The following is a 258,326-nucleotide window of genomic DNA, read 5'->3' on the forward strand; positions in this document are numbered from 1 at the left end:
ACATGAAGTGTATTGTTTGACCTTTCCAAACTGGAAACTTAGCTGGATGGAAATTCTGAGATACGTAGTTCAATCCAGCTAAGTCACTGTATTACAAAGCCACCACATCCCTGCATATTTATACTACTTGTTCTGTGCCTACTTTCCCTACTTGGTTTCAGATTGCTTTACCACTAGCACCTGCAGCTCTTCTTTTGAAGAGATGAGCTTGGGCTACTGGAGTTGCTTTCCTTGGGGGTAACTGGGAGTTTGCTTCTTTCTAGGGCAAGCCTTGACCCCTAACTGAGATACAGTAACTGGAATCTCTGCTTGGATCCAAGTTTCTCAATAATAAAATTCTTCTCTGGCATCTTATATGGCCCAATGGCTGAAAATTTTTTCCAGACGTTACTTTTCTTACGGGAAGACCTCTGAAAATATACTCTACTGTGCTTCTCTGAGGTCGACTGCCCATCTTCATTGATGGCCTGACTGATACCTGATTTGATAGATATCCTAGGTCCTAGATCCCCCATCTTTTTTTTGTGACCTGATTTGTGACCTGGATTCATCATAAGACTTCTCACATGTCCTTCCCAAGAATATCAACTCCGGCTTGTGCTTATTGTGTTTAGATCTTGGCCCTTTGACCTACCAGCAGACCTTCTGGATCTGCTTGTCAGAGCTTTCTCCAGACTGATCCATCTTGCCTCTGGCAGCGCCCTGTTTCTGACAAAAAAGGAGTTGGCAAAATAAAAATGTTTGGTAAGTGAAGAAATGTAGAAGCCAAAGGTTGAAGAATAAGAATAAAGACAGAAAAAATACTTATTTAACAGTGTTCCAGATATAGTTCTAGGTGTTGGACACATTGCAGTGAACTAACTGCAGTCCCTGTCCTCATGGAGCTGACCTTTTCATGGGGATGAGAAAGACAATAACGAAAACCAAATAAATATAACACATATGAGGTAGAAATAGTGCTAAAGAAAATAAAGCACAGTAAGGAGATAGAAAAAAGACAGTGAGGATGTGCTATCTAGAGAGGGTGGATTGGAAGTCCTCTCTGGTGGGGTCACATTTAGGCAGAGAGCTGAAGGAAAGGAAGGAGTGAGTCAAAGGTAGCTCTGGGGGAAGAACCTTCCATGTAGATGAAACACAAATGTGAAGGCTCATTAGCTTTCATGAAAAAGCAGGGAATTACTGCAGCCTATGTTAATTGATTAGGAGGCATCTCTTAAGCACTTTACATATATTATCTCTTTGAGTTCTAAAGTGGCAATGTTGTGATTAGTGGTGCTATGAATGTTTTTACACATATAAATTTTTCTACATTTATTTTAATCATTTTCATAGGATACATTCCTAGGAGTAGAATTTTAAGTCAAAGAATATGGACATTTTTATAGCTTTCGTTATTTTATCACCAACTTACCTTCCCAAAACACTGGACCGACAATTTACATTGCCTCCAGAAATGTACAATGAAATAAAGAAGTATTAGAAAGGCATGTTTTGTTGCAAATGTCCATAGTCAAAGGACAGTTTACTATTTCCCCAAAGTATCGGGTAGAAAGGTATTGTTATCTAAAAGTTTGTGCTTAGTAATGCCTTCTTTAAGGCAAATTTGCTTCCAAGGCACATTCAATCAAAATCCACAGTATTAAACCTACTCACCAGCTTTTCATAGTACTGAATTGGGATCAGAAGAGGTTCAGGTTCTGGCTTGGCCTCTTATCTAGGTAGATTTGGGTAAATCTCTTAATTATGCCAAGACTCAGTTTGCTTACCCTTAAAATGGTGATTTGTACTTGGTAAGGATATAATGAGAATAGACTAATATATTGCATACGAAAGAACTGTCTAACTCTGGAGCAGTCTACATAAATTAGTTAGCTAATATTTACTAAGCATTCGTCTTACAAATATGAAGCTTAGTGTTTATTATTAAAATATTTTAGTGGTGTTTCTCTGTGTGGCCTCTTCTTCTGGTAAGAGAGCTCCTTTCCTTGGAGGACCCACATCCCATCTCACCCCACCCACCCCACCTCACCCCACCTCACTCTTCCCCTCAGTCCACCTGGTATGTGGGAAGCTGAGGACACTAGGCTCTTGAGGTGAGCACATGACTCAGACCTAAATCAATCATCATATAACTCCACCCCCTGACACCAGTGATTGGTTGAGGAATGGACATGTGACATAATGAGAGATAATCCTGGAATACTTGCTGTAGCACCCAGAAAAGCATCCCTTTTTTTCCCGCCCTGAGGATAGGTTGAGTATTTTGCCACCACAAAGAAGAGCTTGCATTATGATGCAGCCAAAGCAGAAGAAAGGGGAGCCAAGAGAAAATCCTGACAGCATTGTGTGAGCCCCCAAGTTTAGACCTGCTTGCCTTGGACTTACCAATTACATGAACCAATGCATTCTCTTTACTCAATCCAGTTTCAGAAGGATGTTGTGTAGTTTGAAGACCCAAGATTTGAGAGAATTATACAAAACCTGTTCATTTGTGTAGCATTTTTTGTTTCCCTAAGTGTTTTACATATTATATGTTTACTATTGGTTTCTCCTAGCAGCCTTGTTACATAAGCATGGAAAGTGCTTTTGCGCAATTTTAAAAGTGAAATGCGTGGATCAGTGAGTGCGGTGGTCATGAGCCAGTTCAGCACTCAGGTTTAGACCTTCTACTTCCTCATTGTGGGACTTGGAGCAAGTTACCACCTCTCTGATTTTTTTTGTCTGAAAAATGGGAAATAATACTGGCCATAGAGATTTTTCAGTGCATTGAGATAGCAAGTATGAAGTGCTTATTGTAGTACCTGGCCATAGAAGGTGGTCAGCTAGAAAAAAGTAACTGGAACCACAATTTCTGCAAATCCAATAGCTGGTGAATGTTAGTGCTGTGACCCACACCAGATCATAGCCCACTGTTTCTTATACTTCACAGTGCTCTCTCATCCTTTCAAGGGCTGCACACCCACGAATTGCCATAGACTTTTGTGTGCGCTTGGGAGCTTCAGAGTAGTAGAGAAGCGCTTTGATGGCTATTTGCAAAATCGAAACAAAATTCACCCAGGATCCATGGGCCTGTTCTTCTGGAGTCCTCCAATCCTTTCTCAAAGTAGTTTTAAACCTTGAATTCTGATTTGTAGAAATATTGAAAGATATTCCTAGAAAACCTATTAAGAAAACTTATAACAAATATTAACCAAATCAATAAGACAACATGAAGGAAATGTATCCAATAACTGAATATTTATTTCCGTATTAAATAAGTTAGCAAAAAACAGCAGGGCTCTTACTCAGTTTGCTGACTTCATTTCTCTTTCCTTTAATATAATGCAAATGTTGATGCACAAATTGAGTAGTGGAACAACTGCCAGATATTTTAAGTGCTTGTTGCCTCATTTGAAATGAATAATTGCATCATATTCCTATATATTAGAAGAGACAGGAGATGTTTTCACGGGTCTGTTTCCTGTGTCTGTTTTCTTTTGGTTTTGCCCGAGAAACCCATTAAGGTTTGTGTTTAATGATCTGATTGAAGCACCCACATATCCAACTAGTTAATGTAGTTAACTTTTCATTTCCAAGGCAATAAAATACCCCAATCCCATGTGTCTTAAGCCCAGAAGGAAAACCACTATATGTCATAAACCTAAGGCATGCAATGAATAATGTTTAACTTGCTGCATTCAAGCATTTTGATGTGGTGACACAGCATATACACAGAAAATGCAGAAGAAGCAACATTATTAGGAATCTGGTATGCTTAGTTTTGTTATTGAGATAATTGAATTTTTACTCTGCCATCACCAATCTTGTTTTACTAGTTTTGGTTCAAATGTCAGGAAAACACAAGATGATATAAATGCTAAATGTTATTCAGTGTTTATAAAGTTTCTCTTTAGAAAAACCTGTCTCCAAAGATGCTTCTGGAAATGTCATATGCATGAAGATTATTCATGATTTTGCTGCCACTAGTTCCTTTGCTACCTGGAGAAGGTATATTCCAAGCCATTTTAATCTGTTAGCACTTCAGTAGTCGTCTCTTAACATCTATAGAGTCGATATTGCTTTTAATATTGGCATCATTACCTGGTGACTCTAAATGAGACTCATTAGAAAAACCCAAATATTCAGAAACTGATTGCCTATGCTCTGTTTACAGAAAATGTCTTTGGTGGGGGCTAAATTTAGAAGCAGGGCAGCAATGCACTGGGTGACTGCTCTCTTGAGATAATTTGTAATTGAAGAGAAGTAGCCAAATTATTTTCCGTTTCAGAGATGTTTATTTATTTATTTTTGTAAGCCAAGGGGATGCACAGAGTAACTAGCTATCTAAATACCATCTCCTCACACAGAATGGGCAAGGTGTGTTTCAGTGATCCCCAGGAGACCTGGTGGGAAGCAGAGATGGAACTGCTGGAGCGTGCATCATTGTTCTGTGATTGCACATCAGGGCTGAGGGGTGACCCACGGTCTTATTGATGGACCCAGAAGTTATAGTTCAGTCTCTTTGTTCCCTCCTTGCAAGTGAAAATTTTATTATAAAGAATGGTTTGTGTACTTGCCCTAAATCCTTTTTGGTCCTTCTTGTTTTATGACCACAGTGCTTCGCAGTAGATTTTCCCCTGTTCTAATGCTTTCTCTTTGTCATTTATCATGCTGACAGTTTAATAGAATTGCAGGCCTGGCAGATGGTGCTGGGATGTCCTTTCCCATACAATGCTAAGGAGCTTTAACCCTATCAGGGAGTCTCTTGACACACTATTGCAAGAAATTATGCTAATGATCCTGATGTGACAAAGCCGCAACCAGGAGAGTAAAAGCATACATGCATCAACCTCATATGATTTTGTCTTCAATGCTTCTGGTGAAGTTTATAAAGAAGGTTTCCTTAGGATCCTTTGGGGGCCAATATGTAGGCAGCTGTGATGATGCATTTAGTTACGTTAATAAAAACTCACGGGAGGGGATGAAATGATTTTTTTGGAAATACTTTAGTAGGCTCAGGTTATTTTCCAGATAATAGCAAGAAGATCAGGGTCTAGCAAGGCAGAATGCATGTGAAAAAGATTACTGCCTAATCAATTAAAGAAAAAAGTTGTCATTCATTGAGGATATACTATATCCCAGGCAAAGATCTAATTTCTTTACATACATTAATTTAATCTGCTCACCAGCCCTTTCAGGCAATTATTGTTATAATGAACATTTGCTGAGCTTTACTATATGCCAAGCACTGTACTAAACACTTTACAGGCATTTGCTCATTTTTTCTTTTTATTGACTTTAAACTCTCAATTATCTCTCTAGCGTCTATTCACTCCTGTGAGTATCTCCTGCTATCACCCTAGGCCAGGTCACCAACAATATTTCAAAACTTTTTTACATAAAGAGTTTATGAGAAAGATCAAAACACAATAAGGAGCCTGCATTTTACAAGCTGATACATGTACATCCTGATGCGGTTGCCTCGATCAAAATTGGAAACATTTCTAGTAGTCTCGCTCATGCCCCCTCTCAGTTATTATCCTCTCAAAGGAAACCATTATTCTGACCACTATCACTATAAACTTTCCTGTTCTTGAACTTTATATAAATGGAATCATACTATATATATTTAGGGCCTGGCTTCTTTCATGTAACATTAAGTCTATGAGATTCATTCATGTTATCACATAGGTCAATAGTTTGTTCTTTTTCACTATTCTGTAGTTTGCCATCATATGAATATACAACAATTACTTATCCATCCACAATTGTTTCTTGCCTAAATTACCCCTTAATTGTTCTATTGGCATCTCCACTTGCCCTCTGTTTTTTTCTGCACTCCATAGCCAGAATGGTTTACTCTGTACTTTCTAAGGGATATACATACATTGAACCTGGCAAGTGCTAGTATTCTGACTGGTCTGGGTTGTATTTTGGTATAAGAGAGTCCAATTCAACAATTTCAATTCAACATACATTTATTGTGCAGCTAAGGCATGGCTTCTACTCTTTAGGAGTACATAAGAAGTTCATAAGAAGACAGTTGTATAAATTAAAGTGCAATTGGTGGTACAATTGTGTAGAATACCAGGTACAGGGGGATCACAAAGAGGATGAAATCCCTCTCAAATTCCCATCCTTGACTTTGAGTCCACCTTCACTGAAAAACCTTCTAATTAATGATTGGCCTCCAACATACCTGGATATCTGAAAGCAGGTCCTAAAGAAGAGAGAGACTAACTCTCTTGTTGGTATGGCTGTTAGTGTGCTTGGGTCCTGGGAAGAGCTTGTATGGATATGTTGGCTATGAATAGCACAGCCTCATCCTTTTTGAAGGAAAAAGCTCCCAAGACCTGAGGCCTCTAATAAATGATGGAAAAGTGGGCATGGAGTATGACTTAGGTTAGACATATGCACATAAAAAGTTTGAATTGAGTTGCCCACGAGTTATCTTGACTAGTTTAATAGAGGAGATCAAGCTTCTGAAATAAGATTAATCACTCATTGGGAGAAAGCATGGTGTAATGATACAGAGCATGGACTTTGGAGAGAGATAGAGCTGGATTTGAATCCTGCTTTCTTCACTTGCTATTATGTGACCTTGGAGATGATTTTTAGCTTATCTGAAACTTAGTTTCACAATCTGAAAAATGGAAATCAAATCTACCTCAAAGAATAACTGGCAAGTTAAAATGAGATAATGCATATAACACCTGACACATATCATGTGCTCAGTGCATACTGAGTATTGCTATTTTCTCATGAATAAGTCTATAGACCCATAACTTCATGAAGACTGTGAGGGCTACCCTAAAGAGGGACCTAGAAGGGAACTTGTTGCTTCAGTGTCTTGCTAAGGTAGCTTTAGGAGAAGAAAATCTATAATAAGAACTATTCACAGATTTTTCTTTTTTTACGAGTCAAATTTTAGAAAGCCATGATGTCTCCACAGGTTTTCAGGCTGCTAAAACCTTAGAGGCGTGTACAGGGAGAACTTTCTGCTGTTTGAGAAAAAAAGATGGCTCTACACACTGTATTTATTGGACAAATATGGCTGGTTCTATGATTTTTGTAAAATATTACCAATCATGGATACTACCTTTGATACCAAGGTGCTAATACACAAGTCATTTTGTGTCTCAGATGCAAAACAAAAATTATAATTTATGCTTAATTTCTCATTAGAGGTGGAATATTGGATATTGATAACTATAATTAGTGTGAAACTGCAAATGAATTGTTCCTGTATCATCTGCCAGGCAGGTTTCTCTCCTGCCAAGCAATTCTGGGAACTACAGATAGAAGAGTGAAATTATTTTTGGCACACCTTTTAACTGCCTGTAATGTGTTAATGGACTTGGTCGATAGGCAGTCGTACCCTCCACATGCCAGCTTTGGCTGTGCAGCCAGAGTACCACTCCTGCAGTCCTCTGGGAGACAGTGTGGAAAGGACATTAAGAAGCTCTTCTTCTCATGAGACCAAAAGTGACATCTGACTAATGTGTCTAGACACAGTTCTTCACAAAATGGGAAGCCTAGTATACGTGCTTAATCCTAGTCCTCCCTACAATATGCTGTGGGATTGTCGCAGGCTGTTCAGGCCACATTATCCTAATGTCTTTCTTTATTGATTAGAATTGGAAAGATGAAGGAAAATGCACTAGACAAAGATATGAGAAACACCTCCAAAACTAACTTTATCTTAAAATTTTAGAATGTCGTGAATAATAAATGAACACATGGATTCTTGAAAAGATAATCTTCATATTCATATTCTTTTTTTTAAACTCTTGGAATTCTTTTAAAAACTCTGGAAATTCTCTGTCTTTATTATAATATGTACTAGAAACCATAAATTCATAGAATTTTTCTATAATAATCTAAGAACTATAGATTAAGGAGGAGTCTTAGAGCATTCAGTCCAATTTACTGTACTTGTGTTATTATTTCTACTCTCAGTTAGGTACACTTGTGATAGAATGTGAACTCCACAAGGACACAGAAGATTTGCATAGTTTACTGCAATATTTAAACTGCGTAAAAGCAATGACAGGCACACAGTAGATGCTTAATGAAATTTTCTTAAATGTGTGAATGAATATTTTTTAAATAAAAGATACTATCTTAGTGGGGACATCTCGAAGGGAACTTCAGTTTTCCCATTAGATCCGTTGAGTTTTGTTTTGTTTTGTTTGAAAGCTTTTTTGATGCTTACAGGAGTCAAGAGGGAATGTGGTCTATGGGGTTTCTCACCACATCAAAGAGATCCACAATCTGGAAATACTGGAGAAACAGTGATTTGATACATTCCTCTGACTCTAAGCAGGCCCCAACATCCCTTGCTTATCTTCATGTTAAACAAGTTTACAAGAGGAGATGTCAAGCCTTCCCCAGAAAAGTGTTTCAGTGGATGTTCTTTTCTCTTGTGTCTAACCTAAAATGATCCTACTAAAAATAGTTTGCTTATTTTTGTTTGCTCCTTAGTGCAAGAGAGAAAAAAAAAAAGAGTTTGTCAGTATATTTTACACTTATAATTTTGGGAAAACCGTTATTTTAGCTCTTCAGTTTTTCTCTTCTGACATCAATCAACAATATTTACAGTCTATATTACAAGCCTAGCACTCTGCTTTTCCATGGTTTTATGCCTTCGATAACATTTCTCATTCTTTTCTAAATCAACTCCAATTTGTTCCCAGCTTGCTTAAAATATGATTCCACAAAACTAGGCGTACAATGATGAGTGCATTAGGAAAAACAGCTTGTGCACAGGCTTTTTGGGGGGACCTAGACTCCCTTTTATTTATATCCAAGACAAGGGATATTGATAAATGAAGCCCCTATGCAGATGTGGCCTCAGGGGGTGGGGGGTTACAACCACAGAGAAAGACTAAGAAACTTGATATTTTCCAAAATGTCTCCACTGACATATAATTTTTCTTTCATAGAAAATAAGTAGCGCCTTATAATTGAACTTTCAAAATGCTGGACATTTTCTTGCTTTGGCTCTGCATTGCATTAGAGAGTTAGTCCCACAATTATGTGTATAGCAAACCACCCCCAAACCCAGAAGCTTACAAAAACAAGCATTTACTTTCATGCTCATGGGTCTGCAGGTCAATTACAGTCAATTGCTTCAGCGGATCTAGGCTGGCATTGGGCAGTTTTGTTTTGTACGCTATTGGTCACCCAGGCTTCACTCCAGGGCGAGTGGGTTGCTGTATGCTCCGCATGTCCTCTCATCCTCCTTGGACCAGTGGCTATGCAAAGCATGTTCTTAGGAAGGACAGGAGTGTAAGAGGCACCATGTTGAAGGCCTCTGTTCACGTCATCTCCTAATGTTCTTTTGGTAAAAGCAAATCCTATATCCAAGTCCAACTTCGATGGGAGCAGAGAAGGATACTGCATACACAATAGGAGAAAGGGAGAGCGAATATTTGCTGTACAGTAATCTAACAGATCATCCAACCAACTTGACTGTAAACTTTACAAAGACATGAGTTTTGTCTATTTTGTATCCGTAGGGCCCTGCACATGCAGTTGCTTGATGAACATTTTTCAAATGAATGAATGAATGAGGAAGCCATAGAATAGAGATCTGGAAATAGCAGACTAACAATAGTATTAATAGTAATAGAATAGAATATTCTTCTTATAACAAAGGCATGCATTTTAATAAAAGATATTTTTAAATGTATGACACAATTTGTACTACAGTAACTGTAATGTGCACACAAATATATTTCTGTGTCTTTTGTATTTGTCCTATAGTCAGCACAATTTAAGAGGCACTCCTCTGGCCAGGAGGCCTTTCCATACTGGATAAGCTTGAGGGCATCCTGCCACTTTCAGTGACTGCTGAGTCTGCCTCCTGATGAGCTGCTCTGCCTTGAGCTGCCTTGCCTGACCAGCTCGCCTGCCAAACATGAATCACCCCAGGGAGATTGCTGCAGGCCAACAGCCCCAGTTACTGTAACCCTGACCAGCTGGGTCACATGGATTGAAGCTGTGATGCAGGGAGTACTTCAAGTGTCTCTGCTGTCAACCCCAGTTAGAGTCAGCCAAGAGGTTCACACTTCTCTATCTTCCTGCAGCCTTTGATCCTGACACCCGGTGGAGGAAGCTGAGCTGGCCTGCTGCTATATCACCTGGCAATGTTAGTGATCCTACTTGGTTATCCATGGTGGCTGTAGTTTCTGGGAATCACTGACAAATTGCTTTGGGAAGCCAAACAGTTTATCTACGGCAGATCCAAGTCTGGCTGCTAAATAAACGGTCTTAAATTTGGTCTAGATTGAAACTTCATGCAGAAAAAAAGCGAGATGATTGGTGATTTCAAACATCTCAACAGAATGTAAACTTGGGGCAGGCAACTTGTCTGTTTTGTTAAACATTATCATCTCAGTGACCAGCACCAGGGCTAGCTCATAGTATATATTTAGTTAGTATTCTTTGAATGTATGAACAACAAGCAGATGCATTCTCCCAATTATTTATATTTGGCTTCACAGTAAATTTTTCAATATGCTATAATATGCTGTTATCAAATTAGTGCTACTTTAAAATAAAATTCTATGTTTAGAGCAGTAACTGGCACATAGTAAGCACTATATAGTATTTGATAAAGCAGAATAAGTTCAAAACAAGAATGAAGTGACTTTCTTGTTTTTGCTTTTCCAGTTTAGGACAAAGTAAAAATAGTCTAACTTCTCTGTCATGACTCCCTGTTCCCCCAGTGTCTTCCCTCAGATAAATCATACCACTGATGTGGTGATAGTGATGATGGCAACAATAAAACAATAATGACATCTAGTATTTATTGTGCCTTTACGATGCACCAGGCACTGTGCTAAGTATGTTGCATGCATTATTTCATTGAATTCTTAAAACAAATGTATTAGGTGGAGCATATTCTTATTACCTTTTTACAAAGGAAACCATGGCTCTCTCAGACAGAAAATAATGAAGTCAGTCTTTCAGAGTCTGTGTCTTTGACTGCTATGTTTCCAACATGGAAGGGGACTGCAGGTGGAAGTCCTCTTCATGTCCTTGTCAAAGACGTTGATGTCAAATGGTAGCTGAAAGAGGAGCACGGGTTTTATAAAGTGCTTCTGAAAACTCATCTTTCATGTCTTGAGGGAAAGTAATTGAGATCTGCAGCTTTTAACAGGTTTCTTAGTTTGGCCTAAACTCCAGAGAGAACCCAAATCTCCTTTCTTTTGAGATCCTCCTTGGCTCTGGCTCTGTCTTAAGTAAGTATGAAAAGAGATGATAATAATATTCACAGTGAAGTTAATTAAGCAGAGTGGGCCTTGTACAACGGAGAACTCCATGGAGGACTTTTTAGAGAGTTTAACTGAGATGCCAGAGGCTACTGTGTCTCTTGGGTCAAGAAATCTGTACTTTTGGCATCTCTGTGGCGCAGTAGAGGGTTTACTGCAGGGAAATTATCTTGAGCAGGTGTGTGTGTGTGTGTGTGTGTGTGTGTGTGTGTGTCGTGTGTGTGTGTGTGTAGTGCTGTCAGCTAACACCAAGAAGTAGTCAGCTACAAACTTTTCATAGTTAGCTGTGACTTTGTATTGCTCTGGGGAAGGTGATGTGTGGAGGTTCCCTCTTGAGAATAATGCCCAGAAGAGGCTGTGCACAGGCTGACAGTAGCTCTGCTAATCCTTGCCTTGCCTCTGACACTTTTCTGGATGGATTCTGTTGCTTGGGTTCTGTAAATAGAGGTTCCCACGACAGCAGGAGAGAAAAAGGGGCCTGAGCTTACAGCTCTTTGATTACCTTGGAATTCTTTGCTGAGATGATGGGATGCTTGTCCTTCAACGTGAAAGCCACATTCGTCAGTATCAGATAAGGCTGCCCATTCCTAGGGCAATGAGAGCCTCTGTTTTTCTGTTTTCAGCCTTAGCAGACAGCACAATTCCCAAGGTGATATAAGAGGTCCCCGTTTATCAGGTTCAGTGGGATAGCTGTGGAGAACAGTGTATTATCTGAAGAAAAGTTGATCTGGCATGACTACCACGTAAAGTGTGGGGAAAGCATCCTGGGCCCAGAGAACCTGAATATAGCTTGAGTCTGCCTCCCTCCCTTCAAGGGTCACCTCCATCCATTGTACTTCATGAAACAGGTTGTCACTTCCACTGGTTTTCTACCTGGCCCTTAACCATCATATTCAGCACTACTCTGGTTTCTGCTCAAAACGACAGGACTGTGGGTCTCCCTCCAGCTCTGCAGTGCTGGTCCCATAGAGAAACGATCATTTCCTTTACTGCTTTGTCTCTAAATTACCCAGAGTCTCTAACTGAAGGGCACTGTGTGTACAGACTTTTTAGCAATGGTTTTTGGGCAACAGAGGTTTTGTGTTCCACAGCACATCATGGAACAGGGTAACATTGAAAATGGAAAAACAGGGTACTATGTGAGAACAGTGCTATTCTTAGGTGTCTTGACAATTTATGACGGAATTTGTTCTGGCTTCCCTACCTCGATAGGGCTCTCTTCTCTTTTCCTCACTTTCAGATGAATCTGCAATGCCCAATTCATTCTTCTTTTATTATGCCTAGTAATTTAGCTTTCACATCTCCCTTCTCCACCCCAAAATAATTCCTGACCTGCTTTAATGTGGTCAAAAGCTTAATAAGAAGCTTTGCTAAAGACAAGGCCTTACACACAGGCCTCTACCTTTAGCTATGCAAAGAACTATCAGGAACTTTGAAATTCTATCTTTTCCCCTTAATTAGGTAAGGTCAAATTCTTTGGGCCAGCTCCCTTACCAGTTTTGGTAAATCTTAATTTACCAAATTTTTTAAAAATTCCTTTTTAAGCTAAGGACAGAGATAAACCTTACTTAGGATGTTACCCAATCTAACCAATTCTGGAAATCAATTCTGCCAACAACAGTTCTAGCAAACACTTGTACAGCACTTATTCTGTGCCAGACACTGTTCTAAGCATCTTCCAAACTTATTTATATCACACAACAACCCTATAAGTGAGAACTTACATTAAGTGCATTACCTGTAACACATTACCTGCATTTCAAAAGTACAGTGTGGTTCAAATAACTTGCCCATGGTGACACAATTGGTGCTTAGCTGAGCCGGGCAGAGTGGGTTCAGAATCTGTGCTTTACCTGCTGCGTGATTTCGACTTTCATACAAACAGAAGGATTGTAAGGTGTGTGTGGTAGGGCAGGAGACATTTTAGTTCTCTATTTAGGTCACATTGTCTATATATATTGCAGAAGTAAAATACCTTTTGATGGAAAAGAAATGTCGCAAAGTAACACCTTTGGTAGTCCTACTGTTTATGGTCTCCTCACCAAAGCAGAAGAGGAGAGTTCTCCAATATGGAAGTTCATAGCTTCTATGTGTTGCCGTAACTGGATTAATCATTTAATAATTGTTTCCATGAACCTGGAGAGTCAATGGCATAGGGCACAGTTAAATTTTTGTATTATACTAGCCACAAGAACAAAACTGTTTTTGTGTAAAATCTCAAAACTTTAAGAACTGCATTTCTGATTTGCCAGGGTCAACAATGGGTGCTTAGACCTGTTTTAGAAAGTTCTCTCTGCGTACTTTGGCATGATGTATGTAAGACATTAAGATCCGTGGAAAGAAGTGGTTCCTTCTTTTGTTACGTATATGTATGCAGTTCCGTAACACGAAAATATCCCCTTTGGAGGGATGGTTCAGTGTCAGTACTCCTGGGTGAAAAGGAGACTATATAAAAAAGTTCCTAGTCTATCTGAGCGTTTTCACCAAATTGCGAACCCAGTGGATGGTTGGAGACTACACCACCAGGGGGAGTGGGATTGCATTTTTTAACTTTTAATCCAATCATTGAACTTACTCTACTGGTTGATTTAGTGCTACAGTTAAAGGTGATTTTATACATGATTAAAAGCCAAAACCTGTTGAGGAAGAACAGATGCTCTGACTGCCTTCGGTTTTATTTAATTGGATTCCTGAAAATAGGAATCACCTAAAAGAGTTATTGTCAGTGCTTTGATATAAAAGGATTTAGGATTTGTCAATATTATCAAAATGTCAAGGAAGTGGTAGTTAAACTTAGAATATTAAGAAAGGCAGCATAATAGTAAAGGAACCTGGGGCTATAAGTTGGAAGTTATTTTTATCTACTACTACTATTAATGCTATCACCCGATTTGTTAGATGGAGAAGTTTCTTTCTCCTTGTATTTGTGATTTTAAAGTTCAAAATTAGTTAGAGCATGTAAATAACTCAGACAATCAAATGCTTACTAAAAGTTTAGAAATATAGGTTTAGAAAGTAGGTGATCCTAAATAGGCTAAAAGAAAAATAGTGAAATAAAAATATATTAATACATTCAGTGAGGTTCAGGAAAGAAAATGGCCAAGTTAATACAAACCTGATCTTCATTTTTGCCTTCTCAACCCTGCAGTTCATTAGAATCACCAGAGAAAAAAATTTAAAATATCAAAAATGAGCCCTCACCTGGGACAATTAAATAAAAATTCCAGAGGGTAGGGATTCCATCAAAACAAAGGAATATTAAACATTAAACATTATATCGAATTATTGTCTCCTTAAATTATGTAGTTGTTTATTCCTTCTGCGTGAATTAGTTAGTTTAGTTTTTTTCTCTTTTTCATTTCCAGATTTCAATTCATCCTTCTTCACCTAAATTAGAAGGTCCTTCCCAATGCCAGAGGTTAAAAGCTTAAAATGATGATAGTACTTTATTGGGTAGAGGTTAAATGCTAAAATGACAATGGTATTTTAAGATTACGTTCATTTTGGTGCTGTAACTTTGCAGAGATCAGCCTACTGAAGAGTGACCATACATGTAGTTAGTGACAAAGTCAGAATAGAATCTAGGTCTCCTGACTCTTTCTACAGTTGCAAGACAAGATAAGATTCTCAAACCCATACTTTCTTGAAAAGTGCAATGTCGAATATCTTGCAAAATTCCTTGGGATATATGAATTGGCAGCACTCACTATAAAGTTCTTGCCACACTAAAGTTATGATAATGTTTGAGCAGTATAAAAGGGATCTCGAATTGCCCATATGTCCTTGTTTAGGAGAGGGTCGTGACTTGTTTGGTGAGGACATTTTTGACTCTGCTTGGATGAAGGTAGTAAAAAGTATGTTCTTCAGTGTAGGCATAAGTGCTGTCAATATTCATTAGACAATGTCAGAAATAGCTTTAGTTTTATTGCTTGTTTTAAAAGGTGAATGAATTTTCCTTTAAGGAGTAACAGAATACTTGGCTCTAAGGACTTGTCTATAATAAGCAATCTTAATCAATCAATCAATCAATTAGGCAAATATTTATTGAACACCTATTCTGTGCCTGGCACTACACTAGGCATTGGGAATACAGTGATGAGCATAAATAGAGCCAGGAGCTGCCCCTGAAGAGCTTACAGTCAAGTGAGGGAGATAGACAAATAAAGAGAGCTTTTCTGAAGAAGTAGCTTTCAGCTCTAGATGTGAAAGTCCCAAAGGCAGCGGGCAAAGGATTGAGAAAAAGTCTTCCAGATAGAAGGAACAGCAAGCACATTTAAAGATGCAGAGGCAAGAGAGAGCAAGGCTTTTTCAGAAATCTCAAAGACATTCACTTGAGATAGCCGGAATGAGGGGAACAGAGAGTTGAGGCTGAAGATGTAGACAGAGGTCAAAGTCTGTATTCAGTGATTAGGGATGTGGAATTCATGCTAAGAGGCCTGTGGAGGAGCCATGCAGGAATATTAAGAGAGCTTTGTTTTAGAGAAAGCAGACTGGCTATGGTTTGGAGATTGGATTAGAGTAGGGCAAACCAGTTAGAAGGCTGTGTGGTAATCCAGGCTAAGAGGAGGGTTGACTGACCTTGGGTAGTGACTTTAAAAAATGAGAGAGATAGACCGATCGGGAACTATTATCTACTGGTGATATTTACCAGTTTCTCATTTGACAGAATCCGTATTTATAGAGACTTCCTGAAGGATGATAGATAGCCTGTAAGCTTTCAAATTTAGGTTTTGGATTATAATTACTTAAAAATAATAAGAGGGCACTGTATTTACAGTGCATTTATCAGTGTGATTCTACTCAATGGTGCTTTAACATTGTGCCATCAGGATGTATGTTTTTGTATCTTTCTGTGGGTGTTCTTCAGGCTGTTGTATAGAACAGTATATGGGATCCTCTTTAGAAACATCCTGAAGAAATTTATTCTCAGAGTGTGCTCCAAATGGATGTGTGCTTCTCCTGACTTTGTTTTGAGCTCTGTCTGTGATAAGTGGTGTTAGTGATCACAAGCCCTTTTTGGCTGGTATCTGGGAAACCCCAAGTCAAATTATTGCTGCTTCTACAAAGTGTATTAGCCCTTATGGCATTTATTGACCTCAATCTGGCTTCATTTTCTGGTTTCTATTTTTAGTTTTACTTTCTTCCTAGGTCCTTATTTGGTTATTATTATTATTATTTTAAATCTTGCAATGTACTATCTTTATAAACCACTTCAATTCCTTTTTGAATGAGATTGAGTATAAATAATTATAATAATATAAAAAGAACTTTTTGGATCTTTGTGCCAGAACAGTTAGGAAGTTCATATTGGAAATATCCCCTTAAATGTTTAATTGTGAATTTAAAATTTAATTTCAAGTTTTTGAAAATCTAAGAGTTTCCTCTTCACTTGTAAAGCAAAACCATGCATTTCTTGGTCTTCTTTCCTCTGGATTATAACTTGAGCATCACCAACTTCTTTCTTCTGATTTAAGCTGAATAGTAGTGTTGTCTGTATTTGTAAGGAGTAACTTATCTTCACCAGTGCTTCTATAATTTTTCATATGGGAGAATCTTTGAATATTTGCAAAGATTCACCTAAAATATAAATGTGGTTATATTGGGTTAGTCTTTCTGCATCACAGAAGTAACTCTCTCTTTCTTTTGACAGCCAGGCTCTGTGTTATATACTAGAAATACGAATTTAAAGGAGTTATTCATGTCCCAAACAAATGAGAAACCCAGTGGGATGGGTAGTCATTTGTATCTTCACTACATAAGTGCCCCCACAGAGAGGAGGCACAATAATGCCTTACCTTACCAGGTACCCACTTTTTGTCTTGGTTGTGAAAACAGCCCTGCTGAGTCAAATTCACTATATTTCCTTGTTCTATGTCTGATTGTACCGGTGTTATGCAGACCCAGCCTGTGTGGGTGTCTGACTACTTGCTCCCCATTTTGAAGTCAGAAGGTTTGGAATCACATGTCATGCAAAAGGCTGCAGCTTCTATGCAGACAAAAATCTCACCATTGCAGGCAACCGTTTAATGCCAGATTTTGCTTAATGAAGTCTCTTCCACATTGCCTCCGTTAACCTATGATTGGAAGATTACTTTGCCGATCCGGATTCAGGGAATTCTATTAAAGGATACATTCTGCAGAAAAGATATTCTCATCTAGTCTCTGATAAATCTGTTTTGCAACACCGGCATTGATTTACATTGGTGGATGTGGTAGAATCCAAAAATGGCCATAGTTTTTTTTTGCAGCATTCCCATCAAGAGGCAGAATCTATTTTTCTACCCCTTAAATCTGGGCTAGACTTGTAATTTGCTTTGGCCAAGAAAATATGGCAGGAACAATATAATACTATTTCTGAGTTTGGGCCTTAAAAGTCCTTGCAAGCTTGATTCTCACTCTTGAGACTTTATTGCTGTCTCAAACAAGCCTGCGCCATCCTGCTGGATGATGAAAGATGAGGCCCAGTCATCCCTGTCCCCCATCCACTAGACATATGAGAGAAAACATCCTAAACTCTTTAGTAACCAGCTGACCAATCTGCTGACCACGGAAGCATAAGTGAGCCCAGCCAAGATCAGCCAAATCCGATCAGGTCAATAAACCACCTAGCTGATCCCATAGGTCATGAAAAGTGATAAATGGTTGTTATTTTAAGTGACTACAATTTGGAGTTGTTTGGTATGCAGTAAAAGCTAGATAGTAGGAGTGCAATTTTGTCATTGTCGCAGTGGTATGCAGGTGCTAGTGGACTTTAGAGCAGAGAAGAAGGAAGGAAGGAAGGAAGGGAGTAAAAGAAAAAGAAAAAAGAATAACATGTACTCAGCACCTTCTGTATGCCCAAATCTTTTTAAAGACCCAAATCAATAAAGAAACAAGTCTCCCGAACATTATAGTAGAAGATCACACACAAAAGAGTAGATTAAAACATCCTAATTAATTATGGATTTCCCAAAGATTTGTCAAAATGAGCCTATGTTATTTATGGCAGTGGATTTAAAAAATATCAACCCCATAATAAGAAAATAAGTAATTCTATTCATTTACTAATATCTAAAGAGAATACACTCCATTTATTTATTTATGCCTGCCAGCATCTGAAAAATTTCTATGAAGACCTTAACCAGGTTCCGTCATGTTTGTATACCATCCAGATGGTCTCAACAACACATTGCTTTCTCAAAGCTGTGTCCTTGAAAATGGTTCCGGTTGTGAGAACAGTGGTCAGAGTGTACATTCCAAGGAAAGGGGAGGGGGTGAGGAGACTCTGATTGCCCAGATTCAGCTTTCAGGTCAACCAGCAGACACACCCTCTTGATGCTCGGATAACGGTACCTAGAATACTTTAGTAGCTTAAGAATCTGAAGATTTTAGGACTACTTCGAGATGTTATAAAACTTTTTATGTATTCGTTGTCATGGAGCCCTGTTTTATTATTTATGAGAACATGGAGAGCCAGAAGAATTAGAAACCTTTAGTCAGACCTTATCACATTCACTGGAAAGGAGATAATTGTAATTATGGAAGAGATTAATGTGCAGGCAGGCGGCACTCTCAGGCACATTGCACATAAAAATTTAGCCGCCGTGGAGAATAAAGAGCTAGAATGGGTTTTAGGGTTTGTCGCGTTTGTGTTTGTATGTGGGGGGTATTCATTTTAAGATTAATAAAACCATATTTCAGGAAGTTTGGAAAACGAAAGATTATTTATAATCTTATTACTATAACAATCGCTTTTTGAATTTTGAATATTCTAACAATCTTTTTCATAACAATACAAAAGCATGTTACTGAGCTGACCATCCTTTGTCATCAAGACTGATCGATATGACTGCTCTGTCTTGTGGGGGAGAGGTTGCATAACTGACAACTTTTCAGAGTAGTCTATTCAGAAGAAAATGGAGAAGAATTTATACCCCAACTTGGTTCTCCCAGTATCACACGTTTGCCTGCATTCCCTCTGTACCTTGCACTTTCGAGTTGCATGTACTTGATCAAAGCAGATGCACTTTTATGTCTCAGCATCAACAGGGAAGCCCTGGGGCAGGATGCTGGAGGCACATGGCATGGGCAGGAGGTGAGATACTGCCAGGCTGTGTCTGTGTGAAGTCATTGGGAACCCACACAGAGTCGGTCACTGCAAAGGTGAAATAGAGGAAGTGAATTGGAGCATAAAAGGTATTTGACACAGTCTTTTACCTTCTCTCTTGAGAGAGGTACTCTTTCTGGTAAGTTAGGAGCCTCCTCTAAATCAGCTGGGTAGCCAGAAAAACAAAAACAAAAACAGATGTCCGCTTCAGTACCGATGATTTGCATTATCTCAGGGTGTTCGAAGAGCAAGTTTTATAAATGGGATCACCAACACTGAAAATAATCATGAAATAAAACCTTGTGAACACATTTCTTGCAAATTAATAGTTCTTGAAGCTAAAGGCAGAGTCATTCTTGAGATGATTTTGGCAATAGTTATTCAAGGAGTGAATGTATTGGGCATATATTCTGGGCTCTTTTTGTCTTATTGACGAGTTTTAAAATTTCTGTCTTCTTTGATTTTTCATACTACCCATAATGTTTCTTTCCAACAATTTATTTTGTCTTCAGTGTCAATTGCTTCAAGAACTGCTTATACTTAAACATGCATAGTATGTCTTTGGAAAACAAAGGATAAAGAAACAATTTGAAAATTAAATGTAATGTTTATGAAAGAAATTCAAATGCTTTTTGATTTTAATTTTTTAGTAAATTCACTTTTACTTGTCAAAGTCATCTTGAATGTTGATGGTCATTTTACTAGAGGGAAAGAGAAAATTCCAAGTGGCTTATATTAGCTCTGGCCAGGATACAATTGTTCCTTTTGTTCAGAACTAGAATCAGTCACATAGCCCTCAAAAAACCACAAGGGGGCAGGAAGTGCAATCCTGTGGTGTGCCTAAAATGAGGGAGAAACATAAATATTTGGCAAACAGTATCAATTACTATCACAGCAGGTTTGGCATTTTTAACAGGTAATATTACAGAAAGCCTTGTATGATAAATAATCTGCAGTAGGTATGGGATTGTGTAGTGCATGGCATTTTAGATGTTTAAATTACAGAAAGTCGTCTTATTTGTAAAAGAATATTTAGCATATTTGAATGAATAACCAGCAACACAGCTGTTCAAAAAGGTTATAAATATTTGTATTAGCTTTAAATTACTGTAAATATTACTCTGAGTCCTTATTCTCCATAGGAATAGTGGAAAATGCAATCTCAATATTGTTGGGGCTCCCCAGGGTTATGCAATCAAGAGAGATCTTGGGCTAAGCTCAAGCATCGGTAAGACACTCTGTCTTCAGTCCACTGGTCACTGACAAGAGGTTTGGGTCAAGCCCAAATTCCAACCCTCTGGGGCTGGTTGCTCTGCTGCCTTTGGGCCAGGAATGGAGTCACCAGAATTCCTGCTGAGGCTGGGAATTCCAAGGCTAAGGGCCCAACCTCTCTCAGGGCAACGACTGTGATTACCCCAGAGGCCACGCCACTTCCTGGGACACTATCATCAAGCAGGACCCAAGTCCATTCTCAGTTTGAAGCGAACTCTCTGTGTCCTCAGGTCTTCTCAAAGAACAGAAAGAACTGCTGACCCTGAGCAGCTTCTCTTTCTGTAAAGCATTTAAATTCAGCACCCTACCTGTTTTATTGGTCTGCCAACATGATTCCAAAGTCTGTCTCATATGATTATTGCCTTAGTTGAAAGAATTAAAGGAGACTTGTCAAAGGAACTGCCACAGAGCAATTCCTAGTAATGTGAATGAAGTGTTAAAGTGTGAATTAACTTTAGTAATAGATAATGGTCAGGGCAGGGTGGAGATGGAAGAAGAATATTAATATTTATTGAGTACCTAATATGTGCCAGGCCTTGGTAAGGTGTTTTCATATGTTATTTCACGTAACCATCACAATGACAGTATTAAGTAGAAAACATGATCCCTTTTTATAGAGGAGAAAACTGAAGCTCAGTGGGCTCTGTGTATGCATAAAACAAAATAATAATGATAGCTAGCATTTATAATGCTTATTATATGCCAACCATGGTTATAAGTGCTTCATGAATATAAACTCATTTAATCTTCACAATAGTTCCATGAAGTAGGTACAATAGCTACAATATTCTTATTTTACAGATGAGAAAACTGAATCACAGAGAGTTCAAGAGACTTATCCAAGATCACACAACTAGCTCAAAAGTCTATGCTCTAAACTACTGTATTACACGGCTGAGGAAGAGGGAGGAGGAGAGGAAAAGAGAGGATGGGAGTGACAGAGGGAGGCAGGCAAGAATGGAGGCAGAGAGAGAATGAGAGAGCTCATAGACAAATTCTAGAATCTGAGTGTATTTGTTGAAATTACTTAAGACTTCTCCAAAGAAGTTTGATGCATTTCCAAAGAGCTGGACTTCAAAATAGTCCTTTGATGGAGCCTGGCACCTGAGGTCAATGAAGAGAGGACTCTGCTCTGATTTCTTAGACAGATTTTCAATGCTGAGCTCCCAACCCCTTTCAGTCTTATCATGAGCTGAAAGGTAAATTAATAATGCCTACCATTCCCTAAGACTGTAATAAAAAAGCAGAGTTAGCATTCCAAATAGGGCAGCTGATGACTTGGTGGTTAAATACTCAGAATGGCTTTCCTGAAACTGGAATATGAAGACTAAATTTTTTTTCTTCACAGATGCCAGTGCTTATCACCTGATTGGCTAGATGCCAGATGCTTCTAAACACAAACTGTGCAAACTACATGAGGTCAACTCTTTGTAAATAGTGCTGATGATTGTACAAGACAACACTGGCCCTTGTATATTAAAACATTCTCGGCTCTCCAAGCAGCCAAGTTACTCTTAGCTCAGGAAGGTAGGTACACTATATTAGTTTCCCGGAGGAAAAAAAAAATATTAGTTTTCCTTTCTCTCATCATCTTTAACTGGTAATTCCAAATAGGTGGTTGAAAAGACTAAGTGATTGTTACTGTCATGGAAAGAGTACTTAAACCCCAGACTTTTTGACTCCTAGCTGCTAATCAAAGTACCGAAGACTGGATTCCATGGATTTTGTTTCATTAACCCTTCCAAGGTATAAAGGATGATGTGGTATTTTAAAATGATTTTATGATAGACTGTACATCTTTAAATAGAATTTATACCAAGTGATCATATTTAGTTTTTAATGTTATTATTACTTGATATAATTATTTTAGCATCAGACATAAAGACTGTGACTATTACATGAACTATTTTACAAACGATTTGGCGTTTTGAAAAAACAACCAAATTCTATATACTCAATTAGTATAAGTATCTAATCTGACTTGAACAGATGATCGAAGTAAATATGGTGCAGATATCAAAACTCACTTGAAATCACTGACAGATGCCCTGTGCTTAGTGCATTAGAAATATTCCTGAAAAGTTTCATGCAAACCAAACTTTTGTAAGTTATGATTTACTTGGAAATTATGATTTACTAGGGAAATTAGCTATGTGACACTGGCTCTGAGGAACCATTTTGTAAATCAAATAACCACCTTCAATCCTCATTTGTTTAATTATATCCTTTCTCATTTTTTTCAGAATGGATTTTAGGTATACTGATAATTCACCTTTTATAAATTTGAATTTTTGTATTTTGGTTTGTGAAATCTGGTTGACTGAGCAGGCAAGCATACAAAAAGGTTTTTAAAAATTCTGCTTCCCTCAAACTAATTTCTACAAATTTTTAATAATGCTTAAAATGACATTTGCAAGGTTAAAAAACTTTTAAATGCACCAGAGTGCTTATCACTAGCAGAAATTTACTTTTCATTGTTCATCAATTTATAATTACAGAATTTCTGTTTCATTAAAAAAATGTGTCCTACATTACAGCATCTGCTTGAACTTACTCTTTTAGTCACCCTATTGCAGATGATTACAGAGACATTTGTAAATGCTCTGCTTTTAAAAAATTAATTTCCAAGTCAGTCTGAGAATTTCTCTACTTCCTTTTAGAAACAGACTCTTGTGGGTAAAATAGTTATATTGTTTATATTTATGCTGAATTTGCTATTTGACTGAATGATGAGATCCAGTTAAAACACATTTCTACCCATTTCTCTGGAAATTTCTGAAAACAAAGCAAAACTAAGAAGAAGACAGTGACTTATACAATAAGTGTGATTTAGAATTTAAATAAATGAATTATGGTAAAATAAGTTATAAACATTAATAAGACAAAACCACTTGTCTTTAAATTTTATACATATTCATATTCCTGTTACATTAGGATTTTGCTTCAGGTGTTCCTTAATTTCTCTTACTGAATTTATATGTTAATATGCTATGGATTATGATGTTATTAAACACACATTGTATGTACTATAGACAAATTTGTTTTATAGAAATTAAATAAAAGGGACATCTTAAATTAATGGGACCAACACATTTTATCTTGTGCAATGCATATATTTTATACAAGGTTTGCCACAGAAGTAGAAATAATAAAGGTAATAAATGTTTGCTGAAAATTGCTTCAGGGTGGGGGGCAGTGGAATGTAGAGGCGTTATCCTTTCACTATTGCTTTAAATGTTCAGCTCCCCACTATTGTACCAGAGTTGCTTTTTCCTTTAAGTTCATTTTGACCTTTTACTTCCTTCTACCCTTCCATCTTTCCTAGCCCAGAAGGCAGGTGTAGGAGGAAATTGGTTTCTTTATGAACTCTCCTCCCAGACAAAATCATCTCAGATTCACTGCACTCCCAAGATCCTGTGCTAGGTTTTGTGTCTGGATAAAAACCCTTAATACATTGTGAAATTTAATACTGCATTTTAATGCACTTAAAACTATTCATCTTTTTAAAAAGTTTGCATATTTCTTCCCTCTTAAGGACCTGCACACTGTGCTTCAAGGCAGAATGGTGTGATAGATTAATTGGAAGTTTCTGAGGGGGCACTGAAATTGACATCTTTTTGTCTCCCCGCTCCTCCCCCAAACTTTAGAAATGTGAAATCTGGCAGGGATGTCTTAAACTGGCTCTGGATGGAATGTGCATATAATGACCTCTAAGGTGATGAGCTGACACCCCATCCCCACCCTCACACATCCAGTAGTTTCTGAGATGAATCTTTGAAGATTGTTTTTCAGGAGGCTGTGACTGCAAACTATGAATAGAAGAATCATCCCCACTGCTCACTGAGTAACCCCGCGGGTCTCTCGCCAATGCAGAGTCACACTCAAGACGAGGGTGTTCACTCTGAACACACAGCTTCAAGGACGTTCTAGACTCAGACATACAGTCTCTAGACTGCAGCTAAAACTTTCACGGGTCCAGATATTCACAGTTTGAAAGGCTCTCCCCTGATGTTTTTGGCAATAAAGGAGAAAATCATTTCTCCTCAGGGCATTTGGAATTGGCAAAATAAACATGCTGCGCGCAGCTGAGTCTCACAAGCTTTTGATATTTTCATCGAGAGGATGCAGGGCCGGGACCCGGACTGTCAGACTTGGTGGCTTAATCTCTTAAAGTCTTTGTGTCCACAATACCCGGATAATCACTCCACGTATCACCTGCTGGGGGCTCATATTTCTTTTCATTTCTTAAAAAAAAAAAAAAGACTCTCAGTCGTCTAGGCAAGTTGCGAGAACTAATTAACGCCTAGGAACGCTTGCATATCAGCAGACCCCAGGTGGCGTAGACGCCAAACATGGACAAGTCCCAGGGGCGCCCCGAGGTGTCATCTCCCCGAGCGACAGTGTCCACTCTCGCATTAATAACATTTGGTTCGATTTGGGTCTCTCTCACCTCCACCTCTCCTCCCCGAGCCCCTGCCATCTTCTCACCTTCTATTCTCCCACGCCCCTAGACCAAGCATCCGCTCTGTCGGGGGCGGGTGGGTTCGGGGATGTCTACTCTTCGAGGAAGGAGCGCAAAAGGGTTAATGATGAGAGCTGGGGGCCAGGTGGGGCGCCCACACCCGCCCGGGCCGCGGAGGGCGTCGGAGGTGAGGGGGCGCTGTTGGGGCAGCAGTGCGCGGGGTGGCGGGCGGGAGAGCTGCCAGGCTGACTGAGAGGCCGGCCCGAGTGGGGGCCGCTCCGCCGCCGCTGCCGCCGCCGCCGCTGTGATGCGGAGCCGGTGCTGCGCCGGGCGGTGGAGTCAGAGCCCGGGCGCGGGAGCACGAGGTGCAACATCAGCACTGGCGGCGGCGGCACCTGCACTAGCTCCCGGGCCCCGCGCTGCGCTCTCCTCTCCTCCGTCTCCGGGGCCGCCGCCCCGCGCTCTCTATGGATGTCAAGGCGGCCCCCAACGGGGTGGCCACCATCGAGGACCGGATCTTGCGGATCACCGGCTACTATGGCTATTACCCGGGTTACTCCAGCCAGAAAAGTAAGACGCCGCGGGGCTGCCCTGCTCGAGGCGCCGGAGAGGGGTGGGATGCGGGAGGAAGCGCCGTCCGGACACCTGCAGCCTTGCCTGCGCCGCAAACGCCACTCTCTTGGCGGTGGGGCCACTGGGAGAAAAGTATGTACGCTGTCCTCGGTGCTGAACCATGGGAGAGAAATGGAGCCCCGGTCCCTTGCGCTTAGGAGTTTGGAAACAGTCGCAGCCTTGGCGGCGGAGGCGCAGAGAGGACCCGGTGAGCACTCCAGAAGGCCGTCGGCCCGCTCACCCCTGGTTTATTTACGACCGGAGGAGGCTAATATGGCTGTTTACTTAGCGGAAAGTCAGCCTTTGGGGCTGCACTCCCAAAAGCCCCTACTGGGTGCCAGGCTGCGGGCGGGGCGCTTGGGGACGCAGGCTGGACGGATTGGGGCTGGGGCCAGGGAGAGCAGCGGACCCAGACTTGGGTCCCGGCGCCCGCTGGGTCGGCTTCCTGGCTCTGGGCTGCTGAGACGTTGCAAGTGCGGGAATTACTCTTGTTAAAATGTCTTTGGAAGGTTCTCCATCCTGGGTAGAGAAAGAACCTGCTTAGGGCTCCGAGTTCCAGAGCTTGGAGCCAGAGACCTGCGCACACGACTGGAGGTGGAGTGGGTGGGAGGGGGAGACAAGGCAAGGCCACCTGCCCGTGCTGCCTGCGGCACGTCGCGACTTCGTCTGAGCCCCAGAGGGCCGTTCTGTTTCGTGCCAGCTCTCTTCTGGCTAAGCTAGGTCCTGCGGCGCAGAGGCTTTCACGTTTCCGGAGCAGTTTTTCTGGGTGGGCGAGGAGGTGCACCCTACTCCCCCAACACACAAAACCCACGACTTGTATTTGCTGGGATTAGTTCTGCCAGCAACCAAAGTGAAGCTCGTGTTTTTTTCTCTCTCTCTTTCTCAAATGCGGGAGTAGCTGCGGCTTAGTTCCCATGCAGGTGGGGTTTCGCTTTTTCTATATCAATACTCTTATGTCGTATAGATGAAGGTTAATTAATATTTTCGCTTTTTTTTTTTTTTACCAGAAGCCTTGGAAGCTCCTAGAAGCATTTCTGATTGATATTTTTCTGTGACATTTTGAGGTGCAGTCAACATTACAGTTCCTCTGAAGCAGATAAATCCTGACACATAGACCAGGATACACTTTTTTTTTCATGTAACTTTCTCCCAAACTGTGCTCCATCTCTATTGAATAATAATTCAAGAGCTTTCTTCCATGGGCTGTCCTCACACAGATATTTTCTAGTTTAATATTTCGTTTGGCTTCAAGAAAGGCCTATCTGATTAGGATGATTTCTGTCTAGCTGTTTTTAGCATTAGAGGCTTACATTATTCATTTTCCATACAAAAGTAATTATACAGTGTTAGAATTTTCTGGAAAGAAAATAACATGCTGTGGAATGTGGTTTGAAGTCTTTGTACTATAGACTCGAAAACTTCTTTTTTTCCTATTGGCAAAGGGTTTCTTTTTTAACCCTAGAAACTTAAGTGAAGGTGCTAGCATACCCTGTGGAGATTCTTTAGATTTCAACTTTGAATATTTTAATTAGGAACCATGGATTGGTTGCTTGAAGAATATAGAAGCTGTCTGTGAAACTACAAGACTCAGGGTAGTATATGGTTATAATTTTTATAATGACGGAACTTTTGTTAATAAAGAACAAACCAAAAAGATTATTTAAAAAGTGACATTTTAAATAAAGATACATTCATCTTATTTTTTTTTTGTACTTTTTGAAATAGCTGCACGTTTCATTTGCTATACAATAACAGGACAAAAAGGGGGACTAGCATTGACCAAGACAGCAACTGAAGCTAAGAGGAATAAAGATGAATTTGGCATAGTTATTTGTGTTGAGCACTTACCTAACTTCAGGCCACAGAATTCAAACAGTGAAGGCAGAGAAACTCACAAGGACAGAGAATTACATGATAGTCAAATAACTTTCAGATGCTTGTGCTTTCAGAGGTAGAAAGAAATTGCCATTTTGCTCACTGAGAGACTAGGAGAGAAGAGAGCTGGAAGAGGGCCAGGCAGCTGAGCACCATGAAATAATCCTGCCCTTAATGCAGGCTTCAACTAGTAAGCAAACACATTGCAGCAAACCAGTACAATATGGTCAATTGCTTTAGCTGTTACCAGGAATGAGCAACAGCTTGGGGGAATTCTAGAGGGATATATTTATGAAAAGGCCCTGGTGAGGAATATATAACATGTGAAGGCAAGGTGATTTCTTGTTTTCTGACTGGTCATGTATGAGGCTTAAAGATGAGATGTTCTCTTTATCTATACTGTTTACTTTTTTAGAGGTGGTAGGGACTCAACTCTGATATGCATCAATGAGCACCCTATTAATGCATCCTGCTGTCACCCCTGCCAATCAAGAAAATGAGTGCCTTGTCCAGAACAAATTCTAGTAGTCAGGCTGATATGAAATCTGTGTATTTTATTCTGATATGTGTGTGTGTGCGCACACACACACACAGACACACACACACACACACACATACACACGCATAGTGTAGAGATGATTAAAGCATTTTTCTAACTTCAAGTAACTTATGGTCTGGTAGGGGAAATAGATCTATTTATTCAACAGGTGTTAACTGAGTACCTCCTGCGTGCCAGGAATATATCAGTGAACAAAACAGACAAAAGTATTTTCCTTTTTAGAGCTTAAGTTCTAGTGAGAAGAAACAGACTATAAATAAACAAACAAATTATGTAACATATTTCAAGGTGATAGCTACTTTAAAAAATTACAGCAGAGTAAAAAGGATAAAAAAAATTCTGAGAGGCCTAGCTATTGTAACAATTTTAAATAAGGTGGTCAGTTAAGGCCTCAACTGAACAAAGATCTGAAGAATGTGAGGGAGTTAGCTATGTGGACATCTAGAAGAAGATGTTCCAGGCAGAGAGAAGAGCCAGTGCAAAGCTCTGAGGTGAAGTGTGCCTGGCATGCTAGAGAAAGAGTGAAGAGGCCTGCATGGCTGAATTGAGATGAACGATTCCAATTGGTTGGAGATGAGGTCACTGTGGATACAGGGCCTCAGATGAAGTCATTTGGCTTGTACTCTAAATGAAAAGGGAAGTCTTTGCACGGTTTTGCAGGAGTAATATAACTTGATTTGTCTTTCAAAAAGATCAGTTTGATTGCTCTATTGGGGTAGGGGTAGAAGCAGAGAGACTAGTTGGTATGCTATTGTAATAACCTGGGTGAGAAATGATGGTGATTTGAAAATGATGGTGGTGACTGTAGAGGTAATGGGAGGTGGTCAGATTCTGGATATATTTGAAAATACAGACAATAAGGTTTCCTGATGGATTGGTTATGGTATCTGGAAGAAAGAAAAGGGTAAAAATGATCCCATCTTTTTTGTCTTGACCAAGTTTGAGTTGCCAGTGGCTGAAATGTGGAAGGTTTCAAGGTAAAGAAGTTTAGGAAGCTAGGGGAGGAATAAGGATAACATTTTGGAAAGATTAAATGTAATTGGAGATGTTGAATAAGCACAGAGATGTCTGACTGGAGATATAAATTAGAGATTTTCCAGTATTTAAATGCTATCCAAGCATAACCCTGATGAGATCTCTAAGGAGTGAATGTATATACAGGAGAGGACCAAGAACTGAACTCTAGGGCACTCAGACATTAAGAAGTTGGAGGGAAAAGGAGAAACCATTAAAAGAGACCAAAAGGAGCTTCTGGGGAAGTAGGAGAAAAACCAGGAGCACGTGATGCCCTGGAAGCCAGTGAAGAATTTCAGAGGGAAGAGATTAGCTGAGTTCTGTGCTGCTAAAAGGTCAAGGGAAGACTGATAACTGACCACAAATTTGGCAACTGGGCATCATTGGTGACTTTGACAAGTGTAGGTAAAGTAACATAAAATAGATTAGAATGTGTTTAGAGAGAATTAGAGGAAGGAATTAAAAACCTGAGTGTAGACAACTCTTCAAGATTTTTTGTGTAAAAGGGAGGAGAGGAATTGGGGGTTATAGGGTTAAGGAAGTTTTTATTTTTGAATGGGAAAAATAACAGTATGTTTGTATGCACATGAGAATGATTGAATAAAGAAAATTAGTAATGTTGGAGAGCTAGGGTATCAAATATAGTACATAAGGAAGGGACATTACTTTTAGATAGAAACATGGATATAGGGCAGAGTGTGTGGGTGCAGGTTCTGGAAGGTGGTTAACTGAGATGGTGGGAGTCTGTTGAGATTTTCTTCTGGTTGCTTTAGTTTTCTCCAAATAGGAAGCAAGGTCATCCACTGAGAGTGAAGATTTGGGAGGAGGTGGTAGAGGTTGGGGGAGAGAGAAGGTGTGAATACATAAATAGAGAGAGTGAAAAATCTGGGGAAGTACAGTAAGGTTGTCTGGCTGCCTTAAAGGGCCCATTTAAAGTTTCTGGTCACAAATTTAAAGTGAAACCAGTCGGTAGGTTTTTGTATTCATTGACACAGTGGAGGCATAGAGCAAGTGAAGAAAAAGTTTAACTGCAGTTGCAGATTATCCAATGGGTATAATAAAATAATAAGGGCAAGAGAATTATGACTTTCTTCAAGGAAAGTGTAGTTATAATGATTGACCATATAATTTAAAGCTGGTAAGTAGAGAAGAGAAGAAATCAAGGTGATTGGGGAGAGTGAAAAGTGGTAGGACCAATGAATTGGAAATCTCAGTGGGATCAAAGGCTAATGGTAGTTAGCTGAAAGATAAGAGGTGGTGGTCAGAGAAATAAGAGGGGTGTCTACTATAAGAAGTCATTCATTTCCATAACTCAAGTCAAAGGATAAATCCACTTGTGCTTTATTGTATTTCTGTTATTGATATTTCGGGGGTGAGCCTTTTTGTGTTTGTATAAGAAGGTAGTATGTTGATGTATAGTGAATTAAACTATGGTGGTTTGGAAATTGATTCTAGTATTAAACCTGCTAGCAACTGGCTCTGAGACCTGGGACTCTTCTCTGTGTAGACATTGGTTTCTTTGTTTGTAAAAAAGAGGGTAGAAGTCACTGAATCAGGACAGCCATGCAGTAGGTCAGCTTTGACAGCTTTTGAAAAGTCCCACCCTCTAAGGAAGAATCTCCCTCAGTAAACTCTAGTAAAATGTTTACTCTGCCTCTCTTCACCCCACCTTCTGTCTCAGACAGTGGCCAGTTGCCTCTCTGTTTTCTGTTGGCCTTTTGTGTTTTTTTCCATATCCTGTAAGTGACCAGGTTCTGCAGTTATTTCGCATTGGCAGTTCCATATTAAGAATAAAACTTTTTCCCCTTGCTGTGATCCTATCTCTGAACATCCTGTCTGCAAAAAGAACTCTACCAACTTATGACTGCTTTGGCTCTCTGACTTTTCCAACCGCTGCTATAACCTGTTTTCCAGAAACCTGGAGTCATCCTCAAACTGCCCTTTCCCCGTACCCCATAATCAGTTAACAAGTCCTATCTATCCTGCCCCAAATATGAGCTTTCCATCCCTGCTGTCGTTGCCTTAGTTTTATCCATCACATCTTTCTCTCGGCCTCACCTTAACAGTATTTAATTCCCTAAAATGCAAATATGCTCACCTCATTTCCTTGATCAATTACTTGAAATAAATCTTCATTTTCTGTGGAATAGAGTTCAAACTCCTTAGCTTGCCACGATCTGAGCCCAGCTTATATTGTTCTATTTTAGTACACATTTCCTCCCTAATTGCCAAAGTAATGCATGCTTAATGCAGAAAATCTGGAAGGCAGAGAAGCAAAGAGAGATTAAAAACAAAATTACTCATAATTCCACCACCCAGAGGTGATTAGTATTAACATTTTGGTTAACAGTATCCTTTTGGCCTTTTTTTATATCCATAGACACAAGCAAATGCTTTTTATTTCATACTGAACATTTCTCTCATTGGTCTATATATTTGTAATAACTTAAATTTAAGGTATGCATAGTCTTCCATATATTTAAGCACCTTAATCGACTTAAGTTGTTGGCTTTTTAGTCCACTTTTTCTCTTTAATTTCACATCCCACATGGCCTCCACAAATACTGGTCACAGTCTCATCAAGCAGCTCATTGTTTTGGTAACATTATTGTCTTCATGCTCTTCTGCTCCTCCGAGCCTTTTCACACTACGGCCTGAATGGCTTCCTCTTCCTATGTTTCCCTCATCACATGTTGGAAAGTTCCTATTCATATTTAAAGGCTGAATTTAAATGTGTGCTGTCCTCTGTAAAGCTTCCTGATTGCCCCAGGCTAGGTTAACCCTCCCTCTGTGCTTCTATAATATTGTGTACTCACCTCTGCTCCAGCATTTAACACACTATTTGGGGCTGTTAATACTTTACACCAGGCTATCTCACCCACAGAGCTTGGGGAGGGCAGGGACTTATCTTTATTTATTTTCCTCTTAGGCAAAGTATCTAGTATATTCTGGATGCTCAATAAAGTTTAGCATGCTAGTGAATGAATGATTACAGATTCCTTTGAAGAATTTGAAGAGTTAATTATTTTTACACAGAAAAAAAAGAGTACATAATGGTAGTGATTGGAAGGAAATAAAAAAAATTTGTCAGCCATGAATGAATCAAACAGATGTGCCTATTCAAAGAATGAGAATATACCAAATGGTATTGTATGATCACTTTACCTTTGCGGTTGTAACTTCTGCATTTGTGTCTTCCTATTTCCTTCATGTTTTCTGTACTTAAATTGCGGGGGGAAGGGAGGGCAATTTTAAAAATATGGACTGGTATGAAGTTACTAGAATTATAAGAAATAAAATGTGTCCACTCCTCTTTTGAAATGGTTACTATTGGTCTTCATGTACAATATTAATTTAAACACTTAAGCACTCTTACTGAAGTAAGTTATAAAATTGTCTCTTACTGGTGAAATGAAAACACCAGACATTTCTTCCAGTTCATATTCTGTTTATACCCTGATAATAAGCTTTATGATTCTTTGTATATGAGAGGTAGTGCTTTGTAAAGTTATAATTACCATAATAGTAATATTGAGAAGCCTTTGTAACAAAGTTTTAACTAGGACATAAAAGGGCTATGTTGATCCTGAATATCACTGCATATATTACTGATGTGGATAATAAGATAGTTTCTACAATGTTAATTCTAATATGTATTTTCATTTAAAATATAAATTTACATATAAACTGGATATTTGTATTACAAAATACTACTTTTACTACTAGCTAACACGTGAGTTTAACATTAAGTTCAATATACTTTCTTTAGAAAGGCTATCTAAGACCTGTTTGAGGCCATGAGGTCTAATGCAAAGACCACAAGACCCTGCTCTGCTACTTGTTAGCCTTTCAAATTTGCTTAACTTGACCTCTCATATAAACAAATTTGTTTCTGAGAAATGGAAATAATAATAGTTACTTCACAGATCATTGAGAGGACTATGTCAGATAATGTATATATAATGCCTGGTACAATAGCAAGTTTAATGTAAGGAACTGTTATGATTATGGAGGAAACTAATAGAATCAATTTTATGATTTCAAAGAGGCTTGTTTACTTTTCCTTGTAAATAAATGGTTTACCACTCCCCCCCCATATCTAATGTTGTACTTTGAATTGTTACTGAAAATTATGTTACAACAATGTTCAAGATAATTTAAAAATTATCCAAGCCCAAAAGGGAGGAGACTAATCTAGGGCCTATGGGTGATAGGATGGGTCTGCATGTCTAGAGATCAAAGTAGAGGAGATTGCAGGGGTGAGGGAGGTGGGGGAATGCAGCAGTGTAAGTGGGGAGGGGAAGAGTGAAATTCCAGCTGAAGATGGATAGCATGGGATAGGGTGGGTAGGGTTAGATAGGATTGGGAAGGCGAACAAGTGGAGAGGAAGTGAAGGCTGAGGATCAGTTTGGGATGGTCTATTGGAAATTGTATTCTTCCTGTTATATGCAGGGTCTTGAAACGACAGTTCCTTTTGTGCCTATTTATATAGTCACAAATATAACAGTATATTTTACAGTCTACTTTAAAAAATACATCATTATTATAAACATATTTACATATTTCTTCACAGTCTTAAATAGTTATAATAGTTATAATTTTTTAAGTTATAAAGTATTTAACTAACAGACACAGAGGAATATAGAGAAAAAGAAAAATAACCTTGTGACCCTAACATAACTACTGTTATCTTGGTTAATTTCCGTCTAACCTTTCTAATCCATACAGGGGTTCACTTCTTGATTTATTGACAAGTAGAAACTACAGTGTAGTCATATTCTGATACATATACATTTTGTGCCCTGCTTCTTTTCCACTTAACATTTTAAGATAAGCGTTTTTCATGTTGTTGCAATTATCTTCTTTGAGAAGCTGGAATTAGATTCTCCTTTAAGAGATCTTGGCTTAAAATATTTGGGCAAGCTGGTTCTCAGTTATTTGAGACCAAATAAAATGGTGAGACCTGGAGTGTTAGTGAGGGCTTGTTTAATTTCTAGTCACAGGATTGTACTTGAACTAGCTTAAGCAAAAATGAAAGTGATTGAAAAGATAGAGGGTCTCTCATTGATGTTAAGGTTAGGGTTAAAGTGGGATAAGCTAGCATAAGGTACTGGAGGGCTGTGGGGAAAATGGGAAGCCCTCCTTCTCTGACTTTCATCTCTTTTTTTCTGGCACATGTTCTCCATTCTTGTCTCTTGCTGCAGGCTGGCTTTCTCTATATTCTTGTCCAAATTGTTGAAAATAGCCTCTGCCAGCAGTTCCAGTGTTTATATGTCCTTTATTCAAGAAACCAGACAGATTGAGCAAGAATCTCTTGCTTCTAAGTTCAGATTCCTGGGCAAAGGGAGTCTTTGGCTCAATTTGTGTCAAGTGCACACTCTAGATCATATTAGCTGTGGTGGTTTGGGGCAGGGTCAAGTTATGAAACCATGGTGGCTAGATGCTTCCTAGGTAACCCTTGACTATGGGGGAAGAGATAGTTTACAGAGAAAAGGAGAAATTGGCTGGATAGTCAACTTAATACCTATTTGGTTCACAGAGCTTTACATAAAAAGTTTTTCATATCAACTCGCAGACTTCATTCAAGAGCTGATTTTTCTTTCTTCCGGTCTTAAGAACTCTTAGAGTGTAATAGTTAGTGAAATTATATAGACACTACATTCCTATAAACTGAGGAAATCCAAGAATCTGTTTAGAGTATAAGTCCCTAGGGAGTTCTGTTTTAAAATTATGCAGCTAGTACCACAGACTGCTTATTATATTACTACTGGTTATAACAAGTTTGGAAGGCATTTCTTTTCCTAGGTCAGATAGGGCAACACACCAGTTTCTTCAGACTCAAGATATAGTAACTGAAGATGACATTTAACATTGTATATTTCAAACAAGGGTTGCTATTCCACTATTCTTCAGCCTAGGATTTTCTATATTTTGTCCTGAGCCAACACCAAGATGCACCAATGAGGTGTCAATAATGATTTCATGTTCCTGAAAACCAGATATACTAAGAATTCTTTTCCCTTGTGGAAGCTAAGATTCCTCAGGGTATTAGAGCCTGCAGGTTTTTGCTATTGATATCTTGCTAAGCCCTAGGTTATGTGACTTTGGAACTATCATGTCTTTTTGTTCATTCCCATGTTTAATCATGGGCATTCTAGAAGAAATATTCAGGTCGAATGAGTTGGGAGCCATTTGGAGTACCATCCTCGCTGCCAGGTTATGGTGGCAGATTCTAAAGCTATTTCCCAGGGACCTTTTAGAGCAAATACATTAGAAGTTGAGAACTTTTCATTTCTCCCTATATATTTTTTTTTAAGTGTGAGCACCTGAAGCAGGAACTTCTTGTCTTGCATCTTTCTAGTGCACATCCATGTAGCAGCCTTTGTGATCTTTTAAAAGCATTCATTGGATCATGCCATTCTTCTGGCTAAAGTTCTTACTGACTTCCTGTATCTCTTTGGGAAACTCTAAAACCCTAAATCCAGCCTACAAGGTTCCACATGGTCGAGCTCTTCAGATGGCACCACTCTTCCATGCTCTCACTATGCTTCGGTCACACTGGCACATGGTTCAGGCCCCTTTTCCAGCTTTATACATCTCTCATCTCATGCACTTTTCCTTTACAGCACTCACTACAAACTGCAATTACAATTTACACTGCTTTTTGTGGCTGTTTCATGTCTTTCCTGCTCATTGGTCTCTTAGCTCCCTAAAGGAAGGGATGGGTCTGTTTTGCTCAGCACTGTGTACCCAGTACACAGAACAGTGCCTGTGCACTCCATAAACATTTGTTATGTGATTAAATCTTGTTAAAAATTGAGTAGACTTTTTTAAATCAATATTTTATTTGGAATATTTTTAGACTTTCAGAGAAGCTGCAAAGATAATAGAGAGTTCGTATGTACCTCTCACCCTGCTTTCCCCATTATTATCACCTTTTGTGACTAATGTACGTTTGTCAGAACTAAGGAACCAATACTGGTACATTACTATTAATTAAAAATCTAGGCTTTATTTGGATTTCACCAGTTTTTCCATTAAGGTTCTCTTTCTGTTCCAGGATCCACTCCAGGATACTGCATTGCACTAAGTTGTCATGTCAAATAAGCTTTTTAATGCATTGAACTTGAAAAGATTATTTACATTTTATAGGAACTGCTTGGCCAATTTTTTAGGGCTCAGATCAGGTCATATTTGAAAATTTAACTGCTAGTTTTAGTCAACATTGGATTAAATTAATGTTAGAAGTGACCTATGACTTAACATAGTAATTATATAGTATCTTAAAGGACTGTTCTAGAACAGTTTTTAGCATTTCTGTTTTTTAACATTTTACTACCACTTGTGTACCACTTATATAGCATATAGTATAATGTTTTTACACTTTACAAGGCAATAGCATATATGATTTCATGAAAACTCACAGCCTCTCCGTAAAGTGGGTATTATTATCACTATGTTAAAGATGAGGAAATTATAAAATTCAGATCCTCCTGTGGTGCAGCCCCTCCACCTCCTCCTGAATTATGGGAGAAAATAAACTTCCACTTCATTTTTAGCAGCGCCCTTAATTCGCAATGTACAGCTCTGGTAGAGGCTTAGCCACAGGGAGTCAGTGGGGCTTCTCTCCCTCCCCCAAGTCTGAGTTTTACCTCAAAAGGATGCTGTGGCCAAGGCTCTCTTTGGAAACAAAAGAAAAGATTGAATAAGATGGCCTTGAGAATCAGGCTGTGTTTGTGTGTGTCTCTGTGTGTGTCTGTGTGTGTGTCTCTGGTGTGTGTGTCTGAGAGACAGACAGAGAGAGAGAGAAAGAGAGATAGAGATTGAGAGAGGGTTAGACACCTCTACTAAGATCCAGTTGGGACCTGGAATTTCACCCTTTTATAAGGAAGGAAGGGTGGGCGGGCAGCGGAGAGGCAGGAAGAGACTGCCCCCACTTAAGTCCCACCTGGCTTCCTCAAGATTATACCTGGATGTATGAGGGTCTATCTTTCTGGTCACGTTGAGGAAGACTTGCTTCCAGAAGGCAGCTTTTTCTCTTGAGAAGGATTCTCTATTTCCTGCATCTATAAGTTAAAAAGAAGTAAACCTAATAAGGGGACAGAAGGAGTAGAATTTGTCTTCTTGTGGTGAAGAATAGATGTCTGTAGTTTTGAGTCATTTGTGCCTGCACAGTACCTGCTAATACTATTTGTGGAATTCTCATCATACATTAGTCTTAGCTGTCAATGCTTGCTAATAATTAATATTATTAGATTAATTAGATATTAATCTAATAATATTTCTCTAGTTATAACTGAAATCACTGGCACGTTGATACTGGTGTTGCCGTTGTCCTTTTCAGAAAAAGGAGTCCAATATTGTTTTAATATTGACACTGTGGGTCTTATAGTCTTACCCTCTGTTATTCACATTACTGAATCTTCTGCAAGACTGGATGCAGAACTCTACCAAAGGCCTTGGAAATGCAAGTGTAGTTGTAGTGATGCATCATTCCAGCTGAGATCTGAGCATCATTAGCTTCACACCATTGTAGGTAAACCATGCTTGTTTCCAACATTTCTAGATGAATGTGTTTAGACGGACCTTTCCAAATTTCTCAGCGTTAGCATTAATATCAGTGGATTTAAAATTTTTTTAAATGTTAAATCAATCGTATTTATATTTAATGGGTAATCATTTACTTTTAAGATGAATTATTACTACCTATTCTTATCTTCAATAAGAGTTGAATATAAAATCTCTGACTACTTAATGGAAACCAAAACCAAAATCTGAATTTAAGAGGTCTTCAGGAGGTTATAACATCCTGCAGAGTTATTAAAATAGTTTTGGAGTTTTGAGTCTGTTACAGGAATATCATATTAGAATTCTTTTGAGAATCTGACAGGAGGGCAAATTCAGGTTTTAATTTTTTTATTATGTAATTGGGAGAAATATTCCAAGTATATTTAAAAAAAGTCCAAAGGGAGGAGAATGGAGCTTCAAACCTATTCTACTTCTGGCTTTTAGATCTTTCTCTTGGTTGCTCTATTTTGGGGAGTTGCTGACAGCTTAGGTAAGACAATTTTTTGTTCCTCACAATACCCAGAAACTGAAATCTCTCATCTTGTTGATCTGATTTAGGGGAAGGTGAGATTTGGCTCTGTCCTCAGGATGGTTGGCCAAGTAGAAATAAGAGACCCCCTTCCCTTGCAAGCACTGAAACTTTTGACACTAGCTCAAACAGCATTGTCAGTGGAGGTCACACCCCTCCCATACACTGGAGGGGTGACTGTGGAGTGACGATATTCAGTACAGGTACTGTCAGGAAATAGGTACATACTCATACTGGACAATTAGAAGAAGGATGGGCAGGGTGCAGGGAAACTGAAAGAATTAGGAGCCTTGGGGCTGGTAGAGTGGGCTGTGAGAGTACAAAGAGGAGGAGCAGTTCCTGAAACACGGAGAAAGAGGGAGGGCTGTGTGGAGAGGGCTGCCTGAGAACCCGTTTTGAGTGGAGTGACCCTGTAACCTGTGATGACCTCTCTCAGAGAGGGAGCCAAGATACGAATATCTTGATATCATTCTCCTCTCTCCCTCCCATCTCCTGCAAGTGGGTGTTCTCCATGGGCTGAACAACTTATGGAAGCCAAGGAACAAGGGGTTGAAATGCACAGAGCTCAGCCTCCTGGCCACAGAGCAGGCTGGAGAGGCGCTTAATTAAAAAAAAAAATTTAACAGGTAAAGAACAAATGAAATAGTTGCTTAGCTAAGAGAGTCTTAATCTAAAGATAATGTGCATGGGCATATGTGTGATTTTCTGAAAGTCTTCATAAGGTTCTTTAGATTCTCAGTGACACTCATGACCCTCAAAAGATTGAAATAATCACAGGCTTAAAATGTACAGGAAAGAAAGGAATACATGACTTAGTTTTTCAAAAACATTCATTCTTTCATGTCATTTGGATAGTCTGTAGCAGCCAATTGAAAAATACTGATACCAAGTGATGCTAGGTGGTCTTAAATAATGTATTTAGAGTTTCTCTTCGGGGATTACTAATAAGGTGATTCTGTGGTTCAGCTTCAGCTCCTGGAAATGAAAGAAGATGAGTGGGACTCAGATACTGAGAGCCTAGACTCATGGGAATCAGAGTCAAAGTCCATTTCCTGAAAGCCTCATTTATGTGTTTTCATAACTATAGCTTATACTTTTTTTCATCCCTTCAGAAAAAAATTATTTTCTGATAGCAAAATCTTTACCTCATTAAGTTGCTGGGTAACAAAGCTTGTTGTTCATTCTATTTTCAGCTCATTTGGTATAGTCTTTGAGACAAATTTTATCCATTGGAGCTTGAGTAAATATACTCAAATGTTACTTTGGAGTGCTTGAGTATTGATTTATGCTGTATGTTATGTGATTGAGGACATAGTACTTGGCATATAAATGACACTCGATCAGATATTCAGTGAACAAATGAATATCATTAGTTTTAGGAGGAAGTGTAGTGAAGTGACTAAAAAGAGAATTTATTTTGGATCAATACACTCTTAGATGTGAGTTCCAGTTCTTCCGTCTAGCTTTATGAGTTTGGAAATAGGAATATTAAAAGTTCTTTCCTTTTTGGATTTTGCGAGAATTAAATCAGATAATATATGTAAAAAAATTTAGCACAGTGCCTGGGAACAGAATAGGCACTCAATAAAGGTAGCAATTAATACTGTTATTATCATTAACGTCATTATTAGATCACTCATCTGTATTGCTTATAAGAGACTAAATTATACATATGTGTGTATTTCATTTAGATCTTAGGTAATAAAATTTTGGGACATGTTTTAGATTATTGTGTATCTGTCGACATCCTAACTCTGGATGTGCATCAGGATCTCCTGTGGAATATTTAAAAAAATATTCCTGGCTCCAATTCAGATCTTTGGGACTGGATCCAGGGCATGTGCATTTTAAAAAGTTTGATAGGTGAGTGTGATGTGCAAACTGGGTCAAAAATCATTGCCAAAGATACTATATCTACAGTGAGTAAAAGGTGTGAGGTGGAGAGAGGGTGAGGTTTTTCTAATATCTGACCTAATTGGATGCTACATAGGAACAGAGAAATACCAGAGAGTCATGAGCCTGGTCTATCTACTTAAGTGCTCTGAAGATGCTACCCTGCCAGCCCTGGAAGTTAGGAGCCACATTCGTCTTTTGCATCAGGATATTCCTAAACTGATATTGAACAAACTATTTAACCTTTATAAGCCCTTGGGTTCTTATCTGATAATTAATTTAGATAACTTATGGGTACCTGTAGAGTTTATGGGCACCTATATAATTTATGGGTAATAGTGTCGCAAAAGTGCTTTCTGTGTGTGTGTGTGTGTGTGTGTGTGTGTGTGTGTGTGTGTGTGTTCTGTATTCTCAAAAGTGACATCTTGTTGGAGGAATTCATGGAGAGGAAGTGACTGCTGGTTGACCCAGGAGCTAAATTCTGGGATATTGGAGGCTCCTTACCCCTCTCTTGTCCTCGAAATGTACATTTTGACCACTGTTCTCACAGCCAGAGCCATTTTCAAGGATGCAGTTTTGAGAGAGTTAAGTGTTGTTGAGACCATCCTGACTGAATATGCTACTAAACCCAGTTAAGACCTCTGTGTAAACTTTTATGATTCTGATGGGCAGATGTGGAGATCTACTCGTCTTGAGGCTACATGAAACAGGCCTTCTTAGTAAATTTTTGTTTATTAAACCTGCTACCTGCCAATCTGGAGTCTTATGCCTCTTCAGTCTCTTTTGCTTCCATGTTCTTGGGGGAAACAGGGAAGGGAGGCAGGGGGCAGAGGGAGCCAGTCTCAGATTTCACCCAGGAAGCTTCTGATTTGTGAACCAACACCTGTGCTCATTTCTCCCAGTTCTTTTATTCATGCTGTTCTCCTACTCAAATTCTCTATTCTAGCCAAATCAAATTTATTTACTAATCCCTGAACTTGTATATTTTTCTGCCTTTCGCTTAGCACTTCTCTTTATACACCGATATCTACATAATTTTCCCCTGATCCACACAATGTGAAGTGATCACTCTTTAAAAAAAATTCTCATGTTTGCATTAATTTTGGCACCTGATCATGTGCTACTGGGATCTTTTCTTTCTATTATTAGACTGAACTGTCAAGACGTGTATTGTTTTTTAACTCTTCTTGCTTTTATAGGTATAGCTCTTTAGCTAGACTGCATTTTAAATAAGCATTGGACTTTGAAGGCAGGAACAGTATTTAATTATATTTTCACATAACGAGAGTTCAATGAAGATGCATTGGTTTGGAAAAAAATTGACTCATTTTTTCTGATTCCTTTATTTTCTTTTATACGTTTTGATCAAGTATTTTTGTTTTGTTTTGTTTTGTTTGTTTGTTTTTTAAATTCTTAGACATAATGTGTTGCTGGCTCCTGACTAGAAGATAATTTAAGCACACAGAATGTTTAGGGAACGAGCTAAGTTTTGGGGATCCTTGAGGTATAAGGAATAGCAGACATTCTCCTCCTTCTTTGTTTGCCTGCCTGGTGGATTCCCACTTACTCGTGAAGCCTCAGTTTTAGCCTCTCCATCTTCCCAGAACCTATCCAGGGAGAGCGAGCTCTTCCTACACCTGAACTCAGAACCTCTATTATGGAGCATTGCCTTGTTTATTCGTTTATTTCTCCCACTGGCCTGAGGGGTGCTGAGAACATAGATTTTGGCTTAGTCACCTTGGTACCACTGGCACTAAGCACAATACTTTACCCATAGAAAGAACTCATTAACTACAGAATCAGTATAAAAACACAGGGACTCATATTCAGGTTGTAGAAATTGGATGTGGCAAAAGACAATAGTTATAAAATAAAAGCATGTATTAAGTTTCCAATGAGTGGAAAAAAAAAAAAACAATGAACTGCATGGATTTGGAAAGAGTGCTTGAGAAAACTTGAAGAGGAAACCTTGAATAAGGTTGAACTTGATGGAGGGATCAGATTTGGCTTTGTGTAGACTGGTAAGGTTATTCCCAGCAGAGGAAATGAGCTAAGTTAAGGAATGGGGGCAGGGCATCAGTCAGAGTTTGGGGTTGCACACAACAGAATCAAATCTAGCTAGTTTAAGTCAAAAAGGAATTTATTAAAGGATTTAGAGAGTTCACGCAATCTCTGCAAAGGAATTTATTAAAGGATTTAGAGAGTTCACACAATCTCTGCAATAGAGAGTCATACTTAGATGCTAGGTTGCATTCTCATACCTTAACATTAAAAAGTCTGGAGATGTGACTTTTTTGGCTTTTACCTTGGGAAGTTAGGACAAATAATGAGTGAAATAATCAGGATGTAGAATAGTATTAAACTATGTTAGGCAGATATAAATGATCGTGTGTCTGGGCATGTTTGGGTGACAATGACTAGATCAGGTTACCCAAAGCAGAAGACTCTGGGAAAATATTAGGAAATAAAGTTGAGAAGTTCAGTAAGAGCCCCATCTGGGAGCTCCTTGAATAGTACAGCAAAGGTGTGAACTTTCCTCTGTGTGAAGGGGGCGCCAGGGAAGATATTTGAGTGTATGTGTGTAGGGTGGGGAGTGAGAAATATTCTGGAAAATATCATATTTTGGCATTTCTTGAAGGCTTGGTGATTTAGTCATAGGAGAGAGAGCACTCATGAAGAAGGAGGATCTGGAACTTGACACTAAAGCCCCTCCTGGAGAAGACTGGCTTTGGAGAGGTGAAGGTTAGCTTGGGTGACAGTGAAGGTTCAAATAATGATGGGGTGGGATGTAAGTGTCATCTAGCTGTGATATCGGTAATCCCACTGATTGCCAGATTTGATTCAGCTTATCTGGTTGGCTAGATGGTGTCCCCTTCCTCCCTCCACATTCATCTGCACCCCCACCCCCCACCTCGAAGCTGTGCGATCAGTCGAAGAAAACCTTCCCTAACAGAGGAGGTCTATTCTTCACTCAAGAGCATGTAAATATATGCATTCCTTTTCTGTGGCACTAGGAGAATTGCTCTACTAGAACCAAACAGGCTCTCAGGAGGTAATGGGGTGACTGAATAAGCAATGGGACCCAGCCAGAGGCTGTCCTTTCCGCCTTTGTAGCTTCCTTCTCTTCTTGCTGCTGCCAGAACAGTTTCCCCAGATCATGAATTCCGTCAAGCCAAGAATTCTTAAATGGCTCCCTATTCCCCATGGCAGTGTCTTCCAAAGTGTGGGATAGGTATTCCTGGTGAAATGCAGGATGATTTAGGTGGTACGTAGGCATGGCATTAAATAATCTTAAATTACATAGTAAGAAATCTTTTCCTTTAAAAATTCTTTTTCCGTCCTTCTGCTTTTGATAATGAGGAAGGGTAACATCAGTATACCTAACACTTTCTAATCTCCATTTTTAATAAGGAGAACAGGCCTCAAGCTAACTGCTCCTCAAACAAACATATCATGCCATAATTTTAATAACATTATTTTCTTTTAAAAACTTATGGCAAATAATTTCAGTTTTTCATATATGACAGTGTTGTAAAATTTGAATGTCCTAGACATTAGATGCTATTTAGGAGTTATTATTAACTTTCTTGGGTATGACAATGGTATTGGAGTTTTGTTTAAAAAAAAGTCCTTATGTACATATATAAAATGATATAGTATCTGTGATCTGCTTATCACAGATGAGGAAATTCAGCTGTGTGTGTGCTGGGAGGAGGTGATGTGCCAAGGGGAGTATAGAGGAAACAAGATTAGACATGGGTTGATATTTGTTGTTCTGGGTACATGGAGGTTTATTTTACTATTTGTCTATACTTTTGTGTATATTCAAAAATTTTCACAATAAAATATTTAAAAACTAAAGAAAATGGCAACGTTAAATGAATTAGTTAATATAGGAAAAAAAGTCCTTTCACAGAAAAACTAAAGCAAATAATAGTAATATAGGTGGTATGTGGGTAAGCCATTAGCCAAATTACTGAAGTCTACAAATACTGGTCTACTGGAAAAAGTTCAAATTTCTTATTGGACAATCCAAGGTCATTCTTGTTAGAGCCCTTTCTCACCTCCTTTCTTGCTACTCCAGTGAAACAATATCAGGTCACCAGGAGTGTCCTAGTGTGCTGTGCTCTCACACATCTTACGTCTTGATGCAGACTGTTCTGCTTCATGGAATGTCTTCAAAACATGCTTGCTTGGATAATTCCTCCTCATTCTTTAACTCTTGGCCCAAATAATGGAAATAGAAAGAAAGAAATATTCCGAGAGGCTCTGAAGGAAGAGTTAAAATCCCTTGGGACTAGCTGTAGCTTGATACCAGCATAAGAAGGAGCCAAGAGTAAACCCAAGGTTTTAATGGTGGAATGATGGCAATTTTGACTGATAAGGGAGGCAGCAAAGGGGAGGTGTTCCTGGATGATCACTGGCATATGAGGTTTCAGGCATGCTGAGTCCTCCAGGACTCCAGGATTTTGATAGCTGCAGAACCCGAGCAGGGTACATTTCTTTCCAACCAACTTTTGAGTATTCAGTAGGTAATTACATGGCAGAAATATTAAAGAATCTTTGTTCTCCCCGCTCTCTTTTCTGTCAATCATATCTTGAGTATTATTCTGCTGATAGACAATGAGGCAGAGAGAAAGAAGGGAGAGGATGTGAAATGCAAATTGATCATTTGTTGGTTTTTAGGGGGCGTTGAGAGGCTTGGGGGATGGGAGAGTTAGAAACTATTGGTTTATGTAAATTTTTCTATTATTACTAAATTATAATTATATTCCTCATCTATTATGTGGTCTAACTTCAGAATGTTGAGAGGTAGCTGTAGTTAATGTGGCTTCACCATTGCTTGTGAACTATGGGAGCTAATGGAGACAACCTATCTGGACTTTATGGCCTTTTAAATAACTTGGTGTTTAATGAGGAACGACAATATGATTACGGCATGGGGTGGAGAATGGAATGTGCTTTTATTCCAAGCACTGGTCGCCCCATGGGGATAGTGAATAATAAATGGGTCCTGAGAAATAAAATGGTTCTGTTTTCAAGTTTCTGAAGCAAAGAACAACTATTGTATTGGTCTGTTAACACTTTCACCATTCTATTTTGGTTCTTTGAGAGGCAGCTCGCTGTACTGACATGCTGGACAAGAAGGATGTGATCTAATTTTAGTTGGCGTAAATACAATGTTGTTCTTCCATTCTATTTGGACTTTCCATTAATAGAATGATGGTTTAGTTATATCACTGTCCTTTCTAACACTCGTCTTGTCATCTCCCCTCGCTTCATTGGCAGCAGAGATCAGGGACCACCTCTACTGAGATGTTTTTGCAGTTGTCATTTTACTTTGTAGGCCAGAATCATGTGTTTCTGTGTATTTAGAATTGAGGAATACATGATTACCATGTCAGCCCTTCTTATGAGCACCGGATTCGACACTATTTACACTCTATAATTTATGGCATTTTTATAGCTCTCTGCTAGGGCTTGCACAAAGCAGACAGAATGTAGAGGAAAAAGAAAAAAGTGAGTATATCAATGTGCTGCAGTTATTCGGTGAAGTACCAAATCTTCTAGTAGTTTGTTTCGTTGGAAGCAGATTTTATTTCTCAGGATCCATTTGTTCTCAATTTTTACCAATTCGGCCCTTTGGTGTTAACATTTTGTACTCTGAAATTGTAAGGTGACATGGTTGATGACTTGTTCTCTGGTAAATTGTTTCTTTAGATGCCAGGTTGCTCTTGTCTTAGATGGATTTTGGAGTCTGCCTCTGATGTTATTTTAACTTATAAACTTTTAATGATGTGTGTTATTTCTTTTATGTTTTACTTAAATCAGCATAAGATTTTATAAATAGATTTAGATTTATTTTAACATATGAAAAGAGAGAACAAAAAGATTCTTATGGTAAAATTAAACACTTTTTCAAATTGAGGCTTTTGCTTGGTCTGTGCTTCTGTTTAATGCGCATTTTTATTATTTGGTGTGAAGCTAGTACTCATAAAGGTGATTTGTGAATATACAAAAAATTAATAAGAGATGCATCAGAGTTGTACGTTCTGTCTCCATGGCATATTTAAATACACTCAACAGCTGCCCTAAGGAGCAAATTTAGCATTTATCCAAATTGGAAAGCCAACGAGAGGTTAGCTGTGGGAATGGCTGGAGTCTGTCTGCAATTGAATTTTCATTTAGCATAGTGTATCCCCCTGGTGGTGTGGGTAGATTTATGCCTGTCAACTGAAGAGAACACTTCTTATTTTTTGGTATGCATCGGAATCAACTTAGGGGAGCCTTTTCACAATATAGATCTCCCAGGTCTTGAACCCCAGATATTTCAAATCAGTTGTTCTGGGACCGAGCCCAGGCATCTCTGTTTTGATTCATCAGAACCACCTGGGAGCTTCCACAACACACTGGTGCCTGGGATCCATCCCAGAAAATTGACTCAGATCCTCTGGAGGTACAAGGCCTGAGAAATATGTTTTGATCTTCACTAACAAATGAATAAAATATGACTGATTTAGCAGGGATGGTTTTGACAAACATCATTTAGAGATAGAGTTGAGGTACTCTGGAGACCATGAAAGATGAGAATTCTGTTTGTTGCCAGTGAGATTACCTGAGATTGGTCGATGATGATGATGATGATGATGATGATGATGATGATAACAAAGCATCTGTAAGTTTTATATCAGTCTTGCTTCTATTTGCTCTAAGTAGAAGCTAGTACTTCTTTATGCTCTTGTAATATTGTCTGCTTAAGTAACATTATTCAATAGATACTTGCCCTCATTAAATATTTATCTCAACTAAATGAACAAACTCTCCAACAATTATGAGGACTTGGGAAGAATAAAAATACACTGGGTCTGTGTTGGCTATGCTGACAGAAACCAACATCTGATATATTTCATATTTTCTGAAGGGTAAATTTGCTATGAAATGTAAAATTTTTCTATTGGCAAGTGCAATTTTGTAGATTAATTTCAGTTTCAGTGTGCTGTTTTCAATGGCTATAATAGCATGTTTATCGCTGTCAGAGATGTATGGAGAATTTGAGTTCCCTTTTCACTTGTCCCATTTGTTTATAGAACCAGATTATGCAAAAAATGGAGTTGGTAAAAGCAGTGGGCTAGGAAGATTAAGACGAGTTCTAGTTTTTTTTTCTTTCTATCTATTAGTTCTGTGGCCTTGGACAAGCCACTTGAAGTCTCTGGGTCTCACTTTCCTCATGTACAAAATAATAATTTGTCTGCAAGTAGGAGATTAGACCAGTTGAACTCCTGAAGACCGTTCTAGCTGCAAGCTCCTGTACTGAGTCTGCAGAGAAAGACGAATGGCCACATCAAGGCCAAGTCAGGTAGGGTGGACTAGGAGGCAGTGGGCTTCAGAATTCAGGAAGACTGTATGTCTCTCCTGGTGCTGTCCTTCAAACACTGGTTGCCTCTCCAATCTTGTCACTGGTTGACATGCTTTTCCATGTCTCCTGGTTTGTAGATTCCTGGATTTACTAAATAATGTGAGATAAAGCCTCAGCGGGACTCTTGAGTCATTTGTAAGGGATTAAAGACAATTTTACAAAATTATTTGCTGGCTTAGAGAGTTGCAGTGCTAAAATCATGCACTTGTTAAGACATGGATATACATTTATGATTAGGAGTGTTTTAATGAAACATTCATGACTATTTTCTGCATTTCTCTGAAAAAATAAATTCAGTCACAGTAGGGTTTTTCACTCAATTGCTTATTAGAATGCATTCCTCTGCCTAGGTAATTTAAAGATATAGTTAATGGTTCTTCTATTTTGCAAAGATGTTATTGGACTCACAAATATCTTCTGTTCCCTTGAGAAGGAAAAAGCATCAAGATCTTCACTCTTTAAATTACTAAAGTAAAGGGAAATGATTACATAGTAATATTCCCACTTGCTGCTTGAGAATTCCACAGAAAACAATAACATTAGATGGATTATTTACCGTGGTGGTTTGTGAAGCATGGACTGCTGCCATACTGCAAACCTGCTTGTCTCTCACTAGCTGTCTGTGTGATGGTTTCGGCTTGCTCCTCTGCCCTTCTCTACTCTCCTCTGTGACCTGAGAGGCTGAGCTCTAAGATCGTATCTATCAGTGTCTCAGTCTGCTTGGGATACTATAACAAAACACCATAGACATTTATTTCTCATTTCTGGAGGCTGGGAAGTCCAAGATCAAGTTGCCAGCCATTTCTGTTTCTGGTGAGGGATTTTCTTGCCTTGCAGGCACTGCCTTCTTGCTGTGAAAGAGAGCTCTGGTCGCTTCCTCTTCTTATAAGGGCACTAATCTCATCATGGGGTCTCAAGCCTCATGACCTTATCTAAACCTAAGTACTTCCCAAAGATCTCATATCCTAAGACCATCATACTGGAGATTAGAGTTTCAACATATGGATTTGGGAGGACATAGCATTCATTGCATAGTAGAAAGGCTCCCTTGCCCTGCCTTCTGGAATAGAGCTGTGCTTATTTAATGAAAGACACTGGTAAGAAAAGCTGGAGGTGAGTAAAGTCAGGGTTTCTTTTGGTTCCCACCTGTTGGGCCGCATCTACTGTTAGGTATCCTTTGCAGTCTCCAGAGGTTGGTCCTGCTCCCTTCTCCTCCCCTTAGGCCTAGGGTATAGCTCCTTTGTACTATCCTGCCATCCTCCTGCACTCACTTATTAAACACTCCTCAGCTCTCTGTTCTAGAACACAGTCTAGTTCCTGCTGGGATCCTGACTGGTTCATGGTCTGAAGAGTTGATTTCAAAAGATCACATAAAAACCTCCTTACAACATCAGTATTCTGTTCATTACACTTGATGTTATCGCAATATTTACTTTCTGATTTACTCAGGGGAAATGGCTACTGAAGTGATTTGGCTGTGAAGCCACAAACTTCCTTGATTCAAAGATATATCTTCTATTTTCTTATTTTAAAAATAATAGTTATTGCATGGTAGGGGTGTGACAAGATGAACATTTTGTATTTTCTGGTAGGATGATAAATTGCTATAGACTTGATGGAGAGAAATACAGCAGTTTATAGTAAGGGCCTTTGAAATATTTAACTTGTTGACCCAGTAATTTTACGTCTAGCAATCCATTTGAAGGAAGTAATTGGAATTACAATGATACATGCACAAATCACACTTTGTTATTTATAATAATTCATAATTCTATAAATAACTAAATGTCCAGAAATGTAAAAATGATTTCATCAATGAAAGTACTCTATATGATATACCATGTAGTCCTTAAAAGTAAGTTTATAAAGAATGTTATATAACATGATAGAAAATCACAGTATAAAATTTTAACACAAAATGAACTTACATAGAAAAAGAGAGAATATGTGTGTATATATACAAGTATGTCTGTCTATCTATCTATCTATCTATCTATCTATCTATCTATCTATCTATCTATCTTCTATCTATCTATCTATCTACCTATTCATCTAACCATCTATCTATCCATTTATCTATAGAAAAGAGGTCAGAAAGAAAAACTACACATCAAAAATTCTTTAGCAATTATCCCTTGGGAAAGACTATGGATGACTTTGATTTTTCTTTTAGTTATTTTCTGTATTCTACAAATACACATTCTTTTAAATTAAATATTCCTTTTCCTGTATTTAAGCACATACATTACCAAAAATGAGAAAATATTTCTTTTAACCTGATATCTTCAGAAAAACAAAAGATATTTTTAGAGACTATAGCATAATTACCATGCTGTTGGGGATGCTATTCTTTGGTAGCAAAATTAAGGAGCTGAGAGATCAGGTCCAAGCCTTCAGGACCGGGGCGGGGCTCCGACCCTGCCGATGTTGCAGTTCACACCGTGGAGGGGTACATTTTGGCTGGCTGCCTTTTCTAACCTTTCTTTCCTCGCAGATGCACCTGGTTGTATATTGCATTTTCCTACTTAATTTCTTTCCTACTTCTTTTTAAAGAGGCAAATTTGGTCTGCTCTCACATCTACTTAATATGTTGGTTTTATTTCTGCTTCTCTTTTGGGAATACTTTTTTCTCATGCTATGATCTTTTTTCCTTGCCAGGTATGGGTTTTTAAAATATTCTTTCAGATCAGGTTATGGAAAATTGATTTTACTGCTAATTTTTCCTCAAAATTATGCAAACCCTGATCCAACCTTCTAGTTTTCTGTGCCCTGTAGATTTTCAGATGTGGAGTTAAAAAGTTGGATTTACAGAAGACAGGGCCATCCTTATGTGGTTTAGCACACAGCTTGTGTGCCTATGGGTCTCCTGTTAAGAAGATATCTTGAGTGGAAGGGAAAGTCACACACTATCCAATTTAAGCAGTGAATGCTTTAGTAGATTAGCCTGTCAAGTAATTAGTTAGTACTTTGGAAAACAGAGTGCACTGTCCAGAAGGAATAAGACACAGTTGATATTCAGAAGGAAAAGGAGGGAGAAGGACAGGATGCTTGCGGTGCTCCCTCAAGCCTTACACAAACATGGGCTTCCAGTCCAGGAGATAAAACCCGGGGAAGATGCAATTGGAAAGACGGAGTGGTAAGATGTCGAAGACAAGTCCTGCCTATTTGTGAACTGCCTAAGCACTACGTGGCACCAGAAATCATGACCTATGAGCCGCTAAAATCGGGTAATGTCTGGTTCGGTGAAAATGATACAAAATGGTAACAATCATCACAATCACTTCTATTTATTGAGCATTTGCTATGTGCCAGGCATTGTGCTGAGCATTTGCATACATTACATCTTTTAATCCTCTCGACAGCACTGTGAAGTAGATTTTATCATTCCTATTCTAAGAGTGAGGAAACTGAGGCTCAGAGAAATAAAGAAACTTATCCAAGCCACACGATTAGTAAGAGGTTGAACTGAGTTTTGAACTCGGCATGTTTCTTCTGCTGGCTATGAAAGCAATGTCCCTAGTAGGTAGGACTCTGGGTTTGAACTCTAGCTCTGATAGCCATAGGGTGACCTTTTGTAAGCATGAACATCTTTAATTATCAGCTTCCTGTATTAGAATTTATAACTTTTATGTAATTTACATTATCTTAGGTGCATAAGAGTTGGAAAAGTGCTTTCTAACAAATCCTCTTATTTTGTCCTCACACCAATTCTTAGTAATATCAAACATACCTGTTCCATAAACTTATTTTATTATTAGACCTATAAAATTATATTAATTTGTTGGCTTTTTAACTGAGTTTCCAGTCACTTAACTCCTTAAGTATATTTTTAATTTTTTTTTATGATAGGCTGCAAGTTTTCCTAGAACAATCTAGATATCTTTTAGGATTTCCATGATATAACATGAAATTGGGTTGTAACCTTCATATCTGCGGCTTAGTGGAAATCATCTTTGGCCTGTAAGAAGTATTTTTTTTTTTTGCCCAAAGCTAGGAAGTCTAAACAAACATACACACACACCACACACACACACACACACACACACACACACACACACAGATAGATAATGAAACTGAGTGTTACAGATATTGAACAATTTGACCAAAACCACATAGCTGAAATGTTATAAAGTTGGAATAAAGGGACAATGTGTAAAAGGGAAATACTACTATGTGAACACTTTCTTTTGGGGCAATCTTTTCTAGGTTCTACTTCCATTGCTTCTTTTCTAGGTAGAAGACAATGTATTTGAAATTTTGTTGAAAAGTAGAAAATTACATACCCTGTTCCTATTTTTTTAAATTAATGCTTTAGGAGAATTGAAATAAATTTGTCTTCGCTTGTATACTCTCTCTTCCTTCCATTCCAATTTTCATTTCATGGCAAGATTATTCCTCCTGCCATGTTCTTTTCATAAAGTCACGCTCCTGTTAAAAACCAGTGATTCCCCATTGCACAGGCTATGATCCAACTGGCTTAGTGTGAAGATTCTCAGCTTTTTCCTTTCCTATATTCGCCACATTCTTCGAAATACTAGAATTATTTACTGCATGCTTGAAGGGATTAAAAGACTCAGAATCACACAAAACTAGCCAGCAGTCACTACATCACAAGCTTCATTGCAGTAGCAAGTGGTCTCATGGCACTCATAAAGGCAGTCACTGGTAGCGTGGCATCTTCATTCTCTTGGCCATTCTTTGGTGCTGTGCTGAGGCTGAGCACAGTGCCGGGGCCACACTTCCCTATGTACTTTAGAGGAAATTTCTCTCGGGTTCCAGAGTCACAGCATCTTCCTTGCTTGCTGACTTGGCCTGCCCTCTTCATTGCAGCACACTTTAGACCGGCTTTATACCACTCTGTACAATTCTCTCAGCTTGCATTCTACTATGAAGAGATGTTGCTTTAACTGTAGTTTTCCTCAGTGGTTGCGCGACTATATTTTTCACATTAATAAAAGTTAGCGGCACTGCAAGCTGGTGACTGCGGCATACCTGTTGAGAGTCACTTCCACAGTGCATGCCTCACCCCCTCACCACTTACAGGCACTCTGCTCCTTCCAGAGAGCTTTTGCTCAGTGCACTCTCTACCTAGTTATCTTCTCCTCCTGAACTACTAACTACACTTCAGGACCTGGTCTAATTTTCACTTCTGCCCAGAAGCTTCCCTAATGACTCCTGCCCCCAGTGGCCTCCTGTTCTAAACTCTTCTACCATCTTCTCTCTGTACATCTCATTTGATGCCTGCATGCCACAGCCTATGTGTGTATTTTCCTGCTTCAAACAAAATTGCCATTGCCTTGAGGGCCAGATCCATGTATTATATTTTCTATCCATCATAGAACCTGACATTACTGCTTTTGTGCATAATAGGTGCCCAGAATTCTAAGTCTGAGGTCATTTTAAACCTATTTAAGATTGTATAGAGATGTTTCCCCATAAGAGGCATTACCAAAACAGCTGTTTAAAAACATCCAATGTGTAATACAGCTAAAAAGTGTCCTGTGAGTGAGCTTGGGCTATGGAGAAATTGTTGAATTGTTGCATAATACTGTTCCCTTTTCAAGGTACTCTAGTCAGCTCTGCTCACCTGTGTTTGCTGAATTTCACCCCATGGCACACCTCTTGGTGCCTCAGAGAACTTTTCCTGTTTTCCGAAAGAACAATCCTCCAACTCCTTCCCAGTTCTCTGGATTACCGGCAACCAGCAATGTGTTCTGGGAAACGTCATGATATAATGGATTCCTTGTGAATATTTAAGAATTTGGCAGGGAGCACAGACTGCTTATATGGGATTTAAAAGAAAATTGCTTTGAAAGGCTTGGGGGATGGGGGTTGGGGGAGATGTGTGGGAAGGCTAGGTCTGCTATTGCCATAGAAAGGCAATCTTTTTAAAATTTAAATATGCTCATTGCCTGCATTTTCTAATTTCCCCTTGATTTTCCTATCACATAAGATTTTGGCCCAGTGTGTCTGTTGCATTACCAAGTATTATTATTATTTAGAATATACTCTTTCTGTCAATGTTAAAATTCCTTGCAAAACAAGCTATGCTCATAGCTTTTTTACTGTGGTGGTGTCCATCCTCGCTATACATTATAATATGTGAGGAGTTTAAAAAATTCTCCACCTTTTCCCAGAACAATAAAATCAAAATCTCTGGTGTTGGGTCTGGGGCATGGGTATTTTTTAAAAACACCTCCCACAAAACAAAACAAAAGAACAAACAAAATGAAAATAGACTCACAGATACAGAGAACAAACTGGTGATTACCAGATGGGAGGTGGGGTTGAAGGTCTGGGTGAAAAAGGCGAGGAGATTAAGAAGTACAAATTGGTAGTTACAAAATAGTCATGGGGATGTGAAGCACAGCATAAAGAATATAGTCGATAATATTATAATAACTATATATAGTGGCAGATGAGTACTAATCAGGAGGATCACTTCATAAATTATATGTGTCTAACCACTATGCTGTACACCTGACAGTAATATAAAAATAATATTGACTATCAACTCTAATTGAAAAATGAAAATTAAAAAAATTTAATTTAATTTAAAATAAATAAAAAGCTCTCACAAGATTCAAATGTATGTCTGTACATGAGTACAAGCTGAGAACCACTGATGCAGTGGGCTCCCTGTAATCCCAGCTGGAGCTTGTTGGAAAGTGTCTGCTTGGTGATAAGCAGCTATATTAATTTTTGCCTGACTTGGTAATTACCTCTGTATTTTCTTTTTTGTAGAAATTATATAAGAAGAAACTCAGGAGAAGAGATAATTAGAGGGGTTTGGGATTCATCATAGAGCTCTTTTCTGGCCAAAACAAATGGAGATGCAGGTTATTAGTTGAAAGCCTAATAATGTCTCATGCTGAGGTTCATGCTTTGCAAAAGTTGTCCATGCCTTTAAAAAGACAGTATGTCCAAGTGCCTGTTAAACAAGTTGTTTATTTGCTATTTTCTCAAAAATGTAAGGAGTAGAGGGAGGGATTGCCTTATAATTATATATTAGGCAAGGCAGCTAACAAAACGTAAGAGTTTCTAGTGAGCCCCAATTTGGGGATCTCACATAGGACTCTCAACAGTTATCAGTGGATAACTGGACGCTACTTGCTGCAGAATTCTGTAATGTCTTGCCTTTCATTTTTATAGACATCTGGAGAAATATTTGATGAAGATAAAAAATAACTTCCTCAAGAGAAAAATTAGTACTCTTTTGTTACTGAATATGCTCTAAAGCTTATAGAATTGTATTTTGTTTGGTGAATTGATCCTATCTTAGAAGCTATTCTATAAGGGTATGTAGGGACTGTCAAATTTTTCTGATAGCTGCTTAAAGACTCTTTCAAAAGGAACAGATCCAGTAATGAAATAGACCCAGCTTATCCTATTTATTAATTATATTAGCACTTGAAACTCCCACTTATCTTCATTTATTATTCACTGCTTCCTCTGCTTCCTGCTTTCCCTCTTTTAATGTGGCTAAACAATTATTTCTTATACATTTGTAAAAATGTTGGTAGAATTGGTATACAAGGTTACATATATTTCAGGTGTACAACATTGTAGTTTGATATTTGTATACATTACATAGTGATCACCACTATAAATGTAGTTATCATTCATCACCATACAGTTGATCCCTTTCACCCATTTTTGCCCTCCCTCAGCCCATTTCCCCTCAGGTAACTACCATCTGTTCTCTGTATCTATGAGTTTGTTTTAGTTTTGTTTTGTTTGTTTGTTTGTTTTGAGAGTCCATGTGTAAGTAAAATCATATATTTGTCTCTCTTGGTCTGACTTATTTCACTCAGCATAATATCCCAAGATCAGTCATGTTATTGCAAATTGCAAGAGTTTTTTTCTTTTTTAAATTAAATTTATTGGGGGTGACATTGGTTAATAAAATTATATAGGTTTCAAGCGTACAATTCAATAATACATAATCTGTATATTGCATTGTGTGTTTACTACCCAAAGTCAAATCTTCCGTCACTATATATTTGACCCTCTTTACCCTTATCTACCTCTCCCCCACTCCTCTTACCCTCTGGTAACCATTAACTGTTGTCTGAGTCTATGAGTTTTTATTTATTTGTCTTGTTCGTTTGTTGCTTTCAGTTTATATTCCACATATGGATGAAATCATGGTTCTTAACTTTTACTGACTTATTTTGCTTAGCATGATAATCTCAAGATGCATCCATGTTGTTGCAAATGGCACTATTTCATGTTTTCTTATGGCTGAGTAATATTCCATTGTATATATGTACCACAGCTTCTTCATCCAATCATCTATTGTAGGACACTTTGGTATTTCCATGTCTTGGCCACTGTGAATAATACTGCAATGAACATCAGGGTGCATATATCTTTATGGAAAATGTTTTCAAATTTTTGGGGTAGATACTCAGAAGAGGGATTGTTGGGTCATATAATAATTCTATTCTTAAATTTTTGAGGAAACTCCATACTGTTTTCCTTAGTGGTTGTACCAATTTACATTTCCACCAGCAGTGTATGATGGTTTCTTTTTCCTCACAATCTCTCCAACACTTGTTATTACTTGTCTTATTGATAATAGCCATTCTTACAGGTATGGGATGGTTTTTCATTATAGTTTTGATTTGCATTTCCCTAGCAGCTAGTGAAGATGAACATCTTTTCATGTCTGTTGGCTGTTCGTATCTCTTCTTGGAAGAAGCATCTGTTCAGGTCTTCTGCCAATTTTTTAATTGAATTGTTCTTTTTGTTGTTGTTAATTTGTATGAGTTTGTTATATATTTTGGATATTAGCTCCTTATGAAAGGCGTTGTTTGCAAATATCTTCTCTCATTCAGTTGGTCGCCTTTTTGTTTTGTTGATGGTTTCTTTTGTGCAGAAGCTTTTTAGTTTGATATATTCCCATTCCTTTATTTTTGCTTTTACGTCCCTTGCTTTCTTTTTTATTTTTTTCTGGCCGAGTAGCATTCCATTGTATATATACCACATCTTTACTTATTTATCCTTTGATGGTCACTTAAGTTGTTTCCATAAATTGGCTATTGTATGTAAATAATGCTTCAATGAACATAAAGATGCATATATCTTTTCAAATTAGTTTCTATATTCTTCAGATAAATACCCAGAAGTGGAATAGCTGGGTCATATGGTAGTTCTATTCTTTGTTGTTGTTTATTTTTTTCTTTATTACTTTTTTCACTTTAAAATTTTTCTTTGCTTTTTAAAAATTTTTTCCTATTTTTTTATCTTTAAAAACTTTGTTTTTTGGTTTGTTTGTTCATTTTTGGTAGTTCTATTCTTAATTCTTTGAGAAATCTCCATACTGTTTTTCGTAGTGGCTGCACCACTTTACATTCCCACCAGTGTGCAAAAGTTCTCTTTCCCCTCCAACACTTGTTATTTCTTGCCTTTTTCATAATAGACATTGCAACAGGTGTGAGGTGATATCTCACTGTGGTTTTGATTTGCATTCCCTGGTAATTAGTGATGCTGGAAATCTTTTCATGTCCTTGTTGGCCATCTGTATGTCTTCTTTGGAAAAATGTCTATTTAGATCTTCCGCCCATTTAAAAAACCAGGTTGTTTGCTTTTATGTTGTTGAGTTGTGTGAGTTCTTTATATATTTTGGATATTAACCCTTTATTGGATGTATGATTGGCAAATATCTTCTCCCATTCCATAGGTAGGATTTTCATCTTGTTGATGGCTTCTTTTGCTGTGCAGAAGCTTTCAGTTTTATGCAGTCCACTTGTTTATTTTTGCTTTTGTTTCCCTTGACTTTGGAGCCATATAAAAAAATTACTAAAACCAATGTCAAAGAGCTTACCTCCTACGTTTTCTTCTAGGAATTATTTGGTTTCAGATCTGTAATTCGTTTTGAATTAATTTTTGTGTATGGATAAGATACTGATCTAGTTTTATTCTTTTGTATGTGACTGTCCTGTCTTCCCAGTGCCATTTATTTGAGAGACTGTCTTTTCCCTATTGTAAGTTCTTGGATCCTTCCTCATAAGTTTTATTCTTTTGTATGTGACTGTCCTGTCTTCCCAGTGCCATTTATTTGAGAGACTGTCTTTTCCCTATTGTAAGTTCTTGGATCCTTCCTCATAAGTTAATTGTCCACATGTGCTGTTTATTTCTGGGTTTCTCTGTTCCATTGATCTGTGTGTCTGTTTTTATGCCAATATCAGACTGTTTTGATTACTATAGATTTGTAGTTTAGCTTGAAATTGAGGAGCATGATACCTCCAGCTTTATTCTTCTTTTTCAAGGTTGCTTTGGTATTCAGGACCTTTTGTGTTTCCATATACATTTTAGAATTATTTGTTCTAGTTCTGTGAGAAGTGCCATTAAAACTTTGACAGGGATTGCAATGAATTGTAGATTACTTTGGGTAGTGTTGACATCTTAACAGTATTAATTCTTCCAATCTATGAACATGGAATATCTCTCCATTTATTTGTGTCTTCTTCAGTTTCTTTCATCAGTGTCTTATAGTTTTCAGTGTACAGGTCTTTCATCTCCTTGGGTAAATCTATTCATAGATATTTTATTCTTTTTGATACAATTGTAAATAGGATTGTTTTCTTAATTTTCTTTTTGATAGTTCATTATTAGTGCATAGAAAATGCCATATTTTTTGTATATTGATTTTACATTCTGCAACTTTACTGAATTCATTCATTCTAACAGTTTTCTGTTGGAGTCTTTAGGGTTATCTATATATAGTACCATGCCATCTACAAATAGTGACAGTTTTACTTCTTTCTTTCCAATTTCAATACCCTTTATTTCTTTTTCTTGCCTAATTGTTGTGGCTAGGACTCCCAACACTATGTTGAATAAAAGTGGGGAGAGAGGACATTTTTGTCTTGTTCCTGATCTTAGAGGAAAAGCTTTTGGCTTTTCCCATTGAGTATGATGATAGATGTTGGTTTGTCGCATATGGCCTTTATTATGTTGAGGTAAGTTCCCTATACCCATTTTGTTAAGGGCCTTTGCATTGCTTAAATTTATCTCACTTCCTTGGAGCATGATCCAAATGTGTTATGCAATAATACTAACCTTGAATTAATGGAATTTATTTTCTAGAAAAAAAAATACAGACAGTGGTAATGAAATAATAAGTTAGCTAATTACAGATTTTGGTAAGAACTCTGAGCTTGGGGTAGGGTGTCACAAGAGTGAAGAGGTGTCATTTAAGCTGGAATCCAATAAAATGGTGCCAGAAAGGTATCATGGAGGCTTAAGGCTGTGGCAAAGAGTGATGACAACACTCTAAATACAGTGGAGGCTATGGGTGGTTTATAAAAGGGGGAGGGAGGGTGTCATGATCTGATTCTGTTTTAAGGTCTCTCTGGCCACAGAAGGGAGATAACATAAAGGGATAAGAGTGGAAATAGAATAACCTAGTGGGCAGTTTTTGTTGCAGACAGGTAAGAGATGGCAGCATAGATCAAGAGAATAGCTGGGTCTAGGACACGTTTTGGAGTTAATGATAAGAGAACTTACTGATAGATTTGATGTGGTGGGTAAGGAAAATCTGGGAGTGAAGAGGGTGATGGGGCATAGGGGTGAAGGAAAAGTGTTAACTAAGAATGACTCCTCGATCTTTGATTGAGTAACTGGGCATATAGGAAAAACTGGAGAAAATAGGCTTTAGGGGGATAAAAAGAATCTCGTTTTGATCATATTAAGTGTGAAATGCTTATTTTCATCCAAGTGGAAATGTCGACTAGGCAACCAGAAACATGAGCCTGGTATTCACAAAAGAAGTCCAGACTGGAGACACAGGCCGACCCTCTCTGCTTGGAGTATATCAGTACATGATTTTTTTTTTTTTTTACATCAGTATATGAATGCATGAGAACACTTAGGGAATGAACTTGTAGATACAGAAGAGACTAGACTCTGAACAAAGTCCTGAGGTACCCGACTTTAGAGATTTGTCAGAGGAGATAGCGGCAAAAGTGATAGAGAAAAGTGAACCTTGAAGTAGGAGGAAAATCGGGAGTGTATGTTATCATAGGAACCAAGATATAGTAATGTTTAAAAAATGAGGGACACCCGAGCTGTGTCCAGTCCTACTCAGAAGTCAAGTAAGATAACGACAGAATTGTGGCCATCAGACTTGGTGCCTTGAGTAGGGGTCTCAGTGAGGTGGTGAGCAGCCCCGATGTTGTTCTCAGCTTTGTCTCACACATCCCAGGGGTGAGCTGAGATTCAGGTATTTTACTGACTCCACTCAGGTAGCCCAGGGGTATAACTTCTGATTCCCAAGGACTTGTTCTGGCCTTCCCTCTCTGCTTTGAGGAAGTCAAAGGGTAATCATAGACACACTCAACCTGAAAAGAGAACGTAAAATGCACTCCCCGGGCATTTTGTAAAACTAAAGCAACATCTCTGGCACGGCTCTTGTGTGTTCCAACCTCATAGATGAAGATGCTTAGGAAGAACAGAATCAAGATGGCCAAAAACCCTCTGATGCTCTTCCCATCAAAAGGCAGGGGTCTGTTACCCTTCCCTTGCAACTGTGTGGCTCTGTGGCTGTGCTGAAAAAAGACAGCAGAAATGTAGAAGTGATGTTGGACCAGTCCTGCCTTCAGAGATTGGCATCTTCTAGTTCCTGGCTCTTAGAACACTTGCGTTTGGAGCCCTTGATCTCCCTGTGAGAAGCCTGATTATCCTGCTGGAGAGACCATCTGGGGAGACCCTGAAACTGTATGGAAAACAGGAGGAGCCCAACGGCTCAGCCTTCCAGGCGTGTGAATGAAACTGTCTTGTACCCTTCAGACAAGCCTAGACGTTAGCAATATCATTGAATGACCCCATTTGATATTAGTGGGGCAGAATTCCTAACACACAAAATCAAAAGAAGCTTCTTGTTTTGAGCCACAGAATTTTAACGTTGGTGTTTATGAAGCAATAGATAATTAGAACCCTAGAGGCCTCTTGGGCATTCAGGTTGGTTTTCCTTAGGCAGTAGACCCACTGCCCTTTGCACAAGAACAATACTGTTTCTTTGTTAGTATTTGAGTTACCTATTTTTATTTGGAGCCAATAACATATTGATTTTTTTTTAGCATATAAGAGGCAAAAAAAAAAAAAAGAATCTTTAAGAAACTGTCAAATGCCTAAAAAATAGAATTTGTAAATGAATGTGGAGAATAACCTAGTTTGCCTAGTCTTCTTCCTATAGGTTTCCTATTGTCTGCTAACTCTTTACACCTACACCTACAGTATAATCACTGTTATGTTCATAATGCTGACCTTGATTTTCTTACTTTGATTCTGAATCTCATTTTAGTGTTAAGTGTTGCATAGGCGGTACTGCCGGACAATGATATAATTGATGGAAAAGTGCCAAGAGACATAGTTAAAATATAGAAAGCTTATTTAATTGCAAAGGACACAAAAATTTACCTCTAGGCAGGTAACTACACAGATCAGACAATGCTGCTACACAGATATTCAGGCCTTCCAGATCCCCAAGTTTTTCATGGGGACTTGTGTTAGAGAAACATCAGCATAGCCTGAAAATGTCAGTGGGTTCACATTGAGAGTTTTCTTTTTCCTCTTTGTGTCCTCTTGGACAGGGTTAAGACTAAGGTGAGGGGAGTGAGGCACCCAGGGCACAAAATTTAAGGAGACACTCACTCTCGGGGGTGGGTAAATGCAGGGTTGGTGCCTGAGCATGAGCACCTCCTTAAATTTTGCACCTGGTCATTTCACTCACCTCACCAAATCCCGACCCTTTTTCTAGCCTCTCCCAACTGCTCTGGTTTTCCCATATGCCAGCCTCCTCACCAGGTCCACTATCTGATGCAGAACAACTCTGGCATATTTTTGAGTGATAACTTCAGGTGAAATGGAAGTCTATTTCTCAAGTACCCCAGGATACTGAGAGCAGAACCAGACTTTAGGCTTTCTGAAAGTCCATTTCTGCAAATTTATTTTCTAATATTGTAGTAGAACAGAATATTTGATCTAACCAACCTTCCCCAGCCCTGGCGGAAGACAAAGAATTTACACTGAAGATGCTCGTGGCTGTCCACAGATAAACTTTACTTGAATAGACAAGTTATTAAATGAACTTCCCTGCTGAGTTTGTTGCTCCAGGCCCTTTAAGGTCTTGCTTTAGTTTTACAAAATGTCCTTGTTAACTGGTGTTGCAGTTAATATGGTTCATGAGCACACCCTTTACCTTACCACTAGAATCCTATTGGTTACTTAAAATTTGCTTTTGCCCAGTAGAAGACAGCTGTAAAATGAATTTCTACACTGTTATAACCATTATTTGCTAAAAGAACCACCATTAGAGTCTGGATTTTAGTATAATTTGATATCCTAGCACAAAAATCTGAAAGCCTGGGAAGAAGTTGGATGTGTGACTGAAAGTGTGGCTGAAATAGCAATGCTTTAGCCTTTGATTTGTTTTTATAAAGAGGCACAAGTTATATGACATATCAAGCAACAATGGCAATTATGAGTGAATAAAATCCTAAAAATACAAATTAAGTCCTAAAAATATGGAATAAGAAATGTATGAAAAACGAAATAAGACTAATAACTGATATTGTAAATCAAGCTGAAAAAAATTAGGTAACATTCAAGAATAAGTTGTTTTATAAGCTTTATAGGATAGCAAACTTTCTCTTTTTGTTAACGCACATTTCCAAGATGTTAACTATATAAGAAATTCTAGTCCTTTCTCTATTTTAGATTTATATCTTTGCCAAGAATTTAATTAATTTAATCTACTTAAATTTGTGAGACTGGTAATCCTTATGGAAGTCAGTACCTTGTCATGAGATCTGACACTAAAAATACCATCCTCAGGGGCTTACTCATTTTTTATTCTAAAACTCAAGAAGTTTTATATGTTACCAAAAAGGAAGTTTCCTCTCCTTTTTATTCACTCACTTGGTAAATACTTTTAAAAGGGGGGAAAAATATGAAGTAATTTAGGCTGCTATGTTATAGGTACTCTGAAGAGAACCATTAATTTAAGTTCAGAATAAAACATTAATTACTGTTGAGTCATCTCAGATCATTGGTGAGAAACATACCTTGCATTCTCTCCCTCATGGCTTGCTTTCTGTGCTATGAAGAATCCCAACTCTTACATGAAGTATATCATTTTTCTTTTACTTACCCACTATCACATTTTGCCTTCAGGTGCTGCCCTAAAACCTCTTCAGCCTACTCTTGATTATCTTAATTTATTTAGAACGAAGTAGCACTAATGGTGTGAAGATGCATGTAATCATTAATTATAATAAGCATATATTGACAGAAGTCTACAATATAGGCTGAACACCATGTTAATCTTTTTTTATGATTTCTTTGTGTGTGGTAGGGGGAGGGGTTACAGAAATCTTTTGCTAGAGAAAGGTCAAAAATTCCAAATTTTCTTCTAAATGTTTCAAGATTTGTTTTTCATGTGTAGGTCTTTAATATACCTGGAATTAATTTTGTTTATGATGTGATCTAGGCCTCCATGTTTATTATTTTGCCTACATGGACAATAAGTTATCCCAGTATGTTTTTGAATTGTTTATCTATATATTCTGTAAGTTATTTGCATTTCCACCTTTCCTGGTATCAGGTTTTCATATAGGCAGGGGTCTATTTCTGAGGCTTCTGTTCTGTTGGACAATTTGCTAATCCCCTTACCAACACCACACAGTCTTAATTATTATAGGTTTATAAGAAGCCTTGATATTTGGTAGGGTTAGTTCTCCTATCTTGTTGTTCAAAATCGTCTATGCTATTCTTGGCTTTTTGCTCTTCCATATAAACTGTAGAATCAACTTAGCAAATTTCATGAACAACTTTGTTGACATTTTCATTGGAACTGTATTCGATTTATGGATTAATTAGAAGATTCTCCCCATCCTTGAGCATTATCTTTATCTATTCATGTATTTTATTAAAATTTTGTTTTTGTATTCATGTATTTTAAATTTCCCCATAATGTTTTTATAATTTTCTCCATATAACATATCTTTACATAATTCATTGTGAATAAATTTTTTTTAAATTTTATTTTCTAATCCAATATTATGGGTATAAAGGAATATTATTGATTTTAGAATGTGGATCTTGTATTTCACGACTTGGCCAATCTTTTTTTCGGTTCTAGTAATTTATTCACAAATTTTCTTGGATTTCCTATATTGACAATCATATCACGTACAATAAAGGGCAATTTTATTTCTTCTTTTCTAATTCTTACTTCTTTCAATATTTTTCTTGACAATGTATTGGCTAGGATGTCCTTAGAATATTAATTAGCTGTCTTAATAGCAAGGATCATTCTTTTGAAACTGAATTTAAAGGGAATGTTTCTAAAGTTTTGCCATTAAACATGATGCTTGCTATAGGTTTTTGGTAAAAATCTTATGAGGTTATCAGCAAAATTGCTGCAAACCTATGAAAGGTATAAAAAAAAAGTCAGGGTTATTTCAACAAACTCCAGTCCTCACTTTGCATTTGGTTCTGAGGCTGTGATAGATATTTATCATGGTACCACTTGCTAACCCATTCGAGAGTTCATTCATGCTTAAACAGTGTTTAAGCAGGTTTAAGTTGCTTGCCTGGTCAATGACCCAGATCTTTATCTCTTAGAGATCCCGGCCTTTGTCTATTTTTGCTTTTATTTTTATCATCTGTGGACCATAGTTGCTGAGATTTTCCATTTAATGTAATCATAGGACACAGAAATACCCCAGAGAATTCCCTGGTTTCCAGACACTCCTCTCTCACCCCTATTGTATAGCAGCAATCCTAGATTTTTATCGATCATAATCAGGGTCAATAACTCCCACCTTCACAGTGATCCTTTCTTTGGCTACTAGTGTACTGGAATGAGGAGCCCATGTCAGAGCTTCTGGTCCACGCTGGTTGTCATAGCTTCTGGTCCACACTGCATCTTCTGGTAGAAGCTTCCCCTTTTCTGTGAACCAGGAGGTTCTCAAGCAGATGATAAAGTTGTGGAGGGAAGAAACACACATTCAGCAAGTAGGTTACTGACAGGAATGGTAACAGAGCCCAATTCTACTTCCACCTGTTGGTTCCACACCCATGTATTCTAGTTATTGGAGACAGCCCCTTGATTGCCACTCCAGCCCCGATGCCATGAGAGTAATTATTTTCACTTCATCTCTGATGACTAAGTGCCACCATTTGGCCTCTGCCATCCCCAAATCACGTCACCACCATAGATATAGCGATGTTAAAGTCAAGAGCCCAGTTCCATGTGGTATCTATTACTGTCAGTTTTTACCTACAGAGACATTGTTTCTTAGTAAGTCTTTGGGCATTTCTGGAGAATACATTCAAGTGGTGAGTTCTCCAACCTCACTTAAATTCATTCTAATATTCTCATCTCTCCGGGCCTTCTGAATCCTACCTCAATACTCTGCTTGGACAATATGTCTACCTCATTTACTGTAGGCCATTGTCATGTTCAATTTTCAAGAAGATATTTCAGGCATATTTTGGGGCCAGTCTCAGGTGATTTTGCCAAAATATTAAGCTCCTAAATCATAGGAAAAATTTCTTATATCAGTAAATTCTTCTCCATCCCAGCTATATTTTCTGTCTCCTAGTCCAAAATCTCAAAGATCCATTCTCATATATTCTCCTTTCTCCAAATTCCTGCTTAGACACATTGGCAGGTCCTATGAGCATATGTCATTCCTATTAGGTCAGGGACTCTATTTCTTTCCTGGGTCTGTAATGCAACCTAGTATGGAGGCTGTAAGGGGAAGTGAGAAAGCTCTTGAGATGGATGAGCCTTATTATGTGCCTCAGGTGAGGTCTTTGCAGATCTGCAGATGTGAAGAGACTTGTTGTCTAGAGAGAGGGAGGGTGCTGATTCTTCCTTTAGTCTGACTTATATTTTGGAAGACGCCTAGTGCCTCCATATAAGTGGACCCCAAAAAGGTGGAGTCAGGGAGAAGTGTACAGTTTGGGCTCCAGCAAGACCCCAATTCTACCTGTACTGCAGATTTGTACTTGTTTTGGATCTTGACATGTAAAAGGGTCCTGCAAACATTATATCACAGAGGCTGTATTTAGGAAGTTTTAATAGGGTAGCATCAATGCTTCTCAAGGCCAAGTGCCACTGTTATTCCACTTGCAGGCGACTGGAATAGCAAAACTTATTTCTTCTTAAAAATTAATTTCTGGGTCAAATTCACGATAAACTCAAATGCTTGCCTTATTATTATTTTAACTAGAGAACATTTATAGCAGACTAACTTGCTGTCAATTGCCCTCCACCTATCTTGTGAAAGCCTCTGACAGGTCACATACCACATTTTTATGTTTGATGAAACTGTAAGCTTTGTTTTGCAATGTCCTGTGCTTCTTTCATAGTTCCCTTTTTTTGGTATTTCATTTCTTTACATCTTCCTCTCCCCCACCCCTTTTTCTCTAGAAAAGCAAAGTAAGAAAATAGCTGTGAAAGCGCTTTAAAAATTAAAAAAAGAATTACTGCCTAAGGTGCCTACAGGATACCATGTGTCTTCCGTACCTGTGGTGGTCCTTGAAGAGGTAGGGAGAGATATTTGCTTAGTACCTCTTAAATGCCATTACATTATGTCTCTTGGTATATATTTTATTCAATTCTCATAGTGACCTTGCAACATTACTATTCTTACCCTTATTCTAAAGATGAAGCATTTCGGGCTCAGAAAGATTATGTAACTTGCCCCAAGTCACACAACTAGTAGGTAGAGAATCTGAAAGTGAACCACACACTGAAATCTTTGCTCTTTCCACTCCACCTTCCCCTACCTTTCTAAGCTACAGTGTTCAGTTATGGTGGGAAATAAGGAAAAATTACCCAACTGAAGTGATAAATAATACAAACTTGAATTTGGAGAAGCTGCTGCTTCAGTTGTAATTTCAGATCCCAAATCAAACTTCATCGAGTTCCCTTTTCAGCTTAGCTCTGCCAGAGGCCTCTGCTACCCAGAGTGCCCTCTGCTTTGAAGTCAAGAGTTTTCTGGGATATATCTGTTTTGTTTATTGTCTCCAAAACTGGGATTTGAGACAGAAGTTTCTCTTAATAAGTCAGTTTATCACCTTATAGTATTAGAATTGCCTAATACTATACAAACTTATGCAAAGGATCCATCTGCCTTAGAGTAGTTAAAAAGTAAGATGAGGCCAAACCTTCCAACATAGTTTGAATGATCACTTTCACTTCTATATGGAGTGGAATGAGCCTTTTTCTTTGAGCCCTGCAGAGATTTGTGCAATTCAAAGTCCTTAACTCCAAGCTGAGGTCTAGCCCTTTTATATGGTGTTCTCTGAAATACTATCTAGACCATAAATAGTCACCAACAAAGGTCAAAGACAGCTGTTGTTTTTCAATTGGAAAAACTGCTTACTACAAACAATCTTAGAACTGTTGAGCACTCAGAGACTGCTTCAGGAAGGATGGGCTCACATGAACCCCAATGAGAGAAATCAGGTGATGATGTTTGGAAAAGTGAGAGCACAGACTAAAATTAGGGACATTCAGTGATGGTGGCAAGGCACAATTTTGAGAAGCTCCCTGCCCTATAATCTCCATCACCATCCCTAAACTATTGTAAACAAATAAACAAGCAAACAGTAAAATTCATTCAATAAATATTTTTCAAAGTGTGATCGTCTACAGACCATCAGCATCACGAAGGTACTTGTTAGAAAAGCAGCCTCTCTGGCCTTACCTCAGACAGGCCTACTGAGTTAGAATCATGCCTAGGTAATTTTTATGCACCCTGAAGTTTGGGAAACACTGGTTTAGATTACCTTTCCTGTCACAGTCATAAACACTGGCAATAGTTAATAGTTATCAACCTAGCGCGTAAGCTTTCTGCTGTCATGGAAAAGAGATGCTAATGGAGTGAGGGTGGGGTGTGGAGAGTAACATACAATAAGCAAGTAAACAAATATATAACTTAAATATGGACAAGTGAAACTTTCTCATCTTGTGTCAAATGTGAAGAAAAGCACTTTAGAGCACTTTGGGGTTTTTTAATTGATCTACATCCTATAATCTGAGTAAAAATTGAGCAATCAAAACTTTAGGAATTGTCTCCTAGCCTTTATTTCCAACCAGATTGCTACTCTATGAATATGAAAGAATGAAAATAAAGACTGACAAAGCCCCCAGTAGGGGTGGTTGAAAGAAAATTAAATGGTATGCCTAAAGGAAATAGAAGTGGAATAGCTGTTGACCCACTAAATAGAGTAATCACTACACATGAGAAATAATATTCAAGCCACATTACAGTACAGACATGTTGGATTAGGTGTCAGGAGCCTAAAACATTCGTTAACTAGAATACTGGCTCACAAGAAAGACCTTGATTTAACTGGGGAAACAGAATTGTGACATTTCAGCTGAAGTACCAAGATAAATAGAAGGTCCACTCTGAAAGGAATGTTAAACCTATGCAAAATTAAGAAAGAGAAGTCTAAAAACCATTTACATGACTCATTGAGCCCCTTACCTATGTCAAGGATAGATGAATTGAGACTCAAAATTAAAACAATTTAGTGAGGAAGATTTCAAAAAAAAAAAAAAAAAAAAAGAGAGGAAGCTACATTGTGATTCCACATAAGCTAAGCAAAGGGCAGAAGTATGGAGGTGCTCACTCCCTCATCTCTAACCTGAGGAGGGGACTTCCACCACACTAACCAGAAAGCTTAAATGTGACCCCCTGGGTGTAGAGAGGCTTGGTAGACTGATATCTATCACCCAATCCCCTATCTGCTCTGGGATATCAAAGGAGCCAGAGGAATGGGATGATAAACTGCTGCCACCTCTGAATAATCACTACCCTGTGATGGAATGTGGATCCTATGGACCAGATGTGGAACCAATGGCCTGGAATAATTCTAATAGGATTCAGCCAGTATGAGGAGAACATGGCAGTAAAAGCCTGTGATGTGTACATTGGTGGGGGGGTAGGAAGTGCAGTGGGAGGTAGGCATAGGGGACGTGACTGATGGAGTTTGGGAGTGGACAGCCACATGAAATATATTAATGAGCTGCAGTCAGAGGGACCCAGAAGGGAGTCTCCAGAGGACTCATAAAGGTACTCACAATAGAAAATGTCTGCTATAAAGGTACATCAAAATCAGAAAGAACAGTGCTATCTTACTATAGTACTTGTCAAGTAGAAAATTTCCTGTCCTTTTACTTTTTCTCCCTTGCAGCTACAATGCTGGATCAGAAGCTGCTGTGGGTAAATGGGGGAGGAAGAATTTAATACAAACGATATTAACCAGACCCTTGAGTGGCAGGCTGCTGTCCCAGAATTAGGGAGGGGCTTGTATTAGGGAGAAGTCTGGACTTTGAATGACGATTGATATGTTAATTACTATACCAATTTAACACTTTTAAATAGTGAGTTGGGATTGCAATTATGATTTAAAATGACAGCAGATTTTAAAAAATCTAAGCATAACTATAAAAGTCAGGATTAAGAGAAGAACCTGACTGAGTTAAAGAGACAATGGTGAAAAAGCAAGTTTTTGTGATTAAATCCCTAGAGTACTACTTATTAGATGTGCCAGTTACAATGAAGGAGTAGCAGAAAGAGAAAAACCAGTAAGTCCCAGAGCAGAGTTAACTAGAAGATGACTTGGTGTGATGCAGCCTTTGATTATTTTTGTCAGCATCTGGAAGCATATTTTCTGTGGATTGACTAAGCTATGTAGGTAGGGGCAGTGTCACCTACATCAGTATTTTCCCAGGAGTGATAATTTTAAGGAATACACAGAGCAACAATTTTCAAATACCAGTAAGAGTTAAGCATTTGTTTTAATGTATTTTATTAATGGGGATAAACTAACTGCTGTTATAAACTATCTCAAAATCAAAGTGAATTAAGACAATAAAAGGTTATTTCTCACTTCACATCACAGTCCAATGTGGGCTTTGGTGGGGTGGGTCTTCTTCTCACAGTCATTCAAAGACTCAGATACCTTCTATTGTGGGGCTTTAGTTTCTTCTAGGTCTATAGGTTGACTTCCTCTAGCCACAGACAGACAAAGAGAAGGTAGTCAGGATCACTGAAGGTGCCCCGAATCACTTCTACTCACATTCTATTGGTCAGAGTCAGTCATGTGACTCCACCTAACTGCAAGGGAGCCTGGGAAATGTATAGTAACTGTATGACCAGGGAACAAAGGAAATGGGGTGAGGGAGGCTTAACACTGTCTATCTTCATGCATAATTTATGAAAGGAATAGCCCATTGAATCCTTGACCTTATAGATAACAATGTTAGTGCTAAGGTGAAGCTAAAGTAGAAAAGCCAAGAACTTTGATTCACTTCCAGCTGACCACATTAATCACTAAAAGTAGGTTCCTGTGGAGAAAGAGAGGATGAGGAGTAAAAATCACTACCGATTAGGGCATTGAAGAACGTAGTGGGAGAACGTAGTGATTTAGGTCTTTTCAATCTCTGTAGATTTTTGCCTAGGACATAGCTAGCAAAATCGAATTAATACACTCTTTCCCTTCAGAGTCTTTCATTGTAATTAATCTTAAAATGAAGCTTTTATTATTGACTTATCATCAACAGTTATTTCTTGTATGAAGAAAATAGGATTTTCCAGAGCCGATTTTCATAAATCAATTGGTCATTATTTTTTGTATTTCATTTTCATTTCTAAATTTTGAAATGTTATTATTGACTGATTTTTAACAGCTATTTTTTGGGCAACAAGATAGAATTTTTAGGTGTGGATTTTTGTTAATCCGTTGGTCATTGTGCTTTGCATTTCATTTTCATATTCATACTGTGAGAGCAGTAATTTCTTTTCACTGCTGTTGTTGTTATGGTCACTTTCTACATTTGGGGTGGGTCAGAGGAGCCAGGAGACCTGAGACAAATCCCAATTTGCCCCTCACTGATTGTCTGACTTGGAGCAAATTTCCTCATCTTTCCTTGCCTCAGTTTTCTTATCAAAAAATGACAGTGATAATAATATCTACCTCACAGGACTGTTGTGAGAATTCAATGAGTTGATATTTATAAAACACTTATAGTGATGCCTGGCATATACTAAGTGCTGTGTATGTTTTTGGTGTTAATCTTTGACAAATGGTATTCATTTTCCTTCCACAGTGGCTATGTAGTTTCCTTTTGGCATAATACTTTAAATTAAAAACAATGACTCTTTTTGCAAATCAATCAGCAATGGATAAAAGTCTATTTCTGGGAGCAGTATAGATAGAACTTTGCTTCGGCACCATCGAAACAAAACTAGCTTAAAATTGGTACTCAAAGAAGCTTGGTTTCTGAACAAGTTGAGATATAAAAGCATAGAGATAGGGACCAGATATCACCTGTTTACTGCCAGAAGCCAGAAGGAAGGTGATGGCTTTGGCTCTGCTGGCCATGTACGTTGCTAACAGCTGAACCCCTGAGTTAGGCAGAACTGCCCTACCGCCCAGGTAGCACCTGGCTGGAGCAGAATTCCCCCAGGCGAGGCTCTAGGCTGGAGAAGCGGGGGAGAAATTGTGAACAAGCACTCTCTCCAGAGGAAGAAGAGTGAGCTGAGCGGATCATGCTCTTTCCATTCACCCCAAATTTACCATTCCCATTTGTCACTCCTCTTCTTCAGGATCAGAGAATGTGCATAAGAAAAATTCCTTTTTGTAGAGGCAGGAAAGCTGTTTCTAATAAAGCCCCAAACCATTGGGTGCTCTATTGTTTGGTCTCCATTGTCATCTTGTGACTTACAATGTCTGCACTTCTCTTTCTAGTATTAGTTAACTACATGTGACCCCACTCACTGGAATCTCCTCCACACGTTTGTCATTCTTCCATGAATTCTGGTGAGGTTTCTGCTTCTCCACCCACAGAGAACCAGGGGAAGGGTAAGGTATTTCCTCTATATGAAGAAGAAAAAAACATGTAGTGGAGCCCTTACTTTAAAAAAAATCAATTCATGGGTGATCTTAGTTGCTATGTATGATGTGTCTGTGTGTGCGCAAGCGCGCGTGTGTGAGAGATAGAGAGAGAGAGAGAATAGATAAGGATGTAACTTTTGCTGGTTTTCTGCCCTTACAAATCCTAAGAATTTATACATAAGCACAGTCCCAGAATTGTTCCTGAGCCTCCCTAGAAATGTAGGTAAATCTTTGAAGTGGGACATAGTAGTCTTCTATGGTTAATTTTATAAAGTGCCAATAATCTATCTTCTATGTCTTTTAAAGATATGCTTATATTATTTACGAGACTATTAATTTTTTATGAGTGTTTGTAGATTTTAAGTGCATAAAATTATCAATTAGTAAAAGCATATGTAATTTTCTGAAGCTGAAAAACAATAGCATAGGGTTATTTATTCTTTGTTCTGCTAAGCTTATTATCAGGCAATGAAATAATGTCATATTTTTCCAAATTGTTGAACAATAGTTATTAGTAGAAATTCTCCGCGAAGCCAAGTGTAGTTTTATTTTTTCAATGTTTGCTTTGGAAATGAAAACACTGAATATTGCTGTATACAAAATTATTTTTTGCAACATGGGAATTTTGATTTTTAAGAAAGAAACATTTTCCCTATATAGTCCAGTAGTACCATATATTTTCAAGATTCTAATGACACACTCAGGAAACATTCATAAATCATTAAATCTCTAGCATAATAATATATTACTCTGTGTGGCTTTAAGAAAATCATTTCACATTTCTATTTTCTACCTATCTTTGAAGAAATGGAGATCATGATACTCTATTAAATAAAGTCTTTGAAGCTCTCTGGAATGAAGAGTGTGCTACTTTTTTCTTCTTTTGAGATTGTAATAGTTATAATTTATTAAATATAACTTTTACATTAGGCTAGTCTATTGTGTTGAAATAATTACAAATTAGGAGATGTAATTGGTGCATCTTTGGGACACAATATTTTCATGTCCTTTGTAATGTCAAAATTTCTCTGATTTTGCAATAATAAGATGGCATCTTTATTTTTAATGACCAAGCTATAAGGCACTGTCAACTTTTTTGTAGAGATTATGTCATTCCATTGTTCTAGTTAATATTAGGCTTAAAAAAATGCAGCTGTCAATTGAAAAGATAACCTACAGAATGGGAGAAAATATTCACAAACCATATATCTAATAAAGGGTTAATATACTATATATGTATATATGTATTTTGTATAAATATACAAAATATGTGAAAACATGTTTTATATATAATATACCATATATGTATAAAGAACTTATACAACTCAATAGCAAAAAACAAAAACAAACCCCCAAAACAAAAACAAGTAACCTAATTAAAAAATGAGCAGAGGACATGAACAGACATTTTCCAAAGAAGACATACAAATGGCCAACAGGTACATGAAAAGATGCTGAATTTCACTAATCATCAGAGAAATGCAAATCAAAACCTCAACAAAATATTACCTCACATCTGTTAGGATGGCTATTATCAAAAAGACAAATACTGGCAAGGATGTAGAGAAAGGGGAACTTATATACTGTTGATGGGAATATAAAATGGTATAGCTATTGTGGAGATCAGAATGGCAGTTTCTCAACAAATTAAAACTAGAATTACCAAATGATCCAGCAACCCCACTCCTGGTTACATATCTGAAGGAATTGAAATCAGTATCTCAAAGAAATATCTGCACTCCTATGTTATTGCAACATTAATCACAATAGCCAAGATATGGGAACAATCTAAGTGTCTGTCAACAGATGAATGAATAAAGAAGCTAATATACTTATGCAATGGAATATTATTCAGCCATGAGAAAGAAGGAAATCCTGTCCTTTGTGACAAAATGGATAGACCCTGAGGTCACCAAGCTAAGTAAGATGTCACAGAAAAAGACAAATACTGTACAAATGTGGAATCTAAAATCACTGGACTCATAACAGAGAATAGAATGGTGATTACCATGGTCTGGGAGATGAGAGAATTGGGGAGATGTTGTTTGCAACAAGTAGGTAAATAAGTTCTGGAGATCTAATGTACAGCAGAGTGAATACAGTCAATGATACTGTATTATAAACTTCAAAGTTGCTAAGAGACTAGATCTTAATTGTTCTCACAGGAAAAGAAAGAATAATTATGTGGTGTGATAGAGGTGTTAGCTAAACTTTGGTGGCAATCACATTGTATCAAAATGTATCAAAGCAATACGTTGCTTACCTTAAACTTACACAATGTTATATGTTGATTACATCTCAATTTTTAAAAATTAAAAAATAAAAGTCTATCTGCAAAAAATAAAAAACAACCCCCAAAAACAAATGTATGGGTGACAGCCCATGGCTTATAGTGGTAAACATTTGCAGCATCCCCAGGCTGAGTACAATATGAAAAGACTGTATGTAGTTTGTGAAAACCAATGTTCTAAATGAAGTTTCAGGAACTTTAAAATTTTCCAGAATTTTACCTCTTTCTCAATAATGGTAATGAAGGTCTAATTTTGTTACCAAACTAACCATTTGTGGTCATTAATTGCATTCATTTTAAATTCTGTGTAGAAGTGTCTGTTGTAATTTGTGTGCAGTTTTCATATCAACATCACTGTCATTTTGACACACACTTGTGACCATGTCGAGTATATTTCATTCCAGGTTCTTTGATACTTATATAAATGTTTATCTTCTCAGATTCTCTAGGCATTTTCTTTATTCTCCATGTTACTTCCTTGCAGAGTTTATAAGTAACTCTTCTTGTAATGATGCTCTATAACAACCTCAGAATCTCAGAAGCTACAAGAAAAATACTTTTTTTCTTACTCATGGGTTTGTGGTGTCCACCGGGGCTCGGCTGGCCTTCAGACTGTAGATGTGATTTGTGACAGCTCCCTGGGTCTCTTCTGGGGTTCAGGCTGAATGGGCAGTGACCACCTATGGTATATTTTCTCTATAGCAATGGCAGAAGCTCAGGAGGACAACCCAAATCCAGAAACACATCTAAGTCTCTGCTTCAATGACTTTCACTAATATCCCACTGACCATTGTGAGTCACGTGGCCAAGTCACAAGGTTAATGTGTGGGGCAGTACATTACATACCTTATCAGGATATGGCAAGGACGTATGATACTACTTTGGGGGAATGGCAAAATGAGACCAGTACTTCTGTTTAACATGTTAAGTTCGGGCCTTGGGTATTTTTTTTCACGCTTGGCTTTTATTTTAATAAAGCACCTTGTCTTTTCTGTGCATTTTTACTGTGTTTTTCATTGTACGCTCTTCTTAAAAATAGTTTTACACAAGTTTTACAGGCATGGAATACTTCATAGCTACTCCTCATAGAATGTTTGAGTTGGAAGGTACCTTAGAGTTTCAGTTTTATCATGTTGCAGATAAGAAAACAAGTCTAAAAGAGTTAGGTGACTAGCGAAAGAACCTGCAGCTAGTCAGTAATAATATATTTTAATGTGCAAGGTGGGGAACAAGACATTCTAAAATTCCTTTTGCCTTTTGACCCATATGTCCTATCTTGTTCTATGCCACTTCCCAGGAGTCTTGCTGGCTTGCCTACATTAAATACTAAAAACAGAATTATAGATTACCTGGGGCAGAGGGAGCATGAATGAGTTCCACCTACAAGTTGCTCGGCAGGCAACGACTGTCTGCCCTCCTCTAGCACACGTGACAGAGCACTGGACTGCTGGGCTCTGGCTAAGGGTCACAGATCCTGTAAATGTCAGGCTGACAATCTCTTACTGAGGGTGCCTTTTAAAAGCAGTTTCATGAATCTTCGCAGTCTCTGGGAGGTTATACCAAGGTATTTTGTGTGCAAATTTGGGCATGGTTCTGAAGACTTTCTATGCAGAAAAGAGTCAGGAAATTAGGAGGTTTGAGGTGATCCGTGCGTGTGCAAGTGCAAATGAATGTGCTTCTGTATTTTAACTGAGAAAGTAGCAAGAGCACATTCACTTGGTCAGTGTTTATAAAGCTGTAAATAATATAATTGTGTCACCTATCATCTGAGATTCCTGTGAAACTGAGTACTTCATCAATATCAGAAAATATTTATTGAGTCGTGTGTGTGTGTATGAGAGAGAGAGAGAGAGAGAGAGAGAGAGAGAGAGAGAGAGAGAGAGAGAGGATAGAGAGAGAGCCCCCTCAGTCTGATGCTTAACTGCTTCATTGGTTTCCTTCCATCTGCTATGGCCAGGAGCCAGCTGTGTCTGGTTGTTTTATTCTGCACACATAAAGCTTTAGAATAACATTACATAAAAATTTGAAAAACAAAAATTTGGAGCAAGAATCAAAATTCAGTTTTGTTGTGTTTTGTTGCTACCTGAGAAGTTCCTTCCATTACTTACTCTGTTCCTAATGCTTTTGTTCATATGAGTTTTCACGTGTACTATTGTTGTCAATTTGAAACAAGTTGCATAGATAGAAATGCATTATCTCCAACCTACCTGATGTCTAATCCTTTCTAACTTTAACTGTAAAAAAGTTGTATAAAAATTAAAATTTATAGAGCAGAATTAGTAGCAGTTTATTCCATAGCTGAGGTGATCAAGCAAAAGTTCATGAACCTGATGAAAATAACAAATAGTGACTACTTACCAGAAATGACAACCTACAATCCAAGGGTAGAGAGTTCTTACTCTGTAGAAATGAAAGTTAAATATTTTGATTTTTAAATTAAAAATGCTTAATTTTATATTATTAGGTTTATTGTAGAAATATTTTATACTATAATTTATATACCATTTTTATTTATTCAATTCAGTTTAAAAATCAACCTCATATTTCCTGGTTTTTTGTTTTTGTTTTTGTTTTTTTAATCAAAGAAGTAAGATTTGGTCTTTTCCATCTAGAGGCTTCTAGTCCATTGTATTTCTGGGTGACTTTCCTGTAGCTGATGTTTCTGACTGAATTTATAATGCTGTGTCATGGCTGATTTGGGATTTTTTTTTTTTATATATTGGGTCACCATATGGCCAGATTGGTTAAACAATTTGAATGTGTAGTGTTGGCCAGCAATTCCGATGATTTCACTGTAGTCATTTGGGTCATTGAGAATAAGCACAGTGGGAATAAGCTCTTGAATCATTTTTTTTTCTTTACACACACAAGGGCCTCAGTGAATGCTTTCTAAATGAATGAAGTCTTTTAAGCTTTTTTTAGATTTAGACCTAAGAGAAACTTGAGGACTGAGCACACACATGATAGCCACAGATAAAACATGAAAGTCTGCTAAAATTTATCTATTTTTCCATTGATCCACATGTGGTAAATATTTTAAGTTGTTTCTATACAAAAGCACTGACTAGGGATGGCTATGATTGTATTTAATGAAAATATTTGCAACTAACATTGAGCAATTACATAGTGCCAAGATCAGTGATAAACATACATCGACTCATTTAAATCCTCAGAACAACCCTTTGAGTCAAGGAGTCCATGTCATCTCTAATTAACAGATGAAGAAAGTTTGATTTCCAAAAATAATGTAAATTGTTTAATAATATATAGCTAGTAAGTGGTGGAACAGAAATTCAAAACCCAATCCTCTGAACTCCACTAACATCTTCAAGATTTCTGGTCTTTTCGTTAATCTTCGATGCCAATATGTATGACAGTTGAATCCTTAAAAGGTCATTTTTTTCAGAAGTATGTTTTATCTGGGCACTTGAAGTATATATGCTTGAGTAGTTTTATTTATGTATTATTTAAAGGATACTACAGTCATAACACTTTTAAAAAATACCCAAAGAGGCCTTTTTGTTTCAAGTCCAGAATGATGATGAAATGAGAAATCTAAAGGAAATTTGAGCACAAAGGTGAATTAAAATGAACCAAATGGACCCACAGATCTGATGATATGGTCATGGCTACAGTAAAGAAGAAAAGGAAAAAACGAAGTTTAAAAAATGGGCATCGAATAGAAAGAACACATATACTAAAGTATACTCCTTTCGCTATTAATTGTTTGTGTTCTGTTAGGATTTGGGAAGTTATACAGTAAGATGAGGTAGGGCCTCTGGAGGATCCCCTTTCCTGCTTTCCAAATGCTAGTACCTATTTTTTTTTTGTAAGTCATATAACTTGATTTTGTTGAGTGCTTTAAAAAAAAGCAATTTCTCATCTATTGCCTCATTTCGTGGTCAGGGAAAGCAAGCAAGAGAGCTGCACAGCCAATTGGCCAGATCATCTTGCCTCAAGGAGTGGAGAGTGTTGCCTTGGCCAGGAGTCAGTGTGATACTGTAGCTGCCATCTAGGTTAAATTGTGATGTCTAGCATCATCACAGAGATATTTCATGTAGAATAATACTCCAAGTAACTGAGGCCTAATTTTTCCACCATGAAAACATTTAAACTACTTGTGATCATTTGGGTAAATGTAATTGATTTACATAAATTGATCATTTTGATTACATTTAAAATGTTTTACTGGTTACTCTGCTGATGATGTGTATGGTTAAATTTTCCTTGATAACTGAGGGTAATGATGAACAGCATTTGTTGCTTGTATTACTCTTCAATACATGGATGGCCTCTCAGAGATTCTCAAGATGTATTGGATTACTTTGACTTCTGAACTCTGTTGTACTTTTTATTATTTTCCTTCTTTAACCCTTATGGAAGATGAGTCGTGGAAGATATTTTTACTGGTGGCATGAATTTAACACACAGTTTCTGTGACTAATGCATACCAATTTTCAGGGTCTACAGTTGGTACTGGCTTCTGAGAAACTCTGTTAGAGATCCTGGGTAAAGCCTGGTAGTGACTATTCAGTCGGCTTTCAAACTATCTTAAACTAACTAGCAATTGCCACAAACCATTAAGGGACTATTAATTAGTTTCACATTTCAGGTCATGTTAGGTTGTTAGATTTTAGATTGATTTTAGGTTGCTTCTCTAGACTCTATTTTGTCATAATTTCTATTTTTTAAAAAAGGCTATTCTTTACACGGGCTGTTGTTTAAAGTTGAGTAACCAGCATCTATGGTGAAAAAGTTATAGCCAAATATGCTGGCTGGCTTTCCTAATAAAAGATGTCCCTTAACTGTGGTAGAAAGGAAAAGCACAAGCCTTAATGACAGACAGATCTGGACATGAATTCCGGCTTCATCTCATACTTTACTGGCTTCGTCCTGTACTAACTGTAAGAACTTAACAGGATGATGCTTGTTGCCTCATCCATAAGATGGCTCCAGTGATAACTTGTAGAGTTGGTGAGTTATATACAATGTTTAACACGCATAATTGTCATCAAGGAAGACAATTTTCTTTAGGGACGCAGCAAAGAGTCTGGTTTCACTATATTTTTTATTCCCTGAATTTGACCTTGAACAATGTTGTACTTGTTATGATTTTTCTCCTTCAGTTCTCAGGGAAGATGAGTTCTGGAAGGTATACATTTACTTCCATTATTTGAAAAAGAAAATTTGAGGAAAATGTCTCCCTTCTTGCTAAGTCGCTGTTCATGGCATTTCACTTCCTGACAGTAAAAAAAAAGTGGCTAAAAGCACATGCAGTACAGCATATTGTATAAGCTTTGAGTGTATTTCTTTGGTGTTGCTTCACAGATAGGTTTTCCTATTTCTCTATGTAATTATATATGGAGGCACACAGGGATAGCCAGGGATTCAAAAAAGGATTATAAAGCCAAAGATAACACATGCTATGCAAAGTGAAGTTAATTATGAGAAGATACTGTGAAGCACAGATACATCTAGGAAAACATAATTACACGATTAAATATATTGCACAACTTTATAAAGTGACAACCTATAACTTGAGGAAAACAGTGGGTAGCAGATTTTATGTATGTGGAGCTAAACTTTAGCTTTATTTTCCATGTCGATAGGAAATATCACCCTAGTTTCTTCATGCAGATTACTGCAGTATTTGTGCAATTCCATTACAGCTTCATAGTACCTTTGGTCTGAAGTGGTTTGTCAGCTAGGAGGAATATTTTCAGCCCTACTCATGGAAGGCAGAGGAATTTTGGACTGCACATTATAAATTAGTTTCCAGAGTTATTAAATGAAACGATGGGGTATAAACATAAATGGAGGTGAAGCTGGTGCGATGAGATTTCCAGTCAGGTAAATTTACAATTCATAAGTGCAGAACCAGGAAAAAAATCTGACTTAATAGACTTGGAGATATTAAAGCTAGGAGAAAAGTCATTAGAACAATATGAGGTAAACCTGTATTCTCTCAAAGACTCTATGCTATAAAAACAATCAGTGGCCATGAAATAACACTGGAATTAATTTTGAGACATGGAATAACCTGTGAAGACATGGAATAATCTATAGGGGAAAGCCTGATTTGAAATTTAAAAATTGGCCAGTAAAGTTTTGAGCATGTGAAATATTAGTGCCTCTGTATTTCACAATAAGAAATTTGAAGTGAAGAAATCCTATCCTCCGATTGTGCAGGATGAAATAAAGAGTTTTGAGTATCAGGACTTTCCATGGTTTTAAATGCACCAAGAAAGACAAAACGACCATATTTTATTAATCCATTCTGTGACTTACGGAATAATAGGTTGCCTTGAAAGTTCTAAGCATTTACTGAATTACAAAATGTATCAGGACCCATGTTTATTTGCTGGTCATGGAGAAAGGCCCCTATGAGATTTCACTTGACAGCACTTGCAAGTCATGTATCTGCAAACCCCCTTCCCACTGGCCCTACCCTGCACAAGAGATACCTTCACTGCACAGCTTGGGGTGCTTGGAGAGTTCCCAAGGATGAGATAGCCATAAAATTGAAAAAAAAAAATAACCCAAGAGGTTAAGTCCTGCCCTTGCCTTTTTTCTCACCCCTCAGAATGCTTGATTTTATTTTATTTTTTCTGGGCATCTTGGTCATGAATTATAAGAAAAGCCCTTATCTCAATGATAACTAATAGGATATACGATATTTCTGGCTTCTTAATTGTTAAAGCAAAACAAGCCATGCCCAACATCCCCTACCCTCACCCCACCACCCCAGAACAATCCCTAAATGCTGCAAGTTGCCAACAAGCACACTGCACAATAGTCTAACAGACAGATGTCCTGTCATTTAGTCCTTGTACTGACACCACTTGTCAGACAGGAAGAGCCACCTGACCCCTGTGCCCTTCCTTTTGAATTGTCCGTTGAAGTGCACTTCTGTGCCACTGATGACAGGAATTTTCATAGGCTGTTCACTCAATAGTGCGGAATTCCATTTCATTGTTCTAAATAGATCACCTGGGATCCTGCTCTACTATATACAACACATCTTGTTGGGCTAGTGTGTTTGTTTTTACAGTTTAATTTTTGTTTCTCCGTGTGTGTTTTTCTGGTACTTTCTCTTCTAAATTCAGAACTGGGACCCTTGACAAAGGAGGCAGATGGTGTTTTTAAGTGATTAATGCAAAGCATCAGTAAAATATTGAAATATGACTGCTCTTTTTCAAAAATGGCTCACTCTCAGACCATGAGAAATTGTGGTCAAATCCATTTAAAACTTGTCTTATAAAGAAAGGAACAGAAAATTCGTTTTCATGTCTTTCATGTCCTTTGTCTACTTTTCCATCATTTTCATAGAGGCCCAGGCCTTTCTGGTGCTGACTTGGTTTCTCTGGTTGAATGCCCGCCTCTGTGGTTCTGTGATGCTTTTGTTCAGAGATGATATTTCTCATTAGAATTCACAAAATCACCTTTTAAAATGAGAAAGGCAGGTTGGCATTCACTAAATGTTAAAAGAAATAGGTAACATGATGGATGTGAGACACTGAAATTGTGAAATTATTTTATAAAGTTTGGGCTGATTGTATCTGCCCAGATTCAGAACTCCGTCTTGTATTTCTGAAAAAGAATGTCTGACATTCTGGCATGTGCTGTTCTGTTCCTTGGCTGGACCTACATCTACTTGGAAGGATCATCTTTTTCTGAACCACACAAAAGCATTGTATGGGTTTAGAGTTGCTCTGGCGGCCCTTTGCTAATACTCTTCCCTACTTAACAACTGGCTTGCTTCAGTATGACTAAGGAAGCACTTACTCATCATTGTCCAGAGAGCTTTGGGCAACCAAACCCCTGTTCAGCATTTAATAACTTTGTTGCCTCTAAATTCTCAAACTTTTAGAAACTATACTCGACTTCCTATCAAACACATTGGCACATACCCATATCCTGCATTAATTTAATATTAACTGTATGAAAGGATTTTTATAAGTTTCCTTTGGAAATTATTTGGCAACTCAGTTCATTATTGAGAATGATTTCTTGGCAATCATACGTATTCGAGAATTCTTACAAGATAAGATAATCTGACCAACTAATTATTTCTGAACGTAAAGACATTTTAATGAATACCAATTTTAACAATTGGTGCTGTTGATACAATGTTACATTTTGTAGGGATTTAATTAAATATCTATTAATATTTATTTAGTAATTTTATTATTTTGGAGCCAATAAATTTCTCCCCCAATTTTAAACATTTTTATAGGGTCTTAAAATGCTTGTGTCTGTGGTTCCCTGTGCGACACGGGCTCTGTGGGCAACAACAGTCTCCCAAGCTGGATCTGATAGCCCTGCCTAGGGCTATCTCTACTGCCCCCGCTCCCCTGCCCCTACTCATGTAAGGCCTGCTTTCTGGATCCTCATTTCCTGCCCCTAGTTTAACTCTTTTCCAGGACACTCGATAACATGAACATCATCTCCTTTTCAGGGCATCTCCACCCTCCTGCACACATGTGTCTTGCCTTTTAGCTTTCCAAAGACATCAGATGACGTTAGGACATTCCCTCATAGTTCCACCACATTACAAACTCCCTGAAGTCAGGGATATGGCCTGCCACTGGTGCCTAGAAGAGTGCTTGGCACACAGTAGGCACTCAATACATATTTGTTTTATATTTTTGCATATTTAAATAATTTTATAATAAAAATAATTTAAAAGAGTTCTGAGGATTTTTAATAATTTTTTCTTTTAAAAATGGTTTCAAGTTTGAGAACTACTGCTTTAAAGATATACAAAGCTCTAACTCTGCTCATCCATGAGACATGCCTTTACATGGCTGTATAGAACACTCAACTTCATGAATTAGCAGCCTCAAACTTCCTAGTTGTTTTTTTAACTTTTAATTAAGTTTATTGGGGTAACATTGATTAATACAATTATATAATTTTCAGATGTACATTATCATTTGACATCTGTATATTCTATTGTGTGTTTACCACCCAAAGTCCAGTTTCCTTCAGCTACCATATATTTGATCCCCTTTATTCACGTCACTCTCCCCCTAAACCCTATATTTGACCCCTTTTACCCCATCTACCTCCCCTCTTCTTCTCCACCCCACCAGTAACCACTAGTCTCTAGTCCTCTGATAACTACTAGCCTATAGTCCATGTCCGTGAGTCTCTGTTTATCCTGTTCATTCGTTGCTTTTAGGTTTATATCCCACATACAAGTGATATCATATGATTTTCAACTTTTTCTGTCTGGCTTATTTAACTTAGCATGATTATCTTGAGGTCCATCCATGTTGTCACAAATGGCAGTATTTCATCTCTTCTTATGGCTGAGTAGTATTCCATTGTATATATGTGCCACAGCTTCTTTAGCCAATCATCTATAGTAGGACACTTTGGTTGCTTCCATGTCCTGACCACTGTGAATAATGCTGCTATGAACATCAGTGTGCAAATATCTTTTCGGATATGGGTTTTCAAGTCTTTGGGGTAAATACCCAGTAGAGGGATTGCTGGATCATATGGTAGATCAATTTTTAGTTTTTTGAGGAACCTCCATACAGTTTTCCACAGTGGCTGTACCAATTTGCTGTCCCACCAGCAGTGTACGAGGGTTCCTTTTTCTCTGTATCCTCTCCAACATTTGTTATTACTTGTCCTGTTGATTATAGCTATTCTAACAGGTGCAAGATGGTATCTCATTGTGGTTTTGATTTGCATTTTCCTAATAGCTAGCGATGTTGAGCATCTTTTCGTATATTTGTTGGCCATTTGTATGTCCTCTAGGAAGAAGTGTCTGTTCAGGTCCTCTGCCCTCCCAGTTTTTAGAAAGGGGTCTTTGAAATACTTTTGCATAGTCAAAGGTCCATTGGCTTTTCTTGCTCTAAACCCAAGGTTCATCTGCCACAAAGGAAAATGAAGTGTTTACACTTTCCTGAAATGGCATAAAAGTACCTGCCACTTTTAAATGGTACATTTCCCAGTTTTTACCCATGTGGAATTAAAAAAATCCTGGAACTTGGTAGCAGCCACGGTCGCTGTGATAAAAAGGCAATTTAGAATTCTTGAAGGGAGAGGAGAACTTAAGTTAGGAAGGGCCTAAAATATTTTTCATGAACTTCAAATGTTTATGCTGAAAATGACTGTTCTGTAAATGAACTGTGACATCTAGCCTCCCCAGATCATGTCCAAGAGGATCGATAGTTTATAACAGCTAGAATTTTAGTTGGCTTTTGCTTGCAGCATAATGCTTAAGGTAGATCAACTTACAGCGAGATAAACCAGGATTGCCCTTATTATTAGAACCATATGGCAAGGAGCCAAAAGCGTGTGCGTTTTGGTTGTCCATTGATGTATAACAAAACACCCCAATGCCTACTGCCTCAAAATAGCAATTTATTATTATCTCTTATGGTTCTGTAGGTTGAATGGGTTCAGCTAAGAGATTCATACTTGGGATCTTTTATGCAGTTTCAGTCAAATAGGAATTGGGTAGGGCTAGAGTCATTCGAAGACTATGCTGGGGTAAACATTCATGATGACTCCTTACATGGCTGGTGGTTGGTGTTGGCTATTGGCTGGGAACTCAACTAGAGTAATTGACTAGAGTGTCTACATGTAGCCTCTCTGCACTGCTTGAGCTTTGCAAACTGGCTACATTCCAAAGAAGTATTTCAACAGCAAGTGTTTTAAAGCTTCTTATGACCTGACCCCAGAAATCAGATTGTTAATTCTGCCATATGCTATTGGTCAAGCAAATCACTAAGGCCAGTCTAAGTTCAATGGTAGGGTAAATAGATGCTACCTCTTGATAAGGGTGTGCTAAATTTACACTCTAAACTACGAAATGAGATAGGAAGTAGCATTGTGTCTATTAAGTCGTTCCCTTCAGAAAGTACAAGCTACCATAGTATGGAATGTCAGGTAAGATGTGTGTTTGGAAAATGGTATTATTGACTACTAAAGGATTATAAATCTGTATTTTGTAAAACCAAAGCACAAACATTAATAATATTAACTATTCTTGCTAATTATACTTGCTTAATTTAATATAAAATATAGTTAATGTTAACTATACTTGTATAGCACTTTCTGTGTTTCAGATTTTAAGCTAAGTCTTTTGCAGGTACCAAGTCATTTAATTCTTATAACAACCCAGTAGATATTGTTAACACAAATTTATAGAAGATGAAACTAATACAAAGAAATGTTGAATTACTTGCTCAGGGTGACAAAGCCAGTAAGTAGCAGCTATTCTGGCTCTAGAGTTTGTATTCTTAGTCATGACACCACCCTGCCTCTGAATATTTTGTATTCTTTTTATCTTAGATTTTATAAAAGTTAAAAAAATAGTATGCCCTTAATTGTATTAGGAGAATAGATTTCTTTCTCTACATATTTTTTGTTTGCAAATGAGCTATAGAAAGTGGGAGGGGCAGGGTATCTCTTGAAGCTGAGTGTTTTGAAATTCGCAGAAAGCATTATTGAAGTATAAATTCCAAAAAGTTAAAAACATGATTTATAAAAGGAACACCTTTCAAAACACATTTAACTCGTTAATGATGGAACTAAGAAGATGGAAAAGCCAGTTCAAAGAGTACTGGAGAAACTGAAGTGTTTGTATTAACTGAAAGAATGAATGTTTGAATAAGATTGTTAATTTAAATTTAAAAAGTGATTAATGTTCTACAAGACAGTAAAACTGCAACTTTGAGGTTCTCTTTTAGATAGAAATTCTTTGTATCACTGGACTTATTTATTTACATGTTACTTCACTGTTTTCTGCAATTACTATTTACCTTTACAGAATTTAAAATATCCTTATCAATTGCAAGGTGAATAAAGAAGTGGATCCTTAAAAAAAGCAGATAACCCTGGGGCAGGCCTGCTAAATAATGCCTAGCACTACACAGAGAGGGTTCTTAGTAATCCTTTTGCCCATGCCCAAATCTTGGATAATTTTTCCTAAACAAGTAAAAATAAAAGTTCCCAAAAGATAGATATAGTGTACCTTTGCTGTTTTATTTCCTGTGTAGCATATGAACCTATTGTTTAAGAAAGCTACCACTGGGTGAGTTTAGACAGGATCAGGGTTTCATGTTCTCTCTGAATCCCAACATCAAGGATACAGGCACATGATTAAATTCACTCGACTGGGTACTGACACTTTGAAACAAACAGGTCAAGTCCCACGATCACCACCTGCCCCTGCCACTTATTGTCTAGAGAGAATTTCTTGTCTGCAGTTTAAGAAGAGGGAACACACACAGAGTTTGACAGATTCCCTGAGTTGAGGAGATAGAATTAAGAATCCAGAGAATTGGGAGAAACTAAATTGGCTAGGTTTCAAAGGGCAGAGTACCAGAGAGGAGAGATCTAGAGTGAGAGAGAACTCAAGAGGTGGTAAAGGTTTCTCTTTGAGTTTTCAACAAAGTACTAATCAGTCCATACACGTGAGGAAACTACCCAGGCCCAGAGAAAGAGGCTTCCCAAAGGATGACAAGTCACACAGAGGATGTTTTCTGTTCCCAATGGAATTAATTTGGAAAACAGTAAGAGAAAAGTAGCTGGAAAATCCTCGAATGTAATTAATTTGGAAATCAGTAACAGAAAAGTAGCTGGAAAATCCTCGAATATTTGGAAACTAAATAACATACTTCTAAAAAAATGGGTCCAAGGTTTCCTCTTAGAAATTTTGAGTGAATGAAATGAAGATACTCTATATTGGAATGAGTGGGATGCTGCAAGAGCAGTACTTGGAGGGAAATTTAAAGCACTAAAATGCTTATTTTTTTTTTTTTAAAAGGTCTAAATCAAAGACCTCGGCTTCCATCTTAAGTGACTAACAAAGAGAAAATAAAATCAAAGTAAGCAGACAGAAGGAAAATAATATAAAAGTCAGCAGAAATCAAAGACATAGAAAACAAAGCAGCTGTCCATCATGGTTAAGGGAAGTGGATTGGTAAGGGAGAAAGAGGTAGGCGTCTACTACATTTACCACTTTTTAGCAGGCTGGCATGAATGGCATGGTAGAAAGAGCACTGGACTTAAGTCCAGCCTGGCTTCTGGCTCTAGTCCTGCCTCTAATGACCCTATGACTTTGAACAAGTCACTTAGCATTTCTGAGTCCTCTATGAAATATGGACAATGGTATCTTTCCTACCTGCCTTGCAGGATATTGGGAGGTCAAATAAGACAGTGCATATGAAAATACTTTACATAAAACCTCTGGAAAATGTGAAATATAGGTTTGATAAGGAAAAATTATGAATTACTAGATAAACTGAAGCTTGAGGATTATACGTGTGGATTTTATTTACACATGTCATCTTTGTGTTCTTTTATAATGGATAATTAAATTCATAATGTAGCATATGATACAACATAACATATAATGGGGTTATGAGCTTACATGTGCAGAGGAAATGTAATTCCATTATTTTTTTTTATAATCAATCTGGTCTTCCATAGAAACTCCCACCTGCAAGGGAATGGGAAAGAAATAGTCGTCAATCCCACGTTAAACAGACTTTTAACTAACATTTAAAGTAGGCCCTCTAGATTGTGCTTGCCTCTCCTATTTCTGTCCCCTCTCTCTGACATGGTCTCTAGGTTGTGGTGGGGGAGGTAACTTATAGGTCCTCAGATACACCCTGTACTATTGTTTAGATTTTGGTAGCTGGGCCCCTTGTTCAGGGCCTGGCTAGCTCAGCTTCATTGATGGGGGCTATTGTGCGGATCTCTGCCACATCAGCCACTGCCTGGAACCCTGCCAACACAGCGAGCCCTGTGGCAGGTTCAGGGTGGACTGGAGAGTTGCTGAATTGGGGTTCACTGGAGGCTTTCCAGTTTGCCCCTGGGGGCCGAAGGGCCATCTGGTTTTAATCCTCAAGGCGCAGGAGACAGACTGGCCAGGAGAGCTAAGTGTTCGAGGCCCCCCTGCCTACCTACACCACGGCACCAAGTTTACTTTCCAGCACAGCCTTATTTGGTAAGGGACAGGCTGAGTCTCTTGCCAGATTTCTGATTAGCACTGGGAGTTGAAGTCCCTATTCCATCTGGCTCCCCTACACTGCTTATCTCTCCTTCTCTTCTCTGGGCTTCCATCCAGAGAATGAGAGTCGAGGGGAAATCAGAACACAGTGCTGACCACTTTGCTTCTCTATGTCCCTGCTTCCTGCTTTTTCCTCCCCATGATTCTTCTGACCAGAAAATGTTGACTTTTCCTTCCTTTTTCTTCCACTGCTTCTTATCTTCATTTTATTCAGAGGCCCCTGAGGCTTGTGGGTTTTGATAATGCCACCAGGATGGCTACTTAATTTGCATGGCCCGGGACCAGATGAAAACGCAGGGCCCCTTGTCCAAAACTTATTAAGAATTTCAGGACTATAATAACAGGAGAACACCAACGAGCACAGGGCTCTGTGAGACTACACAGCCACTACGCCCAGGAAGCTGGCGCTGAAGGGGAGATGGAAGCATTTAGTTTCTCAGCAGATGCTTGGAGTCTCGTTAATGAAGTCCTCACTGTGAGCTCTCTTCTCCCCTGGGGTGATAAATCACACAGGAAGAAGGATTCCTGAATCTAAGTTAGGGGCAATTAAAGTGTAGTGGTTAATAATCACCAAGGATCTTGTCTCTGTGTAAAAGATGTTTAGAGGGACTTTTCTTACTGTACTGGTCATTTCACCAAACTTGAGAGAGAAGGAAAATCTTTATGCACGTGTTCTAAGTCCACAGAGTTGTCCATTTGGGGACAGACAGCTTCCTGCCCAGACCACTCAGAGATACCAAGTACAGTGAAACTGGCACAGACACTTCCCACCCCAGACAACATAAGAGAAGAGCTGAATAGAGGGAATCCGACCTGGGGGCAGCTCCGTGTTCCTGGAAAATGGGAGCCATCCTGTACCCTCCACCTAAGAACAAGGGACAGTACGAGAATCACCAGCGCTCAGGGCACCTGGAAGAAGGGCAGCTGGCTGGGTGTTCACTGAGCTGAATGTCGCAGTCCTTCATGGTGTTGCCCTCTGCCCTCAGGGCGGTGTGTGTGAGAGCATGTTTTGGGGGAAGTTCAACATGGTTTCTCTAAAGTTTGAGGGCATGTGGGGAAGAGCAATGGGTCTAGAGACGTCTTCAGGCCCAGTGGAGCAGCCATGCCAATGGGGTTTGAAAAGACCATGGTATGAGGTGACTTGGGAAAAGAAGGGAGCAGCCCCTATACCATATCCATCTCTTCGGCTCTCAGAGGATGTAGAACATTACCCTTGAGGCACCTATGCTTCCTTGTAAAGGCTTATGGTAGACAGTTCGGAACCCTTGAGCTACCCAGGTGCTGCTGGGCCAAGTTTTGAGGAGGAAGCTGTGGTTGCTCCTATAGGGGAGTCCTCAGTGATAGCTGGGTGGGGGTGGGGGTCTTGGGTGTAGCTGAATACTGTCCCAAGAAGGTTGTACATACCACCTTGCAGACACCATCTCTTCATCAGAGAATGCCAGTATTCATGAGAAATAGTCCAAATCATAACAAGTCCACAGGCACATGGCCCCACCATGAACATGTGGCTCTATCGTGTAAACAAAATCTCTTTTCTCTCCCTGCTATCTTCAGTGATAAAACAAAGCCTCTCAGGGGCCCAGTCTGAAGGGAGGAGCAAAGACAGCACAGCGAGGTATTCAGTGCTCAGATGGAAAGAGCCCTGGGTGATATGACCACGGGGCTTCTACCTGCTTCTCAAGGTCATGCACCCCTGTTCTCCTGCTTCTCCTGTAGCCACAGCAGGATCACATGTGCTCTCCTGAGGTATCAGTGTTTCTTAAAATAGGAAATGGCTGTTTCAGATTCTGACAGCTAAAGGCCATTGGCTCCCTATAAGACACAGGGCTCTCCATGAGAGTGTCCGCCTGGCATGAGATGATGGCTGGACTCCAGATGCCTACACCTTCCTCCAACCAGCTGGAGCTGGAGCTCAGTTTTGTGGGGGGCAGTGGGAGGTTAATAAGGTTGGGGATTTCTCTTTCCGGAGAGCAAGGATGACTTACACTTTTAGGTGAACTCTTAAGCCAGCAAATTGTCACGATAAATGATTAGATAGGAATTAGGCCAATAAAACCCAAACCATTAAAATGTAAGAAATTCTCTCAGGAACTCTCCCCGCCCCGTCGCACTCACAACAAACTTCATCTCTTTTTCTAGAGTCGCTTTCTAAGAATCACATTGTGTGTCTTGGCTCCATCGGAACAGTGAAAGTGACGGCAGGAGAGCAATGAACTGTCCTGGGAGCCTGGAGTAGGAAGGGCTCATTAGCAATCTTGCTTTCTTATCCAACTATCCGGAAAAAGTAATGGATTGCCTGGTTGTTCTTCCAAGGCTTCCCCAGGCCATGAAGACCATAACAGGAAAAACAAAAATGTGCAGGCACACAAATACACGCAGAACAATGTTTTTTTAAGGGCTTATTTTTAGAATCAGAGTTTGGATTCAGTGTTGCGCATCGACTTATTAAAAATTTAATGAAGGCCAAATTCTATGCCTCAAAAAACTGCCAATACCCACATAAATGCTATATATTTTCATCTTGAGCATAGGATTTTTAATATATCCATTGTTATTTTTGAAAACCAACATTCTTCTATTTTTATCCTATTCTTTGTAAAGTAGTTCAGTTTTCTCTCTTTGTATATAGCCTCATTCTGCATTCACCTGCAAGGAGCCTAAATTAAATATTAACCAAAATAAAAAAACAGTCCACAAGTTCTAGGCATTCATAACTTTAAGTGAAAAAATTTGTCCCACTGTTGCCTTTCTAAGATATCAATCTCAAGGAAATTTCCATTTAAACAGTATAAGTAATTACTTTCAAACAACAGAGTGGGACATTTATAAATAGTAGACAAAAAAGAAAAACATAGCGAGCACTAGTTTCAAGGTCATCGCTCTGAGTCAGAGAACTTACTTCCCTGTCACTGGGTATATGACTCTCTGAACCTCAGTTTTCTCATCTGTAAAATGGAGATATTTACTACTAACTACATGAAGATTTTAATAATATTGAATGTTTATTTATCTAAAGTGGTTAAGAACTTAGAGTTTGAAATAAAATCTCTGCCCCTCCCCTTAGCCATGATACCCAGAGGAAAATAACCTTCTTAAGCTTTAGTTCATTCTGACGAAAAATGAGGATAATTATATGTGCTTTCCTTAGTTTTGACGAGTTAAATAAAATAATTTACGTAAAGCTCCTCGCACCATGTTTGACACATAAGTTTTTAGTATATTATAACTGCTGAAATGGTGATGCTGGTTTTCTAAATTGTGTTTATTGGGTAAAAGGAGAGGGAGAAGAGCTGGACAGGTGAGACAGGGGATGTCAGATTCCAAATCAAAAGGCTTCTAGACACTAATGAAAGTCGGCCAAAGCAGGGACTGGCAAAAACAACAGAAATTGCCCATAGATTAATGTCAGAGCTCCAATGCAGATGTCACTGCAAGTCACATGTGAGGGACCTGGGAGTGAATTTTGTGTTCTGATTCTTCCCCTTCCAGGTTTTCCGAGTAAACATTAAGCATTGACATTTTGTGACAGAATGTTTTGTGGACTGTACTTGGTGTTATGGTCTTCATGGCCTGGGGAAGCCTTGGTGTGTCACCAAAAGAGACAGCTGGGCAGCTTCTAAGAGGCTGGTCAGCTTATATCTGCCCTGCACTATGGGAAAATGGGAAGCAAAGTGCATCTAGTATACCCATAAAGTTTTCAATTGCAAAACCCAGTACTTTTCAAACTATCTGTAGGGAAGGACCAGTTTTTTTGTTCCCAATCCATCACGAACTAGTATGTAGTCCTGTTGAATATGACCAGCAAATGACTTGAGCCACATGGGACTCATTATGTGAATTTGGCATTTTGAACTAGCCTGTATTGTCTTCAAGGGTGCAAATCTGTTGATCATTTCCTTGGATGTCACAGCAATGTCAAATTGCTATGAAGGTTTCTAAATGCTTACTCTCAATTTCTATACCGTACTTACTTTGTCGCGGTCTAGTAACAAATATTTTGAGCGGTATTGCTCTATTCTATCGTAATCCTACTTCAAACAAAAAATGATAACAGCAGTATCAAAACTTAATAAAGGTAAAATTTCAATCACAAAATAGGAAATTTAGAGCATGTTTATATCAATCTAACTCAATTGCTCTCTGTTTTATCGGAATCTTGGCATTGTGGAAAGTGTGTGAATACTGATGTCAGACTCACCTGTATTTTAATCCTAGTTCAACTGAATACTAGTTGTGTATCTGGTAGACAAGTTATTTCTCTGAATCTTTGTTTCTGCATCTGTAAAATGTGGAACTTCAGATCCACAACATAGAGTAGAGTGAGGATTCAATACCTTATATTGGTAAAGTCTTTAACACAGTGCCCAGGTAAAAGCTAGCAAAGAGGTATATTTCGTACTGCATATTTGGGAAATTTACAGTCTAAATTTGTAATTTTAGTTGACTCTAGATGCAGCCATGTAAACTGTACATATTGCATTTCTCCCCCAAATCCAAAATAGCCTTTTTGTGTGAGCCCGGAGTCCCTGATCCAATAGGAATGATAGATGCTCATAGGACCTGCCAATGTGTCTAAGCAGGAACTTGGAGAAAGGAGAATATATGAGAATGGATCTTTGAGATTTTGGACTAAGAGACAGAAAATATAGCTGGGATGGAGAAGAATTTACTGATATAAGAAATTTTTCCTATGATTTAGGAGCTTAATATTTTGGCAAAATCACCTGAGACTGAAATGTCCCCTTGAAAATTGAACATGGCAATGGCCTACAGTAAATGAGGTAGACATATTGTCCTAGTATATATAGTATTGAGGACTAGATTCATTATATTTAGATGAAACGATTCTGATTGCACCTGATTTTAAAAGTTCTAGATCTCTTCAGGCCTAGTTTTAAGTAAAATATGTACTATAACCAGAACACTGAACTATTGGAAAGGTTCTCAAAACAATATAAATAAAAATTCCTTGGGCAGCTTGTTAAATGCAGATTCCCAGACCCAGCCCACAAGACCTCTGACTCAGCTTTTCTTGAGTAAAGCGCTGGGATTTATAAGCAACATCAGGCTCCCGCCCCCAGATGATTTTGATGCAGGTAGTTCATGAATCATACCTTAACACACACACACACACACACACACACACACAAGATCTAGATTGTTAAATGTACTGTAGAAGTAACTTTAGCATTTAGATGTATTTAGGACTTGGGGCTTCAATAGTTTATATTTCTCATTTTTCTCTTCTACCAGTGAAAAATCTCAGTTCTTCTTTAATAAACCAACAAGTTAGCCAACTGCTGGCTTAGTCAAGCTGGCTTTGTTAGAATTCTCTGATGTTTTCTTGGTCAGATATAGGGTTCTACAACTTGAGCCTAAAAATATCATCTTTTCAATTTCCCATGTGCAGACACTCCATCACTTTGAGTTAAGTGGATGGATTAAATGTACTGTTTAAGTTCCCTGGGGAAAGAAAATGTTCCTAAAAGTGGATCATTTTCTTCACTGAAATAGACTTTTTTTTTCTTGAAGCTTATGCTAGACACTGGTTGCTATCAATAATTTAATTCTAATGAAGATTATTCAGAGATTTTGGGTCTCTATGGCACCTGTCATTTTCATGTGAATGCTTCGACTTGTGAGTAATTAACTTGTGTATAATTATGCAAGAGGTAGTCAGAGTTGGATATTTACTGACATCAAGGAGTCACTATAAATGTTTTTCTATGGCCTAACAGTATTGTGGTTAGGTATAAAAATACAATTCTAATTTTTTAAAAGCTCTTGCTGAAATATTTATGGATGAAGTGATATAATGAAGTGGAGATTGCTTCAGAATAACCCAGGGACAGGGGAAGTAAATCTGTGTCTAAATGGAGCAAGATTGGCCATAGGTTGCTAAGGGTTGAAGCGAGGTGATGGGTACCTGAGGTTCATTATGCCATTTTCTTTACTTTTGTATCAATTTGAAATATTTCATATGAAAGTGTTAAAGAAAAAGGTAGTCAAAATTAGAAGCAGCTTTAGTGATGAACGTAAGACAAAGACCAACCTTTTGGTATGCTAATTGGAAATATAGGCTTAATCTGTAGGAACTTCACATTTTCATCCATGGGCATAAAACACTCCCGAATTTCTCAGTGAGGAAGAATGCACTAACTTTGGCAGGTCCCTGATGGCGTGATGCCCGTTACTTCCCAGTGCAGTAAGCATTTGCCCTCTGAAGTTCTTGGCTTAAGTCTTAAATTTTTTTATTTAAGTATATCATAACAGCAGGCCTTTGTTCTGAGATAACCTTCTAGAGAGGAAGACCAATATTTTAGGGGGCATTATTTGCCACGTATTTATTTTCTTTTTGTTTTATTTTATTCCCCAAGACTCTGAATATCTTAGCAGAATGGGTAATATCTTTTTTTTTAAAGTCTCCTTTATTTAGTAAAGTAGATTATCCCAAAAGCATCTGCACTGAGGATTTCTTCCAGTTTCCTTTCCTGTATGGGGCAGAAGATGGCAAGTGGGCAGCCAGACTGCCCTGTCCTGGGCTGCTGCAAAGCCCTTAGAAACAGCTTTGAATTCAAACATGGCTCACACACTCCAGACTCTCCCTTTCACCCCTTCATAATGACCTTCCTGTATTTTTAAAACACATTTTCTCTGTCCTCGCATTTCTGGATAATGAATGGTGCTTGCATAATATCTATCCCTTGAGTCATTTTGGAATTACACAAAGCTTTGGAAGACAAAAACAAGCAGCCTCACCCCCACAACCCCCAGAAAACAAACAAACAAACAACCAAAACACTAGAATCACCAAATCTTATCATTTTTCCAGCAAACATTCCTTGTGGGCCCCCTGTGGATAGAGTTTAGGTAGCTTAAGTGGTTCAGCATATTTGGAGAAGAAATATGCATGCTATTGGAAAAAAAATAGAAAAATAACTATTAACTTATCCACAGTCTTGAAATAAATGGCCCAAATTATGTCAGTAATACTTGGAAAATGCAATATATGAATAGTCATCATAGTATTTTTTTCTAAATCTCTTAAAAATAGAGTTTTGTGGCTTTTTATAAATTATCCCCCAAAGGTACAAAAGTCTCTCAGGAGTCAGGTTATCATTGTCTCATGTTTAAATGAAAAATAGCAAAGCTACCTTTTGTTGAGCGCCTGCTCTATGCTAGGTATCCCATGTTGACGATTTTTTTTCTGTCACATTGCCAGGTAGGAATTATTAGTTCTGATTTGTAGATGAGGTTGTGGAAGGTAATACGTGGTGTAGTCACACTTCAAGCCCAGGCCTGGGCTGAGGTTCCACACTGCGCCTGCCGAGTCTCACTCCTCAAGCATCCTTGCTGCCCAGTCTGTAACACGACCCTCAGGGGGAGGTGTGATCCAGGAAGGCAGGATCTTTGGATTCTAGCCTTTTGCTTGTTACGGCATTTGATACTACCCCTTCTGGGGTGCAGAGCCCAAAGTTGCTTGTGAAACCATGCCCTTCCCAATTAGACCTAGGGATTATGTGGTTAAGAACAAATAATCCTTTAAACCAGGGCTGCATTGTTTCACTCCTTCCACACAAAGAAACCGTCCAACAGTCAAAGGAAGAGAGAGAGAAAAGTAATTAGCAAAGTGCTAATAACCTTGATATGCTGGGAGTGCTTCTGTTGCTTGAGTCCCTAAGAGCCCTGGAGTGGAGCTTCTCAAATGCAGGACCCTTTCTCTAGTGGATGGTGGTGGAGTGTCTTATGGAGATTTTGTGACATTTGGAATCTAAATGATTGCACTGAGGCCTGGAGGCACCCTCAGAACTCCCTGTCAGCAAGAGTTCTCCAGTCCTGTTCTCAGAAGCCAAAAGCCCCACCTCCCAGCAGGGTGCATAAGCCACCTGTTTCCACAACAGTCTTTATATAAGAAGAGACACAATGTTCCACACACAAAGCCTGGTCACCGGGCAGTGAACTGGTCACAAAGAAACTTTGATTGTATTATTCTGATAAGTTGCAAAGTGAAAGTTGTTTCTTTGTGTCCTGTGTGGAGGAAAGCTGTCTAGAATACAGCTGAGAATTCTTCTGAATTACGCACTGACAGGAGCTTTAAAAAAAAAAAAATCCAAAAGTCAAACATTTCTGAAACAAAGCCTTTCTTGGTATACTAATGAATTTGGCATGATAAATCTGGTAGAATTAGGCAGACTTACAAATGATTTTGAGAAATAAACAGTTAATTTGGCTGAAAAGCAAGTTAATTAACTCTGCATGTTCATTTTTTTCCTTAAACATCTTGCATGCAATAATCTATACCGGAACACGCACAGCCATGAGGACGCCAGAACAGTATGTGGCAGGATACAGCTAGGAAGGCTGAGTCAAGTCCTGGGGCTGACAGGAATCCTCATCCAAGAGGGAAGTGGAATCCAACGGAGGAAGAATCGGATGGAGGCCTAGGTCCTGGTTGTCAGAGTCACGGAAGTCCATGAGAGTAGAGCGGGGTAAGCGCCAGGTAGACTTGCTTGTAGGGAAGGCTGTCTTGGAAGTTGTAGTGTTGGAGATTTCTTTTCCTAGGACAGAGATCATTTCGCTTTCTGTCTGGGTTTACATTACCTGTGATATTGAGATTGATGTGGCCCACATAAATAAGAGGTCGACAGAAATGTGTGGCCTTAATAAGTGAGTGCAGCAGGTAAGGTGGTACCTACCCCTCAGGAGTCAAATGAGATCCAAATGTCCTCAAATATGGGTGCGTCAGCACTTCTGGAGTGGGAAATGAACTTCATAGATTACTGAACTCTCATTGGAAGACATAATTAGAACGCCTCTCAGAATTTTTTAGATGGAAATTAGTTATATATTTTTTTCACTAAAGTTTCAGTGTGTTCAAATCTTTACCTAAGAGAATTTCTTTTTTCCAGCCACCCCTAGTACTGCTGATCCTTTCCTACTTATGAATATTGTAATCTAATAATCCTTATTTCTATTTACTTTGGAGTTGAAGATTCAATTAGTTGCATATGGAAAAAATTAATTTAACCACTCTACCCCTGGAGGCAGTGAACACCAAGCTTCTGTTCATCCGTGGTTTTGTTCCCATTGTTCTGCTACATTCTGTGGGAGCTGTTAGCATTTCATCACTCTTTGAGAAAGCCCAGTGTAGCATGGCTTACAGTAATAAATGTGCATGATGATACTAGAGGAGAGTTTAGAGAAAAGATAATATGGCAGAAGCTGGGGTCTGAACTTGAGTATTCTAAAACCAGAAGCCTTTGGCACATACTGCTGTCTACACCACGTGCATTTAACCTCTGACAGCTAATTGGGTCATTTTACCATTGTTGCAACCTTGCTATCGACTCCTTTCCAGTTAACTGTTCACAGTTCTGGACATTGTACATTCCTTAGGTGCCATACATAATTCACAGTCTAGTCAAGAGATGATAACAGAGTTTATATCTTTGCAAAGTAATAAAATACCTATCATCAGTTAAGCCCAGAAAGGGAGGAAGAAAATAAACTGAGGAATCTGAGCAGGTGCAGAAGAGGAAAATAGATCTACAGTTGTGATTTATCATCGCAGATATTTCTAATCACTGAATGTAACCAATTTGGAAGATCAACAGCCAGGCTGTCAATAGGAGCACATATTGTTTTGGACATTAGGTGGAATTGTTCCATTAGGGGTGCCTTACATTGCATAGATGAATGAGATCTCCCTACTCTCTCTGTGCGTGTCTCTGTCTCTTTCTGTCTCTCTCTCTGTCTCTCTCTGTCTCTCTGTCTCTGTCTCTCTCACACACATACACACACACACAGATGTCATCTTCTTGTATCTTTTACTAGAGCAAAATGTGAATCTATCTAATTCACAAACTAGCAAAAACATCATCTGACACCTCAAAATATCTGCCATAAAATCTTTTAAGATGGAAGATAAGAATCATTGACTTATAGAAAATAATCTGTATAGTGTTTCTTGCTCTAGTTAGGTATGATGTCTATGGAACCAAATTTTGGCTCTCAAAGCTCTGAAGTAAGTTCATGATTTTATTTTTTCCGAATTAAATATTTTAAAATGTAGGGAAGTTCCCATTTGCACCCCAATCTCTTAAAATGCCCCACTGATAAGCAGTAGCCAAAATTTTGGAGGAAATCATACTGTGGTAATTTATTGTTTTATCTTATCAGAGACATCCAGAATGCTTTCTGCATGTCCTGTGGGCAATTGCAACAGTGCCATTCAGAAAGAGACACCAGACCCTGAACAAGCCCGATCCCAACTGATCTCGGAAGCTAAGCAGAGTCAAGCCTGGTTAGTACTTGGATGGGAGACCACCTAGGAAGACCCGTTGCTGTAGGCATAAAAAAAAAATAAGGGATTGTAAGCTGACATGGTTCTTGCAATCTGTGGGGTCAACCAAGTGGTGCCTCGCCTAAAAACCAAAACAAACAAACAAAAAAGAAAGCAAAAACAAAAACAGAGAGAGACATCAGAGTCAGGCTCATAGTCAGATAATAACTCGTAGCAATCAGAGAGGCCACAGCTCCCATTTCTGAGTACCAGCCCAGGTGTGACCCATCCACTTGTTGCTGTTCACTTGCTTCTTGGCTTTCGTTGAATGGGGGGTGCTGAATGTGGGAGAGGCTGCTCTGTGCTCACGGCAACATTGTGGGGGTGCACTGATCACTCTGCTATCCCAATTATGTTCTCTACCTTCGGATCTGAAAGATTTTCCTGCATGGACCCTCTGAGCATAGCAGTTGGTGGTATTGTACTCTATTGAACTTTTTTTCCTATATTATTCTTCTCATTTGGAAAAAAATTATGTAGTGTTACTGTGAAAAAAATAAAATGATATATACTTTTTTTTTCTTCCTCAAACTTCTGCTTGCAGGAGAAGTTTTATCCTGTTATGGATTATTAATGCAGCCAGAACATTGAAAGATGTGTTGCAGTTCTAAGCAAAGGCTTCCATTTAGACTCCGAGGAGATCCTAGCCAGAGTCATTGTGCTGTGCTTGGGCTTAAAGAAGCAAGCTTAGTTCTGAGAAAGGAAAAATACTTAATTTGATACCACTGTTTAGAACCCTCTGTGGCTGGTGGTTTTTCAAGATAGCTGTAATGGTTTCCTCTCCAAGTTACTTGCAACATAACTGTGCTTCTTCTCTGGTTAAGAGGTAGAGCCTATTTCCCCAACTCCTTGAATGTGGCCTGGCCTTTTGACTTGTATTGATCAATAGGATGCAATGGCAATAATGTTATGCAACTTCCAAGGCCTTAAGACACTTAGGACAAGGAAACTGCCCTGAGACAGACATATAGGAAAGCCAATCTAGCCTAATGGAGGATAAAAGGCCAAGTGGAGGGGAACTGAGGCATCTTGACCAATAGCCAGCCTTAACTGGTAGACATAGGTGAGGCCATCTTGAACCTTCTGGCCCCACCAACTCTTCAGCTGAATGTAGCTGCATGAATGAGCTCAAGTGAAACCAGGAGGGGAAATGCCTGGCTCCCTCACAGAATCGTGAAACCAAAAAAAGGCATTGTTGTTTTAAGCCTACAAGTTTTGGGCTGATTTGTTATGCAGCATAGGCTAATTGAAACATTCTCAATAAATAATTTTAGGCTTTAAAAACAGAACCTTTTTTTTTTTTTTACTTTGATGGCTATAGGACATATGTGAAAAGAGGGAAAACAGAGAACAATATTCAAGAAGAAGAAAGTCTGCAACCAAGTCACCAAAGCCCTAAATGCATTGTAGATGTGAAATCCAATCCAAAGGGATTCTCAAATTCTAGAGCAAGTTGTATTGTATATGTCACAGATGTCAGTACTTGTCATACAGCAAGTACTTTCAGGAAAGAGTCTTTAAAAACACACACGACAAAATACAATGGTTCCATACAGAATAATAACGATGTCTTGTGCAACTGTTAGATATTTTCCACATTGAGAATTAGTGTTGGAAGGCAGAGAAAGCCAGTCATTCCTCAGAGAGATGCTGATTACAGGCACAAGGCTACACAAGAACTTATTTTATACTGAAAGTTTCTGGGCGGTGAAATCACCTGGGAGTCATCAATTTGAAATATTATGCCATTGGAGCTGGTTATTAAGCTAGTGAGAGAAAAGATAATTAAAGATTTATCTACTTTAGTTTTTTTCCCCCCCGTTTCCTTTTTCCCTCTTCCTTTCTATCAAAAACTTTTTAAAAATCTGACATTTCTCTACAGCATAAGAATGTAACAGAAGGAAGATAACTGATTTAATTCTTTGGGCTATAAATCTCTAGGATGAGTTGACCTGTGTTGTCCCAGCTTAATATTCTGATATGAAAGCACCGTATTCTCCAAACCTTTTTACATGTGCCTTGTCTAGGGAAAAGCCATGGGAAAAACTCTACCAGTTTAATATTTTAGTAAACATTATCCCATGATAAGACAGTGGTTGAAAAATTGTATATGTATATAACTTCATTTAGTAAAATACTTTTACATCTTTCTGTGTGTGTGTTTTCTCTGTCATTATGTGCAACTTATTTGGGGAATAAAGGGAGATGAAAGAAAGCTGTCTGTTGAGTATCTTCTATGTGCTAGACTTTTTACGTTACCTCATTGGATCCTAGCAGCAATCCTGTGAGGGAAGGGTTGAGACTCAGAGAGGAGGCACAAGTGCAAGAGGCAAAGCCAGGATTCCAACTCAGGTCTCTGTGTCCCCAGCACACTTTCCTTCCACTAGCCCCATGATACAGGTGCACCTCATTTTATTGCGCTCTGCTTTCTTGCTCTTCAAAGATATTGCGTTTTTTAAAAAAATTGAAGTTTCATGGCAACCCTGGGTTGAGCAAATCTATTGGTGCAATTTTTTCAACAGCGTTTGCTCACTTCATTTCTCTATTTGTATTTTGGTAATTCTCATGATAGTTTAAACTTTTTTGTTATTATTATACTTGTTAAGGTGATCTGTGATCAGTGATCTTTGACATTACTGTTGTGATTATGACTTATTGAAGACTCAGATGATGGTTAGCATTTTTTAGCAGTAAGTATTTTTTAATTAAGCTGGGGTTTCTGAGGTTCAAGTTGAACAGTTGCAAAGCCAAAGCAGCTCAGGTCCTGATGTTAGCAATTTCTGGAGATAAGTTATCGATCTTCTAGAAATCTGCAGGCTGGGTTTTTCTTTTTTCATATTTACGTATTTATACGTATTTATGTATAAATACATTTATATATAAATGCCCTTCCTGTCACCTTTGGTTCTTAAGCTCACTTAATATTCTTTTCTTCAAAACCTTTAGCACCTTTTCTACAAACAATGGGTGGCTTGTTTTCAAAATGCAATGTGAACTTTGACATAAATTTTAAAATTTTCCGTGCAGTCTATAAAAATGATTTATATGTGTTAGAAATTCTGCTTGCATGAAAGTTTTGATGTAGGATATTCTGGGTGACTCTTTTTGGAGAGATAAGAGGATTCCTGATTGCAGTCCCATAACCCAGGTCAGTTCAGGCTGGGTTTTCTTCATCTCAACTTGTAAAACCTGTTGCTCTGACCGAAATTCCTTTAACTCTATTTGTAATGCCATCTGTCTGGTTAATACAATTGAAGAGTTCAGCTTCTGGCTCCCAAAGAGTTGTTGGCTCAGCATATTGATTTATAAATCTAAGGATGAAGAACATGACACATGAGCAATACGTGTGAACATTTAGCATGTCTTAATTACCACCAACCAGAATTTTTCACTCCTACAGTGTTTTGGAACTAAAAAGCTTCCTATCAAAGGAATAATTTTTTTTAAATTCACATATGGAACATGACTTTAATAACTTTGTTTATTATACTTTAGGTTGTAAGGTCAGCCTGGCAAAGTGTTTATCAGAGAAATGGAATCGGCAATTAAAGTCTACCATGTACCATGCTTCAATCATGGTCATTATAAGGACAGAGCATAGATAGAGGTGATTTGCAAGGATAGTAATTCTACCCGTTGATATTTTAAAAATAAAATTCAAAGAGGAAAATTTAATATTATGAAACTACTAAAGACTGGATTTAAGTAAATATAGAGAAAGGTTTGAAAAATAAACATCTAGGTATAGATAATGCCTTTCACACTTATCTTGCTGTTATCTCTTCGATTTAAATCCTGGTTTTTGCCTCATACCTGTGTGTGTTGCCCTTTTATAACTCATCTTAAATTTTATCCTGCAATTGAAACTTTATTCTTCTAAAAGGCTCTAGGTTCAATGATTTTAACCCCAAGGTGTTATCGGCATGACATCCAAACTTCATCAACAGACTTGTAGGTTTTCTCTGCCTTTGCCGCATGTGGGACTAGTTCCTATATCTAACGAAGATATAGGAAAATCCTTGGGTGGAAGGCAGTGCTCAAAACACAGACTTATAAAAGACAGGTATTTAGTCTGACTTCCTGACAGTGTTGGCTGGGTCGGCTGCTGGAATCACTGGACCCAACTATATCTGCCCCTGGCTGTTGTAGAGTGGGAGAAAACACCTCTAGCAGAGGGAACTCCAGATTTGGCTTTAGCTTCAACAGTGGAGCGGCAGGTGCCTGTATCGACCCTCCCTCCCACCCAGACTTATCCTAGCAGGAGAGAGGTGGTTCCGTAAAGGAATCGGAGAACTTTAGGAAATAATGCTTGGTGGTCAGAGAACGATAGGTGTTCCTGACGGTCATGGAGTGTTTAGTGGAAACTCCTGTTGTATTATCTCCAAACATAAAGGCATGACTTGGCACCCATTTATCAAAGAAGGAGTTATGTAAGGTAGAGCTTGGACCTCTGTCCTGAAGATTATGGTTTCTTGGTTCTCACCTGGGCTTTGCTGTGGGTCTTTGAACAGACCCAAAACTCTGGGTTGTCATCTGTCCCTCAGTAAAATGAAGAGATTTCACTAAACAGTCCTTTCTGTCTTGTCAAGGTCTCCCCTTCTATGAATCTAAGAGAGACAATGTCCCCTTCTCAAGAGGCATCTCCCACTGCTACTCATATTTTCCCTTAGCAAGCAAGAACACCGCTAACTTTTCACCACCACCACCCCTAATAGTCTGCATTCTGAGAAGCTTTCTGTCTTTCGCTATGCCATATGACATTTTGATCTGAAACTTAAAATCCTTTTGAAAGTATACTAGTGGCTTATTTGTATCTCTTAGCTAAACTCATTGTTGCTGCTGCAGTGATTTTTGACAGATTTATGATATAAATATAGATACCTACTGCTGCAGAAGTGTGTGGATCTAAATAATGAAACTAGGAGAAATATAATAATGCACACCCATATTGCTATCGTTTTCAGAGATGCCCCTAGCTCAGATAGTGATATTTTGATTAAGTTTAGATTATTCACACAGAAGAGTTCCTCATAAGAACAAACCAAACTAAAAGTCACCTCTCATATTTCTATACAATTGGTGACCTCAGTTACAAATTTTCCATTATCTTGTTTGATATTTAGACTGGGGTTGACCCAAAGAAAAATAATGAGAATACACTAGATAGCTAATGAAATTTCAGAGCCTCTGGAGTCCTGGGCCTGAGGATCGCCATCTTATTCAGCACTTGAAAAGATGGAAAATTTTAAGTCAATGCTAAATGGACAGGACATTTTTAGTCAAGAGACTTTTGCCACGTGCTCAAGGACATGTGTCTTAATGGGAAGAGACAAGTTGTCTCCTCAAACGACTTAGAAAAATTGCTGTTCAAGATACATATGTGTCGAGTGGAAATGACTTATTTATAGTCACGAGTCTTTTTTCTAGTAATCGTTAAGTCGTTTTAATAACTTAAAATAACATAATTGACACTTCAGCCCAGAAAGGTTAAAGCAGTGAACTGTTTTTGTTTTCTTATACAGGAAGAAAAAATGGTACATGAGATTGCCTGCTACCCTCAAACTTCCTATTAAGGTTTATGTCTGGTTTCTACACATTTGTTGACCTCAGCAGGATTCACTTACCTTGAGACAGAGCCCATGGGCTCTCCCCTAATGGGACCTTTGCTGCCCTCAGCAGCGGGCATGGAACCCCTCACACAATGGTGCTCCCCATTCCACTCTCCTGGGAACAGTGCTTTTTCCGCAGCTCACACTGCGAAGTACTCTTATTCTCCCATACAAACGACCGGATTGTTCCTGACTTCTGTCTGATAGTTACTCTTCTTCCATTTTTTAAAATTACATTTTTATGTTGCATCTCAGGCACATATCTGTGCCATCTCAAAACTCCTCTTCACTTTTGTGTCTCCTTTTCTGGTGAACCCCTATTTTCTATAACTTTGGGACCTGATTCATAGTCTTCCTTCCCACTCCAACTCCTGCCATATTCTCAGACATTTATTAAACATCTACTCAATGCCAAACGCTGACCTCAACGGCCATGAGAATGACTCATCCAACCAATTAGCTTCATATTTCCTGGGCTCCCTTAGCTCTAGACTGTCATTTCTGTGCCATCTCAGCCACTCACTCCTAGGCTCACCCTCTATTTCTCTTCTCATTATCAAGAACCCCTCCATTCTTAAATCATGCATAACTCCCTGATTCCACTCTTTGGCCACAAAACCCTATTCCTTTAACCTCGTAGAGACTCATTTCCTTATTATTTCTCCCAGGCCATCATTAAGGGGTCATATAATTTATTATCCAATGGGGATCTTTTGCAAGTGAAAGTGGGCACTGCAATTCCTGGGCAGACAGGGATGCTTGGTCACACGAGTCTGAGTAACCGTCCTCTCCTGTCCAACCTGCGGCGAGCCGTTTGAATCGATTTCTTGCCAGCCTCCTTACTTCCTCTTGTATTCTTCTGCCATGGGTGTCTTCTAAACCTAAGTGTTCCTGTTTGCCTGTTTCTCTCCTACAAACCTGCAGGCTGGCTTACTTTCCGATTTAGTCTTCTCACTGAGCTCTCAGAGCCACTCTTCAACCATTTTATCTTTCATCACCTCCCTTTCTTATTCCTCCCCAAAATGATTCCATAGTTTTCACTGTCTTAGAACAATCCTTGACTCCTCTCTCCCAGCAAATGAGCTGGAATCCTCCACTGTTGGGAGTACTGAGCTTAGTAGCTGTAAACTGCCTCATCTTCCCATTTCTCACTACAGATATTCTCCTAACATGCCTATTCTTGGGCCCTTAAGTCCCAAAAGTGTGTGTCTGCTCTTCTGCTCAGCTACCTGTTAGATACTCTTATTCTGGGCCTGCACCAAACCCTGTGTATGTCTCTATCACTAACCTCCTACATGGTTTATAATGACCTGACTAGGTGTCATATCGGCACTGAGCTGAGAACTTCTCAAGGAGAGGACTGTGAATCATTCATCTCAGCAGCCTCAAGGCCTAGCAAGGGCTTTCATAGCTGTTTGCTGAATAAATGCACACAAGCAAGCTAGATTTTTTGTATTCTTTCTGGAGATTTATTTAAAAGCAGAAAACCCGAACTTCGGAGACGTTATCCACCGGATTAATTGGACTATAAACAGAATACTTGTAAACGGAGAATCCAACAATAAAATGGTTTTGGGCTATGCAAGGGACTAGATTCTGGGGTTCCTAATTTAAAGCTTATTTTACTCAATGGGGAACACATTTTAGGTGGTCTGGCTGTTATCTTAAAAGATAGAATAATTAAAAACATTCTCAGGCCTTAAGTTTTTTTTTTTTTTGCTATTTTTTGATGCAAAACTTTTAATTTCTGGTTTAATTTGTGGATGCATTATTGTCAGGTCTATGAGCTGAACAATTTTGTGGGATGCCCTTCTTTTGGGATGAGTTGAAGAATAATGAAATTTTAAAAGATGCTTTAATTTTGGTATAAATTTGCTTCTGGACTGAGTAGGCATTTCTCCTCTTAAATATTGTTTATAGCTATAAATACCATGTCTTAAACATAAAGAGATGGATAAGCTCCTTCTCTTAGGAGTATTATGCTAATTTTTTTCCCTCTGGTGATGCCTTTGGGCCCATATTATCATTTGTAGAAATATTTGTATTATTGTGAATCAAACAGTGTCTATGGCTTTTGAGCAGAGAGAAGCAGATCTGTTGGGGGTGGGGAAATAGGGCTACAACAATAATTTAATGAATATTGAACAACATTTTACAACATACATATTTGAAGGAATTTCCTGTATTCTTATAGCAAAATAATGTTCATTAGTTCAGTTTTTAAAAGATGAAGCAAATGCCACTTTATACCTTTATCCAGCCATTCGCTGAGCACATATAGTAGGTTAGACACCATGCTAGGCATCATCAAAGGTAGAATAAATAAGAAACTCTCTGCCCTTCTTGTATTCTACAAAAGAAGGCAGCCATGGAAACAGAATTATTGTATAGTGTGAGAAATGCAAAAGTAGAGATAGCTACCGAGTTTGATGCTGACACAAAGGGAAAAAAACTTAACTTGGCAGGGGAGATTCCTATGTAGAGAACATAAAATGTGTGATGGTATAAAGGTATGAACCAGCATAGAGCACATTCAGGAACCTACGAATAATTGGTCATGGTTGGTGCCGAGAGGGGATGTAGGATAGGGAAGGGGAAATGAGGCTGGAAAGCGAGGAAAGAGCCATAAGGTGGATAATCTTCTGCACTGAAGGGTTGTAAGGGGAAGGCAATGGCCATATCTGTGTGTCATGCTTGATGTGCTGTGGACTGCTCAAATGGTGGGACTAATTAAAAGCAGGGAGAACAGTTGGGAGGCTCTGGCAGTTGTCCAGGTGATAGGTCATAAGGCTTAAACCAAGGTTGTACCTTTGAAGTTGGGGCAGAGTCGAGAGATTATAAAGATACGTAAGAGGGAGAATGAACAGAATTTGGTTACTTGTTTGAAACTGGGGGAGTTTCTGGCCTTGGTCATTTATATAAAGACGTGTATAAGCCATTCCTGAGAAAGTAGAGGTGGTAGGAAATATAAAATCAAACCCAAAACAACAAAGTTTTGAAAATCTCCAGAAGTAGGGAATTACTGCTCTAACCAACTGCACAGACAATTCCATAAAAATTTTTAAATTGCCTAATAAGTAGATTATAAATAACATCTCTTTTGACAGGCATTTAGAAGATCTTTATAATTATGAAATATGAAATTATTTTCTTGAGAGAAACTAACAAATTTCATAGAAATTCAAAATATTCCTTTTTACTTAAAAAAAAATCCATCTATTTATTAAGGCAGCTTAGAAATAAAATAAACAAAGAAGGTAGTTAAATACGGAGTATAAATTTTCCTTCCTCCCTGCCCCGGGGTTTAGGGGAAATGAAGAAAACAGACAGGTACTGGAACAATCTGATAATGAGACTTTACATGGAAAATACTGTTTATGAGAAATCAACTTATTAATATCAATACCTTGCAAAACTCTTGGCTAGTATTACCTACAGCTAGTAGCCAACGTATTCGATTTGAGTCTTTTAAATGCGTACTTTTCCCTTTCACTAGTGGCATATTCTGCAGAGAAGCCTTCCTTGACTACCCAGGGTAAGTTGGGTCCCCTATCATATGTTAAAATAGCATCTCTTCTTAATGACACTCATCATTCTCACGAACAGTCAAAATTGTCCTCGCCATATAAACTCTATATGGCGAGGACACACTATAAACTCTCTGAAGGTAGACCATTTCTGTCTTACTTACTGCTATATCCTCTGTGCTTGGCACAAGGCCTGACACATGGCAGACTTCAACAAACATGTATTAAATGAAAAAATGACACTCTCACGAACACTTCCGGCTTTTGAAATAAGATTGCTTGCTCGTTCCTGTAAAATTCCCATCACCCTATTTACAATTCCATTCGTTTTCTCTCTCTTTAAAGAAAAGACTAGAATTTAAGGTAGGACAATGATATTTTTGACAAAACTTGGGTCTTTTCTAAATTTTTTATAGAAAGACATATCTATAACATGCATATATAGTTATTATTAGTAACCAATTATTGTGGCAGAATTCACAGTTGATTCAGTGCTATGTTGAGGCTGACACATCGCCATTGAGAACAATTGGTCTAATCTATTTAGCATAGCTCAGCCATGAAGCACAGACTCACTGCAAGTCACCCTAACTTGTAGTTGGGGAGAAAAGACCGATTTCAAGGAAACTTCTAGATGAGAAAATAGCAGTGTTTCAGTTAGCGTCCCAGTAGGAAACAGATGCCACAGTCAAAAGGATTTAACTAAAAAAGTGTAATAGACTATTTTCAGAGGTGTGGACAGCTTTAGGGGACCAGCAAGGGCTGGTGAAATATCCAGAGTCTGGTCACAGTGGAAAACTTGTTCCTTGGCCTGAGGGAGCTTAGGGAGGGAAGGGAGTTACCCAAACCCTGAGAGAGCTGGGGTCATGGGCGTGGGGCCACTCAACAGGAGCTGTAGCCATGGGGGAGGGCAGCTGCTTTTATATCTTGCTGGAGCCTCCTATTGTCCACACCCAGTAAGGAGCCCACATGGGAGAGGTCAGCTTTCTGGGATACTGAGCAGAGTAGAGAAAGGCTGAGAATGGATCTGGCAGGGTGGGGTCAAACAGAGAACCAGCACATATATAACTGGTGTTGGGTTTTATGATAATAACTGTAAATGCATTAAATTAGCACTTCTTATAGTGCTAAATCAATGAATTAGCACTTACTATATCTTCTAGTTCCTGGCCTTCTTATCCACTTATTGAGTAAAAGAATTTTTTTTTTTTTTTTGATTCCATATGTATTCTGTATATACTGTTGGGTTGACTTCCAGTAATTTTTTTTCTTTGTAAATTATTTCTTTGGCAATAATAGCTAACATTTATTAGTGCTATCTTAGTGCCAGGCATTGCCCTTTACATATATTAATTCATTTAATTCTCAGAACAATTTTATGAGCTATGTATAATATTGCTTAATTAGTAAGGAATGCAAAGCAGTACCTTATTCTTTACCTTTGTTCTTTGTGCTGCTAAAGTACTGCCGGTGACCTTCTATTGCTGCTACAGAGGCCGCTGCTGCCTGGTCCTCACTGAGATAAGGCACTGGCCGAGGAGCACTTCTCACTTTCACTCTGCTGCAAGAAGCCCTGCTGGGTAATCTGTATGCAGACTGAGCTTCCACCATATATTCCTAAGTAGGACAGGACTATAGGACAAGCTCTCTTTCTCTGTGTTAACATCAACAATAAATGAGACATTTTGGCTGACTTCTTATGTAAATGCACACAACGCCACAGAATTGAGCTCTCTTGATGCACAGGGGCCTATGTTCACGGTTAGAAAGAGTATATCTAGCTAACGATCTAGTCATCATTTGTCGCCTTGGCCTTCTCATGCTTCTTTCTCTTTAATCCATTCTTCTTTGTCTCCTGCGATAACAGCAACAGGAGTCTGTGAGTGAAGAAACACTCCTTCTTGTCAGAATACATGAAAACAGTAGCCATAGTGTCCTGGAGGAGGGAGGCCCATCTAACACGTGGGCCAGGCCATCTCACTCGTGGGCCAGGCCATCTCCTGGTGTTTTGTGCCAATCTTTCTGATTTTGACCATTTTTCTGGGGCAACAGTTCAGCTTTCATCAGAATCACTGATCTTGCCATTGACTTTTATTATATAAATAGGAGAGGCTGAAGCCATAGATGTCAAGGTTTCACATAAATGTTATCAGAATCAGAACTAGAACCAGGCCCTTCAACTCCTAGTTCAGAGGTTTGCATACACCAGACTGTCTTTCCACATGAGAAACCATGGAGTGGTGGTCAAGATCCCAAATTTGCTACCAACCTCTTCCTAGTCCTTGGAAGTTAGAATGCTTGTTCAAGATTGTGTGAGGAAATTTTGGATCCCTACATTTCTACACATCAAACAAAAAAAAAATAGTTTTTAACTCTCTAGTTCTAAGAAATATTTGGGATCAAGGTCTTATTGTTTGGACCTTAAATGGTAGCAATGAAAAGTTCCAGATGGAAACCCCAAGGATTTTTGGGAATCTGTGGCTCGCTGCATCATGCCCAGGTTCCCTTTTACAGAGAACAATAGTCTTTTCTTTTGAAGAAGGAGAAAATCCATTTAAGTCACTTATTTTCAAACTGGCCAAGAATTTCAATAAAGACTATTGCGACAGCATGAAAGTGATGTGAAAAGATATCTTGATAGTTTTAGCTTCTTAGAGTGATTCTCTTTAGAATGAATGGCAAAGAATTTCCTGAGAAGTTTTGGAGGCTAATGCCAATATGTAAAAAGTAGCTTGCCTATGCTAAGTTTAATATCAATGGGAACGCAAAGTGTTTAAGGAGGGAGTTGTACACAAATTCAACACCTAATTATATGGGGAATAATTATCTGGTATTGGATTAGTATTGTCCATAATAGCTCACTTTAAGAGAGGAGAGGAGGCATCTGAAAAATGCAAATGAAAGGGCTTGCAGAAATGACCGACTCAGCCGTTTAAAGTCCATTCCTGACTGCCTTCTCCCCACCTCCAGGACTCTCCAGCTCACATCTGTTGATTCATAGCTTGCTATCCAACTAATGTTCTTCCGTATTTCTGTAGTTCTGTAGGAATAACAAGACTGTATAAAACTGCCTGTTATGTTACAACCGGGGCTCAGCCTTTGGATAGAAATCCGCTGAACCAGTTCCGGCATCAATAAGTGCTACTTTCTGCTTATAGCCTCCTTGTCCCATCTCTCCATTCGAGAATCCTATATAACAGTGCTGATAATGCCAAGGTTGTGGGTTCTACAAGGCAAACGACCTGTAAATAGCTAAGACCAGTAGTCTGGAAATCCCTCCCCTCTTGCAGCTCCCCACCTGAAGCTCCTCCTCCTTATCCTGAGTCATGAAGCACATGTGAAACCTCAGATGAAGGAATCACGTGCCCCTTGCATGGACACTGCAAGGGTATATAAGCTGTAAGAAATCTAACAACAGGGAGCTCGTGCTTTGGTGCTGTTGAAAGCTCCACGTTCTCCAGTAGCAATAAATTCTCCTTCCTCTAACAAAATTGTCTGAGCATCCAATTTCCTCCGTCCTGCTACAAGTTGTTAAGCTTCTTGCAACAACTTCTCCCAATGTCTACCTGTTGGCAATAGTAGTCACTATTAACCCTTTGGACAGAGTAGGTAGTGTGAACTTGACTTGTCTGTTTGGCCACTTGTGAGCCGCTTATCTGAGGACTGTGCACATCCAACTTAGCCCTGTCCTGTGCTGTTTGCTGTTTGCTCTTGCAAACCTGCAAATTGTTACTTGTTCGGGGTAAGTAGTAAAGGACAATAATTTAACTTAATTTGTCACCTATCATATTCTCTAATGAGATGGAGAAGGAAGAAGGGAATAGATAGTCAAGCATCTGCTGCCAATAACTACATTCGCATTTGCTATAATCTCATTACCTCTCTGTAAAGATAATGCTATTAGTCCCACTTAACAGATGAGGAAAATAGCACTCAGAGAGGATTATATAGCTGCTAGGTGGCAAAGCCAAGATTTGAATTCGTCTGCTTCACTCCAAAGTTCTAGTTTCCTTTTACTCTGGTGTGCCATCTGCCTCAGCAGAACAGCTGGTGGTTCATTTTATACTTATGTGTGCAAAGTCAATATAAACTGTAGCTTGATATAAAGAATGTGTATGTGTGTGTGTTTAAAAGTAAAAACAATGTATCCCAAGCATCCACAGAAGAGGCAGGATCAGGACTCAGAAAATCATTATCCTCATTGGTCGTGGTTACTGCCCATTGCCTTCGTTTTATAGCTAACAGCAGATTACTGTCATCTCATGTGCCCAGATGTGCTCATCCATAAAATGGGGATTAGACTGAACCAGCTCATGGAACATTGTGCAGATAAAGTGATTAATAATAGAAAAGCACTTTGAAAAGAGAGAGTGTTCTGCCAGTGCTGTTCTTTGTTGGTCTAAGACACATTAAGTTTAAAATTTCTCTTAGTCTTTAGATGTTTAGATTAGATGAGAAGTTGACATTTTTCACTGTTCCTGTTAACATGCAATCTTATGAAAGAGCCACAGAGCAACATTTTGGTAAACTATCATTATCAACTTGTATTAATGAGATCTTTTATTCAATTAAATGGAAGATTCTGAAAGTTATATGAATTCTTCACATGAAGATCTGTCATATTAATGTAAGGAGGATGCAAGAGAACTAAAAGTTGAATCAAGCTATATTTGGAGACTGCAATGTGCTGATCAGCCCTGCAGGCAGACCATGAGGAAACCTGCAGAACAAAGCGAGATTTCTGCTGGGATTGCTAACAATCCATTTCCCACACTGTGAAGGGAAAACAGGAAAACAGCGACTGTAACTCATGCCCTACACAAATAGAATCATTCATTCCCTAAGGCTAAAACCATGGGGAACCTATGGATCAAAGGCTGGGAATTGCCAGCAGGCCTTTTACATTATGTATTCTTCCCTTTTCATGCTACATACTCTTATCTTTTCTCAATGTTATGCCCATATCATCAAAGGAAAATGGGTAAACAAAGTCTTTAAACTGTAATTCACAGAAACTAAGAATAATACATAAACTGGATTCTTCAAGGGAGCTTTTTTTGTCTTACCTTGGCTTTTTGTCTTTGCTTTTTCTGTTTATGGAGCATTACTCCTCTTCTAATAAACTTTCTTTTTGACTCTAACTCAGATGTGCATTTGAATTCTTTCCTGCACTCAGCCAAGATCCCTCTCCCTCTCCCCCTCCCCCCCTCTCTCTTCCCTCTTCCTGCTCAGGGCTTGGGCTCCTCCCACCCTCCCCAGTCAGGGGAATTTGTCCTGTCCTGCATCAACATGGAAAGACATAGCCGTCGATTCTGGTAGGAGACTATTATTTGAAATAGAAGGAAGTAAAACTAATAGTATGTACTCAGGTTTGGTACCAGTTTTCTGTTAACCATCGCGTTTTCCAAACAGACCACCCTCTAATCAAGCTCATAAACACAGTATTGTCTTTTATGGCTATTGTTGCATATTTGGTCTCCCTCACATTCCTGGAATATTGGATATGTACTAAATGAGTTATTCTGTGCAATCAAACCTTAATTTTACAGAAAAATCTCACAGACTCTGGACCCAAAGAAAAGTTAACCCTGGAGTACAAATTTAAGAAGAATTTGGATCCTTTTTAAATAGGGCTTTTTTTTTTTTTAAATGAGAAAAAGCTTTATGCATCTCATGTTTTTTGTTCCCTGGGTATGTGTCCTTAAAGTAGATGAGTTTGTTCTCTATCAGTTGGTTTGTTTACTTTAAGAAAATAGAATTGCTTCACTCCCCCCCCTCCTCCCCTTCCCCCCCAATAACGCTGCCTTTTCGTTCTGCTATAGTTTTCTTGAGGTAAGATGGCTTCCCTGGAATGATCTCTCTTTGTGTATGATTAAATTTAGCTTCTGGCAAATCTTGACTTGTGAGAAGAATGGCAAGCTATTTACCTTTAAGGCTAGGTTAAATATGTAAGAATGTCTCCCCTGATTTCGCAAGCCACACTTTTCTAGCTAAGGTTGAGATTCCTGGGTTAGGTCGCATTTCTTGCTGACCAGTTTTCTCAAACATTTGCCATTCACATTGAGAAATGGAGTCAAATGTGGAAGACTGCTAAGATAAAACTTTGAAAGGCTCTTCATGCCCTATTCTTTACCTCCCTAAACACCACCATTTAGGACTTCAGTGTGAAAACATGAAAGAAATTGTCCCCAAATCATCTATTTTTTGTTCTTAATGACTCAAATGCACTTTTCATCAAATCAGGAAGTTAAATATTCATGTTTGGAAACATCCTTCTTTATATACATTTATATATCTATATGCATAGATATTTTATATATGGAGAGAACACTTCCCAATTCATCATATATACTGTATATTTATATATAATATAGTGTATATATGTTTTATGCATACATATATATTTATACAGAGAAATTTCTATTTCTAGGCACTTTACATGCTATTAAACATTTTCCTTTCATAAAAGGTCTATATGATCTACACACACAGAAGGTGGATTTATATCTAACTTAAAAATCTATAAATGCCTAAAAGGTAATTTTTCCTTAATCAGTTTATTGATTTCCCAGATTTAATTAATACAGTTTTAAAACTTATTCGGTGAAGCAGTACATTCTCCTTCATATTTTTGGTTGGCATCTACTGTCATTCTTCTGGGATTCTTTTATAAAAGTAACATGTTCATGCTCTGAGGTCACAGAATGAAATCCTTTCTTTGGAGAGCTCTTTGAAACTTAACTAAATAAGTTGTGTTCTAATACTATTATCTACTCGAACCTCAACAAGAATTATTTTAGAAGATTTTGGAAACTACTTCCTAAAATGGCACATTTGCACACTTTACTACATAATAATGGGTTGGTAAGTAAATTAAATTAACAAAAACAAAAACCTTCTTTGGGACTTAGGCAAAAGCATGAAAACCCTTTAAAAATATGCCTATCCTTCAAAATAGCAATTACACTTCTGTGAATTCATCCTAAAGAAGAAAATAATCATAAATGTGCTCTACCTATGATCTTTATCACAGTAAGTTTGTACTAGTGAATATTGAAAATATCTAAATTCCTCTTAAGGTTTGAGCTAAATAAACTGTGGTGCATCCTCACACTGGTACCATGACAGGGGAAAGCAATGATAAAAAAAAAATAGCAAGCACTTATATAATGCTAACAAGATGCCAAGTGCTATTCTATGTAGTTTATTTATATTAATTTAAGTAATTCTCTTAACAATCTCAATGAGGCAGATGCTATTATTATCATATCATCCTCATTTTACATAGGAAGAACCAAGGCACAGAGAATTAAAGATCCGTCAAAGGTTATATAGTTAGTAAATTGTGAAACCTGGATTTGGACCCAAGCAGTGTGTTTTAAGAGCTCGTGTCAATACCACTAATTTATGCTGCTTCATATAGATAAAGTAGATTACAAAGTATTGTATAGCATGATTCAACATTTGTAAATATGTGTGTCCATACACACACACACACACACACACACACACGCACGCACACACACAGATATATGTGTATAGATGGGGGTATAATAAAAGAAATTTTAAAAAGTACATATAAAACTGTTAACTGTCTCTGGGCAATGGAGATGTTTTTGTTTACGCAAATTTTCTAAATGTTCTATAATGACCATATTCTGGGCCATTAAACAACCTTAGAAACTTTGTAAAAACCTGAAGTCATGCTAAGTATGTTCTTTGAACATAAATGAATTAAACTTGAAATTAATAACAGAAACTTATGTGAAAAAATCTCTAAATATTTGGAATTAACACACTTCTAAATGATCAATGGATGAAACAGCAATTCACAAGGAAAATTAAAAATATTTTGAACTGAATGAAAATAAAAACACAACATATCAAAATTGTGGGATGCATCTATAATCATGCTTAGAGGGTAATTTATATTATTAAATACTCGTACTAGAAAATGATAAAAGTCTTAAATCAATGATCTAAGTTTCCACCTTAAGAAACTTAAAAAGAGAGAGAACAAATTAAACCTACAACAAGCATTAACATGTAATAATAAAAATAAGAAAAGAAGTTGAAAATAGCAAAACAGTAGAGGAAATCGATGAAACCAAAAATTGATTCTCTGGAAAGGTCAATAAAACTGATAAACCTATAGCCAGACTAACCAAGAAAATAGAAAGAAGACACAAACTGTCAATATTAGGAGTGGGAAAGGAGACATCACTGTAGACTCATGAGACATTAAATAAATAATAAGGAAATATTACAAATAGGTGTATACCTATAAATTTGATTAGATGAAATGGACAAATTCCTAAAGGGACATAAACTATTGAAACTCACAGAAGGAAAAACAGAAGATATAAGAAAAACATAAGTGAATTGTCATATATATTAAAAAAATTGAATTTATAGTTAAAAACCTAGGCTAAGATGGCTTCACTGGTGAAGTCTATCAATCATCTAAGAAATAAAAAATACTAATCTTACACAGTCTGTTCCAGAAAATAGGGACACTTCCCAATTTTTCCTATAAAGCCAGTATCATCCTGACACCAAAAATCAAAGACATTCAAAGAAAACTAGCACCTACTCAGGGGGTGAGGGTGGGTTACTTAGTAGATTGTATGGATGCCTGGCCACTGTTCTGTACACCTGAAACTGGTGTAGGATGGTGCTGAGTGTTGACTCAGGTTGAAAAATAAAAATACAGAGAGAGAGAGAGGAGAGAGAGAACTATAAACCAAAATCATTAGTCATTAGGGAAATACAAATTAAAACAACAATGAAGTACCACTATATACATATTAGAATGGCTAAAAAACAAAACAAAAAAAGCTGACAATAGCAAGTACTAAAGATGTGGAGCAACTGGAATTCTCATGTTATATTTATAGAAATATGAATGATGCAGTCACTTTTGAAAATAGTTTGTCAGCTATCACACCTCTAAATTTACCCGAGAGATATGAAAACTTACATTTAGTCAAAAATTTGCATGTGAACATTCATAGCAGCTTTATTCTAATTGCAAAAAAAAAAAAATAAGTAAAACCAAAAACAACAAAAAAACTGAAAATGTCCCAATATCCTTTAACTGATAACTAGAAAAACAAACTGTAGTACATCATACAGTGGAATACTACTTAGCAATAAAAATAAATGAGCTACAAACTCATATAACAGCACGAACAAGTTTTAAATGCATTATGCTAAGTGAAAGAAGCCAGATTTAAAAGGCTAAATACTATGTGAGTTTGTTTGTATGACTTTTTTGAAAAAAGCAAAAATGATAGGAACAGAAAGCAAATTAGTGTTTTCGACTAATGGGCACAACACAATTTTGGAGGGTCATGGAATTGTTCTATATTTTTATTATGGCATTGTTTTTTATATTTTAATCTTGTAACCAGAAACTTTACTGAATTCTCATTAAGTTCAATCATTTATAGATTCTTTGGGATTTTCTATGGCACTCATGAGTAAGGACATTTTGTTTCTTCCTTCTCAATTCTTATTCCTCTCATTTATTTTTCTTATTTCATGTATAGAACCAACAGCATCATGATAAAGAATAAGAGTAATAGACACCATCCTTCATATCTGACTTTAATGATAATGTTTCTAAAGTTTCACCATTATGCTTATAATTGTTGTTAGTTTTTAATACATACCCTTATGGAGTTAAGGAAATTTCTTTTGTTCCTTGTTGGTTAAGAATTTTTTTTAATTCTTACAAATGAAAAATTAATTTTAATGAATAATTTTTCTGTGTCTACTGAAATCATTGTTATTATATATATTAAGTATATACTAACTTCTTTAAATCATCTAGATTATATTTAAAACTTTTACATACATGTTTAAAAGTGATATTGGGCAAAATAACAAGAAATGAAACAAAACAATTAAAGGAAATCATCAAATAACAAAAAAAATATAGCAAGAGAGGAACAAAACAACTGTAAAATAGTTTAAAAAAAAAAAACAATGCACAAGGTGGCAATAGTTACTCACCTAACAATAATTACTTTAAGTATATATGGATTAAACTCCTCAATCAAAAGGCAACTGAATGGATAAATAAACAAGATCCACTGATATGCTTTCTATTAAAGACTCACTTTAAATTTAAGGACACACATAGGCTGAAAGTGAAGAGATAGAAAAAGATATTCCATACAAATAGTAATCAAAGGAGGCAAGGGTGGCTATACTTAGAGAAAATAGACTTTAAGTAAAAACCTGTATCTAGAGACTAAAATGTTTTTATATAATGAGAAAAGAGTCAATTTGACAGGAAGACACATCAATTATAAGTAGATACACACCAAATATCAGAACACCTAAATATCTAAAGCAAATATTGAGAGACCTAGAAGAAATACACAGCAATACAATAATAGTTGTAGACTTCAATACCTCACTTTCAATAATGAATAGATCATATACAGAAAATCAAGAAATAGGCAGACTGATCAACCCCACAGACAAATGGACATAACAGACATAAACAGAACTTTCCACTCAATAGCAGAATACACAGTTTTCTCAGGTGCACATGGAACATTCTCTAGAATAGACCACATATTAGGTCACAAAACAAATCAACAAATTTAAGATCAAAATCATTCCAATTATTTTTCTGACAAAGAAACAATCAAGCTAGAAATGAATGGCAGTAAAAAAATGAGAAAATTCACAAATATGTGGAAACTAAACAATACACTCTTGAACAACCATTGGATGAAAGAGGAAATCAAAAAGAAATTTTAAAACATATCTTGAGACAGATAAAAATAAAAGTATAACATCCAAAACCATGAGATGGAGCAAAAAAGCTACTAAGAAGGGCATTTATAGCAATAAATGCCTACATTAGAAAGGAGGAAATACCTTAAATAAACAAACTAATTTACACCTCAGTGAATGAGAAAAAGAAGAACAAGTGAAGCCCAAAGTTAGCATAAAGAAGGAAGTAATAAAGATTAGAGAGGTAATAAATTAGAGAATAAAAAACTAGAAAAAAAATCAACAGAAATAAGACTTGGATTTTTTGTGTGTTTTTCTGCAAAATAAACAAAATCAGTAAATCCATCACTAGACTATAAAAAAAAAGTGAGAAGATTTAAATGAACCAGAAATGAAAGAGTAGACATTAAAATAAATACCTTAAAAATAAAAAGAATCATAAGGGACTATAATGAAGAATTATATGCCAAAAAATTGGATAACCTAGACGAAATGGACAAATTCCTAGAAACATATAATCTACCAAAATTCAATCAAGATGAAATAGAAAGCCTTAGACCAATAATAAATAAGGAGATTGAACCAATAATCAAAAACCTGTCAAGAAAGAAAATCCCAGGACCAGATGGCTTTATGGATGAATTTTACCAAACATTTAAAGAAGAATTAGTGCTAATTCTTCTTAAACTCTTTATAACAATCAAATAAGAAGGAATACTTCCAAATGAATTTTTAAAACTCAGTAATGTAAAGATGTCAATTCCTTCCAAACTGATGGATAGATTCTGTAAAATTCCTATCAAACTTCCACCATTATTTGTAATAGTTCCAAATGAGAAAATATTAAATGTCTATTAACATTGGAATGAATAATTAACTGTGGTGTATTCATACAATGGAATGCTATTCCGTGATGAAAATGAATACATTATGGCTTCACAAATGTTTCTATGAATCTCACAAACATGACATAGAATGAAAGAAGCAAAGCACATAAAAAATGCTGCTTGATCACATTTATATAAAGTTCAAAAAACAATGAGGTAAAACTAAACAGTAAATTTAGAGATGAAAAGCTAGCCAACCAAACTATGAAGAAAACCAAAGATGTGGTTCTATTTGGAGGGAGAAAATAACGTTTGGGAGAGGACGTGAATGGGGCTTTTCAGGTGTTCCATCTTGAGTTCGTGTACTTCTCTAAATCCGTATTATATTCTATCATTTTTTTAAAAGAATTTTTTAAAAATGAAAGTTGATCTGGATGAAATTTTTTTATTTCCGAAGTTTGACTCTGGGTCCAAGCATCATAAATACATTAGATTTAAAGTTCTTGGGAAAAGATACATTTATGGTCCATGCTCAGATCCTGAGAGAGATTTTAACCAGCCCTATTGAGTGGGCATAGAATCTTCACAGATTGAAAAAAAAAAATGTTCAGGGACAAACAATATCATATTGTTGGAAAACACTTCTCTTACATAAATCTGGTCTTAATGCCCAACTCATTTGGTAAGGTCAGCTCTTTGCAGAGAAGTATACGTATTTTTAAATAAAGTTGAATAAAAAAGAAAGCACCGTGTAACTAACTGCCTGCATTTATTATTCCCCTGAATGATCTGCTCTTTCGGAATCAAAATCAGCTCTCATACTCATTGCTGAAAAAATTTTAAATTCATAAAATAGGCTTTGGAATAATAAAATATATAGTATTTTCTTATTTTTGTCATGTTTGGAGTACTCCAATAGGCAGTTACCAAAAGCCATGTGATACAGTTGTATAGATAATGTGGAAGTATTATTAATCTCAACAGAGACCTGTCTGCATTTCCTGTGACTTCCTAGGACACTGGCTCCACCTGGAGGTAGAGATTTGCACATAAATAATATGAAAAATGAGTAACTGCAGTCTACTGCAGACCAGATACTCAGCCATTCAGGTTTCAAGTGAAGGTTTTACAGTTAGATTATGTCTCCTTGTTGGTGTTCAGGTATGTGCTAAGAGAAACCCTGATCCCTCTCCTCAAGATGGGGCCATGCAATCTCTTGAATAGGAAGTAAGTGTATTTTAACACCTGGGAGCAAGGACATTTGTCAGAGTAAGTGGTGAACCAAAATGGATTATTGACAAACAAACCATATTTTCCAAACAATAAGTGAGAAGCTTTCTAAAACTCCTTTTTTAGAAAGTAAGATTATTATAGATCAAAAACTGACAAACAACTAGATACAGGCAATAAGTGTATGGGATTTTTAAGTGGTTCTACCATCCATATATAGCACAATTGGTGATAATTTGGTATTAAGACTAAAGGGCTGGGTGGTAGTTACTTAGTGAAAATTAAATGCATTTACCATGTCTGAGCTTCACCTTAAGAATCTTTCCATGTTGAAACTTTCTTGGATTAAGGGCTTTGATTGGGATTGAGAAAATCTAGTGGACATAGTATAAAAAATTCCAGATGAGGCTTTTCTGGAAATTGATAAATAAGTGAACAAAATGTAAACTTCTGTTTGGCCATTATGACCTCATCTTAACCCATTTTTCCATCCTTCCCGCCTATTTCTCACCTTTCCATGTTTTACTTTTCTATCAGACTGTACTCTTCATTATTTCCTGGACATAACACCATAATGTCCCACTTCTGAACTTTGTTCATTTTAGAATACCCTTTATTTCAATCACTTTCTTCCTATTTTTTTACTGTATAAGTTTTTTTCCAGCTTTATTGAGATAGAATTAATATATAACATTTTTTAAATTTAAGATATACCCATGATGATTTGATATACATATATATTGCAAAATGATTGCTACATGAAGATGAGTTAACACATCCATTACCTCACATACTTACCTTTTTTGTATGTGTGGTGAGATCATTTAAGATGAACTCTTAGCGGCTTTCAAGTATGCAATACAGTGTTGTCAACTATAGCCACCTTGCTGTACATCAGTTCTCCAGAACTTAATTGTCTTGCATAACTGAAATTTTGTACGCTTTGACCAACATCTGCCCATTTTTCTCCCCTCTCCCTATTCCTGGCAACCATCATTCTACTCTGTACACCATTCTACTATGTGAAATCAGAAAGTGTAATGCCTCTGGATTTATTCTTGCTGAAGATTGCTTTGGGTATTCAAGATCTTTTGTGGTTTCATACAAATGTTAGGATTATGTTTTCTATTTCTCTGAAATATGACATTGAAATTTTGATAGGGATTACATCAAATCTATACATGGCTTTGGGTAGTGTGGAGGTTTTAACACTATTAATTTTTTTGACCCATGAACATGGAATATCTTTCAGTTTACTTGTGTCTTCTTCAGTTTCTTTCATCAATGTCGTAGTTTTTGGTGTAGAGATTTTTTTATCTCCTGGTTAAATTTATTCCTAAGTATTTTATTGCTGTTGATGCTCACATAATGAGATTTTATTTCTTTTTCAGATAGTTTATTGTTAGTGTATAGAAACGCAACTGATTTGCATGTGTTGATTTTGTATCCTATGAACTTTACTGCATTTGTTGATTAGTTCAACTTTTTTCTCATAGTCTTTAAGATATTCTATATATAAAATCATGTCATCTGCAAAGAAAGACAATTTTTACTTCTACCACCATCTTCATCTGACCAAATCTTACCACATCCTTCAAGACTAATCTCCCATGGGACCTCCTTTGCATGGTCCAGTAGCACCTCTTATAAAGAATCTGTCACGTTTGACATCATACTGTAGGCATTTTTTTCTCCCCTATTTGATTGTAATTATTTAAGGGAAGGGGCCTGTTCTCTAAACTTTTGCATATCCCTTAACAGAGCCCAAGTAAATGTTTTAACCTGGCACTAGACCAATATTAGTTTAATAAGGCAGTAAACAAAGATAATCTTAAAGTGTAATGTTATGTGAGTAAAAATTATTATCGTGGTGCAAGGTAAACATAAATGGTCAGTAGATCACATAAATGACTGCAATTACTATTACTCTTACATAGCCAACATAGGCTTAATGTAAGCTTCTGTTTTTCTGTTGATTATTCACACTCTAGTATTATAATTAGCACTTCTTTTTAAAATTTTCCCAGATAGCATGCCCATCATTATATGTGCCCCGATTCCACTTCTGTATCTGACTCCATAACGTCTAGAAAATTCTTTACTACCCCTGAGTATATGATCTGCTAACTTTAGCATTTAGTCTTTCTGCCTTTAGAAAGTTACCGAAGAGCTGGTGTGGCAGAAACTGAGTATAAGATTTCATCTTTCCATTCCCTTTCTTTTTTCCTTCCTTCCTTCTCTCATTCATTATTTTTTTTGTCCAACATTTATTTATTGCTTATTACAAGCCAGACACTCTGCTGTGCCCACATTTACATAAATAAATAAAAAAAAAGTCATTGCTCTTCTGTGGGTCACAGTCTAGAGGACAAGGAAGACATGACATTTAAAAAAAAAAAATCCCGAAATGTATTCAGTTTTCTTCACTTTTTCATCTCCTATCCTGTCCTCAATCTATCCCAGTTAGATTTTTGTCTCTATATCACTATAGAGATTGCTTTTTTTTGTTTAACATCTCTCTCCCCACTTGAATATTGGTTACATCAGAGCATGGACCTTGCCTTTTTTATTTGCTACTGTGTGCCTAGCATCTAATACAGAGTAGTTGCACAATAGTTGTTTCCTAATGAATAACTTACACTGAGGATTTATTTGTACAGGGTATTTGGGCCGATGATAGGAAGGATCAACTAACTCATTCCAAGAAATGCCGGTTTGGCCAGGTGTAATATTTCATTTTAGGCTTAAAAGCTGAGTGAGAGAAGGAGTTTAGGATTAGAGAGAAAGAGTGGATATTCTAAAAAGAGGGAGTGCAGTGTGCAAAGATGTAGAGGTGGGAGAGAGCATGGCTTATTTGAGGAGTAAATGAAACCAACCATTGTGCATAAGGATGAAGTAGTTAGAACGTTAAGAAATTTGAGCTATATATTTAAAGCATTGAAAGGTCTTAAACAAAGGAATAATATACTCATTTTTTATTTTCAAAAGATATATCTAGGAACATTATGGAAAATGGCCTTGGGGGTAGGGGTGGAGAAGTGAGACCAACGGGGAGTGTTTTATTGTTGTTTTAATAACTGCTTCATTCCTAAAAGTATTTGAGCATTTGAAATGACTTAGGATTCTATTAGGAGACACTTGTAATCCTCCAAATTAAGTAATAATGTAGACTTGAAGTAAGCTAGTGGCACTGGGCTAAAGACTGATGGGATAGACTCCAGAAAAAATTAGAAAGTAGAATTGGCCACAAAGGGGAGCAGACGGGGTGGGAGGGGAAGAAGTGTTGATCTGGTAGGAGGTTGCTAATTTGATTGAAGGATGATGTTTTTAACTGAGGTCAAGAATTTAGGAAGTGAGAGAAAATTAGAATGAGAAGAAATTAGTTCATTTTGAAGAATGCTGAATTTGAAACAACATATTTAGATGGAGAAAGAGGATATTTTTATTTAATATATTTATAATTATATTCTTTATTGCAACTAACAAGTAATATGTACACATCTCAGCCAACTTTCCTGTGTATGGTTTCTGCCTGGTACAAAACATCGTGTTACTGCAACACTATTTTAACCAGGTTTTTCTTGTTGTCTACTTGATTGGAGAATGAAAAACATTAAATTAATGTACATTGGTAAATAATAAGAGGTCCTTTGTAATAACTCACAATTCTGCTTTAATTTCCAAGTATTTGTCATTTGAGGACCTCAACAAGATCAATGAATATTACCAAGTAGGAAGAATAGCAGGAAAACAGTGTTGCAATTAGATAGGCAGACCATTGGTTACATCTAGATGGACTCTTGCCCACTTTGACGTCTAATATGGTTGCTCAGATTGAGAGGTGGTACCAACCTCATTATAAAGAAAGCACACTTCGGAGATGCAATCATCATTAATTTCATTCTGGTCGTCGTTAAGGGCTTTTTCCTTAGAAACTATAAACGTGGTTGTATTTCGTTATTTTTCCTGTCTGGGTAAGCAATACAAAGAACCCATAATCTCATTAAAATAACTCACCATACCCTGTAATTTATAAAGCTGTCTCATGGTGATGCCACAGTTAAAGATAACATCCATTCTGCAATACAACATTTGAGTTGTTTTTCCAAGGTCTTAACATGATGCTCTTAGCTGCAATCAAACCTAATTTATCCCAAATTTTGCTTGCAATGGAAACATTGAGTCCTTCATGGTAGTTAAGAACAAAAAATAAACCAATCCCTCTTTTTTTCCTTCCATCTCTCTCTCAATCTCTCTCTCTTTCTCCATCTCATAATCTCTGCCTCTGTTTTGCTAACTTTTCTCTCTATGTCTCTCTCTTTCCCTTATTAATGATCCTTCTTTCAAAATCCTGATATATTTTTGAAATACTGATGGATGGGCCAGACCCCAGACAAGCTAATTTAGGATCTCTGTGAATGAGATCTATCAGAAATTTCTGAATACTCCTCCAGAGACTCATCTGGAGTTGAGAGCCACCACTCATGGAGCAAATCCACATGGAGGACTCCACAGACTCGCAGTGTAGCAATTCATCTTTCATCTCTATAATTTTAATCTAAATGCGCAGCTGCTTCAGCCTTCATATACTGTTAAAAAATATTCTTTTGTCTCAAATTAGGGTTCTCTTGCTTAACTTCTTCAGAAATTACATTTTAGTACATTGGTGAATTTTATTTTTATTTTTTGGCAAGTGGAGATGGACTCTATCGCTAATAGCTGATTAATTCCTGGTGACTAAGTTAAGGTCAGTAAAGGAGATAACCACAAGGTATTGAAAGTCAGCACCTATCTATGCATGTGTCTCACAGGAGGGTCTCCCCTTCTGACTGGAGAAGAAAGATGCCATATATAATGCACATATAATGATAGGCATGCTATCTGGAAGAGAGGCTAATTAGCTAATACTGGGGTGGGGGGAGGTGAATTTAGCTCAGCTGACACATAGAAACTAGAGGAGGAACGAAAGCCGCAGAGCCTGGAATTCAGAAGAGCTCACTGGGCTCCAGAAGAGAAAAGTGTTAGGAGCGAGGAAGATATTTCATGTTTGGAACAGGACAAAGAACACCTTCATTCAAAGAGTAACTTTTTTGTGAGGACCGACCATGGGTAGCACCAATTCTACATAAAACTGATATCTAAACAGGGCCAGTTAGAGCAAAAAGGTGCTCAGATTGTAACTCAAATGTTTTCCTTGGTTCCACTACTGCCATATGTAGGTATGAGCATTCTTGTATCTTTTTGGTTTATGATGTGGCGTTTTAACCAGTGAAACCTTGAATTAGTTTGCTAGGGCTTCTATAGCAAAGACTGAGTGCCTTAAACAACAGAAATTTATTTTCTCACAGTTCTGAATGCTGGAAATCCAAGGTGTCAGTAGAGTTGGTTCCTTCCAAGGCTTTTCTCCTTGACTTGATGGCAGTCTTCTCCTTGTGTCTTCCCATAGTCCTCCCTCTATGTCTGTCTATCCTAATCGCTTCTTAAAAGAACACCAGTTATAGTGGATTAGGGTCCACCCTACTGACCTCATTTTAACTTAATTACCCTTTTGAAAACTGTATCTCCAAACAGTTACATTCTGAGATACTAGGGGTTAGGACTTTAACATATAAAATTTTTTTTGAGGAGGGAATGCAATTCAGTCCATAGCAATCCTAGACATAAAATATTCTTTAAAAATCTGAAAATATAATTGATAAAGACTTTAGTGATTATTTTTTATTATTTAGGGACCCGCATTTTAACATTAATATGAGGTTGTCGAAAACCCTGAAAAATAAGTGAATATCCTTGACGTGGGTCAGAGCAGAATGAGCCTGGTGCCAAAATGAAACTTTCCTTTTGACTTTTGGAGCCAAGATCAGCATTGTCATATCACTTTGATTCTGGACGAGCTTCTAACTGCATGCTTGCCTGCCTGCAGCCTGTGTCAAAAGCAATTCAGAAAAAAGGCTCTTACACCGAACATAGTGGTTCCCAGGCAGGAAGAGTGCAGGAGAGTAGAGAGCTGTTAAAAAGGCAACCAGAGTCTTCTAATGGCTTTTGGTAATCGGCCCAGCTGTACTAATTTGATTTTTTGAACTAAAAACCCCAGGATGCTGCCCTGAACGACTAAGCTCATGCTGGAAATAGCATCCTTTAAAGTGTGGCTCCAGGGAGAGCCTGCGTAGTATAAATAGCTTTAGGAATTAATTTCAAGATATGGGCCAGGTAAGTAAGTAACTGACTCCTTGGTAACATCAAGGCATTTTCAAAGATGCGCTGACTATTTTCATATCTTGATAGATTTTTAATTGAAATAATGATCCAATGTTATAAGAATTAATGCTTCCTCATGACGCCTAATTTCTATCTAGAAACTATGGTTCGACATTACTTATTTAAACCTCAAGTATTCTAGTAACCTCATCCATCCTGAACACAGCCAAGAACCAAGAAATAACCACAAATGGTCCCTGAACAGCAACCCATGATGTCACATGCAGTGAAGATAATGCATTTTGTTTCTTGGAGATCTGCTCAGACCCACTCTCGTAATTTGTTTAGTCTTGGTTTTTATGTAGTTCAAATGAACATGTTTTCCAAGCCCAAAGACCAGGTGCCTCAGATTATAAAGACTTCTAATGGATAGTATGCAGCAGCAAGAAGGATCATTGGACTGATCATAGGGAACATTTCAGAAAAGACTCTAATAAGCAAACAATTAAAAAAGCAGTGACTTTGGGGGTTGTTTAATGTATAAGGCAAAGAGCTTGCTCGCATCAAATGGCTTTTGAGTGTATTATTATATTATATGCTCGAATACCAACTGAGATTTGTAATGGTGACCTTGGAAATTAAGGATAGTGTGATATGATCAGTATACTCTGGTTACGAAGGTAAAGCAGCATATGAATGCTTTAGAACAATTCTGTTCAAATAGAATAAGATAAAAGGAGCTACTATGAATACAGAAAAAAGTAATACTTGTGCTCCTTGAGGAAAATCAGCCGTTGGCTAATGAAGCCGAAAGCCAAAGATTTACTGTGATTGTTCATTTCTAACCAAAGGGCATTCTTTGCTTTCATCTTCAAATCTCCTCAAAGTTACCAGAATAAATTTGGGTTTAATCTCTGGTAGTCAGGTCAAAGGAAGGCCCTAATCTTTCTGGAGGGCCTGCCTGTACTTGATTTCCCATGTGACAATCTGGTGGGCAGGGCAAATCTAACAATAGATGCCACCAGAGACTCCCTGCTGGAAGGCCTAAGAGTCTAATTCAATGTGTTTGTCTTTGTTCAGAGTTAATAATAATACCTCTTACCCTTAGTTGCAATTAAAATAGCATTTTTATATAGCATTTTAAAAATCTGGTTCTTTCCCATAAGTCGTCTATACTGATTCATTTATACTCATTTATCTAAATTGCTGGAAGAAATATACATGTCATAGGTAAGACAAGTAAGTGGGAATTTCACATTGTTCTGATTTGCAGTTCAGTCCTAAAGCTCAAAACAAAAGATGCTAAATCTCCCATGAGTTCTGGACATCCCCACCCCTCCCCTCGCTAAGCAGCTGACTAAGGAGCTACAGAATCTGCCCACAAACCCTCTAGTCCTGAAGAGACCCCTGAGGGAGAGGACAGAAAGAATGTTCTCTTCCTCAGAGCCAGTAAGGTGAGTGGGCTCCTGGAGGAGAATTCATGTTTAGAGACTGAGGATGCTTTCCAGAAGAGAAAACTGGCATATGGTTTTTACCCAGCCTGCAGACCCGTCTTTGTGCCTCTGCTGGAAGAGCAGCCTGGAAGAGCTCTTCAGGTACTGACTGGGGATTTGAGGTAAGGGTTGGGGTTCGAGAAGAGTAAGGTGGGAGGTGTAAGCATAGAGACCGGTGCTTGCATCTGTTCTAGAGAGGCCCATCAGAGCAGCCTGTGCCAGCAGGGGTATGGGGTGTTAGGGAGACGATGGTGTCAACCACTCATCACCCCTTCCATTCTCCAAGGTTCTGGGAGGCTGTAGAAGAGAGATGCTGTGATTCTTGGGGCTGCTCTAGGAGTACAGAAAATCATGGAGGGATTTGTAGGGAGACTTGGGTGCCTGTGAAGATGGAGAACCTTCTTCTCTGATGAAGGAACCTGGAGGGAAAATGAACACCACCCAGAGAAAACCAACCTCATCCAAATCCAGTTCCTTCAGTGTTGGGGTAGGAAGTGAACAGATGAAGAGGAAATCTCCTTATAGAAGGATGGGTTGGCTGACATTGAGAGTTGTCTCTAGTCTCTGTTCTGGTTCACCTGGGTATCACAGGAGAATTCTGAGGCAGGTCATGGGCCCTCTTCCCTGCATGAAGCTCTGGGAGCTAGTCTAGGGAATCTAGTCTCCGGTAGGGGGAGGGAGGCTGAATCAGATTTAGACTGACATTTTTTAACTAGAGTGACTAATTTTAAAAATCAAAAGTGACAGAAACTTAAGTCATTAGGTTGTAGAAAATTGGGAAAGTGTAGTTAAAAGCAGCCCAGACATTTGCAGGGAAGGGAGACAATGCCCATGATTCTAACCAGGAGCTCAGGTTCTCCAGCCATGTCTGTACCCAGCCCTGAAAGGTACCTTCCAGATCCAGGCATTGGATGCCCAGAGCCGCTATAATTGCAGAGATAAAGATGATTCTGGAAATGGTCCTGGGATTGCTCTAGGTCTGAGATATTGCTAAAAATTTTAAAACCCAGATTTTAAAGTGTCTTCTTCTATTTCATTGTAGTTTTAAAAACTTGCCACAATGGTAGAAAAGTCTTTGGCTGAAATGATTTTAATGACTTTTGTTCTGTCTTGTATATAAGAGGAGAAAATTCAAATGTGTGAAGATTTCTTTAAGATGTGCATTCCTTTCTGCTAGCTCTAGTAGATATTTTACTTTGGGGAAAAATAATAATAGTTTTACATTTATACTCTTCAGAAAACGAGTTAGACATATATTCTTCTGAAGAAATACCAGAAGTATTTTTTTTCACCATATAACAGAGTCTAGTCTGAGTTCATGATTGGGACCCTGTTGGGTCTGTGCTCTAAATTTTCCCAAAATCTACATACTGGGGTTCTTTTTGTTTTAGTTTTTATTTCAGACTATTTCCATATTCTCTGTGCTCAGAAATGTAGTGTATTAACTTAATAGAAACCATTATTTTTCCAACCTGATGGATAAGGACATTGAGACACAGAGAGGTTAGGTACCCTGACTTAGGTCACTTAGCTTGTTAAGGGAAGGAGCTTGTTAAGTAAAGCTCATGTAGTCTAGCCAGTTAAATCAGCCTCATTACCTGCACCAACACTGGGTATGATCATTTAAAAGTTCTTTGCCAATTAATAGACAAAAATAGCATCTTACTGATGTTTTATTTTGCATCTCCTTTATTAAGAGTGATGATGCAATTTTGTTTGTAATAGATTATTAATTTTTGTATCCCTTTTTTTGGGAATTGCATGTTCATGACCCTTGTCTCCTTTTTCTATTGATATTAATCGTTTTCTTTTTGATTTATGAGAACTCTTCATTTTCAACATTTGACTATCTGTGTGTGTATGTGTATGTGGCAGAGAAGTGTTTTGCCTGTGTGCAAGTTATAAAACTTATAATGTAGTCATATCTATCAATATTTTCTTTTATGGTTTTCTTTGTTGTTTAATGTAGAAAGTCCACCTCATTATGTTCGTGCATGTTTTCTTCATATTCTTTTAGACTTTTGTTCTTTCCTCAACATTTTAATTATAAAAATTTTCAAATAAGAAGTCGAAAGAATTTTATAGCAAACATCTGTATATACATGTCTAAATTCTACCATTAACATTTTACTGTACTTGCTTTATGTATAGTTATCCATCTATTCATCATCCTTTTATCAATCTGTTAATTAGTTTATTTGGGGTGCTTTTCAAAGTAAATTGAAGACAGTATGCTTCCCCTCTAAGTACTTGGCATGCATATCACTAATTAGAGTTCAGTGTTTGTTTATACTTTGTTTCCTTCTATGTAAAATTTACCTACAGTGAAATAAATACACACACCTAAATGTACTTTCACTTAGTTTTGACAAATGCATGCATCTATATAACCAAAAACCGTATTAGGATATAGAGCTTTATTACTACCTCAGAGAGTTCCCTGCCACTAACCTCACCCTCCCCTCGACACACCACCAGAGAAAAAGTGTCTTAATTTTTTTATGCCATAAATGACTTTCCTCTTCTACAATCTCACTTAAGTAGAGTTATACAGTGTTGGAATACAATTCTCCATGGATTGCTCACATTTCTGCATATCTTGCTAACAGAGGTACTGATGATGGCCTTTGTCTCAGACTCTCTTTTCAAGGATATTTGTATTGCGAGATATTTGTATTCTGTTTTGAAAACAGAAATAGTGTCTGCCTCGCAAGCAGAGAGCAGACATGCTCATTGCCCACAATAAAGGATGCAGGTTTGCCAAACTCAGGGGCTCCCCTCGTGTGCAGGTTTCACTTGGCTCTTCATGTCTCCCTGTGTGACTTGTGCAAGAAACTGCTGATGCTTTGGCTACTGCCATAGCTGTGAGTAATATAGTCATTTGTCATTGACCTCGGAGTCCTGCATCCATGAAAAGGTGGCAGGCTAACTGGCTACCTTCCAAATAGGGTAAAATCTCTGACCCTTTGCAGTTCTTAACATACAGTGTATACTCTAGCTTCCTTCTCTCAGCGTGTTTGGAAATTGCATTTATCAGTAATTCTTTTTGTTTTTATTGTTGAATAGTATTCCATTATTTCACAGTTTATCTCTTCAGCCTCCTGGCTCTGCTACTTACTGTCCAGATACACTTGAATAAGTTATTTAGCTTCAGTTTCTCCAGCCTTAAAACTAAGATAATAATGAAGCTTGGCTCATAGGATTGTCAAGAGAATTAAACAAAGAGGTCTAAATAAAGTGATATACACATACCTGGCCCATAATTATATGCCTACTACAGGAAATATTGTTATTATTAGTTAAAATTTGAAGTTGTAGTGCATCTTAATCCGACTTTAGGGTGATGACATGAGACTGGGTAAGCTGTCCAGAAGACCTGAGTTGAAGAATGTAATGTTTTCCACGCTGGCAAGTGTCTTTTTCTCTATAAACTTCTGCTTGTTTTAATGTGGTGTGTGTGAGTGTGTGTGCATGTGTGTGTTTTGAAAGTGTGAGGAGTGGATGACAAAGAGGAGGAAAGAAGATGGAAAAAGAAAGCAAAACCACGGTGTTAAATCAGCCCACCAAAGAATGGAGTGCACATGGCCCCCGCCTGCTGCCTTCTTGGCAAGCCCAGGGAAGCCAGTGTCACTTACTCTCATTACTTGGTTAGGCTCTGTTTTCAAACCTGGAGCCTCATCTGTCACTGTGCCTGAGTGCGTTCAGGTCAATGGAACAGGCCTGGAGGTCAGAAAGCCTGGTATTTATAGAAGCACCTCCCTAGTAGGTGATAAAATTATTGTCACACATGGAGGGAAGAGTGATTTTCATTCTGAGTTGAGTGTAATCCACGATTCAGAGCTGGGTTGTCCAGCTTCCCGCCCCCATGTTACCTGTGAAATTCACATCTCCCACCATTCCAGTGTCATAAGAGGGATAACATCTGGGACACAGTCATTTCTTAGCAAATACAAAATCACAAGTATAGGCAGTCCTTGACTTAACGATAGTTCAACTTACAATTTTTCAACTTTACAATGGTGTGAAAGTGATATGCATACTTCAAATTTTAAATTTTGGTCTTTTCCCAGGCTAGGGATATGTGAGATGATACTCTCTCACGATGCCAGGCAGTGGCATCAAGCAACAGTTCCCAGTCAGCCACGCAATCACGACAGTAAACAACCAATAATCTACAGTGTACTGTGTTGCCAACATTTTTTGGATATTGTGTTCTGAGCGTGTTTAAGGTAGGCTAGGCTAAGCTATGCTGTTTTGTGGGTTGGATGTATTAAGTGCATTTTCAACTTATGGTATTATCAACTTACAATGGGTTTATCAGGATGTAACCTCATCATAAGTCAGGGAGCATCTGTAATGTGCTTGCTGACCTAAATTTGCACAGTAGTTCCCCCTTTATCCATAGTTTCATTTTTTTGCACTTTCAGTTACCTGTGGTCAGCCATGGTCCAAAAATATTAAATGAACAACTCCAAAAATAAACAACTCATTAGTTTTAAATTGCACACTGTTCAAAGTGACTCGATGAAATCTCACACCATCTTGATCCATCCTGCCAGGGACATGAATCATCCCTTTAATGTTAAATCTCCCTTTGGAGTTAAATCATCCCTTTGTCCAGCACATCCACACTGCGTATGCTGCCCGCCCATTAGTCATTTAGTAGTCAGCTCCGCTATCAGATGGGCTGTCGCAATATCACAGTACTTGTGTTCAAGTAACCCTTATTTTACTTAATAATGGTCCCAAAGTACAAGAGTGGTGATGCTAGCAATTCAAATATGCCATCAAGAAGCCATGAAAATGCTTCCTTTAAGTGAAAATGTATATGTGTACAAATAAAGGAAATCAATATAGTTGACCCTTGAACAACACGGGTTTGAACTGTGTGGGTTCACTTATATATGGATTTTTTGAAAATAAATACTGTAAATGTTTTTTCTCTGCTATATGATTTTCTTAATAACATTTCTTTTTCTCCTATAACAAACAAAATACGTGTTCATCGACTATGTTATCGGTAAGGCTTCTCGTCAACAGTAACCTATTGATAGTTAGGTTTAAGGGGAGCCTAAAATTATATGTGGATTTTCAACTGTATGGGGGGTAGTGCCCCCAACCCTGAGTCACCCAAGGGTCAACTATATATATCGGGTTTGATACTATCCACCATTTCAAGCATCCACTGGGGGTCTTGGGAAGTATTCCCTGTGGATCAGGGGGGAACTGCTGCATTCTCTCTACATCTGTCTCCAGTAGCTGCCTCACCATCAACGGATACTTGATTATTAGTAAGCGTCTCTCTAGGTGATGGGCAACACTAAACCATTCTCATTCTCTTATTAGTTTTCAGCCATTAATATTTCCATTAAGATCTATCAAGTATTTTACTCCATGTACAGACAGCATTGTACTGCTATAAGACTTTTTTCAATAAAAGCTCAAAATCCAGATTTTATATGAACTCTCCCAAATATTATATCTTGGCAACCAAGCAAAAAAATAAAAACACTATTGGGCCGACCGAGACATGCCTGTGGATTGCGCAGCACCCGTGAGCTGCCAATTTTCAATCTTTCACTTATGGCTTTGCCTCATGGCCCAGGAGGGTTTGTATTTTCTTGTCACGGAATAAGAAGTGATACTGACCTGTCAATCTCAACGAGGGCCCAGAAGCCTGATTTTACCGGCAGACCAATTTGTGGTGATTGTCAAGTTCTATTTTTAGTTACCTGTGGCACTTTCCATTGTTAGAACCCCATGGAACTAAAAGGTTGGCGCTTGTCCCAAATGTGTCACTGACAGACTGAAGAAATCTGAACAATTGTGTTGAGACGTCAGGTGTGTGCAACAGTGTCCTGGCTCTGCAGTCCCTGCGCTATAATGACAGGCCCTTTTTCTGGGGCTCCCACCAGTGCTTTCACTGAGCCAAGAGCCTTGGTAACAATAACAAACATGTATGAGTCTTTGGCAGCAAGATTCCTCTAGGTCAGGCTGATCCTGTACTTGTCTGGTCTTCCCGGGAACAACCTGAACCTGGGCTCCAGAAGTGGAATGCTGATTGGCACTTGGACAAAAATGTGAATTCTGTAATCGGGCAACATTTAGTGGTTAGTTTTACCAAAGGCCAAATGACCACTGTTCTGCTGTTTGCTTTGTTGTTGCTAAATTGTTTTAGGTAATTTTGATACTAATGAAAAATATTCTACGTCTTGTCCAGCAAAACTGTGAATCAGGTAGGGTCCAGGTAAAGAACACATGACATACTCAACAAGGTGACTGAACAGAGTATAATAAAGGGACTAGTTACTAAGGTTTGGTCAGGGCAAAGGGAAACCAATAAGGAATGGGGCAAAGCAAGAAGCTTCTTCTACTCTTTGACATGAAGCGACCACAGGAAGGAATGGCTGCCAGAAAAAGCTCTAACTCTAAGTAAGGGAGTGAGAGCCTTAGAAGATCACGTTCACTGCCAGCCACAGCCCAGGGTGGTGAACTCTCTCTCTTCCTGCCTCCAGACTCTTATCAGTGCTTCACACAGGCCAGTCCAGCTAGAAACTGAAGGCAAGGGAGCCGAGGTCACGTGGTGTCCAGCAGTCAGCTTCTGGGAGTACAGCAAGGTGGAAAAGGAGGATGGAGAGTGAGTCTTAAGGGGGAAATGCAGAAAGCCAGCACGCTTTACCAACTCTTAAAAGATGTTCCTAGTTGCAATGTCGGCTCATTTCTGATGGGCACTAGTATGGTACCATAATTATTACTGATCTATGACTTCTCTGAAAAAGGACTAGGGCAAAAAGGGGCTCAATCCAAGTTATAGAGCTCTGATTACAGTATGAATTTCTGTGCTTTTTTCAAAGGGTGCATTTAGAGTTGTTGGAGTAAACAGTGGCAGCAAACACATGAGCTATGGGCCCAGACATCTGTCTTCCTGCTCTGTTCTTAAAGTAATGCTTTTGATTTGAATGACTTTTAAATCACGAATACACTTTGCAGCTTGCCACAGGCCTCACCACTCCCTAAAGTTACACCCAGTTCTTTATATTTCTGTCTGTCTATTGAATGCCATGGAGTTTGTGACTCTAAATCTAAATCCCTGGGGAGTGATTCTCAAAGTGTGCCTGGTATTAACCTGGGAACTTGTTAGAAATGCAGATTATCAGTTCTTGCTACATGGGCCTCTTCTCAGAGTTGCTTACATTATGGCATCTGGCTTATTCTCCAGAGAGAATTATCTGATAAAGAGAATGAGCAACAAAGACAATGTCATTTATCACCTAATTTCAAAAGTGACATGTCATCATTTCTGCCATATTCTATTGGTCACACAGACCAACCCTAGTTCTTTATGGGAGGGGACTAGCTGAGGGTGAGAACACCAGGAGACAGGGACCATTGGGGACCATCTGGGAGGCTGGTTTCCACAATGGACCATGTAGCTGCTGATGGATTGCTTCATAAATTATGACTGGTGCAGGTGTCCGAACAGCTGTGAATTGTAAAGGTAGACCCAGCAAGAGCTGGTCAAGAGCCAAGCTTTTTTGCTAATTGTGATGCTTTTGAATCTAGTCCAGAAAGTGCTTTTCGATGTTTTGTTTACACATCACTGCAACAGCATGGAGCAGTTATATGTGCACACATGTGCATGCCTGAAGATGGTGGCCCACAAACATTCACCAGCTTCATCTACCTTTTCAGCCATGCCCATTCCTTCTAATTGAGCCTTATTTTTCTAGGATGCTCAAACATATTTGGTTATCCCTTACAAACAGATATGCAAACCAAACCAAAAATCTTTTCTGGGCATTTGCATGTTAGCATAGCTGAGCAGAGACACAGAGCTCCCCTCACTTCCAGTGGGCCTGTCTATTGGTAATTTGGGATTCAATCACCAAGTACTAATTTGCTTAGCTGTGCTTACAACTAACTAGCTTACCACTTTGTGCTTCTTCAGTAGGCATCTTAGAGTTACTTTTCTGTTTTTATAGTAGATCTGCTTCACACAAAGTAATTTTTTTCATAATTATATTACCAAAACACTTCATTCTTATTTTGAGAGGAAAAAGTTTATTAAGCTAAGACATTAATTGTAATTCATCATTGAATTGTTTATTTTTCTCAGATTTAAGTAAATAATGTTGTTAAAGCTAAGGTCCATACCCTCAGCCATATATTCCCCAGTTCATAGAGGAAGAATTCATGTGGTGGCTAACTGCTTGAGCTCTGGGAAAAGGTCACCTAGGATTGAATCCTGACTCTGCAGTTTACCAGCAGTGAGACCTTGGACAAGATACTTAACATCTCCTCTGTGCTTCAGTTTCCTTATCTGTAAAATGAGAATACTAATAGTACCTATTCCATAAATAGTATCTGGCACATAAGAAGCACTATGTACGCATTAGCCACTGTTGTTACTTAATACAGCTGCTCACTTAGAGGACCCTGGGTGGCAGCTCATTGTAGGAAATTATACACTTGAACTGCTGAGACCGAGGGACACTCATCTGGTTTAGGTTATCTGCATGTGTTCTTTTTTTCTTTGCTGCAGGATCCAGGTACTCAGCCTGATTCCCCTCCTTTAATTATCGCCACCACCCTCTTTGCACCTAGGAATTCCTTCCACTCATGACCAACTGGAAAAGGAGAGGTTTCCGGTCTCAACCCCTTTTGCTGTCCTGGAAGCCAAGCATACTGTTCTCATTTTAAGGGTTTCCCTGCTAATTACTATAAGGAACCAGCCCACACCTGGAGAAAGTAGAAAGCCAAAGAAACCTCTCTGAATTTTTATGACTTAAGATCCTGCTCAATAGGTTCTTGGCTTCCCAGGTGATCAAAGCCAGGAGCCTGGTGGTCTTATCCTCTATCTTTTTCTTTGGGTCTTGTTGATCTTTTTCTGCTTGAAGTCTCTCCTAAATCTACAGTCCTAAAATATTCAAATGGGAAACAAGAGGTAGAAATTAGCTCATTTATTTACTAGAAATAAATATTGAGTGTTTATTATATGTAGGTACTGTCCTAAGATTCATTTGCCTGTCTTTGCATTTGGGGCTGGGGTGATAGGGACAGGTGACATCCATATTGACAGAGCATTGCTGACTGAGTCAGGCTTTGTGACCCTGAGAATTTCTCCAAAGAACCTTGACAACCAGAGCTATATCTGGTTTTAACTTGGATCTCAGTTTAAGAATTAGTTGTTGGAATTAAAAAATCAGTGTTGTGCCCTTAAATTTAAAAAAAAAAAAAGCAAAAATGTCAGAAATTCCCTTGGAAGCTGACAGATAAGGGCTCCTCTTTTCCTGTTTACTATTTTATTTTTACTAAAGAAGCTCTTCCTCTTTAATTAATTGTTGAGCATCTCAAATATATGCAGACATGCAAAGGAATTTATTATAGACCTGACAAAGACTACTGTCGCTGTGACAAGCACTGAATCAAAGTTATTTCAACACAGATGTTTCTGTTTGATGAAAACGCACTTAAAATAATGAATTGGAACATTTAGAAAGCTTACATATTTGGCAGCTGTTCTATTAGTAAAGTATTAGGGGAACAAATGTTTCATATTAAATCATAGCTAACTGCTTCTCTGAAAAATAGTATAAATTTCTCCCTTCATAGAGAGGCTTTCATCTGAAACTCTTAGTGCATTTAATGTGTATTAAGTAATAAAACACTTTTATCAGATGACACTAAATGACAACTGTGATCTCTATTTTGAAGCGGAAGAATGGAATCACCAAGGACAAAGCAACTTGCCTGAGTTTTCATAATCATAATAGCTGCTGCTTACTGAGAGAGCCCTTACTATGTGTCAGACACACTGTTAACATGTGTTACGTGCATTCTCATTGGATTCTCAAAAAAAGCTCTGTAAATAGGTACAATAATTGAGACTAAGAGAGGTTAAGTAACACAATAACTTACTCAAGTTATACCACTGTGCTATCTATAGTAAATTAGGGCAAACACAGAACCCAAACCTTTTTCTTTTGATACCTCTCTAACCCTATGTTTCTTCATCTAATTATTTTAGAATACTTAAAGACCTCAAATTCCCCAGAATAATGAATTGTCCATCAGTATTATTATGCTAAAAAAAATCACAGCGAGGTCCTGATTTCTGAGTCGAGACTAGCTTGTGTGAAGATCCATCCAACCCCAGTTGGTAGTATAAACTTTTCACAGCTGCACAGAACCTATGTAATGTTATTTGTGGCATAGTGAAGGACCAAGAAAAATCTTATATTTGGGGAGAAATGATGCATGCATGATATTATGAGAGTCTAGCAATCTTTTTTGCCTGTGGTGGCAAGGTAAATTATATCACACCAAAAAGCCCACAAAAATGGCAATAGGTTGGGTTAATAGAGAAAGTTCATGAAAAAAAAGAAACAGACCCATAGCATGAGATGGCCCTTAGTCCTGACTTAAAGCTTAAATTGCTGTATAAGAAGGATCAGTGCTGCAAAGTTGCATTCAGTACGTTCTATCAAGGACAACATCCTAACCAGATCAAAGCCCAGGAAAGGACTAAAAAGCTGTGCTGGGAGTCTCATGGCCCTCTTCCTTCCATTACCCAAAAGAGGAAAGACAGAAGGAAGAACACACAGTTGCCAACTAGTTCCTATGGGAAAGACCTGGGCAGAGAGGAAATCAAGAGAACAAAGAAAACCCATTTGAGTCAAAGACCCAGATGGTGCTTAAACTTGAGCTTTTGATTCATTGATGGCTTTGAAATTAAATCTTGACTAAGCACCTGCCACATGTAAATCTCTGTGTTCAGTGCTTCGAGGAAACAAGCAGGTAACATCCATCACGGAACATGCTAATAGCCAAGACAAGACGCATGAATAATGAGGTCAAGATGAAATTATGCTAAGTCATTTACGCTAGGAATGTCACAGAAGCACCAAATTGGAGGAGGACAAATTCTTATTGGGGGAGTTGTATAGGATTTGGCACATGTTGTTGGGGCAACAAATATCAAGGAGAAAGAACAGTAAAAATAAAGGCACAGAAATGGAAATTAAAAAAAAAAAAGTTAAAATGACATCAGTAGTCCAATTTGGCCAGAATGCAAAGTATGATGAGAGAGTAGTAGAAGATGAGGTTGGAAATGCAGGTAGGAAAAAGACGAAGCAGAGCCTGGGGTAATCTGTGCTAAAACATCATGCATTATTCTGGAAGACTCTTGAACAGGAGAGTGACAGGATCAACCGTGTGCCTTAAGAAAACAATTCTGGCAGCAATGTGGAACAATGCCCTCTTTCTTTATTCCTCAGGGATACTCTTCGTGAATTAGGGGGCTAGGGGATCACATGTATTAGAATATAAATGAATGAGAGGAGTGACACTAAAGGAATAATCATACTAATTTATGAAAATGATCATTTTTAAAAATTGGCAGTTTGTTATGGGTGATAAATGAGAAGTGACACTGTTGATAACTAGCTGTGACACACGATTATAAGGTGAGAACTGCTGGTGTACAGTGCAAGTCTATATGTGTTGGCAACAAGAACTAAGTGTGGGTCATGGAAGCTGTGGTGTAGGCATTGGCAGGAATACAGCTGTCCTAGTCCTTTCAATCTGCTATAACAGAATATCATAAGCTAGTTCTGGAGGTTGAAAGTACAAGATCAAGACACCCGCAGATTCGATGTCTGGTGAGGGCTCACATCCTACTTCATAGATAGCTATGTTCTCGCTGAGTCCTCACATGATGAAAGGACGAGGTGCTCTCTGGAGTCTCTTTCATAAGGGCACCAATCCTTTCATGAGGGCTCCAACCTTGTGACTTAAGCATCTCTCAAATGCCCCACCTCCAGATAACGTCACGTTGGGGATTAGTTTCCAACATAAGAATTTTGGGGGGACAAAAACATTTGGTCTATAGCAACTGCTATGGATAAGGTGGTATTACAAAGACTTAGAAAGTGAAGAAGAGAGGATGGTAGGCACAAAGCCTCTGTGTGCTTGTGCACGGTACCAGCTTTATAGGGTAGCATTTGTGAATGGCCACTCACGCTCCACTGTAGTCCTAAATGCCCACCGTCCTCACCATTGTGGGGTTCACAAAATATCCTCATGTCTAATTGCTACATTTTTTCAGCAGTCTACCCCCACAGTACACTTGATGAGGACAGACACTTGTCTCTCTTTTTCTCCTCCACAGCTCTTGGCGTAGCAACACACTGAGTTGATGGGTTGATTCTGGAGAGTGGAGAAAGACATTTCCAGAATGTTAAGCTCTGAAAAATAACAGCCACCATTGATTTAGCAGTAGGGGCCACTGTGGAGTACGGAATCAAGGGCTGTGACGACAACTTAAATTATCCTCTGGTTTGGAGGCATTTGGGTATAATCAGCAGACCTTAAAATAAGCAAGAATGCTGGAGGCTCAGAAACCTTCCCTTCTTTACAATTTCCTGTTATGTGTTGACTCTAATCCCCCAAATACTCATATGTTGAAGTCCTAACCCCCAGGACCTCAGAAGGTATCCATATCTGGAAACAAAGTTGCTGCAGATGTGATTAGTTAAGATGAGGTCATACTGGAGTAGGGTGGGCTCCTAATCCAATACGACTGGTGTTCTTATAAAAGGGGAAATATGGACACAGACATACACACACAGGGAGAACACTATATGGAGATGAAGGCAGACATTGGGATGATACTTTTGCAATTAAAAGAACATCAGAGATAGCTAGCAAACTTCCAGAGGCTAGAAAAGAAGCATAGAACAGGTTCTTCCTCACAGCCCTCAGAAGGAACCGATTCTGTCAACACCTTGATCTCAGACTTCTGGCCTCCGGAACTGTGAAACAATACATTTCTGTTATTTAAGCTGCTCGATTTGTGGTGCTTTGTTACTTACAACATCCCTAGCAAACTAATACACTAATTATGAGTGGCCCCTGCCGTTATAAGGTGGTCACCCTTGGAGTGGCCTCTGTTCTGCACGGTGGCAGCATACACCATCTGCTCCTTGGCTTATGTTACTGCAGAGCAACATTTTCAGAATATAGCCATAGTCTTGATAAGGAAGCTAAATAAATTTGTGTTTCCAGCAATTCTGTTTTGTATCTAAATGTGTGGTAGTGAAAAGAAAATCAAAGTCTCAGAGCTGAGCTGCTCTCACGACAAGTTGGGACATGGAGCCAACAGCTTGTGCAACTGGTGGCATCTCCTCCTGCTGACTAGTGATTCCTCAGATCCAAAGTGAGTGGTGCTGGGTCCCCTATTTCTCTCTAGTCACTTGGTTCTTTAGCAGAGGGAATAGCTTGGGTTTTGCTGGGTCCTCTCTTTGAAATAGTCTCCCTTGTGAATTTTTTCCCCAATGAGACCTGACTATTCTTATTACATTGAAATACCCTTTCCTGCCTTATTTTATTGGGCCTGGCAGGATATTGCAAACACTTCAAGGCAGGAGTTCTACTTTTATCTGTTCTCTAAAGCTCTAGTACACTGAACATATAATTTATTTAATAGTAGCCATAAAAGGCCTTTGAAAGTAATCCTTGTAAATGGCCTTTGTGACTTTTGTGATATTGAACTTCCAAGGGAATATGTACTTGAGATTTTTAAAAAATATTGAAGACCAATGCTTCCAGCAGTCTGAAGGGATCGCCTGCAATCTAAAGAGGCTACTCGATGGAGAGGAAAATGCCTGGAGAAAACAGTCAAGCAGAATCTTCCATGAGGTGGCGTCAGCACTAAATAAAAAAGGAAATTAGTGTTTAAACTGTTCTGGATTAGAATTCTTTGCAAGATGGGTTAACCATCAGCTTTGGTTCAATATCATAAATCATTTCCCCTCTTCTTTTCATACTCATAATTACAGAGCCACAGGAGAGAACAGATTTGAGTACATTTAGTGTAAGCACGGACTCTCAAACTCTCCAAATTAAGTATTTAGACTGGTCAGTTCTATTTGATAAATAGTGTGGGGATTTTAATATTTGCTTTTCAGTAAGGCAACAATAAAGATATGTTCATTCCTTTCACCAACATTTATTTGGAAAGGTGTTTTGTTTTATCGTTGGCTTTTGCTGTCTAGGGTCATCCAGGCCAACATGCTCATCTTAAAGATGAGGAAACTGAGACCCAGTAGATTAGGCTCACCTGGTGGCCCAGATCCCTAGCATCTTATTCTGGGGTCATCTCTGTTGACTTTGGTAAGATTTTCAGTGAAACCGAGAGACAGTATTATTTATCAAGACATTATTTTAAAAATAGTCTCTATTTTAAAACTTAGCATATCTATGATCATCTTTCCTTTGAGTAAATAACTAAGGTGCAACAGATATTTCTGATATTAAACATAAAAAGGCTTACATAACTGCATAACAAAGATAATTGTATAACTAATTAACTTTGCTTCCTCTCTAAGTCGTTAATATTTGTTTACAGAACCTATTTCTTTATAACACTGTATTTATTTTCACTTTTGTGATAATGCCCTCTAGCAAGAAAAAAATGAATCTTTTAAAAGAATAGAAAGCCATTATTTTGGTGTGCAGAGTCAGCCCCCATTAACCAATTAATTCATAGCTCACCTAAACTTCCATTTTCCATCATTTCATAAATTGAATCAGTATATCAACTATCTGCCTTCAGCCCAGTCTATATAAACCTAACTTTTATGTGAACCTAACTTGTAAAATTTCACCTGATTCCTTTTGAGTCTTAAGTGTTTTTTTTAAGGACTGAACATAAAAATATTTATTTTTTCTAGGGACTATTTTGATAGAGATCATCAGTATGAACCAAATTTATGGGAAATATGTTATCCAAAATGATATATCAGGGCTCTGTATGATTGTACTTGCCTTATAGCCTTAGTCACTCTACTTAACTTCTCTGGGTCTCAGTTTTTCCATCCACGTAGTAGGAATAATGCCTCACCAAAAAAGAAGCAAATAAAATATCCTTTTAATTCTCTTAAACAGTATTTGGCACATGTCAAAAGAAGATGTTCCTGAAATTTGTTGGGTGTGAAGAATTAGTACCCAAATAAAACAAAAGAGTTACTCAGAGCCGCAATTTAAGAGTCAGAAAACACCTGAATCTGCAGTTGGTTCAAGCCGCATGTGTCCACGTGTTCTCTTGGCTTGAAGCTTTCTGATATTTCTTTTCCATTTCTAAGGAAATGTCTTTCTTTTTTGCTTGGTTCTTTTTGCGACTAGGATTTAGATGAGCAGAGATGGATTCTTTAGCTTTTCCATATTTAGTTCAGTGGGATTCATAGAATTTCATTTGCCAAGATGTTGGGAACACCATGTAGTCAAGACATTGAAAACACATGGACCCATCTGGAACATTTACAGTGCTTACCAGAAGATAAAGCAACCAGAGGAGACCCTTGCAGAGAAACTTTAACCTTCCCTCCCCACTTGGGCCCACCTTTCCGGATTAGGGACTCAATGATTTATTATGAGATGTGAGTTGTTGTGGTCAAAGGAAGGGGTTGTAGTGAGAGGCAGGGAGAGAAGATTTTTAATATAGAAGAAGGGGCTGGCCTTTGTCAACTTCGAGGACAAGTTTGCTTCTTCAGGCTGGACTTGAGATGACGCCTCACACACCCATGATGTCAATGGGCACCATGAACTGAAAAGAGATTCTTAAGGTTCTTCTCAGTAGATCAGCCTATGCCTTGCCTTCATTTCTCCAGAACACCTAGGAGGCCAACTTTTCTAAGGCAGGAGTTTATTAGTAGTTGAATGTACTAGTTGGTTCACAATGAGTAGACCTAATCAACTAGTAGATTTAGGCCATTGTCATTTATGCAATAAATTGGAGTCAGTCCCTTGTCCTCTGCCACATCTCACAAATTATCAAGCCTCTCACCAAGAAGGCAATAATGTTCCTGGAATTATTTAAATATGGAATTATAAGATCCTCAATATGAGATTATATTTCAAAGTTTTATCTGACACTAATGAAACAAATAAACTTGTGTTTTTGTGAATCATGAATTGAGCATAATCATGAACCCACAAGAAATTTTATAAATCCAAGCTAATCTCAAACAGAAGATACTTTATTAACATGAAGGTGGGAAGATGGAAATTTCTCAATTAGTCTTCTGTCTTTTACATATATAAAAGAGGATGAGAAAATGGTTTCATAAGAGAAAAATAAGAGATAGAATAGCTCGTGTCATTAATGAGGCAGGCTACATTTTGGGTAGGGAAGAGTCAGTATAGTGATTCAGGAGCATCTCTCAATATGATCTGTCAGGTCAAACTCTGTAATTGACTTAATCTTCTATGTAACTAATGAGGTTGTTTTCAAATTGTTTTCCAAGTGCTGGCAGTAGCTATTAGGTCAAATGTCATCAGCTTTCCTGGCTTAGGGCCATTGAAATGGTCCCGAGCCTTTCATTTACATATGTCAGATCCCTAACTCAAACTGGATTCAGAAAAAACAAAACAAAAACAGAATTTATTGGCTTCTGAAACTGAAAGGGCCAAGGGCTGTGTTGGGTTCAGGCGAGGCCTGATACATGTGCCAAAACAATGACGACCCCACTCTCTCTCCATTGTGTGTGTGTGTGTGTGTGTGTGTGTGTGTGTGTGTGTGTGTGTGTGTGTGGCAAAGACGACTTCAACAGCTCTAAGCTTATGTTCTACCAATTTAAGTATTTTAGACTAGTAAAGAGTACCTTTCCCAAAAGGACTGGCAAAAGTCCTAGGGCCAGCCTTCATTAGTTTGCCTTGTGTTTTATGTGGCTGAGTTATGGAATAGACTGATTGACCGGCACTGGTTGTGTGTCCATCCTTGACTCAAAGGCATGGGAAGGGTGTCCAGCTTCACCTAAACCATACAGATTTAGAACAGAAGAGAGGTAGTTCGTCATGGGAAGATTATAGGCACTTATCATAAAGAAGTGGTTTGGGGCAGGCAAGAGTAACATGTGCCCCCGCGGGCCGCCTGCCTTACTTTGCAGTAAACTTTCTCATTCAGAAAGGCTATCTCTTGCTTTAGTCCCACTTGACTCTGTAAAGCACCAGACCAGCCAGCTTCATGCCCTAGTCTCCTCAGGAAAAGTTTGTAATAACGTTTGTATTAAATTCTATTAAAATAGTAATTTAGAATATGTAAAATGGTATGTAGTCTAATTCCTTTTAGAGGTGACTTTTAGCACCTCCATCAACTAGCTTGGAAGAACAAGCTCTCTTTTAGTGCAGTGGACCTGGCTGGAAACTTCCTCAGGAGGGTCTCCTTTTATATATTCATAAATTTGCATGTATTTCCATATAATATGCATAAGATTGCAGGCTTTTTTGTAAATCAAAATTTTTATTATACCAGGTAAGATCAGAATTTCTTCACTTCTTACTACTCACCTAGCACCTGTGACCGAATATCAGAAGTTTATAGCCAGAGATTACACATGAGTTTCAATATTTTTGCAGCACATTTGCATTGTTTTGTCTTCAGTTATTTCTGCTGTTTGTCAAATGAGCCTTCGGGAATAGGGGATGGGAGTATGGCCTGAATGGTTCCATAACTCGAAGTAAACATGTATGTCACATCTTTTTCCTTAGCACGTGGTGGTGCAAAATCAAGAAAAGGAAGTTAATTTTTTTGTCCTCTATGACAATATCATTAGTTTCTGAGAACCTTTCACTTCATATCTTATTGACCCGACTGAATATAATTATAGAGCAATAATAGGGTTGTTTGAGAGTTAAATTAAATAAGGACCTGATAGAATCACTAGAACTTAAGAGGCTGTCCCTAGAGTTAAACTTCCTCAGTTTACATTCCAGCTTCATGAACTTGGGCTGGTAATTCAGCTACATATGTGCTCGAGTTTCCTTATCTGTAAAACAGGATAATAATAGTTCTTAGGCTTGTGATGACAATTAGCAAAAGTTCCAAGAAATTGCCTCTCCCACAAAAACTGACCAATTATGATGCACTGAACCCTCAGTTCCTGGGTTTCCCTGTGCCTATCCTGCTGGAGTCACGTCACCCCTATGGGCAGTCATTTTGGGCAGGATCCCTTTAAGACCACCAGGCCATATCATTTTGCCCAGACATTGGAAGAAGGGCTACTTGCTACTAGGGCAGCTCTTTATACACTCCTGCCACACAGAGACACTTCCAGCCACAAAATTCCACCTTTGAACTTCTCTTGGGGAGATGCAGGCTATAGCTCTTATGAACCCTGTCCCCCCCACCCCAGAGGACACACACCAAGTGCTCCAAGTAATCCCCATGATGCCCGTCCGCCTAAAGTGAGGGAGGAGCACTCCCCTCTACCCCCATGGGGTGACGGGGCAAGGGTGCCATGGCACAGCAATAACAGTAAGTGCCAAACAGAGAAATGGAGGGGTAACATGAAATGAGGTATATGAGCAGTCTTCATAAATTATTAAAGCAATCTACAAATCTTTTATAAACAGCACGAGGAGTAGAGCTGCTAAGAATGGTATTTTCAATGGAGCCTTGGCAATAAAGAATAGAGAGTAAGTTTCCAAAAATACTTCAGTAAGATTTGCATGTTTAGTAAGCAAATCTAGTGTACAGAAAACAGTTCGTCTCAGGCTGTTCCCATGCCACCCGCCACCCCCAGGAGGCTGTGCCTAGTGTTTAAGTGTTTAAGTTTGGATGGGTTTCTGCAGGAAATTAAACTGTGCCTAATTCCTTCTGGTTCTCCTAGATCCATAAATGCCCATTCCCACTCCCTTCATGTCTCAGGCTGTCTAATTTGGTAATTGTGAAGCAGTCATTAAAGTTTGCTGTGCAAGTTCTGCTTGATTTTCTTGAAGCATGTGTTAAAAGCATGTGAAATCTACTTCAACAAATCAACAATAAAAGCTGGAAGTAAAAGCTGTCTTACTTCACCTTACGGTATAGCCAGGAAACTATGAGTTAAGGCTTGATTCTCCCTTGTTTTGCTACTATTTTCACATGCCATTGAAGTAGTGAGTGGTTTTTAGGTGCAATATGTGTTGGCGTAATTACATACACTGGCATAAATTGTTTGATGCAATTTCTCAAACTTATTTAAATTTATTCTCAGAAATCAAAACAGCTCATTAGCTTCCAAGAATACATTTGTAATTCCTGGAAAATAATTTCTTTTGGCATTTCAAATTGAGCATATTCAGCTACCATGCTTGAGGCCTTTTTGAATTTCAGTTTCACAGATGCCTATTTATTAAGCATCTGTCTCCTTTACTGGCTCCATTTCAACCTCATCTCTAAACGGTGGAGGTCTTGGGGCTCAGTACTGTTTGCTCCTCTAGCTCTTTCTGTGTGTTAGCTGATCTCGCCCATACTTGTGGTGATTTAAAAAATCTCTCAACTGATGATTCATGTATTTCTCCAGCTTACTGCTATCTTCTGAGCAACAGATTGTGCAATTCAGCGGCCTTTCAGACATCCCCGCTTGGGTGTTTCATAGACTTCTCAAAGTTAACACACTTAAAATGGATCACTTAGTCTCCCTCCCACTCCTCTCCACATCCTGATGTGTCCTCCCCTCTCCCTTATTTGTTCTTCCTTCATTGCTCAGTTCTATCCGCCAGTTGCAAAAACCAGGAATTCAGCCGCATGGGAATTTCCTCAGGTTCTCCAAAGCACTATGCTGCACGCTGCCACAGGATCTTTGCATATGCTTCTCTCTCTGTAGAGTAGCCATCCTCCATCCACTTCACTATTTCTTATCATTTGGATCTTTGAGTTCAAACATCACTTCCATGCCCTAGAATGTAAGCACCACAAAGATAGGATCTTTGTCCATGTCATTACACAATGAATGAAAGTCTTACACAATGAATGAAAAAATAAAAGAAGAAAGGAATGAACGAATAAACTCTAGATTAGGCCTAGTCCCTCTGTTATACGTTCTCGCAATATCATTCCCTTTCTTTCATTCACTGTTATCCCAATTTATATTTTAATAGTGAGATTATTTGTTTGATTTCATCTCTCTGACTAGACTCATGAGAGCAGGGACTGAGTCCGTTTTCGCTTTCCATTTGGCCTTCGGAGCCTAGCACGTTCCTAGCACATGGTGGGTGCTCACTACCATGTTGGTTGTGGTTGTTGCTGCAGAATTTTCTGTCCTTATCTCACTCAGCGGCCATTGACACAGCTGAGCACTCTCTTCCTCCACGTCTGGATCCCAGCTCTCCTGCTTCTCTCTTCTCTGGTCTCATTTTCTCACTCCCATACGTGGGCTACTTTTCTTCTCTTAATCCATTAAAATCTGGGGTAGATTCATATCATCAACTACTAGTCAGCAATAAAAAGGAACAAACTATCGATACACACAACAACCTTGGGTGGCTCTGAAGGGAATTTTAAATTATTTCAAAGTAAAAGGTTTTTTTTTGTAAGTATTCTTCAGAGCTCTGCCAGAGGCCTTCCTTTCTTTACTTTCTGCAGGCTTCTCCTCTGATTTCTTTTAAAGTGCAGCACTGTTGCTGAACTGAAGCATTACCTATGTATACATGTAAATGTAAATGTAACCGAGACACGATATTTCCATGTACAACCGAAAGGAAGCAAATGCAATAAAATCCATGGGAAATGTTGAATCCATTGTGCAAATCATGTGGGAAGACTGTGACGCCAGGGTATGTATGCATTCTGACTCTGATGAAGGTGATTAATTTGTACAGCACCTTCAATATTAAAATGTTTCTATAAATAGAGAAGAAATAGAATTTTCTTATTTGGGGATGACAGAAATTACCACTAGAGATGCATCAGTTTCCTCCAACCATGGATACATCTCTATGGTTGCTATGCACTTGGATGCCCAAGATTGGGACCCAGGAAAGAGGGAGGGAGCCTTGAAAGCATCAATGCAAAGACTACAGGTAGATCTCTGTGGTTGCTATGTACTGGCTGGTCGTGAGGAAATTGATGCATATTTAGTGGTAATTTCTGTCATCATTAAAGAAAATTCTATTTCTTCTCTATTTATAGAAACAATTTAATATTGTAGGTGCTATACAAATTAATCACCTTCAGTGGAGTAAGAATGCCTACCCTGGCATCACAGTCTTCCCATGTGATTTGCACAATGGATTCAATGTTTTTCCATAGATTTTTTTTTTTTTTGCATTTGCTTCCTTTCGGTTGCACATGGAAATATTGTACCTCGGTTACATTTACATTTATATATGGAATATAATATATACAGGTAAAGCTTCAGTTCAGCAACCCTGCTGCACTTTAAGTGGAAAGCAATCTTGATTTCCCCTTTTGTCATAGTTTCTCACTGTGACCAACAACTGATTAAGAGAAAATTTTAGTGGAGGTCAAACATTGTTTGAATGTGTGGCAAATGGTTTCCCAGGGAAACAGCATATCAGTCCTTGTAGCTTTCAGCAGCATCTCCAGAACAATGTCTGGGCACCAGCCATAGCTGAGTGTTTGCAAGAGAACAGGAGATTCAAACTGAACTCTATGAACAAAGCACTGTGAACAAGGCAAACCAATTCAAAATATGAAGAAATATTCTGCACAAGTGGTGCCTTTAGCGTCCTCCAGTGTCTGTATACGAAACGTGCCTCTCTCAGACGGTAAATGCTGTTTAATAGGCATTTGCCCTTCTTCGTGTGGCTGGTTTATTTTCCTCATGCTCATGGTTCTCATCACTGTGTTTATTCTCTAGAGAAATCCTTGAAATATAGCTGAAATTACGTGTTGCCTACATACGGTTCTTACTGATATAATTGGCAGTTTGGAGATGAAATTTACCTTAAGGAAAATTTGTGAGATTCCCCCAAAGAGAAAACTTTAAAAAGTTGCTTAGATTTGACTTATTTGGTTATCAATTTACTTGGAGACTGAACTTTTGATTATTGCATTATTATTACAGAGGTCTCTGTCTTTGACTTCTCTAATATCTCAGTAATTTACTCAGTTGCTATTCTTGAAGCAGCACAAAGTAGATAAGGAAAGTATATAAAGTAAGACTTCTATATTAGAGACCAGCATTTGAAGAAATAAAGGTATTCTAAAAAAAAATTGAATCAAATTGAATCAAATGGTAGAGAAATACCACTCTACTGATTATCAGGCCTTACTATAGGACTTCCTTTCTTAAATTGGTTCTAAGTTAACCAGTCTTTACTGCTACATTTTAAGCTGATTTTCTTGCCAGAAGAACACATTCAGATTGAATATAAGTATAAAATTGTACTCCCATTTCTTAATCCACAAATGAAATAATTCATGTTTGAGGATCCTAAAGTTTCATTTAGCTCTAATTGTCCTTGTAACACTTACTGCCATACTTCAGAGCCACGGTGATTCTTGAACTTTGGGAGATGTAGATTTTTTTTTGTTGAGTAGCCAGTTAAAGTTATGGAACTTCTCCCCAGTAATTTGTACATACACACACTTTTTGGATATAATTTCTCAACATTTGGGGGCCTCATGAAGTCTCCATATGTCCCTGGACCATGAGTTAAGAGCCCTTGACAACACATACATCTTTTCATGTTTGAGTTGAGATGTGAGTTGTAGAGAATAAAGGCACTGCTAATGATTTACACATGACCGCATTCTTTAAATCAAATATACCAAGTCTTTTAACATTTTATTTAAAAATCTTGGACAAGTGATCAATCTTTTCTACTTGTGTATTAATAATAAGCTTTAAATGTCAGCTAGAAACATTTGGGGCTAGTTTTAAATCCTCTCTTGGATCTCACTTGACATGATTTTGTTACTGAAATGCAAAAAGAAAATAAATCTCATCGTAAGATGGCATCATTATTTTCCGAAGGACAAGCAGACTCTACTGCATTTAGATGGCATCTTTAAAGTCCTTTCTGTTGCCTACACATCAGGTAAGAGTTTATTTTCTTTTCTGGATAACAGAAACATTTCATTTTTGAAAAACAAATAAAATTATCATGCTCTGTGAATGGCATGCAGCGTGTCCCAGGTTCCCTACCACACTGCTTGGCTAACTCCTCCTCTAGGCTCTTGCTTAGGTTTCACTTCCCCAAGAAGGCTTGTCTGAGTTCCCAGCCTAGTTAGATGCCCCCGCAGTGGCTCAGACAGACCCACTCTACCTCTCCTATCATACTGTTTATCTATATTATTGCAATTGCCTGTTTTCTCGTCTGTGTGTCCCTAAAGACTTTAAACTTTGTGAGGACAGCAACATTCTTATTCAGTTATTTTCCCAGCACGTAAGATAGTACCTAGTACATTCAGGGTATTGAGTAAATGTCTGTTGAATGAATGGCTGAATAAATGCATGACCAATTGTATAGAAAAGATATCTCTGATTAGGTAGCTCTGTCTTTTTTTTTTTTTTTTTAAAGAATAAGTACAATTAGAATGAGATAATATTTCCAAGATGGGATTTCCCTGAATGGATTTCTGACCTATAAATCAGCATCAGAAAACTGAGTCTCAATCAAATTATCAAATTTAATATTGACATTGTTTTTGCTAAATATAGAAAACCGCATTTTTATAATGTGCAATGCAATGGCTGTGGCTTCGTTTGGGGGTTAAAGAGGGGATAGAAGGAAGAGAGAAAAGGAGTTAAAGCTTAGCCAGCTATGGCCAGGAGAGGAGTGGAGGAGGCTGACCTACAATGAGGCAGGATTAAGCACAAGGGAACCTTGTCCTCATCCAAGATGGGGATGGGGCTGCCAGTGAGGGGCGGGGGGACCTGGGATACACCAGCAAAGGGAGGAAGGGAGGTAGGGAGGCAAGGATGGTCCAAAGAAGCAGGTAAAGGAAATGGGTTTCAAAATGAATAGCAAATGGATAGTAGACGGGTGAAAGGTGGAGCCTGGGAAAATCCCCGGATGCAATCGCCCATAGGGTCCTCTCTTCCGGGAAGACGCTGTCAGTCCGCTTGATTCATCAAGTCCCTGGAAGACTTATCTTCCCAAGATGCTCAACTCAGTCAGCCTTCTCAGGGAATACTTTTTTTTTTTTTTCCACTGAAAGAAGCAAGAATCCTCTTGGTCTGCTTTCACAGGGTGCATATATACATCACAGAGTTCAAACTTTCACACCTTTGCGGGCAACTTAAAGGGGCTTTTAATCATCGTCGCTTGATATGTAAACCTTGTAGCACATTTGACATCAAACTAAGGAGTCTGCAGTTTTCAATTTCCCCTTCATAATTTTGTAGAATTATTTTCTCAGCCCCAGGGGGTACATGGTATGAGAACTCCCCTGGTAGATGCTCTAAGTGGATCAAGATAAATACTTTTAAAATAAAAGAATGAGTACAGAGTTAACAGTTTGAGAAGATGAAAAAGTTATGGAGATGGATGGTAGTGATAGTTGAACAACAATAATAATGTACTTCATGCCACTGAATTGTACACTTAACAATGGTTAACACAGTAAATTTTATGTTATACTGTATTACTACAGCTTGAAATGAGGAAATGGTAGTTATTTCCCAGTTTCATATATAGAAAATCAAGAAACAGAATGACAGAAGAAACATCCAGGGTGAGATGCTCAAACAGGAGATAATCCAACCACCATGCCCTGGGAATCCTAATTTCTGGTACAATGTTCTTTTCAGGCAAAACTCTAAATCCAGCCCTAGCCCTCCTCTACGTATAAGTGAGATTCTAAAACTTCATGATGTTGTTTTGTAAAGATGATCAATTTCACAATGTGTGCAGCAGATTTTAAAAACTACGTCCATTGATAAAAGCTCTTAGTACATCAGTTTAATAAATTTGTCATAAATCCTATGGAATTTTCTCTTGAAAATACACTCTTTAAAGCAGCATTTAACACTGCAGAATGTGAGCAGTTTTTATATTTAAAAAGAACATCAGTTTCTGTTTCTTGTTCTTTCAGGCATTCTCACTTATATCTTTTACTCCAGGGAAAGTTTCAATTGCATTGCCCTATATCTAGGTATAATTCTGAAGAAGAAACAAAACACTTTCCCAATTGTCATGGTAATCTTTCGGAAAGATAACTTTTTAAGAACCATACTGGGTTTCATAAGCAGAGTTTATGATTTTAACTTGTACTTAGCTGAAAACAGAGTGCTAGTTGGTATTACATCATATGGTCTTCATAAAACTAATTTTCACACTGAAATTTCCCATAAAGTGTCTAGTCTCGCTTATTTTATAGATGAGAACACCCAAATCTAGGAAAGTTAGACTTTCCAAGATCACCCAGCCGCCTGCCTTCATGTTGCCTTACAAATCCTTCTTACGCGCTTGTTTAGAAAAGGAACCCAGTTCTCGAATGGCTGATGGACCACTTAGAAGCCTTTATGGGGAACTCTGTTCTGAAATCTTGATCACCACTCCTATTTTCACAGAGACAGAGAGAGAGAGAGAGAGAGAGAGCGAGAGAGAGAGAGAGAGCGCTCACATGCCATTTCCTCTGTGAGACTCTCTCTCGCTATTTGCCTGATGTAGAACTGTCACTCACACACACACACACACACACACACACACACACACAACTTTTAACTCCTTTTGCTTCTAATTTCTCTTTCAACTTTTTCTTAGAGTTATAAAAATTGTTCTTTTTCTGTCTCATTCATCCTTTCTTTAAAGTTTTATATTCTTTGGGAAATAACAACTGTGCTCTTACCACCCCCTCCCCCATTTGATAAGCAAGGAATTAGTGTTAACAGGATACCTGTATCAAAGAAGGCAGTACAAAGGTTTGATGGAAATTCAACAGAATAAAGATTCAGGGCATCAACAATGAGAGTTTTTTGGGGGGGAAATACACAAAGTTTCCCTCAGAATCCCCTCCAATAATTATCTACAACTTATTTCTTTTTCTTAAATTTTATCTACTTTTCCACAATCTCAAACTTTCAAGATAAGTGTAAAACTGATTTTAGTCAGCGTTCTTTGGTTTTGCTTAATGGCTGTGCTTCCCCACTGCAAATGCATGGCGTTTTAGCAATATTTTGCACTAAAGGGGATTTTATACCAACCTCTGGTCAAACCACAATTTATAACTTTGTTTCTATGGGGAAATGCATTTAAAGCTGAGAAAAACTCCAGTTTATAAGTCAGATTCTACCCATGGTATATACCTTGAGTTTAAGCAATTAGTAAATATTTTTTGAGAGCCTTTTAGGTGAAAGGCAACATTCCAGGGGCCAAAATGTTATGCAAATAAAGTAACAACAACAAGATAGATTATCTCATCTAATCCTTACAACAACCCTACTAGATACCTATTACTTTCCTCCTGGCCAATGAGGAAGCTGAGGCGTGGAGAGGAAAGACCACTTGTTCAGGAGCACTGGTGAGAGGAAGAGCTGACATTCCATCCTAGGTCGTCTGACTTCCAAATCTGGGCTCTTTCAACTGCGCTGTGGTGCAGAAATTATGCTGTAAGGAGACTGTGCCGGAAGCCAATCTGGACCTTAGAAAATCCTTGGAAGCTATGCTGTCAGCAGCTTCTGAGAAAAGATAAAAATTTGTGCTGAATCTCAGATGGGAAAAAGTTTTCTCAGACCATAGCTGTATTAGAAATGCCTCTTAGTGAATGTTCTTCCAAGTTAGTAAGAGATCAAAGTCTTGCTGGAGCAACTGAGACTCTGGGAGGACAGGGAGACTCTGGAGCTTGTGACTGCATGGTCCATTGATGAGGAGAAAAGAGGATATAGAGAAGGTCACTAACTGCCATTTTCTCAGGGAAGCTTAAGCAGACTCTCCTTTTGCCCCTCAAACAAGACTGTAAATATCAAGCCTCAGATGTTTCACTTTGATCTAAACCCCTGATAGAGCCAGACACGCAATAAATTATATAATTACTCTGTTAAGATTTGCCAAAAAGCCTAGAAAGCTGATTCTATTCCATGCCCCTGCTGATCAGACCAACTCAGCATGTCTATTAATGTCTCCACCCAGAAGACAGAAACAGGGACACAAAAACAATCCTGTCCTTGCTGTCAGATCTTAAATGTGAGAGTCCCTTAGAGTCCACTGCATCTAGTGTTCATGGGAGATCTAAAAGTAATTGCCAGTGCAATTTCCATTCCATGCTCACATTCCAAAGATGCAACTATTAGGAAATTCTTAATGCATCTGGAATTTATTGACTTTCCTGCTAATCGATCCATGTCACAAGTATTTATTCAATAGTTAATGTGTACCCAACATCCTTTCATAGAAGTACAAGAAATTCAAAACAAGTAGAACTTGGTTCTTGTCCTTAATTAAGGCATTTCTAAAGTTGTCAATTTATTCAATTAGTCATTAAATATTTCTTGAACATGTAGGAGGATGATAGGACATACACATTAAATTTATTGAACACAGTAGAGCATAATTAGGTGCTACATCTAGTTTCTCCTCAAGGGCCAGGCAACTTGACAAATCCTCATGAAAAGCTACTAAGTGCCAGGACCGGAAACTCAGAAATGGCGAAGACAGAACTCATACTATTAAGAAGCTTACAGTCAAGGAGAAAACTAAGTTTTCAGGCGCTGAAATTACAATACAATATGCGATAATTAGGTAAGTGCAACCTGCAGAGGAGGGCAAATGGTCAAGGAGTGTCCTTAAGGGTGGGCAACACTTGAACTGAGTCTTGAAACTTAAATATGAGTTTACAGATTGTAGACCCAGGGGTCGGATGGGGAGAAGTGGTCAATGGCATGGCTGGAGAAAAAGGCAAGTGACTTGTGACTTGCTCGTAACAGCCTCAGAAGTCACAGTTCCCTCCTCTCTGACTGCTCTATGAATTCCAGTGACTTCAGTTGCCCCAGACTTTGATCTCTGCCTCCCCTACTCAGGCCTATGCTCAGATGCAGCTTTCTGCACCACAGGGAGGAAATCGTCTCCAAGTAGAAGCTGGAAATCATGGAGTTGACCTTGTGACCTTTCTTAGAGATTGTAATTTTGCACCACCTGTTGGCCAGCGCCGGAAAACAGTTGCCTCACACAGGTGGTACAGTTTTATTTGTAATGGAAGGGAGGGTTAGTACTGTACAAGTTACTTCATCATAGCCAGAACTGTCCCATATGTTTTGAATAACCTTTCACTGGACCTTGATGATGTCTAACTTCCAGTTTCTCAAACCTCTGCCTTCACTCCTATTCTTTACACTTTCTTCCCCTACTCGCTACTGAAACTGCTTTCGTAAGTCACCTGTGACATCCTTATTGTCATAGTCAGTGGATATTTCTTCTACTCTCAATCTCTTCGACCTCTAGGTGGTATTTGAAATGGTTAACTGGTATCTCCTTTTTGAAACTTTCTTCTCTTGGATTCTCACCTCTGACTCTGTTTTTGCCTCTCTCTTCCTGCTCTGTTTTGTTTGCTGACCTGAATCTCTCTACTGCCTACTAATAGGTGTTCCCTGGGACTATTCCCCAGGTGCTCATCTTGCACACTCTGGGCAACTACTCTGTGTTCATAGATTTAGGTAGTTAATTTCTTGTCCTTCCTTCCACTGTCTCTTTACGCTAATGATTCCAACTTTGTGTGACCAATCTTGTCCTTATCCGAACTCTTGTCAGATTTGTCCAGTTGTCCAGTAGGTATTTGTATCTGGATATCCTACCTCAAAATTGATCTGGCTTCTGTCTCCTTTTTAACCTTATCTTATGCTCTTCTCTCCTTTGTCTATTGTACTCCATCTACTCTGACCTGTATTTAGTTCCTAAAACACACCAAACCCTTTTCCACCTCAAGATTTTTGCACATGCTATTCCTGCTTCCTGAATCACTCTTCCCTCCGTTTTTGTATGTCTGTCTTCTCATCCTAAGGTCTCCACTTACCTTTAATCTCTTCAGAGGGACAGCCCTTGACTACGCAATCTACCTAGACACCACTCTATTATTCTCTATGACCACACTCTCTTGCTTTCTTGAGAGTACTTATAATTTGTAATCATTTGTTGATGTATTTGCTTACTCAGGCTGTATTCTTATGTCTGTGTTTGTTCACTTATTCTAAGCTTCACAAGGATGAGACTCTGTCTGTTTTGTCAATCATTTAAGCTCTGCTTGGCATCTAACACAGTGACTGGCACATAGTAGGTACTCACTATTTGTTGGATGCAGGATTGAGCACATAAGCTGACTCGCTATCCATCTATTCTCTACAGAAAGATCCTGCAGCCCATGTTTCCTGTTCTAGGCATTGATGTTGGAGACACAAACATATAAAGCATAGTCTTCTATATTCCTGTAACCTTTTGTTCATATATTAACTTAAAAAAAAAAAAAGGTTTCTGAGACAAAGTGAACAGTGAGCTGAAAGAAACCAAAGGTTTTGGTTCTGTGAGATAAGGCTTGAGAAAAGAAGCTGATTACAGTTTTTAAGGCTGAAAACCACAATTGGTTTGGTTGCCCAAACTGTACCAATTAGCTTCACTATTGTTGAATCCAGATGGTGCAGTTGACCCCACAGAAAACATGCTGTTTTCTTGCTGATTTTGGCTAGTTTCCCAAGAAGTGACTGCCTTGAAGTGTTCCTGCTTCTGCGGTCTTACAATTTCTCATACATTCCAGACTCAAGTTCCTGCAGATCCTCATTTCCTTTAAGCCCAAGATTTGTCCGTATATTAGTGCTTTCCATATTAGGTTGTAATTCACCTGTTTGCCAGCTTTTTTGCCCCCAATATACTGTGATCCAAGACTGACAGACTTGGTCTTTGCCCTCTTTGTAACCCCTATAACCTAGTTCAATGTCTGGCACACAGGAGATCTCTCAGTAATTGTTTATGAATGAATGAATGAATGAATGAATGAATAAGATTTGCCAGAGATCCTTTAGCTAAAACAAATAGTTGCCAGGAAAATTAGCCTCTGGGATATAGGTGTATGGGTCAAGGTTTACCCGGAGTTTTCTCTCTGATATCAGATAACCCATTTTCACATGGCAGCTCCTCTTGTGCAATCCTGGGGACCGGGAGCATGTATATGCAATAGAGAGCCAATGAGGATATAACGTGGGGAATTAGAGAGGTCAAGATGGCAAGAGGAGATGGATTCAAGGAATGCTGAGAAGGTAATGCCAGCAGGACCTGTAGCCTTATTCCAGGCCCTGTGTAGTAAATTTAAGTCATTTTCCAGACAGTGTGAACATCAGAAGTATCTTCCACTCCATTAGATAAATTCAGGATTGCAAGAGTAGAGCATGCCTAACAAACTGCAAGAGCTGTCTCTACAAGAGAATTTTAGAATATATTATGCTCAATTGTCAGTGCATTAAGCATTCTATCACTTGCAAAGCTGCTGTAATTCGCCTCACTTTGGTGAATACAGTACTCCCAGGGGATATTTACTCTTGTTTGCTTATCAAAGGATCAGAACTTTAATATATATTTTTCATCTTTGGCCAAGAAATGACCTTTATAGTGAGGATTTTGATTGGACATTTGTAACAACCATGGGAGCAGGGAGGCGATTAACATCCTAAATCAGGTCCCCTGAATTCTGGGTAGGAAGATTTCAGGGAGCTTAAAGAAAATTTTACATATTCTCCTATTAAAATACAAAGCCATGCATGGTTTTTATGAACCTTTTGCACCGTGAATAAAGGATTTTCTTTCTTCTTACAAACTACCATGAATTACCTGGCTCTGCTATCTTTTCTTGCATCCATTCATCCATCCAACCATCCTGCAGATCCTCATTTCCATTAAGCCCAGGATTTTCCAGTATAGTAGGGCTTTCCATGTTGAATTATAATTCCCCTGTTTTGCAGCCTCTTTGCACCAATTTGTTGTGAACCAAGATAGACACACTTGGTCTTCTCCCTCCATCCATCCGTCTTCATAGTGTCCATCTCCACCTTCCACATAACAGATTTGGTATGGTTCATCTACTTCTTAAAGTCACATTATTTTGTTGTTTTCAAAATCTCTGTACAGAAAACAATTCTTTTCTCTTTGCATTTGTGTGCTGTCTATACTTCCACAGCACACAAATGTGTGCTTTCTCACCTCCCACAACTTTCTCAATAAATGCCAGTCTTTTCGCCCCCACTGCTCCACCAACAGTACACTTTCCACGGTTAACAATGACTGTCAATGTCACAAAAGCACACTTTGTGCCATGGTATTCTTTTCTCACTCTCTTTCTTTGGCTTCCATATTGTTACATCTTCCTGGATTTCCCCTCCGCCTTTTTAGCTATTTTTTTTTATAGGTTAATATCCCTTTAATTACTGGTTTTCTTGAATGCGAGCCCAAGTTATCTGCATTCCTCAATCAGCATTCTCTCCCTGGATGGTCTCATTCCCTCCTGTATGAATTTTCTAGGTCTGCTGTAACAAAGTACCACAAACTTGATGGCTTAAATAACAGAAATTTATTGTCTCATAGTTTTGGAGGCTAGAAGTCCAAAATCAAGGTGTCAGTAAGGTTGCTTCCTTCTGAGGCCTGTGAGAGGGAATCTATTTCATGACTCTTGCCTCTTGCCTCGCTCCTGGTGATTTGTTGACAATCTTTGGCTTGTAAAAGCACCACCCCAGTGTCTGCCTTCATCTTAATATAATGTTTTCCTTGTGTGTGTGTGTGTGTCCAAATTTTCCCTTTTTATAAAAACACTGGTCATATGGGATTAGGGCCCACCCTGATTACCTATTTTAATTTGATTCCCTCTGTAAAGATCCTATCTCTAAATAAGGTCATATTCTGACATACTCCAGGTTAGGACTTCAACGTGAATTTGGGGGAAGACAGTTCAACCCATAACCTCTCCTATGGCTTCAATGACTTGTCCATATACTGATGACTCTCAAATCTGTGTTTCTGACTCAAACATATCTTCTGAACTCTAGATCTGTGTGCCCAACTGCCTGCTGTCCAACTTCCCCTGATGACTTTTATGCACCTTCAACTCAACATGTCTCAGACTGCATTCATCACCCTCCCCCAAAACTAGGTCCTTTTTCTAGCTCAGTGAATGAAGTCTTATCAATTCAATTGTCCTGGACAAAAACTGATACTCTTCTTGACTCCTTCTTCACCTTCACCATTTTTCTACATCCAATTATTTATCAAGTTATGTCGATTCTGCTTCTGTAATAGCTCTCAAGTCTACCTCTCTTCGACCTCACTGCTACCACCTCTTCAAAGCCACTTTTATCTCTTCCCTAGACCACTCCAGTGGTCTCTTTACAAGTCATTCTATCTCCAGTTTACTCCCTCTCAATCCATTCTCCAAATTTCAGAGTGATCTTCTAAAAATCCAAATCTTATCATCCCATTTCCCTGCTTAAAACCATTTAGTGGCAGTGGTTAAACTTGAAAGTAGACATTGGGCCCAGACAGTTGGTGTTATGCCTGGAGCTAGACGTTGAAGGGAGAGTAGGATCTAGGTAAGTGAGGAAGAGTCTTATATGAGTATGGAGCTGAGACTTGAATTATTGTGGGTTTCTGTTCATGCAGTGTATCAGCCCACTGATTTGGTAAGTGAGGACACCCATAACAATTGTGAAAATGACCTGATACTGGTTGTTTAACTTTCTTTGTATCCCTCTAGGCAGAAACTTATAAATAGTATTATTTAAATTGTAGCTTAAGTCAGCAATCAGCTGCCTCTGCCAGTTCCTGACTTGCTTCCCAAGTGACAAATGTATATGCTAATAGCATTAGCTGTACCCTGGCATACTCGAATGCTCATTTATTTATTTCTGCTCATGAACAAGGCATACATATTCTGATCCATAGACTTATAGGTTTGAAAGCCAGGTCCCAAATAAGAAGATATTTGGGTACCATTGACAGTGGCAAGGGAGTGAGCAGTCGATTGGCTCCTTGACTAAAGGCTAGCTTGTCCACTCATTCGGCATTTAGCTCTTATTATAGAAATTACTGTGTAATTGGCTTTCCCCCTAATGGACCACAGAAAATGAGGGCAGTCATCATGCCTTCTTGTCTTCTTTGCACTTAGCCAAGGGCTACACACAAAATAGGCATCAATAACTTGTTAATTAATGGGTTATCACAGAATTACGCCAATAGCCAAAGGTCTTTCTATTTATCTTGAATTGTTTTTTGACTATAATGAATTATAAATCTGCCTTATCAATGCTTTGTTGACTCTATCAATCAAGAATCTCTCCAGGGCCATTTGGAAGGGAATATATTCCAGGAAAGGAATTTCTAAGTAAGGAATTTCTGTAGTCAGTGGGGAATATTTTCTAAGATTTTTCAGGGCAATAGAGACATTGCATGAGGATGGTAGAGATGCTGCAGCGTACATAGGAATCTCAGTACCCTTTGTATATACCTATATATGGGTAATACTCTGGTTCAAATTTCAAGGAAATCAAGACTTTGGGGGCAAAAAGGACAAAAGCTTAACTAGAAGAAAGTAATGCAAAGGCTTAATGAAAAGCAAACAGGATGATGCCAGGAAACAAGCTCAACATATGTAAAACAGAATTAGAAAACAAATTAGAATCAGTTGCATACCTTAACAAGAAGTTACTATTTTCAAACATAAACATACCCACTGCATCTAAAATATGATTTTAAAATACTATTACATTATTTGTATGTGTTTTAGGAATAGTGTATATGGTAGTATAAAAAGTGTAATCTTAAAGCCATTCTCTTTTCTCAGAGAAGAAGGTGTGTATTCAAAGGTATGACTTCCAAAAGTATATTTACTGCTCTAGGAGTAGTTGAACTACAGATTTATACCAGACTAGGACAGCACTTCTAGGTCTATTTTCTTTGTACAGCACAGCATTTTCTTATCTATTTTTTCTTCAACTTGTTGAGATAATCTCTTTGGGAAATGTTCTAAAGTGGATCCTAAATTTCTTTTGGTTTTCGTGAGTTAAAGTGAATATTTTAAAACCATCAGGGCAAGCCTTTTTACTGTATGGCCAATGAATGTCAGTTGCTTTTGGCATCAGAGTGGCAGGAGTGACACAGGGACAAGTGACATTGGTGCATCTTAGAGATTCTCCCTCTCCACTTTTATCTGGGAATCAGCCAGCAATCTTCTGGGGGAAAACTTGCTCCAAGGTGTTTAGCAAGGGTAACTTGGTTAGCTATGCCCCTTTAAGAATGTATGCCATTAGGTTCTTACAGGAGAGCAGGCAAGAATTGCAGTAAATCTTCCTAAATGCTCTCAATGGGCCCCTCTCTGAGAACAGAGACTGTCTTCCATAGAGATGGCTGCAATCCAACAAGAAGTGGTGAGATTGCCAAATGGGAGGGCTTTGGGGGGATGAGTGAAAAAGGTGGAGGGATTAAGAATACAACTTGCCAGTTATATCAAGTCATGGGGATGTAAAGTACAGCATAGGGAATATAGTCAATATTGTAATAACTATGTACGGTGTCAGATGGGTACTAGATTTATCGGAGGGATCACTTCGTAAGTTGTATAAACGTCTAATCACTATGTTGTATACCTGAAACTAATATAATATGCATGTCAACTGGAATTGAAAAAATTTTTAAATTAAAAAAAAAAGTGGAGAGTGAAGACATCAGCGAGAAAGGGGAAAGAACAGGGAGCTGAGAGGTTGGATGCATGTGAAGGCCCTGGAAAGTCAGTTCCAGACAGGGCTCTGGATGGAAAGCCTCAGAAGTTAGTCATGGCTGATTAATAAACTGGAGACTCACAGGGTAGATTTGGGAAAAGAGACTAACAGAACATTAGAAAATGTGTAGGAACTGAGAGGCCATCATAGCTGAGCAGCTGGGACAATCTGCCAGGATGCTGTTATCACCATTACTATGTGATACTCACGAATTAGCAATAATCCTGGCATCCTTGAGAGCCAAGGTTCTAGAGAAGAGGATCTATCGACTGAAACCAAGTCAGGCCTGTACCCTATTATCACGGGCAGGGAGAATTATTTGGTTTCCTTTAGCTTCCTTTGTGGAATATGGGGCACTGTTTCTCACCAAGGCATGCATAATGTGGGTGGTGGGGGTGGGGATTGTCCTACTAAATGGGAAGGGAGTTGGGTGCTGGGCAGTTAAAAATAGGACAGAGGGGCAAGGTTAAAAACACATTAAAAACATTCAGGGAATTGTTAACTGGGCTCAGAGATTTTTTTAAAGGCAATTTTTGTAATGTTTCTGCTGATTCATATATAAGATCAGCCAAACAGATTCAAAATTCTTCCTTAGGTACTTTGGGAATATTTAAAAATCCATTTCAGATTTCTATGAATGTTCAGCAGAAATCATCAAGGGAACCCATAATCTAATTCTACAGATGACAGAAGATGTAACAAGATTGAGTACACAGAGACAGGGTATGGGCAAGATAAGAAGCAGTTGGATTAGGAAAATGACTTTAGATGTAATAAAATATTGGTGTGATTAGGGCCATAGTTGAGGGAAGAAGAAATAAAGCTCGATGATACTAGAGGGAGATTTAGGGCCAGAAATGATCTAAATGACCAAGTATTAAGGATGATAATTTATTTGGGGGAAAAGAGCCAGAATGAATGAATATTGCCCCCACCTCTTCTTTAGAATACAAATCCAGAACATGTGTTTGACAAGTATAAGGGTTGCCTAAGCAAGAATGTCTTTATAAGGGAGAGAGGGGGACTGTCTGGTGTGACCAATTAGGGACTTCCAATCCATCACTCCTAATATAGTTTACTCTCAATACCTATTACAGTCTGAACACTGCTCACTAACTGAATTTGTAATGCCCAGGCAGTCGCTGTGGCACAGAAAATAGATATGATTTATTTATAATCTCTGACTGCATCGCAGGTGACATTCTGCGTATTTATTTTTGTCAGGACTGACTCTATATTAATTAAATGGCACAAGACCATATAGCATGGGGCAGTGTCCTCATTTACAGGATTGAAAATGACTGTTCCCTGGCCCAAACCCTGAATATTCCCTGGGCCTGGCTCTGAAGTTTAAAGTTCACCTTTTTAGGACAATGATTTAAATATCTCCACTCAACTGCTCTTCGGTCTTTCCACAAATCAACCAGTTTGAGGCAGCTGGCAGCAGGCAATGGGCTTTGAGCTATATTGCATAAGGTGGTACAGAAGCCAGAGCATAACTCTTCAATAAAAATGAGGAAGTAAGAGAAATTACTAGTTTGGCTTCAAATTCAACACTTGCTAGCTACACTTGATTTACCAACTTTTTAATAACTATGGCCAATATTTTATCTCGACTCCATCTCAACTTGCTATCCAACTTATTTTTGGACTTTTCCCTTTCCACCTATAATTGCCAAATCATTATAAAACGAAACCTGGTATTCACTTAAGAAAACATGAGACGGCACATCTCATGTAAAAATAAATTATCTGATACTTGAAAGATAAATTAATAATGACTCAGAGTATCTGAGTGTTAATCCTTCTTAAAGAGCATGAATAAATGAGGGTTCACTGACTTTCAGAAAGCTGCTTTTCATTGAATTTGAAATATTCGATTGGAAACATAGTTGTGAAAGTTTTAGTAAATATTTTGGATATGTAAAATAATAACCTTATGTATTTTTGACACTTTGATCACCACATTAACATAGCATTAATTTATGCATAATAATCAGTATGTAATGCTTCTGTTGACTTTTTGTGTAGCTGTGCATTTTTTGTTTTTTTAAATCCAAGATTAAATAATAAATTTAATTAAGTCAACTTGAGACACTTACTGATAGTACAGCTAACTCTATTTTTATATATCTCTACTTATTTTTTTCTCAAGATTGAGAAAAAAGAAAAAGAAAGAAAAGAAAAAAAGATATATTTTTGTCATTATCAAAGAGGTCTAGACTGTGGAATTAACACTTGTATCTGTTATGCTGCTGTTCTCCTAGGTTCTTGTTGGAGGTGATGGTTCAGAAACTCAAACTTTCTTTTTTTGGACATCACTTCTCCTTGAGGTTGTGATTTGATTGCTTCAAGTGATAACTCACATAGTACATAACACGATGTATTCAAAGCCAAATTAAAGCCAAGATGTAATAGCTATTTCAAGATTTTGCTTTTCATTTGACAGTTTCTACCTCCTTTTTACCATCTTAGAAGCACCACCATAAGACATAGCCTCCATGACCCAGAGAAATGACAGCCTCTGTTCTCCACCTTGTATCAGTGAAACCAAAGGAACTCATAATTTCAAGAAAGAACAAATACAAACATGCCAGAGAGAGGTCAGAACAGTATATCTATCTTGGAGCTGATGTCCCTCAGTGTCCAGGTTGATTCTGATACTCTACATCTAACCGTTCCAGTTGCTCCTCATCAAAGTCAACAGGTATATTCTGAGGTCACAGTATGTATAAAGCATTTTACCTAGTTCTTAGAGATAATGTAAAAAGTGTAGGATATATAGGTAACAAGAATAATTATGGGTATATGTAAATGCATGGATTGACATATATATACATATTTCCTAGCTCTAATAATTGAGATAACCTACATTCAGGTGTACTCCAATAACAATAAATACACAACCAGATCTTGGTTTCTAAATACTATTCTCCAATTAAAGGAAATAGGGACCTCGGGAAGATGACTGATTCTAGGGAAAATGAAAGATGAGCCCAGAGCATTCTGCAGTGTCAGAAAGTAAGGAAGAGCTAAAAAGAATGGAATATGTCAAAGGAACTCAGAAGGCAATCTCCCAATGTAGAAAGCCAAAATAATTTGAGCAAAGGAATAAACAAAAAAGGTTTGATCATAATCCAAAGTATAAAATAAATATGAGTTTGCATTGATGTAAATAAATGATTGAATAAATAAAGGGAGAAAAGAGACAAATCTTCTTTTCAAAAGAATTCCAAATAATATATGTAGACATTCTTCTTCCAGAAGGTAAAGTTTAACCTCCCCATTTCTCACCCCAGAGTGTGTGCTGAACTTAGTGACTTGTTTCCAAAAAACAGTGTATAGAAAGGAGAGAAAGACAGTAAGAAAACTGGGCAAACACTACTTTGGCCAGGTGATTAAGGTTAACATCAGTAATAAGTTATATTGGTAGCATATAACAACTGATACCATGTGACAAGGACACTTGACTTGTGTGGTGTTCTTCCCCAAAATGCATAACCCCAATATAACCATGAGAAAGAATATCTGAAAAATCCCAATTGGAGGACATTCTACAAAATACTTCAACAGCCCTTCTCAAAACTGTCAAGGTCATGAGGAACAAGGAAAGACTGAAACACTGTCATAGACCATAGGTGACTAGGGAGACATGATGACTAAAGGTAACGTGGTATCCTGGATGGGATCCCGGAATAGAAGGTCATTAGCGATAATGCTAGTGAAATCCAAGTGAAGTATGAAATGTGGTGAATAGTAATTGCCAATGTTAATCTCCTAATTTTGACAAATGCTCCAGGGGCACATAAAATGTTAACATTAGAGGAAACTGGATAAAGAGTATATGGGAACTCTCTGGAGTATCTTTTTTAACTTTCCTGTAAATATAAAATTCCAAACTTTAAAAGTTTATTTAAGGGGTGAAGAGGAGGGAGGGAGGAGGAGAGAGGGAGGAGGGAGGAGAAGAAAGAAAACAACACAGTCTCCAACATGGGGGGCGGGAAGGGGGCTTACGTAGACAAAGACTCAAAGTCTTCACACATAAGAAAATTAATTATTGGTGCATGACTGCTGTCAAAATAAACTGAGACAATATAAGTTCAAAGAAAGTATAGATGCATATGATCTGATAGCAAAGACCAAATGAACTAATCAGGACTTGATCTTAGTGTTCAAGGATTTGGATCCATTTAGAGTGTTCCAGGCAGAGGAATAGCCCATGAAAGTCTTAAAAGCTATCAGCACTGAGAATAAGGTGTCAGAACACAGACAGAACCAGCTTCATTGAAATGGAGTATTCAGGTTGGGGCAGGGCTGGCAATGTAATCCGAGGCCCCAGTACAAAATGAACATGTAGGGCTCCTTGGTCAAAAAGCAGAAAATGTTTTTTTCTTATGCATGTCTCCCTCTTTCTCTCCCTCTCTCCATGTCATGGTGTTTTTTTTTAAATTTGCTATTTAATGTCTGCTTCCTTGAACATGGAGATATTTGCTGAGTGAGTGCAGGCCCCCACAGACACTGGCAGTCTCACGTTGAGATCTCATCATTCCCCACATGTGTATGGTGGTGGGGGATGGGAGGATCCTTCTGAGCACAGCATCCTGTGTGACTGCACTGGTAGCCCGGGAAGCCACCCCAGGTTGGGGGTCATGGAAGAGTAATCGGTATAGGAAGGGGCTTAGCCTTTGGAGGGTCCTGAAGGCTGAGTTTTCATCTATAACTGTGGACAGAGGCCAGAGGTGCCTGAGGAGACACAATGAAGTTGAATTTTAGGGATCAATCTGATGGAAAGTGCATAGTGGATTTGATAGGAGACCGTTGGCAGTTTTATCAGTTAGGAATTCAACAGTCAACGTTGAGAAGAAAAGGGAGGAAGAGAGCATAACATAACACTTTGCTGTCCTTGAGGCAAACTATTAGACAGTGTTAACAGTTCTAATTCAGAACAGATGTAGCGACACAAACACCATATTCTAATGTTCATTTCTAGTTATTGGATTTATCTAAAAAGACCTTTTATCTTAGAGACACAGACGTTGACAACATAGCATTTTCTTTTTAGGAGCCCCTTTTATATAATTAGAAACGAGCTTAACAGATGTTCCATATGGACTGTGATTGTGGCTGCCATATATTTTACTGCAAAAGCATTTAAAATCTGTTTCCAGTTTTTCCTCCAGGAAGTTCTCAAACTGGTGTGAACTCTCTCTTCCCAGGTACCTCCAGATCATCAGTTACTCGATGTAAACCAGGAGCCAACTGCCCCAGTTCACACAGTGGCATCAGTAGACAGCTGTCCCCTCTTTCTGTCACCGAAGACTCTTCTGCTCCTATTCTTGAACTTCAGAGCCGAGGATCCTCTGGAGTTTGTGGGCATAGAGTCGAGAGACAGAACAGATCAGGTATGCTGGTGACCTCCTCTTAAATAACAGTGTGTCCAGGTAACCTTCTAACCGACCATGAAAGATTTCACCATTGGTACAGAACACAGAAATGGAACATGAACTCTTAGGAGTGGTGTGAGGAAGATTTATCAAGTGGAGGGAGAAGGAAGAAGGGAAATGTATAGATACAGATGGTCCCCAACTAACGATGGTCCGACTTAGGATTTTTTGATTCACAATGGTGTGAAAGCAATGCATATTCAGTGGAAACCATACTTTAAATTTTGATCTTTTCCTGGGCAAGTGATATGCTATACGATACTCTCCCGTGATGCTGGACTGTGACAGCCACCATGGCTCCCATTCAGACCTGCGATCAAAAGGGTAAACAACAGGCGCTCTGCAGGAGTCCCCAATCCCTGGGGCAGCCTGGCAGTTGACTGGTGCTGTTAGGAACCGGGCCGCACAGCAGGAGGTGAACGGCAAGCAAGGCAGCAAAGCTTCATCTGTATTTGTTGCCGCTCCCCAGCACTAGCGTCACTACCTCAGCTCCACCTCAGATCATCAGGCATTAGATTCTCATAGGAGCACCGGTCCCTTGTGCCAAAAAGGTTGGGGACCCCTGCCTACAGTGTAATATTAAGTGCATATTAGACTTACACTATTTTCAACTCACAATGGGTTTATCAGGATATAAACCGATCATAAATCAAGAAGCGTATTTGTATAATCTATCGGTGGTATATAGTATAGCTCGGAAACTGAATACCAAAACCTATCTTTGAAGGGCTTAACACATGGTTAAACAATGACATCTAATGGCATTTATAAGGTAACTGGTTGTCTCATCTTTAAAGAGTCAAAAGCCAGCATCTTTTATCTCAGCCCTGAGGTTCAGAAATAACACACTTGTGCCTATACAGAGAAGAATAAAAATTCCAGGAAAGTCACAGATCCTGCTCTTGTCCTTATCAGACTGCCAGTCCTTGGAGCTCTTCTAGTTTTCCCAATTTCACATCTCCTTCTGGACTCTCCTTGCCTCCCTAATTAGCATTTCCTGATCAGTCAAGATCTTATCCTTTCCTCTTATCTGCCTGACCATTCACCAACTCCATTACTTGGATTACTGGAATTGCTAGATAAATTTCATAACTATGTCCATGAGTTTCTCATTAAATCTGTCATTTTTAAAGACAGCTGGGTCCAGTCGCCTGCTGCCCAATTCTTGATGGTGGACATCTTATCACCTTCCCCAGAGAATGCTCTCAAGCGCCCAGTCCATACTTCCTTCCTCTCATTAAGTGACCGCACTTCTACCTTCCCCCAAAGAACAAAAGAAATGTATGCTAACAGATGGTTTCTTCTCCTCCTCAAAATGTCTCTGTTCTTTTGTTTGCCAACTGCCATCATTGCGGGACCACCTTTGAGTCGTGTGTTTTCTAACGTTTCTGATGTTAACTCCTTCTCCTGTATCCATGATCACCTCCTTTCTTCTCTTCTACCTGCATTTTCAATCTCTCCTCTGATTTGTTTCCTCAGCTTGGCCAGAGACATATTAAAATCTCTTGCATTCTTAAAGACAATAACAGCAGCAAAAACGGCAAAATACTCCATCCAAAAAAGCAAGCAGTAAGAAAAAAAAGAGAGAGAAATGGCAACGATGGGGATGCAGTTAGAGATGGAGGTAAACAAAGCTAGAGAGGAGATGTGAAAGCTTCTTCTAGGGTCTTACTAATTTGAGAAGAGGTTTTTTTTATATGAGAAAAGATATTTTTCAAAAATTGACAATATTTTTAAATGATACGAACCCCAAGGCTAAAATTCTTTTTAAAAACTAAAGAAAATGACATCTTAAACCTTCAGAAAGTTTTAATTGGCTTTAATAAGTTGCAGTAATATTCCTATTATCCCAGTTATCTGCAGAACAGAATGTTTCAGTTAATTAAATAAGCTGGTTAATAAAGACCTGCCCTATCTATCATATAGAGATTACAGATTTCAAAGACTATATCATTAAAGATCACATGGGACATAATTTACTCTTTCTGTGATGATTCAGAAGGCACTTGGATGTTCCAGGGCACTAAAGAAAAAGGAGAAAAGGAGGATATTCTTAAAAGCAGCTCACTCGGCTTTCATGAATGTTATGGTACTTCACCTAGGATTTTTAAAACAAATCCTATGAGATAATTATTATCACTGTTTGACAGATAAAGAAGCTAAGATGGGACTTAAACATGTACTCAGGGCTATACCACAGCAGGGCTAGGACTTAACAGGCATGGGTCCAAATTCCAGTAGCCTCTCCCACCAATTTGTATGACTCCAATCAAAGTTCATAGAAATGGATACCATTCCTGGTAAATTAATTTTAATAATGTACACAAAACTATAAACCTAAGCAATACTGTAAAAGTCATGTTTAAAATAGAAAAATAAAAGAGCTCTGGAGACCTAATCTCTCTGTGGTATCTATAGATGGTAAAATTAAAGAATTGGCAACGATTAAATCTAGTTAGCAAAAGAAGAATGGGCTGATGCTATGGGAGGATTTAGGTGACTATTGATGTCACCAAAAGTACTACCATGGTGTGATGGTAGCACAGAAGCAATCTGCAAAGAAGGTGACAGTGAAGGCAGATATCAGCACAAAGGGATACTTAGAATCTTTGTAGAATCATTTCTTCTTTATGAGATAGTCCCCAAGAATAATGTGATCCGAAGCGAAGTAGAGTACACCTTTCTCTGAAGTGTCACTTCTCTTAAACTCATGAAAGACTGCTATTCCCACCAGGAAATGGAACTTTTTCTTCAAACCATTTCTGAAACTTCCAGTGATTGAACAGAGCACTCAAATCTGAATCCTAGACACAATGAGTATTCAGAATAAAGGGCTTGGACCCTGAGGTCATACTGATTTGCGTTCAACCTTAGGCAACCCTAAAGCAAGTCTCAGTTTTTTCACCTATAAAATGGGAATAATACTTAATTGGGTAGGCTCCTGTTCTTTTCCTAAGCTCCCAAAATGAGAGTCTCTTATTCTACTCTCTTATTCATTTTAGGTTTTTCCCCTCTACTCTCTGCATAAACCACATGATCATAGAGGGAATTTGCAGAACTGTTTTCAAGAGCAGGTATTGCCTGTACACAGGCAGGGGAGCTGGCCAACCCATACTTCCAGACTCATCTCAATGTCATGCATCATGGATTTTCCCCCTGATTATTTCCCATCCCACCCCTTAACAAGTGCTTCTCTTCTGCCTCTATATGGCCTTGTATCTGCCCTAGGCAGCTCTTATCACACTGTATTGGATGTGTTTTCTGACTTTCTACTAGGCCATGAACTCATGTCTTTCATCTTTGAACCCCTGGAACCCAACTAGCTACCTAGCTCCTGGTAGTCACCACATGATTTGGTTGAATGAATGAATAGAAGAATACCAGTCTTCATCTTCTGGAGGCCTAGGCCCTGAGAATTCAGCACTGTTTGTAAACTTTGGAAGTTATATAGTAATTGCTGTGTTCATCCTTACTTGGTTCATATTCCCCAATGAAGAATTCACTTTCCCGAATAATTATCAGAAAATCTTAGCTGGGGAAAAGTTTTTACCTCAGTGGGGCAGTCACGCCTGGCTCATTAAGCAGGAGGAACACATTCAGCGGGAGAGCCAGCAGGTTCTGGAGAGGTAAAGTAAGAAACCCATCTACTACCACTTGCAATCGGCTGATGGCACCACTTTCTTCACCACCCACCCCTCACCCCAAGATAAACCTTGTGCTTAAGGAAGATGCCTGAAGACACAGAAGAGAATCTTGCAGACAATTCTGCCTCTCTTCCGCCAAGATTCTACCACCTGAGATCTCGGGGAGCACAGGAACTCAGGGTGTCCTCTGCTCCCGTTTAACTTCTTGACAGGTACATAAATTTGGTGTGTTGAACTTGTTTTTCTACCAGGAGAGAAGGCCTTTATGATTGTCATTTTTAGAGAGCTTTGACTATTTTAGTATGAAAAAAAATGCTACTAATATTTTTAGTAAATGTAAAAATACAAAGTAGAACTCATTGTGCTCCCAGAACTACATTAAATGGTAATTTGTCCTGAGGTGGGAAATGACTTTGCGTAGTCAGGACTGCTCTGTTCTTGGGACATATTGCTTTCAATTTAAAAGTCATCTTTGCTGCAGTTGAAAAAATCAGTGGAATAGAACAACAAGTACTTGTTTCTCACTTTTCATGTCAGCAGATACAAGGCTGCTTTGGTTGGGTTCTGCTCATTCTTCTGCATAGACTGAAAGAGCAGTTCTCATTTGAGAATTTCCATTCTAGTGACAAAGGTAGAGAAAGAGAGCTGGTGAGACCTTGTGGTGCCTCTTCAATCTCTGCTGGAAAGTGGCATACTCACATCTGCTCACATTTGATTAGACAAAGCCGGTCATGTGGCCAAGGCCAAAGTCTTTGGGGCTGAAATGTGTAATGCTCTTACAAAGAAGTGGCTAAAGTATACTGGAGAACAGCACAGCATCCGCCAAGTTCATGAACATCATCATAGCTTGGTTGGAGGTCCAGATACTACCATACCTTACAGAGCAGCGATTCTGCAGAGATAATGAGCCAGAGTTATCAGTCTCTTCAATAGAAGATAGAAAAGAACCACTGGTGATTCTGCTGTCTGCCTCTTTGATTGTTGTTTTATAACTTGATTCCTTGTATTTCTTTCCTGTTTTCAGGGGATGATGGAACACAGACGCATCCTGAGAACAGCAGCCAAGAAAACAGAATCAAGGCTCGCTGCCTGTCCTGCACATCTATGGTTCTGAAGGCTGTTTGGGGACTCTTGATCATCTTATCAGTGTCATCGTCTTGGGTCGGAACCACACAGATTGTAAAAATTACTTATAAGAACTTCTACTGTCCATTTTTCATGACTTGGTTTTCGACAAACTGGAACATTATGTTTTTCCCAGTCTATTATTCTGGTCATCTGGCCACAGCTCAAGAAAAGCAATCTCCAATGAAAAAATTCAGGTATGTTTTATGTTAAATGACCAATAGGAGATGTTTTAAAATAATTCCATGCAAATATGCATGATCTCATCTCTTTGGAACACCAGCCGAGTTGACTGGGAGAGTGTGGAGAGACAGGATCTAGGGTTGGTAATGAACGCATGAACACTAGGACACAGAATCATTCCCCCTAAAAATCACTGAGGGTTTACAGCGTGCCAGGCACTGTGCTGGTGTTTTTGTATATCTTACTTTATTTACTCAGCATTGGTGGTAATATCCACCTTCTACAGGGGTGTTATTATCCTCATTTTAACACAAGTGGAAACAAGTTTAGAAAGGTTAAATGACTTGCCCGAGGTCACACGCTTATAAATAATGGAACCCAGATTTCAATCCAGATCTATTTATTTCTGAAAGTCATGTTTTAAAAGAACACCCAGTGTCTCAAGCCAAGGGAAAAAAAAAACTGTATTAATAAAATTAATTGTTACAAAAACATCTACTTAATGTTCTGGACACTGTGGTCCCTAAGTAGATTTAATGACCTGATTTCATGCAAAGGGAAGTTTGGCCCTGGAATAATTTGAAAGATGCCATTCTTTGTTGCCTAGGAGCACACGGAGATTTGCCTGTTGGTTTGCCAGCCAGGAACCTGGTAGTACCATGGTTCTAGTGGTTGCTCTGTGCTAAACCTGGCTTCCGCAGCCCCATCTTCAAGAGCTCTGGAAGCTGGCAAGGCCGATGTCATCCAGCCCTGCATAGCACTCAAGGAAGGTAAAAGCAGCATTGAATCAAAGTACCTTTGCTAATAGACAGTTTTTTGGAAAAGAAAAGCCCAGAGCTAAGGAATCACTTCCAAGACAGTCACTCTGATCACCAAGAAAACATAGTAGTCAGGACCTCAGTGGATGGCATGGGAGAGTGATAGTTGTCCACACTCGCTTATTGCTTCTCAGCCAAATGACAATACATTTGTCTTGCAAGAGCCAAAATAACCTTTCTTTCTTTCTCCTGTTCCTAAGGAAAAGAAAGAATGACTATTACAATTGGTGCATTATAAGACTATTCTTAAAAACTTAATAAACTATGAAGGGTGAATCTTCAATTTCTATTTTCTATCATCAGCTTGGAAGGGCCTGGGAATATTAAAATCACACTGTGGGCTGATTTTCCCCGTGTGTTCATGAAAATTCAATTTTAATTAAAAAAAAGAAATTTAAAAATAATAAATATTTTCTAGTTTGGAGGAAAGAAAGAAGCCTTCTACCTGTTCGTGATTGTGAAAGATTCTTTGTATTTGATTCTCATAGAAATAGACATGATCTTGGGCATAAGGTCTTTTGTAATAGCAATATTTAATAAATGATTGCAGGGAACATGATTATCAGACTAAAATCCTCCCTCTTTGAAATGCCTGCATTTACCCGTGGCGGGTGCGTTCTGCTGGAAGGCTCTTACAGCCTAGATAACACACGCTGATACAAACCACAGGAGTTTACTATGGGAAGTAGTGCCTCGGAGCCAGCCAAGACGGTTTTGTTTAAGAAAACACATTTACAAGAGGCTGCTGCTGACAAAAATATTTTGGGAAAAAGCTTCATCTTTACCACATCTCTCATGATGGACTAACTCTGAATTTAGCGAAATCTGTGATTTGACATGACAGCACCACCTGTTAGTTTGGGTGGAGTGAAGAGAATCATTTCTAAAACCAAATTATTGTCAAGCAGGAAACATTGTCTTTGAAGGGAATATTTTCCAGGCGCTCCTTCACATGAGAAGCAAACACTGCCAGGAAATTCTGAGATCCTTGATCTTTTTTTCCCCCTGTAGATTCATTAACACCATCTGCCAAGAAGTCACTCCCCAAAGCTCTCAGGGCACGGCAAGGGGAAAACAGAGTTAGCGTGTAAGATTAGAAACAGAATTTGTCCCATAGTGCCAGACCCTCTGCCTAGTTTCTCCTTTTCTCTTAAACGATGTGAAAGCATTTTTAGTTTTTCCCTTATCACTAACATCAAAAGAATTTTTATTAAAATATCAAATCTAAATGAGAACAATTGTCCATTTGGAAGTAGTTTTTGATAATTTTGATCATTCTATTTATATACTATCAAGAGAATTCAATTGCCTCGGGTGAATTTAAAACAAGAAGAAATATATATATATAAAACTATATATAGTTTGAATAGGGTTTTTTTCTTAAGGAAAAAAGTCTCTAGAAAGCATGAAACTAGAGTCAAAGTTATATTGGTCTATGTCAGATACCTATGAAATGTGCTTAAGATGCCATCTGACATCCAGAAATAGTTCAATAACTAGTAGCTGCTACAATGATGATGACCATAATTAAATTATTAGTGTCCCCCAACTTCTAAGCTTCATTCCAAATTTTTGCCACCTGTCAATCAATGACTCTTGTCTAGAAAGTTTGATCTCATCATCCCGAGAGCCACTGTGATTTGCTTCTCCATAGAAATCTATTCTTTTTTGAAAATTTGCATTTCTTAGCACTTTAATGTTTAAATAGCATAGGGTTCTACTCATGTGACCTGGTGTTTGAATGGAGAGCATTTTTAATTCCTGTAACAGCAGTGATAAATAGAGAGAAGGTTGGCAGTGCGAGACAGGAAAAAGAGTGGAGTAATGAGGTATCCAGTACCTGGAGTACAGGGTGGGCCAGGTGAAAAGAACAGTCTCTATGGGAAGTTCTGAGATGCTCTCTCTCAGCAGCACTCTGCCTGGGAGGCTCTCCCTGTCCGTATGCCTCCACTCCTCTTCAGGACATGCGCTTGCTTGCATGCATGAGAACCCTCTCTGTGTGAGAACACTCAACCCAGCATGATGGTGGACTCAGAGAAGGAAGAAGGATCACTGGCTAGGACCCAGAATAAGAAAAGAAATTCTTTAATGAGAAATGAGTTTGTTGTGGTCTTTCATAAATGTGTATTTTAAAAGGCATTTAGTAGTTGTAGATGTCAGGATAAACCCACAACTCTAAACTCTGGCTCTCCCTGACAGACTCTCATGGAGCAGATTCCTTTGTAAGTACAGGATATGAAACTTGTGCCCAGGATGTATCTGAAAACGGCTGCTTGTTTTATGTGTGGCTCTGATTCCAAATATCTCCATGAGTGTAGGATTGAGAGAGGCCACCTATTTCCCTGTCTGTGTGAGCACCCATGATTTCCCTGTGTGTGTAAGCACACATCATTTATTTCTGCTTCCTTTACAAAGCTTTTGCTTTTAGGTTATTTAATCCTTTCTCTAAAGTTCTGTCTTTTTCAAGTTAAAATTTACCTTTGGGAAATCACATTTTAATTTTATGAAAAATCCTTCTTTTTGGTTGCCTTCCACCAAAAAGTAAACCGCTACATAAGTTTCTATGTGTGAACACTGCATTTTTAACCATCCCGAAATCACTGGAATCACCTGCAATTCCCAGCATTCCGGGCTGCTTGGCAGCCACATTTACTGTGAGACTTGATACTGAAGGCCATACAACTGGGCTTAGAGCCTCACCACTATGTCACCCCTTCCCTCTATGTGGCCCTTCTGTGGAGAAAGTGCTTCACCCATGTGAGGCAAACATTGGCTAGAGATTACCTTGGTTTGCAATGCTTTGAGGCACAATTATTTCTCTTCTGAAAAAAGCTGGGAGAGAAACCAGCACTAGTACAATCTAGACCCATGCAAATAGATTTCATTGTAAACACGTAAATATTAGTAACTTGTTGCTTTGAACAAGATTTTTATGCCAATCTCAAAAATACAATGCTTGGCACATCATAGTTGCCCAATAAGTGGCTGGATATTTGTGAACTGAGTGAAAAAAATCAAGCTAAATTCTTCCAGTGGCAAGCCTGTTTTCAGTCTATAGTCAAATAAGCACTTACTCTATCACTTCTATTATTGCCTACCTGTATCATTAAATTGAACATTTTGATTAAAATGTCCCCTTGGGCTAAATAACCAATTTAGTCAGAAATCAAACAAATCAAAGATTTAACTGAAGTGACTATTTTTACAAATGAATTAAAATAATTCCTCCAAACAGCCCAATATTTGTATATGACAAATTTATATTTTTTACTATTTTGGGGTTATTACAAAAGGTTTCTTTGTTTTTTTGTTGTTGTTTTGTTTTGTTTTGTTTTTCTGCTTTAAAATGCCAGAGGGGGAAAAAATTAGTCATTTGGGCAGATATATTAAAAAGAGACATAGTGTCAAGAATAGTAACATCTCAAGCTGTGTGAGGCTTCACATGATATGTGAGGCTGCAAGTTGTCTACGGCCAGATCACATGGTAGCAGCCATCTTGATCCTGCTGCATTTGCCCATTGGGAAAGAATCTTCTCTCTCTTTAATAGCTAGTAATTCCAGCAACCACTCATTCTGTATTTCTCCAGGCTTCTCTGAGAATGTTCAGCAAGGGCAGAATGGCTGCCCCTGTTATCTCGAGAACATAACTGGATAGGAGAGGCCTCGCTCTGTCCCTGGGGAGATGCAGGCTCTTTGCCATGGAACCCTTTGCACCTCCGTGGAGCCCTTTGTGGTCTGTAGGTGGCAGGACTGGGTTTAGTATGTTCCACAGATGAATGACAAGTCTTCGGTGTTTGTGCTCTTGCCTGATAATAGCTGTCAGGAGTTAGGAAACACAAGATGTGACGCAAATAATACCTGACTATTAACCTCTTTTTCTTTTCTAGGGAATGCAGTCGGATTTTTGGGGAAGATGGTCTGACATTGAAACTCTTTCTCAAAAGAACTGCTCCCTTTTCTATTCTATGGACTTTGACGAACTACCTGTATTTATTGGCTTTAAAGAAGCTGACAGCCACGGATGTCTCTGCCCTGTTCTGTTGTAACAAAGCCTTTGTCTTCTTGCTGTCATGGATTGTGCTGAAGGACAGGTTCATGGGAGTGAGGGTAATAGCACACTTGATTCAATGCGTGAGGCCTCCCTTAGTCATAACTCCTTGGCATCACGAGAGCTGCTTTGTTTCATGAAGTTTCTGTAAAACTTTCCCACTGGTTCCAAGTACAGATTGGAATTTGAATATTCATTAGGATGCTTAGGCAGTTACAACATCATTAAAGAATAAAGAGATTTTCATTGGGCAATCAGCTGATTTCAACAAGAGGCACTAAGACAGAGAAAATAAGCTCTTTTATTTAGAATTAACGGTGTGATCAACTTCTGTCCTCAGTAAAGAAGGGCCTGAGAAAATTAGCCACAGTAAAGATGATGATTTGCGTTTTTTCAATCAACTTCCTCATGTTTCCCCCACGACAGATGATTTCATTAATACTGGTATAAGTAGATAAGATTACCAAACAGTAATTAAAGTCACTGTTAATGGCACGATGTTGTTTAAAGTGGCTGTATGTCTATCTGACTAATCTGGGAATGGAACTAAAAGCAACAGCTACTTTTGAGTACAAATTAACTGAACTGCATTAAACTGCCACTAATCACTTCAGTTCTGAGTTTATTCCTTTCAGAAATAACATGGAGTTTTAAAAAACTATATGCTTGTTCTATGTTTGATTGACTGAAAACCATGCAAATTTAAGGAGCCAGATCACATTTATATAATCTAGTATGTCACCATGATGAAAAAATTGAGAAACTAATTCTTCAGAAAGAGGTCTAAATGAATAGACTTTTCTCAGAAGATAGCATCACATAATTATTGTTCTCTGAAAGAGATATCTAAGATTGGATTTGCAACATATTTTGCTATCAAAATACTGCTCTTGATGCAATGAGTCCAGAGTTCTTTCTGCCCTAAATGCTGAGATAATTGTCTATATTTGATAGAGAGTTTATGATAGCCATTAACCCTGAAAACTTTTTTTAAATAGTTGCATCTTGGGTGATGCTGCTTGAGTTTAAGACTAAAGCTTGACATGAACATAAAGTAGAAAACTATGATAATAGATAAGATGAGAAACTCTGAATCAGTTTATGATGCCATTAGAATATACTCAGATGTGGTATCACTCTCTCCACTAGCTAATCTTAGATTTGACACCCAAAGCTTAGCATCATGTTTTTACATGTGGAGCACTGTTTGTCCATCACCAGGTACCCTGACAAATCCTTGATAGCAGGGACCTTAATTTAAACTACATAATTTGTGAGGACTAGTGAAAAATGAAAACGCAAGGTCCCTTGTTAAAAAAAAATATTAATAATTTCTAGATGGTAACAGCAGAACATTAAACCAGGGATGAGACCCTTTTAATCATGGGGCCTTTGCATCTGCACAGGTCATATGTCCATAAAGCCATCTCTGCGTCTATCTCTAACACCTAGAATAATTCAGGAAAAAAAGTAGGGACTCAATAGATATTTAAGGATATCTTGAATGAACTCATGCTAATGAGACCTTTCTCTTTTCTATTTACCACCACCATGGATGATCCATGAGAACTTGGAGGGCCTTGTCAGAAGAGGGGGAAAGAGGAGATGTAAGGCTTTTCTGCTCTTTCAGTAGCATCTGAATATCAAATAAATAAATACATACATACATACATACATACATACATACATACATACATACACTCACTATAAGATTTACCAGTGAGACAATCAATTGCATTACAGTGAATGAATGCATTTAACTATGGAACTTACTGACGCAAAAGGTTGTATCAAAAGAGGTTCAATGTTTACTTAGGTCTTTTAAGAAAAAAACTCAACTATGTAACTTATATTTAAAGCACGGATTTAGGAAATCTGTCTAGAGGCTCCAAACCATTGTCATTTTAAAATTGGCATCTGTAGAGGATTGAATGGTCCTCCCAATAAGGTGTCCATGTCCTAATCCCTAGAACATGTGGATGTGACCTTATTTGGAAAAATGGTCTTTGCAGATATAATTTAAGGATCTTGCAAAGAAAAGATCATCCTGGATTATCTGAGTGGCCCCTAAATCCAATAACAAGTACCCTTATAAGAGGCACACACAGGAGAGCCACACAGAAGAGGAGGAGGCAATGTGACCACAGAGACAGAGATAGGAGTGTTGTGGCCAGGAAAACTGGGGCAGTCACCAGAACCCGTTAGAAGCAAGGAATGTATTCTCTCCTAGAGATGCTGAATTTAAACTTCTGGCCTCCAGAACTGTGAGATAGTAAATGTCTTTTGTTTTTAGTTACCAAGTTTGTGGTAATTTGTCATAGTATCCTCAGGAAATGAATACATCTATAAGACCTGATAGGAAAAATGTTAAGTAGCCAATAAGTGTTACATAAAAAAAGGAAGACATCGTAGATGGCAAATGGTAAGTATTGATTTGAAGCATGCTGGTAGAAGTCAGATACTTTTCTTTTTAAATGACAGGAAGTGCTTCACTTCTCACTGTAAAACCTTAGGTAGTGTTTAATGCCATGTTACAGAAGAAGGTCAAGGTGTAATTTTAATGATGCCCGTAATCGGGCCATGGAATATAAGAAGCCCCAAAACGTACTCAGCATTTTGCCTTTTGACAGTATCAGCAATTTCCCTCCTGAGACATATTGAGAACATGTATAATTAGGTCATTTGAGAAATTAAAGGAAGGCAAACAGAATACCGACAACATAAATGGAGCTTTTATTGGCTACATCCATAAATACTCTAAAGAACAGCCTGTAAATGCTGCTCCATTTGGACTACTCTTTAAAAAAATAGTTAAAAGGTTGCTTTCAGTCATTGGATTAAAATTAATATTTCTGACTCATTCTAAGGCTTCAGTAGTTTAGAAACAGATCTTTTTTGAATTTAATTCTCATATGCTTTACCTCAAGAATAATTACATTTAAGATAAATATATGGCCTTTCCTAGTTCTATTTTTCATGTCAACATAACACATGGACAGAAGGAAGGATGCTTTACATTATAATATCAGTAAATATGAATTTATCTGGAGCTCAGGTTCACCAGAATTAGCAATGCTTCCATAAAAACTAATTTTGTATTATAAATAACTTATTTCATTTACTTGGAGTGTTGATCGAATTACAGGTGGAAAGATAATCTGTTGTACATTTAGTTTTCCATTATGAAATCATTTCAACCAATTTGCTGGTAAACTTTGATGTGTTAGAAAACTCTTTAATGAGTGGTTGTTTGCAGCTGATATATGATTATCCCATGGAAATTAGTAAACTTCTGTAAAATCATTTTTTTAATCACAAAAATATTGGTTAGAATCCAGTTCTTGTAGCTTTGAAGATGGGTATTTTCTCATCTCCATGATCTCATGTCATGTAGCTAGAGTTCTTAAAATTCATGAAAAGCAGAGAAACTGCCTTAATAAAAAAAAAAAAGTTTTTCTCAAAGAAAATGAGCTACTGGCTGGGGGTTTTCTTTTCTGTCACTGGTATCTATTTTACTCCAATGCAAAGTAAATGTCAGACTAGCAAGTTAAAACCTTTTCTTTAAGATCTTCTCCCTCCCTTGTTTTTCTATATTATTAATTGAAATTTTTCTTTCAGCAGATTTAGGAGATGAAGCAATGTCCCTTCAGCTATAATTGTGTCCCTGTGCAGTTTACTTCCCACACTGTGGCTCTATTGGAGATTTTCCTACATCCACCAAGAACTGACTGTAGTATTCCAGTTAAAGTGAATCTTTCATTGCTTAAACTGTACTTCTCTGAACTCAAATTGGGCTCCAGAGCACTGTAAATCAGGACACTGGAGCTGAGCAGCTACCGATTTGTGCCAATATTACACATTTAGATATGAGTCAAGACAATTTTTTGTTTCCATCTTGCCTTCAGTTGACATTTACACAGTAACTGTTCATTCAGATGGGTGCAGAATCTTCTATCCAGAACCTTAATGGTTCCTAGAAGAGGCAGTAGAGGATGTGTAGTGGGACTGGTCCCTTTCATATCCCTCTTGGCAGGAGGATAACTTAGGAATATGGGGCTGGAGGAGAAAGCTGAGTTGTAATGGCTCTGATTTTATGCTCCCAAGGAATCCGTAACCCCTTCAACAAGGCTCAGTCAATAGGTCTACTCTATCCTTACACACATACACACTCTTCGGTCTTTCATTTTAGCATTTTTTTTCCTCTTTTCCATCTTGGTCTCCCCTTGAGATTATTTTCAGTTGGATTTTATTCATAAAAATAGATATGTATGTGTGGCAGGGGATGGGGAGGTGGAAATCTTGGTTTGAGGCTCTGCATCCTTTGGGTTTGACCTGTCTTAAGGACCCGCCATCCTCCCCCTCACACATACATGATATCCGGACAGCTATAGACTGACTAGCCGCCTCTTTCATTTTTCTCATTTCCACTTCTGCCCAATTTCATTGGATCTGAGGAAAACGTGTGGTTCTTCTTCATGGGATCTTTCATGTAACATGTGGAAAAACGTAAGAATTCTGTATAGCCTGGCTCTTTGAAAATAGACTCTGTAAATATACTCAGAAAGAATAAAGATAATCATCAGTGCAGGTCTCATTTGCCAAGCCATTAATGTGTGTCCCACCCTCAGCTGCTGACGTTTAGTCTTGAACATGAGTACGGCCCTGCTGGCAGTGTAGCTTTGAGGCCCTCCACTTTCGAGGCTGCTGTAAGCTTGGGATTCCAGGGTTCACTGTGAGCCATGTAGCTCCTCCACTTTCCATCCACCTTCAGAAACAGAGTTAACCACAAGGCAAATTAAAGAAAGATATTAGGATTACAAATAAAAAGAGAAGCAACTAAAGGTTCGTCTCAATATCCTGAACCCTAGAAGAGCTACTTTGTCAATGGGAAACCCTCATGGAAAGCCAGAAAAGGGCCAGACCCTTGTGGTTTTTGGGGGGTGGGGTGGGAAATGAAGATACAAGAAAACAAAAATGGTCAAAAGCCGGATGCTTCTCTAGCCTTAATCTGTATAAACTAAGCCTTCGAGAGGTAAAAGAAGCCTAGCTTTCCACTCAGGGCCACAGGAAGTATATAGCACAGTGAGGCCACCAAATGTTTACGTTTGTGGTTCTCTTTGGTTGGGCTTTAGGAATTGACTCAAACAGTCTCGTGATCCCTACGATTGTCCCAGGAAGTTGCTGCAGAGGCTTTCAGAGGGGGCTGAGTTTGTAGAGGAAGGTAGCTGTCGCCAAAGGTGATGTCGCTCAAACTGCATGCTGGGATAACGGGTTTACCTTGATGTGAGAGGACAAAGAGATTTAGAACGTTAAAAATTGAGGCATTGTCAGTTTTATGGTCACTGAAGTTACCTACCTTCTCACCCAAAACAGATTCAGGTAATGGTAGTGGTGGGTTTTCTGTCTTAATCAGACACCTCTTGTTGGTTACGGGACTGGAACTGGAATAGGTCATGAGGAGAGCCGCGTTTTTCCAAAGCGAAGCAGGTGGCACTATGAGATAGTGCATTTTCAGCACAGGAGTTCCTCATGGGAGGCTAATGTGCTCAGAGGCATTTTTGTGGTTTCATCACGTGGATGTGTACATATGAGCTCTTCTGACACAATATTTTAAGGCACTGGCTTCCTGCAGGCACATTTCCTGTGTCCTGAGCCTGAGAAGAGTTGTTTTGTGTTTCTATTGAGAAGAGCAGACTATATTAATCCTTCCTTAATGACTGATTAATTCTGAAAATGCATGTGACTCAGATCTGTGCTTGGGTTGTTTGTTCTCTGGAAATTTGAAGAGTATTTACTCTGCAGTTAACCAAGGTGCCAAGCAGTGCCACTTTGAGACCATCTAAACAACCACTCCAAGGGGGCTTCCGCCCAACATTTTCCTGCATTTTCTAGGTTAACTGAGATCTCTTCCCTTAGTTCCAACAGTGTAGATTAAAAACTTATTAAAATTTCTTAAAACATAGCCATAGAGAATTTATTTTATCAGATACTTGTGAAATTTAAATAAAAATGTGGAAAATAATTTAACTTATCTTTCCCCACAGGAAACCTATATAACCTAAATTATTAACCTATAAATTACTGTTCATACCACAGAGAAAAATATTTTTCCAACATCTCAAATATTCAGATTTTCATGCTTTGAGAACTTAACTAACAATGTTGTCTGACCCCCTGAAGTGAAAAATGCTTCTCTCCATGAAAGCAATTGAAAGAGACACTGCTGTAATTGATATGTCAATTTAAGTGGTCTAAGCTAATATTTTCACAAGCACTTGATTCTAAAATGTAATGGAGATTTTAAAGAGACTCGCCATGGTAATAACTTTGAATTGTTATAAAATAATGTAATCTTTGTTCATATCTAATTCTTATCATGAGAAAACTTATGAGAGAAATATTACGTGTATATATTTTTACTAATGGCTGACTCAGGAAAAGAAGAGTTTTCAGCAGGGATCAGATCCTGGGAATAATAGTATTAATTATTCATTACTTTCCAGACAGTGATTTTGTTTTTTGTTTTTTTTTAATTTTTGGTTTGTTTTCATAATTCCCTAAATTCAGAATTATACATTATTAAATACTTTTAATAATTTTAAATATGAAACAGCATGTCACGTTAAAATTCATTAGGATTAGCACTGTGTTCTATTAACCCTGTCTTGTTTATTTGACCTGGAAAAATGCAACTGATGCTTGGCCAAAAGAAAACAAATATTAATTCAAATTTATTATCCCACAAATTTAGTCTTATGAGGGAAATCTACTTGTGCACCTGAATATTTTAACCCATAGACATTATTTAAACACAAAAAGCATCAGAAAATGCCCATGTCTGTTGTGCCTTTTCATTCTCTGAAACCAGACGGCTCAAAGAATTGTTGCAAATCCCTGGCTGTGCTATAAATCCCCAAATCAAAGAAAATGATAGCCCTCCCAGAATTTCCGGGTCTAGATAACCCCCTCACCATGTTTATTTATGAGTCTATTACTTCTCGTTTGGAAAATTTCCTTGACACTTCATGGTGTGTGTATTAAATTCTATTCCCTGTAGTTTGAGGCACAGTCTAACTAGAAACACACTCCTGGCAGTTTCAGAGAATACGATATTTACTCAGCAAGAGAAACGCCTCCCATCAAGCAGCCTCCAGGATAACACTTTATGAAGACAGTTTTTCACTGCTGACATGTCGGCGTCTGTTCTCAAGTACTCCTGCTGTTTTTCATAAAGGACGCTTTAGTGTGGAGCTGGCTCAGAATCCAACTGTGCACTTGCTTTTGGTGGTCATTAACAAAAGAACTGCTGTAGCAGCATCTAAATTATATGTCATCACTATCATACTTTGCATTGGTCTTGGGCAAGTCTACAGTTACATGTTAAAGATCTACATTTGTTGTAATAAATAATTCACTAAAATAATGTTTAAAAGCTCCCCTAAACACACACACAATTATATGTGAAAAAGCTATCTACAGAAGAATTGATTTACCTAGGAATACTCAGAACTGATCTTAAAATTAATTACCACATGTTTAAATTTCTCACAAAATTGTGTCCTGATTTTAAAGTCAGGGAGATTATTTCACAAGAAAATGACACATTGTTTCCTATTCCAGGGTTGTTATTTTACTGTGTCCTATAGCTTTGAAAGGTTTTCCAAGTAGAACCAGTTCAAGACAATGAAAGAAACAGCTGCAAACCAGCATTTCACTAAGGGAGCAAACTCCTGTTTTGAATATATCAAGCATCATATCAATTTATAGTAAACTATTACGATTTCAACCAAATTGTGAACATTTCACTTTATGCAGTTACTGCTCTAGAATACTAAAATAAAATTATCTTTCTGTGGTTTAATTTGCCTATAAACAAAAGGAAAAACTGGCCTCCATTTGACATTTCAGGTAACAGCACAAGCTTGCTCTTTATAAGACATCACTCACTTTTCCCTCTGTTGGCCTAAATTTTGCCTCTTAGCTGTATCACTATTACGTCTCCTTAATCAAGTCTTGGCTACGTGGAGTTCTTCAGAATCATGCACTGATCCAAGGGGCTGATTAAAATATATGCTAAATTATTTGAAGAAAAAAGAATACAGTATAGATGAAAATGCTTACAAGAGACTTACTATTAAATTTACTTCACCAATACGGGTATAAATCCCTAGGAAGTTGAGCTAAAAAATTAAATTAGAACGTGAGCAGCTTTTATATTCTCTACCTGGTTGTCCCATGAGCATTCTGATTTCTTGTTAACACTGATCATTCCTACAATTGAACAGTGATGTACAGGAGGTAACTGGGTTTGAGGAAGCATTTAGTAACTTTCAGGAAGTCTTCAATGGCTCATTCAGGGATATGGAGGCATCATTATTTTTATTTCTTTGCATTCTATTCGACAGATAGTTGCCGCAATAATGGCAATTACGGGCATCGTCATGATGGCTTATGCAGATAATTTCCATGCTGACTCGATCATAGGAGTGGCGTTTGCAGTGGGCTCAGCCTCTACGTCTGCATTATATAAGGTATGCTATGCACCTCCTTATATAGTAAATTGTCATTTGTAGCTTAGACTTAAGTAATAAAGTAAGGAAGGACAAAGAAAACTTTGGCTAAAAAAAAATAAAGATGATTTAATAATAAGTACCATTTATTGAGTACTTATTACATGTTGGGTACTTGCCAGAGGATTTCACCCTTGTTAATGCACCTTTATGAGGCATAGGTACTTATCCCCGATTTCAAAGAGGTAATTTGGTTTCGGGAAGCATTTAGCAACTTTTATGAAGTCTTCAATTGTTTGCTCTGGGATATGAAAGGATAAATTAAAAAAAATTTTTTTTGAACTTCTATTAGATACTGTATGGGTGTGTTAACATTGTTTTAATGACAGATAAAGAAACAGAGGTTTTGAAAAATTGCTCAAAGTCATATAACCAGGAATTGATAGAGCCAAGATTTAAATGTGGACTGGCCAACTCCAAAACCCTTGCTTCATGGCTCTGCCCCTCCCAATCACCAACCAATTGTAACAGGGGCTGAGAAAGAACACTCCTCTCTTTAAGTTTCTTTAACTGAACTATTTGTGGTCATTATTTTAACTCCAATTGAGGTGTTTAGAATAATAAACAAGCTGTCACTTGAAAGGTTACCTTTTGCTACCTATGAACCCCAAGCCACAGAAGATTATGTTATTAGCAAAACGAAGAGCCTCTTTTCCTCTCTGACAGATACTCTGGGTCTGCACTACATGCTCACCTTCTTTCCTACTGGAGCTGCCTGTCATCAGTGCAAATTCTATTCAGAGTCATTGCCCCTGACTTCAGAGGCAAGGACCAAGAGAGCAGATCTAAAAGGTTATTCCCCAAAGCTCCACTTTTCAGAGTCAACTCTCTGGATGTGGCTAAAGCACTGTTCCACTTTCATCTCTCTTGGTGTTTCAGTTAGAAAATTCTCTCTGAAAGGAAGAAAATGCCCTTTGCATCTCTCCTAGATGCCTGTTCCGATCATTCATTCACCAGCACTGTGGCTCAGAGGACGCTGACTCTATTTCCATATTGATATTTCCTGGCCCATTGACTCTGTGTGACAAGCTTGACAAGTGTTCACTCAATCGCCATTAGTGTCTAACCTGCCCCCAACTGAGACTCCACTGAGAGAGACGTCTGATGTGACCAAAGATGAGCACGTGATCAAGTTCTCTTGATTAAGTCTCTCAAAAGAAGAAAAAAATAGTGAGTTTGGTTAAAATTAAAAGCAATACCTGGAATTGCTATCTGACCAGGAAGACTATCATAAGAGAGGATTCCCCTGGCCATGTTACAGATGGATTCATTCTGGGAGCGGTAATATTTTCTGAGATGCACAAAATCATATGTGTACTGTAGAAAAGACCTGCTCCAATTTCCATTGTCTGAGGATTCTTATAGGAAGCAGAGGGGTTAAAAAGCCAAGAAATATGGACTAGAGTTCTGGCTCCTTCCAGCTTGATGTGTGACTTTAGGTTAGTCATTCATGTCTCCTTGTCATCTTTCTCTATACACAGATTTATAATCCAGGAAAAAGAATTTTTATTCTGGAGAATAAACATAGTATTTGTGAAAATACTTTAAGCTCTGAGAGGCAAGCACTTATAAATCCAAGACATCATTGTTTTTTCTCTCAGCAACATAACAACAGGCTCTCTCTGTCTAATCTGGTTTTCAGTATCTGTAAAAATATGAAATAAATCCCATGCTTGAAGGGAAGAATTAATGGCATTTAACCTAGAAGATTTTTCTGGGCTTCTCTGCTTTTTTTGTTATTCGTCCTATACCCATCACTGAAGGTGGCACTTAACAGTGTACAACACCACAACAGTTTTCAACACCATAAGGAATTTGGAGCCATAGAGATAGCTGGGTAAGAAGAAACGGAGGATAAACTCTGGGCCAGTTAGTTCACTGTGTAGATGAATAGAACTCACCTTTCTGATAACAGCAAAACAGAGAAGTTTTCTTTTTCCCATTCCAGGTTTTGTTTAAGATGTTTCTCGGAAGTGCCAACTTTGGTGAAGCTGCACACTTTGTTTCCACGTTGGGTTTCTTCAATTTAATCTTCATCTCCTTCACCCCAGTCATCCTGTATTTCACCAAGGTGGAGCACTGGTCCTCCTTTGCAGCTCTGCCGTGGGGCTGTCTCTGTGGGATGGCAGGGCTGTGGTTGGGTAAGTGACCCCAGGTTTTTCTTTCCATTTCACTTTACCTTTCCTGGATAGTTAAATTATCTTATTAGACTATTCCCTTGGGTACCTTTGTCTTTCCCAAACTGACCTAAAGTTGGTTAATGTTGTTGAATGTTTAGAAAGTTCGTTGCAGGCTATTACTTGATTAGATCAGAGCTGTTCAATTGGTGTGCCCCGAGATAAAGTGTGAAAGGGAGGTCCAGGCCACTCTGATCACCACTGGTCTTCAAGCAGCCTCGTCCATTCTTTACGATGTACTGTATGATATTATTGTGTTCCAAGCGTGCCGCGGTGTGTCAGCCAGAGGGAGAGAGTGGGATTTTCATTCAAAGAACTCCATGTGATACAAAATGCTGGAGCAGTGAGGGCAAGAAAGATAGGGAGGAAGGAAGGAGATGACATTCAGGAGAGAAGCAGGTCATAAGGGACCTGGAAAACCACAGTTCAGAGGGGTTGGATTTAAAATCCACTTAATTGTTCAGCGGGGAGATGATAGGCTCACATCTTCACTTTAAACAGCCCAGCATGGCTGTGTAAAGAGAATGAATTTGAGATAGGAAGCCCTAACTGAAACAAGAGAAGAAGGCAGAACTTGGCTTGGTGGCTGAACTAAGTAGGCTAGGCCTAGTCGATGACCAAGAAGAAGTAACTTGGATTCTCTGTAATATCCTCTCTCTATATAACCCCTATAACTCTGAGGCTGCCTCCTTCACCTGAGCAACCAGGGTGCTCCTACTTTTAAGCTGCTCTGCAGCTGTCACTTCATATGAGAGGAAATTGAAAAATAACAAGGCTGCTCTTTTCTCACCAAGCAGTAGAACAACTATTACCACCCAATGACTCAGTGTCTCTTTACTCAGAATCAAATCATTTTCATTCTCCTTCTCTTTCTTCATACCACGTAAGGACAGCCCCCTCTGTCCACTCCACATTTCCTTGCAAGACTGACCTGCAAGATGTCTGCCAACCCTCAGATAAACTGCCTTTATCAAGGTGACATAATCTGAAACAATCTAAAGCAGCACCACAATTTCTAGGAGAGAAAAATGCCACTTGTTTCTTCCCCCATAGGCACCGGGTCATCTTTTTCTACTCTGGCTCACGTCCCTAATAAGAGGTCTTAAGTGAGACAGAAAACACTTTAAGAAAAGGATTAAACACTAATTGTTGGTCTTGTAAATTCTGCTTTTGAAAGCCAAAAGTGTGATGATCCGTCATAACCTCTGCTAAGTTAAGTAGAAATCAATAGCAGTATTTCCATAAGACCAACATCCTAATGAAAAGTGCCTAGATGATTTCTTGGCCAAAGCCTATCTAACTGAAAACAATCATAACCCAAATTTCACTGACTCGTGGCCCCAGCTATGTACATGATTTCCAGCTTGCTGCAAAGTAGCCCTCCTCCAACGTATACCCTTTGGCATGTCTAATACATGCTCCTGAGCAAGCCTGCTCAGGTTGAGTGCCACCTATGCTAGCCTGACACTGTGGTCCTCCACCGATCAGCATGGTCTCCACACTCCACTGGGTGTCACGCCACTCCACTGAGTAGAGTATCACAGCATAGTGAAACGATTATTTCTCCTCTTTGCATTTCCTCCATACATCCTTTTCCAGCCACTTAGCAAGAGATCAGGCTGCCAGGGTGGCAGAGGAGAAAGAAAGAATAAGACTATTTCAGATGAGATATGTCTGCATCCATCTCTAAAATTAGAGGATTAATTGACCAAAGGTGCAGACAATTTAGAAGATATGTTAGCAGAAACACCGATTCTTTTATGTTAAGAAGGAAAGCACCCAGCAGATTGATTCCCCTTCATCCTATATATCCTTCTTCATTTTACAGTCTTCAACATCCTGGTGAACGTTGGCGTGGTGCTGACATACCCAATCCTAATCTCCATTGGGACAGTGCTCAGTGTTCCTGGAAATGCAGGTACTGATACAATTTGATATGTGCACAGTAAGTCTCTTCTTTGTGTTCGTTTTATGCCCTGAGTTGTTTTTTTTGAGCAATTATGAATTATGTCCCCTGCCTGGGAAGATGTTTTCAAATATCATGAAGGTGGCAGACAACAGAATAACTATGCAACAGATTTAAAATCTGCAACTACAAACACTGTTTTTACTTGGTTGTGTTTTAGAATTAAATACCAAATGTATCATTTGGGTTTCATGTAATCTCCCTGACAACCTAATTTTGTGGTATTTTTAGAGAAAGTCCTATGGAAACAAAAGGCATCCCAGCATAAGACTCTCAAGTAAACGTCACTAATGAAAGTGTAGGAAATGTACAGGGTGTTGGCTCCCCATCAGACTTTCCATGGGGAGCTGCAGAAGCTTCTCCTGGGGGTAGAGCAGATGGCCCTCTGGAATAGATTTAGGAAAAAGCAATTTGATTCACTTCAGGGACAGAAGGAGAAGCTATTTTTTCCAGAATAATCTTTCTAATGAAAACTACCAATGCAACAAGTAAGGGAAGTGTGTTACCTAGATGACTGTATAGTCATTCTAACTTTGAAATTCTATGATTCCAAGCCTTGGGTAGCCATCTTTCTTTGCCTCGGGACAATCAGCAAATATTTATTGAACACTTGCTATGTGGTCAGCACTGTAGAAGTGACAGGGAAGAAGTGATAGTATTGTTTCGGAAAGCTTACACCTGAATTCAGAAAACAAGACCAACAAACATAAAATAACTTAGAACTCTACAGTGTGATTTATTATTAAATGCTAAATGGTGTAACAGACTCCAAGGACTGTAAGATATTCAGAGGAAAGGAACATCAGGGAAAAGTGTAGTTGTCAGGAAAATTTATTCATTCATCCATGGAATAAAAAATTTCTGAGCATTTGGTGTATGCCAGGAACTGTGATAACACTGATGATAGATCCGGGATAAGGCACAGTCCCTGCTTTCAGGACGTATGTATTATAGAGAGGGAGACAAAAGGAACTGAGTTAATACAATGTACAGAGAGAAGTGCTTTGATAAAGGTCTTGTAATGAATACTCTGAGAGAATGCTCCGAGGCAAACACGAAGGCTTCCTGCAAGTTGCCTAAATGGTGAGATCTAATGGAAGATTTAGCTGGATGAAGCAGATAAGAGGAGGGAAGGGCGTTCCATGAAAAAGAACAGCATGTACGTACCCTCACAATTGAAAACGGGGACTCAAAAATATCGTCGTACATGAATGTTTATAACAGCACTATTTGCAATGACCAAAGATGGAAACACCCAAATGTCCATCAACAGGTAAATGGATAAACAAGTTATAATACATACAATGAAATATTATTCAGCCATAAAAAGGAAAAAAGTACAAATACATGCTACGACATGGATGAACCTCAAAAACATCACGCTAAGTGAAAGAAGCCAGTAACAAAAGGTGGCATATAATGTAACTCGAAATAGGTAAATTCATAGACACAACAGCATATTGGTGGTTGCTAGGGTCGGTGGCTAGAGATTGGGAGTAGGGGACTGCTTAATGGGTGCAGGTTTTATTTTAAAGTAATAGAGATGTTTTGGAATCAGAAAGAGGTGATGGTCATACAATATGATGAATATACTAAAGGCCACCAAATTAACTTTTAAATGGTAATTTTATATTACATGATTTCACCTCAATTAAAAATGTTAAAAGAACACCATGTATAGAGACCTAGACATTAACAAGATTGGCTCATTTGAAAAATCTTCAATGGTCCAGTGAAACTGAAGAAGCATGAAGGGATGCAGAGGAAAAGTCTTAAGAAATAAAACTGCAGAGGTAATTAAAGCAAATGACACTAGCCTTGAATGATAAATATGATTTAGAGATAAGGAATGAAAAGCAAGTGAAGAGAACACCACAGATAATGGTATAGAAAAAGATAAGATGAGCTTGAAAGAACAAGAGAGACTTTTTGAAATATCTAGAAGTAGCAGTGACTTTGGTCATTTTTTTCCCCCCCAAAAGTTTAGAAACAGTCATAGATGCTGACTGACCCGATATTTCTTACCTAGCTGTGGATCTCCTGAAGCAGGAGGTAATATTCAATGTCGTCCGCCTGGCTGCTACCATCATCATCTGCATTGGGTTTCTGCTGATGCTATTGCCGGAGGAGTGGGATGAGATTACCCTGAGATTCATCAACAGCCTGAAGGAAAAGAAGAGTGAGGAGCATGTGGAGGACATCACAGATTCCAGTGTACACCTGCGAAGCAGGAGCAGGGCCAACGGGACAGTGTCTATACCACTGGCTTAAAGAGGGACACATTTTGAATGCACATGAATGTATATTCTGTGAATATAATAAAATTTTCTCACTTCCTCTACACTCACACGACAGTATTAACTCTGAATTTGGACAAGTCAAATGTGAAATAATGCAAACAATAAAAGTTTACATTTATATGCTTATCGAGGAACTGGTGTAAATAATCATAATAAAAATTTTTTATTAAAATATTCATCTTTGTTCTATTTCTTATGTTTTGGGGGGATTCATTTCTCCCTAATGCACAAAACTTCCTGAAAACATAAGGTTCTTTTAAATTATGGGCTTGTCATTACCTTTTTCTCACCTAGCATTGAGACCTTTGCGTTCCACCAGAGAAAGTTGCATAAGAAGAAAAGACATGAAAAGGATAAGCACTTTATATATATTTAAGTCCAATAGGAACCTTAAATTCAAAAGCTGGAAAGTAATTAAAGATATCAACAGAGTATCTTCTTTCTATATGCAAGATCTACACTAGGCGCTATGAGATGTAAAGATATAGAAGACTCTATCTGTACTTTTTAATGAGCTTAGACTAGCCCAGAGCATAAGAGTTTACGAATATCTCTAATATGAGGTAGACATTTGAAAATGGCACAGTGATGACAGAAAAGACAGCTGTTACCAGCCATCTCTAAGTCCTTTACCACCAAGTTTTTGAAAGAGTTGTTTATATTTGCTGTCACTCTTCGACCCACTATAATCCACCTTCTGCCCACTTCATTCCTCAGGAAGTACATCCACCAAAGTCATCGATGACCTTTCTCTTAAAAAACCATATTGACACTGTTCAACTCATACTTTATTGTCCTTTCTGCAGCATTTGACGGGATGACCATTCCTTTTTCCTGATAATCTCTTCACCTAGATCCCATTATAATCTCCTGGTTCTCTTTCTCTCTCAGGGGCTGCTTCTCTGGGCTCCTCTTCCTAGGCTGGTCTCATCACGTCAGTGTTCAGCCCTTAGCCTTCTTAGCTTCACACCCCACACTCTCTCCCCCAGAGATCTCATTTGCTTCCATGGCTTCAAATGTCATTCGTGTGGTGATAGCTTCGAAATCTTTATCTCCAGCCCAGATTTGTCGCCTGAACTTCGGATCTGACCATCTAAATAAACGCCTTCTGCAAGCTCACTTGGATGTTTCATTTTTCACTTCAGATTCAGAAACAAACTTGAATTTATAATTTATCCTCCCCAGACCCACTCCTTCCTCTCCTTTGTTCCCTATCCAGGTTATCGGTGCCATCATTTACCAGCTGCCCAGGCTGGGGACCAGTCTTAATTTCTACCTTCCTCACCTTCCACATCTAAACTAAAAGTCCTGTTGATTCCCTGAATATTTCGCAGATAGATTACCTATTCTAGGCCCCATCATCTCTTTCCCTGATGAATGAAATATACTCTTTACTTGTCTTGCTAACTCCCAGTCTTGCCTCTCTCTAAATCCTTTCATGCCTTGCAGAGTGACTTTTCTAATATATAAATTTGATCATTCTACTCCCCTGCATAAAACACTTCAGTGGCATCTCATTGTCCTCAGAAAAAGGTCCAAACACCTTTACATGTCATTCAATGCCTGCCTCTAAAGAAGCACCATCCAATATAACTCTGTGATGATGAAAATAATCTATATCTGCATTGTCCAATGCAGTAGCCACAAGTGGCTATTGAGCTCTTTAGGTATCGCTAGTGCAATTGAGGACTGCATTTCTAATTTTACTTACTTTTAATTAATTTGAAATTAAATTTAAATCATGGTATGTGGCTATTGACTACCAAATTAGACAGTTCTAGAGCTTTATTCCACCATGCCACCATCTGTGGCCTCCTGATATCTCTATGTTTTAGTAAGTCTACATTTCTTGCAGTTCTTCAATCGAGACAGGCTCTCTTTCTTGTACTTTTTCCTTCTCTCATCACTTGAATAACCCTTACCTAGGCTTCACGATAGGATTTAGTCTTATTTTCCCAGGAAGTCTTTTCTTATTCTCCAAGTTGAACAATCTGACTTCTTTAGAAGCCTCTGCTTACCTGCACTGGTCACCCTCCATGGTAACTGTCAGTCTACTCGTCTGAATTCCCAGGAGACCATGAGCTCCTTGAGAGCAGGGACTGTGAGGCTTTCATCATTGTGTTCCTACTAGCACAGTGCCTGGCACTTATAGACATTCCGTAAATGAATGAATGGGTTGTTTTATACTGGAGATGTGCCCCTTCTCCGAACTATATTAGATCAGTCTTAGTTCAGGGCTGGCAGTCTCAGATGAGATTAAAGACCAAAAGAGGTTAAATGTGTCACAGCCTTTGTTGTGTTGCCACAAAATACCAACGTACTAAATTGATAAAAGATGCTTCTTCCCTAAGAGGCTTGTTAGGGCATCTATCAATTTAAGATAATCTGCACTTTCTGGGAAATTTAGTACTAGAAGCCAAGCCTTTTCTGGTATCTGTTTTAGTATTCTTTTTTTCATTCAAGTATTTCCAAAAGTGTTGGCGAGATCATCACAGGGCAAGCAAAGGGGACTGAGGATACCACGCCTGTTGGCTGGGCATCATGGTGATTTAAAACCTTAACATTTTTTTCATTCTCTGTCACTTTTTGAAAAGGCAATGCCAGTCCCCTGGCATAGATAGATGACATGATATTAACAAAAATAATCACCATGACACAATTTAAGCTTCATGAAAAATGGTGCAAAATAAATGAAATATATTATTAATAAATGTGAATTAATTCATTATCTAAGTCAAGTTGCTTTTGACTATTTAAATGCCACTTTGGTACCAACATTGTCGTTCTCTTGTTTATAAATTACTGTTACATAGCAGTAATCACTGACTAGCTATCTCCAGCATCTTGCCATTATTAGCATGACATTTAAAACTGTGTTTTGATATGTTTAAGAAATGAGTTGTTTTGCTCTTTTTGACGATTCATTTTGAAAAATGGAGTCAGCTACCCTGGAAAGCACTAATTCAACCTATGACTGATCACTGCAATTAGCTCGGTCTATATCAAGAAAACATTTTCATTTCGGTATTCATTCATTTATTCATTCAAAAATTATTAAGTTCTACTGGCTTTGAGGTATGGTATCATGTTAGGTGATCACCAACTGGCCTCTGCTGGCCTCTAGAGCAACACTGTCCGATAGAACTTTCTGCAACTATGGAAATGCCCTCTCTGCACCATAAGGAAAGAGATACAAAATGCATAGGAAGTGGTTCCTGCTCTACAAATGTCAACCTGTCTAGGTAAATTGTTACCATGACAATTAAAACAACTCAGAAATGTGTTTAAATTACCTTAGAAATGTGAGATATTCCCTTTAATTAAAGTAAAGTATAGTGATCGTAAATAAAGATAATAATACCTTTTTTTGCCATCTTTCACGGTCACTGTGGGAGTCAGTCACTGAACATACATGGGTGTACCTCCTATGTGTCTATGATGCGCCTTCACTGAGCCAACTTTGGTTTGGGTTGGAGGATACTGACAAAGTCCCTGCCCTCATAGGTTGAAGTGCCTTGTTGAGGTTACTAAATTGATAAAAGGCACTTCTTCCCTAAGAGGCTGATTAGGGCATCTACCAATTTAAGATAATCTGCACTTTCTGGGAAGTTTAGTACAAGAAGCCAAGACTTTCTGGTATCTGTTTTCTTTATCCAGACATAGATCCTCCTCATAGTCCAGGAGGCAGTGGCTTCCTTGGGTGACTGAATGGGTAGCACAGTTCAGGGATTACAAGCACCGTGTTGCAACCCCAACTCTGCACTTCTTAGAAGTACAATTTTGTCTAATTACTAATCTCTCTCTACTCCTTGATTTCATTAGTAAAATGAGGATATTAATACCTATCATTTGATGTTGTTAGTGTATTAAATAATGTGTAGAAGAGCTTAACACACTGCCAGATAGTCCGGAAGTATTAACTACTGTTAGGGTTTCCTCATCTGTTGACTTTTCTCCAAGTCCTTATCCAGAGTACTTATCCACAGTACTATGCTTAGAAAAGTCACAGAGCCTGGTGCCGAGTAGGGAATTTTACCCCAAATAAACCAGAGAGACAAAAATCTGGCACGAGAAACACTTGGAGGAAGCAAAAAAGGGTACATAGTTTCCATTTGCCCAGTTCCCCTCAGCTCTTTGCATCCTGGCATTCTTGTCCAGCCAGTGGAACTAATTGCCTGACAAAAAGACAGACGGGCGACTTGGGCTCTGAAATTAAAATCACTTCAACCACATTCTGATCGCTTCACAAACAAATTATAGCAAATAAATTTTGCTTATCCAGGCTTTGCACGCCTGTTAATTTTGTGCAGGCACTTTGTCAAGATGCACCAGAGGACAAATGATTTGGAAAAGGACAATGCACACAATAAAAGAGTGAACAGTATAACCGGCTGAGCATTAGAATGTTTCTGATATTTAAGTACAAATCCTCTTTCTTACTTATCCATAAACCCTTGTCACAAGTACAAAGAACAGCTAGTATAGGAGATACTGGTTTATCTGGCAGGCTAGAACTGAAGTCTTGATTAATTCTATTTCTTTTTATTTCTTTTTCTTTTTCCCCCGTACCTGTAGCATTTGGAGGTGAAAAAAGAACAGGACATGATGGTCTGGGGTGTTAGTGCCAAGAAAACAGAGGCAGAAAGAGAAGTCCTGTATTTTAAAGCTCCGATAAGCTGCTGTGCCTCTACATGTGTGCCACAAAAGCAAAGGCTACTTTGTCATTGTCTGAGAGAGACAAGAACACCAGACCCTTTGCGGGCCTGAGGAATCTTAAGAGCAAGAATTCTAACCTGGGCTCCAGGAATGGGCTTCAGGGGTTGTTTCCAAAACCTCTGACAGAGTTTTCAAAATAGTGTAAACTTAGCTGCTTTATTCTAGAGGACTAAATTCAGAGAATTCAGAGGCTTTAAAACCACATTGCTTAATATGTTAGCCACTAGCCATGTGTAGCTGTTGAAATATGAGTAGTCCAAATTGAGATTTGCTCTGTCAACGGTACCAGATTTTGAAGACTTAGGATGAAAAAAAGAATGTAGGCTATTTCATTTATCACTTTACATTCATTACATGTTGAAATGAGAATACTGTGGATATGTTGGGTTAGAGAAAATATATTATAAAATTCATTTCACCTTGTGTCTTTTTACTTTTTCAATGAAACTACTAGAAACTTAAAAAATTTTAAATTTGCATCTGTGGCTCACATTATGGATTGCCTAGCAATCCAGTTTCAATAAGCTCCACTTGAAATTAACCAAGAACATGGTCATGTGATGCAGATGATTCCTATGCATGCCGAAGTTTAAGAAACATTAGACTGATGACCACTGGACTATAAACAGAAAATGTATTCATTGATAGTCATAAATTGAACTGTCATGTGGACCAAAACTCTCACATTAGTAAGGCTAGTACAATCTTTACTTAAGAGGTAAATGTACCTAGGAAGCTGAGCATTAATGAAAAGTCTGATTGGTGAGCCTGAAATCAAAGCAAGGAGGGTCAGATGTATGATTCAAACTCTTCTCTTCTGTTTTTAATTTCCATTTCAACTCTCCCTCCCTTGTAAAGATGAGCTCATCCTTGCTGGACAATAGCAGGTGGTTTAGAGAGGAATCTGAAGAAGTGACTGGTACAATTGCTCTTATCTCGAGCCATTTACACAATCCACTCGCAGAATATGTTCTACTGAATCCCAAACTGAAGTTCTTTTCAGTTAATGATATTAACAAGAAGATATCACAGATTTACCAACGCTTAATTTATAGACACCGGTTATGACCGAAATAGTCAATCTAGGTACACCTGGGACCCAGAAGTGTCCAGCAAGTAAACCTCTTTATGAACTTATTCTTCGCTGCACAAATCTCATCTAAATGCCTTTTTTCTCAAGGGAAAAGCTAACAAGTTCGGAGTTAATCCTTCATGATTACTTCCCTTACATATGGATTTTCTTCTTATCATATAATTAAGGGTTCCATTTACCTAGGTAATTGAAAGTGATACACTGAAATTTATTTTACCAAGACTTCTGCTCTACCTCCACCAGTGTCCGTGGCTCACCCGACTCTTAAAATCCCAAGAAGGCAGAAATAAGGCACTTTCCATCTTCTGTATCTTATTGGCTGTGTAATTTATCTGGGCACACTCACCAAAATTCCATCTTTTTATAATTTTTATTTGCATTAATTCATCTTAATGTTAAAATATTTCCAGTTTTCATCTTCTTTCATAAAACCTTCTATAAAATCCAACTTTGACTTCTAGTTTTAAACTTTACTTACATTTTTATCTTTAATAATTCTTATTTCTATCAGCTAACACCAGTTTAATTCCCTCATTTAATATAAACGTTTCCCCTTTCCTTCAGTAACCCTACACGTGAACCTGTATCCCTAATCAGCGTAATGTTTTCTGTTTTGTGTTGATCATACTTCTGGTTGATAGGTTTCTTCCCTTGTAAATGTTAACGTCATCTATTATATTTGAGCTGGACTCTAAAGCTCTTTCTATCTCTGACCGTGAAAGAGTACTATCTTCAAGATGCCATTGCTATTACCTAATCTTAATAATGGTGTTAACTTGTATCACTCAGTTCTTAGTTTTCCAAGTCCTCTCTGGCACATCTGTATCTCTTCTTCATCCCTATCTTCTCTCTTTACATCTACAATCATAAAAATGTCCACATTCATAATGTTAATCCTATGGATCTATATGTTCTAAAGTGTTCTCCATATTTCTGTCTATATAAATTAGAAAAAAAATCATGCATTTTCTTATGTGTCTATTGCACCCGTTCTAGGGAGGTAAACAGGGATAATAATTAACTGCACACTTGTTAAATATGTACTAAAATATTGAAGCATGATAGTGAGGGGCCCTGAACTTCAGCTTCAATAGCACCTTAGAAAATCTACCTCTATATCTCAGGGAAAAAAATAACAAAGTTGTAACAGTGGTCTGCTAAGATTGCACATTAACTTGTGGTATATCGCTGGCTTGAATCCAGGCTGGCTCCTGGTCCCTCGTTTGTTTGTTTGTTTGTTTGTTTTTTCACTAGAGTTAACTTTCCATTTCATCCTGGGCAAGGACATGGTTTTCACAAAAGTCAAGGCATTTGTTTTCTCTTCTCAGATTAGTGAATCACATTGGCTATTGAATTTCAAGGCCAGTACCTATAAAAAAAAATGGCTAATAGATAAGCAGATATCTTTGGTTGTTTCCCCTCTAACCATTGTTCTTCTACCATCTTTATTTTTATTTGGATGAGAAAGTAGAGCAAGATTCTGCTATCACAGATAAACCAGGAAAGTTTTGTGCCCAGCAAAGGAAGTAAAGCATCATTTCCCTGAAACGGCATACCACTTATAAAATTAAAATACAGAAAAGTTGAAAATTATGCTAGAACCCAGAGCATCATTTTAAAGTACCCATTTGCTACAGCCATGCTACCCTGAACAAGCCTGATCCCATCTGATCTTGGAAGCTAAGCAGGGTCGGGCCTGCTTACTACTTAGATGGGAGACCACCTAGGAAGACCAGGTGCTGTAGGTGTAAAAAATAATAATAATAAAAAAAAATAAAGTACTCGTTTGCACAGTAGTCTTGCAGTTTGTGAAATAATTTTTTTTCTTCAATATGAATGCCTTAATTCACGAAACATTCCAATTTAATTTCACCATCAACTATCTTTTAACCTAGGTGCATGATTAACTGAGAGGTCGGTCAATTGATCAAATAATAGCTGACTGGCCAAAAAGTCACTCTTAGGTATGGCAGACGGAAAATGAACTGTTGCATTGTTTCCTCTGTGTGTTAAGTGCAACACAAATTATTCACAATACTGCTGGGAGGTATAGTGAGTTAATAAATCATAAGATTGGCTCAAAGCTGGTTGCTTATATCCATGAAATCTGACTTGCTGTGGTTGATGGTGAGGCTGGAGAAAATCAAGAGGACTTAATGTTAGAAGCAGTGAGATTAAATAAAAATCTTCCAGATCTATGGCTGTTTTAACTGACACACGTCTTTTCTTTTTCTACTATAACCCTGCCACTATGCTCTTTATTGTAAAGGGAGGGGTGGTTAAAACCTAAAACAAAATGGTCTTACTGTCCGCCAGTAGAACATACACCATACACACACAATCTTGAGAGTATTCTGCTAGTCTTTACTTTTGAGCCAGTAAAAAATTCCTAAGCATGCCAAGCCCACAGGTGATATCTCTAGGCTGTTCAGTATGTCTCCGAATGCTCTCTCCTTGGCACTGGATCTTGGTCCAGTTTCTTGAACAGAATCTCCCAGTTAACCGGTTTCTCGCCAGAAGATTCTCCTTATTCCTGGCTCCTCATATCCTCTGTCTCTCCCACTACCCCCAGGTCCTCTGTCGTTTTCACATTCCTTCCCTTCATCAAGGTCCTGCCTTTCCCGTGTCTCACCTTCATTGTGAGTTATAAGTTACTCTGTGTCTTTGTCTGGTGTCCTTGAAGGGATAAAATAAGGAAGGGTCGATTCACATCTGCACTGTAGTAAAGGAGAGGAGAGAAGCCCTCAGATAAAGTATCTGAAAGACAACTAGCACTTCTCTGTTTTAATATTAAACCCCAGCCAGCACATCTTCTGCAATGTATTTAGCTAAGAATAACTCCTTCCTAGCATTGTGTTATATTCTAAAGTTTCACCTATCTCCATGGCCTTTGTAAGTGACAGTCTCCATTTGAGGATAAACAGATGAGAAAAATCTCTCTTTCTACTGCCTTCCTCCTCTATTTGCGTCCTTTCTCTCTCTCTCTCTCTCTCTCTCTCTCTCTCTCTCTCTCTCTCTCTCTCTCTCTACACACACACACACACACACACACACACACACACATCTCAGCCCCATTTTTAGGGCTTTTCAACTTTATATTCCTTCTACCTTAATCACACACTCTTAATATCTATTCCCACACATATTCCCAGATTTCTGTCTATATAAATTGGAAAAAATCATGCAGTCCTTTATGTGTGTATTGCTCCTCTTCATGGAATATAATTATTAACTTCACAGTAGTTAAATATGCACTAAAATGTTGGAGCATGTAAGTGAACTTCAGCTTCATTAGCATCATGGAAAATCTACCCTTATATCTCAGGAAAAAAATAATAAGATTGTAACAGTGGCTGCCTCTTTGGAAGGGGACTTGGAACTGGGAATCAAATTTAAGGAGTCTCACATTTTCTTATATCTGGGGGAAAGCAGAAGTAAGGGCAACCACTGTAAGAATATGAAAAGTATGTGTAACTTTCAAGCCTAGAGAGAGAAAAACAAAGAAAGAATAAAGAGAATTCAATTGATTCAATCTGTTTAGGTAGAAAAGAAGAATAAATCAGCATAGATCATTCATTGATTCATTACTCATTCAGCAGTGTTTTGTTGAGTATCAGTTAGATGCCAAATATTATGTCCCTATTCACACTCATAGCAAATATTCAATAAGTGTCTTTTTCTCCTAATTCAGAAAGGCTTAGAAATAATTATCTCCTAGTTCACGAGTCTCTCAGTCTATTTTGCAATTTATTTAGTGAATACTATTTTTAATGGTTGGCCTATTTATAAGCACACAGGCTATACTGGCTCTCTTTTCCCATAATGCTCATTTGTTCCAAGGTTTGGCAGTGTAAAATAAAAATGAGCCACAGGGACCCACACTCAATAGCTTCCATAAGGCAATGTATTTCTTCAACTCAAGTGTAACTTCCCAAGCATGTCTCTCAATAATCACTGATAACTTCTTATTATTTTAGTAGAAGGATTTAAACTCCAAAATCCAAAAAAAATGAGAAACTAATATAGAAATAGTAAATATTTGACTGAAGCACTTTCTTCCATTTCCTGAACCAACATAATATGAAAGAATTATAGAAGTTTGAACCTGGGACAAACACAAGAAATTGTCTTCTCTAACCTCATTTTAGAGATGAGAAAATGCTCTGGGAGGTTTGCATAAGATTACAGAGCCAGTTAAAAGAGGCCAGCCTGGATACTCAGCTAACTACTTTCTAATCCATGGAGGAAGCAAAGAAGTCTCACTTAAAGAACCACCCACTCTCAAAAAAAAAAAAAAAAAATCCACTGAGGCTTTCAACAATTTATTGAGCACCTACTATTTTTTGCTCATTGTTCTAGATGCTGAGCAAGTGAATGACCTGTCCCTACTTGTAGGAGTCCACAATGCAAAATAAAAGACGTATTCTGCAGTGTTTGCACAAAGTGATATTGCTCACTTGAGTTTCATATTTGCTTTTATTATTTCTTTTAAGATAACAAGCGAAGTGATTCATGAGGATCTGTAAACAACTTCACTTGCTCAGGGTTTCTCCAGAACACCAAATGAAATCAGCTCTGTAGGTAGGGGCTGCGCTCAGGGAAGGTCCAGATGAACCCATAGAATCTCAGGAAAATGCTGGCCTAACCTGAGGAACAGCAAACATTTTTTGTTCCTTATGCTCCAGGCCAAGCCCACATGCTGTTTTGAAAAATGTACCGACGGAAAACCAAGAGACCCAGGATTAGGCCTTTTGAACACAAAAAATATTGATTTCCTCATCTATGAACACTCCCACTGGGTTTTTGAAATGATGAAGAAAGATAATAAATGAGGAAGCAGAAGTTGGGTGGTTTTTCTGTTTTGTTTTATTTAGAGAAGTCAATCACCTCACTGATCTAGGACTTGATTCTCTTACCAGTACATAACCCCAGTAAATTGGGGTTATGTACTAGATCAAGTGTGCAAACACAAATGCCCTCAAGGTTCTGGCAAATAATAGAAACAAGTGAAAAGGGGGGCAGCCTTCTTATAAAACAATAGTGTTTGTTGGGGCCCATGGCACAACTGGGGAGTGCAAGCCTAATGGAGAACACAAGTCAAAACAAACAAACAAAAACAAAAACCCCTGTGACAGCCAAACTGTGGTCCCCAGACTACACACTCTCTAATTGTTGATAAAAGGTCCAGCCTTGAGTGTGTATATGCAGATATATTTAAGCAGCAGATGACGAGGACTCTTCACCAGATACTTCTCCCTCCCTAGAAAAATCAAGTACAGTAGTTTCACCTTATTCTCTGGGGATAACTTCCAAAACCGACCCCCAGTGGATGTCTGAAACCCTAGGCAGTACCTAACTCTAATCAACTTCTTCAGCTCTGCTGGAAATGTGGCAGCGGCTTCATCAGCAGCAGATGTGGCCTCTTCTGTAATTTTTATTTTATTTATTTATTTTTAACTTTGAAAGCATAAATGCTACAAACTTACAGAACACATCAGTCCAGACCTATTCCTGAATCTCTGTGACCACCCCTTACTTGCAGTAAATGGCTTGGTGTCACTCATGTCAGGGGATCCCTTGCTAGGTCTTCGTATAGGCTCAAGGCTTCCTGGCACAACATGTTGTTGTCTCAATCAGAATGTGTTTTCTTTTGCAGATTGTTCCTGTTCATGTTTTCTACCCACACATTTTTGCCTTTTCCATCTTCACTAAGCTCTTAGCACTCACTGTGGCAGTAACATTTGCAGTTTGAGGTGCAACACCAAAACTAGCATGAACTTCTTTTTCCTTTTTCACAATTCAAGGATAGAAGACTCATTCTTATTTTCGACCTTAGCAACCTCAGCATAAGATTTTTTTCCAGTCAGTGGCCCTGACTGCCTTTGATCAATAGAACATGGCAGCAGTGATGGTGTATGATTTTTAGGCTGAGGCCTTAAGAGGGTTCGCAACTTACATTTTCACCTTCTTCTATGCCCTGAGCCACCATGAAAAGAAGTCAGGGCTATTCTGCTGAAGATATAAGCTGAGGAGAGCTGAGATCTCCAGAATCTAGAGCCACAACCTAGGCTCCAATATGTAAGTGAGGCCATCTTGGGCTTTTTGTCCCCAACTAAGTACCCAGCTCAATACAGCCACTTGACTGACCCCAGAGGGAGCAGGAGAATTGCCCAACTGAGCCCACCAACCCACAGAGTTGTGAGAAATACTAACTCCTTATTGTTTTAAGCCATTAGTCTTAGGTTACATAGCACTAGATAACAGAGGTTACAGTCTTAGGTTACATAGCACTAGATAACAGAGGCACAAAGTTATGGTCTTCCAAGCTTGATAAGGACTCTTAGGCCAAATCTTTGGCTTTATAAGACTCAAGCCCGAATGGGACAATCAAAACTAGAGCTTGTTTTTCAGAATCTGACTTCAGTGGCACCTGCATAATTTTCTCCAATAGGATTGGGTTGACTTGAAAATTTGAAAGCTATAGAACAGCACAAACATCGTCAAGTTTGAGCCCCTTGTTTAATATAATCTAAGGCCAGAGAGGTTCAGAAGCTGGCTCATAATCACACAGCCATCTAGTGGTCAAACTGGGGCTTAAATTCAAAGTTCATGAGTTTTAATCTAGTGTTCTTCCCAATAAAATTTGCTGCCTCTTACCATTCCCCAAAAAGATTTCCATAACATTAACATTATAAATAAACGCTCAGGCAAAATAATAGGTTTAGAAAAGAATGGTTGGCAATTGCTTTTCAGCCCCATTAGGCCAAATGTAGTGTGCTATGGTATAGAAAGCACAGGCTTTGGGGTCAGAATATCCAGGTCTAAATCTTAAATCCTCTACATAGTTCCTGTGTAACCTCTTTAAGCCTATTTCTCATCTGTGAAGCGCTCCAAGGGCTGTAAACATGATAGTGCTTTACAACTTGCTGAAAGCACTCTACAGATATTAATAGTTCCTATTAATAGAAAAGCACCTTGTACTTATGACTTGACACTGTTCCCTTAGACTCCAGGAGAATTTCCTGAGAATTGACTTTGGAGTTGAAATTTGCCTCCACTATGAAAATCAGACTAGAGATTATCCAAAAGAAAGCTTAAGCCTGATCCGCCTTGCCTGGGAACCATCTCATAGACTCCCAGAGCAGGTGGTGTGACTGCTGAGGACTGATTGAGCTGGGAGAGGTGGACAGTCAACGAGGCCTGAGGCAGCTCCACCCCAGCTCCACAACCCACCCACCCCATGCTGTTATGCTCATGAGGCAGTGTGGCCTGCCATCGCCCAGACTAAAAGAGTTAGACGAGATCCAAAGCATGACTGTAGTCTGCAAGGCACAGTTTCCAAGAATTTGGGCCAGGTGCTGCCTCTAGACCTTGCAGCACACCTTGCTATCATACCCTTGGACCCCCAGATGTAAGGAAGTGTGGTTTTTAAAACCTGTGTTCTGAAACCATGACTAAGTTTGCCCTTGTCCCTGGGAAACGTCAATATCTCCAGAAAACAGTATTTGATCCGCATCTTGACAATCACTCTTTCTTTCCAAGGCAGAATAATATCCTTACCTTGTTTGGGGTGGGGGATGAGACCTGTTAATTTTTCCAAGGGGAAGTATGTGACCTCCACTTGCAAATCATTGCCCTTCCCCACCTCAGTCTATTTCAGACTGCCTTTCTTATTTGTATTTCCTAATTGTGCACATTCTCTGTGCCCCAGCAACCTGACATGTTTTTTTGTCAACTAAGATATTGCTTCACTTTGCTCACCCTGCAAATCAGGATCAGAAGCAGTTACTGTACCATCGATGTTGTATGTGAGTGAGAGAGGTGAAAGCAGTTTGGCAGCAGGAGACGATGTGCCAGGAATATATGAGGCTGAATACTTAGCTTCGGAATACATCACAGCTCAGAATCAAAGAGGAAGGCCTCAGGGAGCACTACAATGGCTCCCATGGAAACTGCTTCGGAGGTGGGGATGCTCAACTTCCAGGAGAGACAGGGCATGTCGAAAGAAGAGAGAGAAAGGATTTGATAGAAAAGTGGGGTTACTGTTAGGGAGAAGTGAAAGACAAGGTATGCAAGGCAGGGTTGGGCAAGACTGTGAGAGACTATTAAGGCCAAATGTAGAAACACCCAATCTGGGGGCTTTGGGTCCTAGGTTTGTCCCTTTCAATAGCTCCTTCCCTTCATCTTTCAATCCACTGTAATAATTGAATCGCTTAGTGTATAGTCTTCCCTTATTAGAATGCAAGGCATGGATTTTTTGCCTACTTTGTTCAATAATGTATTTCCAGTTCCTAGATCAGTAAGTGCCTAAGAAATATTTGTTGAATGAATGAACAGATTAAAGAACATGTAGCAAATTGAAGGGAAAAAGAAGACAATGACTTTTTCTCTCACTGATAGAGTCTTTAACTTTGTTGTGTCCACAAAATGAGAAGTAACAAAGTACAGTTTCCTTTAGCGGCAGTATTTGGAATGAAGAATGTTTTTGGATGATGGATGTAACTTGTTATAAAATTTGGAAAGGCTGTCATCTTAGGAGGCACTGTCACTTCCAGATCTTCACTTCCATATCTCCTCCCATAATCACATAGGTCTAATTCTTATAATAAATCCTTCATTCTCATAGGGACTCTGTTCTCCCGCCTAAACATTGATTGAAAATGTTATCGATGTCAGAAGGAGTCCCAGGAGAGCAGAAGAATGAAGACACAAATCTGGAATTGGTTCTCTAATTGGCTAAATTTAAAAGCATCAATGGCCATGTTTCCACTAGTAAAAGGTACACAAACAGTTCGTGGCATAGTGATGAAAAAGTTACCTAATGTATTGTCTGTAGTCTCCTGGAGTGAAGTCCCTGCAGAAGGTAAACGCTTTGGATGGTCCAATAGTTGCTGTTATAGAACATTTTAGTGGATATATAGTCTGACTATGGGATTGGTTGTTTGCTGCTAAGTGAGCTGGAGAGATTGGAGGAAAAAATCGATGGGCTTAGGGCTTTGCATTTCTGGCTAAATATCTTATTTATTTATTTATTTATTTATTTATTTATTTATTATTTATTATCTATTTATTATTTATTATTATTATTTATTTATTATTAACTCATATCTTAAATATGAGTTATCAGAACCCTTTTATGACTGCTCTGAAAGAAATTGTATTTCCATAGCCATAGGGTTGGATTTCTGAAAGTCAAGGCTAAAGTCTAATTCTACAAGTGGGGCGCCTTCCCACAAGATAGAGCAAATGCAATAAACCAGAAGCAAATATACAGTGCCATCTCCTCATAGGTAGAATGTTCATGTCTGAGAAGCAGGGGGTGGTATAGGAGTGGCTCCTCTCTCTGTTAGATTTAATAACACCCCTAAGGAGTTTTGGCTCTCTATGTTAATGCTGCAACCTTGAGTTTTAATCGTTCTGTAACACCTCCTGCCCAAGAGAGAAGTGATTCCACTGATAAACACAATGTTCCATTAAATTGGAAGCTGAGATTTTCCTCTAGTCAGTTTGGGTTCTTCATGCCAATGAACCAACCATCAGCTCTGAAAGGCTGATTTTTATTGACTATTTCAGTTGGTCTTCCTTACCACCTGGCTTCCAGGAGTTTGGTCAATGGGAAGCACTGGCCGAAGATTCCAAGGATGAGAGAAAAGAGGATTGAAGTACTTATTCACCTGACTCCCTCCCTGCTAGATCACAGGTTCACAGTGTCTGTATTCTCCCAAAAACCACAGCTCCCATCAGGTGGACCTCTCATATTGCTATAAGTCTCCCTACATTCTAGAAATTTCATCTTTCCTTTGACTCGTCAGGACTAGGGCTAGTAGTGGCTTCCTGCTGTTGTTAGATCTTGAGTACTTAAATTTACCCACACCAGTGTAAACGGTTCCTTCAGTAGCCCTTTTGGAATTTATGGGCCATCCTGTCAGCTTCCTGACTAATACAAGAAAGTTGTGAACTGAATCTCCTTCTGGTCACCTTATCTAATTTTCTCATTAGCTCTCTTCAAAAGTCTTTTTTAAAGGTAGCAGTGCAGTTAGGCAAAGATTTCTCAGGATACCAAAAGCAAAAACCATAAACAAATTTAAAAGATTAAACTTCATCGAAGTTTCAAACCTGTTGCTTTACAAAAGATACTCTTAAGAAAATGTAAAGGCACGCCCAGTCTGGGAGAAAATATTTGCAAAGCATATATCTGATAAAAGACTTTTATCCAGAATACATAAAGAATGCTTAGAACTCAAGAATAAAAGACCAAAACCAAAAATTTTAATGGACAAAAATAATGATTTTAAATGGGCAAAAGATTTGAACAGATATTTCCCAAAGAAAATAGGTGGACATAAAAACAAATGGAAATCCAAATTAAAATTATGATAGGGTGTCTCTACACACCCACTAGAGTGTCTAAAATTTAACTGGTTGAAATACCAAATGTTGTCAAAGATATGGAACAGCCAAAACTCTCATATACTGTTGGTGGGACTGTAAAATGGTACACCACTTTGGAAAACCAGTTGGCAGTTTCTTAAGAAGTTAAATACACTCAATATATGACTCAGCAGCTCTATTTTTATGCATTTACCCAAGAGAAATGAAACTGCTTTCCACACAAAGGCTTGTACACAAATGTTCATAGCAGCTCTAGTCTTAATAGCCAAAGATTGGAAACAACCTAAAACAATCCCATCAACAGGTAAATGGATAAATAAATTGTGATATAGTCATACTATAGAATATGACAGCATCAAAAAGAAATACACTTAACAGACAGGCAACAATAGAGATGAATCTCAAAATCCTTATGCTGAGCTATGAGACAGACACAATAGAGTATGTACCATATGATTCCATTTACATGAAGCTCTATAGAGACAAAAACAGATCAGAAGTTGCCTGAGGCTAGGGGTGTGGGGAATGGAGAGAGGAATAACTAAGATGAGGCACAAGGGAACTATTTCAGGAGACAAAAATATTCTGCACATTGATTGAGGTGCTAGTTACATAGGCGCATACATTTGTCTAAACTTGTCAAAATGTAGAATTAAAATATTATGCAAAAAAAATAGAATGCATTTTATTGTTTATAAACTATACTTCAATAAAGTTGATCAGGAAACAAAAAAAAAAACAAGAAGCAGAACAAATCATTGTAATCCCAGCATGCTCAGACACCCCTCTTCACAAATCATTTGTGGATTGCAATCACTGTTATTCAGCAGCAGCTTCCGGACCTGGATTACAGCCAGTAAACATGCTCCCAGACACGAGAACATTAGTCACAATGAAGAGATCATATTTTAACTCTTGTTTGGAGGATTTGATATATTTCCTGACCTTAAATAAGCCACTACCACCTACAATGCAATACTGCATTCTACAGATAAAGAACTAGAGACCGACCTATTATCTTACTCTCTCATACAGTTTAACATCAATAATTTTTCTCCTGGTATCAGACAAAATTCAAGACTGTAGAAAAGCCATGCAAGATAAAGATTACAAATGAGGATGTGTACCCACATTTAAAGGTGGCTAGTTATCTCCAAGACAAGTAATTCCAAAGAGACAATCTTCGGATTCCAGTAAAAATAGCTATATCTCAAGCTCTGTCTCTAACCGAGCTTCACCAACACACGCAAGAAAACACTTAGCAGTTCTCAAAGCAAATCAATTGCAAGAACTTCCTACTTTCTCCTTGCTACACCCAGGAAACAAGCATCATCTTGAGCCAACAATTTGTCTTTGACTAAACAGGCTTTACTTTTTGGTTATTACCACCTTATCTTTTCAGGGGTGAAATGATGAAGCAAAATCTCTGCTAAATAGACCATAAAGTTTGTCACTAGTCCAAGAATTAGACACATTGCCAACCTAGACAACATTATCTAGGCCTTTAAAAAAAACTTACATGGGGTCTGGCCTGAGGCCAAGGAAGTGGTATTGAATTGGCACACTGTGAGGCCCCAGGGAGGATGGCATTTAATAGAAGAGGATTGGTAGGGAGGCTGATTAAATGCATAATATAGACTTATTTCTCTGGAATCTAGACACCTGAAAATTCAAATAACAGATTTTTTTTGCTATATTATTCAAGGATATCTGATGTTCATACTTAAAAGGCAAAGGTATTTCAAGAGTATAAAATGATGTCTAAATTAAAGAAAAGCTTAGATTTAGTATAATTTAACATTAAATAGATTTATTGTGCTTCAATTCTTTGAAAAAAAAATAGTGTTTATGATAATAACTCTCAATAAGCCAAGATATTCAATTTATTAATCTAGGAGCTCCTTATAAGTGGAGACTATATAACTTCTATTTCCTCCCAATACCCAGCACAGTGTCAGGGACGAAATGTACCTCATGAGGTCACATGAGGTCAAACGTCATTTTAAGGGAGTGTTCCAAACTCTTGTTCTATTGAATTGGGCTAAGTCAAGTAGTCAAGTATTGTTTAACACAGGAGTATCATGGGCCATCATTTGATAGTCTTTCTGGCTATGTAGAAAGTTTTCACTCGGTTCTATTATAGCTGCAACACAATTGATTTTTGTATCTTCTGTATGGCACTTCATCATGGGTGTTCAAACACATGACAGAGTAGCTCCAGACCATGCCGGCTTCCCAATGGGCTGGTCCATCCAGCTCAGTAGCAGCTGGAGATCATCTCCATTTAAAGGCTGTGAAGTATACTGGAGGACTCCTTCCTCTTCTAAGAGAGGAAGTCACCACCTCACCAAAGCAGGTGTCCTCATTAGCAGACTGATGAAAGGGCCAGAGGTGGAAAAAAAGCTTGCAACTGAGCAGTCAGGATAGATGCAGCACAGACCAGCCATGGGAAGGGAAGTTGTTCCTCAGCTTTCTGGGTAATGGGCATGCCACAGTCCTCACAACGCATTTCTCCCAACATGCCTTTTGGCTTTTAAAAAGCAGCTTCGGCATCCAAGATTTTCTTCCAATGGAAGGGCTCAAAATACTTCACTTGAGTCTTCATAATATACGTGACAAAAAGTCTGGGCAACTACTTTTTCCTCTTAGGGATATTTCCATGTGTTCTTTGCTGACCTGGCAAGACTTACGGGGTGAGGGAAGGATATTAGGAGTCCCTTCTTGGTAGGTAAGCCCAGCATTCATATGCTCGAAGACCCTGTGTTTGCTCTTTAGGGCAAACTACAATTACTATTGGTTGTATCTCACTTTTTCAGAATGGAGGGGCCCATGAACTTTTTCCCTTGACCCAGATTGTTAACGAAAAGTAGTGATGGTCCAGCAAAAATGACAGGCACTGTCACAGGAGTCTGCCTCTGGGTCCCCAGGGAGGCAGTGGCAGCGATTCGGCCCTGGGCTCCCCCTGTAGAGTTCCAGCCCCCAGGACACATCTGGATATTGTAGGACAGCTCATCAGGCCAGGCAGAGTGTTAATGAGAATAGCATGTGTGGAAATGCCATCAAATCACTTGGTGCTTTGGGGTCTATTCTAGGCCCAAACCAGATCTGATATTCCACTTCCATATTTGGAAGTGGAAGCTGGCAGATTCTTTACTTGTTCAGGACCCTGTGGGCAGCTGGCATTAAAGACAAATAGGGACTCAGACTCATATGAAGTGAATCTATGCAAGTGCAGGAAAGGAGAGGCCACCCCCAGCACTTGGCTGACCTTGGAAGGAAGATGGGAGTCCTCCCGGTGTCCTCAGCTCTGTGCTAACATCTTCTGTCCTGAGCTTCTCGGTGCTCAACCTCTGCAGCCTGTAGGGCTTAAGCGTATCTTGAAAAGATAAGGTCATAAAGCCTGCACTATGGCCAGGTCTAGGGAAATATGAAGGGGGTACATCCTGCCTCTTCTCCATTTCTTTGTAAGCAAAGGCTGAAGTCTAGATTCCTCTGTTAGTTCAGGCTCAGCACCTTGGTGGCGGTCAGATTTGGCACAGCCATATCTAACTTGAAACTTTGGAGTTAAGATAGTTCTATTATATTATGGGTAAGAGCACAGGCATTGAAAATACCACCCCATGGACTGATTACTTACTGATCACAGGGGGGAAAAAAGCAGCTTTGCGACGGGGGAATCCACTGTCACCTCCTGAACCCAATGATCAGTCTTAGCATGCAGCTTCCCCATGGATGCAGTGTGTCGTATGCAGGACCAGCTTAGAATCAGGGTCTCTGAATGATTCAACCTGCACCTAACAAGCCTTTAGACCTAACTCCCAGTTTACAGAAAATCCAGGGGCTGGAGGAACAAGTTCAATGACGCCAGAAGGAAACTATCAGATCCATCAGACAACTGATTTTGCAGTCTCTTCAACAAGCTAGTGACACATAAAAGGTGGGGAGATTGCTTTAGATGAAAACACTTGACATTTGAGAGATATAATAACAAGTGAAAAAAAAAAAAAAGGCTGGAGTTAGATAAGGAGGCTTATGCCTTGTTTCTACCACTAACAAGCATATGGACCATTTACAGAATTTCTTTAAGCCTTATTTCCTTACCTGCAAAAAGAGAATAATGCATTCTACTTCACAAAGATGTTGTGAAGATTAACTGAAAATATGCATGCTCAGTACATGGGCATACTGGGTACTCAAAAATGGCAGCTCTTAGTATCATACCAGAGATCTGTTATTAACTAAACTGTTCCTATGGAATGACCTACAGCTAGGGCTATGAGGCCCTCCTGCTTACCACTTAGCTTCTTTACGTAACAATGCCTAACTCACCCTGTTGGAAATATTATCTCCCTAAACAGGAATACCCCTCCTATGCTCTGTCTTCCTGAGTTAACGCTGGAATAGTCACCAGATGCCTGCCTGTGTGGGAATACGTTAGAGCATGTTTTTTTCTTCTTTTTTTATTATTTATTATTATTTATGCCTACAGCACCTGGTCTTCCTAGGTGGCCTCCCATCCAAGTACTAACCAGGCCTAACCCTGCTTAGCTTCCTAGATCAGACATTGGGCTTGTTCAGGGTGGCATGGCTGTAGACCATGGACCGTGGCTTCACTGGGATGTGAACCCAGGACCTTCTGCGTGTAAAGCAGACATGCTAACCACTACACTATAGAACCATGTTCCCATAAGAGCATGTTTAGCAGATGTTGCTGATGTCCTGCCCAGTCTCCCACGCTGCCAGCACTCATCATTCTGTCTCAGGGTTTCTCTCGCTGCTACAACCAGCTCTGACCTCAAGAGTGTGGCCAGCCAGAAGGGCCAGGGAGGTGACATCCACCTCCTGCCTTTCCCAAAGCAATTCTCCACCAGTGACAGACAGGATGGGGGATAATCCGGCTCCCTAGTCCCTCTGGTGGGATATCTCTGAGGTATGTTTCCAAGAAATCCAAAGAAGGATCAAGTTCTACTCGCTCGTGGTGGAACGAGCTAGATAACACTCCATTTATTAGCTTTTTTATGTTCCCCGAACTACTTCCCACCTGCCACCTGTGTTTTCTAGGATTAACTCTCAAATAAATCACTTAAACTGGAAGCCTCATCTGAGGAAACCCAAACTAAGACACCACAGGAATGAGTTTGGATTTTACCCTAAAGGCAGCAGGAAGCCGTTGAAATATTTGATAAATTGTAGCTATCAGTGTCATTCTAGAAATCCGAGCTGCCCCACTCCTTGCCTTTCCACCATCTGTGCTAGATTTTGAATTCAGTAAGAGTGGTAAGTGTTGTGCCTCATTCATATCAGATACCCTGCATGTAGCGCCGGACACAGTGGGCCGTGTCCAGCTCTCCTTGACAGCAGCCTACCCGCCCTGCTTCCCTCCAGGAGCAACAGGAAGGAAGCTGGAGGTCCCCCCCCCGCACCCTCGCACCCGAGAACTTGGTTACACAGAGCCTACACATCGTAGCTGTAAACAATGCCATAACAATTACTGCTTTCTGCTTGGAGATGTCTGATGTCTAAGAGTAAAACCCTGGAGAGGGCATCATGCCAGTTATAGCAGGAAACGTCTGGAAGGGACGAAGAACTGAGGGAGCATCTGGCTGCCTGTGAGTCCAGCGCCAGGGGACCTGCTTTCCACAGGATAACTGAAGAAGTTCTGGAAAAGACCTGTGGAAAGCTACACTGCTCTAATAAAGAGAATCCTTAGCCGCCCCTGCCTTGCTTCAGTGGCAGTGCCCATGAGCATGCTGATGAGACCCAAGACAAGCCATAAAGAGTAAGATTAGACAGCTAGCCAAATCGCTGGCAAAGCTTTGTGTACTGCTCTTGGAACAGCTTCAGGAAGAGTGTGGGTCCAAGTGGGTATTATGATGGGAGATCCTTGGGAAAAGCTTCCCAGTAGAACCTGAGACTCCCTGACACTTCTATGCAATATTTTTCCCTACTTATGAGAAGCAGATGAAATAAACAGACTAAGCCTATTGTTCTAAAGCAAGATATTCCTAGATCTGTGTCCTTTACTAGGCTATAAGTTGGTAGCAAAGAAGCAAATTTAAAACGAGCAAATTCTTTGACTCTATCCCTCTGTTTAGCAATCATAATAATTTGCTTTCTGTTTGTATTTAGAAAGGAAGGAAAGAAAGAAAGAAGGAAGGAAGGAAGGAAGGAAGGAAGGAAGGAAATGGGTAAAAAGCAGAAACTTGTCCTACAGAGACCCAAAAGGGCTCATAGAGTTAAGACTGGATGTCATCATGGACATATAATTTCTACCCAGAAGGAAAGTAATGAACAAAATCAGAGTGGTCACCTGACTGTGCTAGCAGGCACTCAGTCACAGGTAACAGGAAGCCTCTGTCCTCACTATATTGCCAAGTGACCTGAGCCAGATCGGGTTTCCTGGGCCACCTGGACAAACAAAGGCAGAGGGCCAGAGCAGTGAGGGCAGTATCTCAGTGATGCTTGGCATCATAGTTGATGGGAAATAGAAGGAACAAAAGAGGGAATGAAGAGGAAGGGAAATCTTTGAGAAGTCTCTTTATTTGGTGTCCTCTAAGTTTCATCTCAAAGCACTTTTTAAAAAAATCAAAATGCAGACTTTCCCAAAGTCTAGTTGCACTGTCACCCTCACACTCGATATATAGATAAATATAGAGGGAAATAATCACTGGGAGGAAAATTAAGGTTTGGGTCATACATCAGCTCTGCTTAGCTGGCATCCGAACACATAATTCACATCGCTGAAAAGGCTCCAGTGGTTGCTTACCAATTACAGATCAATTACAGAAAAGGCTGTAACTTTATTAGAAGTATAATTTGGAAATCCTGTAAACACTTAGGATTTAAACCCCACTTACCGAATGGTCAATGCATAATAATTAACCCATGTGTGAAATTAAATTCAACCCTAAGGAAAACAACATATACGTGTTGTTTTAAATTCCATCTTAAGCCTTTCCAAGAAAACCACATGCTGAAGGATCAAAATGCAAATTAACTAACCTGACTCCAAACCGACAACATCCTATCCTAAGGAAAATTACGCTAGCATTCATCATCTGCCTAATATAAAATATCCAAATGTATATATTCATAGCCCGTTAAAAGAAAGAAATTTTCTCTAATATTAATGTTTAAATTTTAAAATTTACTACTCAATATACACAGCCATTGAGCATTTGTATTGTTTTACATTTGTCTGAAGCTGCTTAGGACCTACTGCTACTGCAGTCACCATTACCTGCTTGATTCACGTAATACCTGGTGAGCTACCTGCAGGAAAATCTACCTTTCTTCCTCCCAGACTCCTTATCTCCAAGATGTTATCTAAGCAAGAGAGTGTGGATGACCCTGGAAAGTCCATCAAAACTAAGTCAAGAGCTATCAAACCACAATCCTATGAACAGAGTAATGTTTCCACACAAGAAAAAAAAAATGCTTTTTTCTTGCTGTGTCTGATGAGATATTGTAGTGTAAATTGGTCTGTAAAGGATTGTAAGGAAATGTAGAGGAAACCTCACCACCTTCTCATACCAAATTTATACTTCAAGCCCCCTGTCATTCAAACACAAACTCTCTTATTAGAGAGCAGGAAAATCCACATATCTCCTTTGAATGTGCATTGAGTTTACTACAGAATTAAAATCCACGAAACGAGCTTCCTTAATTAACAGTTGTGCCCAAGTTAGCAGTGAACCAAGACAAAAGCAGAGATTTCTGGCTAAGAAAAGCAGCTTTGTAGTTTTGCTCCCCTCCTTCCTCCCTTTGGATAGAAAGGCTGAAGAAGAGTGTAAAAGGGTGGGGATAATAAGTGCTTAGCCTACTCCATGTCTTGAAGGAAGGTGTTTTCTACCTGAGGCAAGAAAGCTCTGACATTCCTTGAAAACTCCACTGCCAGGTAGCCGGTGGAGCTGCTGCAAACTGGGGCTTTTGTCCCTAATCTGTAGAAAAGCTCACTTGGCTGTCAGTTCCTGCTCCTCCCCGTTTCTCGCCACCTTCTCTTTCTTTTGTGGCCTTCATAAAGTTTTCTCTGGGCACTGCCTTCAGCTTTAGAAAACCAACCAATCCCTTCTCTGCCTCATCTTAAGAGATTTACAAACTTATATTCTCATTTCATGTTCATGGACTATTACAAATAACATACTTTATCATCTTTTACACACAGTAATGTATATTCATAACGATTCTCGAACTGGAGAGGGATCATTACAAAGTATCACAGTCTGAGGAGTGGGCAAGCTTTTGGTGGGTGAGAACTTTTCATGTTTTCCAACTTTTAGAAATTATGATTAAGAAATTATATCTCACCTTTTTGTCCGACGTCTTAGCGAGGCTGCGGTGGTAGCAACTGCTCTCAGAACTTCGTTATGCGCCCAAGGATGAAGAGAAGAAGAAAGAGGCCGGAAAGTCGGCCAAGAAAGACAAAAGACCGGTGAACAAATTTGGGGGCAAGGCCAAAAAGAAGAAGTGGTCCAAAGGCAAAGTTTTGGGACAAGCTTAATAACCTCGTCTTGTTTGACAAAGAGACAGATGACAAACTCTGTTTTAGTTCCCAACTATAAGCTTATAACCCCAGCTGTTGTCTCTGAGAGACTGAGGTTCCCTGGCCAGGGCAGCCCCTCAGTTGCTCCTTAGTAAAGGGCTTATTAAACTAGTTTCAAAGCATAGAGCTCAAATAATTTACACCAGAAACACCAAGGATAGAGATGCCCCAGCTGCTGGTTGAAGATGCATGAACAACAGGTCCTACCAATGGTACATTTTGAAAAAAAAAAAAGTCTATTACATCAAAAAAAAAAAAAGAAATTATATTTCATATATGATTCTATAGGCGATGTTAAATTCTCCTTTTCCTCTTTTAATGAAATTGAAATTATTTTTCACCATCATTCTAATAAAAATACTTTCAAGATATGAACACTTTTTAAATGATAGTCCTTGAGCACCGTTGTTTAATAGGCCCAACTAATTTACTTTCTTCATTGGTCTTTTCTATACTTCAGTGTAAACTCCTTTAGACAGGAATATGTCCATTTTAATGGATTCTGACCAACGGGTAGTGAAGACTGTCCTTTTACATGTAGACATGTAGCAATACTTCCACAGGAGAATACTGGCTAATGTTTACTTTGAGTTTATTGTATGTCAAGTATTATTCTAAGAACTATAAATGGGATCAATTGATTAATTCCTCATAAGTTACTATTATCAACCCCATTTGACAGATGAGGAAATCGAGGCACGAAATGGTTAAGTAATCTGCATAAATTAGAAAGTTTGGCAGTGGCTAGTAATAAAAAGAAAAACTAACACGGTGTAATCTTCATTTCTTTAATAATTTCCTCAACAGCTAAGCAACTTTCTCTAGAAAGGCATATATTCTCCACACATATAGTCCCTCAAAATCAGATAATAGTGAAGCAAAAATAAGAGCTGAATTCTTCTTACTGGATTCAGATCTAGAAGTCCAGTTTCCTAATTTCTAGTTCATTTGTTAGCACAATACCTTTCCAGCTCTTGAAAATACTTACGCTGATTGTATTTCAAAATAAAGCTGACTAGATATTGTTCAAGTATTTTAATCTTTATAATTTAAATAGTCTCTGGTTACTAGAGGTAATTTTGTTTATCGATACTGATAACATATGATTCTTTCTTACAAGTCTGCCACAGAGAAAATTGTGTGTAAAATGTAAGGGATTTAAGTGGGAAAAATTAAACTCAAACATCTTTTTAGGTGAACTCTACTGACTCTCAAAACTTTCTGGTCTACAGCCATGCCACCCTGAATGTGCCCGATCTTGTCTGATCTTGGAAGCTAAGCAGACTCGGGCTTAGTAAGTACTTGGATGAGAGCCCACCTAGTAATATCAGATGCTGTGGGCGTTAAAAAAAGACTTTCCAAACCCATGTTCTTGGCAAATAAATTTTGCAAAAATGAAAAATGAATTTATTTGAAATTTCTCTATAGGGATATGATGGAAACATAAGTCATCTGTGGTCATAAACAATTAGAAGTTGAAAGTGAGTTCTGTTTCTAAGTATAAAAAAAATTAAAATCACTCATAATCCCACCATTAAAAATCCTTACTCAACATTTTAGTACATTTCCTTCTAGGTTTTCTTTTCCTGTTTTTTTGTTTGTTTGTTTGTTTGTTTGTTTTTTTATTTTCTTAAACATAGTAAATAGGCTATCTTTGAAAACTCAAGGTTCACTCGAACCAGTTATTCAAGAACTCTTTCCCCACGTCTTCAGAAAAAAATTCCTATTGTCTCCCTACCCTCCAGTAACATATTCATTGCCTTCAAAGGCAATTCAAGTTATTGATAGAAAAATCAAATTATTTTAGCTACTCTGCTGTTTCCTTACCTATTTGGAAGATAAATTCTTCAATTAAAATTAAAGATTGACAAAGACCTAGATTATTAGGTCTTTGTAGGGAGGAGGCAAGAGAATTAAAATGTTAATCAAGACTCAATCAGAGACTGCAATATGCTGATCAGCCCTGCAGCCAGGCCAGGAGGACACTTGCAGAACAAAGGAAGATTTCTGCTGGGATTGCTAACAGCTCATTTCCCCACACCTGTGAAGGGGAAACAGGAACCAAGAGTCATTCCCTGTGGCTAAAACCACGGGTAACCTATGGATTAAAAGCTGCTAACTGCCAGCAGGCCTTTCACTCTACATATTCTCACCTTTTCATGATACTTACTCTTCCCCTTCCTTACTCTATGTCCATACCAAAGGAAATGGGAACTAAAGAATGACACATAAACTGAATTCCCTGAACACTCAGGGTCCCCCTCAGTGCCTTTACTCTGCCCCTCTCACTCTCTGCCTCTAAGAGGAGACCACACTCTGTCGGTGGAGTGTTACCTCTTTTCTAATAAACTGTCCTTTTGACTCCGACTTTGGCGTAGGTGTTGAATTGTTTCTACACTCTCTGCCAAAGGACCCTCTTCTCTCAGTACAGGACTTGGTCTCCCTGTCACTTGGGGAAATTTGCCATGTCCTGAATCACCTTCATGTTCAAAGATGGTTTAGCTATTCTTAGTAGGTAGTTCTTCCAGATGGTGTTTAAAGGTATGTGCAATGAGAGAAACAAGTTTAAGACTTCTCTGAACCTCTGCTCTCCATCTCTGTTAATGGCCTTCCTGGTGTTAGAGATTTGTTTAATGATCAATAGAGGTTTCTATTCCTACCACTGAGTCTTTCAGAACCTGGTATAACCAAGTCAATGTTTAACTGCATTCTTTGGGTCTGAAATGGCCAAGTGGGAGTTGAAGGGAAGTCTCTATGGAAACCAGCCTCCCAGGAAGTGGCCAGAGGGGTTAGTGTGTGGTGAAATAGAGCTACAAAGATGTCATGAAGGAAACAACTGTTTAGTAAAGCAGGGGTAAACTTCTGAAATACCTCGATTAAAACAAGCTACATTAAAGGCCCAAAGCCACTTCCCTCATGGTTTTCTTTTAAACGTCTTTAATGTAAAATGGGCTTGAGTAACTCTAAGAGTCTCCCTAGGGTGACCAAAGTAGCACCTTTGCAAATCAAAGAGGAAGAGACTCCCTCAGCCAGCCCTGTCGACTTTGCATTCAATCAGAACCTGGAAGAAAAGAGTTCATATTCGTTTGCAAGACCGCAGGACCTGAATAAAGCTTTGGAAGGGCAGCTGCCACCTCTACGGGAGACCTGGTATGGAAGATATTCTGCAGGTAAACATAAAACCCAGCATGAGATTTGTGTATTTGTGCCAAGGAGAGCAATTGACAGAGTTACCTGACTATCTCCATAATCTCAGAAAGTTTCTAAATCACTGAAATACAAGGGGACATTTTTCGATGGGATAGTTAGGTGAACGTCTATTTTAACTATCCTGGGTACATTAGAATGGATGTGTAAACTGCGCATAAATGGCTTTTCGCCATTCCACGTGAGAAGAAAAAATCATTTGTTTCGATCTGTATAGTGCTTTCAATGTTTATATCTAGTTTTGCCAAACCATTAAAATTATATAGATGGTGGGATAAATTATGACTATCATAAGTTTCAGTCAGATTCTAAATTTAAATCATTCTCCCCAGCACCAGTTAATGCATCAGGCTCTGTTGTTTTGAAAGCTGCACTTTAGGAGTCCATTCTAATGTGAATTTGAAGGTCATCCCAAATAGAATTGATTTATTGCAATACGGATGAGTGGATGAGTCGCCCTCTCCCCAACCTCATATTTTTCATGGTCACCTGCAGAACTAAGAGAATTTTTTTTCCCCATTATAATAGGAAACTCTGAGCCTGAAGTAGCTATGGGTTATTCCAGGATATTTTACAAGACATGTAAAATGTTTATGACAACCGCAATGATAATTAAACAGACATTCTAACTTAATGTATACAAACACATACATATATGTAATTTTCTCTTCACATTCTGGATTAATAACACAAATAAGTTTCCATTATTGGTCAACTTGGCCAGAATGCCTTATATTCTTTTTCCATACCTAATAAATCCTACCTAGAATTATCTTCATGGCTACTTTCTGTAACCAACAACCTTTCGCTGGTTCTATATGACCTATGTTTTTATGTTCTTCAACGTCTTAAGAACGTGAATAGGAATTTTCCTTTTAGTTTCATTAAAGAATTCCTTTTTTTTTTTTTTTTAATCTAAACCCATTATTCAGAGTTTTAAGATTTTGGTAACTGAATGGTAAAAACTGGTTCTTATGCATTAGAGTCCAATTTGGGAAATGTTCTTATTTTACAAATGCAAAAATCACTATAAAAATAAATAATAAGGGGATGGTGATCATTCTGACCACTGTTTTCAAGGGGCCCATACTTTGACCCCAGCTCCACTAGATACAAAATAGTATAATGTTGGGCAATTTACTTCCTCAATTTTCTTCAACTATAAATCAGGGGTGAAAATAACTGCCTGACACAGCCTATGCCATTTCGGGAGAATCAAATTAAATGATGGTGTGATATCATTCAAGTCATAACATACAAATAAGGAGTAGTCAGGCTGCTGAAGAAAATTTTACTGAAAGTATTTAGATTTTTAATCTAACAAGTATGTTGTTTCTGTCTTGCTCGATATGCAGGCATCTCTTGAAAAGTAAGGACATAGCAAAGTACTTAAGGTGGTCATTCAAGTGTCTCAAGGATAGAAATACATAATTACCCAGAAAATTTTCCATTTAAAATGCAAAGTGAGAATGTAGGATAGTCTACACAACAATCTGGAAATCAGAATGCTTCCAGATCATTCAGAGGAAAGGACAAGAACTTCATTCATGCAGCTTTAGTCGTGGTGGTAGTCCCAAAGGCCTAAGACAATCAAGCTAAAAAATCAAATTCATTATGGATCTCTTGAGTTTCTCTGTTTCCTAACAAGGCTTAGCCCTGGGCTATTTTATCAGGAAAGAATGTTGCCATGCTGTATTATAGTGGCAACTTGTGGAAATGTCTTTCCGTAGTTGGGAGGACTATTTAATTAGGAGCATACAGTGCTCAGTATTGCATACTCCTATTACACCCTCATGATCCATTTCTTTATCACCTCTCTCTATCTAATACTTATCCATCTACATATTTCATCTGAAAAGAGAATATTTCATTTCTTAAAGATATATATATATATTTCTGATTTCCTATATTATTTGAGAGAGATTTCATGAAATTAAAACAAATCAATAAGTTTATATTTTTCAAGCCAAATTCTATGTTTGAATAACATTTATCATCAATACAGTGTTAATTGTGAAGATCTTCCTCTAAATATGGATCTGGGGAGGAAATGATGGAAGCAGAAATTAAATCCTGGGTCTAGGCCAATATTTTATCATTTGCATTTGTAGGGCCCCTGCTTTATATGTTTCATCTCCACATTCAACCCATAGGTTAGATATATATAACTAAGAAGATATGAAATTGTGTTAGCAAACTCTGGTAACTTATGATTAGCCTGATTTAATAGTAAATTGTTTTTAATGATTTGTTCTTGTTTCTCCCTTAATCCTTCAAGTGCCCAGGGCCATGTATTTTGACATCCCACTGGAACAGGGAGAAACAAGTATTATTAAAAGGCATCCACCCCGAAGACTTCAAGTAAGATGAATTTAAAAGGCTTCATAAGGAATTTCTTGGATTTAATGGTAACATCCCCTTTTAACTATAATCAAAAAGAGGGATATTGATAATGACCAAGCTAATGAGAATGACAATGTTGTTAAAGAGAATGTTGTCAATGCGAAGACCATACTCCTTTAGGATTTCCTTTCGTAATGATGTCACTTTTAAGACTACCACCCAAAGAAGGAAGTATAGAACCAAAGACATAGCTATGAGGAAACTCAAAGAACCTGAATCTTGCACCTATTAGTTGGATAACATGGGAAAATCACTTGTAGCAAATAATAATAACAATAGCTACTACTATTTAATTACGGCCCATGACAAGTTAGATATACTCTAGGCAACTTGATCTATGTCATTCTTTTAATTCTCATACCCCTCTATGAGAAAGGAAGTATTCTCTTTGCTTTAGGCATGTGGTCCAGAGAGTTAAGTAACTTGCTCAAGGTCAGCAGAGGCTAGATATCAACGGAGTCTCCAAAGCCTGTGCTTTTAATGGTCAGCATAGATGGTCTCTACAGCCCTTCTGTCCTTCATCTTTCATTGTTCTAAGTGTTAACTGGTTATTGAAATTGAGAACATTGGATTCCAAGGCAGCAAAGCAAGAGCTTTAAATGCACTCACCTTAATAAATATTTAATGAGTTTTCTCTAGAGAACTATAAATTCCAGAAGGGGAAAGAGATCTGAGTGTATCCTAAAAGGAGGGCTAGGGGCTCTCTTGTGAGCAGGATCTCTCACTGACATTTGGAAAAGGGAATTGGAGCCAAACCCCACCTGCTACACAATTCACCCAGATGACTGGACCAATCTCAGGGGTATTTGAGCTCATTTGTTACGTACTATTTCTGTTTCAGTTGGTTTTTATTGACCTGTTTTCTTCAGAAGCTCACAACAATTATTTGATGTGATTATATCCTTTGGTCACAAAAAGAGCATCTTTTCTCCAAATATTAGAAACCTCAAAATATTGTTTAATTAATGAAAAAATAAAGTAATTTTAAAATTTGGGGTATATCTCTAGCCAAACTGAACAATTTAAAAACTTGTGTTGTATTCCTAAATCAAACGCATCCTTTCAAAGGATTGTGTTTAATATACATTCCTATGGAGACTCTAAGCTGAATTACTCAATTGGAAGATATTATCATAACCAGTGTATAGCAGTCTATAGTTTACAGACTACTTTTTACATCTATTGACCCTAAATAAGTTAAAGTTAGGCTTTGATTCTCTCAAGTCAAAGAAGCTCAGAAAAAAAAATTTCAGTATTTTAAAGTCAAAGACTGTACCCCTACATCCTAATTAACCTTTTAAAAAAAGAATCATTACAAATGAATTATTTGAGTCTAAAGACTATGTCTTATTCAGTCTTATATCTTTAGTCACTAACACTTAATATGTACTCCACAAAAGTTTGTAAATAAATGAAAATAAAACCCATTATCCCTAGTGAGAAAAAAAAATGGCCTCACTGTATTGGAAGTCCAATTGACTAGCCAAAGCAACCAATACGATGAATTATATTGGAGTATTTTATTGAACCCAAGAGGTGGGAGGCACCTGAACTTCAAGGAAGAGCTGTGCCTTGGGACCAGAAAGGCAGAATAACTGTGTCTCCTTAAGATCTTCTCCATGCATTTGCTTTACTCTCCCCCTGCTGATCACCTTTCTCAGCTCCTCAAGACCACTGGTGAAATATGACCACCCGTATAGTTCCAAATGGACAGACTTATAGTTCCAAATGGACGACAGACTGGCCTAGCCCCCTTGGCTCCAATTCCAAATTCCTGGGAAAAAAAGATCTTATTGGCTCAGCTTTGCTCATGATCCAATTCTGGTCCAATGAGCTGTGACCAGAGGATATGCTCATGCAGTAGAAATGTGGGCAGAAAAGCGCCCCCACCATAGATTCTGAAGGCAGCTCCCAGAGAAAAGGGAAACCACTGGGAACTTGGCAGACACTCTCGAAGATATCAACTATAATTATCTTCACAAATGAGGCTCAGCACATTTTCCACTGCAAATGGGTTTTTGAGAGAATAATAAATGCTGGGTTCCCATGACATGCTAATTAATAGCCTAATCTCTGCCAGAGAAAATTCCGAAAGTATTTTTAATTATTAAACCAAATTTAATTGTACCTTAAATAATCTGAGTTGCATATTTGGCACTTTCCACTTCCTGAACATCTATTCCTCAAGTAAAGAGCAGGTCATGAACTAAGGTTTTCTGTCTTGGAGCTGCCAATATCTGACAGCCTCTGCCAGAGAACTCGGAATTAAATGTGCCCGTTCCTTATTGAAGAGTTGATTATCACTGTCCTTTCTGGCCTGGTTCCCCTTATCCAACCATCTCAGGTGCAGCTTAAGGTGGAGATGGCTCCCACCCGCCGGCCCACTCCCACCACATAGTGTTTCCTCAGGCGATCTCCTCAGATGACACCCTCATCTCCAAAGATTTGCTCAAATCTCACTTTCTCTATAAGGCTTATCCTGACAACCCAATGACAATTGAAGCCCTCACCCTGGCACTCCTGATTGCCATGACTTTTCACTATTTTTTCCCCAAAACACTTATTTTCATCTAGCACGCCAAGCAATTTACTTATGTACTACATTCATTGCTATTTTCTTCACTGCCTCCCCACCGCCTCCCTAACTCCAATGCTAGAATATAATCACATAGGCAGGGATTTGGGTCTGTTGTCTTCACTAACATATCCAAGTGTAAAACAGAACCTGGCACATAATAGGTGATCAATAAGTATGTGTAGAATAAATGTTGAATGAATGGATGGAAAGGAGACAAAGATGAGCATAAAGACGGCTGGTGAGAGATAAAGAGAGTGGTTCTCATTTGGATGGTTTCATCATGTTGTTTTTGGTTTTAAACAGTTTGTCCCAAACTTATTCTTTTTCCTGACCTTTTCTAACTCTGCACATTTTCTATCTTTGGTGTGTGTGTGATTTGTGAGAGTTCCTTATATATCTTAGATCTAATCCTTTGTTAGTTATATGTGTTGCAAATATCTTCTATCTATGGTTTGCTTTTTCATTTGGGGTGTTTGCGCATGCACATGCATGTGTGTGTGTGTGTGTGTGTGTGTGTGTACGTATATACAAAGACTTCCACTTCCATGTCGTCAAATTTCTCACTCTTAATCATTATGTTTTGTATTTTTTGTATTTTGTCTAGTTAATTTTTATCTTCTCCAAGTTCATAAAGATATTCTTTATTTCTAAAATTTATATTTAAGTTTTTACATTTAGGTCTTAATCCATCTGAAATTCATTTGTGTGCAGGTGTGCAGTTGGAATCTCATTTTACTTTTTTTCCATTTTATTAATCTATTGTCGCAGCACCCTTTATGGACTCATCCATTCTTTGACCATTGATTTGAAATGTTACTTCCGTCATATATCCAGCTTTATGAATCTGTTTCTGGGCTCTCTCTTCTGCTGCATTAGTTTATTTGACGTCTCCACAGGAATTCCACACTGTCTTAATTATGTACCTTTAGGCTGAGTTTTACTATCTAATATGGCAAGTCCCCTCACTTTATTCTTCTTCAGAATTGTCTTTGCTATTTGCAGTCCTTTGCTCTTTTATGTGATGTTTGGACCTCCTTGTCAAGTTCCACAAGAAACCTTGTCACTATTTTTTCCTATTGGAAAATATTAACCGGTTAATTTGGGAAATATTAACCGTGTTTACAACATTGAGCCTTCAAAACCATGAACATGACATAAATCTCCATTTACTCATATTTTCTCTTAGATCTTTTAATAATATTCATAATTTTTCCACAGGGGTCTTATATAATTTTTTTGTAATTTTTTTTCTCAGTACCTGTATTAGTCAGGGTTCAACCAGAGAAACTGAACTGGTCGAAGGAGGTCTATATTAAGAGACATATTGCAAGGAATTGGCTTACGTGGTTGTGGAGGCTGGCAAGTCTGAAACTCACAGATTGGCCATGGGGAAGGGCAGGCTGGAGCTGCAGGGTGTCGGTTGAAGCTGTCGTCCCCAAGTAGAATTTCTTCTTCAAGGAAGCCTCAGCTTTGCTCTTAAGGCCTTTCAACTGATTGAATCAGGCACATCCAAATTATTTAAAATTATCCTCCTTACTTTAAGTCAATGGATTATGGACATAAACCACATCTGCAAAAGAATTTCACAGCAACACCTAGATTCATGTTTGAATAATTAGAGACTGTAACCTAGCCAAGTTGACACATACAATTGGCCATCAATATATGGCATTTTTTCCTCCTATTATGAATGAGATATTTTTCCCATTTAATTTTCTAAATGATTACTATTGGTGAATATGAAAGCTAATTATTTTTATATACTGAATTTTGTGTTCCATAAGTTTACTGAAATAACTTGGTAATTCTGTCTATAGGTTCTTCTAGACTTTCTATGTAGACAGTATCTTCTATAAATAAGAATAATTTTTTTTCTCTTCTCAATTTTCATTCCTTGTACTGGTTTTCTTGATTTTTGCACTGAATAAAACTTCCCTTGTAATGTTGAACTCAAGCAGTGATAATGGGCATCCTTGTATCTACGACTGGTTCTAAATGAGACTGGTTCTAAAACAAAGTACATTTGTGATAGGATTTTGATAGATGCTGGTCAGAGTCCCAAAAGGAAATAGCATACTCAAATTAGGATTAGTCAAGGAAATTTTCTTGATAAGTAACTTTACAGAGGTTTAGGTTAGGGAAACCACAGAAGATATTGCAGTAACCACCAGTGACAACTGAGGAGCAACTACCTCTAGGCCAAGGGACTGGGGCAAAACAGACTTCTGGAACCCAGAAGGAGAGAGTCAGGTAGAGGGAGCTGCTCTGAGAGGAGCAGTGTGAGACACAGCCAACCCAATATAATCTTGGAAAGGAGCCTCAGGAAGAAATATCTGACTTCATTCTCTTTCATCTCTCAGATCTCCTACCAGGGCTCCTCAGTGGCTAAACCCAATGAGAAGCCAGAAGGCAGGAGAAACTGCTTAGTCCTCACAATCAGAGAACGGGATAGAGAAATGTGGCAAATGGATCTGGAGAAACAAATAGGAGACATCTGGCACAATGCCGTTTATTAAATTATTGACATTTTCTTTATTCCTAGTGTGCTAAGAGTTTTTTCCCCAGGGCTGAGTGTTATATATTATTGATTTTTTCCCCCCTCCACATATTAAATAATCTATTAAAATAGTCTTATGAAGTTTATTTTTAACTAGTCTATAGGATATATTACACAAATAGATTTTATGATGTTGAACCACGCTCGCATTCCTGACATAAATCCTACTTGATCATGAGATACATAAATAAGTGCATTGCTGAATTTTAAATGCTTAGGCATTTTGTATCTATTTTCATAAGTGAAGTTATTCTATAATTTCCCTATACTTCTTCTTCCAGTTTTGCTCTCAAAATTGTATAGTTTTAAAAGTGAGTTTATTACCTTTTCCATTCTCTAAGACATTTGATATAACATAGCTGTTATCAGTTCCTTAAAAGTTTGGATAACAAACCAGCGAAACCATCTTTGGCCACCTGAACTTCTGGGGGAATGAGAAAATTTCCTACTACCTTAATTTGTTTTATGGTTCTTAGTTGATTTAGGTATCTGATTTCTTCCTGATTGAATCTTGCTAATTTAGATTTCTCCAAAAAATTATCAATTTATCTAAGTTTTCAAATTTGTCATTATAGAGTCTTAGCTTCTTCATATTCAACTTTCGATCATGCCTCAAACAAATCTTCCAACTTATATTTTGATTCATTTCTTTTATACTGTGGAAAGAGGTGGAGAACAACTCAGCCCTTGAGATGAAACTGTGAGCCTGGCTCTAGTTTCCTATCTTATACGGAGTATTTTTAGGTCCCATTTAACCTACAGAAATAACTCACAGCCACCAGGAGCCCTAAATTCATTATGGATTGGCTTCCCCCAAGTTTTCTTGTTATGTTTTCTGGCCCATGGAGATATATACCTTACATTAAAGCCTGAGCATGTCTTTTTGGTTATATGTTTTATCTTTTCATTGCTGTATATTTGGAACCAGGGATGTTATTGAAATGTGAACACACTGCAATGTCTTGACCAGAAATTCCTCCTTGGCCTTATGATTTCTTGCTCCAAGGCTGTCTTGGACATCTTTACCTTTCTCTCAGAACCGTAGAGGACACATTCTTAAGTCATGGTGCCAAGTTTTACACTTTCTTCGAGTTGCTCCTGTCCGCCTTTCTCCTTTTGCTAGTAAACAGAAGCAATCATCTCAAGTTAGTGTTTGTCATCAAGCTCAGCGACTTATGCTTGATTTAATCTCCTTTTCTAAATCTCCTTGATGCTTCACCTGGTTATCCTGACATTTGTTTTATTTGAGAAGCCAAATTATCCAGAAATCTTTAGACAATCTTTTTTTATGAAACAAAAAAATAATAAAAGGTGTCACTCTACCAATTCTCTTGTAATTCCCTCCAATGTATTCTCTTTGAAGATGATGAAGTGTGGCATCTTACTTCCTAGGCAAGGAAAAGGAACATTGATATGAATCCAGTGTTGCAAGGCAATTTCATCTGATTGGTTTGTTTAGAGAAACCAATTTTCCAACAATGTTTTTCTTCAGCACTTCTCAGGTCAAGTGCTAATGATTTAACAGAGGAATCCTATTTGCAGGGTTAGTTGCTGCCATCTAGTGTCCTTTGCGGAGAAATAGTGCGAACCCTTAGGTTCTTTTCAAAAGCCAAGAAGAAAGCAATTTCCTGGAAAGAGTACTTAAAGACACCTAGTACTTAACTCTTATCGGAACTGCAGATTCAGATAAAGTGACCCTGAAATAGAAGAATATATATTCATACTTTCAAAGAAAAACAAGATCCTAAGAAATTATTGATGGATTATTTTAGATAGTTGAAAATATTTAAATAGCTGGCTTCTTTAGATTCAGTTGTTCAGTAATGCTCCACGAACAAATCCTCTGCAGTCTATTTTGATGTAGTTCCTTTATTTAGTTGAGGCCAGTGGATCCCACTCTAGGAAATCATCAGAATATCCTAGAGAGTTTTGAAATATATCTATATTCTAAAGAAACAATTGATAAATTGGACTTTATTAAAATTAAGAACTTCTGAGAAATACGATGTCAAGAGAATGAGAAGATATACAGATGGCAAGTAAGCATATGAAAAGATGTTCAACATCACATGTCATTAGGGAACTGCAAATTAAAACAACAATGAAATACTACTACACACCAGTTAGAATGGCCAAAGTCTGGAACTCTGACAATACCAAATGCTGGTGAGGATGTGGAAAGACGAGAACTCTCATACATTGCTGGTGGGAATGCAAAATGGTACAGCCACTTTAGAAGACGATTTGGCAGTTTCTTATAAAACTAAATATACTCTTAGAACATAATCTAGCAACCGTGCTCCTTGGTATTTACCAAATGAATTGAAATCCCATATCCATACAAAAATTTACACACAGATGTTTATAGCATCTTTATTCATAATTGCCAAAACTTGGAAGCAACCAATAAGTGCTTTAGTAGGTAAGTGGATAAATAAACTGTGGTACGTCCAGACAATGGGATATTATTGAGTATTAAAAGGAAATGTGCTATCAAGCCATGAAAAGACAGGAGGAAACTTTACTACGTGTTACTAAGTGAAGGAAACCAATCTGAAAAGACCACATATTATATGATTCCAACTCCATGACATTCTGGAAAAATGTAAGACCATGGAGACAGTAATAAAAATATAGTGGTTGCCAGAGGTTAGGGAGAAAAGAGGGGCGAATAGGCAGAGCACAGAGGATTTGGGGGCGTAATGAAACTATATGATACTATAATGGTAGATACACATCAGTATACATTTGCTCAATTTTGCTGTGAACCTAAATCTGCTCCAAAAAATAAAGTTTATTAATTAAATATACATACAAAAATGTATACTATATATATTTTCCCCCAGGACATATCCCAGACCTGTCGACTCAATCCCCAGTGAATAGTCCAGGATATATACTTTTTTTTTAATTCCAGGAGATTCTGATGCTAGATCGGGTTTAGGAACAAGTCATGGAGAAAAGAGCAAGGGGTTTAGAACTAGACAGACCCAAGTTTAAATGCACCAGTTGCCACTTTCTAGCTATGCAACTTTGGACACGTTATTAACTTCTCTGAAAGGGGTAAGAACATAATTATTCACAGAGTTCATGTGACAATGGAATGAGATGACATATTGTGACCTGGGCATGATGGACAGCAGTGGCTACAGTGGCATTTGACTATTCACCAGGAAGAACCAATTCTAAACCAAACCAGAAGATGGCACCAACATGTCCTTGTTCTCTCCTCACCTTGAAATTCCCCCTCAGCCATGGATGATTCTCCCTCCCATAGGTGTCTGGATTATCCCTTCACCCTTGGTCTACCTTCCCCTTCTTTTCTATTCCATTTCCCTTGGGATTCTGACTTGATCAGCTGCTGCCTCCTGTGCCAACAGGTCCCATTTGCCCTGTATCTTTGTGTTCTGCAGAGAAGAGAGCCAGACAAACCTCTTTCTTACTAGTATCTATCACCTCTCATTACCTCCTTGCTAAGTCATTATGTCAAAACAAACAAACAAACAAAATGCCACTTCCTCACCTAAAGCTGCTCTAGCAGGAGCTGGCTGCCCTCCCTAGAACAGCTCAGGCTCAGGCCCAGGGACCAGGAAGTTGTTCTATATAGAAGTAGCAGGAGGCATAAATCATGCTCCCCATTATGGGTGCTAGATACTCAGCATCCATTTCCCGTGGTCTCTCCCTCTCTCTTTTTACCTTGGTCACCCACTGGTAACACACAAATCAGACTACAATGACAAGTAATTTCAAAATACAGTAGGATTTGTCTTTCGTGTTGGACTAAAGTGAGACCAGTGATCATGCTGTCTACTGCAGCACAGCGTCCTGGTTTTCCTCCTGCTTCACGAGCCATCACTTCTCAGTCTCCTTGGCCATTTCATCTCCATCCCCTACTTCTCAGTTTTGGATTCCTCAAGGCTTCAGTCCTTGGCTCTGCTCGTCTCTGTCTTAACCTCACCATGACTATGGTTTCGGTTTTTCTCGACCCAGGAATGACCCCTCGAATGTGCATATCCAACAGACCTGTCTTCTGAGCTCTATGCCTGTATATCTAATTATTTGCTTAACATCTACACTGGGATGTTTCAAAGGCATCTCAAGTTCAACCTGCTCTAAACTGAATTTGTATGTTCCTGCTATATTCCTGGTCATCCTCTAGAATGCTCCATCTCAGTGACTGATAACACTCACTGTCTTTTGAATTTGAATGTCATTTGGACACTTCACTCTTTCTCACCAACCATAAATCCTGTTTGGTCAGTTTTAAATATCCGTAGAGCCCATCAGTGTCCTTCCACGAGCCCCTGGCCCATCATCTTTGTCCTCCTTACTGTTCTCCCCGTCATTGTTCTCCTTTAGTTTCCACACTGCAGCTAGAGTGATCATTTTATGAAAGCAAATGTAATCATGTCACTACTTTGCTTAACACATGTCAACAGCTGCTGGTTGCTCTTAAGAAGACCGACACCTTATACTGCCCCATCAGGCCCAGCATGAGCTGGCCCTGCCTACCTCGCCAGCCTCATGTGAGCTGCTGAACTGACTTCCTGCAGGTCCTTCAACAGATCATGTTCTCTTCTACCTCAGGGCCATCGTTCATATCTCTCCCTCTGCCTGAACACCTGCCTTAAAACTCCCAATCTTCTGACTTTTGCTGAAAAATTACTTCCTTGGGAAACTTTCTTGGACTGCCTACTTACCCTTCCCCCCTTGTATTAGTTTTCTAGGGATACAGTCACAAAGTATAATAAATTGTGCGACTTAAAACAATAGAAATGTATTGTCTCACAGTTCTGGAAGCTAGAAGTCTGAAATCAAAGTGTCGACAGAGTTGCTTTCTCCCGAAGCCTGTGAGAAAGAATCTGTTCCATGCCTCTCTCTTAGCTTCTGGGGATTTGCTGGCAATCTTCGGCATTCCTTGGCTTGTAGAAGCATTACCCCAGTCTCTGCCTTCATCTTCACACGGTGTTCTCTCTGTGTGCACCTCTGTGTATAAATTTCCTCTTTTTATGAGGACACCAGACATATTGAGTTAAGGGTCCACCCTACTCCAGCAGACTTCATCTGAACTAACATACCTGCGAGAACCCTATTCTGAGTCACATTCTGAGGTACTGGGGGTCAGAACTGCGACACATGAATTTGGAGGAAGGAACATGATTCAGCCTATAACATCTCCTGCTTCCACGGTGGACTTCCTCCACTTATGCATTGTCATAGTCCTGTCCTGTCGACTTTTTCTTCAAAGTACTGATTAGTTTGTAATTATTAATCAAATACTCACACAAGCAAAAGTATATTTGTTTCCCCCTTCCTGTACCCCGCTTCCTGGCAAGTAGCAGCTATTCAATAAGAACTGAGTGAAGAAATAAACTCTGTGACTCTCCAGGTCCTTGTTTGCATGTCACCATGAACAGACCAGCCTTTAGGTCTTAAGCCTACTCAATCACTTCCCAATACTCCAGCTTCCGAGCAGTAAGGCACCCGAGGCAAGCAGGGCTGGAGGCAGATCCGCCCGTTCATCAATTGCTACCCATCTTAGTGACCCCTTGAAACTTTAGCATCACCTCCCCATAATGCCAAACCCCTGCTAGAAAAAGTCATGTCTAAAATTTGTTAGCATACTACACTTTCATTTTAAAGGTGCCTCATAAGTACCAATGATTATTACTGAGGAGGCTGAGGGAGCTTCTCGGGAGATCTTAAAAAATAGGTCACCTCCCTAAGGACTGGAAGAGTTCAGCTGGGTGGTTAAAGGACGAATAAAATAAAGTAACTTCTTGGTGCCTCTTTCATCTCTAATATTCTAAGATCCTCATTGATTGATAACTTTGGACATAGTCCCTCAATGCAGATAGAAATATTTAGATCCATATTCTGACCAATATTTAGATCAATAAGTCACTGGGAACAGTGCAATAGTACAAAAAAGAATTGCATAAGTAGAAAAGCCTTTTGCACAGATACGACTGTAATCCTGCTGAAATCGTCTTCTCTGTGTGCTCTTAGGAGTAAGTGCCGCTTTTGCAAAGTTTTAAGATAGTTTAATGCTCGACTTTTATGTTTTCATCAACTCATGGCATGAGGAATGCTGAATGCTCTAAATGTTGGACTTCTAGAAGCTTGAACCCGTCGACCTGCCACAAGTAATGACTTCTGAAAGGATCCCGAGACCGCAAGAAGCCAGGACAACTCACAAAGCAAAGGTGAACTGCGGTGATAACCAGATGGGGTGGGTAAGTGGTGGGAGGGAGGAGGGGGTGGGCTTCCTTTTCATGTACTCCCTGCACAGAAGACTTCAAAGACAAATCAAACCATTAAGTCCTTCTGAGTTAGAATTTTCCAAAGCCATGCATTTTCTCCTGGGCCTGCATCCAGGTGGAAACTACTCCTGTCTCTCAGGCGAACCTGGGCCTTTCTTTGCTTCCTGAAACAGGGAGAAGTAGATGAGAGAGAGAAATTTTACTTGGATATTAGTGATTCTAGAAGTATTCAAATTTGTGAAAAATCTGGCATAACTCCTCCATTTCCTTCTTACCCTTGGGTTACAACTTCCTCTTTCTTCTCCGTTTTCAAGGTAAATCATATCTACAAGTTGTTCCTGACTTATTTACCCCAAGCTCACCAAAAAGGAATCCTGGAAAGGGGATTCCGTGGAGCATTTTCCTTTTATAAACTTGTCGCACTCTGCTAAGAAGACTCCTCTCGTGCAGAAGTGCAAAGTGTGAGATAGGAGTAAATTTTTAACACTTTCCACTCCTGATTCATCTTGGAGCCAGCTAGATGCTGTTGTGCGCTGGCTCATTTGGTGGAAGATGTCCAGGTGTTTTTGGATCCTCCAGGCCTTGGTTGTGATGCTTACAGCGCCTGCGGAGACAGGCCCTCGCTGAGGCTCACATCAGTCACTGTCGACAGGGCAACATAAAAAGACGTCGCCAAACACATTTGGCTGCCATATCCCCTCCCTTTCCTGGCCACAGCAAGTGATGAATGAGGGTGTATTCATCCCTGGGTGCTCTCAATAACTATCTGCACTGTCCCACTGAAGTTAATAATGAACCAGGGGGAGATCACCAAAGTCACAAATAATCAACTTCAAATCCGTCTTAAGCTGTAATATATCAGGGTTTATATTGGTATATGGGGCTACACTATGGAAATAGGTTCCATTTACCCATTCGGTGGCCCCCCTCTAATTTCATAGCCAGGCAATGAGTCAATGGTAAAAGAGAAGGGGAGAGAGAGGCAGTTCTCATCAAACCAGAACACATTTCTGGGAAGATAGTAATAAGCATCTCTTGACAGGGGAAGTGTTATCTTGTCAAAACGAGATGTGGAAAGATATTTCCATTCAAGGCTTGCAAAACCCTGCAGGAACTTTAAAAATTACATTATATACATTGTAAACTACTACTTCATTCACTGAAAGCTAAACAAAAGACTCGTGGGGAACTGCAGTGATTCATCTTTGACATTACAAGAGGTCTCTGTGGATTACGATTTAATGATTAAGATCCTGCGCTGTTCTAAAAAGGGTTTCAAGTTGTAGATTTAAGAGTCAGTAACTCATTACCGCATACTAACGAGTATGTCATCTTTCATAGCAGGAACTGGAAAAAAAGATGCAAATTCCAATGTACACTTCTGGGAAAAGACAGTATTTACATAAGATGCAAATGCTGGAAATGAACCGTAAAAGACAAGAGGTAAATATGAGAAGAGGGAAGAAGAGTGTCGCATTTACCAAATTCACTTCACATAATGACTGCCCTGGCACATGAATATAGTTAAGCATCCATCTCCGGTCTTTACTTAGCATTTTAAATTTAGTCATTGGAGCTGAAGATTAAACTACTGGAGCTGGGAAGAACCGGCAAGATCCCTTCTGCTACCAACGCTGCGGAGTCTTTTCTCTGTTCTCAGTCCTCATAAAGATGTACCTATGTCTCAAGTCTTTCTTTTTGTAACCATTGCTTCTATGACATTCTGACTCCAGCAGAAAATTGGGGTTAGATCATTTTTCATGGTTAGGTAAAAGGGGGTGTGTGTGTGATTGGTCTTTATTTATTTTAATACCTAGGCATCTCTAATATATGCCACAGAATTATCTTACAAGGAATATCTCTTGTAACAAACCCTTTTACAGTAATGTTTCCTATAACTCTCATATTCCAAATTTCTCACTCCAGTGAATAAGCCTAGAGTCACTGTCTTCTGCAATTCCAAATATATCAGCTGGCGCACGGAGAAATGTTTTTACAAAGGTCCTCAGCTTTTTGAGACTGGGCATACTCTCCTTTCTTCTAACAAACTGGTGCAAAAAGAAAGTTTCTGTACTTTCTAATAGGAAAAAGAGAACCCCGTTCTGATTGGGGACCACAGATGTCTAAAGATAAGCACACAACTTGCAGAGTAGCTGATCCACTGACCTATTATGGTGAAAGTAGCTCTGGGGGAAGAACATTAACTGTTCAGAGCTGATCATTTTCAGGCCCAAATGGAGTTGAAGAAAAGTCACAGGGAGGCAAGAATTAATAAGCAGAAACTGAGGGATCATAAAGCCAAGAAAATCCTTCAAAGCATCCCCAAAAATGATGACGGTGACTTTCTAACCTTGTTGCCTGATGAAACCTTGAACCGAAGTCCAGGTGAGTCATATAATTTTTTTTAATAAAATAAAATATTTTAAGTGTTTTCAAAACTTCATCAGATAAACTTTGGATGTCGGGGGAAGACAGCAAATAGTCTCGAGTTCCTGCCGATATTTTACTTCCTGGAATATAGTGGGTGTGTTGTCATGTAATTGTAGATGGCTGGGAAGAAAAGACAGAAGCATTGTCATAAGATGTCTCTTTCTTTTTAGAGGTTTACTGTACTTTTTACATGCATTATTGCAATCCTTCTAGTACTTTTACCTTTTCTCCTCCTTGCTCCATCCCTAGGAGGAGAAAAGGCAAAAGAGCCTCATCTTGTGGTAAAAGAGGATACAGCACATGGAGATAATATTAAATGGCAAATCGGTATCAGCTAGTTTGGCGCCACATGCGGACACATGTCCCGCTCTTTACCCTGCAGCTCTCTTCAGCACGTTCACAATGCCTAAAACTGAAGCCAGCTTTACTACCCACTCCAAACTTGCTCCTGCTTCATCCACTGACTCTGGGTGAGGCCCCGTGCTCTGTGTCACTCCGCCAGGAGACTTGGTGCCTTTGCAACCCTTCTGCTCCCTCTCATTGCATCTGATTAGTCGCAGAGTCCTGTCGATATCATCTAGCACTGAAACCTCCCCTCTCTCTCCCATTCCTCGGGTCACGCCAGGGCTATTGCTGCAACCTCCTGACTGCAGTCCTCCCTCAGGTCTCACTCTCCTTCTGCCAACCCTCTACCTCAGTGTTCTCAGTGTGGTCCCCACACCACCAGTACCAGCATCACCTGTGAACTTCTTAGGACCCCAGTCAGAGTGACTGACTCAGAAACTGTAGGAATGGGGCCCAGCAACCTGGATTTAACAGCCTCCCCCACCCTCACCGTGGTTATCCTGATGCTAAAGTTTCAGAACCACTGATCTGTTCGGTAATCAAAATTTGTCCACAAACCAGCAGCATCTACATTGCCTGGGAGTTTATTAGAAATGTGAGATTTCAGGCTCTACCACAGACCTACCAAATCAGGCCCTGCATTTTGTCAAGATCCCAAGGTGATTCTCATGCACAATAAAGTACTAGAAGTATTGCACTAATAAAATACAGATCTGATCTTCTCACTTTCTTGCTAAAAAAAAAAAAAAAGTTCAGTGAGTCTCCATTAGCCTGAGGACAAAGTCTAAACTCCTTTCCCTGGTACTGTGATCCTTCAGGATCTAGCCACTGCCCACTTTACTGGCTTCATCTCCTGTCACTCTCATGCCCAGCCCCCACATTTCAGCCAGGCCAGATAGCTCAGTGGCCTTGGATTGCTCTGTGATTTCTAACAGACATTCATGTCAATAACCTCTGTGTTATGTTGCCCTATCTATTAGAGCCCCATTAAATTTTCCCTGTTTGTATTCCCCCCAGGGCAAATCTGCATTGCAAATGTACAATATTGTCCATACGCGTAGATTGCTCTACTTCAGGCCATATCCCCACCTCAGCAAGACTGACCATCAAGAGATCTATGGAAATGCTGGCCTTGCCTCTGGAGGTCTTGAGCTTCTAAGGCAAAATCGTCAGCTGCAAAAAACCCTGCTCCCGCTGAGAGAAACAAGATACATAATCAATAAGTTAACTAAATAAGAAAAGACTGGACGATTGAAAATCTACTCGGGGCCTCTATTTAACCTGTACTCCAGAGTCCCAGAATGAAATATGCTATGTAATCATATAGAGAAACAACTTTTACAATTTAAAAAATCCTGGCAAAACAACCAAGAAAAGTGTCTCAGCTACAGTTCACACAATCATCACTTGAGGTCAGGTCAAGAAAAGCCAACATTGATGAAGTCTTTGGAGGATGCCCCAGATTTGGAGGGGCCTGGGAGAGACTCTGACACATGGTGAAGGGAGTTTTCCTCTTTTCTCCTGCTTTTTTAGAGCTGCTTCATTTTGTTCCAGCTAAGATTTATTGAGTGCTTACTATAAGCCAAGCCCTGAGGTCTGCTCTTAACACAAATTATTGCTTTTAATCCTCATACAACCTGTAATGTAGGAGTTCTCATTAGCCCCCATGTGACAAAGCCAGGATTCAAGACCAGGTCCTTCTGACTCAAATGTGCTCTCCCACCCACTCCCTGTACGGCCTCATCAGGACTCCAGGGACTAGGAGCTCTGTCCTGGACAACCTCGGGAAAGTCTGCAAATGTAGAGGTTGTAATTCCTCCAACTTATCTTTTAAGAGAAGGCTGCCCTCTGCAAAGCCTACATATTTTACCACTGCAGTAGACATCTGCTGAAGCAATCATTCCTTTTTACTTATTCCCAAACTGCATCTTTGATTTCTTTCCTTGTCTTCTAAATGAAGTTCACTTTGCTTTCTCCTAAATGTGGAGTGTAGCCAAGATCATAGAGCATTCTGGTAGTCAGGTTCTGGTAATTAAGGTTCCTCTGTACCCATCTCCTCTTATTTAATGCTATATTTGCCCATTCTTTTTCCTTCTTTTGGAAGATAGAATGAGAGTTTCAGGTCTCTTGTGAGATAAAAATCAGTCTTTGTTTTCTGCTGCCTCTTTAAAATAAAATCACCCATACTTTATACATATTTATATAATAAATTAGATAGATGATAGATAGATACAGATAGATGATAGAGAGAGATGATAGATGACAGATAGATAGATAGATAGATAGATAGATAGATAGATAGATAGAAACTTCCACGAAGTGAACATCATTCTTTGGACTTACAATTCTATGAGTTTTAACATGCTTATGGTGCTCCTGCCCTTTCCAGATAACCATGATTTGAATATAGTGGGTAGAAAAAGCCATGGACTTGGAATCAAAGTTCTTCATTTTAGCCCCAACTAAATGTAAGCTCCATGTTCTATGTTCCTAGAACAGTACATAGTAGCCTCTCAGTAAATATTAGCTATATATTTGTCTATGTAGGTTTATTCTATATATAGATTATAGATAAATTCTAGTATTTAACCTCTGTGAACCTCAGTTTCCACATCTGTAAAATAGGAATAAAGCATTGCATACCATGTATGGTTTATGTAAAAATTAATCTAAATATGCATAAAAGCACATATAAAATGTAAAGTGCCATAAAAATGCACAGAAATATGGACAAAATTGAAGAAAGATGGAACTGATGTCTTATAGTGAAAATAACGATATACTTCAGGGAAGTGTCACCCTAAATACATTATTTGAATGTCACTTTCACAATTTTGATCTTTTCTGGCCACCTGTTCTTTAAGAACAAGGATAATTTTCCTGCATGACCACAAGACAATTATTACACTTAAATAAGTATAATACAGTTATTACACTTAAAAATTTTAACATTTATATATACTACTTTCTAATATATGGTTCATATTCAAATATCCATGGCTGTCCCAGTAATACCCTTTATAGCTACTTTTTCTTTGCCTTTCTGTTTCATTTTTTAGATCCAGAATCCAGTCGAGGATAGGATCATGCATTGCACTTTATTTTCTCGTTTCTTAGTCTCCTTTAATTCAAGAACAATCCCCTACTCTTTTCTTCTTTCTTCTCTTCTCTTTTCCTTCCGGCTCTTGTTCTTAGCTTTGTGGTGATGTAATTTGGAGGGAAGTGACTCTACAACTAACTCTCAAATGGTTCAGCTGAAAAGTACATTTATTTATTTATTTGTACATAAATAGTGATATATATATAGATATAACTATATATGTATATATATATATCAATATTGTAATGAAATGTTATTTATGGCTTGGGGTATACAGGTGTGCATTGTACTATTCTTCTGACATTAGAAGATTTAAATTTAAAAAAAAAATAATAGGAAAAATATTTTTAATGTTTCCTAAATTGGAATACTTATATATGTGTATGTATTTAATACCGAGCAGATTATTCTGTGTTCATAGAAACCTATACACTTAAATAAATACATCACTGTCAGGGGAAATAAACAAATAAACTTTTCATTTTTTGTAGGAAATTTGCAGAATGCAGAATTTTTGCAACATCGAACAATGAATGACTATTATCCCCGGAAAACTGGCAAAATGGAAACATGGTTCCGTGAACAAGAGGCCTGGGGACAGCTTCTTTGGGGCAGTTCTAGCTCTGACTCAGATGAGTTGGGGGACGTTGAGAAGAAACCACAGGCATTGGTGAGGACCAGGACTGAGAGAATCCCACTTTTTGATGAGTTTTTTGATCGACAATAAGAATGCTAACCTACATATTGAGTGCTTCAAAAGTTTGCTCTCCTGTAAAAATTTTTCAAGTTAGTATACAAATTATTCTGAGAACACCAATGCGCTTCCTTTTCATTTGTAGTCCTACACTTAACAGGTGTGACATATTTTGATAAAGATGCTGTATAACTGCCTCAAAACATAGGGGCCTAAATAACAGCCATTTATTGTCCCACTTTTCTGTGATTTGCTGGCCTCACTTGGTGGTTCTTCTGCTGATCTCTTTTCAAGTCTTTCATGTAGCTGAAGTCAGAAGGCGGCTAGGGCTGGAGTTGTCTGGAGGCTTGAGCAGGACACTGAGACAGCTGGACCTCACTCCCTTGCAATATAGTCTCAGAGCCCCTTCACAGGGTTTCTCCAAGTGGTCTCTCCAGCAGAGAATTTTTTAAAATATAATCCCAGGGCTCCGAAAAGCAAATGTTCCAAGAGAGAAAGCAGAAGCTGCCAGTCCTCTTAAAGGCTAGTCATGGAACAGGCTCTGATCACTCTCACCACATTCTGTTGGTTAAAGCAAGTCATAGGTCAGATGATAATCACTGAAAAAGGGCACAAATTCCAAAGCGAGGTCCACTGGGGTCTATCTTTGAGATCTGTCACCATACCATATTTTAAAAAAGCAAATTAGATCTTATAAAACAAAGAGATGTGAGAGTAGATTTAATACAAATACAAATGAGTTTTTAAAGGAAAGACACAGTAATGCTACATTAGAGACTAAGCTCACTTGAGTCACTTTCACGTGAGTTAGCAGCTTATTATCTCAACAGAGAAGCTAGAGGAAAGAGATGGAATAATGTCAAGATCTCAGAGTATGATGTAGATCTTAGAACTCTTTAAAACTAAAAGGAAACTTAGAAATGTTCAGTCCAAAATTACTCCATTGACAAAAATTAGATTTTTAGGTAATTTTAAGAGCAAACTTGGGCTCTACTTCTAGCATAATCTAAAAAAAACTTTTATGCCATCCAGAAGCTTCTAAGAATTATTGAAACGTTTAAAACAAAGCAAAACAAAAACATCCTTCTATAGCCTTTAGAAAACTTCCAATAAGAAGAAAATAGAGATCCCTCCGCCCCGCCCCCCGCCCCCGCGCTGCCCCCGGCCAATGAATTTGACATTCGGTGCATTCAGTGCATTCGTATCACTCACTAAGAAGATAAAAAGACTGCTGTGTCAGAGGATAAACACTCATGTTTCTGCCAAGGCCAGAAGGCAGTTAGGTCACCCCTAGGTATTGTCACTCCCAGTTCTTTGTGAGAAGTAGTCTTACTTTTTCTGTGGTAGGTAAAAATTATTTCCTACGAAGGGATACATAATGGTTTGACTGGTATGCCTTTTTGGAAAAGTAATATCCTTAAGAGAAAAAATGAGTCCAATATATTCATAATGTCCTCATTTATTATTGTTCATATGGAAGGCTTAAAACGAAGTGGGGCAGTCAACCCCCAGCGCTGAAGATAGCAGACCCTAAGCATGTCTTCATCACTCTGGTCTGTGACTTGAACAACACTGTCTTCTAGAAGCTCACTGGACTCTGAGCTACAGGAGGGCGTGGACCATATCACCTCCCTGTGGTATTCTCATTTCCTTGCATGACATCGGGCACAGAGTTTATTATTAAATGTTTGTTGGGTTCATTAATTTATATTTTGAGTTTAGTTAATTAGAGAGCCACTTGTTTTTCTCCAGCTGTGCATCATTTCCATCATTTCCCAAGAGTCTTAGATGTTGATTATACAGTAAAGAAAGGGAATTTTTTCAGGCGCTCTTGGAATATATACGTCTAAAAGGATGGCATAAATTAGACATTGCCTTGGAATATAGGAGCTAGACGTGTATGTACACCAATAAGGATGCCATAGCTCAAAATATTTTTAGAAACTATTAGAGTATGTTAGCTGCAAAAGAAAATCTATCATAATGCTTTCTCTGTCTGAGTTTATTTGCCTGTTCCATGTGGAACTCTCCCTCATCCAATTAGAAATTCAAGTACTTAAAATAATAACTACTTTTTAGTAATAACTACTAAAGTGCATTGACTGTTTACTGTACATGAGGCACTCTTCAAATGCTTTACATTTTAATTCTCACTACAACTTTACGAGTCAGTATTAATATCATCCCCATTTTAGATGAGAAAACTGAGGCACGGAGAAATTAAGTAACTTGCCAAAGTCACCCAGCAGAACCGCCCTTTGGAGTAGACTACTGCTTACCAGAAGACAACTGAGAAGAGTCAGGGGTACTTACTCCTCTCCCTATTTTACTTCCAATTCCCCAACTGCATTATGCGGCATTCTATTTTTTTTTCTAGTATGTATTGGGTTTGTTGTTATTGTTTGTTTGTTTGTTTGTTTGTTTTGGAGGGTGATAATACCATGCTGGAAAGGGTAAGAACTTTGTGGGATTATTTTTCAGCAAGAAAGAATTTTGGGGGAGTCTGATAGCTTTCCTGTGGGCACAGGTCAGAATAAGAGTGCCTGAGAAATACATCAGGAGCGGAAGTTTCCAAGAATGGGAAGAGGGGTACAGAAAGGCAGATGAAAGAGTAAAGATTAACTTAACTGACTTCACAACTTGGCCTGGGAGGAGGATCAGTGAGCAAGCCCACCGGACACCCCATCCAGAATGGAGTTCAGGGCCAGAGGGTAGTGGCTCTCAACATTGGCCGCAGATTAGAATTGGCTGGTGAATGATCAAAAAAAGAATGACACTTAGGATTTATTGGGTCACCTTTTGATTTATCTAGGTTGGCGTAGAATTCCGGCATTGGGTTGATGTTGTCTTCTTAAGCTCCTAGGCGAATCTGATGTGCAGTTAAGGTTGGAAACCATTGCTTTAGCAGTATGAATATCTTGTTTTACCAGATATATCAACTACTATCTTTAAAAGAAACAACTTCTTAGGAAATTTTTCACAGATAAAGAAGGACACAAGGCCTGGAGTTATAGAAAACTGTAAAAGAATGTTTGATTTGTTGGTAATTGTCTAAGAACACCAATCCTTTAGTTAATCTTGAATGTGTTCAAGAGCAATGTAGGCTCACTCAGTAAAGAGCTGTTGCTGGTAAAAACTATAAAATTCAGCCTGGGGACAAAGTTGTCAATTTTCTTCAACTGAAAATCTCTTCAGCTTTGGAAAGAAAAAGGGTTTGTCAATGGCCAAATGCATACTTTCTCTCATGAAAATAATATTTTCCTTCTTGCTCTGAATTTTTCAGAAGAAAAAAAATATCCTTTTTTTGGCATACTTTTGGAAATGTACTTTTCTCAATTTTTTTCAGGAAGAGAGCCATTTTTCCTCATGGATCTATTTTGATAATAATTCTGAGTCACTTTACCTGAGCTTAATTAAAGATGACTCTTGAGGGAGTCATCTGTGACACAGTCTTATAACAAATGAATAATGTTTTTTGCTTGCACAGAGCATTTAAAGACAGAAAACAAAACACCAGCTCTTCTCAACACTCCCTTTCTAACCAGGAAAGCATAATGATCACCGAATCATAATTCATAATTCATAATTCTATTTCCACATATTACTGTAAAACCTCACTAATTTAGAATACGGTAGGAAGAGTTTAGGAGAGAGTTTGCTAAGGTGTAGATTAGGGAAGTTCAGACCATTAAAAATCTGAATTACATCTCATTTTCAAAGAGATATTATTTTATTCAAGTACAGAATAAACAAAAACACATTTGAAAACAAAGTCAATAGTTAAGGTTTATTTTTAAATGTAACTCATTCATTCATTCATTTAATCATGCATTCGACAAATAGATTTTGAGTATCTATAACATGCCAAGCACTATTCTGGATGCTGAAAATACAGCTATAAACAAGACAAGGTCCCTGCACCCACGGATTACATTCTAGCTGGGAGACCATGAGCAGATAGTTGAATACATAATACAATTTCAGATACTATCAAGCATTGTGAAGAAAAAAGCTGATAAGAGGATGGGCATAGATGGCATGGACTGTTTCAGACAGGATGCTCAGGGAAGGACTCTCTGAGGAAGATACTTGAATGAAGGGAGGGTATAAGCCATGAGAAGACCTATAGAAAAAGTTTCCCAGACACTGAAAGAGCAAATACAAAGGCCCTGAGATGAGATGAGCTTGTAACGTTCAAGGACCAACGAGAAGGCCAGAATGGCAAATTGAGTAAAAGGAAGACTGACAAGGATGATATCAGAAAGGTCATCAAGACCCAGATGGTGAGGAGCCCAGAGGACCACAGTACAAAGGTGGGTTTTAAGTGTATCAGAATTTCAGAAACAGAGGAGATGGTCCTAGTCTAGACTGACATCTTAAATATGATCACAAAAAGAGGCAAAGAGATTCATTAAATTCACATGGCCCTAGCTGACTGACCTGAAGCTGATCCTTGACCTAACTGAACCAGTCAAAGAAGACCTCAGCTTCTGCTGGTGGCAGGAACCTCAGCAAGTATGTTCAGGAGCACTGGGTAGTAGTGTTCTGACTGTGGGCCAGAGATGTAAGAACACTGAGCTACAGCAAACAGAGAATTGGAGTCGAGGGAGCCTCTGAACCCTGCAGCATATCTGCTCCTCTTTCCAATCCTCCTAAGGCCCTCCTGCCCTTTGTTCTGAAACTATATCCTTATAGTAAAGTCCGCCTTCTGTTTGGGCCAGCTCTAGTTGATTTCTGTTTCTTAAAATCAAAGAATATCAACTAGTAGACATCTTAAACAACACCACTCCCTTGTAACACTGAAGGCTGCAGTGGGCTGGAAATGGCAGGAGTGGACAGTTCCGGCTTCCAAGAGGAATAATGAGGATCTCCTCCCAATCCACGTTCAAGAAGCCATGTCAGACACAGTGGGAGTATTTACACCACAAAAATTGGCAAATGTGACAGATCGGGGCTTTTGTTTCAGAGAGCTGGATGTTAAACATTTACTAGCACACCTGTCTAGAAGTAACAACCAACAATCTGGAGTCACAGTTCACACCCTACTTCTGCTTCTTATCTTAGGTAAGTCATTTTACCTCTCTGGCCACAGTTTCCTCATTGTAAATGGAGGCCTACCTTATAGTGTTGTTGAGATAAGATCATACAGATAGTGTTTTGGGAACACATAGTAACTGCTTAATATATATCAGTTAATGAACAATATTATTCCCATTGAAATTAGGAATGAAATTTAAAAATAAATTTTTTTCTAGAAGTCTGATTTGTTCAACAAGATATGAAATAAAAGCCAGAAGTACATAACTATGGAACCGTGAAAACAAATTTACTGTGATTTGCAGATGATGTGATTATATGCCTAAACCACCCAACAAAATCAACTGAAAAAGTTTTAGAATTAATAATAAAATTAGATATCTGGATAAAAGAGATACATTTTTAAAATCAACAGCTTTTGCAAACCATTTTTAAGAATTTATCCAGTGAGAATAAATATACCAGTGTGAAAAGACAAATGTTCAAGCATAAATAGTGGGCTCACTATAATGTTACTTGAGGGTAGATTGTGATATGCTAAAGAAATATACTGTAAGCTCTAGAGCAACCACACACACACAAAAAGGAATAGCTAATAAGCCAAAAAGGAGATAAAATCAAATCATAAAAAATAATCCAAAAAAAGTCAGAAAAAGAAGAAAAGGGTAGACAAAAAAGAAGATGCAAAACTAGATCCAAATACCAAGATGGTAGATTTAACTCACAATTTAAATGCAGAGATGGTCAGACTGGATAAAAGAGCAAGAACCAGCCCTGTGCTATCTATAAGAAACAAACTTTAAATATAATGTCACAAATAGGTTAAAGTTACAGGATGAACAAAGGTATACCATCCAACACTAATTAAAAGAAAGCCGGAATGGCCATATTACTATTTCACAAAGCAGACTTCAGAGCATATAACAGGTCTCATCACCATTAGTGGCCAAAATTATATATCCTTCAAGTTTAGCAAAGATAGAACTGAAGATCATATTGCACCCCATCACCAGCATGAAAATCAAATCCCCAGAAGGGATCAGATGGCCATGCTGAGTCACATCCTCACCCTTTGGGACGGCAGGTCTAGGTGAGGGCCTCGTAGAATCACAGAGAATTGAGATGGGCAGCTTCCCAAAGAAGGGATTCAAGGACACTAAAAGCAGCAAATGTGCACTACGAATGAATGCTTAGTGCCTGGCTACCTCCCTAACACATTACACGTGTAAAGCGTAGCAATGGCATGGTCCTATCCAAGAACAACAACATGACAGTGACAGAGGAGACCTAGAGGAGGCTTAAGGTGCTTATTAGATCTGGAAACAATAATTCGCTTTTTACCATGAAAGGACCCTCCAAGAGAATGGAGGAATAAGTAATTTTCCCCCCAGAATTTATCAGCATAAACTCTAAATTTGGCAATTCCAGGAATGGAAAAAGATGTTAACATTGAATCTAGGTTTTCAGTAAAGAAACAGAAGATGATTTTACAAGGTCCTATTTTTTGTACCCCAACAGACTTGCTTAAGTGTTCCTGTATTCCTCCGAAAATATAACCCAAGCCTTCTCCTACCATGTAAATTTGGGAACTCTTTACATCTACTTCCAGTTCATGAGACATTGGGAGGTTTACTGGGGAGGTAGGACTTTGGATGTAGATGGAGCACCTTGAACCACAGATTATAGAAATCTAAGGGGCATTTTGGGACGTTCTATTTTGCCCTCTCTCCCTCCCATAGGAGTTGAGATAACCACAGCACTCACAAGTGACCTTCAGGAGAGGCTGATTAAACAAGTGAAATTGATACATACTGATTTAGCTTAATTAGTAAATGTCTTCATAATTTTTTGGAAAGGAACTTATTTTTCATTCACTGTGTTTTACAACATAACACACACACACACACACACTACACACACACCACACACACACACACCAACGCCACCCATTCCCCGCCAGAAGTAGCAAAACCCCGCAGTATTTCTTTGAATGGGATCTACCCTTACAGGCCTTCTTTGGCCTAAGGGTTGTAGAAGTTTGCCATCTACCGACCTTTTGCTGAAATATCTGTTCTCCTCAAAATATTGCTAACAATCATAATTCGATACCAGCAACAAACATTAAATGTGTGCAAGTATTTCCCAGTAAAATGCGAAGGATTTTTAAAATTTTATTTAAAAAACTCTATAGAGAAGAGAACCAAAAGCTCAAAGATCCCACATGAGTTTTAAACAGCGTTCAGTGTTCCTGTTCATTTGAAGGCCCTCTGCTGGCCATTCTCATTACATGGACTGTTTAGGGGTTTTTTTTGTTTCTGTTTTTAATCACAAAACGTTGAGAACAGTGAAGATATTTTTCTGATATCTCGGCTTCTAGTACTCTGACCTCATTCCATCATTTCTTTCCCTGCCTGTTTTCCTCCCTTGATTTGAGTCAGGCTGACACCACCTGAGCCCACAGACCAATCTTTTTATTTTTAATTTTAATTTTTATTATTTTGTTTGAATTTTTTTATTAGTTTCAAGTATACAGTACATTGGTTAGACATTTATATAGTTTATAAAACGATCTCCCTAATTGCTCCTTCTCTCCTCTGGTTGTCCACCTAGCCAATATATTAATGCTAACTGCATTCACTATGCCGTGCTCTCCATTCCTGTGACCATTTTTCAATCTTTTTATTTTTTATTTAAGTATATACCAAGAGCTGTGAAGGATCTGACATTGTACTGTTTGTAAGCTAACAAATTAATCTGCCACAATTCATGGAAGCTGATAGAAGCTACAGATTCCGGGTCAGAATTGTCATGATTATTTTATGTGTCAACATGACTGGGCCATGGGGTGCCTACATATTTGGTTAAACATTTCTGGGTGTGTCTGTGAGGGTGTTTCTGGATGAGATTAACATTTGAATCAGTAGACTGAGTAAACCAGATTGCCTGCCCTAATGTGAGTGGACCTCATCCAAACAGTCAAAGGCCTGAAAAGAATAAAGTCTGAGTAAAAAAAGAATTCTTCCTCTCTACCTGTCTGAGAGCTAGACATTAGTCTTCTGCCTTCAGACGTGGACTCAGACTGAAACTTACACTATTAGCTCTCCTGCTTCTCAGGCCTTTGGACTTGGACTGGAACGTATAGCATTGGTTCTCCCAGGTCTCCAGCTTGCTGACTGCAGATCTTGGCCTTCTCATCCTCTATAATCACGTGAGCCAATTCCTTACAGTAAGTTAATCTCTCTCTCTCTCTCTCTCTCTTTCTCTTTCTCTATGTGTGTGTGTATGTGTGTTTCTCCAGAGAATACAGACTAATACAGAGACCAAGGGCAGTCTATTATTCACAACAGCAATAGCAGTAGCAAGAATATCATTTTTACACTGATTCCTGAGCCTCAGTTTTAACGGAGTGACACAAAGACGATCAGATTACCCTGTACATGTAATGGGTTGATTTAGAGGAAAGGAACCCTGAGCTTAGGGAATTCTAATCTTTTATACTGTCTACTAAGCTTGTCTGCCCTTTGTTCCAGTAGGAGACATTATCTCTTTCTTTCAAGACTGCTTCACTATACAAACATCCTTGAAAAGATAATGTAGACAAAGGGCAGTTAAAGCCTTTTCTTTCAAAACATGGAGGAATGCAAAAGCCCCATAGAGAATTGTCTCCTAACAGTCTAATCAGCTAATCAATCTTAACATCACTAAAATGGGACATCACATGTCTCCTGATGTGATGCAATAAGAAGTACACAGCACCACCTAGGACTTATTCTTGCCAAAGTAGGTATATCTGAATCTAATCGAGTCTAGAGCTCTAGCTACCAGTTTGTAGGAAATACAGGGAATTAAAAGGCAAGTAAGGAACAAGTTGGACAAGAAGGCCATCGGCCAAATCGGGAAGATAGGAAATTGTATGCAATAAGTGACCCAGTTTCTCCACCAAATAAATGAAATTTAAAGAGGTGGGAGAAGAAGAAATAGTTACTGGTGAAAAGAGACTTAGGAAATAATGCGGCATGTGGACCTCATTTGATTATAACGTAAACAAACCAATTATAGGAGAATTTTTAGATAATGGAGAAGATTTGAATATGGGTGGGTAATTAGGTATTATTAAAATTATATGAAAGAATTATTATTAGAGATGGTAATAGTTTTGGGGTTATGTTTTTAAAAATCCTCGTATGTTAGAGTTAGTTACTGAACTATTTATGAGTAAAATAATATGATGTCAGCATTTGCTTTAAATTATTTCACCACTATCAACAAGAGTGGAAGGAGAAAGATGAAACAAGCTTGGCAAAATGTTATTGTTAAAGCTGGGTGACAGTACATGAAAGTTCATAATACTATTTTTTTCTATGTAATTTAAAACCTTTCTATTAAAAATTTTAATAAATAAAACTGGAAGAATGAAAAAACAGACCCCCCCTCCCCCCGCAAAAAAAAAGTGAGGGAAATTAAGCATAGACATAAAAGGTTGTAGGAGGCCCTGGCAGAGTTGCTTTAACTTAGACTTTAGTAGAACACCTCAGATCTTCAGAAGCCTGCCCTTCAAGAGAATAACTTTCATTTTCCCTTTTCAATGTGGAACAGTTCATACCCTTTGTTCAGTGAGAAGATCGAATTCCTATAGAAAAAAAGTGAGGTAGGAAGAGAAGAGAACTAGGGAGAAATAGAGAAGGGAAGGGAGAGAGAGAGACTGATACAGATGTGTCCCTTTCCCTCATGGGTTTTTCAGTCTAGTGGAGGCGACATCCACTAATCCAACAGCCACACAGATGCATGTTTAATTATGAATGGAGATAAACGCTATGGAGTAAAAGAAGAAATTTCTATAAGAACAAATAACACAAAAACTTGAGAGGCAAAGTCAAACCTCTTAAGGAAGTAACCCTTGCTGGTGCTGAGATCTGAATGGCAAGTCGATGTTAAGTAGGCAAAACGATTTGGGGAGGGCTGTTCTAGGACAGTCAAGCAAGAAGGACTTGACTTTGGGATGCAGAGAGAAGAATGAATTAAAGGGGGCACCAGAGCACACGAATAAGGGAAACTAGGAGATTCTTTCAATGGCTCCACTGGAGATAATGATGGCTTTCACTAGAATGGTGGCAATGGAGATAGAAAGAATTGGACTCATGTGAGAGAGATTTAAGAAACAAAATTACTGGACTAGGTGATGGATTAGATATGATGATAGGCATGGATGTTTCATGTTATACTCTTAATATTATTTCTGCAATATTGTTGAAGGAAGTCATGGAGAGGATATGACTGCCAGTTGCCTCATGAGCTGGACCCAGGCAATCAGAGTTTCCTTACCGATTCCCTGTCCTTGGAAGGGACATCCTGCTCACCGTTCCCACAGTGAGAGCCAATTCAAGGACACAGCCTTGAGAAAGTAAGGTGCTGTTGAGACCATCTGGAGTGACCACATGACTAAACCCAGTCAAGGCCTCTGTATAAACTTTTAAGATTCTGTCTACTCTGCAGCCACCCAAGACAAGTCTTGTACATAAGTTCCTTTGCTTATGAAATCTGCCACCAACCAATATAGAGTCATCTGCCTCTTTCTTCATTCTCTCCTTGCCCTCTATGTTTGAGGAATGGTTTCAGATTTCATCTGGGAAGTGCCCGTGGTTGCAACCCAACAAGTATCCACCTAAAGAACTGAGTTTTGGGGACCACTGTGCCAGTGTACCACTGGATGGATTGAGTTGTAGGGTGCAAAAAAAGGGACTAAGAACTAGCCTCAAAGGAAGACTGATCTAAGTATTTTATATTAAACCTGGGGAGACTTTTAGGAGAGAACAGGGGCTGCTGTCTAGCCTGTCAAAACATCTACCCACTATATTCATATACGTTCATGCCCACTGCCCAGTCTCTAAGGAAAGAGGAGTGGACCGAAGCTAGGAGATCTGGTTTGAGTTCTGGTTCTTGCTCTTACAAGCTGAGAGATATTGGTCAATACATGTTTCTGGGTCAACAGACTCAAGCGCTGCCATTGAAGTCTAGGGACCAAGGGGCCCTTGACTCCTGTCATGGGTACCTGGGCTGAAATCAAGGAGGAAAAGATGGTGGGGTTAGACATTAAAAGTAGCAGTTTAGATCTGGAAGGAAGGAGCCCTCCAGTGATCCTTTAGGGGCAGGCTGGTCCTTTCTTCTTGTGAAATTACCCAAACGGTCCTTTTTATTGTACAAATGTAAAGAAAAGAACCTCTGTGAAATATTTCCATTTTGTAAGAGGGTTTTTGCTTTAAATTTGCATAACCAAAATCTGGCAGGAGTGCAGGTAAACCCTGGTAATATTTGACATTACATTTGATAGATTATAAAATTAGAGTAAAACCATTTAACAAAATATGTATTTCATATAAAGGATCAATGAAACAAGTAACTGGGCAGCAGCAAGTTCCCACATCCTAAACACAGGGAAAATACCATATTCCAGTTACCATGTACATCTTCATTCTAAAAGACCACCTACCTATGGAAGATCCCTACCCTCAGGTAAAATAAACCAATCTAATCACTCTCATTTTTTTCCTGGAGTAAATTAAATGCAGAGATGTTAATTGTCTAAAAAACTGTGTTCACATTCATCACTGATGCCTATTTCTATATTCTGCTTTTTAACATCCAAAGAATAGGTCTGCTAATATGGAAGCTCCCAATATTTATGTCCTATTGTTGAGCTTACTTTCACTCATGAGAGTGTCCTCGTTTTCCTGAATATCATCCCCCCGGGAAGTGAAAACAAAGTCAAAATACATAAGGTTGGTCAATATAGTGTTTATTGCACAAAGCACTGGGTTTAAAGACAAAAGGCCAAGGGTCAAAGCTCTTCATGGCCACTTACCAGATGTGTGATCATATGCAAACTTCACACTCTCTGCATCTCCCTTTCCTCATCTGTGGAACTGTGATAAAACAGCCACCTAGCCACCAGGTGATTTATGATGATTGAATACAACACTCTTTGTGCAAGTATTCAACATAAATAAGTGCTGGTTGAGAGTTGGCTTTCTTTCTGCTGAAGAGTATAATTTTTTCAGTCATCTGTCCTATTCCATGAGGAAAACTAAAGAAAAGAGACAGACTTGCACCAGGGATTGTGGATCACGTGTACTCATTCTGTCTCCAGTTGCTTCTCAGTCTTAATTAATAAGAACACCAGCCAGCCAAACCCAAGGCCTGAAGATCTGGCCCGTCACGTTGGCGTCCTAGGGGAGAGCTTGCTGCAGCTCTGCCTGGTGGACCAGCGTTCTGGCTTTGATGCCACCTTTTTCAGACACACTAGCACAGCCTTGACACATAAATGTTGATAAACAACTGATACATTTGTCCTGCGATTGCAGGCGTTGGCAGCCAAGTTTCAACACACTGATTTGCTTTTCGATTATGAAAGCTTTGACAGTCCCAATGACCAATTCAACCTTGCGTATGACCAGGAATAATCAACCACAGCTTCTAAACTAGAACCTTCCTAGACTTGACTAAAAACATGCTAAGCCAGTGTGTTTCAAAGTGCGATTCCTGGGTCATCTGCTTTTATGAGAACCTGCTGCGGATCTCATAAAAATGGAGACCTTCCCCAGAGCTACTGTATCAGAATCTCTGACTGTGGGCCAAGGGCTCAGCACTGTCAACCAGCACCACAGGAATTTGGATGCTCATGAGTGTTAGAAGGCTTGTTAAGCAAACTCAAGATTATTGGTCAAACTACTACGGCTTCGAGGACTATACATAGTAAATAAAACTTCAAGCCAAACAACGTTTAAGTATATTGAAATATTGAATTCCAAAATATTGGTTATGATAAAAAATGAGTGCGATCCTAGAAGTGTAAACTGGTGGCAAAATTTGATGTTTGGAATTTTACCTCCATTAATCAAGCACAGTCACTGCTAAAATAGGTAGATCTCTCCATTACGCAATAAAATGATTGACTTGACTTTAATGGCTTCAGTAGGGTGTTACATCAGTCGTTGATTATAAAAATAAGCATAGTAGATAATCACTTGCTAAGTCAATCACTAGCTGTAACAACTGAATGTGAACTTTCACTTTGGATTTTTATTTGCCTGTTTGGAACTCAGAAATTGATTTAGGTAGGAAAAACACTTTGCCTTACACTGTGTAGTAAAACTTCTACTTCAGGCTTCATTAAAGAAAAAATATACCATCTTTTCCCCTTCCATTTCCCTTAGTCAAGGTCAAAATTTTGGCTGGCGTAGCTAGCATGGTCAATGGGGCTGGGGCCAAAGAGGCAGTCTATGTGGTTAACACATTGTTTACACGCAGGAGAAATGACTAAGAAATATACTGAGGCTAATGGGAGCCAGTTTTTCAGTGCTGGAGAGGGCATTACAAGTAAGTAAAAGAGGAAAGGATAAACCCTGTGGTGTTGGATTGGAATTGAAGGTATCAGTGTAAATTAATGATCTTTTAACGTAGATGATAGATGACTGACTGATTGATATATGGATGTGTGCATATATGTGATTGAGTGTGTGTGTACATACATATTTCCTAGTCTGCTGAGAAGAACTGAAAGCAATGACACACCAATATCAATGAGTACCAAGATCATGGTTTCTAAATTACATTCTCCCCTAAAAGGAACTAGGACTCTAAAGAAATAACTAATTCCAGGGCTGTGGCAGGGAAATGACAGATGAGCCTGGAACATCGTGTTGTGCCAGAAAGTAAGGAAGTGTTCAAAGAATGATGGGAACATGTTGAAAAGACATAGGAACCAGCATGAAGGGGCTAATAAATAATAATAGTAACAGGTATTAACACATTGAACAAAATAGCAGTCCATGAATCTATATTTATATAAACAAATAAATGAATGAATATATAAATAAGTGAGGGAAAAGAAAAAGCTTTACCTTATGAGAGTATGCCAAATAAAAAAACTACAGAGGGAATAATGAAATTAGAAAATCACCATTTCGTAACTGTCATGGTAATAATGGATTTAATCAAGAATCTACAATGGATTTAAAATAAATAGATGAAAATCTGATGAGGAGCAGGATATTTACATAATCTCAAAGCATCTCTCAAAAAATACTTAGTCATTGCTTATTAACAGATAAGTACTTAACAGTTACTAACTTTATAATAGAGTAACCAGGCAGAAACCATCAAAACCAAGTTAGAAAAGTGAACGTCAAGAAAAACAGGACAAATAAATATACGCCTCCTGACAGTACACAATGTCACTTCTGTAGTATTCCTGCCAGAAATGTAAAAAAATCTGAATCTAATCATGAGGAAATGTCAGATACAACCACATTGAGGAACATTTTATAGAGTAAATTTTAAAAACTGTCAATATCATGAAAGATAAAGAAAGACTGGGAAATTGTTTTGGACTGAGGGAGACTAAAAGCAGTGAGAACTAAATGTACCACATGATCCTAGACTGGATCCAGACCTTTAAAGGATATTATTGGGACAATTGGAAAATTTTTAGTGAGGTCTAGGGACTAGAAGATAATAGTGTTCAACGTTAGTTTCCAGTGGATGTGTAAGATATAGAGTCTTTATTTTTAAAAAATATACATCGAAGTATTAAGGGGCAATGGGGCATCATGTCTATAACTTTCAAATGGTTCAGAAAAAAATTATATAGATATATAGAGAGGGAATGATAAGGCAAAAGTTGTAAAATGTTAACTAAGGTAGGGGAAGAAAAACTTGTCCTGCATCCTCTTATGTTATTTATCTAAAGCCTGCAAATTAAACTGACAAAAGACAGATTAAAAGGAGAAAACAGTTAATTCATATACACACATGAGCCAGCAAAAGAATTAGCTGGCTCTTTATTAAGTTAAAGGCTTATATACCTAACTTAACAGGGGAAAAGAAGACCAGAGAAAGAGCTTTTCTGGGAAGAATAAGTAGTTTTCTAATGGGTTTTTAGGATAACCATCAAGAGATGAGAAAGCGATAATACTTGTCTACACAGGTATGAATGGCTTTCTGGCTTCTTTAGGACCATAAAACTTCCCTTAAGAAAGAATTTCGGGTAGGTTTTATTCATATTCTTCCTTGTGGAAGTAGATCTGTCTAAAAGAAGGAATTTATGGTAGCCTTATTCCTCAGAAATTGCTGCTATTAGTCAGATAAGGGAAGCGCCAAGAAGGCTTCTTTTTGCATCTGTTGATTCTCAAATGTCTTGAGTTTAAGATAATATTTATACCAACTCTGGGGTTCTGAATGGGTTCCTATATTAGCAATTGGGAAATGCCGATGAGGTATATAGGAATTCTTGGTACTATTTTTTGCAAAATTTCTGTAAAATTGAAATTATTTCAAAATAAAAAGTTTTTAAAGGATGTATGCCCCATCTTCAAAATGGGAAGCTTAATTAAAAAAATAATAATACCGACCCATTTCTTTTCTTAAAGAAGTGGCAACTATAAAGGGTGAATTAAATGTAAAAGAAAAGCTTTAATTTCCATAAATAAGTGAAGAGTAAGCTTCTATCCTTGAGCAGGAGAGCCCTGCAAGGAACATTAGTAAGTTGATCCAGATGGAACAAGGTAGTGTCCAGGATCCTCAGAACTCTTCAGGAAGAAATGCAGCCTTCCCTGTCAGACAGCAGATCTCAGGCTGGGTGTAAGATAACCACTTCGCTGCTGACAGCCTTCTGAATTATGACCCAGTGCAAAGATGATCTCATGTCCATTGCGATTTTCTTGTCCAAATTCTTACCCTACAAATTAACATAATGTTCAGATCTTCACACTAAAATAACAGGTTCTCATTTTTCTATTTTGCAAAATGAAAGTTGTCATACTTTCCACTACTACTAGTAATACAAGCAACTCCCACGTACTAAATACTCTGTGTCAGGGCATCTCCTAAATATGTTATATGCATTGTTTTATTTAATCATCTCCATTCCCCTGTGAAAGACAGACCATTATTATTCTCTTCATTTTACAGATAAGGAAACCAGATGTTCTGAGAGGTTTAACTCTAGGATCACAAAGCTGATAAGCGGCTGCATTTGGCTTTGAACTCAGCATTAATTAATCACTATAGAAGATACTGTGCTATACCTCCACATTCTGTGGTTCTCTCTAGACTCCAGCTAATAGTAATAACTTAAGATCAAAGTTCTGCAACAAGTCTATGGCCATGTCACTCTGAACATGCCCGATCTCAGCTGGACTCTGGGTAGCTGGGCAGGGCACAGCCTGTTAGTACTGACTCCTCAGGAAGACCAGGTACCACAAAAAAAAAGCAACAAAATATACTATCTCAGTTAAAAAATCCTGAGGTGCCCAAAGGAAAACAATTTAAGGTAACCATCTTAATACGAACCCAAGAAAGAAGGCCACATTATACTGTTTAAGGCCTTTGGTTGTCTCATTGCTGTGGCAGACTGAGAAGTGTTTAGCTATCTTTAGTTGCTTTGGTTTAAGGGCAGGAGGCAGAGGTTGTTCACAAAAGACACTGAAAAAATACTCATCTCCAATTTTAATTAATTTTCCTTTATATTCTTAATCAGAGACTCTTGACTCAATCATCATTCTTTCTTCCTCAGTTAAATTTTAAATATGTCGAATAGAGATTCCTGAAGAGTATCTACTAAAATAAAGTGGGAGCATCCAAGAGCCAGGATCAGATGAGAAGAAAATCATGATCCCCACCTTCTAGCTCAGTCCTCGGAGCTCTCAAACTTCTTTTCTGTTTCAATATACAATATTTAAAATGTGACACATCCCTAGGCACATTTCCTGGAGGTTCAACTGGAACCCTACTCATTTCTCTTTCATGCAAGGATATCAGAATCAAGTGAGCTCAAGTGACAGAGGGATGACACTGACTTTAATTTATGAAAAAGAATACCGTTTGCAAACTTTTCTGTGTCAACTATTATCAGTAATGTCACAAGTAGCTATGGATATGATATATATTATTTATACATATTTTAGGTTAAATTTAATTGTTTCTTCCTTTTAGGGCTTTTGCATTTTCCTCTCTTCTTTTGCAATTATTTGGTTTTACCTAGACCCCTACCATAGCACATGCGAAAGAAGGATGGGCAAAGCAGAGAAGCAGAGAAGTCTGCTGGAAATTGCTCCGGCCTGAGAATTCATACTTATCAAGTCTGGACCCGTCTCTCATCAGCCAGTAGACTAGGATGGTGAAGACTGGGGTGTGGAGAGCAGGCCTCCGGAATACTTCTCTGTGTCTCTTAAATAGTTTTACTGAGGTATAGTTGACAAATAATAAAAATCATATATATTTAAGGTGTACAACTTGATGTTTTCCTATATATATGTATATATAGTGAAATGATCACTGCAATCAAGTCAATTAACATATCCATCTCTTCATATAGTTTCTATCTCCTTTCTTTTTAAAATGTTAACTATAGTTCCGTTGCCACATATTAGATCTCCAGAAATTATTCATCT

The 258,326-nt window shown here is 38.5% G+C and overlaps 3 protein-coding genes, 1 long non-coding RNA gene and 3 pseudogenes across 10 annotated transcripts in view; 4 read left to right on the top strand and 3 right to left on the bottom strand.

Annotated features, from left to right (window-relative positions):
* Positions 1 to 25,279: 25,279 nt before the first annotated feature.
* SLC35F4 (solute carrier family 35 member F4) lies at positions 25,280 to 192,711 on the top strand. 3 transcript variants are annotated; one of them, XM_039866506.1, is made up of 8 exons: positions 25,280 to 25,648; positions 167,465 to 167,650; positions 172,361 to 172,658; positions 177,350 to 177,569; positions 185,916 to 186,041; positions 188,029 to 188,221; positions 190,086 to 190,175; positions 192,253 to 192,711. In XM_039866506.1, exons 1-8 carry the CDS (start codon positions 25,546 to 25,548, stop codon positions 192,492 to 192,494), a joined length of 1,458 nt encoding a protein of 485 aa, XP_039722440.1. In that variant the 5' UTR covers positions 25,280 to 25,545; the 3' UTR covers positions 192,495 to 192,711. The 3 variants fall into 3 exon arrangements, 2 of the variants coding, with proteins under 2 accessions (XP_039722440.1, XP_039722442.1); XM_039866508.1 differs by having other exon boundaries at positions 25,398 to 25,648; positions 185,920 to 186,041; XR_005653662.1 differs by lacking the exon at positions 188,029 to 188,221.
* Positions 180,941 to 183,072, bottom strand: LOC120605594 (uncharacterized). The gene is made up of 3 exons (XR_005653663.1): positions 182,867 to 183,072; positions 182,614 to 182,787; positions 180,941 to 182,275 (listed from the first exon to the last, which is right to left on the bottom strand). It is a non-coding gene; the product is annotated as an uncharacterized LOC120605594 (long non-coding RNA).
* A 7,250-nt stretch (positions 192,712 to 199,961) lies between the features above and the next one.
* LOC120605654 (uncharacterized) lies at positions 199,962 to 200,080 on the top strand (annotated as a pseudogene).
* Positions 200,081 to 213,204: 13,124 nt separating this feature from the next.
* Positions 213,205 to 213,320, bottom strand: LOC120605668 (uncharacterized; annotated as a pseudogene).
* Positions 213,321 to 216,043: 2,723 nt separating this feature from the next.
* Positions 216,044 to 217,449, top strand: LOC120605620 (40S ribosomal protein S25-like; annotated as a pseudogene).
* Positions 217,450 to 220,035: 2,586 nt separating this feature from the next.
* Positions 220,036 to 240,966, top strand: CCDC198 (coiled-coil domain containing 198). Of its 5 annotated transcripts, none has more exons than XM_039866510.1 (6): positions 220,037 to 220,436; positions 222,752 to 222,834; positions 234,131 to 234,217; positions 235,619 to 235,717; positions 236,503 to 236,659; positions 240,641 to 240,876. In XM_039866510.1, the coding sequence occupies exons 1-6, from the start codon at positions 220,214 to 220,216 to the stop codon at positions 240,874 to 240,876; spliced, it is 885 nt and encodes a 294-aa protein (XP_039722444.1). In that variant the 5' UTR covers positions 220,037 to 220,213. The 5 variants fall into 5 exon arrangements, with proteins under 5 accessions (XP_039722445.1, XP_039722444.1, XP_039722443.1 ...); XM_039866509.1 differs by having other exon boundaries at positions 220,038 to 220,436; positions 235,616 to 235,717; positions 240,641 to 240,966; XM_039866511.1 differs by lacking the exon at positions 235,619 to 235,717 and having other exon boundaries at positions 220,036 to 220,436; positions 240,641 to 240,966.
* A 15,523-nt stretch (positions 240,967 to 256,489) lies between these two features.
* Positions 256,490 to 258,326, bottom strand: part of NAA30 (N-alpha-acetyltransferase 30, NatC catalytic subunit) — a 31,003-nt gene continuing 29,166 nt past the window's right edge. Inside the window, exon 5 of the mRNA XM_039866515.1 lies at positions 256,490 to 256,612. Within this exon, the coding sequence (XP_039722449.1) occupies positions 256,505 to 256,612 (108 nt within the window). The 3' untranslated portion in view covers positions 256,490 to 256,504. The remainder of the gene's footprint in view (positions 256,613 to 258,326) is intronic.

Source organism: Pteropus medius, unplaced genomic scaffold (assembly GCF_902729225.1).
Source record: "Pteropus medius unplaced genomic scaffold, Ma_sr-lr_union100, whole genome shotgun sequence".
NCBI classification, from domain to species: Eukaryota; Metazoa; Chordata; class Mammalia; order Chiroptera; family Pteropodidae; genus Pteropus; species Pteropus medius.

Coding starts and splice junctions, on each gene's coding strand:
- SLC35F4 (XM_039866506.1), top strand. CDS start 25,546: ATGGATGTCAAGGCGGCCCCCAACGGGGTGGCCACCATCGAGGACCGG. Junction 177,570..185,915: donor ACAGGTTCATGGGAGTGAGG/GTAATAGCACAC, acceptor TCTATTCGACAG/ATAGTTGCCGCAATAATGGC. Junction 188,222..190,085: donor GATGGCAGGGCTGTGGTTGG/GTAAGTGACCCC, acceptor TTCATTTTACAG/TCTTCAACATCCTGGTGAAC.
- CCDC198 (XM_039866509.1), top strand. CDS start 220,214: ATGGGCTTGAGTAACTCTAAGAGTCTCCCTAGGGTGACCAAAGTAGCA. Junction 234,218..235,615: donor GGACAACTCACAAAGCAAAG/GTGAACTGCGGT, acceptor CATCTTTCATAG/CAGGAACTGGAAAAAAAGAT. Junction 235,718..236,502: donor TGAACCGTAAAAGACAAGAG/GTAAATATGAGA, acceptor GATCATTTTCAG/GCCCAAATGGAGTTGAAGAA.